This window comes from Melanerpes formicivorus, unplaced genomic scaffold, assembly GCF_026170545.1.
Source record: "Melanerpes formicivorus ecotype bairdi unplaced genomic scaffold, bMelFor1.0.p_v2 SCAF_8, whole genome shotgun sequence".
Lineage (NCBI taxonomy): Eukaryota > Metazoa > Chordata > Aves > Piciformes > Picidae > Melanerpes > Melanerpes formicivorus.
The window spans coordinates 1,839,505-2,120,239 of NW_027142360.1; the positions used below are offsets into that span (position 1 = coordinate 1,839,505).

Below are 280,735 nucleotides of genomic sequence, written 5' to 3' on the forward strand. Positions count from 1 at the left end.
ATCAGCTGCAGGGGCAGCAGCACATCAGCTGCAGGGACGGCAGCACATCAGCTGCAGGGGCGGCAGCACATCAGCAGCAGGGATGGCAGCACATCAGCTGCAGGGATAGCAGCACATCAGCTGCAGGGGCGGCAGCACATCAGCTGCAGGGACGGCAGCACATCAGCTGCAGGGAGGGCAGCACATCAGCTGCAGGGGCGGCAGCACATCAGCAGCAGGGACGGCAGCACATCAGCTGCAGGGGCGGCAGCACATCAGCTGCAGGGAGGGCAGCACATCAGCTGCAGGGAGGGCAGCACATCAGCAGCAGGGGCGGCAGCACATCAGCTGCAGGGACGGCAGCACATCAGCTGCAGGGGCGGCAGCACATCAGCTGCAGGGAGGGCAGCACATCAGCTGCAGGGAGGGCAGCACATCAGCAGCAGAGGCGGCAGCACATCAGCTGCAGGGACGGCAGCACATCAGCTGCAGGGATAGCAGCACATCAGCTGCAGGGATGGCAGCACATCAGCAGCAGGGAGGGCAGCACATCAGCTGCAGGGATGGCAGCACATCAGCAGCAGGGGCAGCAGCACATCAGCAGCACGAATGGCAGCACATCAGCTGCAGGGGCGGCAGCACATCAGCAGCAGGGACGGCAGCACATCAGCTGCAGGGGCAGCAGCACATCAGCTGCAGGGACGGCAGCACATCAGCTGCAGGGGCGGCAGCACATCAGCTGCAGGGATGGCAGCACATCAGCTGCAGGGATAGCAGCACATCAGCTGCAGGGGCGGCAGCACATCAGCTGCAGGGAGGGCAGCACATCAGCTGCAGGGGCGGCAGCACATCAGCAGCAGGGGCGGCAGCACATCAGCTGCAGGGACAGCAGCACATCAGCTGCAGGGAGGGCAGCACATCAGCTGCAGGGGCGGCAGCACATCAGCAGCAGGGGCGGCAGCACATCAGCTGCAGGGACGGCAGCACATCAGCTGCAGGGGCGGCAGCACATCAGCTGCAGGGAGGGCAGCACATCAGCAGCAGGGGCGGCAGCACATCAGCTGCAGGGAGGGCAGCACATCAGCTGCAGGGGCGGCAGCACATCAGCTGCAGGGATGGCAGCACATCAGCAGCAGGGACGGCAGCACATCAGCTGCAGGGATGGCAGCACATCAGCAGCAGGGAGGGCAGCACATCAGCTGCAGGGATGGCAGCACATCAGCACAGGCAGGGACGGCAGCACACCAGCTGCAGGGGCAGCAGCACATCAGCTGCAGGGACGGCAGCACATCAGCTGCAGGGGCGGCAGCACATCAGCTGCAGGGATAGCAGCACATCAGCAGCAGGGAGGGCAGCACATCAGCTGCAGGGATGGCAGCACATCAGCACAGGCAGGGGCGGCAGCACATCAGCTGCAGGGATGGCAGCACATCAGCACAGGCAGGGACGGCAGCACATCAGCTGCAGGGGCAGCAGCACATCAGCTGCAGGGACGGCAGCACATCAGCTGCAGGGGCGGCAGCACATCAGCAGCAGGGATAGCAGCACATCAGCACAGGCAGGGACGGCAGCACACCAGCTGCAGGGGCAGCAGCACATCAGCTGCAGGGACGGCAGCACATCAGCTGCAGGGGCGGCAGCACATCAGCTGCAGGGAGGGCAGCACATCAGCAGCAGGGAGGGCAGCACATCAGCTGCAGGGATGGCAGCACATCAGCTGCAGGGGCGGCAGCACATCAGCTGCAGGGACGGCAGCACATCAGCAGCAGGGGCGGCAGCACATCAGCTGCAGGGAGGGCAGCACATCAGCTGCAGGGGCAGCAGCACATCAGCAGCAGGGACGGCAGCACATCAGCTGCAGGGGCAGCAGCACATCAGCTGCAGGGGCGGCAGCACATCAGCTGCAGGGGCAGCAGCACATCAGCTGCAGGGGCGGCAGCACATCAGCTGCAGGGGCAGCAGCACATCAGCTGCAGGGGCGGCAGCACATCAGCAGCAGGGGCGGCAGCACATCAGCAGCAGGGATAGCAGCACATCAGCAGCAGGGACGGCAGCACATCAGCTGCAGGGGCAGCAGCACATCAGCAGCAGGGATGGCAGCACATCAGCTGCAGGGGCGGCAGCACATCAGCTGCAGGGACGGCAGCATATCAGCAGCAGGGGCGGCAGCACATCAGCACAGGCTGAGCCGAGCCGCCGCAGGCAGCTCCAGCTGCTGGCCGCGCTGCTGGCCGCGTCCCCGGGGGCTGACTCATATTTTGGATGGCCACTAACAGTAACACTGTTGGTGCTGCCAAGCCAAGATGCCAAATCCCTTTTGTGCTTTCTCAGGTTACTTTTTGTGCACCGTGCAGTTGCACTGAAGGCATCTGAACAGAAGGGACCCTGCTGGCTGCTGCTCCTGGGACACGGAACAGGCAAGGCAGCAGCGGGAGCAGCAAGCGGCCGGCCCAGAGCACAAGCACACACACATTTCAAACGCTTTCCTGTGCACGGGGCTGTGGAGCCCCTGTGTTAGCCAGGCTCTTGATTAGCCACAAGCCTTCTGCAGTGTTCTAGCCAGGACGACTTCGGGAAACCTGCTTTTCTGAATTACACTGGGCAGGGAAATTCTGCTGAAACCATAGCAGCCATCCACTGAGAAGAGCAACAGAGTTAGGATTGGCTTCCAGCAGGATCTGCTGCGCTTGTCTGCTCAGGAGGACTGATGTTATGGGGATGCATCCCAAGAGGGATTACCCCAACCGGTAGCTGCAATCTAATTGCCTGTGCTGCTGAAGTGATCTGCATATGAACAGCGACCTTCAGACCCAGGGACGGAGCAGCCACTCTCCTCACTGGGCTTCACGATGTCTATAGAAACATTGAGCCAATCACCTAAGGGGGAAGTTTAGACTTGATCTCAGAAAGAAGCTCTTCCCAGACAGAGAGATTGCCCATTGGACTGGGCTGCCCGGGGTGGGGGTGGGGTGGTCCACATCCCTGGAGGGGTTTAAGAAAAGCCCGGATGAGGCACTCAGTGCCATGGTCTGGTTGATTAGTTAGGGCTGGGTGATCGGTTGGACCTGATGATCTTGGAGGTCTCTTCCAGCCTGGTTGATTCTGTGATTCCGTGACCCTGTAAAGTCCTCTTTCCTTAAACCCCCTCAAACTCAAGGAAGGGCATACCCACTGGAAATTGAGTTTATTGTAGCTGTTGATAGTAAAATTAATGGCAAACGATTTCCTTTTTGCTTGTGGAGCAAACAGAGACATGCCCCTCGTGTTGGTTGTTAATATACCAGCAGTGTCTTATAAAACCTCAGTGGAACTGCTGGGATCAGCTTGGGTGTAGCCATGGGGTTACAGCAAGTGAGCCTCTGGGTGTGGGCTTTAAATGCAGCTGGTTTTACCTACGTGATCAGTAGCTTTCCCCAGTGGTCACTGTTCTAGATGAATGACCAAGAAGTTAAACATTTAGGCTCTGCAGGTTCTGCAGCCTGTTTCTGTGAAGGTGTCGCTTACCTCAGCAGGAATTCAGCTCCAGGAACATCTAGAGACAGAAACTTTTGACAAGGCAAGTTAAAAACCAGTTGGTTTCTTTATGTACTGGGGAAAAGGATGGATTGCTGCTGTAGCTCAAAACCCCTGCTTGGAGGACTTTTGTTCAGCTTGAGCAAACCCTTCGTTGTCTGCAGGGGCTCACCATTGTGGGCAGCCATGGGTTATGTGTATGAATGCTTGGGGGTATGGGGAATGTATGAGTGCATACATGGGTGTAGGAGGAATGTATATGAATGCATGGGTGGCTGTGTAGATCTGCTAGAGGGTAGGGAGGCTTTGCAGCAGGACCTGGACAGGTGACACCCATGGGCCAAGGCTAACTGTATGAAGTTTAACAAGGCCAAGCACCAGGTCCTGCACCTGGGGCACAACAACCCCATGGCAAGCTACAGCCTGGGGGATGTGTGGTTGGAAAGATGTAACTCAAAGAGGGACCTGGGGGCTCTGGTTGACAGTTGATTAAATAGGAGCCAGCAGTGCCCAGGTGGCCAAGAAAGCCAATGGCATCCTGGCTTGGATCAGAAACACTGTGGCCAGCAGGGACAGGAGGTGATCATCCCCCTGTGCTCACCACTGCTGAGGCCACACCTTGAGTGCTGGGTCCCTCACTACAGGAAGGACGCTGAGGTTCTGAACTGTCCAGAGAAGGGTAACAAGGCTGGAGAAGGGCCTGGAGCACCTGGGCTACCAGGAGGGGCTGAGGGAGCTGGGGGTGTTCAGTCTGGAGAAGAGGAGGCTGAGGGGAGACCTCAGTGCTCCCTGAAGGGAGGTTGGAATGAGGAGGGGGCAGCCTCTGCTCCTGGGTGGCAAGACAGGAGCAGAGGAAATGGTTCCAAGCTTTGCCAGGGGAGGTTCAGCCTGGATGCTGGGAAATATTTCTGCCCAGAGAGGGTTCTCAGACACTGGAATGGTCTGCCCAGGGCAGTGCTGGAGTCCCCATCCCTGGAGGTGTTTAAACAGTGAGTGGAGCTGGTGCTTAGGGACATGGCTTAGTGCTGACCCCGCAGTGCTGGGTTGAGAGTTGGACTGGATGAGCTTGGAGGTCTCTTCCAGCTGGATGTTTCCTGTGATTCTGTGCATGCTCTTAAACTCTTTTATATAATGCCTAGAAGCTGTTTCTAAACAGTAGGCCATCTTGGAGCTCAATGTGCTGAAGTGCACATGTGTGTATGTGTCTGTGCCCATCCGTGTGATACAGACACAGGCAGGGGCTCAGGACGAGTGGCCTCCTGAGCTGGGCGATGGGGTCGGGGAGCAGTGTAATGCCCTGGTAATCCATGAGGAATTAGTTCAGGACCAGCAGGTCACTCACAAGTCCATGGGACCAGATGGGATCCATCCTAGGGTGCTGAGAGAGCTGGCAGATGAGCTGCCAAGCCACTCTCCATCATTTTCCTGCAGCCCTGGCTCACTGGAGAGGTCCCAGGTGACTGAAACTGGCCAATGCGGTCCTCATCCATAAGAAAGGTCAGATGGAGGAACCTGGAACATCCAGGCCTGGCAGCCTGACCTCAGTGCCAGGGAAAGTGATGGAGCAGATTATCCTGGGGACAATAACTGCACCTGAAGGATGGCCAAGGGCTCAGGTCCAGCCAGCATGGATTTAGGAAGGGAAGCTCCTGCCTCTCCAACCTGATCGTCTTCTATGCCCAGGTGACTGCCTGGTGGATGTGGGGCAGGCTGTGGATGTGGTCTGCCTGGACTTCAGCAAGGCCTTTGACACCGTCCCCCACAGCAAACTGCTGGCTAAGCTGTCAGCTCATGGCTTGGACAGCAACACTCTGAGCTGGGTTAGGAACTGGCTGGAGGCTGAGCCCAGAGAGTGGTGGTGAATGGTGCCACAGCCAGCTGGCAGCCAGGCACCAGTGGTGTGCCCCAGGGATCAGTGCTGGGCCCCATCCTCTTTAGTATCTTCACTGATGATCTGGATGAGGGCATTGAGTCAGTCACCAGCAAGTTTTCAGATGACACCAAGTTAGGAGCAGATGTTGGTCAGTTAGAGGGCAGAAGGGCTCTGCAGAGGGACCTCGACTGACTGGACAGATGGGCAGAGTCCAACAGGATGGCATTCAACAAGTCCAAGTGCCAGGGGCTGCACTTTGGCCACAGCAAGCCCATGCAGAGCTACAGGCTGGGGTCAGAGTGGCTGAGAGCTGCCAAACAGAGAGGGACCTGGGGGTGCTGATTGACAGCTGCCCAAACATGAGCCAGCAGTGTGCCCAGGTGGCCAAGAAGGCCAATGGCATCCTGGCCTGCATCAGGAATAGTGTGGCCAGCAGGAGCAGGGAAGTCATTGTGCCCCTGTACACTGCACTGGTTAGGCCACACCTTGAGTCCTGTGTCCAGTTCTGGGCCATTCAGTTTAAGAAGGACATTGAGAGACTTGAAGGTGTCCAGAGAAGGGCAACAAGGCTGGGGAGAGGCCTTGAGCACAGCCCTGTGAGGAGAGGCTGAGGGAGCTGGGGTTGTTTAGCCTGGAGAAGAGGAGGCTCAGGGGAGACCTCATTGCCCTCTACAACTACCTGAAGGGAGGTTGTAGCCAGGAAGGGGTTGGTCTCTTCTCCCAGGCAACCAGCACCAGAACAAGAGGACACAGTCTCAAGCTGTGCCAGGGGAGGTTTAGGCTGGAGGTGAAGAGAAAGTTCTTCACTGAGAGAGTCATTGGTCATTGGGATGTGCTGCCCAGGGAGGTGGTGGAGTCCCCATCCCTGGAGGTGTTCAAGAGGGGATTGGATGTGGCACTTGGTGCCATGGTCTAGTCCTGAGGTCTGTGGTGACAGGTTGGACTCGATGATCCTCGAGGTCATTTCCAACCTTGGTGATACTGTGAGACTGCGATACATACAGCTGCACAACACCCAAAACCACCTTGCAAGGATACTGAGTTTGCAATGCCAAAGGTCTGGCAAGTAGCAAATCTACGTGACTTTGTGCCTAATGGGTCCATGAGGCAGTTCTCAGTGAGGTATTTATGGGAGTATTTTTTCTTGCTGGACCTTTCCCTCACTACGTGTGCAGGATGAATTGATGTCTTCACATTAGCAGTTGCATAAGCCCCAGCAATGCTGCCAGCCCTGCTTCTTCCAAGACCACAGAGTCACAGAATAATTGTCAGGGCTGGAAGGGACCTCAAGGATCATCCAGTTCCAACACCCTTGCCAATCTCAATCTTCCCTCCTCCAGCTTGGATCCATTCCCCCCATCCCTATCACTCCCTGACAGCCTAAAACATCTCTCCCCAGCCTTCTTGTAGCCCCCTGCAGATACTGGAAGGCCACAAGAAGGTCTCCTCAGAGCCTTCTCTTCTCCAGCCTGCACAACCCTCAGTCTGTCTCCATAGCAGAGCAGCTCCAGCCCTCTGCTCATCCTCATGGCCCTTCCCTGGACACCTTCCAGCACCTCCAGATCCTTCCTGGCAGAGAGGCTCCAGCACTGGACAGAGAGCTCCAGCTGTGGTCTCACCAGAGTGGTGTAGAGGGGGAGAATCCCCTCCCTGGCCCTGCTGGCCATGCTTCTCTTGCTGCACCACGTTCTCTGTTGCAAGCCCCTTGTTACATTAGTGCTGTACACTGTCCCTCAAATGAGTGACTGCTTAGACATGAAGAGGGCTGCCCCTATAAAGAAGGAATTGCTTTGGAGTCCTTCCATATTTCCCCAGAGCTCGTATCTGCTCTAACATGACTGCAAAATTAACCCAATACTAACATTTTGGAAGACCTGGACTTCAAATTCCACAGCTCACAAGTGCCTGGAGCAGGGGATTCAGGCTAGCACAGCACACATACACCTCACAGCCAGCACTCAACTTAGGTTAATCTCCTCTATCTTGTTCCTTTGTTCAGGCTGACAGGAGAGATCTTGTTCTTCCAGGGGTACGTGCAGCTAACACCTACCTGGGGACTTGGCTCACTTTGATTTTGCAAGTGTGAAAATGCAACCTACTTCCCTTTAACCACTCACCTGCATGTGGCCAATCCTTCAGTCTGGTTCTGTGCTCAGCCCCCTCTCCCAAAAGAGGCATCTGACCCTTTTCTGCACAACACCTGCCAAAGGTGCTTAAGGCTCCAAAGCACCTGCAGTGCAACCCTGCTTGGGAACAGAGCTCCACTTCTACCTTCACACCCTCACCAAACACAGACCTGGAAGCTCCTGCTGCTGCTGCTGCCTGGGCATGCCAGCACCTGCCCATGAGACACATCTTTGAGTATTAATTGCCCTCACTTATTCCTAATGGGTTTGATAATTGAACTCTTCATTGAGCAAAGAAGTCTTCTGTTTCATCAGGCATGCAGCTGGGCATGAGCTGTGATCAAACACCATGTGCAGCAGAGATTGCCTGAGGCTTCCTAAGGAGTCAGAGACTTAGCATCACAGAACTGTCAGGGTTGGAAGGGACCTCAAGGATCATCCAGTTCCAACCCCCTGCCATGGGCAGGGACACCTCACACTACAGCAGGTTGCTCACAGCCATATTCAGCCTGGCTGCAAAAACCTCCAGGCTTCCACCACCTCCCTGGGCAACCTGTGCCAGGCTCTCACCACCCTCATGGGGAACAACTTCTTCCTAACATCCAATCTCAATCTCCCCATTTCTAGTTCTGCTCCATCCCCCCCAGTCCTATCACTCCCTGACATCCTCAAAAGTCCCTCCCCAGCTTTCTTGTAGCCCCCTGCAGATGCTGGAAGGCCACAAGAAGGTCTCCTTGGAGCCTTCTCTTCTCCAGACTGCACAACCCCAACTCCCTCAGCCTGTCCTCACAGCAGAGCAGCTCCAACCCTCTGCTCATCCTCGTGGCCCTTCTCTGGACACCTTCCAGCACCTCCAGATCCTTCCTGTAACAAAGGCTCCCGAACTGGGCACAGTGCTCCAGGTGGGGTCTCCCCAGGGTGTGGTAGAGGGGGAGAATCACCTCCCTCGAGCTGGGAGATCTGGTTTGACACTGAAATGGAGGTAGAGAGATGCTTCCTGTACGCTTCCTTACTGCCCACACAGTGCACTGCCTTTATCAGCCAGGTCATCCCTGGCAGCAGCACAAGTCTTCCACAAGGTCCTGTGTAAACTCTTTGTGACTCTGCCTGGGGGCTGGAGTGGCTGACATACCCCAGAAGGGAAATGTGCTTGCAGGTGCTAAGAGCCATAGCATGCCACATCAGATACTGAATGGCTTGGAGGACAGAATCACAGAATGGCTGGAAGGGATCTTCAAGATCATCTGGTTCCAACTCCCCAGCCATGGGCAGGGACACCTCACACCAGCCCAAGTTGCTCAAGGCCTCATCCAGGCTGGCCTTGACACCTCCAGGCAGGGGACATCCACAGCCTCCCTGGGCAACCTGTTCCAGTGTCTCCCCACCCTCATTGGCATGAATTTCTTCCTAATCTCCAGTCTAAATCACTTGCAATCCATGAATGTTGGATTTGAAGGGCAAAGTGTAGAAGGATGATTCCAGCATCGTGTTCTTTTGGTCCCCATGTGACTTCCCTCAGCGATTCATGCCATTCCTCCAAGGATTAATTAATTGAGCATTAACACTTACTATGTGTATTTTGATGGGAGGGGGTGCAGTCATTACAATTTGAGAAAGCAAAGGCCACAACTCTTTAAGGCTATGAACTACTGCCACTTTTGGTGCCGCCCTTTATGGCTGCAAAGTGGCATAGTTTGGCTGCAGGCACGTTTTTGCCATCCAAGTGGTAACTGTAGGGTTGTTTGCAGAGGGAGCCAGCCCTCAGCAGCAGCCAGGGCAGGAGCAGATGGGCGCTCCTTAGGCTTGTGGCACTCACCAAAGCCAAGGAAGCTCAGCTGTGTGCAGGAAAGGTGCTGCATGCATCAAACATGCAATAGGAGTGTCACTTCACCTGGCCCAGGCAGCTTACAACCTGAGAGCTATCAGCTGTTGCTTGATATTAAATGCTCAGCCCTCCTAGACACCCTTCCAGCCAAAGCAGCAGACACCATGGTTTTTACCAGAGACTGTGAAACTGCCCATGCTGCTCCTCCTAGGAAACCTGGCTTCATGTGAGGTTGCTGTGGGTGGGGAGCAGCATAAAGTTCTGGCCAAAGACAGCAGCTGGTGGCTGCCTTTGCCTCTGCTGTACAGAGCAAATCCAGCACAGGTTGGCTCTTTCAAGGCCAGTGTTCAGTCCCAAAAGATAGGAATTAGCTCCTTGGTTCTTCAGTGGTACCAGAAATCATAGAATCAGAATGGTCTGGGCTGGAAGGGACTTTCAAAGGTCATCCAGGCCAACCCCCTCTGCACTCAGGGACATCCTCACCTAGATCAGGTTGCCCAGAGCCCTGTCCAGCCTCACCTTGAATAGCTCCAGGGATGGAGCCCCAAACACCTCCCTGGGCAACGTGTTCCAGTGTTCCACCACCCTCATGGTGCAGAACTTGTTCCTAACATCCAATCTCAATCTGCTCTGCTCTAATTTGAAGCCACTGCCCCTCGTCCTATCCCTGCAGGCCTTTGCAAACAGTCTCTCTGCAGCCTTCTTGTAGTCCCTTCAGGTACTGGCAGGCTGCTATTAGGTCTCCCTGAAGCCTTCTCTTCTCCAGGCTGAACACCCCCAGCTCCCTCAGCCTGTCCTCATAGCAGAGCTGCTCCAACCCCATGATCATTTTTGTGGCCCTCCTCTGGATCTGCTCCATCAGGTCCATGTCCTTCCTGTGTTGAGGGCTCCAGAGCTGGGCACAGCACTGCAGGTGAGGTCTCTTAGATTAGTGTCTTCATGGCTGCTTTCTCACCTGATCTGATGCAGAAGGGGGGAAAAGAGCAGTATGAAGTGACTGCTACTGTATAGTTTTGTTTCTACTGAGGAGTTTATCTGGAGGATAGCTTTTTCTCCTCTCCTCTCCTCTCCTCTCCTCTCCTCTCCTCTCCTCTCCTCTCCTCTCCTCTCCTCTCCTCTCCTCTCCTCTCCTCTCCTCTCCTCTCCTCTCCTCTCCTCTCCTCTCCTCTCCTCTCCTCTCCTCTCCTCTCCTCTCCTCTCCTCTCCTCTCCTCTCCTCTCCTCTCCTCTCCTCTCCTCTCCTCTCCTCTCCTCTCCTCTCCTCTCCTCTCCTCTCCTCTCCTCTCCTCTCCTCTCCTCTCCTCTCCTCTCCTCTCCTCTCCTCTCCTCTCCTCTCCTCTCCTCTCCTCTCCTCTCCTCTCCTCTCCTCTCCTCTCCTCTCCTCTCCTCTCCTCTCCTCTCCTCTCCCCTCCCCTCCCCTCCCCTCCCCTCCCCTCCCCTCCCCTCCTCTCCCCTCCCCTCCCCTCCCCTCCCCTCCCCTCCCCTCCCCTCCCCTCCCCCCTCTCCTCTCCTCTCCTCTCCTCTCCTCTCCTCTCCTCTCCTCTCCTCTCCTCTCCTCTCCTCTCCTCTCCTCTCCTCTCCTCTCCTCTCCTCTCCTCTCCTCTCCTCTCCCTCTCCAGTGCATGCTGATGTTTTCAGAGACTCTTGGGACTGCAAAGATGTCAAATGAAGCAGGATTAGTGGGAACTCACGCTGGTGTCTTGATTTTCTGCATCAAAGGCAGCCCTACAAGGTACTGTCTGTAAAACCAAGAATGGCCACTGAGGATGATGTATGAAGTGTAGCTGTGTCCTCAGTCTGGCTCCCACTGGACTGATAACTTCCATGCACCAATACCTGGCTCTACCCAGGTGAGAGATTCTCAGTGACTGAGAGAGAGTTAACTACCTTCAGATCCCCACAACCCAAGCTGGGCTTTACTATCAGGTTAGGGCAGCAAGAGGTAGACTTGCAATATGAGGCAAACTGGCCTGGCTGCTTCTGCTCTGCTGCTGCCTCAAGCCTGCAGGACTGCCACCATGGTTCTTTCAATCAACACCAAATTACTAACATTTAGTAAAAACTTAGTAAAAAATTTAGTAAAGAAATAGTAACATTTAAAAGTCTTTCTGCTGCTCACCAGGAAGGAGAGGACAAGGCAGCTGGCAGCTGCTGTTTCAGCCATTGCACCTGACTTAGATTTGTGATGGGTTGAGAGCCTGCACACAGATCACAGAATCACAGAATGTGAGGGGCTGGAAGGGACCTCCAAAGCTCATCCAGTCCAACCCCCCTGACAGGGCAGAAGCACCTAGAGCAGGTCACACAGGAACACATCCAGGAGGGTTTGGAGTATTTCCAGAGAGGGAGACTCCACAACCCCCCTGGGCAGCCTGTGCCAGGGCTCTGTCACCCTCACAGGGAAAAACTTCTTCCTCCTGTTTCCATGGAACTTCCTCTGCCTCAGCTTCCACCACTGCCTCTTGTGCTGGCATTGGGCATCCCCCAGCAGAGCCTGGCTCCAGCCTCTGGGCACTCACCCTGCACAGCTTTAGCAACAGCAATGAGGTCACCCTCAGGCTCCTCCTCTCCAAGCTACAGAGCCCTCAGCTCCCTCAGGCTCTCCTCATGAGGAAGATGTTCCACTGCCTTCATCATCTTTGTGGCTCTGTGCTGGACTCTTTCAAGCAGTTCCCTGAGGTCCTTCTTGACCTGAGGGGCCCAGAACTGGACACAATATTCCAGATGTGGCTTCACCAGGGCAGAGCAGAGCAGAGGGGGAGGAGAACCTCCCTGCCAGTCAGTAAAGCTCAGCTAAGTTGCAGCATTATGTCAGGCTGTAGTAGCTCTGTGGCTTGCATTGTCTCTGCAGATGACAAACCATCAAGAATGCTGTAAGGCAGTCATGTCCTATTTTTCAGCACTGTCAGCTTGCTGTGTGTCTCAGGAACCAGCACCAGCTTTTGTTTATCTTTTTTATATGCAAAGCTGTTAAACATGAGGGGTGTGCTGGTTGCTTTGGATGGCCTGCAGATATCTCTGCTGGGTGTGACAACTGCAGGAACCACTGCCCCAAAGCACACAGTGCTGCTGGCCCTTCAAGAGGACATGGTAGGGAACTAAGTTCACAGAATCAGAGTTATTGAGGCTGGAACAGAGCTTTGAGCTCATCAAGCCCAGCCTATGACCCAACCCCAGCACACCAACCAGCCCATGGCACTGAGTGCCACATCCAGTCTGGCCTTAAACACCTCCAGGGACAGCGACTCCACCACCTCCCTGGGCAGTCCATTCCAGGCTCTAATTCCCCTTCCCATCAGCAAGGGCTTCCTAACATCCAACCTAAACCTCCCCTGGCACAGCTTCAGGCCATGCCCTCTCCTCTTGGCACAAGCTGCCTGGGAGCAGAGCCTGACCCCCACCTGACTACAGCTTCCCTTCAGGTACTTGGAGAGTGTGAGAAGGTCCCCCCTGAGCCTCCTCTCCTCCAGGCTGAACACCCCCAGCTCCCTCAGCCTCTCCTCAGCAGCCTTTCCCTCCAGTCCCTTCCCCAGGCTGGTTGCTCTCCTCTGGACCTGCTCCAGCACCTCAAGATCTTTCCTGCAGTGAGGGCCCAGAGCTGCAGACAGTGCTGGAGGTGAGGCCTCAGCAGTGCCATGCACAGGGGCAGAATTCCATCCCTAGTGCTGCTGGCCACACTATTCCTGATCCAAGCCAAGCTGCCATTGGCCTTCCCTGCCCCCTGGGCACACTGCTGGCTGAGCTGCTCAGTCCACTCTGGATTCTGCAAAGTCCTTTGTGATCACATCTGATACTCTACTGTAAGGGCCCTATTTTTCCTGCCCTAATGACATCAGAAATGTGAAATAGTTTTGTGCATAGATGAAAGAAACTCTTTCCCCTTGTGTGTTTAGGTCAGCATTCCAAACCCTCCCTCACCACAAAGACCCTGCACACCACGAATGGTGCTTACTACCAGTGCCTTCTGAAGCACTCCTCTTAGTTTGACAGCAACACACCTTGAACACAGAACAGATCCCATGCTGGATCCAGGGCAGGAGAGGCCTGGAGCCTAGAGGAACCCCAAGGAAAGGATGGAATCAGGATCTATCAGAACCAGTTTGCAGGTGTGAGGAAGGAAGGGACAGGGACGGCCTCTGCTCACTTGTGCCCTGGGACAGGGGTAATGGATGGAAACTGCAGCACAGGAGGTTCCACCTCAACATGAGGAGGAACTTCTTGACTGTGAGGGTCCCAGAGCCCTGGAGCAGGCTGCCCAGAGAGGTTGTGGAGTTTCCTTCTCTGGAGCCTTTCCATCCCTGTCTGGATGTGTTCCTGTGTGACCTGTGCTGGATTCTCTGGTCCTGCTCTGGCAGGGGGCTTGGACTGGAAGATCTCCAGAGGTCCCTTCCAGTCCCTAACATCCTCTGATCCTGTGATCCTGTGAATCCATGTCCACAGTCACCTCAGAGCAGGAGGGAGGGAATAATGCCTTCAAACACCCCCTCTCTGTAACCCATGGCCCCAAGGAGGAGTTTGGCTGCTCTCCCAGCCCATGAGTCTAAGAGTGGTGGGGAGAGGCAGTGGCTGCTGGCTTCGCACCAGGGTGCAGCAAGGAGCACCTTGCCCAACAGGGGGTGGCAGGGCTGCAGCACACCTAACACAGCAGCACTGTACAATAGTCCAAGCCAGGCACAATGACTTGGAGGTGACAGCGAAAGGCTGCTCCTCACCCTCACAGCTGGAGGCTTTAATTTGTTCCCTTTGTTAATGAAGGGATGACTCTTGCAAGCAAGAGCAGCAACACAATTATTTAGGCTCATCTTTCAGAAGAGCAGATCAAAGCTATCTATAGAGCTGCAGACAAATATCAGCACAGCTTCCTTTGTGTGCAGTGACAGGGCAGAGCATGACCTCACTGGGGAACCAGTCTGAGATCCATACAGCAAAGCCACCCAGCCTGGCGCTGCCCCAGAGCTTTCCCCTGCATCCGCCGGCGGCTGAGCGGTGATAGGGCTGAGGGATGATGACGCTGCCGTTCCCTGGCTGTGTTGTTCTGGCAGGAGCCCTTACTCAGCACCAGGCTATCTCCTGTGCTCATCCTGAGCCTGTGCAATCTCCAGATGGTATCTCGGCAAGTTGAGACGTGAGGGAGGCCTTTGGGCTGTGTGGCTGCAGAGCGTGCTGCGCCCTGGCGCTGTGCAGCGGGGGCGTCACTCGTCGCTGGGGAACCTCTCTGCATGTGTGAGGTGGCAAAACAATCACTTTGTGACCAGCTTGCAGCCAGACCTTGCCATCCCGCTGTCTCAAAGCACATCCTGACTGTAGTGGTGGTACCAAGAAGTACTAACATCATCTCAGCAACAAGAGCCAAGGAAATGTAAGAAAAGACAGAGGGCAAATCAGCCAAAGACATTGTTGAAGGCCAACTTCCCCCTTGCCTTCAGCAGAGCTCTGCCAGCACTTGCCAGCTGTGCTTCAGGCCTCTCAGAGGACTACTGATGCCTCGTGGTTTAGCTGTTGTGTGCTTTGGAAGGTTCCTGTAACTCACAGACAATGATGCCTTCACCTCAAGCCCAATTTTATACACTCTTTAAGGACCAAGAGAGGCAGTCCTGTGGCCTCTGCACCACACAAAAGCTGGTCTGCACTCCACAGATCTCTGTGCCTGTTATGTATGCTGCTGTAGAAGGGATTATAATAGAGCCACATCCTGAAGGGCATTGAGCATGTTACAATCTTGCATGATGTTTGATTCTGCCCAAAACAGTCCTTGAAGCTCTGCAGTGGAAGGAGGGTCCCCACCTGCACTTAAAAAACAACCCCAAAACTAAACCACCACAATTCCAGCTCCCATTGCTGGAGGGGAATGAAGAAAAATATCACTGCAGAGAACACCAAAGGCTCAGAAATAAGAACCAAACCCACCCCCAAAAATGCCTCCCCGAGTTAAAACTAAGATCTTCTGCATGTGAGCAAATACACTTGGGGGGTGTGAATCTTCAGGGTTTGTGCTGTGCTTTCAGTTTGGGCATCTGGGAGACTCCTTCTTTGGTTTTATGCAAGTGTGTATAACTACAGTCCCAAGATGTGTTGAAGCATTTAGTGACTTGGCTTGGCTCCAGGTGCCACAGGTGGTGTCAGCAGATAGGTGCTCTGTGCTGCCTGGAAAAGCAGGGTCTGAAGGTGAAAATTCAGAGGCTTAAGGATGTGGACCGCAGAAAATACAGACCAGGTACACAACTGCTTTTAAATTGTGTGGGGGAACTCCTCTCCTATGGAGACAGAGTGAGAGAGTTGGGGCTGTTCAGTCTGGAGAAGAGAGGGCTCCAAGAGACCTAATTGTGGCCTTCCAGTATTTGAAGTGGGCTACAAGAAAGCTGGGGAGGGACTTTTGAGGGTGTCAGGGAGTGATAGGACACAGGGGGATGGAGCAAAACTAGAAATGGGTAGATTCAGATTACATGTTGGGAAGAAGTTGTTCCCCATGAGGGTGGTGAGAGACTGGCACAGGTTGCCCAGGGATCTGGTGGAAGCCTCATCCCTGCAGGTTTTTAAGGCCAGGCTGGATGTGGCTGTGAGCAACCTGCTGTAGTGTGAGGTGTCCCTGTCCATGGCAGGGGGGTTGGACCTGGATGGTCCTTGAGGTCCCTTCCAACCCTGACAGTTCTGTGATTCTAACTCTTTGATTTTACCTTGGCAGGAGCACCTGACAGCAATCTGGAGCAGAGCTCATTGGTTCATACATCCTTAGTTTCTGGCAGGTGTAAATGCATACAGGTACAAATGGTTCTCATGGCAGGCCCTTGAAAGGTGCCAAGGGCTGCTGTATTTGTACCACAGGAGCTCCAGTATCCATGGCAGCCTTTGCCTGGTAGCCAAGCATCAGGACCATATTCAACACAACCTCCAGGTGCCTCAGAAGAGAACCATCCATTGCCATGTGGTTTCCCCCCTCTCTGTATCCCGTGACTGCACTCATGCTTCAGTTATTATTGTTTCCTTCCCAGCCTCATTGTGTGCCTTAATGCTGGTGTTTGTGTAAGCCTGGATATCACCCTTGCTGGGCATTTTTGTTTAGAAGCCACGCTGTCTAAGAGTTGCACTTCTGTTCCTTTCAGCTGACACTGTCAAGGTGAGGCTATTAAGCAAAGGCATTTGTCATCAAAGGACTCTTTGGAGCCTATGAAATGTGTTGGTTTCCATGCAGAGGCTTTATTGTCACCAGGTTGGTTTGCAGAAAGACATGTAAGAGGCACAGGCAGGAGCTGCAGAGCCCACCCTATACCTCCAGTTTGTCCCTGGGTTTTGTGGGACCCAGCAATAAAAGCAGGCAACATGCTGTGGTTTCACCAGCTGTTAACAGCGGCTGTCCCCAAGCTGTGTGAGAGCCCTGCCAGGGCAGCCTCTGCCTCAGACAGTGGCACCAGCAGTCACACTCTTGGCAGGCACACATTAAATCATACACATTAACACTCCCCACGTGCTGCCTCCAGTCCAAGCCTCTGTCTGCAGTCCTGCCGTCCCAGCAGCTCTATCTCACCCTCACCTCGAGTACAGTGACATTTCTGACCCCATCCATCCTCTGTCCACTGTCTCAACTCCCTGGGGACATGGGTGGCAGGGTGGCACTGGTCACACCCTCATGGCTTGGCATCTCAGCACATTTCATTCTCTTCTCTTCCCACCTGCCAGGCCATGGAGCGTGTGCCACCCAGCCCAGGAGCCAGCTGCATCACCTGCGTGTCCCTGGGGCCTCGTCAGCAGGGCGTTGAGCTGGTCCCCCAGCGGGGAGTGCCCCAGCCAGGGGTGATCCAGAGAGATGCCAGGGGTGATCCAGAGAGATGCCAAGGAAAAAAATAAAAAAGGAAGGAAAAAAGCAAGAAAAGGATTATATGGAGAAATTAGGGAGCAAGGTAAGGCCTCAGCATTGCTCTGGTGCCACCCTGGTGCTCTGCTGCAGTAAGCAGCAGCACAGCAACACATCACCTCCCACCCCAGCTGCATCCTCTGAGCAGCCACAGATGGCAGGAGTGGGGGATGCCAGAGCTCCTCTGTCTCTGACAGATCCTTGCACACACTTTCCTCAGAACCACCAGTGGAGGCTCAGCTGTCTGGGGACACCACCTTGCCAGCTTCATAGGACTTCAAGCATTACTCCACTAATTAGAAGGGAGGAGGTTGGCAGGGTGGCTTCTCACTTTGGACTGTGCAGGGCAGGAATTTGGGGTTCATTGCTCCCTGACAATCAGGTGTTGAGGGGAGCTCTCTGTCACAGTGCCCAGGGTGAACAGCCCCAGCACCGTGGCCTCAGTGTCTCCATACCTGACCTCGGCTGTGCCCTGGGGCTGCTCCAGTGCTTGCAAGGTGATGCCTGCCTAGCAAGCTGGCAGGGGGGTGCTCGCACCTCCTGTGCAGCCTGGCCTGCACACCCCCCCATGCACTGCTGCTGCTGGGGAGCCCATCACATGGTTCTGTCACAGACCATGCCTTACTATGCTGCAGAGCTCATTACCACGCAAAGCAGCCAATGCCAAGAATTAAGGAAGACTTTAGAATGGGATTGGTCATTGGAACAGACAAGAATATCAGGAGTTGTCATAATTTATGCTGATAAGACTTTTGGAAAGGATGCACAACTCTTCACCTCGGGGTTTAAGCCAAGTAGAAGAGACCAAGAGACTTGGTCTGAGAGGAGGGGAGTTGGGGGCAGATTACCTCACTGTCTGGCTATGGCCATGGTCTTATGCCAAACAACAGAGCTCTGGGACGTCAGTGGCAGGGCATGGGGCTGGTGCCCCAGGCTGCCCCCAGGGGCATCTCTTGTCACCCTTGCCTGGCAGCACCATGGGGATGGGTGATGCTCATGGGAGGAACAGATGGGGAAGCTCTCCCAGGCTCCACAGGACAAAATCTAGCAGTGTCCTGGTCTACCACCACAGCCACGGTGGGGCTGCGGGACAGCTGCACCAGCTTGCTGTCAGGGCCAGCCTCGAGTGCCTGCCTGTGGCCCTGCTGAGCCATCAGGGAAGCTGGTGGGACTGGGGTGGGAGGCTGGTCCTGCCCTGCTCACGGGAGCTGGGGCTCCTGACGGGGGGCCGCTGAGGGGGGCAGTTACAGTTTAACTCACCCGGCCCACAGAGCCGCTGTCGGGAGCCTGTCTAATGATTAAAGTGCTAAACCGGGAGGCATGAACCCTGCCTGAGCTCCCCAGCCCTGCTACCGACTTACGTGGAGCCAGACAAGTCAGGACTTCACCGCACCGCAGCTGTCAGGTCCGTCTGGTTACTGATGCAGCCTTTAAGTCTTTGTGTCCTCGCAGGGGGTTCTCGTGAGGTGATTTCTTGCCATTCAAAACGGCTCCGATCGGCCCTTTGTTCAGGGACTGGGGAGGGAAAGAGCTGCAAGAAGGGCAGCAGCTGCAGATCCACCACAGGAGATCCACCACAGGAGAGCCATACCCTGATCCACCTTCCAGCCCGTCGAGCTGAAACGCAGCTCCGGACATTGAAGCCCTTGTGGTCGCTTGAGGAACTCCGCAGAGCTGCGCTTTAGAGGACCAGGGGGGCAGGAGCAAGCCAGAGGACGCCACTTGTAGCCACCGAACATGAAGATGTAGCTGTCATCTAACAGCGCAGCACACAGCAGGCAGCGCTGTGGGCAGTCTCCAGCTGACCTCGGGAGCAGCCCCTCACCCAACAACCCTGTTTAGACGGGGGGGATCACTTCCTGGGACCCTACCAGTACATCACCAAGATGAGGAAAGCCAAATAAACGTCACACGATTGCTGCACTGCCCTTTGTGCTTTCTGCTGGGAGAGGAGGAGAACACTCCTGGAGATGCCCACCTCCAAAGGCAGCAGCTTCTGCCTGTCCCATGGAAGCACTGCCTGGCTCCTGTCTCTTCCCAGTGGGGTGTCCCTGAAACCAGGATGGATTCTCCTTGGTGATGTCAAGCGAGATGAATCCTGGTTTACTTGACCATGGTGAAATCATACTTTGATGGTTAATATTATACTCGAGGCTGGGAAAACTACTGCAAGATCATAGCAATTAGAGCTGGAAATGATTCAAGCCATCTAATTTATTTCCTCTCTCCCCCCTCCATGTCTCTGCTGGGAATGGGGGCAGTAAGGTTCCCAACAGTACATCTCCCTGTGCGTGGTCCGGTCCCGTCTCCCTGACTCAAGGAGCAGAGCGTCCACGTGTCCCTGGGGAGACAATTCCACCGCTTCAGAGACGTCGGGATGAGACATTTTGTCAGAAGTTTAGTCTATATTTCCTTTTGTGGAGTGCCACAAATTCTCAGGTCATGAGTTGTGTGCCTCAAGGAAACTGGCTGCGGCTGGGAATAAGGTGGTGGTGTTTTTTGTTTGCAGTTACAGGTAGAGAAGGTGGGGGTGGGTCAGTAGAGGCTTCCACGCCTGTGAGGCAGTTCAGCTCAGGTGACTCATCTGGCAGGAGTCCTCCTTTGGCAGAAGCTCAAGGTTTATTTGTTTTTCCCCCCAGATTTTTATTCCATGAATTCCACCTTGACCCACAAAAATCACACTGCTGGAAACATGACCAGTTCCTTACAACAAATTAACTTCCTTTGACTTGCTCCTACTACTGCTACTAGTCCCACTGTAGGAGTGTGGGGTGAGCAGTAACCAAAGGACAAAACCCCTAACAATGAAAGCAGCATAATGAGTACTCCTTGGAAGCTACTGTGGAATGGGATATCCCCTGGCCTCAGCTCCACCCTGCAAGCAGAGAGGACAGGGGCCACCTCACTAGAGGGAAGCTTGCTGGCAGGGGCAGCAGAGATGGAAGAAACTTCCCAAGAGATGAGAGCACCACAGAAATGCCAGACTGGGCCTACGTCTGCGTTAAGAAAAGCTGGAGTCACATCGTGATCGGAAACCTTTCGGCTTCTTTGTTCTGAGGTTTTCTTGCTGAGGACATTCCTGGGCTCTCTTGTTTGCCTTAGAGCTGTTGCAGGCACTTGATGGTGCAAGGCAATCCCTGCTCCAGCCTAGGAAGCTTTCTTAGGTGGCTTTGATGATATTTCATGGCCAAGCAGCAAGCGCTTCCTGCTGTAGGCCATTGCTAGATAAGTCCTTGGGCTATGGAGGGTCATTGAGACCTGCCTGGAGGTGTCTGTGGTCACCCTTGAATGAATTTCCTAGGTGGGCTTCCTGGTGGTCATGGCAAAGAACTTGCCTTCATACTTACTCACTTTTCCATGGGGATTCTCAAAATTACTGAATAGAAATGGAAATGTCAAAGTAGCTTCATTGGTTCTTGCTGCTTCTGCTTTCTGGCAGGTGCCAGGTACCGGCTTGAGACACGTGGACATGGCACTTTGGGTCATGGTTTAATGGCCATGGTGGTTTAATGGTTGATGGTTGGGCTTGATGATCTGAGAGGTCTTTTCCAACCAAAACAATTCTGTGATTGCCCACTTTGTAGTGATGAGGTTTCCTGCTTCTGAGTATATTCTGCAGGGCCATGCCATTAACTGAGAGGGTCTTAGGGTCCTTACACATATGAAATCCTTATGCTCCTCTGCCAAGTGAGCTGAGTACACATCTCAAACAACTTCTCCACTCTCTTCTTGCTCACCAGCAGCAGAAGCTAACCAGGTGGGAGACATGACACCCATTAATCCAGCAGAAGAGAAAGAGGAGTGTGAGAACAACTGAAGCCACAGGAGTATTTCAGAGAGATGAGGAGCTGTGAACCAGCTTGTGGTGTCCAAGGAGCCGCATGGATTAAGCTACATTTTGCACTGTTCAGGTATAACATCTTCCCTGGAAGTGCTGAGAAAGGTTCTCCCACCAATATTAGTTACATCCCAGAGTAGTTGTGGAGTAAAGTCCACACCCCGCCCAGCTCCAGTTGTGGACACTGCTCACTGTTAAATCAGCGAGGGTTAATCGTGTTATGACACCCTCCAAAGAACAACTGGACAACATCTTTGGCAGCTGAGACTAGACAGGAGCTCCCTCTGTCCGCTACTCAAGTGGGTGCCTTCAGGACCTAGGGAGGCTCACCCCTGGCCAGGTACAAGTGCCCTTTCCTTGCCTGTCCTCTGTAGATGAAGGAACAGCTTCAAGTGGACAAAAAAACCTATGGTACAATATTCATAAGGTGGTGTTTTGGTCAAATTTGCAGGGGACACCAGAGGAAAAGAAGGCAAACAACTTTTCTCCCTCCAGGAGAAAAACATCAAAGACCTCTCAGCAGACAGGACACTGTGAGGTAAAGCAATAGGTGGGCTCCTGTCCTCAGCCTCACATCACAGGCACTGTGATCAACTTGATTTGTGTGTTTTGACCTCAGTGCTGGCAGGAGTGCCAAGCCTTCCCCCTCGTGAGACACCCTCCCAGATGAGCCATGTATTTCCATGTATATGCTGAGGCTGAGGACCTCTTGCCTCTTCTTCAGCCCTACAAGCAGCCAGCCAGTGCCCACTCCCACCCAACATTCGAGGTACACACCCTTAGCTGTCCCTCCTGCCCTTCCTGGCCCCCAGCACTACCATGGGACTGACACAAGCCTATGTTCCTCCCCAGGGCTCTTCTCGTCCCACCAAAACAGGAGTGGAGAGAGCAGGGCGGGATTAAAGCTGTAGGAAGTGCCATCTTCCTCATGGATTATGTTGAAGCCAGCATGGTCTTCCAGTGGGCTGGGATCTTTGAATAATTCACACAGCCCATGGCTGGAGGTTTTAAGGAGCATGTGTATCCAGTCCCACCCCTCTGCCTCTCCTGTTGGTCCTACACTGGCTCTGCCTTCCCATTCTGCACTTCTAACCCTGATGTAAGAACACCTCAGGGTGTGAAGCAGTGCCCAGCCCAGCAAGGACTCCTGTGAGGACTGATGAGGAACCCTGGCCTGTTGACTCCTTGTGGCCAGCTGTCGCCTGTAGCACCACAAGTGACAAAGCCTGTTACTCAGCAAGCCAAGCAATTTGTTACCAAGCCTCAGTTCTGTGACATTCCTCTTCACACCTCCAGGTCCACAGGAGGTTCCCCTGCTGTTTGCTGGGTCCTCAAAAGAGCACTCTGCCCCTGTCCTCTGAAGCCCTCACAGGCAAGTTAAGAGGTTTGACAGTCAAGGGGAGAACAGCAGCCCATATGGTAAACCAGCTTTACCTCAGAGTGAAAAAGCTGGCACCTAAAATTTCCTGCAGCCAGCTGCAATTTCAAGACTGCCTTTGCCCTGTAATTAGTTGGTATTTGCCATACCAACTATTACCTTTCTGGTTACATCGTGCTGAGGACAATGGTTCCTTATTTCCTACCACAAACACTGGGTTACTATTTACCTCCAGCTGTACCTTCTCTGTCGCCTCTTCCCATTGGAAGAAAGTATCATTAATGACCACAGTAATCACCAACTCTGGATCAGTTGCTCATAAATTAAGACACTTGGAGCCTTCAATTACTTGTACCACGCAGCCTGTATTCAAGCATTTACTGTCTCCTCTGAAGACGCTCAGGGATTTCCACTCCAAACCCCCACGGATGCCCAGAGCCGTCTGTAGGGGTACGTGCCTCAGGCTGCATTAAGTCCCAGTCTGGTACCAATTTGAGTAATCCCAGGGGGGCAAACATGTCCCAGGTGTAAGAGGTGTTGGATACTCATCTGTGTGTGGCTGTGCATGTGCTGGAGCAGGGGCTGCTCCCCACGCTGCGTGCGAGCCTCTGCAGCTCCTGCCGCGCAGACTTTGGATGCCTCCTGCTGTGGGGCCCGGAGACAGTGATCCCGACACAGCCAGAGTAAATCCCGGCTTTGTTGGCTGCCGCATTGCTGCCACCAGGCTCGGGGGCGGGCATGTAAATCTGCCTCTGTGCACCGAGGTGCCCAGTGATCCCCAGGGCTGAGCACAGCTCTCAGTTACACCAACAGAAATTTGTCATCATCTTGCTAATGCCTGCACAGCTACTCCCTGCCTCTGCCAGGAGAACTGAGAACAGGATCTGGCCTTGGATCTGTGAAGTTTTATGGGAGGAAAGGCTGGGGAGAGCGCCCAGTGTGATTCCCGGTGTGGCAGGCAATCGGTAGATGTGCCTGTTGAGAGCCAGCCTCACCGAAAGCTTGCTGCAAGCTGCACACTGCCTCCTCTGCCAAGCTTTGCCAGCCCTTTTAACAGCGTCGCTGCAGCCTTTGCATCATTCACACCTTTTCTGCAACACCCCCCGGCCCTCCCGGCTGCACTGAGCGACAGATGCCAACAATCCCAGCTCAGATGAAGGAGCAGGTCACTGGGTCAAAACCTCTCCTTCCGGCTGGAGCTAGACACCCCACAGTGGGTACCCCAGTGGAGCTTTGGCTTCCAGCCCGTCACCCCCTGGGCTTGTGGCTACGTGGGCTGGGTGCCCGTGCGCCCCCACGGCGGGAAATGTGCGGCAGGGTGCTCCGCTGCACGGGGAGGTGCCAGGCTGGGCACTCACAGACGGTGGGGCCCGGGAAGGAGCGGCTGCTGGAGAGGTGCGCTGGGAGCAGCCCACGAGTGACCGAGAGCCCCTGAGGGGCCTGCGCTGTCGGGCACGGCGGGCGACGGTAGGAACCGGAGGGCTGCAGGGGTCTGCGGGAGGAAGCTAGCGCGGTCCCCTCTACAGCACAGGCCGCGGCATTTCTCCCCGCGTCGCTCACTCCGCTCGCCAGCACGGTAAACCCCCCGCCCCCGACGGCAGCAAGCCCGCACCTCGCCTCTCAGGCCAGCCCCCGCCCTCCTCATCTCCGGGGCCGACCCGGCGGCGGAGGCCGCCGCGCCCCCTCGAGCGAGCCCCATCCCGGCGGCTCCGGCGGCGGCGGCGGTGCCCGCGGCGGGGCGGGCGCAGGGGGCGGGCGCGGGGCGGGGGTAGGCGTGGCGGAGGCGGCCGGAGCCCCCGGGATCCGCCGGCACCTCCCGGGCCCGGCACTCGTCTCCGCCGCCAACTTCGGCCGGGAGTCCGCCCTCGGTGCCGCCGTTCACCGGAGCCCAGCGACGCCGCGGCGACCGAGAGGGCAGCGCCGGTAGCCTCCCTTCGTTCCCCTCTCGCTGCCAGCGGGGGGATCGGCCCGACGCGGCGGCGGGGCCGCAGCCCCCGGGGCAGGTGCGTCCCCTCGCGGTCTTCGGCCGTCGCGACGCCGCTAGTGGGGCGCGGAGCCCCGTGCCCGCCGCGGACGCCTGCTCACCTGCCGCCGCCGCCCGGGGATGCAGGTAGGAGACGGCTCCGGCCCGTGGTGACGGGAAGGGTGGCGACGGCGGCGGGGAAAGGAGACCGGGGGGCGGGAAGTGTTTCGCCGTGCCAGGCGGCGCGGCTCCTCGGGCCCGTCCCGTCTCGCGTCCGGACGCCTCCCTGGGCGGCCCCCGAAGGGGCGGGAGGCGGTGCCGGCAGCGGCGCGGGGTCCCTGCGTTCTCTCACTCGGGGAGATGCGGGCCGCCCCTCGCCTCCGACCTCCGGCATCACGGCACCGGGAGGGCCCCCGGCTCGCTGCGGACGGCGGTTGGGGTATGGCAGGGGCAAGGCAGGCGCCGCGGGCAGAGAAAGGGGCCGCCGGGAGCCGCGACCGTCGGAGGGGCTGAGCCTCGGCCGCCGCCGGGCAGCAACCGCGGGATGAACCCCCTGCGACACACAGCAACAGGGGAGCAATCGGAGCACGGCGCTAGGGCCAGTTGCGGGGCGGCCCCGGAGTGGCCTTGGAGGTGGTGCTGCAATGTGAGAGACCTATTCTGGCAAGAGAGAAGCTGCTGGAGTGTGAGGGGCCATGCTCTGCTACGAGGGATGTTTCTGGGGTGCAAGGGATCCTCCCCTGCGGTGGCAGACGTTGTGCTGGTAGAACAGATGTTCCTCGAGATGACCAATGTGTGTTTGGCAAATAGGTTACTCCAGTGAGATGGAGATGGCTCTGAGTAGAGAGATGCTGCTCTCAGATGAGGGCCCTTGCCCTGAATGTGAGCACAGTGACTTTCCTGGGAGCACCCAAGCCTCTGGTCCATGCTGTCCCTCTCACCCACATGCCTATGGTGTGGCGGAATGTGCTGTCATGGCCCACGGCATGTGGCAAGGGTGAAGATGATTGTGTGTGTAGAAGCCACAGATGAGCAGCAACAGTGTTCCTTGTCTCACAGTACTGAGGCATGGGCATGCCAGCTATGTCTGTAACAGGCAGGAGGGCTGTTTTCTGGGAATTCTGGTGCAGCACTTCCCTTAGCAGTACAGGTAGGGTAACTTCCCTACACGTGAATGTTAGGTACTGTGATGCAATTTGTTGCCCAGTAGGTTTTGTGCTTCTCCCCTGCCACCAGATGAGTGCCTCTGTTGGTCTCTCTATCCTATCCAACTTTTACCTGTCTCTTATTGCTCTGCTGCCTGTGATGCAGCACATGATCATCATCTCCCTGGCTCTGCTCCCTGCACCCATGTATTCACCTGTTGATCTTTGGGGGCTGGTTCTTTTCTGATGGAGCTGTTTGTCACAGCATTCAAGTTCTTGCTTTGTTTTCTTCACAGCCAAAAACTTGAGTGCCTGTGCATCTCATTCATTGTGTGCACCTGCATGTTTCTGATGCAGTCTGCTCTACCACACTTCACTTGCACCAGCTGTCTTTTGCCTCCTCACCTGCATGCATGCCAAGGGCTCTTTCCTGTAGCCCTTTGTTGGGGCTTTTGTGTCTGCACAACCTCAGGCACATGTGTATAGTGGGCACATAAGGCATCTCCTTCCTTTACACTCATCTGTGTCCATCTGCCCCTTCAGAGCCTGCTAGGTTTATATGTGTCTCAAACATCTCACTCACCACCTCCTGCAGCTGGGAGTTCTGCAAGGGGGCACCAGCATGCAGGTATAAGCCTGTCCCTACTCTTCCTTTCCAAATTTGCCACTGGGCATTGACACAGACGAGCTGAAGTGACTGCTCCTGCAGCTGGTGGCAGGTTTAACCTGTGGGTACCTGTCTGCTGTCACACGGGCTGATGCTCTTGGAAATGCAGAACCAAATTTGGTACGTGCTTTTCCCAACAGAGAAGAGAGTGGGCTTCCTCAAAGTTGGTGGGAGAGGATCCTCTTGAAGCAGTGTCCTTTGCATGGACACCTGGGTTTATCCAAGGTGAAGGTTGGGCACTGAAGGAATTCAGGTGCAGTTTTTTTTTACCCCAAGTGTCCAACATGTGGGATGAGTAGCCACATATGGCAGTGAAGCCAGCTCAAATACTTGAGGTTTTCCCCTCCTTCTTTAAAGAAATTAGCCAAGTATGTGAAGAGAAAAGCATGAGGTTGAACTGTGCAGGGTAGGAGGTAGATCTAGGTAGGTGAGCTGGCCCCGTTCCAGCCTTCAGTTTCCTCTGCTCCCAGGCTCCATTGCTCACTCATGTTTCTGTGCTGTGGAGTGACCGTGAGAGATTCCTCCCTTTTGGAAAGAACTCCCTCCCTAGCTCCTTCTGTGCCTTCATTATGAGCACACCTCCCCTCTCAGTAACTGTGAGCAGCCCTTATGTCCTTTTCCACAGTCTCCGGTGCACGTACAATGAAAATGTCCTTCCATGTGTGACTAACCTCTGCTTAGGGAAAGCTGAAACTGAAATTCTGGCTGCAGGTTCCCAGCCCTGAAAATTCCCTCTCTGCCACTTGCCTCTCAATCTTCCAGAATTCATAACATCAGTTGGGAAAAAACCCGAACAGCTCAGAAATTCTGAAAGAGCTAAACTTCAGGGCCCTAAAAGCTCGAGGACTCCTCTTCCCCCGCCCAGGTAGTAAGGTACAGCTTAATTGTATTTCCCTGGCTTTTCCTGCAAAGACCAGAGCTACATCTTCTTAAGGAAAATATCACATTCTTGTGGAAGAAAAGTCTTGGACTTGTAGGAAGAGATCAAATATTGTGAAATGGGGTGGGGGGGGAAACAAGAAAAAAGAATGAATCAGTCCAGTCACCTTTCATGCTGTTTGTTCCTTTCACTAGCCCAGGAGGCCTCTCTATTTCTGGACTGCTTCAGATCTTCAGCCTTTTGTCCTGAAGTTGTTGGGTTTGGGTTTCAAGGCGTGCAGGGAAACCAGTTCTTTGCTGAAAGCTGCAGGATTGCTCATTTAAATGAATATAAATTGATTCTATTCATAAGATCTTTTCTTCTTACTGTTTTTTTTTTTTTCCTAATGGATGATCAAAGTTCCAGGGAAAACCATTTCATCATTTCCAAATGAATTGGACACAGACACACAGACACACACACACAATAAGTGTTTCAGAGAGACTTTTAAGCACAGTGCTTTTAAAATCAGTCTGCAGATAGCCAAGGCATGTTGTCATGTAAGGCAGAGCAGGCTGTGATTTGCTTCCATGTTTTGCAGGGAGAAGGACCTCCCTTTGCTGGGGAAAAAAAGGCATCCAGACTTCACTAAAAATGAAGGCAGCACAGAGAAGAGGTGCTAGGGGAAAAGCCAAAATCCGTTTCGAAGTGTTACGGATATGGTCCTGCTCTGGCAGCAGGGCTGGACCCCAAAATCTCCAGAGGTCTCTTCCAAGCCCTAACATCCTGTGAGCCTGTGAGTGGGGACCTGGGTAGTGTTTCAGAAACAACATCAAGAGGTAGCATGGTGTGATAGCTCAGTGGCATTGGGAGCAGCTGGTACTTGGAGAGCTTTCTGATTCAAGAGGAGAACTTAAAGAAGTGTGTGGCTGGGTGTTTAAGCTCTGTGCATGCACGTTAGGAGCAGACAGTATTGTGAACAGCAGGGTGATTAACCATGGGAAGGGAGGACCAAAGGCAGCCTTAGCTTCTCCAGCTCTTAAAATCCTCAAATAAAGACTGAATATCTTTCTTTGGGAAAGATGCTTTGCTGGAGTGCAAGTTGTTGGTCTTGCTGCAGAGAGAGCTGGCTGAGTCTGTATGGACAGAACTACAGAGGAGCCCAGGCCCTGTGATCCACTGCCCCCTTCCAAGCTTTGGCATGGGCCTTGAGAAAGCTTACGCAAGCCCTGCCCTGTTCTGCATGAGGGAGAGCACCAGGGTCACTGTGAGCAGATTGTGGCTTTGTAGCATAGCTGCTTGCACAAAGCAAGGATGCACCCATGCCCTCTAACTGCCTGGCCACCCTCTGTGGCAGCGCTTTGCCAGGGGAGCCTCTTGGAGGTGGCAGGCTGGCCATATGTGGGCATCCTTCACTTGTCCTTGGGAGCTGGACTGTGAGGTCTGAGAGCTTGGCACGGTGGGGACAGGAGAGCCGTGGGTCTCCCCCAGTTCCCAGGGGGGACAGGAGAGCCGTGGGTCTGCCCCAGTTCCCAGGGGGGACAGGAGAGCCGTGGGTCTCCCCCGGTTCCCAGGGGCTGGACAACTCAAGCTGGAGTTTAGCTGAGTTTGCAAAACTTCAGCGACTCGTTCTTGCTTTGTGTCATGAGCAATCACCAAGCCTCTTCACTTCCCCCTTTTTTCCCCTCCGAAGGGGAGCCCAGCAGGGCTCTGGCACGCGGACAGCTGTGCCGACGCTGTGGCCTCCATGGTTCTGGTTGGGCTTTCCCTGGTACCTTTCCCTTGCACAGACTCCATGCACCGTGTGTGCCCGGGTCTGTGGGTCCCCTCTGGCGTCAGTGTCCTGCATGCTTCTCTAAACAGCTTTCTTGCTTCCCAGGGATGCTGCCTGGCAGAGAGAGATGCTCGGAGCAAAATACAGGGGAAAAGTGTCCACGCAGTTGGGCACTCCCCCACCGGCTCACACCCAGCAGCCCTGTTCGGGGTGCCCCAGGCAGTGGCTGCAGCCCCCCCAGCAGGTTTTGTGAAGGGTCCTTCACAGGGCCTGGCAGTGGCAGATGATAAGGGTTATGTGAACCCCATCTCTTCCCTTCGGCATGTTTACCTGTCTAAATTTAACTCCCCAGCCAGCTTCATCCATCCTAAGCTGACCTGTTCTCTTGTGGCTGAGTTGTGGCTCTGGCTCCCGTTGCAGCGTTTCCTGGCTGCCTCGGGCTGGTGGTTTGCTGCTCGCTCCCTCTCTCCAGCGGACGTTGGCTCTTTCAAGGTCCTGGGCAAGCCAGTCCTCCCTGCTGGAAGGGTTTATTTTTAAATCTGGCTACACAGCCCTTGGGACCAGAGAGTCCCTTGTTCTCTTATCCCTGGTTGATCTGAGGATGTACTCCACAGCTGGCTTCAGGAAATCTCCCCTTGTCCCCCTGCAGCCCACAGTCATTTTCCTTCTGGAGGTGGCTTCTCCCAAGCGTTGAACAGGCATGAGAAGAGCTGCTTGGCCATCTCTAAAGGGATGGTGCCTCTTTCAGGTCCTGTTGAGACCCCAGCAGTGGGGTTGGTAGATGTTTCCCCATGAAGCCATCTTCTTCATTTGGCTTTGTTCAAGCTGGCTTTCATCCCGGTTTGTTTGGGAACCAAATGATGTGCCCCTCAGCTTCCGAGGAGTTGGAGGGAGGGAGGGAGAAGCATGGGAGAGGAAGTGCTCCTGTTCCTGTTGGTCTGGACAGAATTTGCTTTCTTTAGAGTTTCAGAGTTCAGGACAGTAAATATGGCCCAACCTGGCAGCAGCCTTCATCTAAATAAAACCATGGGGATCAAACCATTCATGTCCTGCATTACCCTGCAAGAATCCCCTAATTGATCTCTGCTTTTCCAGGCATGCCTGCTTGTCCTGCAGCTTGTGCTGTGGTCTACCACATGAGAGCAAATGGTTTGAGACCTGGCCTCCTCTGTCATTCTTTGAGCTAACCCGGTGGCCTTGTGCATAATACTCTCAGATTCAGAGGAGAGGTACTGAAGGCCAAGGTCTTCAGCAGTGGATAGTGATTTGGGGGATCTGACTTGAAACCCTCTCAATAATCCTGATTTTTTTAGTTGGGGTTTTTTTTTCCCCCCAAGGGTCAGCTATTTCTGATGCTTGAGCAGGGCTTAAGTAGTCTGGGCCTAATTACTTAGAATGTCTAGTCCATTTTGCAACCCTTCATCTCGGGAGCTGGAGCAGAATGAGGCAAACCAAAGCGAGACAAAATAATGCAGGAGGGAGGTCTCTAGCAGAGATGCACGGAGTGAGTCTTGCTAGAGTGGGAATCTGTTTGTGGCTGGATTGCTCACAGCACTGTTGCATGCAGAGGTAGGGAAAAAGAGCTCTTGGTTTAGTTTAATTTGTGGTTTTCAATAGCTCATGGGAAAGGCTCGAAGGGTTTGATAGTTTTATCCTGGGGGAGGGGGGGGGGAGGGAGGGCAAAGGAGACCAAGATGGTAACTTTATGTCTATATATAAAGTTTAAATCTTACTTTATTTGCAGCATTTGGGCAAAATATGTTTTCTGTAAACTCTCCTATCTCAGCTGCAGATGAAAGAGTCTGAAGTGTTTGGGTGAAACATGTGGTTTGGGTTACTTTTTCCATCATTAAGGGCAGAAGGTTAACAAAAGTCATACCAATACTAATATTTCAGTGGTCTCCTTGAATTCATCTTCCTTTTCCAGTTGTTCAGCTTCTTAGCTGGTTTGAGATCATAGTTTCAGTGTCACAAAGCGTTGTGGCACCTCTGTTGTGGACATGCTGGAGTTCTAAAGCAAATGGAATGAGAATATCCCTTGCTTAGCAGGGAAAGCATTGCTGAGTTTGGTTGTGCATCTGAGAACGGTGAGAGAAGCGCGGGAGCCCAAGTGTGTCTTCACAGGAGCAATCCTTTTGTGACTGCTGGGTTCATTGTTCTCTGAGGTCTTCCTAAATTGTCTCTAGTGATAAAAAATATGATCCTGTACAAAAGAAAATTCAGTTTGGGTTTGGTTTGGTTTTCCCTCTCTTCTTTCTACCCATCTGGAAGTTTCCTGATTACATTCTGTGGTCCAGATTTGTTAATAATCGCTCTAAATATTGGCCCTGGCGGGATGTCAGGCTTTTGTTTAGTAAATCTTTTTGCCATTATCATTTCTGTGTCACAGCTGGGAAGGTTTGGAGTATCCTGTGGCTGTCATCACCATTGGCTCTGCTGGGCTTTGCCTCTTCAAAAGCCAACTGAAACTTTTACAGGCTTGTGTCAGAATGGTGCAAACACCCCCGGGGTAGCCCCATTCCTCTCCGTGCTTTAGTGGAGGCTTCTGGGTTTGGACCAAGCTGTCAGCTCTTGCTCTGATGCATGCTGTGTCCAAAGCAGATTTCTCACTGACACCTGGAGCCTTCTGGGTGGCTGCAGCTGTTGTTCTGCCTGCAGAGATTTTGCAGCCTGCCATACAGGTAGAGGAGAATGAGTGTTCCTGTGAGTTATGGCCAATTACCAGGCACAGTCTCTTTTCTGTCCTCATAACTGTTCCCTAATTCCACCTATTCTGAACAGCCTGTCAGGACTTTTGCCAAACTATAAAATGAGCTTCTGCCTGTTAATTTTATATTAATAGCAAGAAAGCTTGAAACAAGAGGACACAGTCTCAAAGCTGCACAGGGGGAGGTTTAGGCTTATAAAGAAGTTCTTCACAGACAGAGAGATTGGCCATTGGAATGGGCTGCCCAGGGGGGCTCGTGGGGTCAGCATCCCTGGAGGTGTTTAAGAGAAGCCTGGATGAGGCACTCAGTGCCATGGTGGGGTTGATTGGCTAGGGCTGGGTGATCAGTTGGATTTGATGATAGAATAGAATAGAATAGAATAGAATAGAATAGAATAGAATAGAATAGAATAGAATAGAATAGAATAGGACCAGGTTGGAAGAGACCTTCAAGATCATCGTGTCCAACCCATCAACCAATCCAACACCACCTAAACAACTAAACCATGGCACCAAGTCTCCTCCTGAACACCTCCCGTGATGGTGACTCTACCACCTCCCTGGGCAGCCCATTCCAATGGGCAATCACTCTCTCTGTGTAGAATTTCTTCCTAACCTCCAGCCTAAACCTCCCCTGGCACAGCCTGAGACTGTGTCCTCTTCTGGTGCTGGTTGCCTGGGAGAAGAGACCAACCTCTGCCTGTCTACAACCTCCCTTCAGGTAGTTGATCTTGGAGGTCTCTTCCAAGCTGGTTGATTCTGTGGAAGTTTTCAGGTGGGTCAGCTCAGGAAGTGCAGCACTCTCTATGTTCGGTTTTTGCTGTAGCTGTTCAGGCTCCTTGTAGCAGTTTTAGGCTGATGGATGCCTAGGAAATTTTCCACAGAGCTTGGGCAGAAAAGTGATGGAATGTAAATAAATCACCATTGGATGCAAAAGAGAAATAATAAGGTCTAAATAATCTCATTGGCCTGGTAACTAATATAAAGTTATTTGTATAAACTAACTCTTTCTCTTTTATCAGCTCTTCACTCTAGCAGATCCTGCCTGGCTGCTTCTGCTGGCTTGCTGACCTTGGCTGTGTTTCTTTGTTATGGCTAAGTACTCACAAGCTACTCTCTGCTTTTCTCCTTTTTTCCCCTGCCCAGGGGGAAAAAAGGGGGAAGCTATTGGTCACCCCCTGGTTTTGCCTAGGGGGGTTCTTGTGTTGTTTATAAATGGTAAATGTATGCAAACATTGTATATTTGGCACATATCCCTTGCATTTCATAGTTTCATAGTTTCATAGTTTCATTCAGGGTTGGAAGGGACCACAAGGATCATCTAGTTCCAACCCCCCTGCCATGGGCAGGGACACCCCACACTAGATCAGGCTGGACAGAGCCTCATCCAGCCTGCTCTTAAACACCCCCAGGGACGGGGCCTCGACCACCTCCCTGGACAACCCATTCCAGGGTTTCACCACTCTCATGGTGAAGAACCTCCTCCTCACATCCAGCCTGAATCTCCCCACCTCCAGCTTCATTCCATTCCCCCTAGTCCTATCACTACCTGAGATCCTGAGAAGTCCTTCCCCAGCCTTCCTGTAGGCCCCCTTCAGATACTGGAAGGCGACAATTAGGTCACCTCGGAGCCTTCTCTTCTGCAGACTGTACAGCCCCAACTCCTTCAGTCTGTCCTCACAGGAGAGGTGCTCCAGCCCTCTGCTCATCCTCGTGGCCCTTCTCTGGACACGTTCCAGCACCTCCACATCCCTCTTGTAATAGGGGCTCCAGAACTGGACACAGTACTCCAGGTGGGGTCTCACCAGGGCTGAGTAGAGGGGGAGGATCACCTCCCTCGACCTGCTGGCCACACTTCTCCTGATGCAGCCCAGGATCTGATTGGCTTTGCGGGCTGCAAGTGCACACTGAGAGCTCATGTTGAGCTTTTTGTCCACCAGCACCCCCAAGTCTCTCTCCTCAGGGCTATCCTCCAGCCAGTTTCATATTTCATATTTCTGGGTTCTAGGTTTGCTTATAAATACAGCTTCAGCTGCTTCCCAACTGAGCTGCTCTGGCATATAGCATTTTGGGGGTAATTTCAACCCACCACACTCCTTCAGCATCCTGCCATTTTCCAAGGAGCCTTGTTGTAGCTTGAATATTATATCGTAAATAATAAAGAGTTTTCCAGAGAATTCCAGAGGGTCCAGGGAATGGACAGTCCCTAAAGGGGCTGAACAGAACATGAGAAAGATGTTTATTCCATTTCATTGGGCTGCAGAGCTTCTATGTAATTTGGAGCACAACTTGATTTTGGCTCCCCCTTGCTTGCTTCCTTGCCCCTCTCTCTGCCTCTGACCTTGCTTGCTTGGCTTGCCAGTTTCTGTTTGGGTTATTGGTAAGATCATGGAACAGGTCATCCTGAGTGCAATCACACAGCACTTACAGGATGGCCAAGGGATCAGGCCCAGCCAGCATGGATTTAGGAAGGGCAGGTCCTGCCTGATCAACCTGATCTCCATCCATGCCCAGATGACTGCCTGGTGGATGTGGGGCAGGCTGTGGATGTGGTCTGCCTGGACTTCAGGAAGGCCTTTGACACTGTCCCCCACAGCAAACTCCTGGCCAAGCTGTCAGCCCCTGCCTTGGATGGGAGCACACTGCATTGGGTTAGGAACTGGCTGGAGGCTGAGCCCAGAGAGTGGTGGTGAATGGTGCCACAGCCAGCTGGCAGCCAGGCACCAGTGGTGTGCCCCAGGGATCGGTGCTGGGCCCTGTGCTCTTTAATGTCTTCATTGATGATCTGGATGAGGGCATTGAGTCCATCATCAGTAAATTTGCTGATGACACCAAGCTGGGGGCAGGAGTTGATCTGCTGGAGGGTAGAGAGGCTCTGCAGAGGGACCTCGACAGGCTGGACAGATGGGCAGAGTCCAAGGGCAGGAGATTGAACACATCCAAGTGCCAGGTTCTGCCCATTGGCCACAACAACCCCAGGCAGTGCTACAGGCTGGGGTCAGAGTGGCTGAGAGCAGCCAGGCAGAAAGGGACCTGGGGGTGCTGGTCGATGGTAGGCTGAACATGAGCCTGCAGTGTGCCCAGGCAGCCAAGAGGGCCAATGGCATCCTGGCCTGCATCAGGAAGAGTGTGGCCAGCAGGAGCAGGGAGGTCATTCTGCCCCTGTACACTGCACTGGTTAGGCCACACCTTGAGTCCTGTGTCCAGTTCTGGGCCCCTCAGTTTAGGAAGGAGGTTGACTTGCTGGAAGGTGTCCAGAGAAGGGCAACAAGGCTGGGGAGAGGCCTTGAGCACAGCCCTGTGAGGAGAGGCTGAGGGAGCTGGGGTTGCTTAGCCTGGAGGAGGAGGAGACTCAGGGGTGACCTTATTGCTCTCTACAACTACCTGGAGGGAGGTTGTAGACAGGCAGAGGTTGGTCTCTTCTCCCAGGCAGCCAGCACCAGAACAAGAGGACACAGTCTCAGGCTGCGCCAGGGAAGGTTCAGGCTGGAGGTCAGAAGGAAGTTTTACACAGAGAGAGTGATTGCCCATTGGAATGGGCTGCCTGGGGAGGTGGTGGAGTCACCATCACTGGAGGTGTTGAGGAGGAGACTTGGTGGGGTGCTTGGTGCCATGGGTTAGTTGCTTAGGTGGTGTTGGATGATAGGTTGGACAGGATGATCTTGAAGGTCTCTTCCAACCTGGTTTATTCTATTCTATTAAGGAGCAGTGGTGGGAATGAGAGATAACTGTTGGGCTGGTAACAGCCCTCTGAGCTTTTTGTCCAGGGGAGTCTGGGCTCTCTGTCCAGGGGGGTTAGCTGGGCTATTGTCTGGGTTTTATATGTTAATATATTCCTGTATATGTTTGTTACCTTTTTTGCTTCTGTATTTAGTTTGCTTTTGCTAATGACCATCTCATCTTACTTCCAAATTCTACATAGTGTGGTAACTTACTGCTTCTTGAGGTAAATTCCCTGTTTCCTGTCTGGTGTCAAACCACCACAAGCCTGCACAATCCAGACAGGCTGGAGAGCTGCTTGTCCTCCCCACAGCATGCTGAGCTGATCAAAGAGGGGGGCTGTGTTTCTGCACAATGGCAGTTGCGCTCCCGTGGCATCAAACTCCAGAGCACAGCACAACCAACCTTTTTGTCCACAAGGCATGCAAAACTTCTGTGTCTGCTAAGAAAATGGTGCCATTTAGGTCAGACTGGCACACCAGGAACAATCTGCTCCAATCAATCTCTGTCTGAATCTGGCTGCTCGTGTGAGGTCATGTCTACGGCAAAGCAGCGCTGGCAATGCTGGGCAGCGCCAGGCTTTTCTCACATGGCTCTGACCATGAATAAAGGCAGCAAGCAACAACTCCTCCTTTGGTCACAGCTGTGGCCACACCAGGTTCTTTATCATATTTTGGCCACACCTTGAGTGTTGTGTCCAGTTCTGGGCACCTCAATCCAAGAGAGATGTGGAGGTGCTGGAGCCAGGGCAGAGCAGGGCAAGGAAGTTGTGAAGGGCCTGGAGAAGAAATCTGCTGGAGAGTGACTGAAGGAGCTGGGGATGGTTAGTGTGAAACAGAGGAGGCTGAGGGGAGACCTCCTGGCTCTCTACATCTACCTGAAAGGAGGTTGTGGAGAGGTTGGTGCTGGTCTCTTCTCCCAGGTAATTAGTGACAGAACAAGAGGGAACAGCCTCAAGCTGCAGCAGGGCAGGGTCAGACTGGACAGTAGGAAACATTTGTTCCCAGCAAGAGTGGTCAGGCCTTGGAATGTGCTGCCCAGGGAGGTGGTGGAGTCCCCAAGCCTGGCTGTGTTTCAGGGTGTTTTGGCTGTGGTGTTTGGGACTATGGTTTAGGAGTGACCCTTGCAGAGTAGGGTTCTGGGTTGGCCTTGGTGATCCTGAGGGGCTTTTCCAACCTGAAGGTTTCTGTGATTCTGTGATGACAGTGTTCACTGGGCATATGCTTGTTTCTTTGTTTGTCTTTTTATTTTTCTTCCCCCCCCCCCCCCCCCCCCCCCCCCTTATGAACTATCAAAGTTTTCTGGGGTAAACTTGATAGTCTGGGCCAGGCTCTACTTATACACACCAGGCAATGCTTCTAAACCCAAGGTACATGCAGTAGGAGTGGTTATGTTTAGACCATTTGTGTTAGCTAAGCCCAAGTAGCTCATGGATGAAGCTCCACTAGGAAATGTTTTGTCAGTATTTTTACAGATCAGATTGTCAGTTTGTTTGGTGAACTTACAGGAGATCTCAGTTGTGAACCTTGTGCTTCACGCAGCCAATTCCAGGCTGAGCAGATGCAAGGGGTCTGTAACAGGCAGTGGGGAAGACTATTCCCTTATTTCCCTGCCTGTCCAGTAAGTCATTCTTTCTTTTGGTATAAGAGGTGGTGATCTTCACAGAGCACAAAACCTTTGTCCACTGCCAGGGAAGAATTAGGCAGCAGTCCTGTGTGCAGAAGGACCAAAAGGACATGTGTATGCTAGCTGGAGGGTGTGCTGGTGCTGGGCCAGGGATGGGGGAGAATACAGCCCTATGGAAATTGTGGCTCATTCACATCTTGGGACAGGCTGTGGGGCTGAGCATAGCTTTCTGAAGTCAGCCTGGGATTGAAATAGCTCAAAAGCAACTCTTGGGAACAAGTTATGGGTTGTCACCCAGAAGGGCCATCAGTCTAGTGGGTGCTGGTCTGTTGTTGAAAGCCACTGAGTCACTTGAACCTGATCCATTCCCCAGCTGGGTCTCAGGCAGATGTTGCTGCTCTTCTCAGTCACAGTTGTGACTCCACCTAAATACATTTTACTTTTCCCTTCACTTCCTCTGTCTGAAGGTGACCGAGCCTTTGTCTGTTAAATACCAGCATGATCACATCAAATTCACCACCTGATCATAGAATTATCAGGGTTGGAAGGGACCTCAAGGACCATCCAGTCCCAACCTCCCTGCCATGGCCAGGGACACCTCACACTACAGCAGGTTGCTCACAGCCACATCCAGCCTGGCTGCAAACACCTCCAGGGGTGAGGCTTCCACCACCTCCCTGGGCAACCTGTGCCAGGCTCTCCCCACCCTCCTGGTGATCTTGTGCCTCTTCCTCGGTAGGCTTTGTCTTAGTACCAATGCTGAGTGGCTCTTCCAGATCATCTTGATAACTTGTGATCTCAAGGCTTTGCATCTGGGACTAGTCACTGTAAATTGCCTTGCTTTGCAATTTTTTTGCTGCTCTGACTTGGACATCGGTAGCCATTGTCCCAAGCATCTTGGTGGTGTAGTTACCTCTTGGCCAAAGCTTACAGCCCCATGTTTGGGGTGCACTGCTTTCCCTTGCTTCTGCCACAGAAATCTCTGAGTGGTTATTTCTGTGCAGAGCAGAGGTTGCTGGTAGCCATGCATCTCTCTAAGGATGTCTTCAGAGATTTTGTGGATCTCTGGAGTTTCAGTTAGGCTTTTGTTGGTGGTTTTCTGCAAAGAAATTCCCCCTAGTCACTTTTTACTGATGTTCACAAGGGCCCATTTGCCTTCTCCTTGCACAGGTTTGGAGAGCTGACCTTTGCAAAGAGTTCTCTAATCTTGAATGCTGATGAGGAGATGCTGCTTTGGAGGGCATCTAGGAGTCTCCTCAGATCTCACTCCTCACCTCTGTGGGTATCTGTTTATTCAGTACTCACCTGACACTGTGGACCCTTCCTCCTAAATGAAAATCTCTAATTGCTCTCTAACATTTCAGGTTCCTAAACAAGCCTGTCTGGGGGTGTGCCAAATTCCTGGATTTACTTCCATCCAGGTAGATCTCAGCCTGTGCTGCACTCCTGGATTATGTTTTATCAGGTGCAAGACCTTACACATATCCTAAGTGAACAGCTTAACATCTTGTTGGCCTGCCCAGGTCTTCCAAAGTGTCCACTTCCCCCCCTCACTTTGGTGCCATCAGCAAAGTTCATCAGAGTACACTTATGGATATATTAACAAGCACTGGGCCCAATATCATCCCTGGGGCACCCCCTTGTAACAGGTTTGAAAAGGAGCTGTTTATCACCACCCACTGGGTGCAGCCTGTCACCCAGCTCCCACCCACTGCACAGGCTGCTGGTCTGTACCTCTCTAGGAGCAGGCTGTGGGGAACTGTATTGAAAGCCTTGGAGAAATTCAGGGAAACAGTGACCACTGCTCACTCTGCATCTTACTGATGTTCAGTAAGGATAAGTGCAGGGTCCTGCACCTGAGGAGGAATAACAGCAGGCACCAGAACAGGTTGGGGGCTGCCCTGCTGGAAAGCAGCTCCATGGAGAAAGACCTTGGAGTGGTGGTGGGCAGCAAGTTCTGCATGGGACAGCAATGTGCCCCGGTGGCCAAGACAGACAATGGGACCCTGGGGTGCAGCAAGAAAAGTGTGGCCAGCAGGGCTAGGGAGGTTCTTCTCCCCCTCTGCTCTGCCCTCCCGAGACCACACCTGGAGTATTGTGTCCAGTTTTGGCCTCCCCAGTTCAAGAGACAAAGACCAGCTGGAGGATGCTTAGGGGATTTGAGCATCTCCCCTGTGAAGAGAGACTGAGAGCCCTGGGGCTGTTTAGTCTGGAGAAGAGAAGGCTGAGAGGGGACCTGATCAATGTCTATCAATATCTGGGGGGTGAGAGGCAAATGAAGGGGGCCAAGCTCTTTTGGGTGGTGCACAGCAATAAGCCAAGGACCAATGGATGCAAACTTGACCATAGAAGGTTTCAGCTCAACATGAGGAGAAACTTCTTTGGTGTGAGGGTGCCAGAGCCCTGGAGCAGGCTGCACAGAGAGGTTGTGGAGTCTCCTTCTCTGGAGCCTTTCCAACCCCACCTGGATGCATTCCTGTGCAGACTGCCCTGGGTGATGCTGCTCTGGCAGGGGGCTTGGACTGGGTGATCTCTGGAGGTCCCTTCCAACCTCTAACATTCTGTGATTTCTGTGATCACCCAAGCAGGTTGCTTGGTTGCAGTAGGCAATCAGGTTTGTCAGGCACAATTTGCCCTTGGTGAATCTGTGACTAATTTTCCCAATCATGTGCTTCATTTGACTTGTGATAGCCCCCAGGAGGATTCATTCCATAGCTTTCCCAGGGACTGAGCCTGTCATTTCCTGGGTCCTGCTTGAAGCCCTTCTTGTAGATGGGGTGACATTAGCCTTCTTCCAGTCTTCTGGGACACCCCTTGATCTCCACAGCTTAGAATAGAATAGAATAGAATAGAATAGAATAGAATAGAATAGAATAGAATAGAATAGAATAGAATAGAATAGAATAGAATAGAATAGAATAGAATAGAATAGACCAGGTTCTAAGAGACCTTCAAGATCATCCTGTCCAACTTATCAACCAATCCAACACCACCTAAACAACTAACCCATGGCACCAAGCACCCCATCAAGTCTCCTCCTGAACACCTCCAGTGATGGTGACTCCACCACCTCCCCAGGCAGCCCATTCCAATGGGCAATCTCTCTCACTGTGTAGAATTTCTTCCTAACCTCCAGCCTAAACCTCCCCTGGCACAGCCTGAGACTGTGTCCTCTTGTTCTGGTGCTGGCTGCGTGGGAGAAGAGACCAACCTCTGCCTGGCTACAACCTCCCTTCAGGTAGTTGTAGAGAGCAATGAGGTCACCCCTGAGCCTCCTCTTCTCCAGGCTAAGCAACCCCAGCTCCCTCAGCCTCTCCTCACAGGGCTGTGTTCCAAGCCCCTCACCAACTTTGTTGCCCTTCTCTGGACTCGTTCTAGCATCTCAACCTCCTTCCTAAACTGAGGGGCCCAGAACTGGACACAGGACTCAAGGTGTGGCCTAACCAGTGCAGAGTACAGGGGCAGAGTGACCTTCCTGCTCCTGCTGGCCACACTGTTCCTGATGCAGGCCAGGATGCCATTGGCCCTCCTGGCTGCCTGGGCACACTGCAGGCTCATGTTCAGCCTACCATCAACCAGCACCCCCAGGTCCCTCTCTTCCTGGCTGCTCTCAGCCACTCTGACCCCAGCCTGTAGCTCTGCCTGGGGTTGTTATGGAGCGTGGCAAATCTTGAAATCCTTGCCTCTTTTGGGGGAACAGAGGTTCCACTCTCCAACCAGGTTCACAGAAGTTTATTTCCACTGATTTTGCTAGCCAGCTGCTTCACCAGTTTGTGTGTGTGGCCTTGCAATTCACTAGATCGAATCCCTGGCATGGCCACGGTGGCTGCTCTGGGGAGGCTGAGGGCAGTTCACCTTTCCTGCTCTGTGTTGTGCTTTGAAAGCAATATCTAGATTTCCTTCCCAAGGTAAATTTTCCTTTCAAAGCAGAGCTTGGTAGTGCACCAGGCAGCTGTCTGATCCATATTCCATGCACAGATGAGAACTTGTGTGTTCTCTCAGGCTGACTATGACCTCTTATACCAGACCAGGATGGTTTACAATTTGAGACAGCTTCTTGGTTGTCTATTGTTTGCAGTCTCGCAGGCTACCATATATCTTTCTGTTCAGAAGTTGCTTTCTCCCTTCCCACCATTGTAGGGAACTTTTTCCTGCTGGGCTGAGTGCAGTTGTGTCTCTGAAGCAGCAGTTTTATGGTGTTCCCCAGAAGCATGCTTTTGTCAAGCCTCCTCAAAGCATAACCCAGAGAAAAGCTGAGGCAAGAAATGTTCTGTTTGGCTTTGAGGTGTTACCTCCCCTCTTCCAAAATGCAGTTGGCTCCATCTAACATCCCTGAGCTGTTTTGTTTGGAGCCAAGAGAGCTCACCAAATGAAGGGAGGCCACACGCTGGGGTGAGTTGAAATTAGCCCCACAGCTCATTTGGAGAACTACCCCCAAAAAGAAAATTGCTCAGCCCAGCTCACTTTGGGATGGGAGCAAATGAAGCTCTATTGACAAGCAAGCTACAATCTGGAAAGCTGAAGTGCAATGAATGTGTACAAAATATACACTCTATATATATATATTTACAAGTTCTAAACAGCACAGAAACTCCTCAGACACCCCTGGATGGATCCAAGGGGACTGTTCACCTCTTCCCCCACTCCCTCCCTCCTTCCTGTTACCTCACACAGTAGTCAAAACTGAGATCCCCTGGCAAGGCCACAGAGGAGAGAGGGAGAGGTTGCAAGCAGGAGTGACAGAAGAAGAAAAGAGAGAGAAAGAACTGTTTATGCCTCTTGTCTATATTCCCATTAGCAATCCAATTAATTCTGTAGGCTTTAGCATTTATTTTCCTTTAGCATCCAGTGGTAATTTATTTTCAGTCTTTGCAGCCAGGGACTAGGCTAACGTTCCCCCTCCAAGCTGTGACACACACATAAACAACTGTGTGTGAAATCAATTAATCTAAAAGGAGCAGGAGACATTCCTGAAGCAAAAATAATGCTGGTTCTCACAGAAACCTCCCTGCTGCCTGGCACTCACAGGACTGCTGCAAGCATGTGGAACAGCAGGAGCTAGGTGAACAGTTTGAACTTGGTCAATGTTCAGAGGAAGAGTGGTGTTTCACTCTGTGTGAAGAGCCTTCTATGCTCTTTGGGAGGGGGCTGGGGCTGTTTAGCCTGGAGAGGAGAAGGCTCAGGGGAGACCTTATTGCTGTCTGCAACTACCTGAAAGGAGCTTTTAGCCAGGAAGGGGTTGGTCTCTTCTCCCAGGCAACCAGCACTAGAACAATAGGACACAGTCTCAAGCTGTGCCAGCAGAAGTTTAGGCTGGATGTTAGGAAGAAATTCTTCACAGAGTAACTGGCCATTGGGATGTGCTGCCCAGGGAGGTGGTGGAGTCACCATCCCTGGGAGTGTTTAAAAAGAGCCTGGGTGAGGCACTTGGTGCCATGGTTGAGTTGATCAGATGGTGTTGGGTGAGAGGTTGGACTCGATGACCTCAGAGGTCCTTTCCAACCTGGTCTATTCTGTGATTCTGGTTTAACAACTTGTTTTCCAAATGGCCACGCTCCCAGGTACGCTGTGAGCACCCTAGAGCAAAGGCTGTCTGAGGGACCTCAATTTTAGCATCTTAACATCAAATATGTGCATCATAGATTTGGTTCCAGGGATTGTGCTCCTCCTGTCAGGGAGAAGAAGCTGTGCCTGTTGTTATTATGTTTTCAGGTTGTGGATATTGTCAGTGATACATACATGTGCTCTGGTGGCCAAGAGGGCCAATGGCATCCTGGAGTGGATTAGAAGGGCTGTGCTTAATAGGTCAGAGAGTTTCATAGTTTCATAGTTTCATTCAGGGTTGGAAGGGACCACAAGGATCATCTAGTTCCAACCCCCCTGCCATGGGCAGGGACACCCCACACTAGATCAGGCTGGACAGAGCCTCATCCAGGCTGGGCTTTAACACCTCCAGGGACGGGGCCTCGACCACCTCCCTGGAGGTTCTCCTCCCCCTCTACTCTGCTCTGGTGAGGCTACAGCTGGAATATTGTGTCCAGTTCTGGGCCCCTCAGTTCAAGAAGAACCTCAGGGAACTGCTTGAAAGAGCCCAGCACAGAGCCACAAAGATGATGAAGGCAGTGGAACATCTTCCTCATGAGGAGAGCCTGAGGGAGCTGAGGGCTCTGTAGCTTGGAGAGGAGGAGCCTGAGGGTGACCTCATTGATGTTGATAAAGCTGTGCAGGGTGAGTGCCCAGAGGCTGGAGCCAGGCTCTGCTGGGGGATGCCCAATGCCAGCACAAGAGGCAGTGGTGGAAGTTGAGGCAGAGGAAGTTCATGGAAACAGGAGGAGGAATTTTTTCCCTGTGAGTGTGACAGAGCCCTGGCACAGGCTGCCCAGGGGGGTTGTGGAGTCTCCCTCTCTGGAGATACTCAAAAGCTGCCTGGCTGTGTTCCTGTGTGACCTGCTCTAGGTGCTCCTGCTGTGGCAGGGGGCTGGACTGGATGAGCTTTCAAGGTCTCTTCCAGCCCCTCACATTCTGTGATTCTGTGTGATTCTGTGAACCTGCAACACTGGAGTTACCTGCAGGAGTTTTAAAACCAATTTTTATCTTAAATTAGAGAAAAATCTTAGGCTGCTTTTTAAAAACTCTGCCAAGGGAAAGAGGTTTCCTCAAGCTGTGTGCTGTAAACTGTTGTTCACTCTGTGGCTGCAGGACTCTGAAACTGGACACCAGCCTGCAGGGATTTCCAAACCTGGTGAGCTCTCAGTTCTGGGCCCCTCAGTTTAAGAAGGACATCGAAACACTTGAAGGTGTCCAGAGAAGGGCAACAAGGCTGGGGAGAGGTCTGGAGCACAGCCCTGTGAGGAGAGGCTGAGGGAGCTGGGGTTGCTTAGCCTGGAGAAGAAGAGGCTCAGGGGAGACCTCATTGCTCTCTACAACTCCCTGAAGGGAGGTTGTAGCCAGGAAGGGGTTGGTCTCTTCTCCCAGGCACCCAGCACCAGAACAAGAGGACACAGTCTCAAGCTGTGCCAAGGGAAGTTTAGGCTGGTGGTGAGGAGAAAGTTCTTCACTGAGAGAGTCATTGGTCATTGGAATGTGCTGCCCAGGGAGGTGGTGGAGTCCCCATCCCTGGAGGTGTTCAAGAGGGGATTGGATGTGGCACTTGGTGCCATGGTCTAGTCCTGAGGTCTGTGGTGCCAGGTTGGACTCGATGATCCTTGAGGTCTCTTCCAACCTTAGTGATACTATGAGACTGTGGTGGAGTCACGTGCAGCAGCAGTGCCCAGTGTTCCAGCAGGAGGAGGGTTGTTCATGTCTTGGCACATCATGCTTTAGGGTGCCCAAGACTCAGTGATTATCATCACATCCCAGTTCCTCTCTGCACCTCTTTCTTTCAGTAATAGTCTCCTCTCTTACCTGGCTGACCTGGAGCAGTAGTAACATGCTGGGAGCAAAAAGCTGTGCTTGGCCTTTCTTGGTTGAGAAATGGCCACAGGAAGGAGACCAAGAGAAAGAGCACTCTTTAGGGTAAAGGAGGTAGGTACTCCACTCATCCTCCTAAATGGTCACAGGAGACAAGGAAGCTGCTTAGTCCAGCTCAGAATTGAAGGTTCATCCTGTGGAGTGAAAGGTTCCCAACAGCTCCATCTAAAATCAGCCATGTTAGGGAGAGCTGCAGGTCAGGGGTCTTGCTCTCATGACCATGCAACCTCCTTGTTAGGTTTTGCCCAGCTTCCTTCTTTTGTTTCAGTATGTAAAGGATGACTTTCCTGGTTTGAGAGGGAAAGAAAGTCTTTGAAGCAAGACTTAGGGCTTTAATTTTTTTTCAGTTGAGGCCTGGAGGTTGTCCAGCATGGAAGCCAAGAGGTGTCCTGTGCTCCCGTGCTGCAGCAGCTGGGAGCCCCTCTGGAGAAGGCAGAGAGCTCTCCCTGTAGCTGTCTGAGTGGAAGAGCATCATCAGCACCTGGTCCCTGCTGGTGCCAGAGCCCAAGAGCTTGGCAGTTGCTTCCGAGCAGTCACCACTTTTACTGTTCTGATCGCTGTAATTTGTTCGCTATCTGATTCGATGGAGACTGAGGAGGAGATCACTTCCCAGTGCCTTCAGGGCAGAACCTGGCCTTCCTAGAGCTAAGCTCTGTCTGATTCTCCCAAAGCCCTGGGCTGACCCTGCAGGCATCTCTCCAGGGAGGTCTGCTGCAGTGCACCAAGACGTTTGCAGCTCAGCTGGCTGTACACCACTGAGGCTCAACCCTCTCAGGCACATTTCTAGATTCTAGAAGCAACCAGGGTGCTTCTTTGGGTACTCAAATGTCACTCTTCAAGCTATTGTTCTCTACTTTCACATCCATCAAAGAGGAGTCCTGGCACTTTCATATGTCCCTGATGCTCTCTTGGCACTTAGACCACTTAGAGGTGGTCGAGGCCCTGTCCCTGGAGGTGTTTAAGCCCAGGCTGGATGAGGCTCTGGCCAGCCTGATCTAGTGTGGGGTGTCCCTGCCCATGGCAGGGGGGTTGGAACTGGATGATCCTTGTGGTCCCTTCCAACCCTGAATGATATTATGATACTATGATTTTCTCCTGCAGCAATCCTGAGGAGGAAGGGCAGATGCCCTTCTTGCCCCCCACCTTGCAGTGTTGCACTGGGATGGAAACCTGCAACAACACAAATAAATTCAACTGCTAATTTCCAAGCCCTAATCACAGCTCCTGGGTTTGCTGCCTGACCTGAAATCAAAACTCCTCTTGCAAAGTTTCCTTGGTTTGAGTTTTGTTCATTTGTTTTGTTTTAAACAAAGCCAAGTAAAGAAGAGCTGCACTGCTGAGCAGGAGAGGATGGTTCCCCCAGTTGGCTTTCCTGTGCTCCTCCCTGGGTTCTGTTTGGCCAGTTGTGCCCCACAGTGGGAGGGTTGTCCAGGGCTAAATATAGCTGTGCTGCCTGTGAAATGCAGTATAGGCTGCTGCGTCATTTGGTGGAGTTGACTTGGAAACTAAGGTGGGAAGCCAGCTTTTATTTTCAGCCTTGGGTCACGTTCACTGGTCAGTCATCTCACCCAGAATTTCAGTCTGGGTTAGGAGCTTGTCCTTGAAATGCAAGGAGTGTGTACAAAATACCCAGTACTTACAATATTTACAGCTATTTACCATTAATAAACATCACAACGACCAGGGGGGTTATTCGCTTCTCCCTCTCTGCCTCCTCCTTACTCCCCTGTACAAAAGGGAGAAGAGAAAGGAGCAGAGAAGTTAGACAAAGCAGCCAAGGTCAAGCAGAAGCAAGTTAGCATCTCTGCCAGAGTGAATAAGGAAGAAGAAAAATTGTTTTGGGAACAAAAAAAAAACCCAAAATTGTTTTGGGATGAGTTAAGGGCCACGGTGCTGCTGGGATGCCACGACATAGTGGCTGCTACTGAAACTTGGTGGGATGAGTCCCATGACTGGAGTGTAGGGGTAGATGGGTCTAAGCTCTTTAGGAAGGATAGGCAGGGAAGGAGAGGAGGAGGTGTTGCCTTCTATGTCAATAACCAGTTGGAATCACTGGAGCTCCACCTGGGGAGGGATACAATAGAATAGAATAGAACAGAATAGAATAGAATAGAATAGAATAGAATAGACCAGGTTGGAAGAGACCTTCAAGATCATCGTGTCCAACCTGTCATCCAACACCATCTAATCAACTAACCCATGGCACCAAGCACCCCATCAAGTCTCCTCCTGAACACCTCCAGTGATGGTGACTCCACCACCTCCCCAGGCAGCCCATTCCAATGGGCAATCACTCTCTCTGTGTAAAACTTCCTCCTGACCTCCAGCCTGAACTTCCCCTGGCATAGCCTGAGACTGTGTCCTCTTGTTCTGGTGCTGGCTGCCTGGGAGAAGAGGCCAACCTCTGCCTGTTTACAACCCCACTTCAGGTAGTTGTAGAGAGCAATAAGGTCACCCCTGAGTCTCCTCCTCTCCAGGCTAAGCAGCCCCAGCTCCCTCAGCCTCTCCTCACAGGGCTGTGTTCCAAGCCCCTCACTAACTTTGTTGCCCTTCTCTGGACTCGTTCCAGCAAGTCAACCTCCTTCCTAAACTGAGGGGCCCAGAACTGGACACAGGACTCAAGGTGTGGCCTAACCAGTGCAGTGTACAGGGGCAGAATGACCTCCCTGCTCCTGCTGGCCACACTGTTCCTGATGCAGGCCAGGATGCCATTGGCCCTCTTGGCTGCCTGGGCACACTGCAGGCTCATGTTCAGCCTACCATCGACCAGCACCCCCAGGTCCCTCTCTGCCTGGCTGCTCTCAGCCACTCTGACCCCAGCCTGTAGCACTGCATGGGGTTGTTGTGGCCAATGTGCAGAACCTGGCACTTGAATGTGTTCAATCTCCTGCCCTTGGCCTCTGCCCATCTGTCCAACCTGTCGAGGTCCCTCTGCAGAGCCTCTCTACCCTCTAGCAGATCAAGTCCTGCCCCCAGCTTGGTGTCATCTGCAAATTTACTGATGATAGACTCAATGCCCTCATCCAGATCATTAATAAGATGTTAAAGAGGATGGGGCCCAGCACTGATCCCTGGGGGACTCCACTACTGACTGGCTGCCAGCTGGCTGTGGCACCATTCACCACCACTCTCTGGGTTCGGCCATCCAGCCAGTTCCTAACCCAGCTCAGAGTGCTGCTGTCCAAGCCATGGGCTTGATGGATGATGAGCTGGGTGAGAGTGTATGGGTTAAAATTAAAGGCAGGACAGGGGAAGGAGATATTACTGTGGGGGTCTCCTACAGGCCACCTGACCAGCAGATCCAAGCAGATGAGGCCCTCCACAGGCAAATAGAAGCGGCTTCCAGGTCACGAACCCTGGTCCTCATGGGTGATTTCAACCAACCGGACATCTGCTGGAGGGACAACACAGCAAGGCACCAGCAATCCAGGATGGTCCTGGACTGCATAGAAGACAATTTCCTCCTCCAAATGGTGGAGGAACCAACAAGAAATGGTGCTATGCTGGACCTTGTTCTCACCAACAGGGAAGGGCTGGTAAGCAATGTGAGGCTCAGAGACAGCTTTGGCTGCAGTGACCATGAAGCAGTTGAATTGAATCTCCTCAGGGCAATCAGGAGGAAGTATTCCAAGCTCACGACCCTAGACTTTAGGTGTGCAGACTTTGATGGCTTCAGGGATCTGATAGCCAAAGTGTCCTGGGACAAAGCCCTGGAGGGAAGAGGGACCCAGGACAGCTGGTCAGTATTCAAGGACCACCTCCTCTGTGTCCAGGAGCTCTGTGTACCAACAAAGAGAAAAGCAGGTAAGAATGCTAGGAGGCCTGCCTGGATGGGCAAGGAGCTACTGGACACACTATTGCTTAAAAGGAAACTCTACAGGAAGTGGAGGGAAGGACAGGTAGAACAGGGGGGAGATAAGGAAGCTGCCTGAGCAGCAAGAGTCCTGGTTAGGAAAGCCAAAGCAGAGTTTGAATTGAATCGAGCCAGGGAGATTAAAGGGAACACTAAGAACTTCTACAGGTATATTAATGGGAAGAAGAAGACCAGGGAAGGTGTGGGCCCCCTCAGAAAGGAAACTGGTGACATGGTCACAAGTGATGAGGAAAAGGCTGAGGTACTCAATAACTTCTTTACCTCAGTCTTCACTGCAAGGGCCTCTAGTCACACTCCTGATGTTATGGAAGACAATGGCAGGGACAGGGAGGAAGAACTGCCCATGGTAAGTGCAGATCAGGTTGGTGATCACCTGAAGAACCTGAAAGTGTTCAAGTCCATGGGACCCGACGGGATACACCCACGGGTACTGAGAGAACTGGCAGAGGAGGTTGCTGAACCCCTCTCTATTATATTCCAAAAGTCATGGCAGCCTGGGGCAGTCCCCACAGACTGGAAAAGGGGAAACATCACCCCCATCTTCAAAAAGGGTAAGAAGGAGGAACCAGGGAACTCCAGGCCAGTCAGTCTCACCTCTGTGCCCGGAAAGATCATGGAGCAGATCCTACTGGAGGCACTACTGGCTCAGAAGAAAAGTGAAGAGGTGATTGGGAACAGTCAGCATGGCTTCACCAAGGGCAAATCCTGCCTGACCAACCTGGTGGCCTTCTATGAGCAGGTGACAACATTAACAGATGAGGGGGGAGCAGCTGCTGTCGTTTGCCTGGAGCTGAGCAAAGCCTTCGACACTGTCCCGCACCACATCCTGGTCTCCAGGCTGGTGACACATGGGTGTGATGGGTGACCACTGGATGGATAAGGAACTGGCTTGATGGCCGCACCCAAAGAGTGGCTGTCAATGGCTCCATGTCCCAGTGGAGGCCAGTGACAAGCGGAGTCCCTCAGGGATCAGTCCTGGGACCTGTCTTGTTCAACATCTTTGTCAGTGACATGGACAGTGGCATTGAGTGCACCCTCAGCAAGTTTGCTGATGACACCAAGCTGTGTGGTGCAGCAGACAGGCTGGAGGGAAGGGAGGCCATCCAGAGGGACCTTGACAGGCTGGAGAGGTGGGCACAAGCCAACCTCATGAAGTTCAACAAGAGCAAGGGCAGGGTCCTGCATCTGGGTCGAGGCAATCCCAGGCACAAATCCAGGCTGGGCAGGAACTGGCTGGAAAGCAGCCCTGAGGAGAGAGACTTGGGGGTGCTGGGGGAGGAGAAGCTCAGCAGGAGCTCTCAGTGTGCACTTGCAGCCTGCAAAGCCAATCAGATCCTGGGCTGCATCAGGAGAAGTGTGGCCAGCAGGTCGAGGGAGGTGATCCTCCCCCTCTGCTCAGCCCTGGTGAGACCCCACCTGGAGTACTGCCTCCAGTTCTGGAGCCCCTATTGCAAGAGGGATGTGGAGGTGCTGGAAGGTGTCCAGAGAAGGGCCAGGAGGATGATCAGAGGGCTGCAGCACCTCTCCTATGAGGACAGACTGAAGGAGTTGGGGCTGTTCAGTCTGCAGAAGAGAAGGCTCTGAGGTGACCTCATTGTGGCCTTCCAGTATCTGAAGGGGGCTACAGGAAGGCTGGGGAGGGACTGCTCAGGATCTCAGGCAGTGATAGGACTAGGGGGAATGGAATGAAGCTGGAGGTGGGGAGATTCAGGCTGGAGGTGAGGAGGAAGTTCTTCCCCATGAGAGTGATGAAGCCCTGGAATGGGTTGTCCAGGGAGGTGGTTGGGGCCCTGTCCCTGGAGGTGTTTAAGCCCAGGCTGGCTGAGGCTCTGGGCAGCCTGATCTAGTGTGGGGTGTCCCTGCCCTTGGCAGGGGGATTGGATCTGGATGATCCTTGTGGTCCCTTCCAACCCTGACTGATACTATGATACTATGAACTAAATCTTATGGCAGATGTCTCTCCAATGGCATTGGTTAGAATGCTCTTTCTTTTCCTTTTTACACCCAATACTGAATTATTTACATTTTTTGCTACATTCTGTTCAGGATCTGTGGGGAAATAAATGAAAGGCATGGCCTAAAACTACCACCCCTACTCTCTAAATCAAGATGGCAAGCTGACTGTAGTGATCAGGCGACACTGAGGTAACCTTAATTTTCCTGTGGGGCACCCAGATTGATGATCCCAGAGTTTCTTGGATAGGTCACCTTAAAAAAAAAACCCAACAAGCAAATCCTAGCTCAAATACCATGGTGGCTTAATGAGCAGAGGAGTTGGTGTGGTGCTGTGTGCTCTAAATAGATCAGAAGGCTCCAGTGCTGGCAGCAGGCTGGCAGCTGGAGTCTCTGGGCTTTCGCCTTTGCTGGGGCAGAAATGTGTGCCTGCGAGAGACATGTGGGGAGCAGAGGCAGCTTGGTGACTAAAGAGGGCTTAGATTTTGCAGTTTCTAGGCCTGCCTTTTGGCTTGCCTTCCTTTGCTGTTCCTGGTAATGCAGTGGGAGTTGTCATTTCCTGGGAAGGGAAGGTAATCCCACAGCATGGCGGTGCCGTGGGGCAGGTGCAGTGCAGGGAGGAACGCTGGAGCTCGCTCCGCTCTCTTCTGTACACAAGCAGCAGCAGCAGGGCGCGTGTGGCTGCACTGGTGACACAAACCTGCTGGGGACTTTTAGGGGTAATTACACAGGAAAATGGGTGGCTGGAAACCCTTGTTACTTCTCCTGAGCTTGCCAGGATTGCCTGCCTGTGCTTGAAATGTTCTGCAGTCACATCTCTGGCTGCTGAAAATACCTTCTTCTCTCATCTTCCCTAGGAGTGAGAGGAATGCCAGCATTGCTAAATGGCTGTCTTACCAAAAAAAGAGAGGAGAAAACTCCTCAGTACATGGGTTTATCTAGGGGGATAATGAGGATTCAAAGTAGTTCCTGTCTTGTGCTTTCACAGAATGATAGGGGTTGAAAAGGACCTCTGAAGAGGACCATCCAGTCCCAATGCCCTGCCAGAGCAGGTTCACCTAGAGCAGGTTGCACAGGATGGCATTCAGGCAGGTTTTGAATGACTCTGGAGATGGAGACTCCACCACCTCTCTGGGCAGCCTGCTGCAGTGCTCTACCACTCTCAACATAAAGGGGCTCCTCCTCAGGTTTAGATGGAAATTCCTGTTATCAAGTTTGTGCCTCTTACCTCTTGTCTTGTCACTGGGCACCACTGAAAAAAAGACTAAGCCCATCCTCCTGACACCCCTTGTTCATGTATTTATAAGCATTGATAAGATCCCCCCTCAGTCTTCTCTTCTTTAGGGTAAAAAGCCCCAAGTCCCTCAGCCCTTCTTTGTAAAAGAGATGTTGTAGTCCCCTAATCATCTGTGTAGTCATGTGTAGTCCCCTCTCAATCAGTTCTCTGTCCTTCTTGAACTAGGGAGCCCGGGACACAGTACTCAGATGAGGCCTCACTGGAGCAATGTGCTCTGCTGGCCAAGAAGGCCAATGGCATCCTGGGGTGGATGAGAAGGGCTGTGGTTAGTAGGTCAGAGAGGTTCTCCTCCCCCTCTACTCTGCCCTGGGGAGGCCACAGCTGGAATATTGTGTCCAGTTCTGGGCTCCTCAGGTCAAGAAGGACCTCAGGGAACTGCTTAAAAAAGTCCAGCATAGTGCCACGAAAGTGGTGAAGGCAGTGGAACATCTTCCTCATGAGGAGAGCCTGAGGGAGCTGAGGGCTCTGTAGCTTGGAGAGGAGAAGCCTGAGGGTGACCTCATTCCTGTTGATAAAGCTGTGCAGGGTGAGTGCCCAGAGGCTGGAGCCAGGCTCTGCTGGGGGATGCCCAATGCCAGCACAAGAGGCAGTGGTGGAAGCTGAGGCAGAGGAAGTTCCACAGAAACAGGAGGAAGAATTTTTTCCCCTGTGAGGGTGACAGAAGCCTGGAACAGGCTGCCCAGGGGGGTTGTGGAGTCTGCCTCTGTGGAGATATTCAAGAGCTGCCTGGCTGTGTTCCTGTGTGACCTGCTCTAGGTGCTCCTGCTCTGGCAGGAGGGTTGTTCTGGAGGAGCTTTTGAGGTCCCTTCCAGCCCCTAACATTCTGTGAGTCTGATTCCCTGTTTGCCACACTTTTTTTGATGCACTCTAGGAGCCATTTGCCTTCTTGGCCATAAGGGCACATTGCTGGTTTGTGGTCATCCTCTTGTCCACCAGCACTGCCAGGTCTTTTTCCACAGAGCTGCTTTCCAGCAGGTCAGCCTCTAACCCCTAACCTGTGCTGATGCTTGAGGTTGTTGCTCCCCAGGTGCAGGACCCTTCACTTGCCCTTGCTGAATTCCATGAGGTTACTCTGCATTGGACTCTCCAGCCTGTCCAGGTCACATTGGGTGGCAGCACAGCCTTCTGGCCTGTCAGCCACCCCTCCCAATGTGCCTAGCACCCTGGGGCCTCTGAATATTCCTGCTACACATTGCAGGGCAGAGCTGCCCAGCATCCAGTTGTGACATGCTGGGGTGCTGGTTTATCCTGAGCCATCATCGAGCTCCAGGATCTGAGACAGTAAAATCCTCCAGATTTCTCCCAGAGGATTCCCTTGTGACTGAGGGCTGGCACTGGGGTTTCTGGGGTTAACCTAGGCTCTGTGACTTCTGGGAAGCCTGTGTGCCTCTTTTCCTTCATGAATTTCACCTTGGCACTCAGAGCTGTGAGCAGCAGAGTGCAGAGGGTTACATTTGAACCTGCCCAGGTGTAGTTTATCTTCTTCTGTAGCACAGAAGTCTTGAGAGAGAAGCTGGAAATTACTTTTATTTAGCTTCCCTTATGGGGGTCTGTGTCTTGTCTTGCTTTTTTGACCATCCAGTGCTTCCTAGGAAGGTGGTAGGTGAGTGAACAATCCTGGTAGGTGTTGCAGTCTGGTAGCTTTGTACTTCTTTGGCCTTCCTGTACTTTGTTCCTTGGCTCTTTACAACTCCAAAGTGATTCATTCCCTCCCTTTTCCTCTCCACCACCACCCTCACCTCAGCCTCAAGGAGCAGGTACAGCTTCCATAGCTGGGATTGCCTGGTTTCAGTGATGGGATGGCAGGACTCAGGGAATGGTATTTTTAGGCAGGGGTTAGGCAGAATTCACAAGAAGCTGTCCCACAGACTTCACATTCAGGGCTCCTATGCAGCTGTTAATGCAAAAAGTAAAGGCTGAGTGCACAATGTGCCAGAAAGCCACTTCTGCCAGGTGAGGATGGAAGCAGATGCCTGTCCCTAATCCACCTCAGATTGTTCATTAAACCACAGTAACGTGCCATTAGCCATACAAAAATGAGTCTTTCTCCTGTGTGAAGCTTGCTTCTTATCCTTCTTTCAGCATTAATGCCTTCTCCCTCTGCCTCTTATCCCTGTGGACCGCCTCCTGGCCAGGCACTTCAACCATCTAGTATCAGGTTGCATCCTGAGTGTCTGCTTTTTGAAGAGCAAAACTCTCTGCAAAGTGCTTCTGATCTTGACACATCGAGCTCCTGAACTGCAGGTTCCCAGTCCCCTCAGCAGAGGGATATGGCACAGTACCAGAGGCTGTGGTGGGCAGGGAAAACCTGCAGCTTTACACCGGTTTTGCTCCCTGTTGAAAGTGTCAACATCAAACAGTAGCTAGATCCTGGCAGTTCCTGCTCTCACCTGGACTTCTGCATGAACCTCTCATTTTGGTGCCTTGGAGAGAACAGCTGATGAGTTCAGGGCTGCAGTTTTAGAGGGGGTGCTCAGGCTCTCAGCAGCAGTTCATTCAGCCCTGTCAGCTGGAGTCACCAGGAGCTGCTTTGCCACTGGCAGGCATTGACTGCAAGGTGATTAGAAGGAGGGGGTCCAAGAATGGAAAAGCAGCCTCAGGACTGGGAAGAGCAGGACAGAAAAGGAAGTGAACAGGGAGAGAGAGCATGTGGTGACCCAGCTGGGATGTAACACATGCAGAGGGGGGTGCAGGTTTGAGCATCCCCCTGCAGGCCCTGACACTACACTGGTGTGCTGCACAGCCAATGGGCAGTGATGCCTGGGAAAGGAAAGAGGGGAAGGAGGGGATATGGTGACACAAAAGATTAACCCCACTGCTGCCAGCCTTTCTCGGGTAAGCATCTATCTCCTGCTCTGTGTTTTCTCACCCTTGTCTTACCTGAGGGCTGTCATCTCCCACACCGCTCGTATTCTGTGCAGGGAAGATGCAAAGAAACTTCACAGCTGCAGAAAACAAAGTAGGAGATCACTTTTTGGTGTTTTGTTATGACTGAGCCGATGTTCCAGGAAAGAAGATAAAAAAGAGGGTTTCATGTTATAGGAGAAATGATCTTTCTCCATATGTGTCCAGAGAAGGGCCATGAGGATGAGCAGAGGGCTGGAGCACCTCTCCTATGAGGACAGGCTGAGAGCATTGGGGTTGTTCAGTCTGGAGAAGGGAAGGCTCCAAGGAGACCTAATTGTGGCCTTCCAGTATCTGAAGGGGGCTACAAGAAAGCTGGGGAGGGAGGTTTTAGGGTGCCAGGGAGTGATAGGACTGGGGGGGAATGGAGCAAAGCTAGACATGGCTAGATTCAGATCGGATGTTAGGAAGAGGCATAGGATCACCATGAGGGTGATGAGAGACTGGCACAGGTTGCCCAGGGACTTGGTGGAAGCCTTGTCCCTGGAGGTTCTTAAGGCCAGGCTGGATGTGGCTGTGAGCAACCTGCTGTAGTGTGAGGTGTCCCTGCCCATAGCAGGGGGGTTGGAACTGGATGAGCCTTGAGGTCCCTTCCAGCCCTGTCAGTTCTGTGATGCAAAACTTTGCATCTAACCAGTGAAGGTCTCCTGGCACTAATACTAATCCAGCCCAGGTTTTACTGTGCAGTACCTAATGTAAACCAGGTGATAATTCCTGCTGTAGCTGCAGCAGAAATGTTTAATTTCCTAAACAAGCCTGCTGTGTTCCCACATCCTGTCCAGCCGCCGCCGTGTGCCGCTCCGGCGGCCCTGCCTCAACAGCTCTGCTGCTTTGCTGGGTGGTTTGGAGCCTTTTGATGGAAGGTGCTAGTTAATTATCAGCGGTGTTATGTTCCTGGAGCTTGCTACATGAAAGCAAAATACCTGCAGTCTGTAATTAATCTGAGCTAATGTGCCTCTGTTTACACTCCTTCTCCCAAACCAGACAGATGTAAGAAGACACCCAGCCTTCATCTGGGATCCTCTGAGGTTATTTCTGAGCTATCTTTGGAGAGCTGCAGTGAGTGTATCTACCCACCCTGCAAGTCCCTCAGCAATGAGTACCTTTAGCTTTTCCAAGGAATGAGTGGGAGGCTTTGTTTCCTAGCAGGGAGCAGGATTAATGCTTTTTCGTTTGCATTACCACAGCCGGCGCTGGCTGGCGTGCACAGCTCCTCCCGCAGCCCTGAATGTGGAAGTGTGAAAGGCTCTCATGCACTGAGCCCTGCTGCTTCTCTTGCTGCCCTCACTTTCACAGAACCTCAGGATCATATTAGGGGCTGGAAGGGACCTTGAAAGCTCGTCCAGTCCAACCCCCCTGCCAGAGCAGGAGCACCTAGAGCAGATCAAACAGGAGCACATCCAGAGAGGGAGACTCCACAGCCCTCCTGGGCAGCCTGTTCCAGTGCTCTGTCACCCTCACAGGGAAAAAAAATCTTCCTCATGCTTTGGGGCTGGCAGTGGGGATAGGGTCATAGAATCACAGAATTGTCAGGGCTGGAAGGGACCTCAAGGATCAGCCAGGTCCAACCCCCCTGCCATGGCCAGGGGCACCTCACACTACAGCAGGTTGCTCACAGCCACATCCAGCCTGGCCTTAAGAACCTCCAGGGATGAGGCTTCCACCACCTCCCTGGGCAACCTGTGCCAGGCTCTCACCACCCTCATGGGGATGTGCTGCATCTCTTTGGCAAAGAGCTGAGTGGTTCTCTGGGACCCTGGCCTGGAAAGTAAAACACCACACATCACTGCCCATCACTCTGCTGCAGATAGTTAGCGGGGGTGGGGGGAAGGTGATGAAAATACTTAGAGGCATGGAGACCCCAAGAAGATTAGAATGTTAGAATGGAGAAGAATAAAAAGCAAGGTGACAGAAGTGTATAAACTTAGGAGCAGAGAGAGGTAAACCAGGCATTCCTGTGTGTACTGTTCTGTAAGGCAAGGTTTTCAGTGAACCTGAAATAAAACATCTGACATAGGTGAAGCTCAGTTTTTTTCCTACAGCACATAAATAAGTGAGACCCAAGGACATAGTAGAACCCAGAAAGGATTAGACATTTCTATATGGATAAAAATCTTATGCACAGTTTATTAGTTTTCTTCCAGCTCTTTATAAAGGTATCAGGGCCTCCTGCTCCTGGACAGCCTTCCAGCTGCAGCTGGTGAAACGCTCATCTTGGCCCTGTAAAACTTGTACTGCCTTCCTCTGAATCATCCAACAGCAGGTACTGACTTAGAAAAGTCCCCGCCTGAGCCTTGAAGAGCAACAAAGTTGGTGAGGGGTTTGGAACACAAGCCCTATGAGGAAAGACTGAGGGAGCTGGGGCTGCTCAGCCTGGAGAAGAGGAGACTCAGGGGTGACCTTATCACTCTCTACAACTACCTGAAGGGAGGTTGTAGACAGGCAGAGGTTGGTCTCTTCTCCCAGGCACCCAGTACCAGAACAAGAGGACACAGTCTCAGGCTGTGCCAGGGGAGGTTCAGGTTGGATGTTAGGAAGAAGTTCTATACAGAGAGAGTGATTGCCCATTGGAATGGGCTGCCTGGGGAGGTGGTGGAGTCGCCATCATTGGAGGTGTTCAGGAGGAGACTTGCTGGGGTGCTTGGTGCCATGGGTTAGCTGTTTAGGTGGGTTGGATTGGTTGATGGGTTGGACACGATGATCTTGAAGGTCTCTTCCAACCTGGTTTGGTTTATTCTAACTAAAGATTTATTCTGTTCTAAATAACTGCAGGCATGCTGGGAGCAACAGCGACCACAGCTTTCTAATCACCTGGAGGTGATTAGGTGTGGAATGAGGGGAGGATGTTGTCCTCCCAGACTGTAGATTCAAGGTGACGATTATTCATGTTATCAAACCAGCAGTTCAGTTTTTCCAATTGCCTCTTGGTTGGTCATCCAGCCCAGTGCTGTGGTGGATAGGTGACCTCTGCAGGTCTGAGCTGCAGTAAGAAGTGTTACAATACCAAAGCCTGCCTGGCTCCCATCCTCTCTGGGAATGCTGCAGTTGAGGGGCTGCATCAGCATCTTTTTGTTGCAGTGCAGACTGGAGCAAGTTGTAGGCACCTAAGTCATGTGGGAAAGGCTTTCACTGGTTTGGATTTCCTTGTTATGGCTGTGTCTTTGACCTCTGATTGTTTTCAGTGTACACTGATCTATGCTGCTGCAGAACAGTCCCTGCACAGTGCACTGGGCACGTTGTACAGTGGGGCATCTCAGGGATGCCCAGGACAGGCTCCTTGCTTCCACACCTCAGCATTTTGCTAGCTTGCTACCATTGCTGGCCTGGAGTTTCAGTTTATTTGGTTTTAATGTTTTCTGTGATACAGATATTGATAAAGGTGCTAAAATACCCTCTGTAGTATTCCATGGACAGGGAGTGACACTGTCTCATTTTCAAAGGGTTTGGTTACCCTCTCCTAAACCTTTCTGATCACAGCAGTTTCTACTGCAGAAATGAAGAGAGGGGAACAGAGAGATTTTTTCTCATCATTCACATGCATTGGTTAAACAGTTTCTGCCTTTGGTTTACAGTTGGCTTAGACAGGAGGTTATTACACTTCAGAGTGAGGAATAAGAATGGAGGAGGATGCAAATGAAGAATAAAAATTAAAATCATAAGGAAAGAAAAGGGAATCATAGAACTGATCAAGAAAATAGAATTAAGCTAGAAGCTGGAAAGAACAGAGGCAAAAAGTTGGAAAGAGGGAGGAAAAATGTTTCTTGCTAACACTGACAAAAGGAGGAAGGTGTCCAGGGAGGTTTTTGAGACCCTGTTCCTGGAGGTGTTCAAGACCAGGCTGGATGAGGCTCTGGCCAGCCTGATCTAGTGTGGGGTGTCCCTGCCCATAGCAGGGGGGTTGGAACTAGTTGTTCCTTGTGGTCCCTTCCAACCCTGACTGATACTATGAGGGAAGGAAGAGTTGTCATATCCAGCAGAGGGTGCTCCTAAACAGACATCCCACCTGATCGAGTGCTGCTGGCACCTCTGTGCTCCAAGTCTCTGGTCCAAGCCCCAATTTCTGGTGCCATGGCCATGTCAGTAGGCAGAGTGGGCCAGGGGAAGCAAATCTGGAGGGTAAGCAAATCTGGAGGGTGAGCAGTTGATGCTGAAGATCTTCCACTCATGAAGTAGCTCCGTGGGGTGAGGGAGTGCAGTTTTGGGCTAGCTCTTGTCTGGTCCCACGGATGTGGAGGAGTAACGTTGAAGCATCCTCCTCAAACACAGTCTGCTATACAGTTTGATCCAGAGGGAATCCAGTTTGCAAGCTCTAAGGCTGCTCCAGGCTGCAAACCATCACATGGACAGTGGGGTGGATGGGGTGGGGTTGCTTCAGAGGTAAATCCCTGCGTTCAGTTTTGGGCTCCCCAGTTCAAGAGGGACAGGGATCCACTGGGGTCCAGTGAAGGGCTACAAGGATGATTAGGGGACTGGAGCACTGCCTGGTGAGGAGAGGCTGAGGGACCTGGGGCTGTTTAGTCTGGAGAGGAGAAGACTTAGAGGAGATTTAATAAATGTTTATAAATAGCTGAGGGCTGGGGGTCAGGAGGGAGGGGACAGGCTCTGCTCAGCTGCACCCTGGGATAGGACAAGGAGCAATGGATGTAAGCTGCAGCACAGGAGGTTCCACCTCAACACAAGGGGGAACTTCTTTCCTGTAAGGGTCACAGAGCACTGGAACAGGCTCCCCAGAGGGCTTGTGGAGTCTCCTTCTCTGGAGACTTTCAAGGCCCATCTGGATGTGTTCCTGTGTGACCTGAGCTAGACTGTATGGTCCTGCTCTGGCAGGGGGGTTGGACTCTATGATCTCTTTGGGTCCCTTCCAACCCCTGACATCCTGTGAGCCTGTGATCCGATTTGATCTCCAATACTAGCATAGGTATGGCTGGTCTCAGTCATGGTGAGGTCTGCTGTCAGGTCCCTGTCAGGTCCCTGTCAGCTGTGATGGGCTGATCCTTTTTGCCATTTAGGTGAGTGCAGACACTCCAGCCACTCCCCATTCAAGTCAGTTTCCATCCTCCAGGTTTTGAACCAAGTTTATGCCTAAACTGAACTCAAACTCTCCAAGTCTATCTGGATCAAAGCTTCAGAGTCTGAGCACTTGTTGTTTTGTTGTGGTTTTTTTCTTGTCTGAGCAACAAGGTATGATGCAGAACTGTAACTTACTCCCAGCTGTGCTCAGAAGGGTGCCAAACCTCCTGGTGAACCTTGGGTGAGTGTGTGCCAAATCCCAGAAGCAGGTGGATTTTTTTCATGTGTTGGGGACTGTGTGTTGTAAATGTCACATGGCTCTGAAATGGAGTCCCCAGGGCATGTGATCAGAGTGCTGGGATTAGAGAAGAAAAGGAGAGATTTTTCTGCAGATAATTATAGGCAGCTGAGAAGCCTATGGAGGAGTTGGGGGGGTTGGGGGGTGGAAATATCCTGCTAATGCTCAGCACCTTTGGGGCACTTGCTTTGGAGTAGGCATCACTGAACTAGGGAGGGAGAAATACCTCTCTGGTCTGTGATCTGAGGAACTTTCCAATTAAAGGAAGATGATCTGGCATGACTTTTTAGGGTGTCAGGTAATGACAGGACTGGGGGGAATGGAACAAAACTAGAAATGGGTAGATTCAGATTGGATGTTAGGAAGAAGTTCTTCCCCATGAAGGTGGTCAGAGACTGGAACAGGTTGTCCAGGGAGGCGATAGAAGCCTCATCCCTGGAGGTTCTTAAGGCCAGGCTGGATGTGCCTCTGAGCAACCTGCTGTAGTGTGAGGTGTCCCTGGCCACGGCAGGGGAGTTGGACCTGGCTGATCCTTGAGGTCCCTTCCAACCCTGACAATTCTGTGGTTCTATGATTATATCAAATGTGGATGACTCCACTGATGTGTTTACTAACCTCTCTTATTTTCCCTAACATCTTTTCTACTAAAATAAACCCAGAAGATCTAACCAGCCTACCTAATTAAGAGCCCTGCCTTGTGTACTTCCTCTTTCTAGTGCTCTTTTACATGGAGTTTCCCACCAGTAGCTCTCAATGGATACAACCAAGAGATTCTTCATGTGGCCCCTCTTTTGCAGGTGGGAAATGCAAGGGAGAGGGGAAGTTAGCAGAGACACACACAGGTTATGTAGCCAACCAAGGGTGGAGTCAGCAATAAAATTCCAGGTTCTTAGGTTTTGGGCTCTGCTGGAACCGTTCCTCCAGCCATCGAAGTGCATTTTGGGCTGGAGGAAACACAGCAGCTATTGAAACAATTCAGGGCAGAAAGTGGAGGAGGGCACATGTGGAATTGCCAGCACAGGGAGCGGTCAGACAGCCAAGTGCCAGTGTTTGTGTTGTCTTTAATAACCACAAGCCTGGTCAGGCACCCATTTCTCGCCTCTGAAAGACAGCGCAGAGCAGGTCAGCGCCCTCCAGCACGGAGCTGGAACTCTGGCTCAGTGTTGACTCAGAGGAAGGAGCTCTGCTGCCTGAGTCACCCACAATGCTTCCTGAGGGACCCTGGTGTGGTGGGTTGAAGTTTCCCCCCAGCATTAGCTTTTGCCAGACCAACTCAGTCAGAAGCAAATGAAGCTGTGTTTGCAGGCAAAATCTGCCCTCTAGAAGGGGCTGCAAGGAATGTGTACAAACATCCAGGAGTTACAATAGTTACAGGGATTCACAATTAATAAACAGCACAAGGACCCCCTGGCCAAGGACCAGGGGAAGCTACCAGCTTCTCCCTCCCTACCTCCCCTACTCCCCTGCACAAAAGGGACAAGAGAGAGGAGCAGAGAAGTTAGACTTAGCCAAGGCCAGCCAAAAGCAGGTTGTCTCTCCTGAGTGAAGCAAAACAGCTGACATCAGAGGAGAAGGGAAGAATTGTTATGGCACAGCTCCTCTGATCCCAGATATTTACCCAATGAATTTGTTTAGAATCACCTTTTGTTTTCCTTTGCACACCCCAGAGTGAGGTATTTACATTTTTCTACTTTTCTGCTCAGAATGTGTGTCTGAGTTTTAAAGGCAGAGCCTAAGCCCAGCACACCTGGTTTCCCCCAGGAGCATCGGGGAGGCCCAGCACTGCCATCCTGAGCAAAGCCTTTGACACTGTCCCGCACCACATCCTGGTCTCCAAACTGGTGACACATGGGTGTGATGGGTGACCACTGGATGGATAAGGAACTGGCTTGATGGCTGCACCCAAAGAGTGGCTGTCAATGGCTCCATGTCCCAGTGGAGGCCAGGGACAAGCAGAGTCCCTCAGGGATCAGTCCTGGGACCTGTCTTGTTCAACAGCTTTGTGGGTGCCATGGACAGTGGCATTGAGTGCAACCTCAGCAAGTTTGCTGATGACACCAAGCTGTGTGGTGCAGCAGACAGGCTGGAGGGAAGGGAGGCCATCCAGAGGGACCTTGACAGGCTGGAGAGGTGGGCACAAGCCAAGCTCATGAGCTTCAACAAGAGCAAGTGCAGGGTCCTGCATCTGGGTGGAGGCAATCCCAGGCACAAATCCAGGCTGGGCAGGGACTGGCTGGAAAGTAGCCCTGAGGAGAGAGACTTGGGGGTGCTGGGGGACGAGAAGCTCAACAGGAGCTCTCAGTGTGCACTTGCAGCCCGCAAAGCCAATCAGATCCTGGGCTGCATCAGGAGAAGTGTGGCTAGCAGGTCGAGGGAGGTGATCCTCCCCCTCTACTCAGCCCTGGTGAGACCCCACCTGGAGTACTGTGTCCAGTTCTGGAGCTCCTATTACAAGAGGGATGTGGAGGTGCTGGAAGGTGTCCAGAGAAGGGCCAGGAGGATGAGCAGAGGGCTGGAGCACCTCTCCTGTGAGGACAGACTGAAGGAGTTGGGGCTGTTCAGTCTGGAGAAGAGAAGGCTCCCAGGTGACCTAATTGTGGCCTTCCAGTATCTGAAGGGGGCTACAGGAAGGCTGGGGAGGGACTGCTCAGGATCTCAGGTAGTGATAGGACTAGGGGGAATGGAATGAAGCTGGAGGTGGGGAGATTCAGGCTGGAGGGGAGGAGGAAGTTCTTCCCCAGGAGAGTGGTGAAACCCTGGAATGGGTTGTCCAGGGAGGTGGTCGAGGCCCCGTCCCTGGGGGTGTTTAAGAGCAGGCTGGATGAGGCTCTGGCCAGCCTGATCTAGTGTGGAGTGTCCCTGCCCATGGCAGGGGGGTTGGAACTAGATGATCCTTGTGGTCCCTTCCAACCCTGAATGAAACTATGAAACTATGAAACTATGAAATCATCACCTGAAGTGGTCTGGCTGCAGTTAAAGAGATACTAAAAACCAACCAGCCCACATCTCACTCTAAGGGTGGGGCTAGCAGGGTGCTGTTTCTCCTGGGTATTTTGGTTTGGTTTTGTTCCTAATGATTATTATATTATTGGTTTTTTGGTCTTGATTTGCAGATCCTGCTCTCCCCACCAAAAAAAAACAACCCACCCAAACAAAAAAAAACCCCCACTCAACCAAAAACACCCCCCAAAAAAACCCTTTCTTTAATTAACTTGGTAATAATAGTATGGTTTTAAAAGTGCTTGTTTAGCCAATGCTGACTATATGCTTACACAGCTACCTCGGGCCTGGGAAAGGTCGAAACCACAATGGCTAAGTATAGAGGCCTCTAAAATATCTTCATGTAGCCAGTGCCTGAATACACAAACACCACTGGCCCCTCTTCTGTCTCAAGGAGCAATGTTTTCCATAGGATTGGTATTGACAGAGGTTTTCCCCCTGGGGTTATGCATATTTTATTGGAACAAAACCCCTCCAGAACTGCATCTGTGTGCTGAACCCCATCCCACCGCCACCTTCAAGCTGATAAAAGAAATACAATCCCTTCCTGAAGAGAAGCAAGCACTTTCCCACTCTCTGCTGTGGAGAGCTTCTGGATGGGAATTGTGTTTTACTTTGTTCTTCTTCTTCTTTCTCCTTTTATTTTTAAAGAGAAGAGGGAACTAGTGCTAGGATTCCAGCCCTAACTCTTGAGAACAACTAGCATATGAGTCACAGAATCACAGAAACATTCAGGCTGGAAAAGCCCCTCAGGATCACCAAGGCCAACCCAGAACACTACTCTGCAAGGCTCACCCCTAAACCATAGCCCCAAGCACCACAGCTAAACTACTTTTAAACGCAGCCAGGCTTGGGCACTCCACCACCTCCCTGGGCAGCACATTCCAAGGCCTGACCACTCTTGATGGGAACAAATTCTTCCTACTGTCCAGTCTGACCCTGCCCTGCTGCAGCTTGAGGCTGTTCCCTCCTTGTTCTTGTTCTTGTTCTTGTTCTCGTTCTTGTTCTTGTTCTTGTTCTTGTTCTTGTTCTTGTTCTTGTTCTTGTTCTTGTTCTTGTTGAGGAGACTCAGGGGTGACCTTATTGCTGTCTACAACTACCTGAAGGGAGGTTGTAGACAGGCAGAGGTTGGTCTCTTCTCCCAGGCAAGCAGTACCAGAACAAGAGGACACAGTCTCAGGCTGCACCAGGGGAGGTTTAGGCTGGAGGTTAGGAGGAAGTTCTACACAGAGAGAGTGATTGCCCATTGGAATGGGCTGCCTGGGGAGGTGGTGGAGTCACCGTCACTGGAGGTGTTCAGGAGGAGACTTGATGGGGTGCTTGGTTGCATGGGTTAATTGATTAGGTGGTGTTGGATGATAGGTTGGACACGATGATCTTGAAGGTCTCTTCCAACCTGGTCTGGTCTGGTCTGGTCTATTGTATTCTATCACTAATTACCTGTGAGAAGAGACCAGCACCAACCTCTCCACAACCTCCTTTCAGGCAGCTCTAGAGAGCCATGAGGTCTCCCCTCAGCCTCCTCTGTTTCACACTAACCATCCCCAGCTCCTTCAGTCACTCTCCATCAGATTTCTTCTCCAGGCCCTTCCCAGCTTCCTTGCCCTGCTCTGCCCTGGCTCCATCCCCTCCACATCTCTCTGCTATTGAGGTGCCCAAACTGGAGACAACCCTCGAGGTGTGGCCTCCCCAGAGCTGAGTCCCAGGGGACAATCCCCTCCCTGCTCCTGCTGGACACAGCATTGCTGATCCCAGCCAGGATGCCTTTGGCTTTCTTGGCCAGCTGGGCACCCTGCTGGCTCCTGTTCAGCTGCTTGTCCCTGAGCACCCCCAGGTCCCTTTCTGCCAGCAGCTCTCCAGCCACCCTGCCCCAAGCCTGCAGCATTGCTTGGGGTTGTTGTGACCCAAGTGCAGGATTTGGCACTTGGCTTTGTTGAAACTCATCCTGTTAACGTTGGCCACGGATCCAAAGCAAGGAGAGCAGCTTCCATCCTTGCAGTGTGGTGTGATCTATGGACTAAGCAACCAGAGCTACACTAGATGCTGGATGAGCTGAGATGCATTTACCTCTGTGAAGACACTTCTGCATGCTGGGATAATCTGCTCACTGCATTTGGTGCTTTGTGGCCTGTTTTCTGGAGTGCAAATCCGGGTGGGCTCTTGGAGCCTGACCCCTGACTTAATCTCTGTGCCTCCCTTTAAGCCTTTAACTGCCGCAGTCGCTGTTGGGCAGCTGTGGGCAAAGCAGGTTTTTTTCTGCTCCTTCCCTGCGAGTCTGATACCTCAAATATGTTCCTGCCAGCTCCCAGCTGTGGGCTAGTTTTGTACTGCCACAAGATATTCTTGGGTAGATGACAGATCCCTCTGAAGTGCCGCTGGCACCGCCTGCTCCGCACGTAGCTGTGGGCCAGCGCCTGACATTGTTCTGCTGGGAGCCAGGAGGGGCTCCCTGAACCCAGCTCCTGTGCTCCGGGGAGCAGCACCTGCCTTCGGGGCTGTGCAGATGCTGGGGAGGTGGTCCTTGGGCGCTTGTAGATTTCCCTCTCGTTTCTGCTGTGATGAGCTGTCCTGGCTCTGGGTTGTTTGCTGGCGCAACAGCAACCCTGGAAACCCCCCAGCTCGCAGGAGGGTAAGAACTTGTCCTTCCCCTTTTTCGATGCAGCTGCTTCTGTAAATGCTTGTGAAACTAGGCGGCTGAGTAGGGAGACCTTTCAACGCTGGGTCCCTGGCTGACACAATGTGTCTGCAGTTACTACATTCAAGCTGTGTTTTGAAACTCACTGTCTACCAGGTCCCTTCTTCAGGGAAATGGTATGGAGGGGACAGAAACTAACATGTGCTGGGAACTGCTCAAGCACTGTTAGGAGGCTCCCTGCTGACTGTAGCAAGGTTGGACTGGTTGACCTTTGAAGGTCCCTTCCAGCCCAGACCATTCTATGATTCTATGACAGATTTTGTGCACTGTGCCCTGGGCACAGGATTACAGCAGAAAGGGATCTAGGGGTGCTAATGGACAAGCAGCTGGACAGGAGCCAGCAGTGTGCCCAGGTGGCCAAGAAAGCCAAAGGCTAGGACAGGGTTTTTTTTGCAGTGTTCAAGCAGGATGGGAGTGGTTCCAGTTGTCATAGCCTGTCAGCCTCCTGTGCTATGCTTGAAAAAGAAGATCACAGAATCACAGAGAACATCTGGTTGGAAGAGACCTCCAAGCTCATCCAGTCCAACCTTCCACCCAGCACTGAAGGCTCAACACTAAACCAGGTCTCTAAGCACCAGCTCCACACACTGCTTAAACACCTCCAGGGATGGGGACTCCAGCACTGCCCTGGGCAGAACATTCCAGCGTCTGAGAACCCTCTCTGGGAAGAAGTATTTCCTAGATCCTTCTACTTTTTGTAGCTACATGTGCAGCATTGATTCTCTTCAGTCTTACTGAGCTGAGCACACCTTTCATGTCTCCATGGGCAGGAGACGGATATGCAGTCCCTGTTGGACAGCTGTTGGATCAAGGAATGTGAGAGATTCCCTGTGTGGAGGGCAAAGAAGCAAGGCTGGCAGGTATCTCTAAAAGAAAGTGCGAGGTTAGGACAGAGGGCAAACACCAAGGCCCCTGCCTGTCTTAGGAACCTTTACCAATTTACAAGGGGCAAGAAGGACCTTTACAACAGCTTTACAATATATTATTACAGTGTTGTAAAAGAGAACATTTTTACAACATCCCAGTGAGCAAACCCCTCTCCAGTGTCAGGATTCTGGGATTCCAGTCTTGCTGGCCACAGGCATTTGGGAGCAGCATAACAGTTTGCAGACATGTTGATTATACATCTAGAAATCCACCTGACGATCCAGCATGGTAACTGGGCTCTTCACAAGGCAAACCCTACACAGAGGTGGATTTAAATTGTGGTGTATGCAGAGCTAAGGAAGAGGAGTTGTGATCCAGGCCATAAGAGGGTGCCCTGAACAGAGAAGTCCTTGACTTTCTTCTGTTACCAGTTCTGGAGAGCATTAAAAACAAAGCTTAATTTGGAGGGAAAAAAATTAGCATGTTCAGGGTGGATAGGGAGAAAATAGATGTAAGCTTGAAGTGGTTGGGTAAGGAGTCTGCAGGCTATGCCTTTGGGAACACTTAGAGGAATGGGAAAGATAAACCCTTGCCAGGAATGATCCAAGTATCAGGGGAAAATTGAATGGAGTTCAACAAGGGCAAGTGTAGAGTCTTGGCAAAGGCCAGCCCCAGGTATCAGTGTAGGCTGGGGACTGAGCTGTTGGAGAGCAGTGAATGAGAAAAGGACCTGGGGGTCCTAGTGGATGGAAGGATGACCATGAGCCAGCAATGTGCTCTTAGAATCATAGACTCAATAAGGTTGGAAAAGACCTCAAAGATCATCAAGTCCAACCTGTCACCCAACACCTCCTGACTACTAAACCATGGCACCAAGTGCCACATCCAATCCCTTCTTGAACACCTCCAGGGACACTGACTCCACCACCTCCCTGGGCAGCACATCCCAATGGCCAACAACTCTTTCTGTGAAGAACTTTCTCCTCACCTCCTGCCTAAACTTCCCCTGGTGCAGCTTGAGACTGTGTCCTCTTGTTCTGGTGCTGGTTGCCTGGGAGAAGAGCCCAACCCCCACCTGGCTACAACCTCCCTTCAGGGAGTTGTAGAGAGCAAGAAGGTCTCCCCTGAGTCTCCTCTTCTCCAGGCTAAACAACACTATCTCCCTCAGCCTCTCCTCATATGGCTCTCCCCAGCCTTGTTGCCCTTCTCTGGACACATTCCAGAGTCTCAAGGTAGGGCTGGTGTTAGGTACTAGAAGTGATGTTGGGACCCAGCTGAATTTGCTGCCACATTCCTCATTGTCTTTAGAAATCAGAACCTAACTGAATCTTATCCGAGGTTGATCTTGTGGCCAAGAAGGCCAGTGCCATCCTGGGGTGGATTAGAAGGCCTGTGATTAGTAGGAAGAGAGTAGTTCTCCTCCCTCTCTACTCCACACTGGTGAGGCCACAGGTGGAATACTGAGTCCAGTTTTGGGCCCCTTGGTTCAAGAAGTATCTCAGGGAACTGCTTGAAAGAGTCCAGCACAGAGCCACAAAGATGATGAAGGCAGTGGAACATCTTCCTCATGAGGAGAGCCTGAGGGAGCTGAGGGCTCTGTAGCTTGGAGAGGAGGAGCCTGAGGGTGACCTCATTGATGTTGATAAAGCTGTGCAGGGTGAGTGCCCAGAGGCTGGAGCCAGGCTCTGCCGGGGGATGCCCAATGCCAGCACAAGAGGCAGTGGTGGAAGCTGAGGCAGAGGAAGTTCCATGGAAACAGGAGGAAGAATTTTTTCCCTGTGAGTGTGACAGAAGCCTGGCACAGGCTGCCCAGGGGGGTTGTGGAGTCTGCCTCTCTGGAGATATTCATGAGCTGCCTGGATGTGTTCCTGTGTGACCTGCTGTAGGTGCTCCTGCTCTGGCAGAGGGGTTGGACCCCTCCAACCCCTAACATTCTGTGACTCTATGTCTCTGTGATCCTGAATTCTGCCTCTGTGCAGAATTTGGAGCGTGGTCCCTGGCAGTCCCTGGTGTTTCAGTGGTACTGCAAGTAGGGCTTTTCAAGGTTATCTGCATCCAGCAGATTGTCTACACACAGAAAGACTCAGGACTTCAAAGCTTGCTGATGGTGCTCAGGAGGGACAGACTGAGGGAAAGATCCACTTCCCTGGAAGCAGTAAAGGATGGCTTGTTGCAGCACCATGCCCAGCACTCAGTTTATTAGGGTGAGAAGGTGGAGCTGCAGCTGACTCGTTGTGTGACCTTGCATTACTAGTGCTGCTAGTGAATCACACAGGTCACATCCTGCACTACTAATTAGTGGTGATTTGGCATCCCTTATCTTTGCATGCTGAAGCTCTCAAACAGTCCTGAGGAGAAAATCATCTCTCTTCAGAAGCTAGACACCTACAGAGTATCTTAAAGCACATCAGCCTTAATGAGCCATTTTGAGAGGGCTGGGCCATTCATCCTTTTATCTTACTGTCTTCAAACTCTGCAAAAACACTGTCCCTGTGGATGGGCAGAGTGGTGTGGAGAGGGGCAAAGACCTGATCCATGAGGAATAAAAAAGCAAACCACAAAAACCCAACCACACAAAAAGATGATTAAAGGAGTGGAACATCTTGCTTATGAGGAGAGCCTGAGGGAGCTGAGGGCTCTGTAGCTTGGAGAGAAGGAGCCTGAGGGTGACCTCATTCATGTTGATAAAGCTGTGCAGGGTGGGTGCCCAGAGGCTGGAGCCAGGCTCTGCTGGGGGATGCCCAACGCCAGCACAAGGGGCAATGGTGGAAGCTGAGGCAGAGGAAGTTCCATGGAAACAGGAGGAAACATTTTTTCCCTGTGAGGGTGACAGAGCCCTGGCACAGGCTGCCCAGGGGGGTTGTGGAGTCTCCCTCTCTGGAGATATTCAAGCCATGCCTGGCTGTGTTCCTGTGTGACCTGCTCTAGGTGCCCCTGCTCTGGCAGTGGGGTTGGACTGAATGAGCTTTCAAGGTCCCTTCCAGCCCCTAACATTCTGTGAGTCTGTGAAAAACAACAACAACAACAACCACAACCAAATTCCATTTAATATTCAAAGCAGCCAAATCAAAGTCTCCAATTTAGACACCACCTGGCTGCTGGAGACAGCTGAATTCCACAGATGCCTGATTTGCCTTTCCCTCTGTGCTTGTTTGCCTTTTCTTTTTCATTTTTTATTATTATTATTTGAACAACCCTGGGGTGCTGAGCCTGCTCAAAACTGCTTGAGTGATCCTGATCCAGAAGGCAAGCACCCTGGCCCCTCAGCCTCCCCAGGCACTGTCAGGGAACACCTAGCATGCACAGACACCGTGCGACTGAAAACCCGGTGGCAGCTGCCACCTCCCTTTGAAATCTCTCAGATAGCAGCCAAAGGGCTTGAAGGCTCAGGAATCAAAACCTGCTTCTCTGCTTTATCCAGCAGTCACTCAATGCAACACACTGAGAGAAGGAGAGTCTGACCCCAAGAGCAAACACACACTCCTGGTCTGTAGCCATTGCTTCCTTCGTGTGTTCCATGCGCTGAGCTTGGAGCTGTTGTCCACACTGCATCACAGCTCACTTGGGAAGACTGAAGTGTGGCCCTTTCTCTCTCGTTATCTCTAATAGTGTGGCCAGCAGGAGCAGGGAAGTCATTGTGCTCCTGTACTCTGCACTGGTTAGGCCACACCTTGAGTCCTGTGTCCAGTTCTGGGCCCCTCAGTTTAGGAAGGACATCGAAACACTTGAAGGTGTCCAGAGAAGGGCAACAAGGCTGGGGACAGGCCTTGAGCACAGCCCTGTGAGGAGAGGCTGAGGGAGCTGGGGTTGTTTAGCCTGGAGAAGAGGAGGCTCAGGGGAGACCTCATTGCCCTCTACAACTACCTGGAAGGTGGTTGTATCCAGGAAGGGGTTGGTCTCTTCTTCCAGGCAAGCAGCACCAGAACAAGAGGACACAGTCTCAAGCTGTGCCAGAGGAAGTTTAGGCTGGAGGTGAGGAGAAAGTTCTTCCCTGAGAGAGTCATTGGTCATTGGAATGTGCTGCCCAGGGAGGTGGTGGAGTCCCCATCCCTGGAGGTGTTCAAGAGGGGACTGGATGTGGCACTTGGTGCCATTGTCTAGTCCTGAGGTCTGTGTTGACAGGTTGGACTTGATGATCTTTGAGGTCTCTTCCAACCTTAGTGATACTGTGAGACTGTGTGAAACTGTGTGAAACTGTGATATTCTCCTGGGCCTTGCCTCTGAGGGCTAATGGGAGTTGCAGCCACTGTTCTGAGGGCAGCTGCTGCTGCAGTTTTTGCCTGCAGAGTGCAGGATTGCAGGATTCCTTAGCTGACCAATTCCTTAGCTGCCTAGAGCAAAACAATCACATGCTGCACATGCTGCAGAAGCCACCTCCTTGACATGCTGGCATCTCTCACTGGGAAAAGATTTTAGCTTATAGATGTGGTTGTAATTCACTACTCAAGGGATTGATAACAAAGAGTATCAGAAACAGCCACTCTGAGCAGTAGTTTGACTTTCTTTCACTGTCACTCTTGGGCTAGGGACTTAGGTAGGAATGGCTTTGGTTAGGGCTTCTGGGAACTTCTGTTAGTTCTCTACTTTGTCTGGCAAGGGCTTTGAGCAGGGATGCTGCTAGGGACATGCTCAGGACTTCTGTTAGGTGCTTTGTCTGTTAAGGGCTTCCAGGACTTCTTCTGTAAGTGGGTCTCTGAGGCTCTGTAATGCTGGGGATTCTACAACACAGCAGTAAAGGACTCCTGGGAGGACTTCTAAGATTCTCTGCTCTCTGCTTTTCTGGGCTGTTGTTGCTGTACAGCAGTGGGGTTTGTGCCTTCATTCGTCACCCAATGGCCACCAAATCTTGAGAGAAAATCAACAGATGGGTAGTGTCTTCTCCAGGAGGAGTAGGTTTACAGTGCCACAAAGGGAGGGAGGAATCAAAACAGGTCCCCTGGTTCCTTAGGCTGCTGTTGAGGAGCAGGGCATGGCACTGCTTCCTCCGGGTGTGGCCCGCTTGCTTGTAGGTTGGACTTGATGACCTCTGAGGTCTTTTCCAACACGGTTGATTCTATGATCTATGATCTATGCAGGTGAGGGCATGGCAACTTGGCAGTAGAGGAGAAGCAGCTCCTCTTGGGTCATGTGTAGGCAGTTCCCAGTAGTTCTGAGCAAGGTAGGGACCTCCTCGGGCAGGAGGGCAAGTGGTGCTTCCTCTCTGGCTGGCCTGTGGCATTCATGCTGACAGTAAGTGGCTCTGTGCCTGGCAAGAAGTTGTTTGGGAGGCTTGGTGGTGTCTGACTCTTTTCAGAGGCTGCAAAAACACACAGGATCCAAACCCTGGGATCCACCCTTGGAGCAAGGCCCTTAAAAGCTGGGTGTTGCAGCACACATGTCTGCGGTGCCAAGTCTCTTGTGGAGCTTGCTTGCAAGTAACTTCTGCGAGGCCTCCTGCCTAATGGCTTTGCAGAGCCAAAGCCCGGCCCGGCTGGTGGACCACATCCCTGCCTTTGGGGTTTCAGTTCAGTGAGGCTCACAGGACTGGAATCCTCTTGCCTTTTCTCAAGTGTTTCTGTAAAATAACCCACCCAGCATTGCTTCTGTGGAAAAGGAGTTCTGTTTGTGCACGGTGCTGGAGTGGGATGCATCCAGCCTGGAGGCTGGGGTCTGTCCCAGAGGACGGAGAGGAGGCGTGCCGCCCCGCCGAGCCCTGGGTTCGCTGCATCCAGCTGCAGTGGTTTAGGTTTCTGGCTGAGTCTGTCTGAAAGCGGCACGGAGCGAAACACAAAGAGAGGGAGGGTCGCAAGTACCCCCATTCTCTCCTGATAATCCCTTAAAAAATAATTGCAGGCCTAAACCTCTGGCCTCCAGCAAATTTTCCACTCGATTAGAGGCTTTTGTGAAGCTGGGGAGAGGGACACGCAGACTTGCACATTGTGCCGCTGCCCAAAACTTCCAGCTGGGATTTTTTCCATCAAAAGGGGATTTTAGTAAAACCATTATAAGGGGCTTAGTCACAGAAAAGCAGTTGAGCTGAGACAGGGGTAGATTAGCTTTAACATGCTTGTTTTTGGCACCGGGGACAGAGTGGAAGTTACACCCAGCCACTCACATGCAGCCTCCCCCTGTCTCACTGACTCCCCAGCAGGTGTGTGTGGGAGATGATGTCCCCCCCCACACGTCTCCCTGACGTGCCCCCCTGCCCAGCAACACCTCATGCAAAATCAGTGAAGGTGAGGCGTAGGGAGTGGGCAACCTAGGCACAAGTCCTCGTGCCCTGTGATCCTAAGCCTGGAAACCCGAAGTCGATGTCGTGTGGTTGCTCTTTGGTGTGGTCTGGAGGAGTTTTTGCTAATGGACAGGTGCCTGTCAGGAAGGAAAACCGTGAGGGGCAATAGCATCTGCAGCCTTAAGGACCCTGTGCTGCCTGTGTCTTTGATCTGCATGGGTGGTCCCCAAGCATCCCTGCAGGGACGGTCCTGGTGAAGATGTAGATCGAGCAGCTGGGAGAGCTGCAGTCTGGGCCCTACCTGTTGTTGTGACGGGACCTCGGCCTTTGGGGCTGTCAAGGCAACACTTTTTGTCAGCTCCACATTTATTTGATGAGGCTTGACACTGTCTGAAATAAAAGCTGCAACAACTGAAGAGTCTGGACGGATAGGGATGGCTCGTTGGAGAATTTCCTGCTGCTGGCAGCCCTTCCACAGCTCACACTTGAACACCACTGCTGCTGGGGCTCTGGGTGGCAGAGCCTGATGTGGAAAGAGTAGGAAAATGTCCTTTGCCCTTAGTGTTCCACTGTCCTGACCTTCCCTCTACAGGACTTAAGCTGGAAAACTCATTTCAGTTTTTGTTTCTCCAAGTGGCAGAAGCTGAAAGGACTGGAGACAGGGGAGGTGGACGCCAGGTGCAGTTGGGCGACTCAGGGATTTGGCACAGAACCTTAGTCAAGATGCTTCCATCTCTCTTTCCCCTTTAGTGATGGTATTTCCCTTTCTGAGGTCTGTGCATGCAATGAATCATGCAGGAGCTAATTAATAATTCCAGTGAATTACCAGGCATAGCTGCTTCTGAAAAAGATAACATTTACTGGATCTGTAGCAGCAGTGTGAGAAGTGGATAGAAAAAAACTATTCACCTTTGGGTGGGAAAAAGGCCATGGGCACACAGCTCCAGATACCTTCATCATTACCGAGGCATCCCATGGGAGTAACGGTGCCAACACCACCACAGCAAAGCTCTGCACAGCAGAGCTGAGCTGAAACAATGCAAGCATTGACTTAAATTCCATCCAGCCCTGTTGTGGTGCTCACGCTTGCACATTGTTAAAAATAGAATCATTTCTTAGTCTTAAGACACAGATGTCAAAAGATGCAGACTGCAGGCAGAAGTATTAAGTCATAGGATCGTTACAGGATGTTAGGGTTTGGAAGGGACCTCCAAAGATCATTGAGTCCAACCCCCATGCCAGAGCACAGGTCACACAGGAATGCATCCAGATGGGTCACGAAAGGCTCCAGAGAAGGAGACTCCACAGTCTCTCTGGGCAGCCTGTTCCAGTGCTCTGTGACCCTCACAGTGAAGAAATTCCTCCTCATGTTGAGGTGGAACCTCCTGTGCTGGAGTTTCCATCCATTGCCCCTTGTCCTATCACAGGGTGCAACTGAGCAGAGCCTGTCCTTGACCCCCAGTTGTCAAATATTGATAGACATTGATCAGATCCCCTCCCAGTCTTCTCTTCTCTAGGCTAAACAGCCCCAGGGCTCTCAGCCTCTCCTCACCAGGCAGGGCTCCACTGCCTCAACTATCCTGGTAGCCCTCCCTTGAACTGTCTCCAGAAGATCCTCTGTCCCTCTTGAACTGGGGAGCCCAGAGCTGGATGCAATACTCCAGGTGAGGTCTCACCAGGGCAGAGTAGAGGGGGAAGAGAACCTCCCTGGATCTGCTGGACACACTCCTCTTGATGCACCCCAGGACCCCATTGGCCTTCTTGGCCCCCAGGACACTTCGCTGTCCCATGCAGAACTTGTTGCCCACCAGCACTCCCAGGTCCCTCTCCACAGGGCTGCTCTCCATCAGATCCCCTCCCAAGCTGTCCTGCTGCAGTTTATTCTTCCTGCCCAGGTGCAGGACTCTGCACTTATCCTTGCTGAACCTCATTAGGTTCCTCTCTGCCCAGCTCTCAGTCTCTCCAAGTCTCTGAATGGCCACACAGCCTTCAGGTGTCTCGGCCAAGCCTCCCAGTTTGGTATCTCAGCAAACTTGCTGAGCAGACTCTGTCTGTCTGTCTGTCTCCTCATCAGTGTCATGGATGAAGGTGTTGAACTGGACTGGACCCTGCACTTATCCCTGGGGGACTCCAACAGTTACAGCTCTCCAGCTAGAGAGCTGTAAGTCTAGGGTGGATGTTCTCCAGAAGCAGACCTGTTCAGGCTGGGGGGCAGTGCTGGGGGTGTGTGTTCCACCACTCAGCTGTCCCAACTGTGGCTTCCTGTTCTGGATTTTGAAGCAAGCTCTTCAGACTATTCACCACCGTCAGGTACTGATGATGGTGACGCTGAGCAGCAATGGAGTGCATAAATCAGTTGTAGCTTCCAACTTGGCCATCCTCCACTGCTTTGTTTACTTGAGAGAGTCCAATGGAGGCTACAAGGATGCTGAAGGGACTGCAGCACTGCCCTCTGAGGAGAGGCTGAAAGCCCTGGAGCTGTTTAGTCTGGAGAGGAGAAGACTGAGAAGGGATCTGATCAATGTCTATCAATAGCTGAGGGCTGGGGGTCAGGAGGGAGGGGCCAGGCTCTGCTCAGTTGCATGCTGTGAAGGACAAGGGGCAATGGATGGAAACTGCAGCACAGGAGGTTCCACCTCAACATGAGGAGGAACTTCTTGACTGTGAGGGTCCCAGAGCCCTGGAGCAGGCTGCCCAGAGAGGTTGTGGAGTCTCCTTCTCTGGAGCCTTTCCATCCCTGTCTGGATGTGTTCCTGTGTGACCTGTGCTGGATTCTCTGGTCCTGCTCTGGCAGGGGGTTGGACTGGAAGATCAGTGGAGTCCAACAGGATGGCATTCAACAAGTCCAAGTGCCAGGTGCTGCACTTTGGCCACAGCAACCCCATGCAGAGCTACAGGCTGGGGTCAGAGTGGCTGAGAGCTGCCAAAGAGAGAGGGACCTGGGGGTGCTGATTGACAGCTGCCTGAACAGGAGCCAGCAGTGTGCCCAGGTGGCCAAGAGGGCCAATGGCATCCTGGCCTGCATCAGGAATAGTGTGGCCAGCAGGAGCTGGGAAGTCATTGTGCCCCTGTGCTCTGCATTGGTTAGGCCACACCTTGAGTCCTGTGTCCAGTTCTGGGTCCCTCAGTTTAGGAAGGACATTGAGACACTTGAAGGTGTCCAGAGAAGGGCAACAAGGCTGGGGAGAGGCCTTGAGCACAGCCCTGTGAGGAGAGGCTGAGGGAGCTGGGGTTGCTTAGCCTGGAGAAGAGGAGGCTCAGGGGTGACCTCATTGCCCTCTACAACTACCTGAAGGGAGGTTGTAGCCAGGTGGGGGTTGGTCTCTTCTCCCAGGCACCCAGCAGCAGAACAAGAGGACACAGTCTCAAGCTGTGCCGGGGGAAGCTCAGGCTGGAGGTGAGGAGAAAGTTCTTCACCAAGAGAGTCATTGGCCATTGGGATGTGCTGCCCAGGGAGGTGGTGGAGTCCCCATCCCTGGAGGTGTTCAAGAGGGGATTGGATGTGGCACTTGGTGCCATGGTCTAGTCCTGAGGTCTGTGGTGACAGGTTGGACTCGATGATCCTCGAGGTCTCTTCCAACCTTGGCGATACTGTGAGACTGTGAGACTGTGATCTCCAGAGGTCCCTTCCAACCCCTAACCTCCTGTGAGCCTGTGCCCGCACAGCCGTGGTCCAGGCAGCCGGACGGGCCCATCACATCCCTCACTTGGTGCCCCAGGTGACCCGCGGGTGACACACGCCGCGCCTGCGGCCATGGCACGGGTGGCGGCGGCGGGGAGCCTCGGCCCGGGCTGCGGCTGCGGCGGGCGGGGGCGGAGGGCTGAGGCGGAGCGGCGGCACTCGGCGGGCAATGCTGCCGCCTGGCGGAGAGGCGCCGCACTCGCGGCCGCAGCGCTGCCCTGCGACGGCCGCGGCGGAAGGGCGGGTGGGTCGGCGGGATGCCCGGAGGTGCTGCGGGATGGCGAGGGAACTGCCGGAGCTGCCGGTGGCTGTGCGGCTCCGGAGACGGATGCAGAGAGGGATCGAGGATGCGTCTAATGAATATGGATGAGGATGCTTCAGGCAGCCGCAGCCAGAGCAGAAACCATGCCACCACCGTAGGCATTGTTGACATTTCTGCCTTAGCGTGTGTGTTGTCCTGCCTGGTTTTACTCGGAGTTTGGCAGACGGGCGGCCCAAGGAATCTTGCTGTCCTCACCACCCCTAGCCAACCCGCAGAGGGACTGATAGCGCATAGGGCCAGAGATTTGCTGGAGCCAAGAGGCAGGTCTTGCATCCCTGGCAGCTCCACAAGGCTTCCAGCAGAGGAAAACAGCTCTCCTGTGGCATCAGAGAGGAAACCAGCTCTCCTGTGGCATCAGCAGTCTTCTGGAACTTCTTCCCAGCATGTGTCAGGAGGAGTTTATAGTGCTGAAGGATGTCTGTGGGTCCTGCTGAAGCTGAGGTGCTGGGCTTGCAGCTGTGGCTGCTGCAAAAGGAGATAGTGGCAGGGTTCTACTGCTGCTGTGTTCTTGGTGTGTTAGCTCACAAAACAAGGAGAGGCTGCTGGCCACAGAGCCACAACTGGCGTGCCCCTGTGATGCTGTCTGTAACACCTTTGGTACTGACTTGGTGCACGCTTTGAGTTGCCCAGGGGCTGTAAAACTGCAACATTTGGGGGCAGAAAAAGGGGAAGGACAAGGAGGAAGAGGATGAACATCAGAAATTGTCTCTTCTTCAAATCACTAAACTGTGCCCAGGGCAAGGCCCAAAGCAAAGAAAATAACTAGGAAGAGCTGGCCATTTCCGGAGCTGAGTTACTTTCTGTAGCAGAAGAGGAGTTTGGTTTATGTCTCAGTAGCCCTCTCATGGGAAAATACTTGCTCAGGGCATGCATCCAGGCCCTGGTATTAAACTTGTGATACTCTTTCCAAAACACATCCCAGATCTTAAGGAGATCTTTTCGGAAAATCCCTGTTCTGTTGATCTTTCTGTTGTAAGGACAGATCAGATTCAGCTCTTTCGACATCTCCACAGTGCTGTTTCAGGTTGGGCTGCCATTGAGCTAATGCATTTGGTAGATTTAATTAAAGAAGGGGGAGAAGCACTGGCGTCCCTGCCAAGTGGGGCTGGAGTCTAAGTTCTGGCACAGAAGCCAAACAAACCCTCTCCAGCTCTTTCTTTCGTGCAGCTTGGGGCTGGGGAATTGAGCAGGACAGCCTTGCTGGCTGGCTGTGGTAGGGAGCATCGTGCAGCTCAGCCAGCAGCTCTGGCATGGGGCCTCGCTGATGTCCTGAGGGGTCCTCATATCCAGTCCACACCACCCAGCTGAATTTATCAGTTATCTTTTTTCCTTCACAGAAAGCACTATTAAAGCATTTCTGGCTAAAGGAGTGGGGTTGGAGGTAGAGGAAGGAGAAAGAAAACAAAAACAGGTCTGCTTTGTGAGAAGAATTCTGCATAGGTAGGTAGTGAGGCTGCCAGATCTGAGGGACCTACCCTTCAGCTATTAACGTTAGCCTGTGCTAACTTCCAGCCTTGGTTCCAAAAACTTAGGGTGTCTTGGCCACCCAGCTTTCATTTTAACTCTTCCCTGACCTGCACAGGGCAGGTTCAGCAGTAAGCTCTGTACTCTCTAGCACAGGGATCACTTCTCGTCCTAGCACAGGCCCCAGGCAGTTTGCATGACAGCTGCCCCATGACCCTGTAATTTATTATCAAGGAAACAAAGGACTCCAGAATCACCACGACAAACTGATTCAGTTGAACCCACAGCGTGGGGTGGGAAGGTATAAAATGTATAAATCTGTCATGCATGGACCTCCCATATGCTAGTCCAAGGGCAGTAGGACCCAGGTGGGCCCTCTTTTTCCTCCCCATCTCCCAGGGAGAGGAGCCAGCCACCAGCTCCAGCCGTGGGAGCAGCTGCTGCTGCAGACCATGCACACACAGGACTTTGCTGCAGCTTGTGAGCTGGCATCCCCCATTGCTACCACTCAGTCCCCATCCACCTCCTCCCTGTTCAGTCCCTTCGTCCACCACTTTGCATCGTTGCTGCTCTGCTCTGCTTTCTGTCACTACCTCTTAAGTGTGGTCCCTCTGCTCCCCACAGCCACCAGCCCATAAAGTGGGGCCCTGATTCGGCCTCTGTACTCAGTGCTTCAGTTAGCATGGCTGTAGGCAAGGCACCCTGCTGCCCCAGTCAGCACAGCCGGGCAGGCTGGGAGCGCTTTTGCTAGGCACAGTGTTGAAGGCTGGCCCCAAAACCACCACTGGGGCACCGTGAGCTCACAAACACAGGCTGGAGGCTTCAGCTTCACTTCCAGATAGCGCTGAGGGTTTGTTTTTTTTTATAGTTTTCTTCTGTAGTTGCCATCTGAATCATGTTCAAAAGTTCAAGGGTGGCTGGAGAGCAAAAATGTAAGTGTCCTTGTTGCCCCGAGGAGCGGTGTGGTAATTGGTGTATGGTCGCTGGCAGCGGAATATTTGTTTTAAGAAACCCTTCTCCCTACTAGTAAACACATGTGTTCCCCCAGCCCTGGCCTCGCTGCACAGGGAGGCCTGTGTCTGCCCACGGAGGTGCTGTCATGCTGGGGCATGAGAGGAAGGCACGAGGAGCTCTTGTCCCATCTAGAGGAACAGCCCACGGTGCCTAAATGCCAGGCTTCGGGAAGGCTTTGGTTTCAGCGGCTTCCTTTGGCTTGGGTTCCCCTTCAAGAGCATTGCAGGCCATGTGGGAAATGCTCTTGGCTTGTGTTTTTTTTTAAGTGGGGAAAGGAAGCATTGGGGGGGGGGGGCGGGGAAGGAATCACATGTTTAGACATAGATGTCCCACCGTTACCCATGTGAATACAGGGCTGTATAAGGAGCTGCCATTTTCACTCAAAGCCAGCAGAAACAAACCTACCTTTCAGTGCTGTGTCACTCCCTATCCCTGGCTGGAACTGCTGCCTACACCAGGAACATTTACATTTTCATCAGTAATGGGAACCTGATCTGGAATTCCAGTTGTTTATAACATTCATACATACATTCCCTCTTTCACTCAAGAAGTTACTGTAAACTTTTTTTCCCCCCTTAATGCAGGAAGGACAGACCCCCACACCTCCCTCCAAGGAAAGGAAGATGGATATAGTGTCAGGCTCAATTAGATCCAATTGTGATGGCTTTTCCTAAAGTGAACAATGCAGCTTTTGTGGTGGACTCCCAGCAGAAAGCTTGGAAGTTTTGGAAAGAAGGGAGGAAAAAACAATATGCAGCCCCAAGTCCAAACCTTGAGATAGACCAGGTCCTTACGATGTAGAGGAGATAGCATTTCAAGAAGGCCAGAGTTGGGCACTTGTTTTCTCTGTGAAACGTGGCACTGACACGAAAGGGGTGAAGTAGTTAAAGCTAGCAACAAAGAAATATACCTAGTCTGGCCCCAACCAACACCACCTGTGGAGGCAGAGGCTAAGCAGCTGGAGCAGACCGGCCCGGGATGCAGAGAGGACCTCCTTTAACAGGGCATCTGAGCCACCTGGAGCAGCACCTCGGCGAGGGCTGCTGGAGCTGGGTAGCTCAAGGGAACAAAGTGGCCAGCTCAGCGCTGGAAGTGCTTAAAATGCAAATGTACAGGAACTTCAGACCATCCCCCTCCCTCCTCCTCAGAGCGGAGGAAAGCAGCTTAAATACAGCCAGGCCTGGAGAGGAATGTTAAAAAGAGGGGAAGAATCACCCTCCTCCTTTCCACAGGGACCCGGGCCCGGCCAGATTGAGTATGCATGACTGAGCAAGCAAGCAAGGACAGCTCCTCTTTTAACTTTCCTGAACAATGGCTCCGGCTTCTTCCACCATTTCGCATTCCCCCTCCTTCAAGGCAGGAAGGGGGCAGCGGGGCGAGGGAGCCCTTCCGCTGGGCTCAGGGAGCCGGGAGCCGGCGCTGCCCTACAAACACCGCTTGAGCTCCACACCAACAATAAAGAAACCACCCCGTGGAAGGCTAAAAAGGGACCCCACGGGGCTAAAAGTCATACGTTGTGGAGAGAGATTATAGCACAGGACAAAGGACACCTTAGATTGCTAAAACTTTGTATTATGTTGGGGTTTTTTTTTAACACATTCCCACTTTGCTTCCTCTTTCATCTTTGCCTGGGCAGTAGAAACCAACCAAAACATTTTGCATTTCCCAAGTCCTCCTGAGCTGTTTGGGGCAGTTTTTTAGTAGTCGTCATTGCTGGGAAATGTTTTTGTTTGGTGGGTCTTCCACCCAGGGTGGGCCTTAAGTCACCAAACCCCTCTGCCATCTACCTGGAACTTGGAAAAAAAAACCGCAGCAGCACAGCCCTTCTGTGTGTGCCCCCCACCCCAAACGCCTTCCCGAGGGCTTGATTCAGTCGCACTTCAGCGCTTGGGGTTTGTCTGACCTCAAACCGAGCTGACACTTCACACTAATGGGCAGCTGAAACACACCCCACACAGCACCCCCCCCCCCCGCCCGATGCTGCAAGCACCCTCCCAGGGCAAGGCTGCTCCTACCAAACCCCTTCCTTAGGAACTCTTCGCGGTGATGTTACTCAACATCCTGCACAGGAGGCACCGGGCTATCTTCCTTCCTTCTCCTCTCTTCCCTCGCTGGAACAAGAAGAGCAAGCAGCCCCCCCCCAAAGCCCAGCCCCTAGATCCAGGAGCTAAGTCAGATCTCTTTCAACAGCACAGACAACAGACAGGAGGCTATTTTTTTTTTTGTGTGTGTTTTTTCTTCTTTTTTTTTCTTTTTTTTTTCAAAAACATACTTCATATTTCCTCTTTTTATTATATAAATATGTTTAACCTTTTACTGTAAGAATATAAAATGTTTTAAGAGGATCTTTGTTATTTTTTTTTTTTTTTTATACAAATTCACAAACAGTACAATTAATCCATGGGGGGGGGGGGGGGGAAGGGGAGAGGGGGGTGGGGAGAGGGGGGTTGGTTTCTCTGGGTTTGAGTTAACTCCGTGGTCTGGCCTCTTGTGGTGGAGGATTTGAGATTTTGAACAGATGAGCCAAAAAGATAAAAACAAACAAACAAAAAACCCCAAACCCAAACAAACAAAAAGGCCCCAAAACAAACCCCAAAAAAAGCCAAGGTGGTTTGTTTTTTTTTTCCTTTTTAAAAACAAAACCAAAAAGCACCTCCCCCCCCAACAAAAAAAAAGCCACAACACAAACCAAACCAACCCTTTTTCTTTTTTTTAACATAATATTAATAAAAAAAATATATATCTAAAGACCCAGCTCCATTTTATTGACAGAACAGAGATAAGAGAGATGAACTTCAGTCTCCTCCCCTTCACATTGCAGCCTCGGGGCCTGCAGGCCAGCTTTGCTCCTCTCCACCTACAAACAGGAAGCCTGGCATAGTGACCTTTTGTAGGTGATTTGGGAGGGGAGGGGAAAAGCATTTGCATATATCTATAGATTTAAGTTAAAACAAGAACAAACCCCCCCCTCCCTCCCCCCTTGCATTTTACACTTTTCTGCTAACAGTAGCCCGATCCTCAGCACGGATTCTCACGTTACACGTTTGTGCTAGAAGAGTCAAAATGCAGAAGCACAGTTTGGGTCCCCAGTGAAGAGGGAGGGAGAGGCACAACCAGAACGTGGAGGTGGGACACAGTAGGATAAGCTTCAAAACAAAAATCATTTTTTTTGGGGGGAGAAGGGAGGGGGAAAAAACAACCCCACAACCAAAACAACAAAGCAAAAATAAACTGGGGGAAGAGGGGTTTAAAAAAAAAACAAGAAAAGAAAAACAAACCCATGGGGCATTATTCCAGTCTAGGCACAAAAATGTTTCAGTCTCAAAATCTCTTTCCTGTAAGAATTCCAGGGCTTTTGAGGAAGGAGGGGTGGGGGGGAAAAAGGAAAGAAAAAGGGGAAAAAAAAGGGGGGAAAAAAAGGGAAAAAAGGGGAAAAATAAAAAAGAAAAAAAAAGGGGAAAAAGAGAAAAATAAAAAAGGGAAATAAAAGAAAAAAAAAGGGGGAAAAAGAAAAAAGGGGAAAAAACGAAAAAAAGGAAAAAAGGAAAAAGAAAAAAGGGGGGAAAAAAGAAAAAGGGGAAAAAGAAAAAAATGAAAAAGAAAAATAAAAGAAAAAAAGAAAAAAGGGGAAAAAAGAAAAAAAGGGGAAAAAAAGGGAAAAAAGGAAAAAGAAAAAAGGGGGAAAAAAAGAAAAAGGGAAAAAAGAAAAAATGAAAAAGAAAAATAAAAGAAAAAAAGAAAAAAGGGGAAAAAAAGAAAAAGAAAAAAGGGGGAAAAAAAAGGGAAAAAAGAAAAAGAAAACGGAAAAAAAGGGGAAAAAAAGAAAAAGAAAAGAAAAAGAAAAGAAAAATAAAAAAGGGAAAAAAGAAAAATAAAAAAGGCAAAAAGAAAGAAAAAAGGGAAAAAAGAAAGAAAAAGGGAAAAAAAGAAAGGGAAAAAAAGAAAAAGAAAAAAGGGAAAAAAGAAAAAGAAAAAGGGGGGAAAAAGAAAAAGAAAAAAGGGGAAAAAGAAAAAAGGGGAAAAAGAAAAAGAAAAAAGGGGGAAAAAGAAAAAGAAAAAAGGGGAAAAAGAAAAAGAAAAAAGGGGGGAAAAAAGAAAAAGAAAAAAGGGGAAAAAAAAAGAAAAAAAATTAAGAAAAAGGAAAAAATAAGAAAAAGGAAAAAAAAATGGAAAAAAGGGGGGGAAAAAAAAGACCAAAGGTAACAAATTCAACCGAGGTAGCCAGCCATCATATATATATTTATATATATATATATATAGAATATATTCAGCAGAGAAAAAAAATGTACTTAAAAATTCACAAGAACAGCAACTTCAAATGTCTTTCAAAATGGTGTGAGGAAATGAATACTGTAAAGAGAATGAGTGAGGGGAAACTGGGAATCAGTCACAGGGCATAAGCAAGGGGTAGATGGGAGAGTTAAGAGGCTGTTATTGTAGCAGGAATTTTTTTGTTTCCTTTCCTTTTTTTTCTGCATTTCAAAATAAAAACAGGTCACAGTATCTCAAACGAAGCAGAAATGAAGCTGGAGAGTCTTCCTCGAGTCCCCTGGGTAGAGGGGAGCTAACCACCCCTTCTACCCCTGCTCACCCCCAACTCAGTGAGGAATGGATATGTAGCTGGATATGTCTATCCCTGTTGCCAAGAAAAAAGGAGGGGGGTGGGGGGGGGTGGGGAAAGGATGAAAGGGAACACAAGACTTGGCGTCCCCCAGTGCAAGGAAAGGCTTAAGAGACTGGGGTCCATGTTCAGTCCCCCCAGAGACAGGAGGAGGAAATGGTATCTTCATCTCCAGCAGAGAGATGGTGAGAATGGAGTGCCTAGGCTTTTCCATTAACAATAGTGCAGGATGACACAGAAACATACTGATAAAAGGAGAGGCTGTAGCTATCCCTAGTCTCAGTGCAGTGGAGAACTGGAATAGTGGGAGGTTGTATCCACCCACAGCAGAGAAGAACACGGAACTACAGATTGAAGAGTTAAAAAGAGGGAGGGAAAGGGGGGAAAAAAAAAAACCAAAAAGGAAAAACCCAACCCAAACCCCACTGTACCTAGGGAGCAGTATTTTTGTCACAATTCCCAGCTGGCAGGGGAGGGGCAAGCGCAGAGGTGGAATGGTTATTTCACAAAAAGCTGTCTGTGCCCAGCACAGGGTGACTGGGTGGCCAGGTATGTAAGTGTAGCTAGGAAGCCTTTTCTGCTGTTGTTATTGTTTGCTCCCATCTCCATTCCCACTCTCCTTTATATGAACCAAAAATAATCTATTATGTATACATGGCAGAACAAGGGTCTGTCTTGATCCATCCGTAGTGCACAGGGGGATGGAATCGGGGGAGTGGGAATAAAGAGGGGTGTCTCTAGCCCCAGTGCATAAGAGTGTGGGCTTCTACCTTTTCTGCAGGGGAAGGATGCTGTAGGGGAAGGGGGAGCTCCATCTCCCCAGCCTGGAGCTGGAGGTATGACCTGGAAAAGGGTTAGGTGCTTTCTCTCTGTCTCCTCCTGCCCCCCTTCCTCTTCCTCCTCCAGAGCAAGGGTAGGTAGGCAGCACAGAAGGGTTTCTCTCTGTTACTCCCTCCAGTGCAAGGGTGCGTGGGTAGCATGGCTCTGTGCGTGCCCCTCTCTCTCTCTCCTCCATTGCAGCAGTCAGTCAGTGAGTCCCTCCAGAGGAGATGGAGGTCTCAGGGTGCCCCCCTCCTCTCACCTGACCTTCTCGCTCTCAGTCATTTCCCAAAGTCCCAGGTTGAGCACCTTGAGGCAGGGCAGCTGGGTGATGCGCTCCAAGCCCCGCTTCGTGATGCGGGTGCAGCCGTAGAGATCGATGCCGGTGAGCTGGCTGAGGTGCTCGGCAATGAGCTCCAGGCCCTTGTCGGTGATGCGGACGCACTGGCCGATGTTGAGGGTGCGGAGCCCGTGCATCTGCCGCACCATGCGGTTGATGCCCTCGTCGCTGATGTGGCAGGAGCAGAGGGAGAGGGAGCGCAGCCCGTCCAGGCCCTGGGCGATGTAGGCTAGGCTCTGGTCCCCGACCTTGTCGCAGAAGGAGACGTCGAGGCCGGAGAGCCGCAGGCTGCCCATGGCCAGATGCATGATGCCGGTGTCGCTGATGTTGTCGCAGGAGCGCAGGTTGAGGCTGCGCAGACTGCTCATGTGCGACAGGTGCAGCAGCCCCGCGTCCGAGATGCCCCCGCAGAAGCTGAGGTTGAGCTGGCGGAGGCGGCCCAGCCCGCGGGCTAGGTGCTTGAGCGAAAGGTCGCTGAGCTTCTGGCAGTCCTGCAGCGTGAGCTGCTCCAGGCCCAGGCAGCCCTCAGCCGCGCTGCGCGTCATGCCTGCCAGGTGCCCGATGCCCACGTCCGAGAGGTGCCGGCAGGAGCGCAGGTTGAGGCTCTTGAGGCGCTGCAGGCCCCAGGCGATGAGGAGGAGGCCGGTGTTGGTGATGTTGCTGCAGCCCCCCAGCTCGAGCACCTCCAGACCCTTGAGGTACTGAGCGATGCGGCCCAGGCTGCTGTCCGTGATCTGCTTGCAGAGGCTCAGGTTGAGCGAGCGCAGGGAGCTGATCTCCGCCACGAAGGCGTGGCCCAGCCCGTTGTCGGTGAGGTTGTAGCAGCCGCTGAGGTTGAGGCTCTCGATGTCCGCCATGCCCTGGATCACGTAGCTCAGGCTGCGCCGCAGCGATAGGATCTGTACCCGCCGAATGCCCCGCGCCGCCAGGCTGGGAAAGAGCGAGGGGTTGGCGCGGCGCAGGTGCAGCTTGGCCTCCACGCCGCGCCAGACCGACCGATGGTAGGCGGCGTCCCGCCAGGCTGTGCACACCTGCGCCGCCCGGCCCTTGTCCCGCACCTCCAGGTACCCGAAGATCATGGCCAGCAGCTCGGGGAACAGGCACGAGATGTGCGTTTCCATCGCACGCCCGCGCCCGGCCGCCCCCGCCGGCGCCGCACTCCTCCTCGCCGCCGGGCCCGGCCCGCTTCCGCTCGGGGCCCGCCCGCCTTCCGCTCCGCGCCGTGCCGCGCTCCTGCTCGCCGCCGCCGCCGCCCTCACATCGCCAGCCCGGGCGGCGCGGCCCGGCCCGCGGGAGACGCTGCTGCGCGACCGCCGGCCCGGCCCCGCGCCCTGCGGCCGTCGCCGCCTCTACCGCCGCGCCGGGCGGGCCGCGCCGCTGCTGCCGCCGCGCTGCTGCGGCCGCGCCGCCCCGTGCCGCATCGTGCCGCCTCCCGGCGGGCGGGCGGGTGCGCCCCGGTGGCGGCGGCGGCCCCCGCGCTCCGTCCCTGGTGCCGGCCGCCGAGCCCCGCCGCCTCCCTTTGTCTCCGCGCTGCCGCCGCTCACAGCCCACGGCCCCGGGCCGCCCACATCCCGCGGCGGCGGCGAGAAGGCAGCGAGGGCAGAGGGTTGCGCCGGCCCGGCCCGGCCCGCCGCCGGTACCGACTCCGCCGCTTCGGGCCCGGCCGCCGCCAGCCGCCTGCTCCGCTCCGCCGCGCGCCGCTCGCTGCTGGGCCCCGGCGCCGCGCTCCGGCCGGGCGGGAGGGGGAGGAGGCGCGGCGAGGCGGAGGGAGGAAGGGAGGGAGGAGGCGGCGCTGGGCCGGGCCTGGCGGCGGCGGCGCCGATCGCATTCCCCCCGCCCTTCTGCCGTCCCGTCTGCCTCCCCTCGTGCCTCTTGCGCAATGGTACGATCCGGAACACTCTGAGCCGTCGCCCCGGAGACAGCGCGGCCCATGCGCTGCTCCCCGCCGTTAACCGTTGCTGCGCCGCCGGCGGCCTCGGCCTGCGCAGGCCTCCTCGCCCTGCCCGTCGGGCGCGGCCGAGGCGCCCCCAGTTCCGCCCTGTCGGCGTGGAGACGATGTGCCTGGGTGTTGCGGTGTCACCCTTGGGTGGCTTGGCCCCACCGGGGCGAGGGGCGGTGGGAGACCCCGCGAGCAGCGCCCGGGCCCGCCGCAGCTCGGCCTGGCACGGCGCTGCAGCCAGCCCCGCACAGCAGCCAGCCCCGCACAGCAGCCAGCCCCGCACAGCAGCCAGCCCCGCACAGCAGCCAGCCCCGCACAGCAGCCAGCCCCGCACAGCAGCCAGCCCCGCACAGCAGCCAGCCCCGCACAGCAGCCAGCCCCGCACAGCAGCCAGCCCCGTCACAGCAGGCCTCTGCTCACCCGTGAGCCCGTGGGGCCTGCCACCGGCACACCGCACCGCCGGGCTGACCGCGGGCCCTGGTGGGCCAGCCCGTGAACAACCCCCTGAGCCCTCCGGCGAGCGGCGGGCCCCGTGAAGGGGAACGGGGGGGAAGCTCATGCTGCTGCGCAGGGTGGCAAGGGGAACGCGGGACACTGCCTCACCACTGCCAGCTAGAGCGCAGGCAGCTGCCATCCCTGGCTCGGCCTGGAGGCTGCCGCATGGCCGCGAGGACCAAAACTTAGGAAGGCTCTGCTCTGTCTGGGCATCCCTGCTGGAGCGATAGGAGCGTGACTGTCAATAGCCTGGGGATAGGAGCGGCTGTCAAAAGTTGCTGGAACTGTCCAGAGAAGGGCGACAAAGCTGGGGAGGGGTCTGGAGCACAGCCCTGTGAGGAGAGGCTGAGGGAGCTGGGGTTGCTTAGCCTGGAGAAGAGGAGGCTCAGGGGAGACCTCATTGCTCTCTCCAACTCCCTGAAGGGAGGTTGTAGCCAGGTGGCGGTTGGTCTCTTCTCCCAGGCAAGCAGCAGCAGAACAAGAGGACACAGTCTCAAGCTGTGCCAGGGGAGGTTTAGGCTGCATGTTAGGAAGAAATTCATCCCAGAAAAAGATATTGGCCATTGGAATGTGCTGCCCAGGAAGGTGGTGGAGTCACCATCACTGGAAGTGTTCAGGAAGAGCCTGGATGAGGCACTTAGTACTATTAGATTAGGTGGTGCTGGGTGATAGGTTGGACTCGATGATCTCGAAGGTCTTTTCCAACCTGGGTTAGTTCTGTATTCTATCATAACATGATGCCTGTTCCGTAGCTCGGAGAGGGCTCATGTAGGGCCTCTGATGGGAAGTGGAAAAACTTCTGAAAATGGCTTCCAGCTAACAGTCTCCTTGAACTGACTCTGAAAGTAGTTGAAGTGGTCACAGGAGCAGCAATTTCCAGTGATTCCTAGCAATTTCATGAAGAAAAAGATGTTTGAAATCCACGTCTCCCAAGCGTCTGCAGCCTCCTGTGGTTGTGACTGCGCGTTTCAACACCAGGCAGCATTGCTGCAGCGTTAGTAAATGGGTTCAGTTCTGCCAGAGATCAGGTAAGGCTTTTCAAAACAGGTTGCAAAGAGCAGGACTTCCCTTCTGTGCCAAAGGGCTATAAAGAGATAAAATAACCCACACAAAAAGGGAGTTCAGCACGGCAGGGCAGGTTTGTAATCCCTTTGCATTACTGAAATGCTACCAAAAATCAGCCTGGTCACTGCCCTGTTAGCTCTGCTCAGACTTACCCTAACCTGAAGGAATAGGCTCTGTTTTAATCATTATCTAAATGTAATCTGCTACAGAAACACACGTGGCTCTGCCTTCATACACAGACTCCCTATTACTGGAGTCTTTGGACTACGTAGAGGTTAAAAGTTTGAATTTTATTTGCCTTTTTTTCTTTTCCTTTCTGCTTGAAGTTGGAGCAAGGCGAGTCGAAGGACTCGGAGGCCCTGATGCTGCAGCACGATCCCCATGCAGTCCAAGCATCGCTCTCGGCGCTAGGCTGTGGTTTGGCAGTGCGGGGAAGGCTCAAAAGCGGGGTGGCCGCATGAGGGGAAGCACTGAGCTGGTGCTCATTCGCTCTGCCCGCTCCAGTTAATTCAAGAAGTTTCTGACAGGTTAACTTTTTACTAGCAGACTTTATGCTGGATCAGGTATCACTGTACACAACTCCAGCCAGATCAGGTATCGTCTGCACCCCTGCAGCTGGCGTGCAGCCAGTGTCAAGTTGGCGTTGGCTCCGTATCGCGTGCTCTGACTCTTTCAGCAGCAGCAGGATCATGTGCCTTGGCCCCATCCCCATCAAATTTGTACTCCTGGGTGATGCAGCAACCTGTAGACCTCGTTTTAATGATTTTGGAGCTGCAGGCCCACACAGATCACAGGATGTTAGAGGCTGGAAGGGGCCTCCAAAGATCATCAAGTCCAACCCCCTGGCCAGAGCAGGACTATAGAATCTAGAGCAGGTTGTGCAGGAGCACATCCAGATGGAGCTTGAAGGTCTCTGGAGAAGGAGACTCCACAACCTCTCTGGGCAGCCTGTTCCAGTGCTCTGGGACCTTCACAGTAAAGAAGTTCTCCCTCATGTTGAGGTGGAACCTCCTGTACTGTAGTTTATGTCCATTGCCCCTTGTCCTATCACAGGGTCCAACTGAGCAGAGGCTGTCCCCTCCCTCTTGACTCCCCACCCCTCAGATACTTATAAACACTAAATCCCCTCTCAGTCTTCTCTTCTGACTAAGCAGCCCCAGGTCTCAGCTTCTCCTCATAAGGCACGTGTTCTGTGACCCTTACAGTGAAGTTCTACCTCATGCTGAGGTGGAACTTGCTGTGCTGTAGCAAGGTGTCACCCAGCATGAATTCACTTTGTGGCATTATTTTATCTAGCTGTGCACTGGTGGGGGTGGGGATGCTTGGCCATTGGGCTAGTAATAAAAAGATTAGGGGCAATAGATTTTGTTTAGCAGCCATGCTGCAGATCCACCGCGATCAAAGCAGTTGTAGAGCGTCATGACCCTAAAGGAGAATTTCCATGCAGCCAGGAGCTGGTGAAAAGTGCTGCGTGAGCCTGCCCTGGCTGGGATGAGGGCAGGGGGATCGCTTACGAGGAGGCTGAGTCCAGTACACATCAGGCAACATGAAAGAAATGTGGCACAAAGGTGGTGTGAGTGGATCTTGGTGATTGTTGCATTACTCATAACTGGCAAGGCTTCAAGCAAGTTACACAAGTCATTCTGAAAGAGTGCTAATGAAGTCTTTCACCTTATCCCAGATATGACTGCAGAATTGTACCATTATAGTAATCTGGTATTTCCTCTCTCTTCACCTCCACACCACATGTGAGGGAGGGGGAGTAGGGAAGAGAGTGCTCTTTAAGGCATTCAAGCTTACCTGTCTTAGCACCTTGTGTCTGCACTAGATTCTATGGCCCTGCTCTGTCAGGGGGGTTGGACTCAGTGATTTCCGGAGGTGCCTTCCAACCCTAATACCCTGTGATCCTCTTGGCACGTAACCAGTGAAGGTTGGAAATAAACCATAGCGTCTTCTGGAGCCCCTGAAGTTCCCTTTCTCAGGTTACATAAGCTTTGAGTGCCTGTGCTTCCTTGTGAACAATGAAGATTTACCTGTCCAGTGGAACAGCCCTGGAATTTGGGTTCATAATCCTGTTGGGGGGTTGGGTTGTTGGGGTTTTTTTTGAGTGGGACAGAAAATGTTTTTCTTGCAGATATTTATTGCTGGCTTTATCTAAGTGACAGATGTTTGGGAACAGAGCTTTAGAAAGACAAAAGTGAATGGAAAGGGCCAGTTTCTCCCATGGTTGCTGGGTTAACGTTGTGCTTCCAGGAGGAAGGAAACGTGGCCATGCTTTTCATGATCTCATGTGCTGTAAATAGGAGGTGGTAATCACTGTGCAATAAACTGCATTTTACTGAAAAATCCCTGCCTGCCTCCTATGTTCTCTGACAGCTGATCCATCCCCCTAGAACCATCTCCCACATTCCAGCCCCTTGAGCAGCTCCCAACAGCCGCTTTCCCTTTTTGAAAGCCCTTGCCAGATAAATGTTTCATTCTTCCTCCCCCCACCCCGGTTTATATTGGTGTTCAGCAGAGGCTGGATAGTTTTGCTTGGCAGGGGCTCAGGAGGATCCACATAACTCACTTGTGGCTTCTGCAATTGGAAGTAGTTTGTGCTGATAAAGCTGCACCATTGTCTGTCCTTTATCTTTTATTGGGCAGAACATCCACCAGGTCTTCTGCAGCTTTCATCTCAGCCTGTCCCAATTTGTTGGTTTTGCTTCTCAGTTTGCAGGGTAACTTCTGACTCGGTCATTTAAGAGGTAACAAATACAAAGTGTTTCCTTACTCTTCCTTTCCTTCTGCCCCCCTACTGCTGTGCTTTCTGCATTTGTGCTGCTTCAGCTGTGGAATGGAAAACTTGAGAATCTACCCACAGGAATCTGCTTGGCCTTTGGCTTTTTCTTGCCTATGGGCGGTGGCCCCTGGGACTGCAGAAGTGACACAAAACCACGCAAACAATAAAACCCATGGTCTACTGACCCTTCTTTCTCTTTTGATCCATTTAACCTTCAATTCATTCCTAAAGTAATATATTTTTCTTGCATGCCTAACTAACTCTACTGGCCTGCATCAGCAGTAGTATGGCCAGCAGGAGCAGCGAAGTCATTCCGCCCTGTACTCAGCACTGGTTAGGCCACACCTTGAGTCCTGTGTCCAGTTCTGGGCCCCTCAGTTTAAGAAGGACATTGAGACACTTGAACGTGTCCAGAGAAGGGCAACAAGGCTGGGGAGGGGTCTGGAGCACAGCCCTGGGAGGAGAGGCTGAGGGAGCTGAGGGTGTTTAGCCTGGAGAGGAGGAGGCTTGAGAAGAAAGTTCTTCCCAGCAAGAGTAATTGGCCATTGGAATGTGCTGCCCAGGGGGAGGGTGGAGTCCCCATCCCTGGAGGTGTTCAAGAGGGGATTGGATGTGGCACTTGGGGCCATGGTTTAGCAGTCATGAGGTCTTGGGTGACAGGTTGGACTTGATGATCTCTGAGGTCTTTTCCAGCCTTGTTGATTCTATGATTCTATGCTTTCCCTGAACTTGAGGGCTCCTTGAGGCACTGTGTTGTACCCTACAGTCACTAATTCCTCCCATTGCTCCATCTGACAACGGTGTCCCAGCACCTGAGAGACAAGAGGCAGCTTCCTTCAAGGGAGCAGGCAAGGGAAGGGATATGCAGGCAGCTCAGATTCACGCACTCCACTCAGTAATGGTGATGTGAGGGTGAAAGAGGTTTGCGGCAGACAGGGACCTGGAGGTTTAAAACAGTGCTGCTTTACTTCCCACTCTGTCAAAAAGCAAGCCAGGGATGGTCTCAGCCTCCTTTGCCCGCTGCAGAGGCTGCAGGCTGGTGCCATTTGGGGTGTAGCCTGATAGAAGCCCTTAGCTAATTTCCTGTGACTGGCTGATGTTGGGTTTTCAATCCTTTGTATGCAGCCCGCCACCACCTCTGGGTTTGAAGTGTTTTACTGCAGGCTGAGCTACAGTGGGGAACCTTCTCCTCTCCAAAAAGAAATGCAACTGGCTTAATGTGAGTTCAGCTGACACTGTTTTGGGCCTGCTTCAAATGCTAATGGCAGCCATGCTCCAGAGTGCTTCACTTGCCCGTCACAAATCAACTTCCACAAACTCCTGAAGTGTGTCCACAACAAAAGGACTCAGCCTGATAACATCCCCTGGCTTTCTGGTGGATTTAAATCAGTTTAGTGAAGCTTCTTAAAAGCATTTTGAGGAAAGTTTTTGTGTATGAATAAGGAAAACAAAACCCAACAGCCCTAAGCCACCATCTTCTGATTGTGCAGAGCCTGGAGAGCAAGTTTTATGAGGGGCAACTGAGGGAACCAGGCTTGTCCAGTCTGCAGAAGAGGAAGCTGAGGGGAGACCTCATTGCTCTCTACAGCTCCCTGTGGCAGTGAGGTAGGGTTCAGTCTTTTCTCCCTAGCATCAAGTGATGGAACAAGAGGAAACAGCCTCAAATAGTGCCAGGGGAGGGTTAGATTGGACATTAGGGAAAAAGTCTTCACTGAAAGCATGGTCAGGACTTGGAACAGGCTGCCCAGGAATGTGGTAGAGTCACTGTCTCTGGAGGTGTTCAAAAACCTTGTAGAACACAGCACTTGGTTTAATGGCCATGGTGGTGTCAGGTTAATGGTTGGACTTGGTGATCTTAGAGGTTTGTCTAACCAAAACAATTCTATGCTTCAATGCTTCTATGAGTCTGTGGTTCTATGATTTTATGATTCCCTGATTCTATAGTTTTATAAGTCTATGACTCTGTGCTTCTATGATTCTGTGCTTCTATGCCACTATGGTTCTGTGGTTGTATGATTCTGTGATATGAGGATGCCAGCTTGTCCCAGAGAACATGGTGCTTGTCAGCTTTTTATGCAGAGTGGACTCCTGCTTACTACTGTAGAACTTTTCTGAAGCTTAGCAAAGTGTCAGAGAAGCTGCACCAGGGTGCTTTAGAGGTTCCTTTCCTATCTTGAACATAAAGCAAAAATGATCCCCTAGAACCCCTCTGTGAGTGAAAACAGTAGTTAGATGACAAAGATCTCTATCAAGAGGTGTGAATTTACATGTAGGTAGGGCAGATCTGCAATGTGCATATGTGAGCTACATGAGCACATACACACATCTGTATACATGCATACACACATATATAGAGATCAGGATAGGGCTGTTGAGTGAATGGATTCCCTTTGGAATTCATGCTGCTCCAGTACAGGTTAGGAGGCAGTCTGCTAAAGAGCAGCCCTGTGGAGAAAGACCTGGGAGTTCTGGTGGACAGCAAGCTCTGCATGGGACAGCAATGTACCCTGGGGGCCAAGAAGGCCAATGGGATCCTGGGGTGCATTCAGAAGAGTGTCCAGCAGATCCAGGGAGGTTCTCCCCCCCCTCTACTCTGCCCTGGTGAGACCTCACCTGGAGTATTGCATCCAGCTCTGGGCTCCTCAGTTCAGGAGGAACAGGGATCTGCTGGAGAGAGTCCAAGGGAGGGCTACAAGGATGCTGAAGGGCCTGGAGCCCTGCCTGATGAGGAGAGGCTGAGAGCCCTGGGGCTGTTTTGTCTGGAGAGGAGAGGAGAGGGGATTTAATAAATGATTATCAATATCTGAGGGCTGGGGGTTAAGAGGGAGGGGACAGCCTCTGCTCACTTGTGCCCTGTGGTAGGACAAGGAGCAATGGATATAAACTCCAGCACAGGAGGTTCCACCTCAACATGAGGAAGAACTTCTTTGCTGTGAGGGTCCCAGAGCCCTGGAGCAGGCTGCCCAGAGAGGTTGTGGAGTCTCCTTCTCTGGAGCCTTTCCATCCCTGTCTGGATGTGTTCCTGTGTGACCTGTGCTGGATCCTATGGTCCTGCTCTGGCAGGGGGGCTGGACTCAATGATCTTTGGAAGCCCCTTCCAACCCCTGACATCCTGTGAGCTGTGATCCTACTCCCTCCCATTTTTATCATTAAACTGGCCAGCAGCTGTTGGTTCTAGAATAGATTGAAACAAGCCTCAAGGAAGGAATCTCTTGAAGATCCAAAATACTGTATTATGGTCCATGTTTTGCATTTGAATGTAGTGCACCAGGTATGTGGCCATGCAGAGAGGGACCTGGGGGGTACTGGTCAAACATGAGCCAGCAGTGTGCCCAGGTGGCCAAGAAGGCCAATGGCATCCTGGCCTGCATTAGGAATAGTGTGGCCAGCAGGAGCAGGGAGGTCATTCTGCACTGTACTCTGCACTGATTAGGCCACACCTTGAGTCCTGTGTCCAGTTCTGGGCCCCTCAGTTTAGGAAAGATGTTGAGATGCTGGAAGGTGTCCAGAGAAGGGCAACAAAGCTGGGGAGGGGTCTTGAGCACAGCCCTGTGAGGAGAGGCTGAGGGAGCTGGGGTTGTTTAGCCTGGAGAGGAGGAGACTCAGGGGAGACCTTATTGATGTCTACAGCTCCCTGAAGGGAGGTTGTAGCCAGGTGGGGGTTGGTCTCTTCTCCCAGGCAAGCAGCACCAGAACAAGAGGACACAGTCTCAAGCTGTGCCAGGAGAGGTTTAGGCTGGATGTTAGAAAGAAGTTCTTCATAGAAAGAGATATTGGCCATTGGGATCTGCTGCCCAGGGAGGTGGTGGAGTCACCATCACTGGAGGTGTTTAGGAAGAGCCTGGATGAGGCACTTGGTGCCATTAGATTAGATGGTGTTGGGTGATAGGTTGGACTTGGTGATCTCTCAGGTCTCTTCCAACCTGGTTAATTCTATTCTATTCTATTCTATTCTATTCTATTCTATTCTATTCTATTCTATTCTATTCTATTCTATTCTATTCTATTCTATTCTACTCTACTCTACTCTACTCTACTCTATTCTATTCCATTCCATTCCATTCCATTCCATTCCATTCCATTCCATTCTTTGCTCCTGTGAGACAGGACTGCCTGTGGTGCTTAGAGCAGGTGACCTGGGCCCCAGGCTGCGGGCCGCTCCCTGACTCCACTGTGCACCTCACACCCTTGGTAGCTTGTATGAAGCTCAGTGCTCAGTGGTTAAAATCATCAAAGGGAAAGTGCTCTGGGAGGACAGGGTGTAAAGTCTCCAGCCTCAGTGTTGGCAGTTCACTGCACTGGGTGCTGTTGTTAAGTGTTTGGCTTTGTGAGTCCTTTATGAGCAGGACCCAAGAAGATGGAGATGGAAGAACCTAGCTGATGTAATGATTATTATTAAAAGCAGTGGCACAAAAACAAAGAGACCTTTCAGGCAATAATTGCTTTCATAAGCCATTCCTAGGGATTGAACTCTGAGACCTCTACAAGTCGATGGAAAAGGGGCAGCCCCTGCAGTCACAGCAGAAACATGTGTGTCCAATGTGCTGTGTGGTACCTGTTACAGCAGCAGGTTTGTGAAATCCTCCTCTGTAGCAGCTGTTTAGTTCAAACCCCAGCAGGGACAGCTGGATCTTCTGTGTGTGGGGCTCCACTGACAGCCAGCACGTTCAGCCTAGGGTTGAGGAGATGTCCTGGCCTTTGTGGTTGGAGAAATGTGTATGCAGCCCCGCCTTTGCCTAAGGTTTCCAGGCAGTCAGGGTAGATGCAACAATATTAGCCAGCTTGCATGCAAAGGTTATTTGGCTTTCAGGAAGGCTTCTTGCTGTCCTCTCAGAATTTCCAAGGAATTAAAGGCCTGGGATTGTTCTAGTCAAGCCTTGCACGGGCCCTAGGAGCAATGTCCAGGGACAGGTAATTCATATGTTTGTGTGATAACAAGAGCTAGAGGTAACCTCACAAGAACATAAGCTGGGCCTGAGTTGGGTGCAGATGTAGCTGTGTAGCTCTTAAAACACAGGGAGTTTGTACCCATGGATTACTGCAGCCTGCCTTTGAACTATTGACTCCTCCCTCTCTGGACCATGGCCACCAGCACATTTTCAGGTAGTAAATAGCATTCTAAAATTGGCAGTTCATTAGAATTGGACAAAGCCATGTCACTGGCTCCCAAGTTAAGTTCTTGGAGTAAACCAGAAAAAATAGGGCAGTACTGTTCTGGAAACAGGCTGTGAAAATTAGAGTCACAGTCAGAGCCTGGCAGGAACTGCAGATGAACGTTACAAAATGCCTAGAAAAAGTTTTATAAGGAGGCAGCATAAAGATAGAAAATGCAATTTTACACTTGATGGAGGATTTGCATTAGTTCTGGCCAAAAGAAGCCTGCTTTAACACCTCGTTCCTAAAAGTAACGGCTGCCTAAACATGAGCCAGCAGTGTGCTCAGGTGGCCAGGAGGGCCAATGGCATCCTGGCCTGCACCAAGAATAATGTGGCCAGCAGGAGCAGGGAAGTCATTGTGTCCCTGTACTCTGCACTGGTTAGGCCACACCTTGAGTCCTGTGTCCAGTTCTGGGCCCCTCAGTTTAAGAAGGATGTTGAGAGACTTGAAGGTGTCCAGAGAAGGGCAACAAGGCTGGGGAGGGGTCTGGAGCCCTGTGAGGAGAGGCTGAGGGAGCTGGGGTTGCTTAGCCTGGAAAAGAGGAGGCTCAGGGGTGACCTCATTGCTCTCCACAACTCCCTGAAGGGAAGTTGTAGCCTGGAGGGAGTTGGTCTCTTCTCCCAGGCAAGCAGCACCAGAACAAGAGGACACAGTCTGAAGCTGTGCCAGGGGAGGTTTAGGCTGGAGGTGAGGAGAAAGTTCTTCATCGAGAGAGTCATTGGTCATTGGAATGTGCTGCCCAGGGAGGTGGTGGAGTCCCCATCCCTGGAGGTGTTCAAGAGGGGATTGGATGTGGCACTTGGTGCCATGGTCTAGTCATGAGGTCTGTGGTGACAGGTTGGACTCGATGATCCTTGAGGCCTCTTCCAACCTTGGTGATACTGTGATTCTGTGAGTTTCTGAAGTTCCCTGCTGGAACTCCAGTGGATGCACATACAAGTGGTGGCAAAAGGAGCTGCCTTGCAGAAGCTGCTTTCATTCTTGCCTCTGTTCCTGGCTGTGTGTGGACACTCTAACCCCTCATTCCAACTCCTAAATCCACCAACACACCTTATTTGCACAGCAGAAGTCTTGGAAATCCTCTCTGGAAACACAGGGGTGAAAGCAAGGGCAAGCACAGACAAGGTGGGAAGAAAGCATGGAGCCGATGGTGCTGGGGCTGGAAACATGAAGGGGCAAACAACATCTGTGGTTTGTGCACCAGCAAAGTGCAGCAAAGAACTGGAAAGAAACTGTCTCTCAGCTTGGTTCCACAGCACTCAGGGAAGAAAAGAAACACACTAACACTTTGCCTGCAGTGGGATGGAGATGGGGCTTCTGTGGGACCAGAGCCTGCCATGTGCAATGAGAACAGAGTCTTCTGTAATCCACCTGGCGCCAAATTGTTGATTCTTGCCCTTTTTTTGTGTTGTTTAATTGTGTGTCCACAGGAAGAAGTAAGCTAGAAAGACTCTTTTTTATTCTTTATTCTATTTTTCCCCCAATTTTCCCTTTCCCCCCCCCCCTTTTATTTCCCCCCCTTTTTTATTTATTCTTATTTTGGTTATTTTTTCCTCTTTTAATTTTTTTTTTAATTTTTCCCTTTTTTTTTTTTTCATGTTTTAATTTTTTCTTTATTCTTTTTTTCTTCTCCCCCCTTTTTTTCATTTTTTATTGCTCCTTTATTTTTCTCCTTTTTTCTCCCCCCTTTTTATTTTTGCCTTCCCTCCCCCCTCTTATTTTTTCTTTTGGTTTTCTTTTATCCACTTTTGTCTTTTTCCCCCTTTTTTCCTTTTTGCTTTTCTTTTCTCCTTTTTCTCCTTTTTTTTCTTTTTCATTTCTTTTCCCACTTTTTCCTTCTTTCCCCTTTTTTCCTTTTTGCTTTTCTTTTCCCCTTTTTCTCCCTTTAATTTTTATGTTCTTTTTCATTTCTTTTCCCCCTTTTTTCCTTTTTCCTTTTCTTTTCTCCTTTTTCTCCCTTTTAATTTTTTGTTCTTTTTCATTTCTTTTCCCACTTTTTCCTTCTTTCCCCTTTTTTCCTATTTGCTTTTCTTTTCTCCTTTTTCTCCCTTTTAATTTTTTGGTTTTATTTCATTTCTTTTCCCACTTTTTTCTTTTTTCCCCTTTTTCCTTTTTGCTTTTCTTTTATTCTTTTTCTCCCTTTAATTTTTTTGTTCTTTTTAATTTCTTTTTCCCCTTTTTTTCCTTTTTGCTTTTTTTTTCTCCCTTTTAATTTTTTGGGGTTTTTTAATTTCTTTTTCCACGTTTTTTCTTTTTTCCCCTTTTTTCCTTTTCTTTTCTCCTTTTTCTACCTTTTAATTTTTTGTTCTTTTTCATTTCTTTTCCCACTTTTTTCTTTTTTTCCCCTTTTTTCCTTTTTGCTTTTCTTTTCTCCTTTTTCTCCCTTTAATGTTTTTGTTCTTTTTCATTTCTTTCTCCACCTTTTTTCTTTTTTCCCCTTTTTTCCTTTTGTTCCCCCCCCTTTTTTTCATTGTTTGCCTTTTTACCTTCTTTTTTTTTCCCCTTTCTTCCTTTTTTTCTTTTGTTTTCCTTTGAAATTTTTTCCTCTTTTTTTCTTTTTTTTTCCTTTGTTTTCCTTTTTAGTTTTTTTCCTTTTTCCTTTTTTTCCCCCCTCTTTTTCCCCCAGCACACACCCTGACTAAATGATGTGGAAAAGCTGTTTTCTTTCCACTATTTCACCCCTGAGATCTAGTATTTTCCTAGCCTTGTCGGTGGTGTTGTTCCACACTTTCTGCCAGCAGTCCCAGTCTGTATTCTTTATGTTCCTTTTGAAACAGTGACTCCTTTGGTAAGATTATTCCTTGATGCCCTGGAGCAGGAAACATACACAAAAATCTTCAGATGTCTTGAATCCTGTGGAAATATTTCTAGAATGGCAATAGGTTGCCAGGAGTTGGCCAACAACAGGGAACTGAATCGTGGTCCTTGGCCTACCTGTAGAAGCTCTCCTTGGGCAGAATGAGAGGCTGTGTGATCATGCAATCCCTGCAGCTTTCTAGCAGCTCTCAGCCTTCTTGCATCTGTGCCCAAACTGAACCCCAAAATTGTGTCCTCTGCGTGGATGGGAAGTTAGTAGCTTGCAGCTTAATGGTGTTTGAAATGCTGGCTGGGATTAGGCTGTCTCACATGAGGTGCCCAGGAGCACAGGCATGAAATCAGTTGTTGGAAACTTCAGGCTGAGCGACTTTCCAGCGTCACACGCGCAGGGATTGTGGCAGGGCCAGGAATACAGCCCAGATCTTCTGGCTCCTGCCCACTGCCTGAAGAGCAAGGCCAGTCCTCAGCTCCATTTCAAGGGATCCTAGAGAGCACTGGCATTTTAGCAAGTCAGCTGGCAACTCTGCTGTATTTTGTTTAGAATGGTTCACATTCTTCCATCTAATTCCCACCCTGAAGATGTCCAGATTCCCTGAGCTGCCCCAGCAAGATGCATGAATATGCAGATGTGATGGCACACGCTCACACACCTGCTTTTCCTGAAGCAACCCCTCAAAGTTTGCTCTGGGTGTTTGCTTTACTCTGGTTCCTTTAATCCCCAAAGTGACATTAAGCAGATATTTTTGTTTAACCTTTGTATGAAACTCTCTCCCTTTATTTGTCAGGCTACATGGCTTTACTCACATTCTGCTAGGCTCCCTTGTGTGTGGAGGAGCCACTACAAATGAAAGCATTCTAATTGTTACACACCCTGCACAATGTCTTCTCAGACATCTCCCATGCATGTCTTCTCTAAGACATGTGTTTGAACATGCACATCACTCTATTTTCAGATCCACTTGTGTATCCAATAACCAATTTCACAGAATCACAGAATGTTAGGACTTGGAAGGGACCTCCAAAGCTCATCCAGTCCAACCCCTTGCCAGAGCAGGAGCACCTACAGCAGGTCACACAGGAACACAGCCAGGCAGCTTTTGAGTATCTCCAGAGAGGGAGACTCCACAACCCCCCTGGGCAGCCTGTGCCAGGGCTCTGTCACCCTCACAGGGAAAAAATTCTTCCTCCTGTTTCCATGGAACTTCCTCTGCCTCAGCTTCCACCACTGCCTCTTGTGCTGGCATTGGGCATCCCCCAGCAGAGCCTGGCTCCAGCCTCTGGGCACTCACCCTGCACAGCTTTAGCAACATCAATGAGGTCACCCTCAGGCTCCTCCTCTGCAAGCTCCAGAGCCCTCAGCTCCCTCAGGCTCTCCTCATGAGGAAGATGTTCCACTGCCTTCATCATCTTTGTGGCTCTGTGCTGGACTCTCTCAAGCAGTTCCCTGAGGTCCTTCCTGAACTGAGGGGCCCAGAACTGGACACAATATTCCAGCTGTGGCCTCACCAGGGCAGAGTAGAGAGGGAGGAGAACCTCTCTTGACCTACTAACCACAGCCCTTTTAATCCACCCCAGGATGCCATTGGCCTTCTTGGCCACCAGAGCACATTGCTGGCTCACAGACAACCTTCCATCCACTAGGACCCCTAGGTCCATTTCCCCTTCACTGCTCTCCAGCAGGTCAGTCCCCAGTCTAAACTATTCCATGGGGTTGCTCTTTCACTGTCTGAGTGTTCAGCAACATAAGAGCAGTCATTCAAAGTCTTGGAAATACATCTCAAAGGCAACTGAAATCGTGACCATGTGCAGGAACCAGAGGCTTGGTAGCCTGTTTCCCACTGGTGAATCTCTCAGTATGGATCTGGCACTGGACCTGGCTGAAGAGCTGCACCCTGTCAGCATGCATGAAGTAAGACAATGAACAAGCTGTCTTCTTTCTCAAGTGAGGAAGTTATTTTGCTGGGGCAGCATAAATCTGTAATAGGATTTCTTGCTTTGCCTGCAATATGGAGGCCCAGGCGATTCCTCCTCTCCTCCTACAGACTGCAGGGATGGGCAAGGATGGGCACATACCCTGACAGCCCAGCTGGCTGTGATCCACACCTGCAAACACACAGACCAGCATAACCCTCCTGTGCAATGCAACAGGCTTCCCTCATCCACCAGACAAGCAATCCTTGCCTCCTCTGCAAATACACAATTTGGGTTAGGGCTTTTTTTTGTCAGCACAAACACATTTTTCACTGCGAGAATCGTTGTGTTTGTCAAGAAATGCCATGATGACATTCCAGATGTACAGCTGTTCCACCTACAGAAATTCTCTAGTCCTGTCTAGTCAACATACTCAAGAACATATGGCCAGAGAGAAAAGAATATATTCCAGAGAGTGGAGGGGAGGGGTGTGGGGAGTGGAAATCTGCAGTACTGCAATTGTCCTTTGGAAAGGCAGCAGAAAATAGGACATTTTGATTTTCTCTGTCTGAATGGCACTTGGAAGAGTTTATCCCACCAGCTATTTCCCACCAGGGAGATTTTTTCCCCTTTAGCTTCAAGGGAAGAATAAATGTTTTTCTTTGTCTGCCTGAGGTATTGCTACAGGTACGGAGGCCACAAGAGTTGTCAGGGCTGGAAGGGACCTCAAGGATCAGCCAGTTCCAATCCCCCTGCCATGAGCAGGGTCACCTCACACTAGATCAGGTTGCTCACAGCCACATCCAGCCTGGCCTTCAAAACCTCTGGGGATGAGGCTTCCACCACCTCCCTGGGCAACCTGTGCCAGGCTCTCACCACCCTCATGGGGAAGAACTTCTTCCTAACATCCAATCTCAATCTCCCCACTTCTAGTTTTGCTCCATCCCCCCCAGTCCTATCACTCCCTGACACCCTCAAAAGTCCATCCCCAGCTTTCTTGTAGCCCCCTTCAGATACTGGAAGGCCACAATTAGGTCTCCTGGGAGCCTTCTCTTCTCCAGATTGAATAACCCCAACTCTCTCAGTCTGTCCTCATAGCAGAGCAACTCCAGCCCTCTGCTCATCCTCGTGGCCCTTCTCTGGACACCTTCCAGCACCTCCAGATCTTTCCTTTAATAGGGGCTCCCGAACTGGACAGAGTGCTCCAGGTGGGAGTTTATACTAACTGTATTTACATGGTTCACTGGGGAGTTTTTTAAATGCATGAGAGCCTGTAATGTATCACAGCATCCCCAGGTGAGATCCCAGCAGCAGTTCTGAAAGGAATTTACCTCCTCTTGGCAGGATGAAGCAACTGAATTTCAGCCTCAGTTACAAGCTAAGTGAGATGGCTAAGCAAATGAGCAGCGGTGCTGGGAAGAGCAGGTCCCAAGCCAAGCCCTTGCTGCAGTCAGCAGACGCAGGGTCAGATCCCCACCTTGCCCAGATCAGCAGAGCTCCAGGCGAAGGCACTGCAGCGAGGCCTGTTCGTGCCGAACGCTGGGCTCTGCGGCTCCGTACGTGCTGCTGGCTGGAAATGCCAAGGCAATCCAGCTAAGTGCCAGGTGTTACATGGCCAAAGAGAAGCATTAGCATAAAGCTGTGATACAGCCTCAGCCTCAGTGAGCAGGCAGGGGAGCCAGCCTGTCCCTGCAGGGCACCTGACCTGATGTCCAACTTGTGCCCAGGGTAAAATCTGGGTGCAGGAGAGGGTTTTAGCCTGCATCTTCCAAGCTTTCCTGTGGAAAACACCTTTGCCTCAGCCAAACTGGCACATGGTCGTAGGGGTACCTGAATTCTCACCAGGAACAAGAATCCCTCAGGAGTTACTTGTTTACTTCTTCACGGGTGATTTTGGGACGTGGTGACAGCCTCACATCATCCCACACTGGAGCAGTGTGAGCATTCACAGGCAACATCAACCCAGATTGTGCCAAACAGAGCAGTCCTGCCCTTCCTCAGCTCTTAACAGCAAACTGGATTGAAAAACTGGTTGGCATTAGGAGTCAGAATATCCAAGTGCCTTGATGAAGTTTGCAAGCTCGTAACAACCTGAACTGGGTACCCTCACCCAGCCCAGCTGCACCTGCTGCACAAACAGGGGCTGAAGGGATGCAAAGTACAAATGGACTCTTAAAGAGCTTAGGACCAAATTCCATGGTGCCCATCACTCAGGGGTTTGGATACTATTTTCTGGGTAGATGAGGTATTAGATAAGCACCTACATGTGCCAGATAATTTAACCCCTTGGAATTCTGCTGCTGCTGGTTACCACATTTTTCATGTCCAGAGCTGGAAAGGAAGCAGATTCTCCACAGGCACCTCTGAAATCCGAGTCTTTGTTTTGAAGCAGGTGTGGTCTGAGCTCTTTGGAGGATGTGAAGTCCTCAGCAGTGGAGTGCAGGATGTGCTCAGAAAGCCTGGCACTGGCTGCAAAGCTGCTCTGGTGACAAGCTGCTCTAGCTCTGTGGATGTCAAGACAGTTTGGACTTCTGTCAGGCCCACTGGGCAAGCAGAGCTGTGGGAGGAGAAGGTGGATGCTCTTCTAGTGTGTGTACCACCAGCAACAACATCAGCTTACAGTCCCTGTTGAGGACAGAAGCAGGGAAAAAGCATAGCTTTTCTTGGCATAGCTTTTCTTTTGGATAGCTTTGGTAGTTAAAATATCTTCAGTGTGCTTTGAAAACTGAGTCAAAGGCATTGACAAGGAATAAAGCTGGGTAAAGTGCACTAGCAACTTTCCTTCTCCAGCTTGCTTGCTTTAATTCTTCTTTCTGCTTAGGGAGGGATTTCCAAAGTAGCCAAGCTCAGTTGCTGCACTGGAAACCTAATCCCTTCCAAAAGAGGCACTTTTTACGCAGAGGCAGCTCTCAAATAAACTCTTTGTTATTAATTTTAAGACTTAGATTGGATTTTTTTTAATTTTAATTCTTATTTTACTGCCACATCCTTGCAGGTCAGCCCTTGCCCGGCTCACACAGGGCTTTGGCAGCAGGCTGGCCTGGGCTGCTGACCGCCCAAGAAGCTGCTGTGCACCCTCGGTGCACTTCTGCCCTTAGCCTGCGGCAGTGAGCTGTGAAATCGCTCAGGGAAGAGATCCCCGAGCACAAAACCTCCCAGGAACACAGCTGTGCTTGAAGTGCCACTGCTGCCCCCCGGGAGCTGAACTCGGGCGGTGTGCTGCTGCTGCTGCTGTGACTCAGCCTCCTCCAGCCACGTGTTCCTGCCCCACTCCACCACGCTTCTGATTCCCATGTGAACCAGTCCAGGCAGCTAAGTAAAACCCAGTCCAGGCAGCTAGCGAAGTAAAACCCAGTCCAGGCAGCTAGCGAAGTAAAACCCAGTCCAGGCAGCTAACTAAGTAAAACCCAGTCCAGGCAGCTAACTAAGTAAAACCCAGTCCAGGCAGCTAACTAAGTAATACCCAGTCCAGGCAGCTAACTAAGTAAAACCCAGTCCAGGAAGCTAGCAAAGTAAAACCCAGTCCAGGCAGCTAAGTAAGTAAAACCCAGTCCAGGAAGCTAGCTAAGTAAAACCCAGTCCAGGAAGCTAGCTAAGTAAAACCCAGTCCAGGCAGCTAAGTAAGTAAAACCCAGTCCAGGCAGCTAAGTAAGTAAAACCCAGTCCAGGAAGCTAGCTAAGTAAAACCCAGTCCAGGCAGCTAAGTAAGTAAAACCCAGTCCAGGCAGCTAACTAAGTAAAACCCAGTCCAGGAAGCTAGCAAAGTAAAACCAGGCAGCTAAGTAAGTAATACCCAGTCCAGGCAGCTAGAGAAGTAAAACCCAGTCCAGGCAGCTAACTAAGTAAAACCCAGCCCAGGCAGCTAAGTAAGTAAAACCCAGTCCAGGCAGCTAACTAAGTAAAACCCAGCCCAGGCAGCTAAGTAAAACTCAGTCCAGGCAGCTAGCTAAGTAAAACCCAGCCCAGGCAGCTAAGTAAAACTCAGTCCAGGCAGCTAGAGAAGTAAAACCCAGTCCAGGCAGCTAACTAAGTAAAACTCAGCCCAGGCAGCTAACTAAGTAAACTCAGTCCAGGCAGCTAACTAAGTAAAACCCAGTCCAGGCAGCTAGAGAAGTAAAACCCAGTCCAGGCAGCTAACTAAGTAAAACCCAGTCCAGGCAGCTAAGTAAAACTCAGTCCAGGCACCTAGCTAAGTAAAACCCAGTCCAGGCAGCTAACTAAGGGAAACCCAGTCCAGGCAGCTAGCGAAGTAAAACCCAGTCCAGGCAGCTAACTAAGGAAAACCCAGTCCAGGCAGCTAACTAAGGGAAACCCGGTCCAGGCAGCTAACTAAGGAAAACCCAGTCCAGGCAGCTAACTAAGGGAAACCCAGTCCAGGCAGCTAGTGAAGTAAAACCCAGTCCAGGCAGCTAACTAAGGAAAACCCAGTCCAGGCAGCTAACTAAGGGAAACCCGGTCCAGGCAGCTAGCGAAGTAAAACCCAGTCCAGGCAGCTAAGGGAAACCCAGTCCAGGCAGCTAACTAAGGGAAACCCAGTCCAGGCAGCTAAGTAAACCCCAATCTTTTCTCTTTTTTTGGTAAGTTTAATTTGGAATCTTCTTACCTGCTGACACCATCCAGGGGCTGCATCGTGAAAGAGCAGTGTGACTGCAGCACAGGGCTGAGATGAGCCCCTGGGGGGAGGGAGGGAGAGAGGTCTTTATTACCCTGGTAGTGCCAGCAGAACCATATTGTCAGGCTGCTGCCTCGGTGTTGGCATCCTCAGCTTTAAGGGACAAGTTGGCACAAGGAGGAAAAAAAAGTGCATGAGCAGAGCATGAATACATTTAAACTGGAAATGAGAGAGAGTCACAGCTTTTTGGCATGGTGAGATGCCAGACAGAGTAGGGACCCCAAATAAACCACAGCTTTCATGTTGCTCTCTGAGTTTATATCATATGTGTCACTGAAAACTGGGACAAGCTTCTGCCTAATATCAAAATGTATCTGCTTAAAAAGATAACAACAGAGTGATTTAACTGAGCAGTCTAGTTAAATCAGTACCCATCAGAAGTGTAGAGTCCTGCACCTGGGAAAGAGCAACCCCATGGAGCAGTGTAGGTTGGGGACAGAGCTAGTGGAGAGCAGTGAAGGGGAAAGGGACCTGGGGGTCCTAGTGGATGGAAGGTTGACCATAAGCCAGCAATGTGCTCTGGTGGCCAAGAAGGTAAAAGCCATTCTGGGGTGGATGAGAAGGGCTGTGGTTAGTAGGTCAAGAGAGGTTCTCCTCCCCCTCTATTCTGCCCTGGTGAGGCTGCATCTGGAATATTGTGACCAGTTCTGGGTCCCTTGGTTCAAGAAGGACCTCAGGGAACTGCTTGAAAGAGCCCAGCACACAGCCACAAAGATGATGAAGGCAGTGGAACATCTTCCTCATGAGGAGAGCCTGAGGGAGCTGAGGGCTCTGTAGCTTGGAGAGGAGGAGCCTGAGGGTGACCTCATTGATGTTGCTAAAGCTGTGCAGGGTGAGTGCCCAGAGGCTGGAGCCAGGCTCTGCTGGGGGATGCCCAATGCCAGCACAAGAGGCAGTGGTGGAAGCTGAGGCAGAGGAAGTTCCATGGAAACAGGAGGAAGATTTTTTTCCCTGTGAGTGTGACAGAGCCCTGGCACAGGCTGCCCAGGGGGATTGTGGAGTCTCCCTCTCTGGAGATATTCAAAAGCTGCCTGGCTGTGTTCCTGTGAGACCTGCTGTAGGTGCTCCTGCTGTGGCAGGGGGGTTGGACTGGATGAGCTTTTGAGGTCCCTTCCAAGTCCTAACATTCTGTGATCCTGCCATAATTTGGGAGCCTTTGCTTTTGGTTTAAAGGGGAACTAACCTACACAACACTGGCATACTGCTGTCACTCTTCCAGGTGAGGTTTGCATCGATGCACATTGTGCTGAAAATGTGTATCTGGAAAATCTTTGTTTAAGAAGGTTAATGGAGTTAGAATAGCATTTGAGATGCAAGCTCTAAAGTGGGACACTTTATTTTCTGCAGTTGGAATTGTGAGTGGTACTAAAGGGGAAATTACCTTCATTTTGGGGTACCAATGGGTGTGCAGTCTGTGAGCCAGACAGCTTGAGCAGGTTTCTCTTCAAGCTGTTACAACCCAGAATTAACAGGAAATTCTTCCACTGGAGGGTGGCAGCACAGAAGTTCTGAAATTGGTTAAATCAGAGCCATTTCATTTAGAATGTATAGGAAGTGAGAATTTTTCTTTATATATGTATATATATATCAATCAATAATAGATAAATGCATATAGATGTATGGTTTACATACATCTTAATAGAGTATTAATTCTATCTAGTATTATATAGTGTTAATGTCTATATTATTTCTTAATAGTAAAATGTAAGAAGCATGCTTGGAATTGTTTCTTTCATTTGGAGAGTGGTTCTGATAAGTCTGTAACTGATACAGTTGAGGTATTCCTCCCCAGATATTTCTTACTACTAAGTATTTATTACTTCTGCTTTGAATGTGCTGTGTTTGAGCAGAGACAATAGTTCATTGGTGGCAGAAGTGTTTGGGGCTGGAAAGACTGGCAAAAGCCAGCAGCTTTTACTGTTGATCTTGATTTTAACATCTTTATTGATGATTTAACATCTTTATTGATGATCTGGATGAGGGCATTGAGTCCATCAGCAGTAAATTTGCTGATGACACCAAGCTGGGGGCAGGAGTTGATCTGCTGGAGGGTAGAGAGGCTCTGCAGAGGGACCTTGACAGGCTGGACAGATGGGCAGAGGCCAAGGGCAGGAGATTGAACACATCCAAGTGCCAGGTTCTGCACATTGGCCACAACAACCCCATGCAGTGCTACAGGCTGGGGTCAGAGTGGCTGAGAGCAGCCAGGCAGAGAGGGACCTGGGGGTGCTGGTCGATGGTAGGCTGAACATGAGCCTGCAGTATGCCCAGGCAGCCAAGAGGGCCAAGGGCATCCTGGCCTGCATCAGGAAGAGTGTGGCCAGCAGGAGCAGGGAGGTCATTCTGCCCCTGTACACTGCACTGGTTAGGCCACACCTCAAGTCCTGTGTCCAATTCTGGGCCCCTCTAGTTTAGGAAGGAGGTTGACTTGCTGGAACGAGTCCAGAGAAGGGCAACAAAGTTGGTGAGGGGTTTGGAACACAGCCCTGTGAGGAGAGACTGAGGGAGCTGGGGTTGCTTAGCCTGGAGAAGAGGAGACTCAGGGGTGACCTTATTGCTCTCTACAACTACCTGAAGGGAGGTTGTAGACAGGCGGATGATGGTCTCTTCTCCCAGGCACCCAGTACCAGAACAAGAGGACACAGTCTCAGGCTGCACCAGGGGAGGTTCAGGTTGGATATTAGGAAGAAGTTCTATACAGAGAGAGTGATTGCCCATTGGAATGGGCTGCCCAGGGAGGTGGTGGATTCGCCGTCATTGAAGGTGTTCAGGAGGAGACTTGATGGGGTGCTTGGTGCCATGGGTTAGCTGTTTGGGTGGGTTCGATTGGTTGATGGGTTGGACACGATGATCTTGAAGGTCTCTTCCAACCTGGTCTGGTTTATTCTAAATGGCTTTATTCTAAATGGTTTGATTCAGCAGAAAGGAGCTAGGGGGATGCTTACTTTAAAGCACCTGGCTGAATGCTTTGCTGAAGAGAGGGAAATCTGCACCACAGATTTACTGTTTTGAACCTGTTACTCAGCCCTTCCTGCACCTCTCTCTCTCTCTCTCTCTCCCTTTCTGTAAGGTGAGGGGGAAATAGTGGCTGCTGGAGCTGTGGTGTATAATGTATGGAGTGTATGTGCTCGCTTTGCAGCTCCAGAGTGCAGGAAGAGATGATCATTAATAGTATTTTCATTAGACTGGACTTCATAAGAACATCTTTGAAGACTCCTAACAGGAAGGGGAGAAATTAAATTCAATTTGACTTTATTCCATAGCTTACTGTTTCTTTTGGAAATGTATATCTCAAGCTTTGCTGGCAGTGATTTAACTGACAGGAGGCTATTGATCCAAGTCAGGCTGACACCGGTCCCTGTGACCTGCACTGAGGTGTTGAATGTCCGAGACAGAGCAGTAACTGTGCATCTCCCTGCTTCCCTTGGTCTTTTGCTCCTGGGTAGCTAAGAACCCCTGCATCAGCAGCTTAACTGTGTTTTAAGTGTTTGAGCTTCTGTGCCAGTCAATGTAATTATTACAGGGCATGGAACACACTGGAAGGAATGTAAGCTCAGAGCAAAAATGAGGTCCAGGCTTGTGAGGTGCAGAGGCATAAATCTGCCCAGTTTGGGATGACTCCAGTGGGTCTAGGGGAGCTTGAGAGCCCTTTAGGGAGCATGAAGGGTGCTCCATGCTTTGCAAGATTTGAATTAGGAAGAGAACATTTAAACATTTCCAGCCCCTGGCCTGTTCTGAAATCTCTGCAGAGAATTGTTTTGACTTGGATTGTCTGTTGTTGCCTCCTCGCTCGTGCTGTTGGAGAACTTTGCCCTCTTATCCTTCCTAATCTTCAAGGAGGGCTGAGGTGCATGCCAGTAACCACCATAATCTGAGTCCAGAGTTCTCATGCAAAGCCTGCAGCCAGCATCAGCTCTCCAGCAAGATGAGGGCTGCCCTCCTGTCCCTGCTTGAGGGGTCCATGCTGTGGTCAGATATGGCAGGCAACAAACCTGCTCCCACTGTTGGCCCCTGGAAAACAAATAAAGGAGGGATGTGCTTCCTTCTTTGCAGTTTCCTCATGTCTTACTCTCCTCTAGGATGGTTAATCCTCTGTGTAAATTTAACACTTGGAAAAATACTGGCTAAACAGCCTTAAGGTTTGGAGACTTGTGTTCCTAGAAACCTGTGGTGCTGGGGAGCAGCAGTGTGGGCTTCCTAACCCTGCCTGGGCTTATGTTTCACCCTGACCTCTCATGACTCCTTTGAGGGGGTCTGGGGAACAACCTCTGAAACAGAAATCATCAGTGCTTGTGCCTTACTGAGACTACTCACTGCTCAAAGCTGGCTGATACCATACAAGGCGGCAGACACAGGGAGAACATCAGTTGCCTCCTCCTGCATTAAGGATCTGCAGTGCCTGTTGGGCAAGGAAGCTGTGACACTGTGGGCATGTTAAATAAGCCCCTGAATGGTCAGCAGAATCACAGAATGTTAGAGGTTGGAAGGGACCTCCAGAGATCATCCAGTGCAAGCCCCCTGCCAAAGCAGGATCACCCAGGGCAGTCCACACAGGAATGCATCCAGGTGGGTTTGGAAAGTCTCCAGAGAAGGAGACTCCACAACCTCTCTGGGCAGCCTGCTCCAGGGCTCTGGCACCCTCACACCAAAGAAGTTTCTCCTTCTCTCTTCAAGTTTGTATCCATTGGTTCTTGTCTAATTGCTGTGCACCACCCTCTACTTGCCTTCCACCCCCCAGATATTGATAAGCATTCATCAGATCCACCCTCACAGCTTTCTCTTCTCCAGACTAAACAGCCCCAGGGCTCTCAGTCTCTCTTCACAGGGGAGATGCTCAAGTCCCCTAAGCATCCTCATGGCTCTCTGTTGGACTCTCTCCAGCAGGTCTCTGTCTCTCTTGAACTGGGGAGTCCAAAACTGGACACAGGATTGCAGGTGTGGTCTCAGCAGGGCAGAGCAGAGGGGGAGAATAGAATAGAATAGAATAGAATAGAATAGAATAGAATAGAATAGAATAGAATAGAATAGACCAGACCAGGTTGGAAGAGACCTTCAAGATCATCGTGTCCAACCTATCATCCAACACCACCTAATCAACTAACCCACGGCACCAAGCACCCCATCAAGTCTCCTCCTGAACACCTCCAGTGATGGTGACTCCACCACCTCCCCAGGCAGCCCATTCCAATGGGCAATCACTCTCTCTGTGTAGAACTTCCTCCTGACCTCCAGCCTAAACCTCCCCTGGCGCAGCCTGAGACTGTGTCCTCTTGTTCTGGTGCTGGTTGCCTGGGAGAAGAGACCAACCTCTGCCTGTCTACAACCTCCTTCAGGTAGTTGTAAGGAGCAATAAGGTCACCCCTGAGCCTCCTCTTCTCCAGGCTAAGCAGCCCCTCCCTAGCCCTGCTGGCTGCACTGTTCTTGCTGCACCCCAGGATCCCATTGTCTCTCTTGGCCACAAGGGCACATTGCTGTCCCATGCAGAACCTGCTGTCCATTAGGACTCCAAGGTCTTCCTCTGTGGAGCTGCTTTCCAGCAGGGCAATCCCTAACCTGTACTGGTGCCTGCTTGCCTTCCCCCTGCTCTGCAGCTTGGATAGCAGCACAGCCTGATGAGGTGTCAGCCACATAGTGCAGTCATAATGTCTTGGTTGGTCTAATTTCTTAGGGGGCTTGCCCATATATATAAAGGATATTAAGGAGATTATAGTTTGTGATTAGAGAGTATTAGCTGCAGTCCCAGAAGCTCTGCTACTGTAGCAGGTGTGGGAGCAAGAACTGTAAAACTCAGGCCAGATGTGTCCTGGTTCAGGTCTCTGGTGCTCAACTGGTACTGCTGACATGCAAACAGAGTTCCCATGGAAAAGGGAGCTAGATGGCCTGGATCTATCCCTGGGAATGTTGTAACCATGGAGAGTTTCCAGGCAGCCATGTACCTGCAGGGATGAGTCTGCGTTGCTTTCTTCCCAATTTCAAGGCAATTGAAAGTGCTTTTGCTCCACAAGTCACTGAGTGCTGAGTCTCTTGCAGTTTCCTTTGGGACATCTAGTACTGGTCTTGGTGGACCAGGTTGGCTCCACACTGGGATTTAATCTGCTGTAACAGTACAACTACCATTGAATCACCTTGAGAGGCAGGAGGGTCATGTCCTGCTTAATCCTTGGAGTTTGCTCCTCTGGGGTTTTTTTGTAGCAGGTGAGATGAACTTTTGGCCTTGCATGTGTACTACTGTGACATAAATGGCAGTGTTCATAGGGGTTTACATCTAGTTTATATCTTTGACTGATGAGAGTCTGTTTTATCCACAGAATAAGAGAGAATCTGTTCCATTCATATCCATCAGTGCCCTTTATAACCATTCTGGTTTAAAATGGTGACAATCCATAGTAGCCAGCCTCTTCTGTTGTCTCACTTCTGCTTTACTTGCAGCCTCCCTCCCTTGTTGCTCTCCTTGGTGAGACACTTCAGGGCCAGCTGTCAGTGGCCCTGCTGGGACTGGCAGGTATATCTTGGCATTTGCTGCCCCACATGCCCCGGTGACACTGATACTGGATGTCACTGGCCAGGGGAGTCATGGAAAAATGAAAGAGCAAGGTAGTGGTGAAAGGAAATCTGGATCTGTCAGCAGGGGTGACTGGTGATGAGATGCAGAAAAAGGTAGCACATGAGCACATCAGAAGATAAAACTGAGTCTGTAAGTACCAAAAGAAACAGGCAGGACAGCAGCAGGAATAATCTCCCTTGCCAGTGGAGGCAGACAGTGCGTAACAATCCAATGAGGCAAGGCAGTGTCAAGACAAAAGAGGCAGACACAAAGGATTCATGTGCTGGGATACTTCGAGGAGGTTTTGTTAGACCCTTCTGTAACAGCCCAGCTGGATCTGGATCTATGGCAGTGGCTCCAGTGGCTGCTTCAAGGACTAACTGCAATACAAATCAAGTAATACATTTAGAGCTGGGAAGGTTGGCTCCAGCACATGGTGGGATGGTGCTGAGAGAGGGTCAAGCCAGCAGCCAGCCAAGCAGCACAGGGCCAAACAAGTGGGGGTTGGTGGGGTTACAGATAGTTCAGGTTTCTGTGTGAAGGAACTTCAAGGAACTTCTTTTTTTCCTTTAATTTACAGTGCCTCTGAAACTGGCTCAGCTGAATGGGCAAGTATGTGGCTTTGACAAGACTCCTGAGGTGTTAGGAAGAACTGTGATTAAAACCAAACCTGTCTGCCAGAAGCATCTCTTGGTGCTGTCAACTAGCAGTTCCATGGCACAGGACCAGAGGGCAGGGACTTCCTTTTGAGCAGCACACATAAACCTTCCTTCCTGGGCAGTGCATCTCTAGTGGCTGCTTAAGTAGAGGAGCCTCTGCTTCAGAGAGTATTCTTCCCATCTCGAGTAAGTGTCTTATGACAGAGAGGACAGCAAATGTTTCTGGAGGCACCAGTACAGTTAGGGGTTACCCTGATGGAAAGCAGCTCCACAGAGAAAGACCTTGGAGTGCTAATGGACAGCAAGTCCTGCATGGGACAGCAATGTGGCCCTGTGCCCAAGAGAGCCAACGGGATCCTGGGGTGCATGAAGAAGAGTGTGGCCAGCAGGGCTAGGGAGGTTCTTCTCCCCCTCTGCTCTACCCTGCTGAGACCACACCTGGAGTACTGTGTCCAGTTCAGGGCTCCCCAGTTCAAGAGGTACAGAGACCTGCTAGAGAAAGTGCAATGGAAAGCCATGAGGATGCTTAGAGGACTTGAGCATCTCCCCTGTGAAGAAAGACTGAGAGCCCTGGGGCTGTTTAGTCTGGAGAAGAGAAAGCTGTGAGGGTGGATCTGATCAATGTCTATCAATATCTGGGGGGTAGGAGACAAGTAGAGGGTGGTGCACAGCAATAAGACAAGGACCAATGGATACAAACTTGAACAGAGAAGGTTTCAGCTCAGCATGAGGAGAAACTTCTTTGGTGTGAGGGTGCCAGAGCCCTGGAGCAGGCTGCCCAGAGAGGTTGTGGAGTCTCCTTCTCTGGAGCCTTTCCAACCCCACCTGGATGCATTCCTGTGCAGACTGCCCTGGGTGATGCTGCTCTGGCAGGGGGCTTGCCCTGGATGATCTCTGGAGGTCCCTTCCAGCCTCTAACATTCTGTGATTGTGTCTGTGGATGCACTGGACATGCTGATTCATTCAGAACAAGCACTGAACCAGATGAGGTGCAAGAATAAACAGGAACTTGACCTAAGTTCTTGGTCCTTCCAGGAAGAATGCATGTCCAGTTCTCCTCATCCTGGGAGAAAGCAGAGAAGCTGCAGAAATGAGGATCAGTGGAGTTACCTGGAAAGAGAGCTAAAGTTTCTTTCAACACTCCTTACAACGCTTGATAAAGCTCCCTGTCACACTTGGGGACATCCCAATGGTGTTTTCTTTACCACACAAAGGGTAGGACAAGCAATTTGCATGAGTCCCTCTCTCATTCATCAGGGCTGTCTTCCATGGTCTGCCAGATCTTTGCAAATGATCTCATGGACACAACCTCCCCTTCTCGGGGTCTTGCAGCTCCCCTCCAGCAAACGCAGCAGGGCAGTGTCAGGGAAGCACTGATAGCTCTCCAGCTGCTCTGCTGTGACTTTGGAAACCTGATGTGCAACTTCGTGCTGTCACCTCTGAAAAGCAAAGGCAGGCAAACACAGGCACTCATTTTAGGCAGCCAGGCAAGGCAGACTAGGGCAGCAGACTGCTGAGTGCAGTATTGCGCCAAGACCTTAGGAAGATCACAGCATCACCAAGGTTGGAAGAGACCTCAAAGATCATCCAGTCCAACCTGTCACCACACACCTCATGACTACTAAACCATGGCACCAAGTGCAACGACCAGTCCCCTCTTGAACACCTCCAGGGATGGTGACTCCACCACCTCCCTGGGCAGCACATTCCAATCACCAATGACTCTCTCACTGAAGAACTTTCTCCTCACCTCAAGTCTAAACTTCCCCTGGTGCAGCTTGAGACTGTGTTCTCTTGTTCTGATGCTGGTTGCTAGAGAGAAGAGACCAACCCCTTCCTGGCTACAACCTCCTTTCAGGTAGTTGTAGAGAGCAATGAGGTCTCCCCTGAGCCTCCTCTTCTCCAAGCTAAACAATCCCAGCCTCTCCTCATAGGGCTTGTGCTCAAGGCCTCTTACCAAGGCCTCTCATTTAAAGGTAAAATGGTGAGCAAGAAAAGACAGGGCAAAATGAAGACTGGTTTAGTGGAATACATGGAGAAGGTGAGAGAAAAGTAAATCTTGCAGACTTGCTGCTGCTGCTCCTCCCTCTGAGGAGGGAGTGTTAGACCTTTACTCTGAGGTTTAGAGTAACGTTCCGTTCCAGGTGACAGCTCTTGGTTTCACCCCAGTGAGCCTCAGTGGTCTGGGTGCAAGCATCACACTTGTAGTGCTTGAGCCACAGCGTGGCCTCACTACCACTGCTGGGAGAGTCAGGCCTACTGGAAGAGGCAGGATGGGACCTCTTTCAGCAGAAGCAGGAACAGCCCCAGATTTGAGAGTTCTTTCTATTGCCCTTTCTTCCCTTACTGGAGCAGACACGGTGTGAGTTGGTGTGAGTGGGCTGATGCAGGGGAAGGATAGTTTGGGATGAAAGTGGGAGTCACTTGGTGGTGGTGGGTAGAGAGAGGTGGTGGCCAGGAGGGGTGGTCTGCCTGGGCTGAGGTGGAGCTTTCCAAAGATAGGGATTTACCAGGGAACAGAAAGGCAGGTGAGACCAGCCTTCTCCAGGGCCTTCCAAATACCTATTAGAGAGGTGATCCCCTTCATGTCACTCATATGGAGCCACCCCAAAATCCTGCTCACTCCTAGCCTCCTACCCCTGAACTCCCTAAGTCCTGATGACCCTGCCAGGATCCCACTTGGTTGTCTGGGGTTACCCACCAACAGCTCCTTCCCCCCCTCGCTTACTTGTTGCTTGACTGACTCCATTCATCCTGGCACACCAGCAGCCCTGCTTCACCACACCTCTGATCCCCATAACATTTCACTGACTTCTCCCAACCTTGCCAAAGCTGTCTGAACCAGCCCTGCAGCTGGGCTTTAAAAAACGACCCAAGCCTTTTATTTACAAAATCAAAAGCTTGATTTCAAGATTTTGGTAGCAAGTAGAGAGAGGCACAACGAGGAAGAGGGATAGACAGTATGCCTTGGACCACCAGCCAAGTGCTTTGCAGCTTTTGGTCTGGAAGTTGCTGGCTGAGGTTAAATCCCTCCACCAACGCCTCACTGGCTATTAGCACTTTATCTGAAGTCATAAACACAGCAGTGAAGAAATTATTTCCAGCACTTTAAGAAAGATTCCCTTCCATAATTAACTCCTTAACTCAATGGCAATCACTCTCACCAGCAGCAGAATTTAGGTGGAATTCAGGCTTTCAGACCTTTCCCACTGAAGCATCTCCTTTAGCTGCTGCCTTTGAGAGGACATCAGGTGGGGGTGTATAAGTGATCTTAGCCTGTACAGCAGTTCTTACATCTCCTGTTTCAAAACAAGACCATTGCCATGCTTGTGCCTGGTGGTGGTCAGATTGCTACTGGCAGTATTCACAACACTTTGCTGCTGCTAATCATCAGCTGCCTTCACATATTAATGCTTAAAATGAGATATTTAATTAATGCCACGTGTTTCTGGACCAGGTTTCATATGAGCACCTCCCAGGCTTTACCAGCTGGAAAAGCTTTTGTTTTCACCCCATCACAGAGCTGGAGGTGGACCCTCAGCCCAGTGCTGCGTGGTGGTGTGTTCTTTTTGCCCTGTGGAGTGCTGTGCACATATGCTGGGAGAAGCTGACATCAGCAGGGACACTGACATCACCTGCAATTGTGTTTGTGGGAGTGCCTCCCTGGCTGGTGCTGCCTCACGTTCCTGGCCAGGAGAGGCACTGGGGCAGCTGGCCATGGTTTACTGCTTTCTCAGAATCTGCAAGGAGGCTTGGCAAAAGCCAAGCTTGGAGATACACCTCTCCCATCATGTCATCTGTTTACATGGTGCATGCCTCGTGTGTGTGTCTGTGTGATTCAGCAAGGGCTTTTTTTTTTTCCAACCCCTGCCCTAGTTCTTCCTTCTGGCTGTGGTGAGATGGAAAGGTGGGACCTCTCATCTCTGCCAGCCAGGAGGGTTTCTGTATCTGAGGCTGGCTTGGAAATTCTTTAGGTGACATCACACCGTGTCTGTGCAGACTCATTGTTTGTCATGGAAAAGCCATTCATCCATACACAACTTCCTTCCTCCCCAGACTCCCGGAGATAAACTTTCCATTCTGTCTATTCCCTATAGAAACAGACCTCAAACATCTATGCGTGGCTACACACACACACATTTCACCATCCCTCCGTCACGCTCGGGGCTGTGGGAGGAGGAAAAGGGAGGATATAGAAGATGTGAATAAAGTCACCCTGTTTTCTTCAGACGTGGATCCCGCTGTGCCCAAGCAGTAAAACTCCCCTCCTGCTGAGGTGCTGGGTCACACAAGGCTTTTTTGTCCTGAAGCTAATTCTGGCGCTTTTGGCCCCCACATCTGCCTGCCAGGTGAGGTGGGCCACCAGCTGCAGGTACAGCACATCTGGATGAGGGAGGAAGCAAAGCGTGCTGCAAACAAACACAGCAAGTCCACCGTGGCGGGCACGAGGAATTCCACAAAAAATATACTTCAGTGGTCGGAGCTGCCAAGTGTGGTGATTCATGTCTTGGGTGCTGCCCCTGAGGCAGAGTGAAAGGCTGGGTGCTCGCAGGTCTTGGGCCATGCACACCGTGCCCGCAACCAAGGGGTGACCTACGTTCAGCCTGCCATGAAGGAGCCACCGCTGCAGGGGCATAGTCATGAGGTCACCGGCTCCAGCAAGGAGGCTGAGAGAGGAGCAAGGGGCATTCGTTGGAGGCAGAGGGGTGGGGACTGCCTAGTGCAGGACAAGACAGGACGGTGAGAGGCCTTGCAGACGTGAAGGCAGCAGCAGTGATGCCGACGGTGCGGGGGAGATGGCTGTTTGGGTTGTGGTGTGCGAGGAGCGCCTGTTCCAAGTATGCGCCCGGCTCCGGGGTGCTCGCGTTTGTGTCCTGCCGGCGGGGAACGAGCTGAGGAGCTGCCAGATTGCCCCAGCCTTTGAGGTTCTTAGGAGGTCGAATGGGGAGGGGAGAGGGCTGTTTGGACAAGAGGAGCCTTTGAAGCTTTTCTCCTGTTCACCTCCCCTGCCCATAAAGCCATTAGGCTCTGGTGCCAGCCCTACCTGCGTTTGTCCCCGGCAGCCGGGCCGAGTCTCGCAGACCCTGGGGCCCGGGGTTGGAGCCATGGCGTGGGGCCCTTCTGGAGGCCAATTTGGGGAGGGGGCAGCTAATTTCCGAGCCGGCCCTGCATTACAAAGGCAGCAGAGCCAGCGCGGCGCTTTGATGTGCCCCGACGGCTCCCCACACACCTGCGGCCGCGGGACTGCTCCCCCACAGCACCGCCGGGCCCGAGGGGGCTCCGGCGGACCACGGGCCGGGGCGGGGGCAGCGCATCAAAGGCAGCCAAACCAGGAGCGGCCCGGAGGCCCCTCCCGACGCCTCTAAAGGCGGCCGCAGCCCTATGCTTCTTAATGCCCCACCGACCCCGGGCGGGACGGAGGGAGGTTCCGTCGGCGCTGGCGAAGCCCCGACGGCACAGCCCCTTACCAGGGGGCCGGGGGCGGGAGGGAGAGAGGCAGGCAGGGCCGCCGCAGGAGCCCCCGGGAGGCGGCGGCCGGGGGAGGGTCCTGCGGGGGGCGGCGGGGGGCGGGGTGGGGAGGGGGCGGCAGCAGCCGGGCTGTGCTCGCCGCCCCCCGGCCGCGCTCAGGCCCCGCTTCAGGGCTTCTCCTCGGCGCTTCTCCGCAGGGTGCCCCGTCCCGGCGGCCGGCTCTGCGGGAGCTGCCCCAGCGCTGCTGCCCGCAGCCCACCATGACCGGGCCGAGGCTGGCCCTCGCCGCCGCGCTCCTCTGCAGCTGCACCTCGCCGGTGGCCGACGCCAACTCCTGGTGGTGAGTGAGGGCGCGGGGGAGCCGGCGGACCCTTTGTCCGCCGTGGGCCGGGGACCGTCCTGGGGCGTGCGGTGGAGCGGGAACGGGGCGGCTGCCCGGCGCTCCCCCCGGGTGCTTTTTGCCTCCTGGGCTTCTTCCGCAGCGACTCGCTTCTTTCTAGCTTCCCTCCTCCCACTGTCCCTGCCCAGTTGTTGGAGACGTGGGACGCAGCCCCTCTCCCGCAGGCATGTCTTGGTTCCTTTTGTACGGGCTCTCGGAAATCCCCTCCGGGCTTTAGGATGTGGGGAATGCGTACGGAGAGGATGGGTAAGGTTTCCCACTCCTTGCCAAGAGCCCCGGGAGCAGCCCTGGATCCCGCTTCCCTTAAAGAGCGGAAAATAGTCCTGCTCGGAGGCAGGCATCGCTCGCTGGCGGGCTGCGAAAACGCAGCTCACTTTCTTCTCTTGCAGAGAAAGTGCTGAGCTTTCCCTCTGCCCCCATCCCGGGTGTCCTCTGTGTTTAAACTCAGGTTACAAACGAGCTGTGTTTCTCTTGCTAGAGCTCTGGAAAAGCATCTGGCAGAGCTGTAGAGGGAGGCAGCTGACATGAGAAATGCGCCCGGATTTCGGGAGCGGGGCTGGGCTGGCGGGGAAAGGTTGCCGGGCGTTTCTTGGAGGGGCCCTCGCCCTCCACACTCCCTTGGATGTTTTTGTTTGTTTGTTTGTTTGTTTGTTTTTCATCGTAGGTCTTTGGCCATGAACCCCATCCAGAGACCTGAGATGTACATCATCGGCGCTCAGCCGGTGTGCAGCCAGCTGCCGGGGCTGTCCCCCGGGCAGCGCAAGCTCTGCCAGCTCTATCAGGAGCACATGGTGTTCATCGGGGAAGGAGCCCGCAGTGCCATCAAGGAGTGTCAGTATCAGTTTCGGCAGCGGCGGTGGAACTGCAGCACGGTGGACAACACCTCTGTCTTTGGGCGCGTCATGAAAATAGGTAGGAGCAGCCGGTATGGGAGGTGCTGGGCGCGGGCCAGCTTTCCCGGGGCAGCGTTCTCCCTTTCTTCAAGCACACATCTGGGAGTGTTGAGTCCGATTAGCGCCGTTCCTAAAGCTGCCTCGAACGACTGTTTGAATTGCTTGGTGTGCCGGGCGGGTGGCCGCGGTGCACCTGAGCTGCGGCAGGAGCTAGCTGGGGCGGTGAAAGGGGACCGACTCCCTTTGGAGCCGCATGGCAAGGTCAGGAAGAGAGGGGGTCTTCCAAAGCTTTCGGTTTGTGTGCTTGTGTAAAGGTAGAGAGGGAAGAAGCCAAAGCCAGGAACAATGGACCCGTGTTATCATTCCCGGCATCTGGAGTGTCCTCAGACAGGGAATGCAAGCCCTAAGATGTGGGAAATATGGACTCCCCTGGCATGGGATCTGCCCCCCTCCCTGTTCTACCACTTCCAGTGTAAACTGAAGAGATTTTTATAATTCCTGCCCTGCTGGCTGTAACAGGCACATTGACAGGCCATTGCTGCACTTGAATTGAGGTGTGACCTAGCCACATTGTTCCCTCTCCTTTTGAAATGCACTCATCTGATGGCAAGAAACTGAGAAATCCGGGCTCGGTTTGATGTGTCCGACAGCCAGGACAATAAAGAAAAGGTGTTAAAACCGCTGCTCACACACACACACACACACACACACTACCTCGCTCCAGGTTTTGTTTCCCACTCACAAAGTCCATTATTTACACCGAAGAACCCAGGACCAGCACGATCTGTTGGTTGTGAGGTCAGGGAAAACACTCAGCAAGGGTTGGAAAAGAGCTCCTGCCCCACACCAGCCAGATGCGCTGCTTTTTGGGCTCACTCTCAAAACCCCCACCCAGGCAGCAGGACACCAAGAGACATCTTTGATACCTCTGGGGTGTCGAGGTGATAGTGCACGAGGGGAGCCAAGCCCCTTGAGCCCTTCCAGTTGATTCTGAAATTCTTATGTGTCATAATGGAGAACTTCAGGGATTTTTTTGTTTGCATTACTTAGCCTTTCAGAATCCCTAATTCAACTCACAAGAAACATTCTAATCCTTCCCTTTCTGCCCAGCCTGTACCCCAAACAAATACTTTTCTCTGGGGTGCTTCCCTGGGAAATGCTGGTTCCTGACACGCACTGTCAGCTCCTGATGCATCTGTGCATCCTTGATCCCTTGCTTTCTGGTAGCCAGAATGGTGGCCAAATGAGGCTCTGTGGAATCCCAGATTGTTAAAACTTGTGCTTTGGGGGTATGAAAACTCAGGTTTCGGCCACTAATGGAAAGGTCAGAAAGTATACCTCCATTTCTCCCTTATTGCTTTCCTCCCCTGTAACTTACCCCAAAGAATGGCGTGAATTTGGTATCTCCAGAGAGATTCTAGTGACTCCAGAAGGACAAGACAATAACAGTCTCCCCTTCTGGAACAAATCTCCTCCTCTTGTTCAGTACTTTCCTGCAGCCCCAGGTTGGTCGATTGGGGAAGCCTGCACCTGGAGAAGAGACTTAAAGGTGAACCGAGAGAAAACCCACAGTGGAGCTGAAGGATGAAAAGCTGTGGGGAAGGACCAGAGGGTGTGTGGGAAGAAGGAACTGCAGTAGATAGTGGAAGAGGAATTACTCCTTCTCTCGAAAATGAATGTGATGGTGTTAGCTTAGATTAGGAGCAGATTGGGGGTTTGATGAGGTCTGTGTGTGTGTCTGCCTTTGTTTGTTAGGAGGCCGTTGGATCTTTAGTCGGAATCTGCTGATGGTGGGGACTGGGAAGTTGCCTGCTGTTTAAAACACTACCCTAACCACGAGTTTTGAACCCTTGAAGTGAGAGCATGTTTATGCTTCAGGAGGAGGCAGTGCAGAGGAGAGGGAAGAAAAAAGTCACCAAAGGTGGCTTGGGATTTTGACAAGGTCTGTGGTGATTCATTGCTTTGGTCTGTGTCAGTGAGAAGCTGCTGTGGAGGGGGATGCTGCTCTTTTCTCTTCCCTTCTGCTTTTACTTTTTCTTTCTTTGTGATGCAGCATTGCTCATCATTTTGGCAAAACTGTTTTCCATGCTGGGAAAGAAAACAAAAGCCTTTCAGTCTCTCAGGTTGTGTTAACCATAAAGTCATTCTTCCCTGGGTTCATACTGTGTGCCTGTCTCCTGTTTTCAACCTCTGAGCCCCAAGTCTGGACCACAGCCCTTTTTCTGTACTCTGTGCCAATGGCACGAGAAAGGTCTGGAGACCAGAATATCTGCAAGAGTGCAGAGGCATGCCAGAGTGTTGTGGAGAAGCAGGGGGGGAGAAGAGATAAGAAGGACCCAGCGGGTGTATAATGTGCCAACAACCCTGGGTTGCCCACACACCAATGCTGGCATGGCATGTATTACATGATTTCTTCAGTTGCTCTGAATTGTGAGGGGAGGAGAAGCTGCCTTGGCCAAGTCCAAAGCCTGGGAGAGCATTCACTCAGAAACCTGGAAGATTAGTTTCCTTTCCCCCTTGCAGAACTTGGCTCAGCTTGGAAATGGGAGACCCAGTCTGTGTTTAATCATTACACCTTCAATTTGTGCCTTTCATAGAGGTGAGGCAGTCCCAACCACACAAAGGTTTTGTAGAGGGCTTCTGTGGCCGTGTGAGGGAGGCTGCTTTTTAGCATTGCTTCTTCCTGCTCTTTGTGTCACGAGAGATGCTCAGCCCTTTGAGATGTGGTTTATTTGATAATGATAATCTGGTGATGTAGGAAAACTGTCCTCTGAAGTTGCTTCTTGTTTGTCAGCACAGGTCTTAGCCTGTGTGTGTGTTAAGTGTCTCTGCATTAGATGCAGATGCACTCTTTGCTTATACATTGGTGAGGGAGAGAACAGAGCACCCAAAAATCTTGTCTGAGAATTTCCTCAGGGGAGGAGAGAATGTGTCTCCCCTGGTGCAATCCCAGATGCAAGGCTGGGGTTTCCAGGTTAGTCCAGTCATGGCTGGAGACAAAGATTTTTATCTCTTCTGCCTTTTCAAATGCAAAAAAAAAAGAAGAAAGGAAAAAAAAACCGAACTAAAAACAGTGATAAGAGAACAAAGAGAAATATTTTCTCCTTGTTTGTCTTTGAGATTGGCAACTTTTAGGGATTTAAATGCTTTCAAAAAATCAGTTGAAATGAAAACTTTTTCATCAAAAAAAATAGATCAACCGGTTTTTAATCGTCTTTGGGTCAGTGTCTCCTTTAGGGCCAGTTCCTCTTCTGTCTTCTTCCCCTCTAGCTCCAGAAAATCAAGCCGCGGAGACCAGCACCTTGCCTGGTCGCGGCTGGGTACAGTGCCGGTGCCCTCCAAAGGCTGCTGCGGCCCCGGGCTCCCTGTCCTGCTGCCGGTGGCGGCTGGCCAGCAGGCACAGGAGGGCAGCAGAGCTCCGTGGAGCTTCATGCAGCCCCCGGCATCGCCCCGGTCTGCCCGGGGCACGGTAGCCAGGGGTGATTCCGGCTCACCCCTCGGGAGAGCTCGGCACGGGTATGTGAGAGGGTACGGCCGGAGGGGGTTAATGCTTGACCCCTGCGCACGTTCGCAGAGGTTTGGGGAACACCATCCTTGCCTTTCGAGATGACAGTCCAGAGGTGTGCAGCTGCAGCCAACTTTGAAATCATGAGCAAAACCCCAGACGCTTTTCCAAGGCTGGAAAACAGAGCAGGAGGGCAGGGAAGACTCGGATGTGTAAGCCCACAGCTGCCAGCTATAAATTGGCTTTGTGTTAGCGCAGCGTTTCATGCACTCCTTCAATCTCACCCCCCCAAACCCAGCCACAGGCTTCCAAACCCGTGTCTGGCAAGTTTGTTCTGCTTTGTGGGCAAGGAAGGGTGGGGGCAAAAGCCCCACTGTGACCTACTTCAGGCTGTCTTACCGCTATCCTCAGCAGCCTGAACAACTCACACGGATCCAGGGGCTGAAACAGAGACCTAAATCCAGTCTGCGCCTTCAGGGATCTCTTAATCAGGCTGTAGGGATGCTAAGCACCTGGAGTCATGCAGGCTCAGTTGCACAAGCTGTAACACCAGGAGGTCCTTTCCATGTATGTATTTTAATGTCTGCGGGTGCAGGGAGTGCTCTGCTTCATAGGATTGGGTTTGTCTGCAGGGCTGTCACCATGCAGGCACAGGCTGGCAGGGACAGAGCTGTGCACTGGACCCCTACCTTAAAATACCTGCACTGGATCCTTACCTTAAAATACCTGCAGCATGCAAAACAAACTCCACGGGTAGAAGCTGGGGTTTGATTGCTGAAAAATGCTCATAACTCCCTTAGGGACCTTAGCTGAATTACCTTAACTAGGAGTCACTCCCCTCTACCTCTTGGACCTGTGGAGTTTGGGGAGTGCACAGTCATGACCTGGCTACTGTACTTCGTGTCCTGTAGCATTTTATCAGCCTTGCGCTGTACTCCAGAGCAGAAGCCTTTAGTGTCCAACTCTCATTTGCAGGAGGGCAATCCAAGTTGTTCTACAAGGTGGATGCCATTCACAGCCTTGCCTTTGTCTTGGGTCATTACCACTAAGCTGGTGATAAGCTGCTATTAATTACAGATTGTCAGCACATGCAAATTGAAACAAGAGCTTACCAAAAGCATCAGCTCGGTCCTGCTGAGAGAGCTGGCAGTGAGAGCCTCGTGGGCTGGTGACAAACTGTTCTTGAAGGATCTGCCCTCTGAAGTAATTCAAATTTGCATCTTCCTGGGGGTTTGGTCTAAGTAGCTCTCCACAATCAGATCGCTTATTCCAGTGAAGCTTTGGCAGTTGTTCTCTTTCATCACGTGGAAGTTTGGTGCACTCAATGACTCTGAAGGTGTCAGGTTAGGTATTTATTATGCAGTGCAGCTGTGGATTGCCTCCTTCTCCTCACCATCCCCCTCTACCTGCCCCCTTGAGACCCACAGCACTGGCTGGGGCAGCATGCTTGGCCTCATGCATTGTTCTAGCTGTGCTGGTGCCCGGGTCAGATTGGGGCTGAATCACTGCCAGGAATACATAGCTGCAGACCTGCTCCAGCTGCTTGGCTCAGACTCTGGAGCCGTACAGAGCATATGCTCCAAGCAGGGCAGTCTCTAGTAAACCTGCTAATGGAAAATCTTGCCATTTATTCTTGTCTGTATGGGAAAGTTCACTTGCTCCAGCACCTCAGCTCTGCAGGCACTAGGGGAGCCTCTGCCTTGATGCTTTGGTGCAAAGAGGAGTTTCTTTCAGTTTGTCTCAAAGCAATTCTCAGCTGACCTTACTGGCTAAAGCAGAATAAGGTTGCTGAACTGAGGATCCCATGCAGTGCTCGTCCCAGTGAAATGACAGCCATTCCAGAGTGGGCTTAAAGCAGAACGCTCCTGTGCAGAGACCCAGCCTCGGTAGGTGTTCTCAGTGATTATTGGCAAACTCAGTGGCAAATTCAGGCAGCAGCAGCTGTATTTTCAGCAAGTGAATAACTCCTGCTGCTGGAGCATTTCCTCCAGGTTAAAGTGAGAGGATAATGAAAAGGAAAGAGGCTGAGCAGGCACTGCCTGTGGTGTTGCTGTTTCTTTTGGGCAAGGCCTGGGGTTTCCAGGCCTCTTAAATGGACAAACAACAATGTAATAAAAACAATAAACCTTAAAAAGCAGCACCTACAAATGCATGAAGAATACACTTTTACCTAAAACATTTCTCAAGACAGCAGCAGGAATCTCAGACTCTTGCCTGGTGACTTCTGGGCAGCCAGAACTAGTTGAGGATTTCACCATGAGGGTGGTGAGAGACTGGCACAGGTTGCCCAGGGAGGTGGTGGAAGCCTCCTGCCTGGAGGTTTTGAAGGCCAGGCTGGATGTGGCTCTGGGCAACCTGCTGTAGTGTGAGGTGTCCCTGCATATGGGGGGGGGTTGGAACTGGATGGTCCCTTCCAACCCTGACAGTTCTATCATTCTATATCCCTGATGACTGCAGAGGAGGTTGGACTGGATGACCTTCAGAGGTCCTTTCAACCCAGCCCATTCTGTGATTCTGTGATTTGATTCTGGTCCCACAGAAACTGCCAGGTCTGAGCTGGAGCTGTGGCTGGAGCTGTGATTTTGAAGGGGAAGCATGTGTTAGGACAATCCCCCCTCCACCAGAGTGAATAGCTTCCTTGTGTCTGACCACCCTGTTTCTTCTTCTGGTTTATTCTGTGCACCTTCTCAAATTGCTGCCACTCTAAGTTCTTCGCAGACAGAGAGATTGCCCTTTGGAATGGGCTGCCCGGGGGGGTGGGGGTGGGGCAGCGTGCCTGGAGGTGTTTAAGAGGAGGTGTTTAAGAAGAGTGAGTAATCTTGTCCTCTTGCACAGGACCACCTGTCAGCTTTGTCTCTCGCCTGGCAGCCCCTCGTGTCTGCAAACCATTGCTGTCCTCAACTGCCAAGTAAATGAGACAGTTGGAGTTGTCACTTCCTGTTTCCTGGTCTCTTCTCCCAGGCAACCTGTGAAAGAACAAGAGGACACAGTCTCAAGCTGTGCCAGGGGAGGTTTAGGCTGGATGTTAGGAAGAAGTTCTTCCCAGCAAGAGAGATTGGCCACTGGGATGTGCTGCCCGGGGAGGTGGTGGAGTCACCATCCCTCGAGGTGTTTAGGGAGAGCCTGGATGAGGCACTTGGTGCCACGGTTTAGTTGATGAGATGGTGCTGGGTGATCGGTTGGACTTGATGATCTCAAAGGTCTCTTCCAACCTGGTTAATTCTGTATTCTGTATTCTGAGCCCGGATGAGGCACTCGGTGCCGTGGTCTGGCTGGTCAGTTAGGGCTGGGTGATCGGTTGGTCCTGATGATCTTGGAGGTCTCTTCCAGCCTGGTTGATTGATTCCGTGGCCGTGTTTGCTCGCTCCTTGCCGTGCGTTGTGTCTGCTGCAGGAGAGGGGCTCTGGCTGACCCGCTTCTCGTGTCTGTCCTGCAGGGAGCCGGGAGACAGCCTTCACCTACGCGGTCAGCGCCGCCGGGGTGGTCAACGCCATCAGCAGGGCCTGCCGCGAGGGAGAGCTCTCCAGCTGCGGCTGCAGCCGCACCGCCCGGCCCAAGGACTTGCCCCGGGACTGGCTGTGGGGCGGCTGCGGCGACAACGTGGAGTACGGATACCGCTTCGCCAAGGAGTTTGTGGACGCCAAGGAGCGGGAGAAGAACTACGTGCGAGGCTCCGAGGAGCAGGCTCGCATGCTGATGAACCTGCAGAACAACGAGGCCGGGCGCAGGGTAAGGCCAGCGCTGACCTCCGGTCTCTTCTTGCAGGTAGATTCAGAGGGCTTGAGAGAGTTGGACAACAAATTACTTGGAGGTGTGGTGAGACGTAGTCCCATGCCAACAGTCCTGTGCGGACTGCCCTGGGTGATCCTGCTCTGGCAGGGGGTTGGGCTGGGATCAGAGTGGCTGAGAGCAGCCAGGCAGAAAGGGACCTGGGGGTACTGGGTGACAGCAGCTGAACATGAGCCTGCAGTGTGCCTAGGGGGCCAAGAAGGCCAATGGCATCCTGGCCTGCATCAGGAGCAGTGTGGCCAGCAGGAGCAGGGAAGTCATTGTGCCCTGTGCTCAGCACTGGTTAGGCCACACCTTGAGTCCTGTGTCCAGTTCTGGGCTCCTCAGTTTAGGAAAGATGTTGAGTTGCTGGAAAGTGTCCAGAGAAGGGCAACAAGGCTGGGGAGGTGTCTGGAGCACAGCCCTTGTGAGGAGAGGCTGAGGGAGCTGGGGTTGCTTAACCTGGAGAAGAGGAGGCTTCAAGGGAGACCTTCTTGCTGTTTACAGCTACCTGAAGGGAGATTGCAGCCAGGTGGGGATTGGTCTCTTCTCCCAGGCAAGCAGCACCAGAACAAGAGGACACAGTCTCAAACTGTGCCAGGGGAGGTTTAGGCTGGAGGTGAGGAGAAAGTTCTTCACTGAGAGAGGAGTTTGCCATTGGAATGTGCTGCCCAGGGAGGTGGTGGAGTCACCATCCCTGGAGGTGTTCGATAAAGGATTGGATGTGGCACTTGGAGCCATGGTTTAGTTGTCAGGAGGTGTTAGGTTGGACCTGATGATCTCTGAGGTGTTTTCCAACCTTATTCATTCTATGATTCTATGAACTCTGGAGGCCCTTTCCAACCTCTGATGTCTGTGATGGCCCAGCCACAGTGTGCCATTTCCTGCATTTTGTGAGTGCTACAGACAATGCTGGCAGCTGCTGTATGCCAGTCCTCAGGGCTGCTTTCCCTGCCAGATAAAGCCCATTGAGTTTTGGGGGTCTGTGGAGGTACCATGTGGCAGTGTGCAGACGTGTGTGCCCTTTCCACAGAAACTGGGTGCTGTCATGGCCCACTTTCTGTCTTTGTGTCTCAGAAGCTGGCTTCCCAGAACTGCCACAGCAGCAGGCTTGTGGTGAAAAAAAGAATGTTTTGGCTGGGGAGAGGCCTTGAGCACAGCCCTGTGAGGAGAGGCTGAGGGAGCTGGGGTTGCTTAGCCTGGAGAAGAGGAGGCTCAGGGGAGACCTCATTGCCTTCTACAACTACCTGAAAGGAGGTTGTAGCCAGGAAGGGGTTGGTCTCTTCTCCCAGGCAAGCAGCACCAGAACAAGAGGACACAGTCTCAAGCTGTGCCAGGGGAGGTTTAGACTCAAGGTGAGGAGGAAGTTCTTCACCGAGCGAGTCATTGGTCATTGGAACGGGTTGCCCAGGGAGGTGGTGGAGTCATCGACCCTGGAGGTGTTCAAGAGGGGATTGGATGTGGCACTTGGTGCCATGGTCTAGTCATGGGGTCTGTGTTGATAGGTTGGACTCGATGATCCTCGAGGTCCTTTCCAACCTAAGTTATACTGTGATACTGTTGGGTGACAGGTTGGACTTGATGATCTCTGAGGTCTTTTCCAACCTTACTGATTCTATGATTCTATGATTCTCTTCTGCCATCATTCAGCTTTTTGAGAATATGGGGCCAGAAGCAAACATCAAATTGAGCTATCTCTGTCTCTGGAACTTGTGCCTTGCTTAGTTATTACCTTGGTGTTGGGCAAAACAAATAATTTTGTGTCTGGGTGACATTTTCAGTTTTGATCTATAGACCTCACAGGGGGTTAGGGGTTGGAAGGGACCCCTGGAGGTCATCAAGTCCAATCCCCCTGCCAGAGCAGTACCACATAACCATATAATCTAGTGAAGGTCACCCAGGAACACATCCAGACAGGGCTGGAAAGCCTCCAGAGAAGGAGACTCCACAACCTCTCTGGGCAGCCTGCTCCAGGGCTTTGGGACCCTCATGGTGAAGAAGTTCCTCCTCATGTTGAGGTGGAAATTCCTGTGCTGGAGTTTCCATCCCTTGCCCCTTGTCCTATCCCAGGATGCAACTGAGAAGAGCCTGTCCCCTCCCTCCGTCCCCAGGGGTTGGAGAGTTCATCCCTGCCCTTTGTAGTATGCTACCATCATTAATCACCGTGTTTCAACACCACACCTCATTAGCATTTGAATTTATCTGGTGTCAGCCCCCAGTCAGTTCTTTTTCTGTCTGTTACAGCCGATCCAAAAGCCTCTTAGTAGTCAGAATTTCCTCTGCATTTAAATACTTACCTGCTGCAGTCTGTTCACCTCTCTTTATTAATAGAGTAGATAGAGTACTGAAGACTTCGTTCCAGAGGTTCTCACCAGCCATCAGATCATTTTCACGTCACTGTGGTGTGCCCTTCCCACTTCTCCTGTCTGCTTTAAGGAACTGGCTACCCAAACGATTCTGCTCTTGGCCTCCCTGATGCTGTAGGTGTAGGTGAGGTTGCTCCCTTTGTATGCTTTCAGTGTCCTCACATTTGCTTTTTACACAGTTCCTCTGCTGGTGATCAGTAGCCTGGAAGGTGTAGCATCGTTCATCTGCAGCACAGCTGTGCAGCCCTGCCTCTTTCCCAGTGGAAACCAGAAATATTTGAGCATTTGTGCCTTTTGCACAGGGTGTTTAAGGTTTTTTGCCATTGTTCCCTAGTGGTGAGCTTGCCTAAGCTTAGTTTTATTTTTAATGGCTTATTAATATCACCTTTGCCTTATTAATATTTCACAGCAGCAATGCAGATGAAAGGAATCCCATACTTAGCCTTGCTCTTCTGCACATGCTTAACTAATGTCCTTCGTTTCCTTATCAATGTTCTGTCCTTCTGATTTCATTATCTTTCCCTTTCCCTTTCATGCCTGCCTTTTTATCCTGTAGTTGTGGCTTCGTTTTGCCACCAAAGACAATTTGCTCAGTTGTTGTCTTGGGATTGTGAAATCAGTGTGTCAGGCTGGAGTGTTGCAAATGCTTCACAGTATCACAGTCTCACTGAGGTTGGAAGAGACCTCAAGGATCATCAAGTCCAACCTGTCACCACAGACCCCATGACTAAACCATGGCACCAAGTGCCACATCCAATCCCCTCTTGAACACCTCCAGGGATGGTGACTCCACCACCTCCCTGGGCAGCCCATGGCTCTTGTGCAAAACCAGACTGGGGTGACTTTGCTGTAGGGTTTGAAAGCTGTAGAACTCAACTGGATTTTGGGTTGGGTTTTTTTTTGTTTTAGACTTGGAGGAGCAGAGGGTCTGTATTTGCTTGGGAATGGGGAGGGCATTCCCCCCAGTCCTAGCATGAGAACAACAATCTTCTCTGCATGACCTGCTTTGAACATCTTATGTGGCTGGAGTCATGGACTTTGATTGCTATAAATAAGGAATTAATGTGTTAAAAGACTTTGTGACAGTCAGACTCTATTGCCTTGAGGAATCCAGATACAGAACATGGCTTGAGAGTATGTTTGAGGTGCCAGCTGAACTGTAGTAACAGCTGTAGCAGAAGAGCAGGTCAGAAGCGTGGGTAAGACACTGCTCTGTCTTGTTCTTGTTACATGACCAGACTGTCACTGAGCTGTGATTTCAGAGCTGGAAGGGACCTCAGGAATCAGCCAGTTCCAACCCCCCTGCCATGGGCAGGGACACCTCACACTACAGCAGGTTGCTCACAGCCACATCCAGCCTGGCCTTCAAAACCTCCAGGGATGAGGCCTCCACCACCTCCCTGGGCAACCTGTGCCAGTCTCTCACCACCCTCACAGGGAACAACTTAATCTAATCTAAATCTCCCCTCCTCTAGCTTGGATCCATTCCCCCCCAGTCCTGTCACTCCTTGACACCCTCAAAAGTCCCTCCCCAGCTTTCTTGTAGCCCCCTTTAGATACTGGAAGGCCACAAGAAGGTCTCCTTGGAGCCTTCTCTTCTCCAGACAACCCCAACTCTCTCAGTCTGTCCTCACAGCAGAGGATGATGATATGGTGGTAGATGGAACAGAGCTTTGTGCTGCTTTAGGGGCAGAGCTGAAGCCAGCTCTGTCCTGCCTTTAGTGCAGTGAGAACACTGTTCTCATTGTGTTTGTAAGACTACAGTGCCCCTGCTGCTTTGGATTCCATGGACAAGCTCTGTGTCTCCATGTGATGGTCTAGAAGCTAGGTGCCCTTAAGGAACCACAAGGTTGCAGACATGCAGGAGGTGGACCGGGAAGTGTATTTCATTCCCATAAGTCCTGCATCCCTATAAAACTGGCTGCAGTTTCTCTTTTCTTCCCTTTCCCTCCCTGTCTCCTCTTGGGAAGGACACACAGGCTGTTATCTCTTGCAGGTGAGGCCTGGGGTCAGCCTTGGCAAGGCTGCCAATTAGGCCTGGATCTGCCAAGCCAAATTTTTGCTGTGTCACAGCGGTTTGGTATGAGCGGTAAAGAGGCATGGCAGGGGCAGGGCTTGAAGGCTTCGCTTTGTTGGCCTGCTTTAAAGGGAGGTTTGTGTGAAGCTTTGGCTTAATGGGGTTCTGTGTTAAACCCAGACTATGGGTCCTGAGTATCTTGCATGCTTTGTACTGTTGTGTGCAGTTACAAATAGCTTTTCCACTTAAACTTTCCAGTCCTGTCCAGTTCTCTGTGTGAGCAGTTTTTTTTTGTGTCCCTTTTGGAAGAGGTGAAAGAGCCTCTGTCTGCTTCTAACATACAACACTCCAGGACCTGCCCAAAGCTTTCCAGAGGATCCAGAAAGAGAAAATGTTCTTTCAAGCTTGTTGGGTTTTCCTGTAGACTCTGGAGGGCAGATGGCCACAGAGAATATCCTTAGCTTAAAATGAGCACAGGTGATTTTAGATGAAATGACAGGGAGTTACGAAGCGGTGTGTAATTACACTCGTGCATTCCAAACAACAGGCCCTGGGAAGCTGAGGGAGCTGCTTACTAAACTCAGCTGAGGAGCTCCATGTGGAGGAGGAGGTCTGGAACTTGGTCAAGTCAAAGATGCTAAAGCAATTACAACTCTGCGTGCTGAGCAAGAGGAAAAAGCTTGGAGGAAGAATATCCAGACCTCACTGGAGGAAGAAGCACCGCAGAGAAGCTATTAGGGGTAGAGCAAGAGCCTAATGAGAATGGGGAGAAGAAAACCTGATAGCAAATAAATAATGAAAAGCTCTAAGAGGTCAAGAGGTGTAAAGATTGAGTGAGAACAGTACAAAACCCTGCTGAGTCAGCCCTTCCAGAGGGTACTCAGTGCGAAATCCTGCTGAGTCAGCCCTTGCAGAGGGTACTAAGCGCAAAATCCTGCTGAGTCAGCCCTTGCAGAGGGCACTAAGCGCAAAATCCTGCTGAGTCAGCCCTTGCAGAGGGCACTAAGTGCAAAATCCTGCTGAGTCAGCCCTTGCAGAGGGTACTCAGCGCAAAACCCTGCTGAGTCAGCCCTTGCAGAGGGTTCTAAGCTCAAAACCCTGCTGAGTCAGCCCTTGCAGAGGGTACTAAGCTCAAAATCCTGCTGAGTCAGCCCTTGCAGAGGGTAGTAAGCTCAAAATCCTGCTGAGTCAGCCCTTGCAGAGGGTACTCAGCGCAAAACCCTGCTGAGTCAGCCCTTGCAGAGGGCACTCAGTGCAAAACCCTGCTGAGTCAGCCCTTGCAGAGGGTACTCAGCGCAAAACCCTGCTGAGTCAGCCCTTGCAGAGGGTTCTAAGCTCAAAATCCTGCCGAGTCAGCCCTTGCAGAGGGTACTCAGCGCAAAATCCTGCCGAGTCAGCCCGTGCAGAGGGTACTCAGCGCAAAACCCTGCTGAGTCAGCCCTTGCAGAGGGTTCTAAGCTCAAAACCCTGCTGAGTCAGCCCTTGCAGAGGGTACTAAGCTCAAAATCCTGCTGAGTCAGCCCTTGCAGAGGGTACTCAGCTCAAAATCCTGCTGAGTCAGCCCTTGCAGAGGGTACTCAGCGCAAAACCCTGCTGAGTCAGCCCTTGCAGAGGGCACTCAGTGCAAAACCCTGCTGAGTCAGCCCTTGCAGAGGGTACTCAGCGCAAAACCCTGCTGAGTCAGCCCTTGCAGAGGGTTCTAAGCTCAAAATCCTGCCGAGTCAGCCCTTGCAGAGGGTACTCAGCGCAAAACCCTGCTGAGTCAGCCCTTGCAGAGGGTTCTAAGCTCAAAATCCTGCCGAGTCAGCCCGTGCAGAGGGTACTCAGCGCAAAATCCTGCTGAGTCAGCCCTTGCAGAGGGTACTAAGCGCCAAATCCTGCTGAGTCAGCCCTTGCAGAGGGTGCTCAGTGCAAAATCCTGCTGAGTCAGCCCTTGCAGAGGGCACTAAGTGCAAAATCCTGCTGAGTCAGCCCTTGCAGAGGGTACTAAGTTCAAAATCCTGCTAAGTCAGCCCTTGCAGAGGGTACTAAGCTCAAAACCCTGCTGAGTCAGCCCTTGCAGAGGGTAGTAAGCACAAAATCCTGCTGAGTCAGCCCTTGCAGAGGGTACTAAGTTCAAAATCCTGCTAAGTCAGCCCTTGCAGAGGGTACTCAGCACAAAACCCTGCTGGGTCAGCCCTTGCAGAGGGTAGTAAAAGAAACATCAGGACTGTTACTTGTTTTCACCTCAGAGGAGACTGGAAGAAAGGAGACCGCTAGGCAGTGAGGATGAGGCTGAGTCTACAGACAGAGTTAGTTTCTTGGTCCCCAGTGTAAGAGAGCACTTCACCTGGGGCTTCAAGTTGCAGTGGGGGGCATGGCTTGTGGGGAGGGATAGCAGATGGCTGCTGTACAATGGAGAGGTCTTTTCCTGTCCTCAGCATTTCTGTCTAGGAGAGTAAGTGCTTGGAGTGTAGATTTTTTTCAGTCCCCCTGGCTCTGTGCTTTTTGGAAGAAGCCAGACAGGGGTTGCCCTGGGAGCAGGCAGTGGCCTGTGGTGCTGTGGGAGTGAGGAAGGGATGAGGAGGCAAACTGTAGTGTTCATACAGGTAGAGGAAGAGGAGCTGAGCAGCAGGTAGTGGACCTGAAACAGGTGGAGGCTGCTGATGGAGGGGAGTTTGGGATGGGGTCAAATGATTGAGGCGAGGGTCAAGTGGCAGCAAAGGGCCACGAGAATGGAGGGCTCTGAGTAAATGAGAGTGGGGCTTTGGGGTGGATTGAGGGTGAGGATTTGAGGGTGGTGAGGAATGGAGATGCTGGGTTTGGGAAAGGAGATAAATGTGAAAGGATCTGGATGGAGATGAGACCTCAGGTGGCTCTGAGATGACATTGCTTTGGCTTCCAGCCAGGGTGGTATTTGGCCAGTACACAGCAGCCTTTCCTCTTGGCTCTTAGAAATCCATTAGCATGGGAGCGAAGGAGGAAGGCTGGCAATGGAAATGACCACAACCAAGAGGGAAACAAAACTCAGGTAGCATAAAGCTCTGGTCCCAGGGAGTGCCCACTTTCTTGTCCTGGTACTCTGACAGAGCTGGCACCTGCAAGCATAGGCAGTGTGACCACGACATTTACAGGAGAGGATATCTCAGAGGAAGAGGCAGAATGGAAATAATTGGAGAAGAACTTCTTAGAGACTGATCACAGAACCATTTAGAAATCACTGATTCTCTGGAGAAGACTCAGAGGAGACCTTGTGCCCTTCCAGGATCTGCAGGGGGCTACAAGAAAGCTGGGGAGGGACTCTTTAGGGTGTCAGGGAGTGATAGGACTGGGGGGAATGGATCCAAGCTAGAGGAGGGGAGATTGAGATTGGATGTTAGGAAGATGTTCTTCCCCATGAGGATGGAGAGAGCCTGGCACAGGTTGCCCAGGGAGGTGGTGGAAGCCTCATGCCTGGAGGTGTTTGCAGCCAGGCTGGATGTGGCTGTGAGCAACCTGCTGTAGTGTGAGGTGTCCCTGGCCATGGCAGGGGGTTTGGAACTGGCTGATCCTTGAGGTCCCTTCCAACCCTGACAGTTCTGTATTTCCTAAAGAGAAAATCAGATCTGATAGGTCTGATTCATCTGCACTTCTGTGAGACATTAAATGTATTTCCCACATGGAAACAATCACAGAATGGTCTGGTTTGGAAGGGACCTCCAAAGCTCATCCAGTCCAACCCCCTCTGCACTCAGCAGAGACATCCTCAACTGGATCAGGTTGCCCAGAGCCCTGTCCAGCCTCACCTTCAATATCTCCAGAGATGGAGCCCCAACCACCTCTCCGGGCAACCTGTTCCAGTGTTCCAGCACCCTCCTGGTGCAGAACTTGTTCCTAACACCCAATCTAAGTCTGCTCTGCTCTAGGTTGAAGCCATTGCCCCTGGACCTGTCACTTGGTTAAATTGGGCAAAGTAAGGAAAAGTGCAGCAGCTCTGAGGTGAATTAGAAACTGCTTCAAGGAGAGATGTCAGCAGACTGTGTGAAAGGGCATATCTCGGTCTCAACAGCAGAGATCTTCAAGGACTTGCCTCCAGGCAAACAGTTTGTTTCTCAGCCTCAACACAAGGGTGAGGAACGAGCTGATAAAATGTGTTGATGATTCTGATGTGGCAGTAGGAGAATCTCTGTTTTGTACAGCAGCTAATAACTGCCAGTGGAGCTACATCATGGCTGTCATTTGAGGCTTTGCATGAGAAACATTTTAGTCATTAGGAAAGAAGGGAAAAAGAGTTGGGCACAGCAGTCAGCTGCAGATGCAGTGGGGCTCAGAAGGTGGTAAATACCCACAATGTGCCAGGGAAGGTCTTCTCTGCAGACAGGAGGGGATGCTGATGCCATTGTAGTAAGCTGTTGGTAGGCCCCCTAAATGCTGTGTGTTCTCATATTCCCAAGAAAAATGACCTCAGCCTAGGAAAGGCTTCTTATGGTTGACCCAAGGGAGAGGAACCTTCTCTTAAGGAAGGGAGGTAGAGTAGCCTGCCTAGGAAAGTGAAAGTTGAGAGAGGATGTGAGTGATGTCTGTGTTAGTGGGAGAAATAATAGGGGAGGAAAAGTACTTTTGAAGCAAAAGGCCAAGTTGGCACAACAGCAAATTGGCATCAAGTGAATGGGTTTAGGCTGGAAATCAAGGAGAAGGCACTTTGTCATTGGGGCAGTGATCAGAATAATGGTAGCTGAAAACCTAATTGCCTTTAAAAGGGCACTCTGCATTGCAGGGGAATGTTCCTTGAAGTGGTGCCTGCAACAGCAAGGGATCATACTTCATGACTGGCTAGTCTTGCACTCCTGAAGGGGAAGCTTTGACTTGAGAGGTTCTGGGTTTGGAAGGAGGAAGGTTCATGTGTAACTCCATACTCCCCAAAGCTGCTGCTGAGAGAAAGGAGAACTGGAGGTGCAGCAGTGAGCATTGCTAAGTGACCACCAGCTGCCAGCCCTCCAAAAGCCTTGCCCCACTGCTCCAGCCAGTGCTGCAGTGGATCACACAGGATCACAGGGTGTTAGGGAAGGGACCCAGTGCAGTTGCTGTCACCTGGTTTCTAGGCAGACCTTTGGCATCTCCCCTCACTCCTTTTCCTGCGGGTGAGAAGGTTCTCCTTGAACCCTGAGGAGCTCTGGTGGCGAGAGGGAAGATTGTCTTTGCTCTTTGTGGTTCTCAGAAGGAGCTGAGAGGCGATGGGAGGGGAGCAGAGGTCTTTCATCTTTCAGGCAGTCCTGACCCCATCACCCCTTCACTCCCCATTGGAATGAATCCTTGTAGTGGTGGCTCCTGGCTTTATTGCCCTTGTTTGTTTGTCTTTGGCTGTTATCTCAGTATGTCCTTTCCTTCCATCTGTCTTTTTCTTCCAGTTGGTCTCCATTACCTTCTATTATTTCCACCCATTCCTTATCTGTCACCCTGTCTGGCAGACTGTGGCAGTCAGTCCTCCTGTGCTGTTTACCCAGTTGGCATATGGCAGGTCTCAGTCATCAGTCACTTGAGCCACTGCCAGAAGAGCCTGCAAGGGGGTCTGGCTAATTGACCACATGGGAATTCCCCATTAATTCTCTTTCCCTTCCTGTTCTTGCAAGAAAAGAACTGGAATAGAACTTGGGCTTATGGGATGGGGCTTTAAGCCTTTCCATTAGAGGCCTTTTCAACCTGTGTAAGTGGCAGGGCCATCGATCAGACCTTGCCCTCAGAACTTCATGTGGGGTCTGTCATTCTTTACCTTGACCTGAGCCTGCCCAGGGAGGCATTCCCAGCTCCCTCTGCTTTCTCCCCCTCGGGGCAGCAAAGGGAAGAGTGGGAGAGCCACTTAGCAGCCGAAGCCGTGGGTAGCTGCCTGGGACGCTGGCGGCGCGGTGCGGTGTGGGGGGCTGCGTGGCGCCATGCTCGCCTCCATTCGCTGGTAGCCTTCCCCAGCACAGCTCCTGCCCACACAGGCCAGATGTTTTGAGCATCAGTTACTTAAAGCCAAGCCAGAGTGAACTGGGTCCCATGACATTAACTGAGAAGGATCGAGTTGCAGTGTTTTTCTAGAGGAACAAAGCCCAGGATTAGGAAGAATCATAATACTTTCTAAAAACACATGCAAGGGCAAGGGAGGCACGAGTGCCTGGGGGTTTGACAGAACCATAACCCAAAAGTGCTAACACAGGCTTGTTACAAGCAGGCTGGCAGTGCAGGGAGGATATAGTGAGTGTCTGGGGCTTGTGAAAATTCAGCTGCAGCCTTTGTCTGGTTAGAGTGCAGCAGGAATCCTCCAGTAACAGTGTGGTTGGTCCTCTGCAGTTGCAGTGCAATCCAAGACAAGTGCTTAACTCCCAGCCTGTAGCTGTTACATTGCACCATGAGGGATTGCCTCAGTAAATTGAGCTCCAAGGAGCCAGAACTAAAGCTGCTCTGTTTTAAGGACTCACTCCATCGACTTGCTTGGGAGCTGGATCAGCCTGCATGTGATTCAGCCATTAAGTCAAATTGAATCTTCACTAGCTGTCAAAAGCACTAGGCATTAGTTAGGCCAGGAGCAACCAGTTGTTGTAGAACTCTGACCTCTTGCTGCTGGTCCAGAACACAGTCGTAGGCAAAAGGCTTTGCTTGCAGTATGCTCAATTGCCTTAATCACCTACTCCTTGGCAAGCAAGCTGGAGAGCTTTCTTCTGTGTGAGGAGTGAGGCAGTAAAGAGAGCTCAGTGTCTGGCTGCTTTCTGCAGCAGGAGATTTGGCCAGCAGACATAAAAGCCACCCTCTTCAGAGCATCAGAGTGTTTGCTCATGTTCCTTGACCTGCCCCACCAGATGCAGCTGGTGGTAATTTTGCAGGTAATGCTAAATGAGGCACATGGGATCTGGCAGGGGCAGAATGTACAGAACATGAGGTGGTTGTGGGAGGGCAGGTCACAGAATCATGGGATGTTAGAGGTTGGAAGGGACCTCCAGAGATCACCCAGTCCAAGCCCCCTGCCAAAAGCAGGATCAGCCAGGGCAGTCTGCACAGGAATGCATCCAGGTGGGGTTGGAAAGGCTCCAGAGAAGGAGACTCCACAACCTCTCTGGGCAGCCTGCTCCAGGGCTCTGGCACCCTGCTCCAGGGCTCTGGCACCCTCACACCAAAGCAGTTTCTCCTCATGTTGAGCTGAAACCTTCTGTGTTCAAGTTTGTATCCATTGGTCCTTGTCTGATTGCTGTGCACCACCCAAAAGAGCTTGGCCCCCTCCAGATAAATATGTGAGCCTGATGGTAAGAGCATGAGGAGTAAAGGCTGAGGGGGTAAGCTGCTGTAACATGAAGTAGCTCTGATCCAGCGGGTGGCTGGTCACCACTGGTGTTCCCCAGGGCTCAGTTTTGGGGCCAGTCTTAATGGATGAGAGCACTGAGTGTGCACTCGGTATGTTTGCAGATGACACCAAGTGGGTGGGAATGTTAACCTGCTTGAAGGTAGGAAGGCTCTACAGAGGGATCTGGACAGGCTTGGGTCAATGGGCTGAGGTCAGTTGTATGAAGTTTAACAGGGCTGAGTGCTGGGTCCTGCACTTGGGTCCTAACAACCCTGTGCAGCACCACAGGCTCGGAGCAGAGTGGCTGGAAAGCTGAAGTGGGTAGAAAGTGGCAGAAAAGGATCTGAGGGTGCTGGCTGACAGCTGGCTGAACGTGATCCAGCCGTGTGCTCAGGTGGCCAAGGCACCAACAGCACTCTGGCCTGGATTAGGAACAGTGTGGCCAGCAGGAGTGAGGAAGTGGTTGCCCCCCTGTACTCAGGATTGGTGACATCGTACCTTGGATACTGTGCTCAGTTTTGGGGCCCTCACTACAAGAAGGACATGGAGCTGCTGGAGCTTGTCCAGAGAAGGCCAAGGAAGCTGGGGAAGGGCCTGGATAAGAGGGCTGGTGAGGAACAGCTGAGGGAATGGGGATTGCTTAGTCTGAGGGGAGACCTCATTTGTCTCTGCAGCTACCTGAAAGGAGGTTGGAGTGAGTGAGGAGGAGTGATAGAACAAGAGGAGGTGGCCTGAAGTTGTGCCAGGGGAGGTTTGGATTGGGTATTGGGGAACACTTCTTTACTGCAAGGGTGGTCAGGCATTAGAGCAGGCTGCCCAGGGAGGTGGTGGAGTCCCCATGCCTGGAGGTGTTCAAGACTGTGGTCTGATAGCCATGGCGGTGTCAGGTCGATGGTTGGTTGGACTCAGTGCCTTAGAGCTCCTTCCCAACTGAAACAATTCCCTCATTCTGTGGTTCTGTGTCTGCCTGGGGATGCCAGCTCTTCCCTTTGCCAACACTGTCAGTTGCCAGCAGTGCCAGTGAGCACTGCCAAGATCTCCTGCAGCATGCAGTTGTCTCTGAAATGAATAAACACAACCTGCATGTTTAGTTTAGCTTGAAGTTTGTTGTTCTGGAGTGGTTTGCAGTGTTCCTCTCTCTCCCCAGAGAGGTAACCACCATTACTCTTTGCATCACCTGCTTGCTCTTCTCGGGGTTTAACGCTGCCTGGCCTGAACATCTGCTCATTTTGGTGCTGGATTTTCAGGAGGGTGATGCACACTGAGCCACCCAAAAATCATGAAAATGTCACTGAAAGTACCTCAGAAAAGACAGCAGCGAAGGCTTGAGTTTGGTGTGCAGAAGGGAGGCTCTGCTGGGTGCAGTCCTGTCCATGAGGGAAGGAGAGAGGCTCTGCTGGGTGCAGTCCTGTCCCTGAGGGAAGGAGAGAGGCTCTGCTGGGTGCAGTCCTGTCCCTGAGGGAAGGAGAGAGGCTCTGCTGGGTGCAGTCCTGTCCCTGAGGGAAGGAGAGAGGCTCTGCTGGGTGCAGTCCTGTCCCTGAGGGAAGGAGAGAGGCTCTGCTGGGTGCAGTCCTGTCCCTGAAGGAGGGAGAGAGGCTCTGCTGGGTGCAGTCCTGTCCGTGAGGGAGGGAGGGAGGCTCTGCTGGGTGCAGTCCTGTCCGTGAGGGAGGGAGAGAGGCTCTGCTGGGTGCAGTCCTGTCCCTGAGGGAAGGAGAGAGGCTCTGCTGGGTGCAGTCCTGTCCCTGAAGGAGGGAGAGAGGCTCTGCTGGGTGCAGTCCTGTCCGTGAGGGAGGGAGAGAGGCTCTGCTGGGTGCAGTCCTGTCCGTGAGGGAGGGAGAGAGGCTCTGCTGGGTGCAGTCCTGTCCCTGAAGGAGGGAGAGAGGCTCTGCTGGGTGCAGTCCTGTCCCTGAAGGAGGGAGAGAGGCTCTGCTGGGTGCAGTCCTGTCCATGAGGGAGGGAGGGAGGCTCTGCTGGGTGCAGTCCTGTCCGTGAGGGAGGGAGGGAGGCTCTGCTGGGTGCAGTCCTGTCCCTGAAGGAGGGAGAGAGGCTCTGCTGGGTGCAGTCCTGTCCGTGAGGGAGGGAGAGAGGCTCTGCTGGGTGCAGTCCTGTCCGTGAGGGAGGGAGAGAGGCTCTGCTGGGTGCAGTCCTGTCCTTGAAGGAGGGAGAGAGGCTCTGCTGGGTGCAGTCCTGTCCATGAGGGAGGGAGGGAGGCTCTGCTGGGTGCAGTCCTGTCCCTGCGGGAGGGAGGGAGGCTCTGCTGGGTGCAGTCCTGTCCCTGAAGGAGGGAGAGAGGCTCTGCTGGGTGCAGTCCTGTCCCTGCGGGAGGGAGGGAGGCTCTGGTGCGTGGCGAGCCCTGTCCGTGCAGGGCCGTGTGTAGACAGCAGGTGGCGCTGGTGCGCGGGCAGGGCCTGCGGGTCAGCCCCGCTCTCCAGGGGGGTGCCTGGGCACGCCGCCGTCAGAGGCCAGCGGAGCTCCTCCAGGGTACAGCTGCTCCTCCCTCGACCTTCCAGTACCTGAAGGGGGTCTACAGGAAAGCTGGAGAGGGACACTGTATATGGGCATGTGGTGACAGGACAAGGGCAGTGGTTTTAAACCAGGTCAGGGTAGATTTATGTTGGATGTTAGTTTACTCTGAGGCTGGTGAGACACTGGAACAGGCTGCCCATGGAAATTGTGGACATCTTATCCCTGGAAGTGTTTGAGACCAGGATGCATGTGGCTTTGACCAGCCTGATCTAATGGGAGGTGTCCCTGCCCATGGCAGGGGAGTTGGAGCTAGATGATCTTTAAGGACTTTGATGAGAAGCAACAGGAGCAGAGGAAATGGCTCCAAGCTGCACCAGGGGAGGTTCAGGCTGGATGCTAGGAAATATTTCTTCCCAGAGAGGGTTCTCAGACACTGGAATGGTCTGCCCAGGGCAGTGCTGGAGTCCCCATCCCTGGAGGTGTTTAAGCAGTGTGTGGAGCTGGTGCTTAGGGACAGGGTTTAGTGTTGACCCTGCAGTGCTGGGTCAAAGGTTGGACTGGATGAGCTTGGAGGTCTCTTCCAAATAGATGTGTTCTGTTATTTTGTCCCTTCCAGCTCTATGATCTTTCTCATTCTGACTGCCACCCCTGATTTCTCCGCCCTGGAAAGCAGTAGACACTGCCCCTGAATGAGGTCCTCTTGGCAGAGACACAGAGGAAGGGTGGGGGGCTGTGAATTTCCTTTAAAAGGATGCAGATGTGTCACTACAGTGATACCTTTGGTTCCTGATGCAGGCAGTGGGACATGGACAGGCTCCCAGGTGTTCCCTTTTTGAAGCTCTGAATGGAAAAACACAGTGATCATAGATCACAGAATGCTCTGGGTTGGAAGGGACCTCCAAAGCTCATCCAGTCCAACCCCCCCTGCACTCAGCAGGGACATCCCCAACTTGATCAGGTTGCCCAGAGCCCTTTCCAGCCTCACCCTGAATATCTCCAGGGATGGGGCCTCAACCACCTCCCTGAGCAAACTATTCCAGTGTTCCAGCACCCTCATAGTGCAGAACTTGTTCCTAACATCCAATCTAAGTCTGCTGTTCTCTAGTTTGAAGCCATTGCCCCTGGACCTGTCACTTGGTTAAACTGGGCAAAGTATGGAGAAGTGCAGCGGTCTCTCTAATCCTTCCTGTAGCCCCTTCAGGTACTGGCAGGCTGCTATTAGGTCTCCCCAGAGCCTTCTCTCCTGCAGGCTGAGCACCCCCAGCTGTTATGAGACTAGGGAGTTTTTACAGTCCAGGTGGAGAGGTTCCCTTCTCTTCTTTCCTGCTCTTGACCCTTCTGTCAAGTCAGAAGTCTGTCAGGAAAAGCAGAGGGAGGGGGAACTCACTTTTGGAGGCAATGTGACCAGAAATAGAAATACTTAGGGAGCAGGACTGGAGCGGGAGGAAGAAGAGACTTTTGTCTCTTCTGAAAGGTGAAATAGCAGGAGAAGGGGGGACAGCCGAAGCAGCTCTGCAGATGGCGATCAGTTGATGGTAACCAACCCACCCGCCCGTGCGGCGGGAGCCAGCGCGGCGCAGCCTCGCCTGACCGCCTTTCTCTTCCCTCAGGCCGTGTACAAGCTGGCGGACGTGGCCTGCAAGTGCCACGGCGTGTCGGGCTCCTGCAGCCTCAAGACCTGCTGGCTGCAGCTGGCCGACTTCCGCAAGGTGGGCGACCTGCTGAAGGAGAAGTACGACAGCGCCGCCGCCATGCGCATCAGCCGCAAGGGCAAGCTGGAGCTGGTCAACAACCGCTTCAACATGCCCACGCAGGAGGACCTGGTCTACGTCGACCCCAGCCCAGACTACTGCCTGCGCAACGAGACCACCGGCTCCCTGGGCACCCAGGGGCGGCTGTGCAACAAGACCTCGGAGGGCATGGATGGGTGCGAGCTGATGTGCTGCGGCCGGGGCTACGACCAGTTCAAGAGCGTGCAGGTGGAGCGGTGCCACTGCAAGTTCCATTGGTGCTGCTACGTCAAGTGTAAAAAGTGCACAGAGATCGTCGACCAGTACGTCTGTAAATGAGAGAGAGAGGAGCCTCCAAAGCTACAAATCTATATTATATAAATCTATATAAATATATTTTATATTTGTATAAATAAACAGATGGTGATAATAATTAAAGAAGCTTATTTAAGAGACGTTTGGGTTTCCAGCTTTCCCCTCCCTCCCCGCCCCCGCCAGGCCAGCTGATGTAGAATCGTGGCGTTGTTAGGCTTGGAAGGGACCTCAAGGATCATCCAGTTCCAGCCCCCCTGCCATGGGCAGGGACACCTCACCCCACAGCAGGTTGCTCACAGCCACATCCAGCCTGGCCTTCAAAACCTCCAGGGATGAGGCTTCCACCATCTCCCCTGGGCAACCTGTGCCAGTCTCTCACCACCCTCATGGGGAAGAACTTCTTCCTAATGCCTTCAGTTCTGCAGGGGCATTTGTCTTTGGGTGCATCTCCCCACAGGATGCTTTAGTCAGAGTGGAGAGGCTCAGGTGCTGACAAAGTGAGCTCCCCCCTGCAGAAACAAAAGCCAGCAAGAAGGAGGAGTGAGATCTTTCTGCTCTCTCATTGGTACATCTCAGTGTTTTGCAGTTATTGCACATCTGAAATTACAGCCAGTGGTGGGTGAGTCTGAATTTCATCCCCTGCCCCCCACTGAGCCCACTGGGGAGTTTGGCACTTATTCTTGATGCCTCCTAAAGGGAGGGTTAACCAAGGCTCCTATACAAGAAGGTGGTTTAAAATCAGCAGTCCTGTAAACCACTCCTGGACACTGCACAGCCCACAGCGTGCTGGAGGAATGTTCCCAACCTGCTGTTGTGAGGAAAGAAAAGGTGTCCTGTGGCTGACCAGTGCACAGCCTGGCAGTCCCTGTGAAGCCAGCCCCTTGCCCTTCTGCACTGCCCAAGCAGTCAAGTGGAAGTGTGTCCAGCTCAGACTCCAGGGCTATGTGCATGAGGAGTTTTTCCCTTTTAATACCACGTTGAAACTTCCTTTGTCAATACAGAGGAGAAGCTGCCAGCGCCCAGGGACGTTTGCAAAGGCAACATCCTTTGTACTGTGCCAGCGGAGAGCAGCCCTGCGTGCGTGCACGCACCTGACTGCCTGAGCACTCGTGCTGCTTTTCCTCTCTGAAGTGGATGCGGATGGTCACCTTGTTCAGCTCCATTAAATCCTCACCACCATCCCAGATGTATAGTTTTAACATTAAACATCCCTCAAGGAGCCTTCTCCCCCTCTGTTGCTTGTGTGTGCGTGTGGGTTTGTTCTCTTCTTTGGGGGGGTGTCTGTTCATTTTGCTGTTCTGTATTTCAGAGTCTAGGGTCCATGCTCTTCCCCAGCACAGGCAATGAATGTGTGCTCCCAGCATGTGTTCACGGATGGAAGACCTCTCTGTGTTTCTTCTTCATAATGAAAGAGGGTAATAAAGCTCTACCAGGGCAGAAGGCATTACCAAGCTCTGCTAAGCGGTCTGACCACATTAGCATTTTGCTAGAATCTGATTCACAGAATCACAGAACTGTCAGGGTTGGAAGGGACCTCAAGGACCATCCAGTTCCAACCCCCCTGCCATGGGCAGGGACACCTCACACTACAGCAGGTTGCTCACAGCCACATCCAGCCTGGCCTTAAAAACCTCCAGGGATGAGGCTTCCACCACCTCCCTGGGCAACCTGTGCCAGTGTCTCACCACCCTCATGGGGAAGAACTGCTTCCTAACACCTAATCTAAATCTCCCCTCCTCTAGCTTGAGTTCACTCTCCCTAGTCCTGTCACTACCCAACACCCTCAAAAGTCCCTCCCCAGCTTTCTTGTAGCCCCCTTCAGATCCTGGAAGCAGTATCTGTGTGTGCTCCTCTCTCCACGTGGCAAAATTAGATTAAACCATGTCATGGACACCATCCTGTGAAACAGGCAGGTGACTCCCTTGCAGCAAGTGCATTTCCAGCAGAACAACACTTCAGCTGTTACCAGGTGATCAGAGCTCTGCTCCCAGCTTCTCTCTGAAGATCAGACCGAGTGGAGCAGGGTGGCTGTGGTCTGAGCACGGTGGCACAAGGGTTTGCTTGTGGTGGGGTTTAAAATCTGTGGTTCTTCAGGCATCAGGATGAGCCACCAGAAGGTCTCCTGGGAGCCTTCTCTTCCTAAAGCAGGGAGCAAATGCTGTTTCTAACACAAGACATTTCCTGTGCCTCTGGGCATCTGCAGAGTTCATTTGCAGTCAGCACCAGCAGGAGAAGCCAGTCCCCCAGCGCGAGGCTTTGCTAACAGCTCTGTCCCCTCTGCCACCGACATGGCGAGGGTGCTGCTTTTCCTCCTGTGGATTTTCACAGCCCTGTGAGCTATGCCAACAAGCCAAGAGCCAGCCAGGAGGCTTATTATTATTATTTTCACAAGAAACCTCTGTTTCTTATAAAGCATTGCAGTTGCACAGATTCCACCCTTTCAGCCACCAGAGAAGGATTTATGGGCACCTTTCATACTTCAAATATTTGAGGACTCCAGAAAACCATGGGGGAAGAAAAATGATGTTTCATAATTAGGAGCTGTTGGGTTTTTTTTCAAACCAATGTATCCAGGGTTGATTTTATTGCTTTTTTTATGCATATATTTTATATATATATATATATGTGTGTGGGGTTTTTTTTTTTTAACCCAACAGGCAATATATTTGCTGGCATCCCAGGATGCAGTTTCTTGGAATAGGTCGATTTTATTATGTCAAATCCAAAGCCAGTGGTATTGTAATTCAAAGTAAAGGAAATAGTTTTCCATGCATGGAAAAAATGTGAGTGCAGTGTCCTGATCCAACTCCTATTAAACTTCAGTGGGAGCTGGACTGAGCCCAAAATCAGATCAAATGTGTGAGCTGTTCACCTCCTGGGACACACTGCATGTTTCTGGCCCACCAATAAAACTTACTCTACCTTGGATACAGCTGAAAAAGACCTTTGGTCCCACCAGCCTCACCTCGTGCTCTTGTCCATCCTTGCTGCCTCGGTAGGTGAAGGTGGATATGACCCTCAGGCATTGTTAATGTGTCTTCATCATTCAAAATTACCTCATTTGCCTTTTCCAGTCCAGGCCACACATTGAAGGGAGTCGCAGCTCTCCTTGCAGTTTGGCACCACCAGCGATTTTGTGGGTGCAAACGACTTTGGGAGTGGAAAAGTTGGCAGTGTTAGGGCTACTACTCATCTGGGTGTTCCTGGATATGGCCTTTTTCCACCTAAATTGTTGTCTGGATGGAAAAAAGATGAGTTTGGGCCTTTTACCTCAGCACTCTGGCAGCCTGTTCAGAGCCAGTATTTCCTATTGGACTGGGACCATACAGAGATAAGAGAGAAGTGGCCGCTGGATTTCCTCCCTTCCTTCCCAGCACCTTCCTCCCCTTTTTACAAGACCCAGGGTTCAGTCTTCTTTACTTGCTGGGAGTTTTGTATCCAGAAATGTGAGCCTGCCACACTCTAGCTTCAAACTTCATTTCTGTGGCGCCCATACAAAAAGGAACCTCCTCAGGGTGCTGGTAAGTATGAAGGAAGAGCACTGCCAGCTGGGTTTGATGCAAAGCCAAAGAAAGTCAAACAGAAGACTGTAGCAGAACTGCTTTTTTTTTTTTTTTCCCCCCCTCTTCTTCTTCTTTTTCACCATGAAGGCTAAAAAGTGAATTTGAAGTTGTGCCTCTTTAGATATGCCAAGTGTTGGGGTGGGGAGCTGAGCTCCGTTCTGAGTTCTGCTGATTATCTGCTTTGTAATCTTCAACAAGTTATTTAATTTCTTTGCATTTTATCCTCCTGCCTCCTCCTGTATAAAATGTGGAGCAGAATACCTCCTGCTTCTGTAAAGATCTCTGAGAAATACGACTGAAAACAAAAGGGGGGAAAAAAAGGGTCTTTGAAGGCCTATCCTCCATGCTCATTAACTCTGGCAGGCGGACAGCTGTATCCCCATTGTGTGGGAACAAGCTCAGTTCAGGACAAAGGCTCCGAGGCACCTCAGCGACTCAGACGCTCAGAGGTGGTTGCTGCAAGGGCTCAGCAGGAGCCTCAGAGGACGCTGAAGCAAAGCCCTACCCCCAGCACAGTGCTGGAGGGAAGAGCATCCTACACCAGACAGACCAACTCGGGGCTTGTTCACTTCTGGGTATCGAGGGTCTTGTAGCAAGAGTAAGGGACTCAGCCTGACTTCTGAATCAAAAACCTGCCTGCAGTTCACTGTCCTAAAGGCTGTGAAGCCAATGAGAAGTGTTGTCAGGACTCTAAATTTTAGGAAAGCAAATTTCCAGCTCTTCAAGGAGTTAGTAAACAGGAGCCCATGGGAAACGGCCCCCAGGGACAAAGCACCAGAGCAGAGCTGGCAGATCCTTAAGGATGCTTTCCATGGAGCACAAGAGATCTCTATCCCCAGGGGTAAGAAGTGGGGCAAGGAGGGTAAGAGACCACCATAGCTGAGTTGAGACCTGCTGGTCAAACTAAAGGGCAAGATGGAGCTACACAGGAAAGGGAAGAAGGGACAGGGGTCCTGGGAAGAGTATAGAGATGTTGCCTGGTCATGCAGGGAGGAGGTCAGGAAGGCCAAGGCACAGCTGGAACTGAACTTTGCAAGGGATGTAAAGAAAACCAAGAAGGGTTCTACAGGTACAGCAACCAGAAAAGGAAGAGTTAAAGAAAGCTTCCCTCTGATGAGCAACAGTGGGGAACTAGGAACAATGGACCAGGAGGAGATTGAGATTCTCAACAACTTTTTTGCCACAGTCTTCTCTGGCAGCCCCTCTCCTCGTGGCTCTCATGTTGGCAGCCTGCAGGTTGGAGACCCGGCAGACAAAGTCCCTCCCACTGTAAGCTCAGACAAGGTGTGTGTGATCAGCTGAGGAAGCTGAAGATATAAAAGTCCATGGAACCTAATGAGATGCATCCCAGAGTCCTGAGGGAATTAGCTGACGCAGTTGCCAGGCCACTCTCCATGATATTTGAACAGTCCTGACAGTCAGGTGAGGTCCCTGGGGACTGGAAGAAAGGAAACATCACAGCCAGTGTTAATAAGTGGAGAAAGGAGGACCCAGGAGCTACCAACCTGAGAGCCTCACCTCTGTGGCTGGGAAGACCATGGCACAGATCCTCCTAGATGCCATACTGAGGCCATGGAGGACAGGGAGGTGATTCAAGACAGCCAACATGGCTTTACTAGGGGCAGGCCCTGCCTGAACAACCCTGTGGCCTTCTGTGATAGAGTGACTATGGCAGTGGATAAGGGACGATCTCTGGATATGATCTATCCAGACTGAAGCAAGGCCTTTGACATTGTCCCCCACAACATCCTGCTGGATCCAGGCACCATCAGCAAGTGTGCAGATGACGCCAAGCTGAGTGGTGCTGTGGATATGCCAGAGGGACAGGATGGCATCTAGAGGGACCTGGACAGGCTGGAGAGGTGACCCAGGTGAACCTCATGAAATTCAACAAGGGCAAGTGCAAGGTTCTGCACCCAGACCAGAGCAATCCTTACTCTCAAACCAGGCTGGGGGAGGAGGTGATAGAAAGGAGCCCTATGGAAAAGGACTTGGGGGTGCTGATGGATGAGAAGCTGGACAGAAGCAGGCAGTGTGAGCTTGCAGCACAGAAGGCCAATGGCAGCCTGGGCTGCATCCTGGGCTGCATCAAAAGATGCATTGCCAGGAGATCCAGAGAGGGGATTCTCCCACTTTGCTCTGCTCTGCTGAGACCTCACCTTGAGTGCTCTGTATAGGTATGGAGCCCTCAATACAGGAAGGACAAGGACCTGATGGAGCAGGTCTAGAGAAGGGCCACGAAAATGATCAGGGGGGTGGAGCAGCTCTGCTATAAGGACAGGCTGAGGGAGCTGGGGGTGTTCACTCAGGAGAAGAGAAGGCTCCAAGAATACCTAATAGCAGCCTGCCAGTACCTGAAGGGGCTACAAGAAGGGTGCAGAGACACTGTTCACAAAGGCCTGCAGGGACAGGACCAGCGGCAATGGCTTCAAACTAGAGAACAGCAGACTTAGGTTGGATGTTAGGAACAAGTTCTGCACCATGAGGGTGGTGGAACACTGGAACAGGTTGCCCAGGGAGGTGGTTGAGGCCCCATCCCTGGAGATATTGAAGGTGAGGCTGGACAGGGCTCTGGGCAACCTGATCTAGTGGAGAATGTCCCTGCTGAGTGCAGAGGGGGTTGGACTGGGCGAGCTTTGGAGGTCCCTTCCAACCCAGCCCATGCTGTGATTGTGTTTGCAGTGCACATGGATAAGATACTCACACACTGTGCTATTATACAGCGTGTGCTGGTAACTGAGTGCCACATTCCAAGCCTGAAGGCACTGCACTTCCAGGCTGATCGAAAGGACCACCCGTAAGCCATGTAAAACTCAAACATTTGGGAGCTAAAGGCCACTATGCAAATCCATGGTTAGTGCAAGTCAGTGAACGTCAGCTCCTAAACGGAGCAGAACAGGATGCAAATCTGTCAGCATTTTCCACCTGGCTGCTAATACATAAGTTATAACCTGAATGAATGAGGCCTCAGTATGCTCTGCTGCAAGGTAAGCTGAGCAATAGCTGATCCCTGAACAAACAGAAACTTTCATTTCATATTAGTTATGGTCAAGAGATAGAGGCAGGGTTGTGAGAAACTTTACATGAACCTTTTAGCAGTGCTGGACTCCAGGCCATTAGTGTTGTTTGGAGGCTTCCATCCTTTGTTCACAGCAAAGTCCCTGCCTGCCCTGAGCTCAGTGTAACTGAGAGACTGCTGCCTTTGGCAGCTCAGCAAACTGTGTGCCTGGACCCAGGCACCCAGGGTGAGTGGAGTTTGCCCTTTCTGTCTGGACCCAAGATCTGTAGTCCTGACCAAGCAAAAGTGAGGCAGGCCTTGTTGGGTCACAGGAAATCAAGCATGCGAGGGGCTCGCTCTGCTTACTCGGCCGTGCCTGGGGAGAAGCCTAGAGGGTTTGAATTACACTGTGGGAGCAATTCCTAATCACCTGTGGCTCCAGAAATACAGACAGTATTTCCATCAGCTGACACAGACACAAAACATCCCAGGAAGACCTGGTGAAATACCTTCCAGCAGCTAAGGAACATTTGTCAAGTGCCTGTCACAGGGTTTTCCAGAACTTAGTGCCCATGTGGTCACTGACTTTCACTGGCTTTTGTTGGACTGCATTGGAGATTAAACAGTTGCTAAAAGGCTCTCTGTGAACTGAAGTTCTCTGACAGGCAGGCTCTGAAGGAATTCTCATACCATCAACAGTGCACAATATTGGATCCCCTTCCCAAAGTTAGACCTGGCTATGCCTAATCCATGGAACCCAGAGGTGTGTCCCATCTCCTTGGTCCAGAGGTGCACCAAGGCCATGTCTTGACTTCCTGCTAGGGCAATGCAGGCACCAATACCCCATGTGCAAAGGCTGATGGATGCAGAGACTGTTAGCATGTAGCCTGTCCCGGTTTCATCTCTAGATAACTGCTAGCTTGGGACTGGGCCACGTTGTGAGCATACCAGTTCTGAAGTTTAAATACAACCACCCTCAAAGACACACAAAAGAGGTTTCTGTGTCCAACAGGACATATGTCAGAAAGGACAGAATCATGATTGGACATTGTAAATAATTAAATGACAATAAGCCCCCCAGTATAACACAATGATCACAACATGCTCACACTTCAACCCACTGTCAGTCTTCTGCAGGGAGAAAGGGGGAACAGAGAGTAGGGTTAGGAGTTCTCCCTGTGAGCAGGGATAAAATGCAGCAGCCATAAACCAGAGTCCTAAATACTGCCCTGTGGCACTCAAGTTGGACACCTGCTCCAAGTGTCATAGTCACCTCTCCATGCTGCCTGCCCAAAGCAAGCTGGGTCTGATGGCCTTGTGGTACTGGCAGCAGCCCTGGGTGTCTGGAATGTGGCTGCTGCAGCAAGCACCAGCCTTGGGCAGCACGCTGGAGTGTGCAGCAGGAGTCAGCCCTAGGTGATATGGGAGAAGAAAACTGGTAAGGATAGAAATACAAAGAGGCTGAGCAAGCATCATTACACTGGGAGACAGGGAATTGCAATACCTCCCTGAGGCCTTTTCCCCATTAGTGCTGCCCCATGGTACTGTCACATGGTGGCAGCCATCCTGGGGAATTCAGAAGGGAGCTGCTTAAGTATGTTTGCCAATAGAGATGATATCAGCAGGCAGTGTGAGATTCCAGCCCAGGAGGCCAATGGCAGCCTGGGTTGCATCAAAAGCAGTGTAGTCAGAGATGGAGAGAGGGGATCCTGCCCCTCTGCTCTGCTGAGACCTCACCTGCACTACTGTGTACAGGTATGGAGCTCTCAACACAGTAAGGACAAGGACCTGATGGAGCAGGTCCAGAGGAGGGCCACAAAAATGATCAGGGGTTTGGAGCAGCTCTGCTATAAGGACAGGCTGAGGGAGCTGGGGGTGTTCACTCAGGAGAAGAGGGGGCTCTGGGCAGACCTACATCAGCCTTACAGTAGCTGAAGGAAGCTACAGGAAGGATGAAATGAGACAAAGGCCTGCAGGGACAGGACCAGCGGCAATGGCTTCAAACTAGAGAACAGCAGACTTAGATTGGATGTTAGGAACAAGTTCTGCACCAGGAGGGTGGTGGAACACTGGAACAGGTTGCCCAGGGAGGTGATGAAGCCCCATCCCTGGAGATATTGAAGGTGAGGCTGGACAGGGCTCTGGGCAACCTGATCTAGTGGAGGATGTCCCTGCTGAGTGCAGAGGGGGTTGGACTGGATGAGCTTTGGAGGTCCCTTCCAACCCAGCCCATTCTGTGACTCTATGAAACAGTTCCAAGGCTTGCAGCTGTAAGGCATATCCTGAAATAAAATAAACCAAAAGAACAAAGGTGCAGGCCCCTCCTTACCCCAGTGCAGCGTTATTCTGAATCATAACTTGTCTGTTGGCTCTTCCTAGAGTGCCAGGTGGTTGTGTCACTCCTTCACGTGGCTGCAAGCGCGTGGAGGCGATGCAGGACAAGCAGGATGAGGTTTTGGCACGCAAGGACACATTGGCATCCTGCTTTTCAGGGGAAAAACTATGTGGTGTAGACCCAGTGTCACTTAATGACTGTCACAGCCACTGTGGCAGAGCTAATTGTAGCCCTGCCTTGTTCACAGTCCCCAGAAGCCACACACGTGCTTGTCCAGGATCTTTCTCAGGCTGAGAAAACATCCAGACCACGTTTGCAGGGTGGTGGCCCTCTGCAATTTGCTGTGATGAGTTTGGCCAGTCTCAGTTCCATTTACCACAGACAAATTCATTCTCTCTTGCTTGGGAACACCTATGGAATTAAACAATGAACTTCCAAAGTTCACAAAGCACAGAGTTATGTATTTAGGACAAAACCATTCAGAGAGAGAATTAAGGCATCAGCAAGTTCTGCATGGGACAGCAATGTGCCCTTGTGGCCAAGAGAGACAAAGGGATTCTGGGGTTCAGCAAGGGAAGTGTGGCCAGCAGGGCTAGGGAGGTTCTTCTCCCCCTCTACTCTGCCCTGCTGACACCACACCTGCAATCCTGTGTCCAGTTCTGGGCTCCCCAGTTCAAGAGACAGAGACCTGCTGGAGAGAGTCCAACAGAGAGACCTGAGGCTGTTTAGTCTGGAGAAGAGAAGGCTGAGAGGGGATCTGATCAATGCCTATCAATAGCTGAGGGGTGGGTGTCAAGTGGAGGGGGCCAAGCTCTTTTGGGTGGTGCACAGCAATAAGCCAAGGACCAATGGATACAAACTTGAACGCAGAAGGTTTCAGCTCAACATGAGGAGAAACTTCTTTGGTGTGAGGGTGCCAGAGCCCTGGAGCAGGCTGCCCAGAGAGGTTGTGGAGTCTCCTTCTCTGGAGCCTTTCCAACCCCACCTGGATGCATTCCTGTGTGGACTGCCCTGGGTGATCCTGCTTTGGCAGGGGGCTTGGACTGGATGATTTCTGGAGGTCCCTTCCAACCTCTAATGTTCTGTGATTCTGTGGTTTTATATTCATGCTACAACCTCTAGGAATGATCTACAAATGGCCAGGCAGTGCATAACTGAGAATTTAACAACAACAATAAAAAGAAATCAAATCTTTCTTTCTGAGTGAAAGGTTTGTCCCACAGAGCAGAGCACAGCTCCCCTTTTTTTCATTTCCAGGCTCTCAGACCTGAATAAACCACCCCCCTGCCTTTTATTTAGGATATAACGAAACCGTATTCCTATCTCAATTTCCCTCTTAATTGGCTGAGTACATGTTAAGCTGCGGTGGCAGGAAGTGGCAGATGAAACTCACAGGCACTTTTAACAGGGTTTTAGGCAAGGGAACTCAAAATATTTTAAAGTCATTAGCGCCATTTTACAGCTGAACTACTGAAAGACAGGGCAGGAAATACTTCAGCAGACAGGCACAGGGTGGAGCTGGAGCAGGCACTGCAGCTGCTGCTTTCCCTGCTGCTGCCCAACGGCTCTCAAACTACAGTTTGATTGAGGAAACGGTGAATAGATGTAATGGTGCAACCCTGAACCTCAGTAACTGCCTTGTCCCCTCAGAAAGAACAAAGACTTTAATGACAGTGGGAGGTGGGACATATTTTAAAGGAGATAATGCAGCAATCATAGATTTATAAACAGTTGTGAGGAATGAGCAGTATGTATAGAATGTTCACAGCATCACAGCATCACAGGATGTTAGGGGTTGGAAGGGACCTCTGATAGGTGCACTGCATTCAAGTGCAATAACATGGACCATAATACAGTATTTTGGATCTTCAAGGGATTCCTTCCTTGAGGCTTGCTTCAATCTATTCTAGAACCAACAGCTGCTGGCCAGTTTAATGATAAAAATGGGAGGGAGTAGGATCACAGCTCACAGGATGTCAGGGGTTGGAAGGGACTTCCAAAGATCATTGAGTCCAACCCCCCTGCCAGAGCAGGACCATAGGATCCAGCACAGGTCACACAGGAACACATCCAGACAGCGATGGAAAGGCTCCAGAGAAGGAGACTCCACAACCTCTCTGGGCAGCCTGCTCCAGGGCTCTGGGACCCTCACAGTGAAGAAGTTCTTCCTCATGTTGAGGCGGAACCTCCTGTGCTGAAGTTTATATCCATTGCTCCCTGTCCTACCATAGGGTGCAACTGAGCAGAGGCTGTCCCTGTCCCTTCCTTCCTGACCCCCAGCCCACAACTATTGATAGACATTGATCAGATTCCCTCTCAGCCTTCTCTCCAGACTGAACAGCCACAGAGCTTTCAGCCTTTCCTCCCCAGGCAGTGCTGCAGTCCCTTCAGCATCCTTGTAGCCCTCCCTTGGACTCTCTCCAGCAGCTGCCTGTCCCTCCTGAACTGGGGAGGCCAGAGATGAATGCAATATTCCAGGTGAGGTCTCAGCAGGGCAGAATAGAGGGGGAGGAGAACCTCCCTGGGTCTGCTGGACACACTCTTCTGAATGAATCCCAGGACCACATTGGCCTTCTTGGCCCCCAGGGCACGTTGCTGTTCCAAGCAGAACTTGTCCACCAAGACTCCCAGATCCTTCTCCACAGGGCTGCTCTCCCAAGCAGTACTGCTGCAGTTTATCCTTCCTGCCCAGGTGCAGGACTCTGCACTGATCCATGTGAGTATTAGGGATCAAAACTTTTCAAATCCAAAAGGGATAATTTTGTTTCCATCTCAATCACCATCATCAGACTGAGCTAAAATCTCTGCACGGGTGTACAAGTGTATTGATTGGAATGTGCCTCAGCTCAACACAGAAGTGTGTAGAGCCACACAAATCCTCCCAGATCAGCCAGTTGTTCTCCTTGCAATTGTTAAGCTTGTCCCCTAACAGAACAGTGCTTCCTTAGTGTCTTCACTATACAACATGCAAACAGAGGGTCTCCCCCATTTTCTCCAAGGACACAATTCTGAAATCTCAGAAGCTGAGATCTCCATGTCACCTAGAATCATAAACTCTTAGAATTGTCAGGGTTGGAAGGGACCTCAAGGATCAGCCAGTTCCAACCCCCCTGCCATGGGCAGGGACACCTCACACTACAGCAGGTTGCTCACAGCCACATCCAGCCTGGCTGCAAACACCTCCAGGCAGGAGGCTTCCACCACCTCCCTGGGCAACCTGTGCCAGGCTCTCACCACCCTCTTGGGGAACAACTTCTTCCCAACATCCAATCTCAATCCACCCACTTCTACTTTTGTTCCATCCCCCCCAGTCCTATCACTCCCTGACACCCTCAAAAGTCCCTCCCCAGCTGTCTTGTAGCCCCCTTCAGATCCTGGAAGGCCACAATTAGGTCTCCTCAGAGCCTTCTCTTCTCCAGACTGAACAGCCCCAACTCCTTCAGTCTGTCCTCACAGCAGAGCAGCTCCAGCCCTCTGCTCATCCTCGTGGCCCTTCTCTGGACACCTTCCAGCACCTCCAGATCCTCTTGCTTTGCCTACACTTCCCATTACTTAACAAAGGAACGTCATGTTGTTCTCAGTGTTGCCCCTCCATGCCTCTACACCAGACATGGGCTCTGCCAGGAGCAAAGTTTCCCAGCTGCCTCTGGGGGTGTCAGGCCTGGTAACACTGGCTTCTGCTGCTGCAGCTGCTGTGGCCTCTCCACCTGTGCAGAGCACACAGGTCATTTCACAGCATTAAACCCCAACCCAGTGGGGCCTCTTCTCCCCTCTGCAAGGCACGCTTCACACCTCCCCTCCCCGATGCGTTTCACCACGGGCGGCTCCTCTCGGGCCCCCTTGTCACCACTGCAGGAAGGGCAGCGTGCCCGGGGGTTTGCATTGGCACCGCTTTCTGCGGGGAAGAGTGAAGCACTCCTGCCTGCTCAGGGCCCAGGGGAAATGGTGTCACAGGGGAAGCCCCAGCACCTCCGCTGCCCCGCAGGCGAGGGGGAGTACGGGAGGGCTGGGGTAGGAGTAGGGAGCTGCAGTACGAGGCCCGGCCGCTGGCCGAACCCCCTTCCCCAGGGGGCGCTCCGGCTCGCGGAGAACAAAAGCCCGCGCTACCATCACTCGCTTTCCTTAGCCAATCAGAGGCGACTCCCGCCGGCGGGCGCGTGGAGGGGCCCGCACCCCTTCCCTGAGCGGCCCGGGGCAGGCGGCTGTTCTGTGCGCCTGCGCGGCGGCCGCCCCTTCCTGGCTACATTGCCATAGGTGCCGCCGGGCAGGCTCCTGCGCTTCCTTCCGGTGCGCCGTGCGCAGGCGCGGTGGCGTGTCGCGCATTGGTGGCGGCGGCCTCGTGCGATGATGACACTGTAGGGCAGGGAGGAGGTGACAAGGCCGGGGAGGCGGCGGCGGCAGCAGTTGCCGCAGGAGGGGGGCGGCGCGGGGCGGCGGGCAGCACCTCGCGGGCGCCGGGGTGGGTGCCGGCCGTTGCCAGGTGAGTGCCCGCAGGACCTGCGCGCCTTGCGCCTTACCGGGGGGGCTGCGCGGCCTGACCGCGGCGCCGGAACTCGGCGGGGCGGCGAGGGGGAACCCCCGCTACAGGGGGGACGTCCCCTTCTCTCCTGCCCCTTCCCGGGGTCGGCGGCGGGGCGGAGGTTGGGGCCGCGGCTGCCCTTGGCAGGAGTAAGTGGCCGGGTGGCCGGGAGGAGGCCGGCGGTAGGCGCTGCCCTCGGCCGAGGTCGGGTTTTGCCGGCGCGGAGGGAGTGGGCCCTGGGGGAGCCGACCGCTGACCGGGGGCAGAAGCGAGCCGGGCTTGCGGTCGGGGTGTTTGCCTAAGGACAGCAAGGAGCACTTCATCTCGGCTTGAGGAGGCTTTAGGCCAGTGGAGCACTGTAAGTGGGTCAAGAGCGCCGTAAGTGGGTCTCGTTTGTAGCCTTCTGTACACTTGTTGCTTGTTAGGACATGGAAATCTGCTGCTGCTTCTGCTCCTGAAATCTTAGGGAGGCGTTGAAAATAACCTCTGCGCTTGCACAAGGAGGGAAACTTGCCTCACCTGCAGAGCACTCGGCGTATCTGTAAACACAAGAGTTTCCAACAGTAGGTCGTGTAAATATTTGGTGCCAGTACAACCACGATTTGTACGTTCCCAAGTGACAGTTACATAAACTTCTGCAAAAGTTTCTTTTTAAACACCCCTTACCTCCCCCCCCCCCCTTTGTTTTTCCTTTTTCTGCTCGAATCAGATGTTTATCTCTTAATTGTTTAGGAAGAGCAACAAAGATGTTGAAACATATGGTAATCGACTGGAAGACAAAGAAGATATGACAGCTGTTGTTCTTACTGAGCTTCTCAAGCAGTGTTGGTTTCTTTATGTGTCTGTCTGAGCTTCGAATTCAGTTGGGTTGCTGGCTTTGGGAGGTGGGTGTTGCAGGCACTCGTTTGAGACGACCACTAATATTAAGTTGCAACTCCTTTGGCACAGCAGCTTTGTCACTCTGTGTGTGTGATCTGCCCTAGCACCTGTCACGTAGCAGAAGAGCTCTTGGCTGCTGCTCCTCGTTTAAAGGTACCCTTTGTTCTTCCTGCAGCATCAGAGTTCTTCAGGCAGTTGAATTGTCTGTGCATTTAAAACCGTGGTGTGTGTTTTTTGAAAACGGGCCAGGTTTTATAATGATGGCCAGGCCCTCTGGGCACAGCCTCATTTTTAAGATTTGAGGCCTTAATGTGTAATTCAGACTCCTGTTTTCGCTCCCTTGCTGCAGCAACTGTCAGGCAGTATTAAGTTCTTGGTTCCATTCTGTCTCTGCTCTTTACAGAGCTGTTCTGGAAGTCAGCGTTGAGCTGTGTACTGCACAGACCTCTCTCCCTTAGTACTGCTGTAAAAATCCTGAGTCCTGGAGCAAGCTGCTCTCACTCTGGTGAGAGTACTTCAGATTGGGTGGTAGTTGGTGTGACAGGAGTATGTGTTCCTGTTGTGTCGGGGGTTTATGGGTGCAACACGATGCAGCTTGTTATCTTCTGCTCTGAGCTAATACTGTTTATACAAGAAAAGAAGTGATCTTGTTTTGGGTTTGCTTTGCCTTTTCCTGTAGGGTTGCTACCCAGTGCTGGTTATGAAGATTTTGTGTTGTGGCACATACCCAGGCATAACTTCTTACGTGTCAACTTCACCTGTACTGTGACAACCCAGTATGAAGACTGTGAGAGTGTGTTAGGAGGCAACTTGAAAGAAGTTCACTGTTGTGTTGGAAGGGCAGGATTAGTTGGAAAAAAAATGTGGAAATAACTCTCTTGTCTGAGCTGACAGCTAAGTGTGGGTTTAAAAGTCCAGGGATAAGGTTGTTGGCAGCTTCATGGTGAAAACAGTGAAGAAGAGTTATTGATATGGTACCAAATCAAAGTAAGTAAAGAAGGAGTTAAAAACTGCACTCCAACTCACTCCAGATTTTCCAAAGGGTGCTTTCTGAGTATAAATTTGGTATGAAAGAATAATTCACCATCACTGGAGGTGTTTAGGCTGGGGCACTTGGTGCCATGGTTTAGTTGATTAGGTGGTGTGGGGTGATAGGTTGGACTTGATGATCTCAAAGGTGTTTTCCAACCTGGTTAATTCTGTCCTCTTCCAATCTGGCATGCAAGACAAGAGTGTATTTTTGGCATACTTCAGCCAAACCTTCCATGGTGAAAATTCCTTCAACAGATTTGTGCCTATTATATGCAGGTTCTCAAGTGTAAAATGTGATGAGCACAGGAGCTTAAACTGTATCAGGTCTTCAAGAAAGCCAGACACCAAGGGCTCCCTGTTGCCCCCACCCCAAACTTTGCACTGATGCAGTTGTATCAGTGCTGTTGAACTGGTGGCATTACTACTGGTTTGCTGAAGGAGCTTTAGCAATGTGAGTGAGATTCAGGCTTGAAACCCGGCTTCTGGGTACAGCATAAAAGGGCTGGAGTTTGAAAAGCCTGTGCTTGCTCTAGGCAAGTGTTTCTGTTGATTTCCCATGGTGGAAAATAAATGGCAGTGGGCAGGGCAGGTAGTGCCAGAGACTTTAGCATTTGGATCTCTGCTATTCTATGGCTTCAGTTCCATGGTTCAGTGGCCGTGTCCAGCATTCACATACAAAAGGTCCTTCATGTTGGGCACTGAGACTTTAGCAAGTTTACAGATTTCTGGTTGTGTGACCACATTGTCCAAGACAGTGTGCAAAGCAAGCAGGCTTGCTTTTGGCAGTGGAGAGGCTGTCCGTGCATGAGGAAAATCTTGATAAGGAGGCTGTTGGATTATTATGCCGTCCACAATGCAACGGCTGAAACAGAAGCAGCTCTGGAGGGGAAATAGCAGTTGGAGTAGCTTTGATTTGAGAGTGTCTGCGTCTGAGTCATTCAGTGAATCTTCTGGCAGGCAGTGTTGGTCGATTTGAAAAGACATGGCACAAGATAATAGCAGTGATTATGAAGAAGTATTTGGGACAGTGTTTAAGGGGAAGGCTGTTAAACTGCATCGCGCTCTCCTAACGTTTGTGTGGAATGCCTTATCCTTTCTGCAGGCTGCTGTGTTGCAGCTGCTTGCGCTTCACATGCTGACCGCTGCCCTTATGTCTGTAAAGACAAGTTCAGGAAAGAGATTGCTTTTAAAACAGTTAAGAAAACGGAGACAGACGAGGTACTAGCTGAGCTTCTTGCAGAATCTCCCTCTCTGGAGATATTCCAAACCCACCTGGATGTGTTCCTGTGTGACCTGCTCTAGCTGCTCCTGCTCTGGCAGGGGCGTTGGACTGGATGAGCTTTTGAGGTCCCTTCCAGCTCCTAACATTCTGTGATGCTTCAGGAAACGGACTTCTCTAAACATTTTGAACTTCTGCTTGTTTAGTCAAATCTGCTCTTACTACCAGAACATTTGGTTTTTTAAATAGGGTGCTGCAGGTCACTGTGTGAACCAATCTGCAGGAGATGAGCTGTTTCCACGTGGTTCCTATTGCAGTGCTTTGGAAAGGACAGCTGCTTTGCCTTCCATGTGGCAGAGTCAGAGACTCAGGTGACTGTAAAACTAAGCTGGAGTTTGAACTTGCCCAGTGATTACAGAACTTTTATGGGTAGTTTACCTCGATAATTTGACATAAAATCTTGGTCCAGCTTGAAGCTGGACCTCAAGCTTTCCTTTCAGGACACAGAAGCAATCTTTTTATAGAGAGGAGACTATAGTGCAGCGTGGCAGGTGGTGTGGTTATGAGCAGACAACATCTCTCAGGGAGGGAGGTGCCCCAGCTTATGCTGCTGCTGCCAGAATTGAGAAACAGCAAAGAACTTGAGGTGAGGAGGTGTTGCTCAGAATTTTGAAGGGGAAATGCTGTGTGTTTAATCCCAAGTTGCCCTCTGATGTAACCTGGTTTTCAGTTACAGCTTCATTGGAATTTTCAGAACTTCATGGAAATAGCTCCATCCTTTGCTGTTTCTTGGGGTCTTGCATTTTGGTTTTGTTTTTAAGTGACATCTGTTTGAGTTACAGAGTAACTCAAACAGGATAGGAAGAAACTTACAGTCTAGATTTTGGAGTTCTAGATTCTTGTTTGTTTGTAGCTTAGTGGTCTCTTGAACAGGTAAAATGTGGTCTAGGGATGGTGGGTACAAAACAAAATTAGATGGCAGTTGTATTTGTTGTTGCATGTAGCCATGATTACCCTCGTATTCTAGGGTTACAGATCTCTGTTGCTCTGTTACTGGAGGAGGTGGAAGTCTTTTTCTGGCCTTGCAGGATTCTTTGGCCTTCTGTGAACTGTACAGCTCAGCAAATATTGCAGAGTTCTCAAGGGCTGGTTTGTAGTTAAATTGCTTGCAGAAAGGTGCCTTCAAATGTGTGGGTAGGTAAATGGTTCAGAGGATGTGCCACATCCATGTAGAAGAATCTGCAGCACACTTTAGATGGATTTGGGGAGCTGTGAAAACGCAATGGAGTTTGCTGGGATGTGCCAGCTGCTGTAGCTCTCTGTGAACAGGACTAATTATGCCCTTGTGAGAACAGAAAATAGTCAGGCACTATTTACAGGAAGAAACTGTTGGAACAGGCAGGCAGAGCTATAATCATTGGCTCTAAGGTACCTTTAGGCAGCAGTAAGCAGGAGTAGACAGTTTCCTTGCAGAATGGTTTGAAAGGCATCTGAATACTTAGGCTGGGTATTGCAGTGGTCTGTTGGTAGGTCTGACTACACTGCAAACTTCTGCTGAGGAAGGAGTACTTCCTTTTTTTCTTTATTCTAATCTTTCTGCCATTATTTTATCTCAAGATGGTTAGCATTCATGTTTCTTCATGCTGAAAGCCAGCTTAGACTAGATGTAGGCATCATAATGTTACACTACTGTCTGCATGTGTGTAGGTCATGTAAAGGTTTAGCTGCTTTAGCCAGTGGGAATTGTTTTTCTCTGTGGAGCTATGATCATCTGCATGTATTCAAAGGTGAGGTGTGGCTGCCATAATCACATCATGTTTCATATTTGTACAGCCAGTTTTCCTCCTTCTCTTCTTGATCAAATTAAGTGCTCTTTTCCCCAGCCTGTTTGGTTCCATCTGCTGAAAGGATTGCAGAGGCTGCTGGATCTTGTTTGAAGCCAAGGTTGGCTTTGCTGCTCAGCCTAGGTCAAGAGGATCACAGAATGTTAGGGGCTGGAAGGGACCTTGAAAGCTCATCCAGTCCAACCCCCTGCCAGGGCAGGATCACCTAGAGGAGGTCACACAAACAAATCCAGGCAGCTTTTCAGTATCTTCAGAGAGAGAGACTCCACAGCCCCCCTGGGCAGCCTGTTCCAGGGTTCTGTCACCCTCACAGGGAAAAAATTCTTCCTCCTGTTGCCATGGAACCTCCTCTGCCTCAGCTTCCACCACTGCCTCTTGTGCTGGCATTGGGCATCCCCCAGCAGAGCCTGGCTCCATCTTCTTGGCACTCACCCTGCACATCTTCATCGACATGAATGAGGTCACCCCTCAGATTCTCCAAGCTGTAGAGCCCTCAGCTCCCTCAGGCTCTCCTCATGAGGAGGATGTTCCACTGCCTTCATTATCTTTGTGGCTCTGTGCTGGACTCTTTCAAGCAGTTCCCTGAGGTCCTTCTTGAACCGAGGGACCCAGAACTGGACACAGTACTCCAGATGCAGCCTCCCCAGGGGATGACAATTTATGTGCCATATATTTTGTTGGGAGATCACCGAGTGTGTTAAGCTGTTCTGCAGCTTTTAGGTAAGGGCTGTTTTGTTGGTAGGAGCCTTTATTGGGCTTTTCTGAGAGCATTCTGGTGAGATTCCTTTCTTAGCTCCTTACTGATGGGTATGTTTATTGCTTCACTAGTATGATTTCCTCAGAATGTTGTTTTAAGTGTGTTTTAGTAAGTAGAATGTTTATTGATATTTGAATTAACAGCCTGACCTGGAGGGAAGGATGTATGCTATGTGAGATGTTTTCTTTGTGTCATTTTGCAGGCTTATTTGTGCTCTTTTAATTCCTTGTACAAACTGCTTGATGGGTGATGGGTTTGGGGATCAGTTACCATGATAAGGACTTCAGGCCAGCAGATGTCTGTATGCTGTTTCTAGGCTTTTGTAAAATGCATAACTTAGGGTGGAAAGGGAATAACTGAATTGAGGCAGGCCAAGCTGCCTTCCAAGAGCAAATACCACCTCTGGCTTCTTAGATTAAATCTGAATGCTAAAATTCCTTTAGCTAGTGGTAAAATTCCTTTAGCTAATCTTTAACTCCTGCTTATACTAGAAATACTTAATGTCTGTGTCTCCCAGTCTGCAGTGGAAGTTGTTTTAAAAAGCCATGCAGTGCCAAGATAAGTTTAGCTGAAGCTGGCTGTGCTCTCAGTCCTGACAGTATTGGCAAGCTTTTGCATGCAGGGAAAGGGATTTTTGCATTTGGAACATGGAAAGGGATAGCCAGTAGGATTTCAGCTGAAGAGCCAGTGAACATGCATTTCAGCTTCTCTTAGCTGAGCTTTAGGTGTTCTTGTGTTGTGAAGAATCACAGAATTGTCAGGGTTGGAAGAGACCTCAAGGATCATCCAGTTCCAACCCTTCACACTCACACCTAGCACTACAGCAGGTTGCCCAGAGCCACATCCAGCCTGGCCTCCAAAACCTCCAGGGATGAGGCTTCCACCACCTCCCTGGGCAACCTGTGCCAGTCTCTCACCACCCTCATGGTGAAAAACTTCTTCCTAATGTTTCCTTTTGGGCTGCTCCTGAGGTTTGGTGGTTGCCATTCCATTGCCATTTGGTGTAAACTGAAGGATGAACTTTTTCTTGTCTTGGTCTCCGTGGCTGGTGGAATTTGTGGGCTTGTATACTAGTGCTGTGGAGACAAGTAGTTGTTGGTGGAATCTGGTACTTTCTGACTTCATGGGATGCTGCAGCCAATTTGCCTATGAGGGACTGTGCACTTTGCAAATTCTGTTAGTGTGAGTGTATTCCCTCTAAGAGCACATTAGCACTGCCAGGCCAGCCACAGCAACCTTCTGCTATTCTCAATATTAATCTTTTAGGCAAAGGTTTTCTTGTTTTAATGGAACATGACTGTAAAAATAAGAGGAAGAGTCTATTCATAATTCTTATTAAAGTAGCTTTGTGACAAAGTGCCAGCTATTGGCTTGCTGCCTGCTGTAACTCCAGTGGGGAACAAAATGGATTATTTTCTGAAATGGGTGTCATGAGAGTTGAGAAAAGCATAGCAAAGTCAACAAGAGCTTTGCTTAGTGCTTTTCTGACCTTTCCATAGTCCGAGCTCAGAGGAAGTTGCTGGAAAAAGGTTTGTGTCCTGATGGTCTTAATGCCCATGCTAAAGCCCAACTGCTCTTTTGCCTCCTGCTCTGCCTTTTGAATAATTGGCAACTCCTTGAATTCTGCAGCATTACAGAAATAGTTCAATAATGGATGTAGTCTAAAACACCTTGCCTTTATGTGAGCTTCCCTGATGTAGGGAAGGAAGTTGCTAGGTAGCTTAGATGGGATTAGTAAGGTGTTTCTTAAAGGGCAATTTTCAGATAGGGTTTTTGGTGTAGAAGGACAACACAAAGTTTCTCTGACCACTTAACAATTATAGTATCATAGTATCAGTCAGGGTTGGAAGGGACCACAAGGATCATCTAGTTCCACCCCCCCTGCCATGGGCAGGGACACCCCACACTAGATCAGGCTGCCCAGAGCCTCAGCCAGCCTGGGCTTAAACACCTCCAGGGACAGGGCCCCAACCACCTCCCTGCACAACCCATGCCAGGGCTTCACCACTCTCATGGGGAAGAACTTCCTCCTCCCCTCCAGCCTGAATCTCCCCACCTTCAGCTTCATTCCATTCCTCCTAGTCCTATCACTACCTGAGATCCTGAGCAGTCCCTCCCCAGCCTTCCTGTAGCCCCCTTCAGATACTGGAAGGCCACACTGAGGTCACCTGGGAGCCTTCTCTTCTCCAGACTGAACAGCCCCAACTCCTTCAGTCTGTCAATTATGAATTACTCACTCCACTCCTAGGAAAGATATAAAGGAATAGGTTTTGGCAGTGGGGCTGGTTTGTTTGTGGGTGGGGTTTGTTTGTGTGGATGGGTTTTGTTCCTTTTTTTTTAATTCTCTTTTGAGGTTGTCCTCCAGAAGCACAAAGCCTCATCTGCTAGAGCCCCCTTTCCTTTGTATTAGGGTTTTTCATAGGAGTTCTGGTATTCTTGAGTCAATTATCTGTAGAGAAGGAAGATCAGTGGGAAATGATGAAAACTTGGAGTTGTCAAAATTAAGCTCTGATTCAGTAGGTAGTGTTGCTTAAAGTGGAGATGGTTTATATTGGGTTTAACTATTGTATGGGTGAAACTCTTCTAATTCTGATCCTGTAGGCTAGAGGTCAAAGGTAGGGTATTTTGAAGACAAACTCAGAATTTCCAGTTAAGCTGATTTTTTTGTTGGAGAGTGAGAGAGACTCTGGGAGATTTATAGCACTTGCACAAATGTTTCTGTCCAAGATACCTAACTAGCCTGCGATGCAGTTGGAAATGCCAACTATGCCAACTGCTTTGGAAGGACTCCAGCATATGGGTCAGTGTAGGGGGAGGGGGATGATAGCAAAAAGTCTCAAATACCCTTGGTAAGGTCAGGGTTGATGTAACAGTGCAGCTCTGCATGGCTGTGGGTGACCTGGGTGTGCTTTGGGTTTCCAGCTGTGGAGTCTTGAAATGCTACTGGGAAAGTGGTGCAAGAAGGAGCTTTGGAAGGGCCACCAATGGTTCATCGGTGTTCTGTGTGAGCCCCTTCCAGCTGGTGCTTTAGCAGTTAACCGCTTCAAATACCCTCTTGTTCCACAGGACAGTAAAGTCATTGTGAAAAACAAAGCATGATCACAGGCCCCATGACTATTTTCCTCTGGAAACTCATGTCTTGGCTCTGTTTCAGTAGTTCATAATTACGTAAGCGCCCCAGGGCTTATCTGCCTGCAGCACTCACGTGAATGTGTTGTGCAGTCCAGAGTCATCCTCGAGAAGATACAATTCCACATTCCTGTTCTTTTAGCAGTAACTATGATGTGGCCAGTAGTTTGTGTAGTAACACTTGGAGTCTTACTTCCTGTTGAGAGGCCTTATCCTATGTGGATGTTAAAACTCCCTTGAAACTCAATGCCTCCTCCTTGAAGAACCTGTTCTGAGGTAACAGAATAGTTGAACACTTTCTCATTTCAGGCTGAAGGGACTCCTGGGCTGGGTGACAATTAAAGTATTGTCTTTGTAATAAGTGAACAGTTCCTAAGGATATTATGTTACAACATTCAAAGTCATAGGTAAGGATGATGGTGTTTGGGGTTGACCAAAGCATGGTTACATAATTACTACAGTTGGATGACATTTAGTCACACTAATGATGGAGTAATTGAGAATTACTGGCACTTAAGAGTAATTACTAGGCAGACATAAAAAGGAAAGGTGTAGAATGTGTGCGTTACTGCTGCTTTCATTGGGGATGTGACAGGTAACAGCTGCTGGTGATCCACTCACCAAGCAAGCAAACAGGATGTGTGTGTGTGCTGAGGCTGCTTGCCTTTGGTGATTATCCAGTTGTGTTTGTCTTGGAACTTTTGATTTGATTGTGCTGGACATCTTGGATCATCTGAGATGTCTGGAGAATTATGTTAGGAGGCAAGTGGTCTGTTGGTGAAAACCAGTGGAAAATACTGAATAAGGAAGACTTCCAACTGGAAGACTTCAAACTACTGGGTGTAAGACTTCGTATAGAAATATTTCCAGCAGTTACTGTACATAATGCAATACCTGTTAAGCTCTGAGCCAGCTTTTCTGCCTTGTGTACTACTTGCTGTCCCTCCTCTGCTGGAGTGCAAGGAATGTCAGCTGGAAGCTGGCGTGAGGGCTGTGTACTTCAGCTCTAGCGACACGAGATGCTAAGATAAACTCAGCCTTCATTTTGTGAAGTTTTTTGGCTCTATAACAATGTGCCATGAAGTGAAGCAGGGAAAATGAGAAAGACTTGCAGGGAAAATCTTCTGTGTCCCTTGCTGTTTTCAGGCTGTAATGTTTATGTCCTAGAGGATCTCTTTCAAGCTTTCTGATTCCAAACTCCCGTGTGGACCAAAAGCAGCATTGTATATGGCTTGAGGAAAGGCCTTTCTGACTAAGTTTAAGTGACCTGAGGCTGCTCAACATGTGGATTAATGGGTTTGACAGTAGTAAATCAGTTCTAACAAGTACTGAGGCAGAAATTTGTTTGGCAGAGAGTTTGACTGAAATACACTATCTGGCATTAACGCTGTGCGTTTTGTGGCAAACGATGTACCTGAGATGATGAAAAAGCTCCCTGCTTTCCTTGCTTTTGTGCTGGTTCATCTTCATGCAATTTAGCTGTAACTGTGTGGAGTTTTCTTTAAGTCAAAGTTGTTCTCTTGGTGAGTGAGCCTACAAAAGTGAAAAGATTCTAATTTAAGTGGAATCTGTGCATTTAGTCATGCACTGTATGTTTAATAGCTGCTGCACAGCGCCCATACTCTAGGGATTATTTTGTTCCCATCTGCATAAACTTACTACCAAGTTTTAAGATACCTTGGAGAAACATCCTTCCTATTGTTTTCAGATCCTTCTTGTAGTAATCTTGGACTGTAACCTTCTCATGAAGAACCAGTGACAAGTTTGAGGTGAAATAAACTGATCTATGCTTCTTCATAGGTAGCACAGCTATTTGTCAGAGCAGTAACAAGTTAGGGGTTGAGGAATACTTGGATGTCTTTGGGAAATGTATTTTAGTGGTGAAAATAGGGGCTGTGTGTTACTGCACAAGGAAGAGAAAAGATCTGTTTGTTTCATTCTACTCAGCTCTGGTGAGGCCACACCTTGAGTATTGTGTCAGGTTTTGGGCACCTTAATACACCTCAATGTGGAGGTGCTGGAGCCTGTGCAGAGGGGGGCAAGGAACTGGTGAAGTGCCTGGAGAATAAATCTTATGAAGAGCAACTGAAGGAGGTGGGGATGGTTAGTCTGGAAAAAGAGGCTGAGGAGAGACCTCATTGCTGCCTACAACTACCTGAAAGAACATTGTAGAGAGGTTGGTGCTGGTCTCTTCTCACAGGTAAATAGGGATAGAACAAGCCTCAAACTGTAACTAGGTAGGTTTAGACTGGACATTGTTCCCAGCAAGGCAAGAGTGGTCAGGCCTTGGAATGTGCTGCCCAGGGAGATGGTAGAGTCCCCAAGCCTGGATGTGTTTCAAGGTGGTTTGGATGTGGTGCTTGGGGCTATGGTTTAGAGGTGACCCTTGTAGGGTAGGGTCCTGGGTTGGACTTGGTGATCCTGAGGGGCTTTTCCAACCTGAATGTTTCTGTGCTTTCTCAGGAACAAAGCTTACAAGAAATGCGTGGCACGTAACGTGATAAGGTTGGCTATCACACTGGAGTTGATAGTTGAGCTGAGTGCTAGACATGAGAGTATAAACCAGTCAGAAACAGGCCTTGAACTCATCTTTCTTTTCCAGTTCAGCAGGGAAAGTGTAGCAGTGCATGAGACATTTCTCAGGGTTGTTCTTTTCCTTTGGAATGATTTCGGTGGGCTTCTTGTGTATGTGTGGTTGGTTTGTTCTGTTGCTGTTTTGCTTGCTTTGTTTGGTCTTGGTTTTTTTGCTTGTTTCATTTGGGGCTTTTTTTATTGTCTTTTTAACAAGTTTTTCCTTGAACTTTCACATTTGCTCTTCTGAATTTGGCAATGGAAATCAATGACATGAAATTGCTGTGTGACTCTGTAAGCGTTATTCATGGAACGAGGCAAATGCAGTCAGGAGTTAACAGATTGTATCTAATCTGTATGTAAGAAGCCAAACTGGGGCACACTGAGTATCCTGATTGCCTTGAGTCTCCAGCAGAAGCTGAGTCATTCCACTGGAACTTGGAATTCCAGAATAGCTATAACATAAACCAGACTGAAGTCAAACTAGAAATCCTCCAACTCAGGATCTCACCTACATTGTGGAGCTGCTGCTTAAGCTCCTTTCCTTTGAGACTCTCTGACCACCCTCTTGTGTATAACCTGAGTAGGCTGCATGATATCTATGCAGTCTGCTTCCAAGCCATGCTACAGAAACATCTTTACATTTTTGTGCTCTGCTTGCTCAGTTTTCTTGTTCTTGTGTCCCACCCATGCCCAAAATGAGAAGACTTTTACCTGAAGTGGAGAGACCAAGAAGCTTTGAACTGGTTTGAGCTCAGCAGAGTCTGTTTCCCTGGGAATCAGTTGATGAGTAGTGTGAGAGTTGTGCTAAGGATGTGTTCATGGTGCAGCTCACTTGGTGTGTCCTGCTGCCAAATGAAATCCTTATGTGTGTTTGCCAAATGTGCCAGGCTGCAGAAGCTCTTACTGAGGCTTTGATTGTGCAATGTCCTTAACCTTTCTATTTTTACCCATTGCGTCTGAAGTCTGGCCAAGCTGCAGGACCACCTGCTGGGCTGGCTGGAGCTGGCCATTCAGGGCAGAAGGAAGAAACTTGGCACATGAGATTCTGGCAGCTCTGGAGTATTTCTGTTCTCTTGTCCTCTTCCTCACTGGCCAGAGCATCTGAGGGTCGTGCTTACTGGCTTCCTGAATGCCTTTGGGTGCTTTGCCTGGTGTCCTTGGGAAATTTTATTTCGACCCCCATCCTTTCTTCTGTGGGTTTTTCAGTTTATTTTGTATCTCAATCATTTCATTTCTTCCCTATTTTAGTTTTATTCATTAGGCTCCTTGATTTTCAGCAAGGATGCTGGGGTGGGTTGAAATTGGCCCCAAACTAATTTGGAGAAAACTGCCCCCAAAATTCAATTGCTCAGTCCAGCTCAGTTTGGGATGGAAGCAAATGAAGCTCTATTGACAAGCAAACTACAATCTAGAAATATGAAATGCAATGAATATGTACAAAATACACAACAGATGTACAATATTATATACATACAATTTATAAGCAACACAGGAGCTCCTCAGAACCCCCCTGGATGGATCCAGAGGAACCATTCACTTCTTCCCCCACTCCCTCCCTGCTTCCTGTTACCTCACACAGTACTCAAAACTGAGATACCCTGGCAAGAGAAAGCTGCAAGCAGAAGTGTGGTGGGTTGGAATTTCCCCCCCCAACATTAACTGTGCCAGACCAGCTCAGGTGGAAGCAAATGGAGCTGTATTTACAAGCAAAACTACAGTCTACAATGGAATGCAATGAGCGTGCACAGAATATCCAGGAGTTACAATATTTACAGGTACTTGTAATTGATAAACAGCACAAGGACTTCCCTGGTCAAAGACCAGGGGAAGCTACTAGCTTCTCCTTTTCTGCCCACCCAGACCCCCCTGTACAAAAAGGGAGAATGGAGCAGAGAAAGTTGCTGTTAGACTTAACCAAAACAATGTAGCCAAGGTCAAGCAGAAGCACGTTAGTCTTTCTGTGGAGCAAAGAAGTGAGATTTGGTTTGGTACAACCAACTTGTGGTTGATCTGTTTGCAGTGGGATTGGTTACAACTACCTTTCTTTTCCTTTTTACACCCTGAGGTGATTTATTTACATTTTACTACTTTTCTGCTCAAGATCTGTGAAAAAATTTTAAAGGCATAGCCTAAAACTACCACAAGAAGTGACAGAAGAAGAAAAGAGAGAGCTGTTTATTCCTCTGCTCTATATCCCCTCAGCAAGCCAATGAATTCTATAGACCCTAGCATTAGTTTTCTTTTACATCCAACGGTAATTTATATTCAGTCATTGCAGTCAGGAACTAGGCTAAAGCTCCCCCTTCAAACTGTAACAGATGCCCATCCCCTGAGGAAGAAAATAGCTTCTAAGCATGAATATGTGAGCAATGGATGATAGACATGCATTGGTATTTAGGGGCTCTTGGAGCTAGACAGGGTTTCATGTGCTTAACGCTTTTGGATGGATTTATGCTTTCCCAGTTTCCCTGTGAATGCTCATCCTGCAGCAATGACTTCCAAGGTTTACCTGTTTGCCACATGAAGGACAGTTTGGGTTTTTTGAGGTCACCATCTGCTAAGTCTCTGACCTTACTTTGGGTGACAGGCAGTGCTTGGTACTTTAACTTTTACTTGTTGTTCTAGTTGATGCTGCTGTTGGAAAACCTTTACACTGTGGTGAAATCTTACTGCAATTTGGAGTGGTCAGCTCTGGTTTTAAATAAACCCTTCCTTGCTATTGCAAAGCAAATCCTTTCTCAATTTAGTAAACATGCAAAATGTGATGTAAGGCTTTGGAATGTGGTTTAAAATAGCTTTTGTATTTCATAAGTGCAAGGCTTGTGTTGCTTCGTGTCCTTTTTTCCTTGGCTACAATTGCTTGCTTGCCTAGGTCAGGGTTTGCCTGGTTGTCTGGGCAGGTCAGTTATCCTCCAATGTTTTGCTTCTGGTCTCTTCTAACATACTTATTTGACAACAATGATTGTTGACTTCTCTTAGAACTTTCAAATCTGTCAGTATCTAGTTTTGATTTTTCCTGAAAGGATGCATCTAACTATGCTGTCAGTGCTGCCAGCTCTGGAAGAGCCCTTCATGGTTTTCATAGTGGTGTACCTGGGGATTTTCATAGAATCATAGAATTGTTTTGGTTGGAAAAGACCTCTATGGTCATCGAGTCCAGCTGTCCACCTTAACACCACCATGGCCATTAAACCACATCCAGACTTGTATGAAACTGGCCTGAGAGGAGAACATGCAGCTTTGGAAATACTCTAAAACCACTGGTGCTCCCCTGCAAGTTTCCCAGAAGTGCCCTGCTAGCTGCCTCCTACAAAGCAGTACCCATCTAGTACCTGACTAGATGATCTCCAGCAGTCCCTTCCAATTCCCACCATGCTGGGATTCTGAGATTTTTACTTCAGCAATGACTGTGCCGATGGGACTGAAAGGTGGACATCACTTTCAAGTGCCTTAGATAGACCAAAGTACCTCCAGTGCACAGTAAATACAGAGAAAAAGAAAAGGAGGAGGGAGCCAGGCAGAGAGAAGTGCTGAGGAAGGTCAGGGTTTTAGAAGTGAATGAGGTGGTGTTTATGCTCTGTTTACATCTGACCCCCTGTACAGAGTTATGGACTAGGTTTCCAAGTACATCTTTGGCATACAGATTAGTGGTTGATTCCTTCCTGCAGCTCTCAGTCTCAACTGAGAAGCTTGGCCTGCTTTTACTCAGTATGGATGGTGGCTGGCTGTGTACATCAGGTGGATCTGAAGAGCCGTGTTGCTTCTTGGCCACAGACAGGGTAGTTATTCCTTGCATCAAATTTATCCTAGCTAGCTTTATACTCTTCTTTTCTCTTACAGAAAGAGAGCAAAATTCTGTTAGAATGAGATCCCCCCACTGACAGTAGATGTTCTCTCAGCAGAAGACCTTTTTGTTCCAGAATAGTTTGCCTGAATAGTTCTCCATGTATTAAGACCCCTTACAGATGCAGTTTAGGCTAGAATAAGAGTACCTCCAGTGAGTATTTGAGAACTAGGCCAAATTCAGTAGTTTGCTGACCCAGTTCTTTTCCTCCTCCTGTGCCTACTGTCTAGGCCCTTGTCCAGGAAATCAACCCAAATTCCTACCCTTCCTACTCTTGAGAGTGTGAATGCTTATCAACTTGAACATGTTTCCTTCCTGTTCTTAGTATTTCTTAAAGAAACCAAGAGCCTTCCATGATGCCTAGGACTTCTTTCTGCAGTCAGAAAGTGCAGACACTGACTGCTCAGCTCACTGACTTTTGTGTTAGGTGCTGTAGGAGTGTGTATTAGACCTATGAAAGGCCCTTTGATGCAAACCGACCTTGACCAGGCTGCCCCAGCACCCCTGGGGAAAGAATGCCTTGCAAGTTGAGGTGGCCTGTTTGGTTGGTTTGCCCAGGGCTCTGGTGTTATATTGCAATTTCCCTCTAACACTTTAAAGACTAGCTCTGATCTTCAGGGTTGCAAAAGGGAGGATTCCCTCCTTTGTGTTACATTCTTGTTTATGGCAAAGAGGAACTACCCCTTTGTGTCTATAAAAGTTGTGTGTGGAAGTCAAACCAAGAATTTTTTGTTAGTATAATGGAAAGCTGAGCAGTCAGACTCAAGAGTCATTAGTCTAGGTTTAATACTTAAAATCAAGAAGAGTATTATATGTGGGAAAATGTCACCACAGGCAGCTAACATTGTAATGTGTGGACTTTTGGGGTTTGGCCCTTTCTGCAGTTACTTTCAGGCTTCTGTTGCTGCTCTGGGTCTTTAAATCAGCAACTTTGGACTTCTGGAGAGGATAATGTTGGGTTGTCAGCCTTGGGGGTTAGAATAGAATAGAATAAACCAGGTTGGAAGAGACCTTCAAGATCATCGAGTCCAACCTATCATCCAACACCACCCAACCAACTAAACCATGGCACCATCACCCCATCAAGTCTCCTCCTGAACACCTCCAGGGATGGGGACTCCACCACCTCCCCAGGCAGCCCATTCCAATGGGCAATCACTCTCTCTGTGTAAAACTTCCTCCTAACCTCCAGCCTAAACTTCCCCTGGCGCAGCCTGAGACTGTGTCCTCTTGTTCTGGTGCTGGCTGCCTGGGAGAAGACACCAACCTCTGCCTGGCTACAACCTCCCTTCAGGTAGTTGTAGAGAGCAAGAAGGTCACCCCTGAGTCTCCTTTTCTCCAGGCTAAACAACCCCAGCTCCCTCAGCCTCTCCTCACAGGGCTGTGTTCCAAGTCCCTCACCAACTTTGTTGCCCTTCTCTGGACTGGTTCCAGCAAGTCAACCTCCTTCCTAAACTGAGGGGCCCAGAACTGGACACAGGACTCGAGGTGTGGCCTAACTAGTGCTGAGTACAGGGGCAGAATGACCTCCCTGTTCCTGCTGGCCACACTGTTCCTGATGCAGGCCAGGATGCCATTGGCCCTCCTGGCTGCCTGGGCACACTGCAGGCTCATGTTCAGCCTACCATCAACCAGCACCCCCAGGTCCCTCACTGCCTGGCTGCTCTCAGCCACTCTGACCCCAGCCTGTAGCACTGCATGGGGTTGTGGCTGATGTGCAGAACCTGGCACTTGAATGTGTTAAATCTCAGTTTTTGGGGACAAATATGATGTTGTCTAGGTCTTCTTCCTCCTCCTAGAATCCCTTTAGGGTGCTTTGTATGTTCATTAACATTCTTTTCCACTTTGTTCTTTCTTCGTTGCTCTGCAGCTCCTGTTTATGTCTGAATTCACTATGTATATACTTCATGTATGTATGTGTGGGTAAAGCCAAATTTATCCATCTCCACATCTTACATAGATTTTAAGTGACCATTAGTGAGTTATTTATAGCCATGGGGTCTCTTGAGGCAAGCCTGTGTCCTGTATCTTTTCCCATGCCTGTACTTCTCTGTACCACATCCTGCCCCAGCTTCTGTGGGGTTCCGTTGTCATACTAGGCTGGTGTTGTAAATAGCCCTTTCTATGGAGGATAACTGGAGGTAGTATCACACCACGGTAAAGAAAAGTAAAGTAAATTAACTGTAGATATCAAATCCATTAGGGAAGCTACTGTTGCAGCTAAACTGAGCAAAAGATGGGTCAGGAAAGGTTAAGATAGGGCAAACCTGGGTAATAAAATAAATTAGCTATCGATATCAAATCCATTAGGGAAGGTGGTGTTGTAGCTAGACTGAGCGAAAGATGGGTCAGGAAAAGTTAAGATGGAGCAAACCTGACAAGCCTCAGTCTTGAGGCCTTGCAGCTTAGTGACAGAGTTGCTACTAGCCTTGGCAGTGCTGTATTTGAGGGCTGCATGGTTTATGATTTCCCCATGGTTTGATGTCTGCAAATCACTGCCTAGCACTTGCAAATCCAGGAAGGATGTTACAGACCCTCATAGGACTTGGCCTTCTGAGCATGAACAAGTAGAGAACCATGAAGGCATTTTCTTTCTGTTTTCTTCTGCCTTGTAGGCCTGAGGGTAAGCAGTAGTGCTTCACTGTGAGATACAGCCCTCATTACCTTGTGCAAGTGCTCCACAGAAGCCTTGTGCTTGTTTTTATAACGACTGTAAATGCTGCATTCTGTGATGAAGGTAACCTGAGTGTCGGACTCAAACTTTTCCTTACATGAAATTAGAGTTTTTAGTTCTGCTTTCCAGTGAGGTATTTTTATAACTATGTCTATCTCCCTTGAGGAATTTTTGTACTTAATCTCCTGTTGTCTCTATCTTTTTGTTTGTGAGTCATCTGCTGTAAATAGTTTGACATAACAATTTGAACTTTATGTTCCTTTAATGATGCTGATGTCATTCATCCAACGTTGCAGCCAGTCCTTGTTGTACTAAACAAGCAGTGTAGCTCTGTTATCAAAGAGGGGATTACAACCACATACTTCAAAGAAGGGACAGGATATATTTCAGTGAAAGCATATAGAAGTAAAGTGCATTATTATTTCTATCATTTAACCAATTCCACTGTGACTGGGGAGTGTGTTTGGAGTTGGAGGAGAAATGAATCCCACACCACCACCCACTCACCCCCTGCCTGCATGGTTATCTGAATGCATCAGTAAGTGATACTAAATCATGCAAAACATCTAATGTGTGTATTCCCAAGATGCTTCCTGGTTACTGGAAAATAAACTTGGAGCACATTTAGGGTCTTACACTGTTTCAGAGTTCATTTTCCACTAACACAGCTGTGCTGATTTAGTTTGCAGGCCTCAGCTATGCTAGCTAAAACCTCTGCAGGGAACACACGGACCAGCAAAACAAGTGTTGTGCCAAGATGGTAAACCAAACAACAGCAAGATGACTTTTTGTGTGAGTGTCTTTGTCTAGGTCTTGTAGATTTCTTGAGTTTAAGCTGCATGCCATCTTAAAGGGTTTGCATGTATATGGCTGGTAATTTTGCTGCTTAGACTTGAAGTAGTAACCTCAAAGTACTGCAACTAGACTTGGTAGATCTCTCCGTAGTTCCAGGACAGTGGAAAGTCAAAGATTAACATTTGTACTTTTGAGTTCCATCAGTGATGTGTTTTGGTGTCACTGTGCTTGGTGTTGCATCAGAATTGGAGGCAACTTCACGCAGTATTACCATGGTACTAAGTGTTTGAGGAAGCAAAGTTCACTCCAGCTTACTGCTTCATCCTCAACACTGATTGGCTTTATAAAAACCATTGTTCTCTAGCTGTTGCATTAAGGAAGTTAAGATACTAGTTAATGAGCAGCTTTACCTGGTCTTTTCTAGAACTTCAGCTATTTGACTCAATCTGAGTTGACATAAGTTAGATGCAGTCTGGTTACAGCAGGTCGGTGGTTTTTGAGTTCTGGTAGTTAAGAAAGAATGTGAAAAAGATGCTGTAGCAGTTCTTTGCTCTTGGGCTGATTGGATGCTCTGAGCATGGATGTTGGTTATTCCTCCAGTGTTCTTGTAACACTTTTGCTTCACAGCAGTAACAAAGTTTGGAGTTGTCTAACTTGCGGCAAAACAAGGTGGTTTTTCAGGAGGAGAATATGTGCCATGTGGAGCACCTCTCCTGTGAGGACAGGCTGAGAGAGTTGGGGTTGTTCAGTCTGGAGAAGTGAAGGCTCCAGGGAGACCTAACTGTGGCCTTCCAGTATCTCAAAGGGGCTAGAAGAAAGCTGGGGAGGGACTTACTCTGTCAGGTAGTGATAGGACTAGGGAGAGTGGACTCCAGCTAGAAGAAGGGAGATTCATATTGGATGTCAGGAAGTTGTTGTTCCCCATGAGGATGGTGGGACACTGGCACAGGTTGCCCAGGGAGGTGATGGAAGTCTCATCCCTGGAGGTTGCCCAGGGAGGCCAGGCTGGATGTGGCTCTGGGCAACCTGCTGTAGTGTGAGGTGTCCCTGGCCATGGCAGGGGGGTTGGAACTGGCTGATCCTTGGGGTCCCTTCCAACCCTGACAGTTCTGTGATTTCCAACCAAAGAAATGCCATTGCTGAGCCTAAGGAAGGGAGCACGGTTTCTTTGTTCTTATTTTTTACAAATACACAAAATGCACACGTTGTACACCAAACCTGTGAACCACAAAATAAACCAGAGTAAGATAACTTCATGAATGAAGCTTATCCAGGATCATCAGCAAGAACTGGGAAGAGCCTGGTCAGCTTTTTGCAACTGAGCTTCTGAGATCCTGACTGCCGTGTTACAATCAGTAATCTTGGTGAGGTTTGTGGTTTGCTGTGACAGGTGTGGGCTGTAGCTGGCCAACAGGTCATAATAATGGCTGTCATATGTTGGACCAACCCTTTAATTGTCATATAACTGTCAGTCCTTAACAGATTAGGAGAAGACTGCATATAAAATACATAAGTTAGTGTTGTCCATGCCACTTCTTGGGCAGTGCATTGAGCCAGTGCAGTTTGCTGGTTCATTAACAATTACATCTCTTTCTTCCCCTGGGATAACTTTTTTTCCAGACTGCCACCTGGAATGGATTGTGACAAACATTAGAGTGCCTCTGAGGGGTGCAGCCATGAGAAGTGGGGCTGTTTGATGCCCACCCATGGCCCCACTTAGCACCAGCCAGCCCTTAAATTTGCATAGTGATGGCATATGAGTAGAGACGTCTGAGCGAGGACTGAAGCAATCCAAGTGAGAAACACTGAAGGCAACGGTGTCAAATGCTTTCCTGCATGAAGCTTGCAGCCTGAAGTGTGTGTACTCCTCTTTGTTGTAAAGGCCAGGTGGGAGTGTGTTTGTACATTTGCTCCAGGCTCAGAAACATTTTTCTGAATTGTAAAAGATCTCAGCTCAGTTTCTAGAGATTATCCTTCCTAAGAGGAGAGGAAGATACCTGCCAGGATATGGGAATGTTTGCTCTCTGAATTCACACAGAATCACCAAGGCTGGAAGAGGCCTCAAAGGTCATCAAGTCTAACCTGTCACCACAGACCCCATGACTAAACTGTGGCACCAAGTGCCACATCCAATCCCCTCTTGAACACCTCCAGGGATGGGGACTCCACCACCTCCCTGGGCAGCACATTCTAATGGGGAACGACTCTCAGTGAAGAACTTTCTCCTCACCTCCAGCCTAAACTTCCCCTGACGCAGCAGTCTCCCCTGAGACAACACTTGCTGTTGTTGATCTTGGTGCTGTGTACATTGTGGGGCAAAGGTTCTCTGTATAGCAGGGTTAAGTAAATGTAGCTTCAGTTTAGTAGTCTAGCTCTGGATTTTAGTGTCTGCTCCAAAGACTTGGCCTGAGCTGACCTCATGAGGTTCAACAAGACCAAGTGCAAGGTCCTGCATCTGGGTGGGGGCAATCCCAGGCACTGATATAGGCTGGGCAGGGAGTGGCTTGAGAACAGCCCTGAAGAAAAGAACCTAGGGGTGCTGGTGGATGAGAAGCTCTACAGGAGCTAGCAGTGAGCACTTCCAGCCCAGAGAGCCAAGCAGAGCCTGGGCTGCAGCAAGAGAAGTGTGGCCAGCAGGGCCAGGGAGGGGATTTTCCCCCTCTGCTCCACTCTGGAGAGACCACAGCTGGAGCTCTGTGTCCAGTTCTGGAGCCTCTGTTACAGGAAAGATCTGGAGGTGCTGGAAGGTGTCCAGAGAAGGGCCACGAGGATGAGCAGAGGGCTGGAGCTGCTCTGCTATGGAGTCAGACTGAGAGAGTTGGGGTTGTGCAGTCTGGAGAGGAGAAGGCTCTGAGGAGACCTTCTTGTGGCCTTCCAGTATCTGAAGGGGGCTACAAGAAATCCGGGGAGGGACTTTTGAGGGTGTCAGGGAGTGATAGGACTGTGGGCAACGGAGCAAAACTAGAAATGGGTAAATTGATATTGGATGTTAGGAAGAAGTTGTTCCCCATGAGGGTGGTGAGAGCCTGGCACAGGTTGCCCACGGGGGCCAGGCTGCATGTGGCTGTGAGCAACCTCATCTAGTGTGAGGTGTACATGGGGGGGGGGAGGTTGGAACTGTCTGATCCTTGAGGTGCCTTCCAACCCTGACAATTCTATGATTCCCTGACTTTGCTTTCTTAATCTTTGTCCATCAGTTCTGTGAGCTCAATATCCTTGAGGCAGGAGTTAACATTCTGTATTTCAGTTTTTCACTGAAGAGGAAAGCAATGTCTAATTTCAGTCTTTCACTTTTGGACAGTCTGTGATACAGAGTGTTACTAACAGGAGCCAACTGCATCTTTCTGTTGTTGGCAACCGTGAAGTTGGTGTGAATTAGTAACATGCCATGGAAATAAACTCATCAACGGGCAGGAAGGTGGAGTGTTTCTCACACAGAGAAACGGAGCCACTTAGTGAAAAATTAACCACAAGCAAGTTTTCCAGGTCTGGGCTGGGGGGGTTTTGTGGAATGTGATGTGAAAAGAGCTCTAAACGTCTGCTCCTCATTTCGTACTGCTCTGGTGACAAATCTCCTGGTTCGGGTTTACTGAAGAGTAAAAGTAATTTCCAGCAGTTACCCAGTCCGTAACAATCAGACATTGTGCACTGGGGGTGGGCCAACCTCTGACACAAAGCTCAACCCAGTTACAAAACCGGGGTCCAAATTGCAGTACAAATTGGACAAATGTTGTAACAATGTAATGGGATCCTCTGACATGGAAGCGTTTCCTTACCGAAGGCGGCTGCTGGCTCCTTCCCTTTCTTTGGATCCAAATGCATCAGAATGTGCTTGATTGTTTGTCCCTGCAGCCTGCTGTGAAATAGCTTAGGCTGAAGTGTCCAGTGACACTTTACAAGTTACAAAGACAGCTTTTTGGCCACTGACCCTCGGCGGGGGTCTAATCTTTGTTTTGTAGATGCCTCTTTATCTGGGGAAATTGCATCTAAGAGAGGAGCTGCTGGATCGCTTCCTCATTGTTAAAGTTGACCTCCAAAGAATTTTTACAGGCTGATTCAGACTTTTCCTGCAGGGTACACTGAGAAAGCAAGGTTCTCTCTGGTTTTCCTCCGTCCTTTGTTCACCCATACCCTTATTTGCGTGGCTTGGGTTTGGTTTGGTGGGGTTTGTTGGTTTGTGGGTTTGTTTAAACTGCAGTTTTAGAGACTATTCAGAATGTCACTGTGGATGTTTGCCTCCTTATTTGAAATAAAGGCTTAATCACTGAAAGATTGCTTAAAAAGGGTAAAATTCCTCTTTTTCGACTCACACAAGTTCCACTCTTAAATCTTTCCGTACTCTTGGTTTGTTAGCTCTCAGGCTGTGTGGCCGGGGAAATTCCCAGATCGATTTAAAACGCTCTTCTGCCTTGCTCTGTGCTGTTGTGGGTTAAGGGTGGGCAGGTGGGAGTCACCTGTCCCCGGAGGGGGTCACCGGACCCCAGGTGGGAGGTACCAGATTGGGTTTATCCCACCCCTCTCCTGCCTCTGTTTAAGGGGGGTGGAAGCAGGCGGAGTTCTGCTCTGGCTCTCTCGCTCCCAGCCTTGGCCTCAGGAGCAGCCTTGCCTGCTGCCTCCGCGTGCCGGGGCCTGCCTCCGCGTGCCGGGGCCTGCCTCCGCGTGCCGGGGCCTGCCTCCGCGTGCCGGGGCCTGCCTCCGCGGAAATCCCTCCTCATCTGGGGCAATCCGTGGTCATCCTCGATTGGGTTGTATGTATAGCTGTGTATATATCCTCCCTTATTTTCTCTATATGCTTCTTTCTTCCTTAATACCTGTTATTTCTTGTTAAAAACGCATCTTTTCATCTTCCAAGGCCATGTAAGTTGTTTTGTCTACCCTTTTTCTTTCCCCTATGGGGGAGGAGGGAAGGGGAAGGGGGGGGAATCGAAAACCCTCCCAGGGAGGTTTTGCCCTGAAGCTTTAAATGACTTACTCTGCCCTACTGAGACCACACCTGCAATACTGTGTCCAGTTTTGGCCTCCCCAGTTCCACAGAGACGGAGACCTGCTGGAGAGACTCCAACAGAGAGCCAGGAGGATGCTTAGGGGACTTGAGCATCTCCCCTGTGAAGAGAGACTGAGAGCCCTGGGGCTGTTTAGTCTGGAGAAGAGAAGGCTGAGAGGGGATCTGATCAATGCCTATCAATAGCTGAGGGGTGGGTGTCAAGTGGAGGAGGCCAAGCTCTTCTGGGTGGTGCACAGCAATAAGGACCAATGGATACAAACTTGAAGAGAGAAGGTTTCAGCTCAACATGAGGAGAAACTTCTTTACAGTGAGGATGACAGAGCCCTGGAGCAGGCTGCCCAGAGAGGTTGTGGAGTCTCCTTCTCTGGAGACATTCAAAACTCGCCTGGATGTGATCCTGTGTGGCCTCCCCTGGGTGATCCTGCTTTACCACAGGGGTTGGACTTGATCTCTGGAGGTCCCTTCTAACCTTTGTGTTCTGTGATTCTGTGATATGCTTAGTGAAAAAAGGCAGCAAAAGGCTGGGTGCCCCATATAGTTAATAACATGGGTTAGCTAGGCCATGTACATGGGTGACATTCAACAGCAGTCTTAACTGATGTGACATGGCACTTGCTGCAAGTCTGGTTTCCTCTTTCTCTTACCCAGAATATGCCTGCCATGAGTTCCTCAATAAATGGACCAGGGTGCCATGTAGGCAGAGAAAGAAGACTTCTTCAACTACTCTTTCCTTGTTATCTTGAGGAATGGAGCCATCTACTTAATATATTGTAATGTTGACTACTGTGATACTGTACACAGAATCAGCCTAACTCCTCCTGACAATTAAACCATGGCCCCAAGTGCACATTCCAATGGCCAATTACTCTTTCTGTGAAGAACTTCCCCTGCACAGCTTGAGACTGTGTCCTCTTGTTGTGGTGCCAATTGCCTGGGAGAAGAGACCAACCCCCACCTGACTGCAACCTCCCTTCAGGGAGTTGCAGACAGCAAGAAGGTCTCCCCTGAGCCTCCTCTTCTCCAGGCTAAGCAACCCCAGCTCCCTCAGCCTCTCCTCACAGGGCTGTACTCCAGACCCCTCCCCAGCTTTGTTGCCCTTCTCTGGACACCTTCCAGCATCTCAACATCTTTCCTAAACTGAGGGGCCCAGAACTGGACACAGGACTCAAGGTGTGGCCTAACCAGTGCTGAGTACAGGGCAGAATGACTTCCCTGCTCCTGCTGGCCACACTGTTTCTGATGCAGGCTAGGATGCCATTGGCCACCTGAGCACACGGCTGGCTCATGAAGTTTAGGGCAGAAAGCAGCTATGCCTTGTATATATCAAGAGTGAAGCTTTTGTTTAGGATTAATTTTTGCTTAAGCAGCATATCAGCTAATTCTGTCAACATGAAAAATTACGTTCTAGTAGCTAGCACTTCTCTTGCTCTGCCCCATTTGACAGTGGGGAGCAGTAGCATTCAGCACAGTACCTGGATGCCAAAGTAAGCCCAGCTTACTCTAAAGGATGCCCAGCTGTATTAGAGGTACCCTGTGCAGAGTCCCCCAGGGATCAGTGCTGGGCCCTGTGCTCTTTAACATCTTTATTGATGATCTGGATGAGGGCATTGAGTCCATCAGCAGTAAATTTGCTGATGACACCAAGCTGGGGGCAGGAGTTGATCTGCTGGAGGGTAGAGAGGCTCTGCAGAGGGACCTTGACAGGCTGGACAGATGGGCAGAGTCCAAGGGCAGGAGATTGAACACATCCAAGTGCCAGGTTCTGCACACTGGCCACAACAACCCCAGGCAGTGCTACAGGCTGGGGTCAGAGTGGCTGAGAGCAGCCAGGCAGAGAGGGACCTGGGGGGACTGGTTGATGGTAGGCTGAACATGAGCCTGCAGTGTGCCCAGGCGGCCAAGAGGGCCAATGGCATCCTGGCCTGCATCAGGAACAGTGTGGCCAGCAGGAACAGGGAGGTCATTCTGCCCCTGTACTCTGCATTGGTTAGGCCACACCTTGAGTCCTGTGTCCAGTTCTGGGCCCCTCAGTTTAGGAAGGAGGTTGACTTGCTGGAACCAGTCCAGAGAAGGGCAACGAAGTTGGTGAGGGGCTTGGAACACAGCCCTGTGAGGAGAGGCTGAGGGAGCTGGGGTTGCTTAGCCTGGAGAAGAGGAGACTCAGGGGTGACCTTATTGTATTACCTGCTGATTCTCTTCAGAAAGACCACGAGTGTCTGTCTACTGCCTGGAACTGGCCCTGTTTCTTCTTGCTGTGGGGTCGACTTCTGAACTGTATGGAGTGAGCAAATGGCAGTGGTCATCACTTAGCCCACCATAGGTTGTGTGGTGACAGCAGCATATTTAGTCAGCTAAAGGAGTGCTGCTTTTTGTGTTTATAGGCTCTGTTTAGGAATACAGTAGTATTAAACTGCCAAGTACTTCCAAAAGCAGGCTTAGTCTTTGGAATTTTTCTATATTAGAAACAAAGAAAAAAAAAAAACCCAAACACAATAAAACCAAACCCCTCACGACCCACCACCACCAAGCAAAAAACCCAACAAAACCAAAATGCCACCAACCAGTAAACCAAACTCTGCAAGTGCTTTTCTCATCTGATTTGAAACACAGCAGTAACTCAGTTGATTGATGCAGATGCTGCTACTGTGCTTATGTGTGTAGTCATTAGATAGATTTGAAGTTATGTGGCAACTTCTGCTTTAAATGGAAGTGCATTTTAATGAGAGCAAATTTTAATGAAAGCTTTCAGTTTGTTGCATGCTGCAGAAAAGTTAACAGTTTGAATCTCACCAAAGCATTGAAAAAAAGTCTCTTGCAAGAGCTCAGGTGTTCAGCAGCTTTGCATTTTCTAGTTCATGTTGTAATGAACTGCCTGCTCTTAGAGAGAGAATGGGCCACTGAGTCTCTTCACAAGGTTTCAGCCGTGGTTTTCTGGCTAGGTGCTGCTGACCATACTTTGTGCTTTCTGAGGAGAAGGTTTATTGTAATTGTTCAAATCCTTCACTGAACTGTGGAGTCATAGAAACCTTGCCATGCGAATTAAAGACCATCTGTGCCTTTGCTGTTTGTATCAGCTTGCTTTCTTTAGCTTGTGAACAAATAGTTCTGGCTATTAGCACCCTTCTGCTGCAGCTCCACCTTGCATTCAGGCACAGGTTTTTGGCTTTGAGCGCTGAAAACCAGTAGTTTTTGTCCTAACTTTGGGCTCCCTTACCTTTCCATGCTTAGTAAAGACAGGCATATTTAATATCACAGTATCATTCAGGGTTGGAAGGGACCACAAGGATCATCTAGTTCCAACCCCCCTGCCATGGCCAGGGACACCCCACACTAGATCAGCCTGGCCAGAGCCTCAGCCAGCCTGGGCTTAAACATCTCCAGGGATGGGGCCTCAACCACCTCCCTGGACAACCCATCCCAGGGCTTCACCACTCTCCTGGGGAAGAACTTCCTCCTCACCTCCAGCCTCAATCTCCCCACCTCCAGCTTCATTCCATTCCCCCTAGTCCTATCACTACCTGAGACCCTGAGAAGTTCCTCCCCAGCCTTCTTGTAGCCCCCTTCAGATACTGGAAGGCCACAATGAGGTCACCTGGGAGCCTTCTCTTCTCCAGACTGAACAGCCCCAACTCCTTCAGTCTGTCCTCATAGGAGAGGTGCTCCAGCCCTCTGCTCATCCTTGTGGCCCTTCTCTGGACGCCTTCCAGCACCTCCAGATCCCTCTTGTCATAGGGGCTCCAGAACTGGAGGCAGTACTCCAGGTGGAGTCTCAGCAGAGCTGAGCAGAGGGGGAGGATCACCTCCCTTGCCCTGCTGGCCACACTTCTCCTGATGCAGCCCAGGGTCTGATTGGCTTTCTGGGCTGCAAGTGCACACTGAGAGCTCATATTTAGCATGAAAAGGATCTTGCATGAAGGAGGACAACATGGTAGCACCTTGTTTCATTGAGCAATCCCCCTGGGATTTCAGGAAACAAGCACAACGTCTATTTCTGCAGAGCTCTGAAGTGCAGCTCTGCTGCTGAATGCAAACCTTGCTCCCTGAAAGCCGAGCAGACCTTTTCTTTTTAACCTCCGTGCTTGCTTGGCAGCCAGTGCTGGTGAAGTGCATCTTTGTGGCCTGATTTCAGAAGTCTCTTGGCATTCTTGTATCTTGTATAAGAAGAATTTGCAATTATCTTGTGGTGAAGCCTGTTGAGCTGGTTGTTACTGTGTCTCTTTAAGTGTGAACCTTGCAATGGCATGGAGGCGATGCAGGGACGTGCTGTGGCAATTCTGTTGCTTAAAGCTGCCGAAAAGAACAGCTAGTAGAACTTGCTGGTTTGCAAACTGAACAGTCTATGAAACAAACAATGGCTGTCTCAAGTGCCTGTTTGCTGTGGTGTGGAATGTCAGGAAGGGCTGTGTGCATACCTGACTGTTGTTTACAAACAGCTGCTCTGCTTACTTGCAACTTTAGTTGTAGAATCACAGAATTACCAAGGCTGGAACAGAGCTCTGAGGTCATCGAGCCCAGCCTATGACCTAACACCCCCACATCAACCAGACCATGGCACTGAGTGCACATCCAATCTTCCCTTAAACACCTCCAGGGACAGCAACTCCACCACCTCCCTGGGCAGTCCATTCCAATGTCTGATTCCCTTTTCCATCAGGAAATGTTTCCTAACTCAAACCTCCTGTGGTGCAGCTTTAGACCACGCTCTCTTGTCACAAATTGCCTGGGAGAAGAGCCTGATCTTGAAGTGAGGGGCTCACAACTGCTCTGTCTTCAAATTGGTATGGTGAGCTCTACTGACATGATTTTTTAATTTGGTGCCTTAATTTGCCAGGCAGCTTAGAAGTTTCACTTCCAACTAACTCCTGGAGGATGCTTTTTTGCCTCTCTTCCCTAGATGGGTTTTGCTGAGCGGCAGTGTGACAATGACTTTGTGTTTCTTGCATAAAAATAGAATTGTGAATTGACTGCCTGAAATACAAAACAAAACCAGAAAACAACAAAACAACAACAACCTCCCCCCAAACAAAACCCCATCCAAAACGACCCCCCAAAAAAAAACAAGTTGAGGGAGGGCTGAGGAGGGTGGCGGCGTTTCACTTGTTCTCTGACTCTCTAAACATTTCTTTCTGGTCTTCAAATCCACTTGTTCAGCTTTTTCATTGGGCTTCCTGTTACACCTTCCCTTAATTTTCATGGTATCACGGTATAACTAAGGTTGGAAAGGACCTCGAGGATCATCGAGTCCAACCTATCAACACAGACCCCATGACTAGACCATGGCACCAAGTGCCACATCCAATCCCCTCTTGAACACCTCCAGGGATGGGAACTCCACCACCTCCCTGGGCAGCACATCCCAATGACGAACGACTCGCTTGGTGAAGAACTTTCTCCTCACCTCGAGTCTAAACCTCCCCTGGCACAGCTTGAGACTGTGTCCTCTTGTTCTGGTGCTGGTTGCCTGGGAGAAGAGACCAACCCCCACCTGACTACAACCTCCCTTCACAGAGTTGTAGACAGCAAGAAGGTCTCCCCTGAGCCTCCTCTTCTCCAGGCTAAACAACCCCACCTCCCTCAGCCTCTCCTCACAGGGCTGTGCTCAAGGCCTCTCCCTAGCCTTGTTGCCCTTCTCTGGACACCTTCAAGTGTCTCAATGTCCTTCTTAAACTGAGGAGCCCAGAACTGGACACAGGCCTCAAGGTGTGGCCTAACCAGTGCTGAGTACAGGGCACAATGACTTCCCTGCTCCTGCTGGCCACACTATTCCTAATGCAGGCCAGGATGCCATTGGCCCTCTTGGCCACCTGGGCACACTGCTGGCTCATGTTCAGGCAGCTGTCAATCAGCACCCCCAGGTCCCTCTCTGGGAGCTCTCAGCCACTCTGACCCCAGCCTGTAGCTCTGCATGGGATTGCCTTAGCCAAAGTACAGCACCTGGCACTTGGACTTGTTGAATGCCATACCATGGTGTTAATAGTCCTGTAGCTCTTGTGTTTACCAAGTAAACAGCTGTGGCTATTTTGGATGCTGCTTCTCAGATGGAGGTTGCTGACCCTGTAGTGGAGTTAGCAAAAAGGTGGCCATGCCATCTGCTCTGCTGCCATGCTGTGAACTCCCCTTGCCTGGGTGATCAAAGCAGTGTGCCATCCTGAACTCAGACACCTGAGGTATCATTTAGCTCTGCAGAGCCTGTTACCTTCTCATTAGCAGCTGGCTCTTCTGCAGATTGCCAGGCAGCCAAGTGAATACAGTATTACAAAGTGCTGCAGCAAAATTAACTATAGCACATTTGTCAGGGCTGAGAATAACCTTGCAGGGATGATATGTAAATCAATGGGTCCTTGAAGGGAAGGAGTACATTGTTTTATTGGTGTTTTGGAGGTGACATTGTGTTGCAGGACTGCCAATATAAATCTTCTACCTGTGTGTTTTTAATTTGCCTTCCTACATTATGATGAAGTTCAGCATCTTTTATTGGGCACTAAAATTCCAATCTAATGATGCACACTGGCAAGTTAAAACTTGTTAGATGGGTTATCTTAATGTTATGTGTTAGTCACATCTGAGTACTCAGACACTTCAGTAATGGGATGACACCAAGTGATTAGTGCAGAACAGATAGATTCTTATTCAAAGCCATTCAGAAGCCTCAGCTGAGTGCTAATTCATTCTGATGCTTTCTGGCACTCTTGATTGCAAAATGCTCTGGCTGTTGCGCCTTCCAAGGCTACCAGACTCAAACAGGTACCTCTTCACTGGCTGTTGAAGTGTCTACCACACAGCCAGGTACAAGATAAATAGGTAACCAATAATACTCTTGGATGAGGGCTCAGATTAACAGGCTATCATTAGGTAATTTCCAGCAAGTTTCATCTTTAGCATCTTGAGTTAGATTTACCCCCCAAACGTCTTTGCAGTGTTATAAGTGTAAAATACAGCTACTTTTTTTGAGTGTATAGCCTGGGTTATGGTTTTCTGGGAGGTTTACCAGTTTCTGATTGCTGTGATGGAATTAAGTGTTTAAATCTGCCTGGTCTAATGCCTCACATGTGGCTTTCTGGGCTGCAAGTGAGCCAGCAGCGTGCACTTGCAGCCCAGAGAGCCAATCACATCCTGGGCTGCAGCAAGAGAAGCATAGCCAGCAGGTTGAGGGAGGTGATTCTCCCCCTCTACTCTGCTCTGGTGAGACCCTACCTGGAGTACTGTGTAGAGTTTTGGAGTTCCTATTAGAGGAAGGATTTGGAGGTGCTGGAAGGTGTCCAGAGAATGGCCATGAGGAGGAGCAGAGGGCTGGAGCTGCTCTGCTATGAGGACAGACTGAGGGAGTTGGGGTTGTTCAGTCTGGAGAAGACAAGGCTCCAAACAGACCTTCTTGTGACCTTCCAGTATCTGAAGGGAGCTACAAGAAAGCTGGGGAGGGACTTTTGAGGGTGTCAGGGAGTGATAGGACTGGGGGGAATGGAGCAAAACTGGAAATGGGTAGATTGAGATTGGATGTTAGGAAGAAGTTGTTCCCCATGAAGGTGGTGAGGGACTGGCACAAGTTGCCCAGGGAGGTGGTGGAAGCCTCATGCCTGGAGGTGTTTGCAGCCAGGCTGGATGTGGCTGTGAGCAACCTGCTGTAGTGTGAGGTGTCCTGGCCATGGCAGGGGGGTTGGAACTAGGTAGTCCTTGAGGTGCCTTCTAACCCTGACAATTCTGTGATTCTAGTGGGTGCAAGATGAGAACTCCTTGTCCTGCAGTGTCAGAGTGCATGTCCTGGGGGAGCTTGAGCGTGTATAAAAGCTGTTGGTGTAGATGTTGTGTAACTTTTAAGCACATTCTTCTTCCAGCCAATTCTTACACTCTGTAACTTCAGTTCTGTTTGTCTTTCAGAGCCAACTCAATCAGCTAAGCCCAACCAAGAGGAAAGAGAAGATTTGAGAAGGCTTCCAGCATCTCATGAATGAACTACCGGAACTCGATAATGCTGGCTCTGCAGAGCCGGGTCTGCGGCTCCGGAAAGGACACATGTCTGACACTGCAGCAACACAGGCGGCCTTTGAAGAGGACAGCTCTGACCAGAGGCTGCTTTTAGAGGAGCCACTTCTGTCTTCTGAACAGAAAAATGTAAGTTTTGTGATTATCTGTTGGACTTACTGGAAAAAATTAGTTTTGACTTCAGTTTGCTTCAGTGCTTGTAATAAGCTCCAGAAACGTGAACTGTGAGCTTCCAACCACTTCATGCCTGCTAAATAATTGTGATAAACCCAAGAAGATGCCAGAAATATTCTTGTGGGGGTGGGTGAACTGGGCTGGAAAGACTTGTATGGGAACTTGGCTGATAAGCAGGAGTTTGCCAGCTTCCTATTCTTTCATTCTCCCCAGACAGGAATGGGGCTCCTACTGCTTTGTTCCATGCTCAGACGCTGTCTATATCTCAAGAGATTTGTTCTGTAACTTCCAAGTACTCAGAAGTGAAAGGGGAAGGTACATTGGCTGCAGCTGAATGTCACCCAAGCCTTGGCTAAGAGATTAGGACCAAAAAACAGTCTGTTTGCAAACATTCTTGTTGGTCTGATGCAGTCTGGCCATTCAGTATATATGGGGTACAGCAAGAAAAGTGTATCCAGAGAAGAACCTACAGAGGTTCTTCTCCTCCCCCTCTACTCTGCCCTGCTGAGACCACACCTGCAATCCTGTGTTCAGTTTGGGGCTCCCCAGTTCAAGAGAGACAGAGCTGCTGGAGAGAGTCCAATGGAGAGCCACAAGGATGCTTAGGGGACTTGAGCATCTCCCCTGTGAAGAGAGACTGAGAGCCCTGGGGCTGTTTAGTCTGGAGAAGAGAAGGCTGAGAGGGGATCTGATCAATGCCTATCAATAGCTGAGGGGTGGGTGTCAAGTGGAGGGGACAGTACTAAGCCAAGGACCAATGGATACAAACTTGAAGAGAGAAGGTTTCAGCTCAACATGCGGAGAAACTTCTTTGGTGTGAGGGTGCCAGAGCCCTGGAGCAGGCTGCCCAGAGAGGTTGTGGAGTCTCCTTCTCTGGAGACTTTCCAAACCCACCTGGATGTACTCCTGTGCAGCCTGCCCTGGGTGATGCTGCTCTGGTAGGGGGTTGGACTGGATGATCTCTGGAGGTCCCTTCCAACTTCTAATGTTCTGTGGTTCCATGATCCTGTCATGGACAGCAGCAAGTAACAGGCTTGTGAGGAAGAGTATAAGGATGGGGAAGCATGTTTGGTACTTCCCCAGGCTAGCCTTCCAGCCTGTCACAGTTGGTGGCTCACAGATTGCTGAGCTGGTGGCAGTGTTGTTGCATTTTTGGGGTGTGAGCCGTGGTGAGTGCTGGCAGCAGCGCAGCCTGCGGCAGGGCGTTCCGCCCTCTCACGGGAGTCACGCAGAGGTCACGCCACAATCACCTCCTGGTGAGTAATGCTCCTCCCAGGATGCATACAGATGCCATCAACACATTGAAGTGCAGGAGGCATTCATCTTAGGCTCACTGGAAATTTATCATGGCTTAATGGGTGTAGTGTATCAGCCCAGTTACAGCAGCTGTGTGGTTTTAGCCCAAGAGCAAAAATATGCTGATGTTGCTGCCACAGTAGCACATCTCACAGTATCACTAAGGTTGGAAGAGACCTCGAGGATCATAGAGTCCAACCTATCAACACAGACCCCATGGCTAGACCATGGCACCAAGTGCCACGTCCAGTCCCCTCTTGAACACCTCCAGGGATGGGGACTCCACCACCTCCCTGGGCAGCACATTCCAATGAACAGTATCACAGTGCCTCAGGCTTCTAGGGAGAAGAGTCCTACTGGTGCTGTAATTTCATTTGCCACAGATTCTGGGGGTGTGCATGGACCACCAGCATGGTTCACCTGACATCAGACCCTGTAGTAATCTGTCATAATTTTAATAGTTTGAGCCTTTATGGAATTCAGTTTTAAGTGTCCTTGTAATAAGTCAGAGCAGATAGTCACAGAATCACAGGAAGCATCCAGCTAGAAGAGACCTCCAAGCTCATCCAGTCCAACCTTCCACCCAGCACTGCAGGGGCAACACTAAACCATGTCCCTAAGCACCAGCTCCCCACACTGCCTAAACACCTCCAGGGATGGTGACTCCAGCACTGCCCTGGGCAGAACATTCCAGTGTCTGAGAACCCTCTCTGGGAAGAAATATTTCCTAGCATCCAGCCTGAACCTCCCCTGGTGCAGGTTGGAACTATTGCCTCTGCTCCTGTCTCTTGCCACCAAGGATCAGAGGCTGCCCCTTCCTTGCTTCAAACTCCCTTCTTCAGGTAGTTGTAGAGAGTGATGAGGTCTCCCCTCAGTCTCCTCCAAACTGAACACCCCCAGCTCCCTCAACCCCTGCTCATACCCCAGGTGTTCCAGGCCCTTCTCCAGTGTCATTGCCCTTCTCTGGACACACTCCAGCCTCTCAATGTCTCTCTTGTAATGAGGGGCCCAGAGGTGAACACAGCACTTGAGTTGTGGCCTCCCCAGTGCTGAGCACAGGGGGATGATCACCTCCTGTCCCTGCTGGCCACAGTGTTTCTGATCCAAGCCAGGATGCCATTGGCTTTCTTGGCCACCTGGGCACTGCTGGCTCGTATTTAATCAAATGTCAACCAGAGCCTCCAGGTCCCTCTCTGAGTCACAGCTTTCCAACCACACATCCCCCAGGCTGTAGTTTGCCATGGGGTTGTTGTGCCCCAGGTGCAGGACCTGGCACTTGGCCTTGTTAAACTTCATACAGTTAGCCTTGGCTCATGGGTGTCACCTGTCCAGGCCCTGCTGCAAATCTTCCCTACCCTCTAGCAGATCTACACAGCCACCCAGCTTGGTGCCATCTGCACATTTACTGAGGGTGCCTCAATCCCTTCATCCTGATCATTGGTAAAGACATTAAAGAGGACAGACTCCAGTACTGAACCCTGGGGAATGGCAGCAGTAAGTGGGTGCCAGCCAAGGCCCTGTGGGTTGCACTGTATAAGCTGTGCAGGACATTCTCATGGTAACTGGAAATACCCAGGGTGGTGTTCTTTGCAGTATGTGGAAGGTCACAAAGCACATGTATGAGGGGCAAATCCTTAACCAGTAACTGAGTCTGATGAAAGAAGAGTTGAGTTGTACTGCCAGATATTTCACACACATCTTTATCTTGGTAGCATTTGGGGAAAAGCCTTTCTTTGAAGGCTGTTTTCTGTTCTTGTCTCTGACTTTCCTGGTTGAGTAATATGAATTAGAGTCTCCCAGTGCCTGAAGGGGGGGCTACAAGAAGGCTGGGAGTGGACAAAGGGCTACAAAGGGCTGCAGTGCCAGGATGAAGTGCAATGGTTTGAAATTAGAGCAGAGCAGATTGAGATTGGATGTTGGGAACAAGTTCTGCACCATGAGGGTGGTGGAACACTGGAACAGGTTGCCCAGGGAGGTGGTTGTTGCCCCATCCCTGCAGATATTCAAGGTGAGGCTCAAGAGGGCTCTGGACAACCTGATCTGGTTCAGGATGTCCCTGCTTGACTGCAGAGGGGTTGGGTTGGGTTGGATGGGGTTTGAGGTCCCTTCCAACCCAAACCATTCTATGATACCAAAGTAATTGGTGTGAGCTACCTGTTGGCTGCAGATGGATAGCCTAAAGTATCATGGTATCATAGTATCATTCAGGGTTGGAAGAGACCACAAGGATCATCTAGTTCCAACCCCCCTGCCATTGGCAGGTAGAAGCTTGTGATTGATTATGTTCTGTAATTCATTCTGTACTTTTGCTTAGCTACATTAGAAATCATTTGGGTGAGTCAGTGTTTCATTTTAGACTTTTGGCAACCAAGTGAAGTAATCTCTATTGGTTTGGGCTCCTTAGCATGTGTGTTTTGAGGTTTTCTGTTTGCCTTCATCCTTATGTGTTTCTTTGGTGGTGGCTCACTACAAATACTTAGCTTTCCTTTATTTGTGGTCTTCCCTCTGTCTTCTCAAATGTTTCATTGTACTAAGTATCTGAGTTAACAGAGTGCTGCTACCTTGCTGGTATTAGTGGCACATTAGCCTTCTGAAAGCGCAGAACTCAGATACAGAGTTAGCCAGATTGGAAAAGACTTTTGAGATCAAGTCCAACCTATCACCCAGCCCCATCTAATCAGCTAAACCATGGCACCAAGTGCCTCATCTGGTCTCTTCCTAGAAAACACCTCCCCTGGCACAGCTTGAGACTGTGTCCTCTTGTTCTGGTGCTGCTTGCCTGGGAGAAGAGACCAACCCCTTCCTGGCTACAACCTCCCTTCAGAGAGTTGTAGACAGCAAGAAGGTCTCCCCTGAGCCTCCTCTTCTCCAGGCTAAACAACCCCAGCTCCCTCAGCCTCTCCTCACAGGGCTGTGCTTCAGACCCCTCCCCAGCCTTGTTGCCCTTCTCTGGACACCTTCCAGTATCTCAGCATCTTTCCTAAACTGAGGAGCCCAGAACTAGACACAGGACTCAAGGTGTGGCCTAACCAGTGCTGAGCACAGGGCAGAATGACCTCCCTGCTCCTGCTGGCCACACTCTTCCTGATGCAGGCCAGGATGCCATTGGCCTTCTTGGCTGCCTGGGCACACTGCAGGCTCATGTTCATCTGCTACCATCAGCCAGCACCCCCAGGTCCCTCTCCGTTTGGCAGCTCTCAGCCACTCTGACCCCAGCCTGTAGCACTGCCTGGGGTTGTTGTGGCCAAAGTGCAGAACCTGGCACTTGGATGTGTTCAATCTCCTGCCCTTGGACTCTGCCAATCTGTGCAGCCTGGCAAGGTCCCTCTGCAGAGCTCTCCTACTCTCTAACAGATCAACTCCTGCCCCCAGCTTGGTTCATCTGCACATTCACTGATGTTGTCACAGCATTTTGGGTTCATTGTTTGGAACTTGCTGTTCTGCTCTGTCTTGAGCTGCATTGTGGCCTCCTGCTTTTCTGACTTGTTTCCAGCCTAAGCTTCTACTCCAGGTTTCTGTGAGGTCTTTTCATTTGTTTTTTTTCCTCCTTCAAAGGTTGATGATTCAGATGGATTATCCTCAATACTCTCTGCTGGCAGAAGTGCCAATATTAGCTCACCAAACAGCCTTTATTATGTGGCATAGTGCAGGGTTTGAAATAACCTGGGGGGAAAAAAAGCCTTACACTGTGTATATTCCTCTGTGTTGTGTAAGCCTCAGCACAGCTGTTAAATGCCAGCTAGGATTCACTGTTTTACTCTCCATTCTGGCTATGTGCAACTGCTTCAGCAGAGATGACTTATTAGGTCTTGAAGAGGTTCTTATTTAGATAACAGTAACCTTCATTGTTCTTCCCTAGATGGCAGCAGTACTCAGGCACACCTGCTAAACATAGCCTGCCCACTGCATTAGTACTCTAGTGGCTAAATGCAACCACATTGAAGCCAGTGGTAGCCACCAAGAAATTCCTCTGTGGGAGAAGGAAAGTGAATTGAGAGTTTGATGGTGGAACAACTGTGGTCATTTAATGTGCTCTTAACTGCTTCTACTGGCAAGCTAATCACACTGACTGCCTTGAATGTCCTAATATAGATGGATCCTAAGAGATGTGATGCTTCCACAGGATTCACTGGGTCTGAGCCTTGAGTTACCAATGCAAAACTGTGTGCAGCTTCAGCCTGTCATAAACACTGCATTGGTTAGTCTGTTGTTGTCTTATTTCCCTGTAGTTGGCATTGCAGCTTCTGTGTCTACATCTTGTCTCTCATTTCCCTGTATCATTGCAGCTCTTTTATAGGATCATGGAATTGTCAGGGCTGGAAGGGACCTCAGGGAGCATCCAGTTCCAACCCCCCTGCCATGGCCAAGGACACCTCACACTACAGCAGGTTGCTCACAGCCACATCCAGCCTGGCTGCAAACACCTCCAGGGATGAGGCTTCCACCACCTCCCTGGGCAACCTGTGCCAGGCTCTCACCACCCTCATGGGGAACAACTTCTTCCTCACATCCAATCTGAATCTATCCATTTCTAGTTTTGTTCAATTCCCCCCAGTCCTGTCACTCCCTGACACCCTCAAAAGTCCCTCCCCAGATTTTTTGTAGCCCCCTTCAGATACTGGGAGGCTGCAAGAAGGTCTCCTGGGAGCCTTCTCTTCTCCAGACTAAATAACCCCAACTCCCTCAGTCTGTCTCCATAGCAGAGCAGCTCCAGCCCTCTGCTCATCCTCGTGGCCCTTCTCTGGACCCCTTCCAGCACCTCCCTGTAACAGAGGCTCCAGAACTGGACACAGTGCTCCAGGTAGAGTCTCACCAGAGCAAAGTAGGGAGGGAGAATCACCTCCCTTGACCTGCTGACTCTGCTTCTCTTGCTGCAGCCCAGGCTCTGGTTTGCTTTCTGGGCTGCAAGTGCTCACTGCTGGCTCCTGTTGAGCTTCTCCTCCACCAGCACCCCCAAGGCCTTTTCTTCATTTTCTTTATTTCCATCTTGTCTCCATTTCCCTGTCCTTATCACTGCAGCTCCTTTATTTGCATCAAATCTGCCCCAGTCTCTCCTGTCTGGGATTGTTTTCCTCCCACTCATTTGTATCTCCACTTTGTGCTTCCCTCGTAGGAGGAAGCAGTTTGAGCTCTTAAGAGGCAGCAGTTACTTGGATGAATTATTTGAGTCATCTTTCCTAAGGAGGTGTGTGGAAGCCCAGTATTGTATGCAGAATCATTTTCCATCTCCCCTGACCCCCCCACAGGTTTCACATGGTCATCCTCTTTAGAAATCCATCCTCATGGGGAACAAAACCATAAGCCAGCAGTGTGCCCAGGTGGCCAAGAGGGCCAAGGGCATCCTGGCCTGCATTAGGAACAGTGTGGCCAGCAGGAGCAGGGAGGTCATTCTGCCCCTGTACACTGCAGTGGTTAGGCCACACCTTGAGTCCTGTGTCCAGTTCTGAGCCCCTCAGTTTAGGAAGGACATTGAGACACTTGAAAGTGTCCAGAGAAGGGCAACAAGGCTGGGGAGAGGCCTTGAGCACAGCCCTGTGAGGAGAGGCTGAGGGAGCTGGGGTTGCTTAGCCTGGAGAAGAGGAGGCTCAGGGAAGACCTCATTGCTCTCTACAACTACCTGAAAGGTGGCTGTAGCCAGGAAGGGGTTGGTCTCTTCTCCCAGGCAAGCAGCACCAGAACAAGAGGACACAGTCTCAAGCTGTGCCAGGGGAGATTTAGACTCGAGGTGAGGAAAAAGTTCTTCACTGAGAGAGTCATTCGTCATTGGGATGTGCTGCCCGGGGAGGTGGTGGAGTCCCCATCCCTGGAGGTGTTCAAGAGGGGATTGGATGTGGCACTTGGTGCCATGGTCTAGTCATGGGGTCTGTGGTGACAGGTTGGACTTGATGATCTTTGAGGTCTCTTCCAACCTTAGTGATACTGTGAGACTGTGATATCAAGGTGGCATTTAGAAATCAAATCCAGTCCTAGAAGTTTTGGTTGATTTGGGGTTTTTTTTGGGAGGGGTTTTTGGTTGGTTGGTTTGGTTTTGTCTTGTGTGTGTTTTGTGGGGTTTTGTTGTGTGTGTGTTTGGGTTTGGTTGGGTGGGGGTTTGGGTTGCTTTGGGCTTTTTTTGTCTAGGTTTTTTAGGTCTTTTTTGTGGTTTGATTTTGTTTTTCTGTTAGATTTGGGGGGGGGTGATTGCTTTTTGGGGGGAGGTTGGGTTTTTTGGGGTTCGTTTTGGGGTTGGTGTGGGGGTTTTGTTGGTTGGTTGGTTTGGGGTTTTTTGGCTGTTTGGGGGTTTTGTCTAGGGGGTTTTGGGTTGTTTTTTTTTTTGTGCTTTGGGTTTTTTTGGGGGTTTGTGTGTGTTTTTTTAGTTGGTTTCTTGGGGGGTTGGAGGAGGTGGGGGCTTTGGGCACCAAATGCGTCATCCAGGCTCTTTTTAAACGCTTCCAGTGATGGTGACTCCATCACCTTCCTGGGCAGCACATCCCAATAGCCAATCTCTCTTGCTGGGAAGAACTTCTTCCTAACATCCAGCCTGACCCTCCCCTGGCACAGTTTGAGACTGTGTCCTCTTGTTCTGGTGCTGGTTGCCTGGGAGAAGAGACCAACCCCCACCTGGCTACATCCTCCCTTCAGGTAGTTGTAGAGAGCAAGAAGGTCTCCCCTGAGCCTCCTCTTCTCCAGGCTAACCAGGCCCAGCTCCCTTCATCTACTCCTCACAGGGCTGTGCTCCAGACCCCTCCCCAGCTTTGTTGCCCTTCTCTGGACACATTCCAGCAACTCACACACGAGAGCAACCTGAGCACCCTCTTCAATGTTGCCATCACAACTTCCCCTAACAGGAAGCAAACCGCAAGTTACCTCCCTGGGCTTAAGTTGCCCCAGGGGGAGTTTGGGTAGGATTTTAGGATAAACCTTTCTTTACTGAGAGTGGTGAGGCATTGGAACAGGCTGCCCTGGGAGGTGGAACACTTCCACCATCCCTTGGGAGTGTTCAAGAACAAGCTGTAGATGTGGTGCTTCAGGACAGTTTAGTGCTCATGGTAGCTGGGTTGACAGTTGGACTCAAGGACCTTGAAGGTCTTTTCCAAACTTAATGATTCTGTGGGCTTTGTCTGGAGGGGGGGGGGTTGTGTGTGAGGGTTTTTGGGGGGAGGGGTTAGTTTTGGTTGGGTTTTGTGGGGTTTATTGTTTGTGATGTTTTTTGCTTGGTTTTGTCTTTTTTTTTGGTTATTTTTGGTGTGCTTTTTGGTTGGTTTTGGGGGGGTTGGGTTTTTTTTTGGGGGGGGTCTGTTTGGGGTTTTATGGTTGTGTTTGGGTTTCTTTGGGCTTTTGGTGTGGTTTTGGTTTGGTGTGTGGGGGAATTGGGGTGTCTTATTTCTCTTGTGGGTTTTTTTAGTGGTTTGGAGGGGGGTGGGTTAGTTGGTTTTTTTTTTCCCTTTGGTGGGGGGTTTTGGTTTTTTGGTTGTTCCCCCCCCGGGGCCTTTGTCCCTGGCAGCAGTAACCCCCCTGGGTCATTGCCCAACCCCCCCCCCCCCGCTACAGACCCTGGTGGCACTCTCTGCAAAGAGCTCCCTGGCTGGCTTCAGCATGCTCCTCCAAAATAATGCTCAGCCAGCTGCATCCTTCTGTCAGTGCTGTTCTTCTGCCAGTTTGGTAATGATGCTTCTGAGGAGTATGAGCTGGCACTGTGCCTTTGCAGCCCAGAAGGTCAGCTGCGTCCCGGGCTGCGCCACAAGCAGTGTGAGCAGCGGGATGAGGGAGAAGATTCTTCCCCTCTGTTCTGCTCTTGTGAGACCCCACCTGCAGCTCTGGCTCTGCTTCTGGTGCCCTCAGCATAAGAAGGACATGGAACTGCTGGAGCAGGTCCAGAGGAGGCCATGAAGATGATCAGAGTGGCTGGAGAGCAGCCAGGCAGAGAGGGACCTGGGGTTGCTGGTTGATGGTAGGCTGAACATGAGCCTGCAGTGTGCCCAGGCAGCCAAGAGGGCCAAGGGCATCCTGGCCTGCATCAGGAAGAGTGTGGCCAGCAGGAGCAGGGAGGTCATTCTGCCCCTGTACGCTGCACTGGTTAGGCCACACCTTGAGTCCTGTGTCCAGTTCTGGGCTACCCAGTTTAGGAAGGAGGTTGAGCTGCTGGAATGTGTCCAGAGAAGGGCAACAAAGTTGGTGAGGGGCTTGGAACACAGCCCTGTGAGGAGAGGCTGAGGGAGCTGGGGTTGCTTAGCCTGGAGAAGAGGAGACTCAGGGGTGACCTTATTGCTCTCTACAACTACCTGAAGGGAGGTTGTAGACAGGCAGAGGTTGGTCTCTTCTCCCTGGCAGCCAGCACCAGAACAAGAGGACACAGCCTCAGGCTGTGCCAGGGGAGTTTTAGGCTGGAGGTTAGGAAGAAGTTCTACACAGAGTGATTGCCCATTGGAATGGGCTGCCTGGGGAGGTGGTGGAGTCACCATCACTGGAGGTGTTCAGGAGGAGACTTGATAGGGTGCTTGGTGCCATGGGTTAGTTGATTAGGTGGTGTTGGATGATAGGTTGGACACGATGATCTTGAAGGTCTGGTCTGGTCTGTTCTGTTCTATTCTATTCTATTCTATTCTATTCTATTCTATTCTATTCTATTCTATTCTATTCTATTCTATTCTATTCTATTCTATTCTATTCTATTCTATTCTATTCGCTCCTGTTGAGCTTCTCCTCCCCCAGCACCCCCAAGGCCTTTTCTTCAGGGCTACTCTCAAGCCAGTCCCTGCCCAGCCTGTATCAGTGCTTGGGGTCTCACCAGAAACATGCTTGTTTGGTTGGGGTTTGTTAGCAGATTGTGTTCACCAATGGTTGCTGTGTAGATCTCTTTGTCCTCTCTTCCCTTCCCCTGCTGCTGCCCTGATCTGTTGCCGCCGCAGCAGCGTGTGGCTCGGCCTCGTGTTTCAGGTCCAAAGAGCTTAACATCTGAACTTCCTCTTTGTGTGCTGGCCCAAGCACTGCAAGTGCTGAAGAATCACACAAACATTCAGGTTGGAAAAGACCCTCAGGATCACCAAGTCCAACCCTAAACCCTACTCTACAAGGCTCACCCCTAAACCATAGCCCCAAGCACCACAGCCAAAACACCTTGAAACACAGCCAGGCTTGGGCACTCCACCACCTCCCTGGGCAGCACATTCCAAGGCCTGACCACTCTTGATGGGAAAACATTCTTCCTACTGTCCAGTCTAACCCTGCCCTGCTGCAGCTCTGTTCCCTCTTGTTCTCTCACTTAATTACCTGTGAGAAGAGACCAGCACCAAGCTCTCCACAACCTCCTTTCAGGTAGTTAGAATAGAATTAACTAGGTAGCCTCCAGACTAAACCTCCCCTGGCACAGCTTGAGACTGTGTCCTCTTGTTCTGGTGCTGCTTGCCTGGGAGAAGAGACCAACCACCAGCTGGCTACAACCTCCCTTCAGGTAGTTGTAGAGAGCAAGAAGGTCACCCCTGAGCCTCCTCTTCTCCAGGCTAAGCAACCCCAGCTCCCTCAGCCTCTCCTCACAGGGCTGTGCTCCAGACCCCTCCCCAGCCTCCTTGCCCTTCTCTGGACACCTTCCAGCAACTCCACATCTTTCCATGGGGAAAAGTCTGTAGAAATTGCTTCTACCTCATAAGATTCTCAGGTGCCATTTTCTGCTCCTCTGTCATTGTGAATCCTGACAGGAGAAAAAGGAAACACACATGGAAAAAAAATAAAGAGCCCGAAAGTGTAGTGCAGAACTTAGTGTAAGAACAGAGCCAATCCCTCTCAAACAGCTGGAGGAAGGTGCAAGTTATCCCAGGGCTCCAACACGTTTCTCTTGCATCACTGTAAGAGGCCTGACCAAATGAGGCAGATACCATCTCTAGGAGAACACGGCCAGACGCTGTGGAATCTGACCTTTGTCCAGGGAAACAGTCGTGCCAGCGAGCTCTAAACAAAACCACTCCCTCCCTCTCCTAGTTTCAATACACAGCACAGCCAGCAGTGGTTACAAAACCAGCGACCAGGCAGGAAACTCAGCAGAGCACCACCTCCCCCCTACCCCCCTCACTCACTCAGAACAGCAGCCCCAGCCCCCTCCCTCACTCAGCACAGCAGCCCCAGCCCCCTCCCTCACTCAGCACAGCAGCCCCAGCCCCCTCACTCACTCAGCACAGCAGCCCCAGCCCCCTCACTCACTCAGCACAGCAGCCCCAGCCCCCTCACTCACTCAGCTGAGTACCCCCAGCCCCCTCACTCACTCAGCACAGCACCCCCAGCCCCCTCACTCACTCAGCACAGCACCCCCAGCCCCCTCACTCACTCAGCTGGGCAGCCCCAGCCCCCTCCCTCACTCAGCACAGCAGCCCCAGCCCCCTCACTCACTCAGCTGAACAGCCCCAGCCCCCTCACTCACTCAGCTGAACAGCCCCAGCCCCCTCACTCACTCAGCACAGCACCCCCAGTCCCCTCACTCACTCAGCACAGCAGCCCCAGCCCCCTCACTCACTCAGCTGAACAGCCCCAGCCCCCTCACTCACTCAGCACAGCACCCCCAGTCCCCTCCCTCACTCAGCACAGCAGCCCCAGCCCCCTCACTCACTCAGCTGAACAGCCCCAGCCCCCTCACTCACTCAGCTGAACAGCCCCAGTCCCCTCACTCACTCAGCACAGCAGCCCCAGCCCCCTCCCTCACTCAGCACAGCAGCCCCAGCCCCCTCACTCACTCAGCTGAGCAGCCCCAGCCCCCTCCCTCACTGAGCAGAGCAGCCTTCCTTTCTCAGAGTTCAGGCTCTGCAGACTCCCAGGAGCCAGCTGAGCCCAGCCCCAGCTCCACAAGCCATAAGCTGTTAGAACTTTGTTGTTAATTCCCATGAGAGCTTTCTGGGAGACAGGGCAGTCAGACAGGGCCCTTTCCCACATGTTATCAGCCCTCTGGGCAGAACACCCTCTGCTCATGGTTGACTAGGTCCTCACTTTCTGCCTTCTCTGCAGCCATTCAAGCTCTAAAAGCCTGTTAATAAACCAACAGTGAAGGATGAAGCAGTATTTAACCAGCTCAAGACTGTGGAGCCTGGAAACCATCTCCACAGATGCATCACATCTCTTCATGGTATTGAAGTGGGAATTCTTTTAAGTTACCCTGCTTTGTGTATCCAAAAATCCTTTCCTCTACCAAAATCAAGATAAAAACAAGAAGTGTGTTTAGGGGGAAGGATGCCAAATGCAAGCACTTAATGCAGCAGTTGGAGTGAAACATGCATTGCACAACAACCCCCAGCAGCACCACAGCCTTGGGGCAGGGGGGCTGGAGAGCTGCCTGGCAGAAAGGGACCTGGGGGTGCTCATGGACAAGCAGCTGAACAGGAGCCAGCAGTGTGCCCAGGTGGCCAAGAAAGCCAAAGGCATCCTGGCTGGGATCAGCAATGCTGTGTCCAGCAGCAGCAGGGAGGGGATTGTCCCCTGGGACTCAGCTCTGGGGAGGCCACACCTCGAGGGTTGTGTCCAGTTCTGGGCACCTCAATCCAAGAGAGATGTGGAGGTGCTGGAGCCAGGGCTGAGCAGGGCAAGGAAGCTGGGAAGGGCCTGGAGAACAAATCTGATGGAGAGTGCTGGAAGGTGTCCAGAGAAGGGCCACAAGGATGAGCAGAGGGCTGGAGCACCTCTCCTGTGAGGACAGACTGAAGGAGTTGGGGCTGTTCAGTCTGGAGAAGAGAAGGCTCCCAGGTGACCTCATTGTGGCCTTCCAGTATCTGAAGGGGGCTACAGGAAGGTTGGGGAGGGACTGCTCAGGATCTCAGGTAGTGATAGGACTAGGGGGAATGGAATGAAGCTGGAGGTGGGGAGATTGAGGCTGGAGGTGAGGAGGAAGTTCTTCCCCAGGAGAGTGGTGAAGCCCTGGAATGGGTTGTCCAGGGAGGTGGTTGGGGCCCTGTCCCTGGAGGTGTTTAAGCCCAGGCTGGATGAGGCTGTGGGCAGCCTGCTCTAGTGTGGGGTGTCCCTGCCCATGGCAGGGGGGTTGGAACTAGATGATCCTTGTGGTCCCTTCCAACCCTGACTGATACTATGATACTATACTATGACTGAAGGAGCTGGGGATGGTTAGTGTGAAAAAGAGGAGGCTGAGGGGAGACCTCATTGCTGTCAGGCTGCACCAGGGGAGGTTTAGGCTGGATATTAGGAAGAAGTTCTTCCCAGCAAGAGAGATTGGCCATTGGGATGTGCTGCCCAGGGAGGTGGTGGAGTCACCATCCCTGGAGATGTTTAGGAAGAGCCTGGATGAGGCACTTGGTGCCGTGGTTTGGTTGATCAGATGGTGCTGGGTGATAGGTTGGACTGGATGATCTTGAGGGTCTCTTCCAACCTGGTCTGGTCTGTTCTAGTGATGAACACATATGGGCCCTGAGGGCTTTGGCCCTTGTCAAGTAGTGGCATTGACAGAAAATCAGTGACTTCTTTGGACTCATTCAGGCAACTTACTAGATGTAAGGGTTTAAGAAACCCCCAAACCCACAACAACCTTTGTGCCATCCCTAAACTAAAAGTGGGATTCTAATGTTAAAATAAACTCCTGGGTTGGCAGGCACTGGGCAGTTGGGCTCTGAGGGTTTCTTGCTGCTGTTTGCACTGGTGCTGGAAGTCTTGGGGTTTGGCATTCAACCTTTGCATCCCAACCAAAGCACACTCTGAAGTTCTTGTTTAGATGCTGATCTCCCCCTGGAACTGTGCTGCCTGCATCTCTGTGCAGGGTGATAGCATTAAGCCGAATTTCTACCTCTTTTTTTTGCCTTCTTGTCTCTCACTTACCACAAAAGAAAACTTCCCCAAATAAAGTGACTATGGATGAAGCAGTAACACTGTTTCCTTCTGGCCTTTGTCACTTGTCCTACAGGTTTAGGTTTATTCTCTGGTACCATTCTAATGGAGAGAGTCCAGAGGAAGGCCACAAAAACGACCAGGGAGCTGGAGCAGCTCTGCTCTGAGGGAGGCTGAGGGAGCTGGGGGTGTTCTGCTTGGAGAAGAGAAGGCTCTGGGGAGACCTCATTGCCCTTTACAACTACCTGAAGGGTGGTTGTAGCTGGGAAGGGGTTGGTCTCTTCTCCCAGGCAAGCAGCACCAGAACAAGAGGACACAGTCTCAAGCTGTGCCAGGGGAAGTTTAGACTCGAGGTGAGGAGAAAGTTCTTCACCGAGAGAGTCATTCACCAGTGGAATGTGCTGCCCAGGGAGTCCCCATCCCTGGAGGTGTTCAAGAGGGGATTGGATGTGGCACTTGGTGCCATGGTCTAGTCATGGGGTCTGTGTTCATAGGTTGGACTTGATGATCTCTGAGGTCTCTTCCAACCTTAGTTATACTGTGATACTGTGACCTAATAGCAACCTGCCAGTAGCTGAAGGAGGCTACAGGAAGGCTGGAGAGAGGCTGTTTGCAAAGGCCTGCAGGGACAGGACCAGGGGCAATGGCTTCAAAGTGGAGCAGAGCAGCTTGAGATTGGATGTTAGGAAGAGGCTCTTTACCATGAGGATTGTGGAGCACTGGCACAGGTTGCCCAGGGGTGTGCTTGAGACTCCTTCCCTGGAGATATTGAAGGTGAGGCTGGACAGGGCTCTGGGCAACCTGATCTAGTGGAGGATGTCCCGGCTGAGTGCAGAGGGGGTTGGCCTGGGTGAGCTTTGGAGGTCCCTTCCAACCCAGCCCATTCTCTGTTTCTGCAACTCAGAATTTATACCTTTTACCATTCTCTGCTTGGAGATTCTACAACCCCTTTTGTCTCAAGATACTTCAGGAGGGAGCTAGTTCTAATGAGTGTGGATTAACAAGGCTGTTAAAGCCAAACTGTGGCTTTGTCCTGGGCTTGTTTGCTAGAGGAGTGTTCCATGTCAGTGCTGGTTTTCAATGAGTGCCAGCTAGCACTCACCCATGACCAGCTGTATCAAACTGTTTCCCAGTGCTCTATTAAATGGAGTGGAGCTTTTCTAAGAAGGTCACCTACAGAGGGAAAATACTAAACTCCAGGAACTTTTCAAGCACTTAACATTTTGACCAATGGGCTGAAAGGGCCTTTGGCACAGTGCTAGTGAAAGACTTTTTTTGGTCCTGTGACAGCCAAAACATCTTTGCTTTCCCTGCTTCAAGGCTGAATGTACTTAGCTGTTTGGAAGCAGTGGTGTGTCTGTGTTTACAAGCCTGTCAGCTTAAGAGAGAATGTAAACTCTAAATGACAAAGCTGTTATTTTAGAAGGACTTGGCATGTGCAGGAGTCAGGGGAAGTTGGAATAGAACAGAATAAGCCAGGTTGGAAAAGACCTTCGAGATCATCCAGTCCGATCTATCACCCAGCACCGTCTGATCAACTAAACCCTGGCTCCAAGTGCCTCATTCCTAAACACCTCCAGGGATGGTGACTCCACCACCTCCCTGGGTAGCACATCCCAATGGCCAATCTCTCTTTCTGGGAAGAACTTCTTCCTAACATCCAGCCTAAACCTCCCCTGGCACAGCCTGAGACTGTGTCCTCTTGTTCTGGTGATGGTTGCCTGGGAGAAGAGACCAACCCCCACCTGGCTACAACCTCCCTTCAGGTAGTTGTAGAGAGCAATGAGGTCTCCCCTGAGCCTCCTTTTCTCCAGGCTAAGCAACCCCAGCTCCCTCAGCCTCTCCTCACAGGGCTGTGCTCCAGACCCCTCCCCAGCTTTGTTGCCCTTCTCTGGACACCTTCCAGCATCTCAGCATCTTTCCTGACCTGAGGGGCCCATGTTTTTCAAGGTGCTGTGTTTTGCCACGTAATTACTTACAATCTGAAGAAGAGAAGCTAAAAACCACATCTGAGCAATGTGGCAGTGGGCTTTTAGTAGAAGTGAGATGGCAGGAGAGCACCTCCTGCGGCTTCCCCCTTGCACAAGGCTGCTTTAGAAAGGGTCAGAATGGGCACAGAGGATTTGCTGAAGAAAGCAGCCTGGCCAGCTGAGAAGGGTGTCACAGGACTGCCAGTGGGAAAATAGTCTTGTTATGTTTTAGCCTTGAATGGATCTTGGCCCTTCTGCTGGATGCTCTCAAGTGACTGAATCTGGCATGCTGCCCCAAGAAACAGTCAATGGCTTGAATGTCATCTGAAACACTATTAATCATTCAGCTGATGAGATCAAGAGAAGCAAGAGCAAAACCTCCAAGCTGTGTCTAGACTTTGTGACTTCAGTGTAACATGGGGGTAGCAGTGGCACTGGAAATGCAGTGCTGTATGGCTTCTAACTTGCATTTTAAGGTGAGAGTTGTAAGTCCATAGTCCTACAATATCCCACTCTGCAGTGTTGATCAAAGATCATAGAATCAATAAGGTTGGAAAAGACCTCAAAGGTGTTTGCTTTTTCTGACTCAAGTTGCCTTGTTACAATGAGGAGGGGCTGAGGGAACTGGGGGTCTTCAGTCTAGAGAAGAGGAGGCTGAGGGGAGACCTCATTGCTCTCTGAAGGAAGGTTGGAGTGAGGAGGGGGCAGCCTCTGGTGGCAAGTGATGGGACCAGAGGAAATGATTTCCAGCTACACCAGGGGAGGTCCAGGCTGGATGCTAGGAAATATTTCTTCCCAGAGAGGGTTCTCAGACACTGGAATGGTCTGCCCAGGGCAGTGCTGGAGTCCCCATCCCTGGAGGTGTTTAAGCAGTGTGTGGAGTTGGTGCTTAGGAACATGGTTTAGTGTTGGCCCTGCAGTGCTGGGTGGAAGGTTGGACTGGATGAGGTTGGAGGTCTCTTCCAAACAGCTGAGTTCTGTGGTTCTGTGATTTGTACCAAGGCAGAGTTCTGTCAAGACACAGATCAAAAGGAGATTGGGGAAACATCTTTCAGCATCTGAAGGATGTAACAGGAATGTTGGAACAGATGCAGACTACATCAGGCTTTGGAAATTCCTGTGATGGTAGCTTCAGGGCACTGGTGGCAAATGAATAGTGACTTGGTATCACAGGCAGTTTAGATTTGAGGCATGAGACTTCACTAACCCCAGGACTTAACAGGGGTATGTGCATGGCCAGGTAGACCCTCAAGTAACTGAGTGCTGACTCTGTCCAAAAAGGAAATGTAACAAAGAAGAGCTCTGCCCTCCAGGACCAGGGGCAATGGCTTCAAAGTGGAGCAGAGCAGCTTGAGATTGGATGTTAGGAAGAGGCTCTTTACCATGAGGATTGTGGAGCACTGGCACAGGTTGCCTAGGGGTGTGCTTGAGGCTCCTTCCCTGGAGATATTGAAGGTGAGGCTGGACAGGGCTCTGGGCAGCCTGGTCTAGTGGAGGATGTCCCTGCTGAGTGCAGAGGGGGTTGGCCTGGGTGAGCTTTGGAGGTCCCTTCCATCCCAGCCCATTCTCTGTTTCTGCAACTCAGGATTTATAGTTGTGTAGCTTTAACATTCTCTGAAGTTGAAGAGAGGGTAGGATTCAAATGGAAATGATTGTGTGGCATTTCCATAGAGACAAGTGCCCAGACCTCCTAGAGTGTAAGCACACAGAAGCCACCAGAAAGCCTGATTATAGGCAGTGCTGCCCAGGTGCAGCAGCAGAATGGCAGCTGATGATGGCACCAGGTTAGCTTGTTGCCAGTGCTGAGGGCACTTGGTTAAAGAGGCTCGGAAATGCTCTGAAGGTTTCACAGAATTACTTAGACAAATGTTGAGACTGCTTTTAAAAGACAATGAGTAGATGAGGTGATGTAAAAGAACATCTGAATCATTGGTCAAAAGAACTAGCTAGAGATTCAAGCTAGAGGAGGGGAGGTTGAGATTGGATGTTAGGAAGAAGTTGTTCCCCATGAGGGTGGTGAGAGCCTGGCACAGGTTGCCCAGGGAGGTGGTGGAAGCCTCATCCCTGGAGGTGTTTGCAGCCAGGCTGGATGTGGCTGTGAGCAACCTGCTGTAGTGTGAGGTGTCCCTGCCCATGGCAGGGGGGTTGGAACTGGTTGATCCCTGAGGTCCCTTCCAACCCTGACAGTTCTGTGATTCTGTGAACTTTGACTTTGCTAATGATTGAGAAAGCACAAAGGTAAAACTAACTCTAGAAGCACTTGGGTCAGGATATCCCACACCTCATTACAGTGACATTATCAGTCCTTCTGGGCTGCAATTTCTTGCAGGTCTTATTAGGCAATTAAGGATATTTACATAATGTGTTCCCCTTTTAAAAAGTGAAATGGTTGAAAACAGGTCCTAAAGGCTAGCCTTGGCTGTGCTGACAGGATCAGGGTTGGAAGAGACCTCTGGAGATCCTGCCAGAGCAGGAGCAGAGAATCCAGCACAGCTCACACAGGAACACATCCAGACAGGGAGGGAAAGGCTCCAGAGAAGGAGACTCCACAACCTCTCTGGGCAGCCTCCAGGGCTCTGGGACCCTCACAGTGAAGAAGTTCTTCCTCATGTTAAGGTGGAACCTCCTGTGCTGGAGTTTCCATCCATTGCCCTTTGTCCTGTCCCAGGGCACAAGTGAGCAGAGGCTGTTCTTGTCCCTTCCTCTTCCTGACCCCCAGCCCTCAGCTATTGATAGACATTGATCAGATTCCCTCTCAGTCTTCTCCTCTCCAGACTAAACAGCCCCAGGGCTCTCAGCCTCTTCTCCCCAGGCAGTGCTGCAGTCCCTTCAGCATCCTTGTAGCCCTCCCTTGGACTCTCTCCAGCAGATGCCTGTCCCTCTGGAACTGGGGAGCCCAGAACTGGATGCAATGTTGTTCTACCTTTATTCTTGAATTCCTGATAGAAGAAATGAGAGAATTTGGTCATCCTAAGACAGAAAAGGGCTTGTCACAGTGGAGACTTCACAAGAATGTGCCTTCTGAGCAGAAAAAGTAGCATTTCCCCCTTCACTCACTGTCTGAGGAGCTGAAGTTCAACAGACTCCTTCAGATTTCCAGGTGAAACCTGGCCTTGGAGTTGCTCTGTGCTATGGATTTGCAGCTTTGATGAAGCACAGGTTAGTGTTCTCCCTCATGGGATGTTACAGGAAGGAGTTGAGAGAGGATGGGTGTTCCAGCAGGGACCTTGTTTTGCCTCCTTAGCAAAAAAAGGACTAAGAAGCTGAATGCTAATTTTGCTGTTTAATGGCAGGAAGGAGATAGTAAAATCAATTCCATTTTCTGGCAGTAATCTGGACTATATGTGATGTCAGTTCTTTTTATCACTAAAAGAAGCTCAGTAATGATTTGTTTGTAGGCACATTGCCAAAATGTAAAGATTTTGGACTGGTTCATAAATAGCTGTGCTCTTCAGGCTTCAGAGTCTGTTCAAATGGGAGTGTGTGGAGGGGGGCAGCTGAGCATTTTTTGGCTTTAAGTCACTGGGCAGGCTGCAATGAGTACAGGCTTTGATTCTGTGAGGGACCTTTCATCCTTCAGTCCACCCAGCTTTGTAAATTGAGGGTTACTGATTTGTCCATCCCATTCCAGCTCATCACTGGGGGGAATGGAAGGTTGACCATGAGCCAGCAATGTGCTCTGGTGGCCAAGAAGGCTGAGGGCATCCTGGGGTGGATTAGAAGGGCTGTGGTTAATAGGTTGAGAGAGGTTCTCCTCCCCCTCTACTCTGCCCTGCTGAGGCCACAGCTGGAATATTGTGTCCAGTTCTGGGCCCCTCAGTTCAAGAAGGACCTAAGGGAACTGCTTGAAAGAGTCCAGCACAGAGCTGGGTGCTGGGAGAGAGGATTCCAGGGTAACTAAAAGACACAGCAGTTCTTCTTGTCTCAAGCACACTGGAACTGAAGCACCAGCCTTGCTTTCTGTAAGGCATGTTCTTGGAAATTAAGATCTCTTTGGTTTGCAAAGTCATGCAGACCATGATAAAAATCTTACCCAGACTTCCATGGCAGGGAGCCTGGAGGTGAGGAGGAAGTTCTTCACCATGAGAGTAGTGATGCCCTGGAATGGGTTGTCCAGGGAGGTGGTTGGGGCCCTGTCCCTGGAGGTGTTTAAGCCCAGGCTGGATGAGGCTCTGGGCAGCCTGATCTAGTGTGGGGTGTCCCTGCCCATGGCAGGGGGGTTGGAACTAGATGATCCTTGAGGTCCCTTCCAACCCTGACTGATACTATGACTTGGATGAGCTTTAAAGGTCCTTCCAACTCAGACCATTTTATGTTTGTATGACCTTGAATTAATTATTCATTGTAGTGAAAGCTGAGCATCCTGACCAGAATGATGCATTAGTAGCAAAAGGCAGTAAAATGGAGAGTGTGGGAAGTAATGGCAGTGAATGTTGTTGAGTCAGAATGACCCTCAAGTTATTTTTTATTAATAGGCTTTCTGGCCCCACAGGATGTGTGCCTATTTTAGGAGGAGATTAACCCTGCTTACATCTTGGTGTCGCCTGGTGCCTTTCTCAGTGGAATTAATGGAAGATTCAGAGTCACAGAATTGTCAGGGTTGGAAGGGACCTCAGGGAGCATCCAGTTCCAACCCCCCTGCCATGGCCAGGGACACCTCACACTACAGCAGGTTGCTCACAGCCACATCCAGCCTGGCCATAAAGACTTCCAGGGATAAAACTTCTACCACCTCCCTGGGCAACCTGTGCCAGTCTCTCACCACCCTCATGGGGAAGAACTTCTTCCTAACATCCAATCTAAATCTCCCCTTTTCTAGCTTGGATCCATTCCCCCCAGTCCTGTCACTGCCTGACACCCTAAAAACTCCCTCCCCAGCTTTCTTGTAGCCCCCTTCAGATACTGGAAGGCCACAAGAAGGTCTCCTCAGAGCCTTCTCTTCTCCAGACTGCACAACCCCAACTCCCTCAGTCTGTCCTCACAGCAGAGCAGCTCCAGCCCTCTGCTCCTCCTCATGACCCTTCTCTGGACACCTTCCAGCACCTCCAGATCCTTCTTGTAATGGGGTTTATTTTATTCTTGTAATAATCCAGGCAGTGAGAGTGTATTTAATACTTGTGTCTCATACTGATGTAGGATCTGGCTAAAGCTGATCAGTGTTTATTTCAATCACCTGCTGTAAAATGGGAAATCATTGCCCACACATCCTCAGCGGGGATGTTGGCTGGAATGATAAACAAATACAAATTACAGTCTCACAGTCTTACAGTGTCACCAAGGTTGGAAGAGACCTCAAAGATCATCCAGTCCAACCTGTCACCACAGACCTCATGACTAGACCATGGCACCAAGTGCCACATCCAATCCCCTCTTGAACACCTCCAGGGATGGTGACTCCACCACCTCCCTGGGCAGCACATCCCAATGACCGATGACTCTCTCAGTGAAGAACTTTCTCCTCACTTCCAGCCTAAAGTTCTCCTGGCACAGCTTGAGTCTGTGTCCTCTTGTTCTGGTGCTGGGTGCATGGGAGAAGAGACCAACTCCCTCCTGGCTACAACCTCCCTTCAGGTAGTTGTAGAGGGCAATGAGGTCTCCTCTGAGCCTCCTCTTCTCCAGGCTAAACAACCCCAGCTCCCTCAGCCTCTCCTCACAGGGCTGTGCTCAAGGTCTCTCCCCAGCCTTGTTGCCCTTCTCTGGACACCTTCAAGTCTCTCAATGTCCTTCCTAAACTGAAGGGCCCAGAACTGGACACAGGACTCAAGGTGTGGCCTAACCAATGCAGAGTAGAGGGGCACAATGACTTCCCTGCTCCTGCTGCCCACACTGTTCCTGATGCAGGCCAGGATGCCATTGGCCTTCTTGGCTGCCTGGGCATACTGCTGGCTCATGTTTAGGCAGCTGTCAATCAGCACCCCCAGGTCCCTGTCTGTTTGGGAGCTCTCAGCCACTCTGACCCCAGCATGTAGCTCTGCATGGGGTTGTTGTGGCCAAAGTGCAGCCCCTGGCACTTGGACTTGTTGAATGCCATCCTGTTGGACTCTGCCCATCTGTCCAGTCGGTCGAGGTCCCTCTGCAGAGCCCTTCTGCCCTCTAACTGACCAACATCTGCTCCCAACTTGGTGTCATCTGCAAATTTGCTGATGACTGACTCAATCCCCTCATCCAGATCATCTGTGAAGATGTTAAAGAGGATGGGGCCCAGCACTGATCCCTGGGGGACGCCAGTGCAAGGGGCATGGATTTCTATGTGCAAAGATTCAGCTAGTCAATCAAGTTGTCCTAGTGGGGACAGATGAGAGGTCATGGACAAAGTGTAAAGGATGTGTGTGTTAACCTAACAGAGATCTGAATTGTGGGTAAGCAAAAATTGAGCAAAAACTCTGTGTGGTGAGAGGGGTGTCTGAAAGATGAAGCTTCAGTGTCTACTGCAAGCCTCTGCTACAAAGGCAAAGATCAGCATGTAATCTTAACATCTTAATCTTAAACATCTTTATTGATGATCTGGATGAGGGCATTGAGTCCAGCATCAGTAAATTTGCAGACGACACCAAGCTGGGGGCAGGAGTTGATCTGCTGGAGGGTAGAGAGGCTCTGCAGAGGGACCTCGACAGGCTGGACAGATGGGCAGAGGCCAAGGGCAGGAGATTGAACACATCCAAGTGCCAGGTTCTGCACATTGGCCACAGCAACCCCGTGCAGTGCTACAGGCTGGGGTCAGAGTGGCTGAGAGCGGCCAGGCAGAGAGGGCCCTGGGGGTGCTGGTTGATGGTAGGCTGAACATGAGCCTGCAGTGTGCCCAGGCAGCCAGGAGGGCCAATGGCATCCTGGCCTGCATCAGGAAGAGTGTGGCCAGCAGGAACAGGGAGATCATTCTGCCCCTGTACACTGCACTGGTTAGGCCACACCTTGAGTCCTGTGTCCAGTTCTGGGCCCCTCAGTTTAGGAAGGAGGTTGACTTGCTGGAAGGTGTCCAGAGAAGGGCAACAAAGTTGGTGAGGGGCTTGGAACACAGCCCTGTGAGGAGAGGCTGAGGGAGCTGGGGTTGCTTAGCCTGGAGAAGAGGAGACTCAGGGGTGACCTTATTGCTGTCTACAACTACCTGAAGGGAGGTTGTAGATAGGCAGAGGTTGGTCTCTTCTCCCAGGCAACCAGCTCCAGAACAAGAGGACACAGTCTCGGGCTGCGCCAGGGGAGGTTCAGGCTGGAGGTCAGGAGGAAGTTCTACACAGAGAGAGTGATTGCCCATTGGAATGGGCTGCCTGGGGTGGTGGTGGAGTCACCATCAGTGGAGGTGTTCAGGAGGAGACTTGCTGGGGTGCTTGGTGCCATGGGTTAGCTGTTTGGGTGGGTTGGATTGGTTGATGGGTTGGACACGATGATCTTGAAGGTCTCTTCCAACCTGGTTTGGTTTATTCTAAATAAATTTATTCTAAATAATTTCTCTCTTTAAAACCAGAAATAGTGAAGAATTTAGCTAGGAGAGGCCTCCTTTTATTTATTCAAAATCCAGTCTTCTGTGCAGCTTGTTCAGTTAACTTGGTGACAGAAACAGTAAGGCATGGCTGTAAGGAGAGACTTGGATGTGGGGCAAATGCAGAGCCAGATCTGCTCTCAGTACAGGAACATGAACATTACTGCTCATAATTCATAGGTAAGATATGTGAGGTGATACTCTAGATTGTCAGCCACTTTGGAAGGCATTCTTGATAAGCAATCCTGGGTTTGGAGTTTGTTAACTTTGGTAGGGGGAGGGGGTGGGGAGGGAAGTGTTGTCGTCTGTTTGACAGTTGACTAAATGAGCCAAAAGCGTGTCCAGGTGGCCAAGAAAGACAGTGGCATCCTGGCTTGCATCAGAAACACTGTGGCCAGCAGGGGCAGGAGGTGATCATCCTCCTCTACTCTGCACTGCTGAGGCCACACACCTTAAGTGCTGTGTGCAGTTCTGGGCCCCTCACTGCAGGAAGGACATTTGAGGGGCTGAAGAGTGTGCAGAGAAGGGCAACGAGGCTGGAGAAGGGCCTGAAGCACCTGGGCTATGAACAGGGTTTGAGGGAGCTGAGGCTGTTCAGTTTGGAGAGGGAGGAGGCTGACAAGAGACCTCATTGCTCTCTACAGCTCCCTGAAGGGAGGTTGGAGTGAGGAGGGGGCAGCCTCTGCTCCTTGGTGGCAAGAGACAGGAGCAAAAGAAATGGTTCCAAGCTTTGCCAGGGGAGGTTCAGGCTGGATGCTAGGAAATATTTCTTCCCAGAGAGGGTTCTCAGACACTGGAATGGTCTGCTCAGGGCAGTGCTGGAGTCACCATCCCTGGAGGTGTTTAAGCAGAGTGTGGAGCTGGTGCTGGTGCTTAGGGACATGGTTTAGTGTTGCCCCTGCAGTGCTGGGTGGAAGGTTGGATTGGATGAGCTTGGAGGTCTCTTCCAGATGGATGTTCTCTGTGATCTGGGGGCCAGTCTCCATGCAGTTTGAGTGTCTTTCTTGCCTTGGTCCTGAGGTGCTTGGCAGCTTTCTGCATCAAGCCTGAAGGGAGCAAATGGCTTGTCCTGGAGGCTGAAGCATGGATTGGTATCTCTGATGGGCTTGGAGCATTGTAGGAGGCAAACAGGAGTGTAGAACTTTTGCAGTCCTTCCCTGATGGGGTTTTTTTGAGGTTTTCCTAACTGGCAAGCTAGAGTCTGTCATATGTAATGTGATAAATCAACACTGGGCAGTTAACTGCCAAGCCTTGTTCCAGTGATGCTGTTGTTGGTATGTAGCAGCTGAATAGCCAGGCTCAGTGTTTTCTTTTGTTCTTATCTCTCAGTGGCCCCTGACAATGTGGATGCTTTTCAGGATTTGAATTTTGCTTGAAACTCTGATGTCTGTTGTTGCTTTCTTTTGATAACTTGCTTTCGTCTCAACTGGCAAGTTTCATGCTACTTTCTGAAATGCCTTGAAAGTAAAACAGCTGAGGGAACGCCCACTGCTGAATGACCAGCTGAACAGTCAGTGGAACAGAAGTGACCTTCAGATTTGAACTAAAACTTGAGGTGAAGCATTTGTAACAAGGTGAATGGATTCCTCTGCTTGCCTTTGATTATCCTGAAATGTCAGGTGTGTTGTAGAGGCATTGAGGCAGGCATGGTGATACTGGCATGGAGGAAGTAATCCTTCCCTACGTGTGGGCAGGCTGCAAGCCTCAGACTTCCTAGCAAGCTGTACTGCAGTGTAACTTAGAGAAGAGCACTGCTTCTTCCAGACCTGCTGAAAACCTGTGCAGAATGGAGGAGCCACATGAGCTGTTCTCAGACACCTCAGGAGTTTTCTTTTGCTGGTTCTTTTGAATTCCTTCCCCAGTGCTGTCCAAGGGAGGAAGGCTTCTTTCTTTGCCAAGACCTGAAGGGCTAGTTTTGCAAGGGAAGCATCCACCTTTCTCTGTTTATCTTCATACAAAGCATTTTCTCTTACTTAGTTTTTTTTTTCTCTCCCCCCACAGTGTTCTGAAGAGACTAAACACAATGATGAGTCACCTCAAGAGGATGAAGGCTTTATGGGTATGTCACCTCTCCTGCAAGCCCACCATGCTATGGAGAGAATGGAAGAGTTTGTGTGTAAGGTAAGGACACGTGGAAACTGCTGAAGTAGTTTCCTTTCTCAGTAAGCTCTAGTGGGCACCACACTATACCTCCAGCAAGTGTGCTACTAATGTGGGAGAGCAGGTACACACCAGCCCTAAATGCACATCTCTTGTTCTAATTAGTAACAGGATCTCAGTCTGTCATAGATTAATAAATTGTAAAGCAGGGAACAATAGGGAATACAAATGAGACTCTGTAGCTGATGGTGCAACTGAGGAGACTCTCTTGAGAAACACCTGGGAGTGCAAAGCAGAATAAAAGCCTTCTGCTTCAAGGAAGCTGCACTTACAAAGATATTTTTTCCAGGCTTGTTCAGACTTGAAAATATTTTGTGTTTCCAGCACCATTTGAATCCACTGTAGAATAAGATTGATCCCTTAGTTTCAACACAGCCTTCTTGTCTTTTCTTTCCAAGTATCTCTTAAGTAAATCTATTGTAGATTGTGTAACTGCTGACCTTGCCTCAACTTTTTGTTGCTTTTTCAAGCCATGGGATTGTATCAGTGTCTGGCTCCTCCTCTCGTGGTGGAAGGAGTGCTGCTCCCTTATACACTTGGTTCATAAACCCAGCAGGAACATCTGCTGTTGTGTACAGGGGCACCCTAGTTGCTTGGTCATCTTTGGTGGGAGGGTTGTGGGGGGTTTTGGTTTTGTTTAGTTAGTTGGTTTTGTGGCTGGTTGGTTTGTCTTAATCTGCAACTTTTCTCCCCCTTTTAGATGTTAAGCAGGGCAGATTGTGTGCAATGAATTTGCTCCTGCTGTTCCTACCTTAATTCAGATGTTTGATTCGTGAAGTGAGCAAATTCTTCTCTTATGTAATGCATTTCAGAAGACAATCTTTAACCAGGTTGATTATTCTGAGTAGTTTTATTTTTTCCTTCCATGAAGGAGTGTGGAGAGTTGATGTAATAATTGTGGGCTCCTGCTGTTGAAACTGAAATAAGAATGTAGCTCTCTGAACTTAGTGTTTCAGGAGTCTTCAGTCTCGCTGCTGTATTGCTAGCCAGCCGACAAGTCCAAGGAACCCTGCAGAAACAACCCCGGTACATAAACCAATCCCCTGCTAACCTTCTGCTTGGCAGTGCTGCTCCTGAGGCCAGACTGAGGACCACATGTATCTTCTGTTACTGCACAGCACCTGTGCACACTTCATTTCATTTGGAACCAGCTGCAAGAGCAGATGTGTGCACATACACTCTCCCTTTAAAGAAGAACTCTTAAGGAATTAGGAGTTATGGATCTGTTGCCTTAACTGCTGTGTCTCTGTTTGCTTGGGGAACATGGGAGCATTTGGGTTTCTTTCTTTCCAGTCTGGATAAGGGATTGAATGCTTCTCACTGAACTCTTGCCACTTCTGGCCCATAGTAGTGCCAATGGGTAGCTCTTTCGCTGGGCTGTCCCTGATGTATCATCGGATTGGCTTGTGCAGGCTCTTACTTGCTTAGTTCTTGGAGAGAGCTAGGTGGAGGTTTCTTCAACCAAATGGAAAGGATGAAGTGTGACAATAGGATGTGAATTAAATGCTTTCCCTTCATTAGCAGGAAAACACCCCAACAGCTTTTCTAGTCAATGAAATGCTGAAGTACCTCTGGTGGTGCAGCTCAACTTCATCATGCCAGTGTTTTGAACAGGGGACAGTGACTTAAGCATTGGATTTCAGATGTAAAGGCTTTTCCCAAGAGATGTCCCAGTCAATCCCTTTCTGTGGAAAGTACTCATAGAGTATCACTTCCTACATGTTCTGACTTTTGGCATACATCAGTGGAACTCAGTTCCCTGCATTTAACTGAAATCTTCCACCTTGTAGGTATGGGAGGGCCGATGGAGAGTCATCCCCCACGACGTTCTGCCTGACTGGCTGAAGGACAATGACTACCTGCTGCATGGACACAGACCACCCATGCCTTCTTTCCGGGCTTGTTTCAAGAGCATCTTCAGAATACATACAGAGACTGGTAACATCTGGACACATCTGCTAGGTATTTCCACCTTGCTCTAGTGCTAGCTGCCTCCATTGTTCTCTTTCTTTGAGAGTGAGCTAGGAAGGGGTTCAGGGTGGTCAGCATTACCATTCCACTCGCAACCTGTTAATTTAACAGCTTGGCATCCCTCCTCTAATTGTATCTCCTCAGAGCTGGATAGGACTTCCTTAATTATGTCATTTGAATTAGAATTTCCTGATGGTTAAGAAATGAATGATAGATGTGTATTTCTTTCCCAAGTGTGTAGGTGTTAGTTGAGATCATGCTGTCTCTTGACACTGGAACACACTTGAGGTGGTTTTCAGTTTGCAAGGAGCCTTGGGAGGGAAAGGATTCCTTTGAGCAATGCCCTTCTCTCTTTACATTTTGCAACGGATCATAGGATCACAGAATTGTCAGGGTGGTTAAGGGACTTCAGGGAGCATCCAGTTCCAACCCTCCCACCATGGCCAGGGACACCTCACACTACAGCAGGTTGCTCACAGCCACATCCAGCCTGGCCTCAAAAACCTCCAGGGATGAGGCTTCCACCACCTCCCTGGGCAACCTGTGCCAGGCTCTCACCACCCTCATGGGTAACAACTTCTTCCTCACATCCAATCTGAATCTACCCATTTCTAGTTTTGCTCCAGCCCCCCCAGTCCTGTCACTCCCTGACACCCTCAAAAGTCCCTCCCCAGCTTTCCTGTAGCCCCCTTCAGATACTGGAAGGCCACAATTAGGTCTGCTTGGAGCCTTCTCTTCTCCAGACTGAACATTCCCAGCTCCCTCAGATGTTTCTGTTGTTCTAGAATGTCCAAGTAGTTATTAGGCATCTTGCACAATAAATGCAAACAGAGAGTCTATGCAGGTTTGTGTCACATCAGAGACAGAACAGTGGTTGGAATGCATAGCTGAAGTAGGGCAGGGGTTTATTCTGCCTGTGTGCTGCTGGTTGTCGTGTGGCTCCCATGCTGACTGCTCTTGTACATGAAAGTCACTCTTGTAGAAGGAAGAGCTTGTGGTATGCATGAACTTGACAGCTTTCTGCATTGCTGGTTTGCAGGATGTGTGTTCTTCCTGTGTCTGGGAATCTTCTACATGTTCCGGCCAAACATGTCCTTTGTAGCACCTGTGCAGGAGAAAGTGGTTGTTGGATTGTTCTTCTTGGGAGCCATACTCTGCCTCTCCTTCTCATGGCTTTTCCACACAGTTTATTGCCACTCAGAAGGTGTTTCCCGGCTCTTCTCCAAGTAAGTGCCTAAGGGGACAGGGTAGGCCAAATAGGAACCAGGTGGGGAAACACGGCTGGGGTTTACGCCTGCAGCCCCGCTCTAGGAGTTGCTCATTGCCTGACTGCACATACTTTGGAATACAGTTGAGAAGAGAGTCAGTGCAGCTGCTTCCAATGATTGTTTGTTTCAGCTTGGGTTTTTGTGCTGTCATTTTAGTCTCAGTGCTCCTTCATTTCCTGCTGTTGGGCATCCTGCTGCTGGAAGTAATACACCTAGAGCTTAGTTGCAGGACTCGGATTTTTTAATGCCAGTGTCACTTTCTTGTCATTTTAACTGTCCTGAGTAACTTTGAATCCTAAGACAGCTCCACAAGCGAGGTGTCCTGGTCTTTTGGGTTTATTCCACCCTTATTTATGGCTGGCTGGTAAATACATTGCGTTCCTGAAATTTACTCAGCCTAGGATTGTGTCGTCTGCAAGACCACCTCTAAAGTAACGCAGCACTTCAGATCCCCTACTGAAAAACCAACCCCCATCATCTTCTGCAGCAGCATGTTGTCAGGCTGGGGTGAAAAACCAAAGGCTGTAGGAATGCCCTTTTTTCACTGGTGTCTAGAACAGCAGTGTGGTTGAAAAATGGTGACATTATTCCCCAGTGGTCATCTGATGCCTGACTAACTCCTGCTCATCAGATGCTGAAGCATTTGTGTTGGCTGTGCCCCATTTTTGTCTTCAGAGAACTTTTGTGCTGATTTTTTTTTCCTCCCTCTCTTATCCTCATCTGAAGCTTTAATCTGAGTTTCTTTCAAAAAAGTTTTGGTATCAAGGTTACTCTGTGTGTTGGTGCTGACTCCAAACAAGGCATTGCTAGCTGTCTGCCCTTGCTGTAGGGGGGCATCGGTTGCTGTCTGTGAGTAAGTTGCAACAGTGAGAGTAACTTAATTTTGCTGTGAGAAGCAGGCAGAGTGTGATCTGGAGAGTGTTGGTCCAAAATTTGCATTTCTTAGAAGCTGATAATTTTTGTCTCCCCTCTAGAGCCTGATAGGGTGCTTTGTCTCCCCTCTAGAGCCTGATAGGGTGTTTGGTCTCCCCTCTAGAGCATGATAGGGTGTTTGGTCTCCCCTCTAGAGCATGATAGGGTGTTTGGTCTCCCCTCTAGAGCCTGGTAGGGTGTTTTGTCTCCCCTCTAGAGCATGATAGGGTGTTTGGTCTCCCCTCTAGAGCATGATAGGGTGTTTGGTCTCCCCTCTAGAGCCTGACAGGGTGTTTTGTCTCCCCTCTAGAGCCTGATAGGGTGTTTTGTCTCCCCTCTAGAGCCTGATTGTTTTTTGTCTCCCCCTAGGTTGGATTATTCTGGCATTGCACTTCTCATAATGGGCAGCTTTGTACCATGGCTCTACTACTCCTTCTACTGCAACCCTCAGCCCTGCTTCATCTACTTGATTGTGATTTGTGTCCTGGGCATCGCAGCCATAATTGTCTCACAATGGGACATGTTTGCAACCCCTGAATATCGGGGTGTAAGGGCAGGTAAGACCTGAAGTTGGCTGGTTTACCTCTTGACTGCCATTCCTCATTCCTGCTTGCCACTTTGAATAACTGTCTGGAGAAAGACTTAAGAGAGCTTAATTTTTATAGAGCGCTAAGGTTCTGGGATTGGAACTTGGTGGGTTTGCTGTCAGCATCTCTTATAGCCAACTTGGATGCACAGCTATGGGCTGGTGCAAGTCCTGGAAGGGCATTCCTGGAAGGGACAGTAACACAGGCAGTAGGGAAGGTAGTGCCAAGTTATTTTTAGCTAATCTAGCAACTTTGCTCTCAAAAAAACGACTGACTGCTTGCTGTGTGTATGTGTACCTCTGCTGCTTGTCTTGGCTTTGTACTAGTAGGCTCAGGCACTAGCAAATCATTGAATGATTGAATTAATCTGAATAATTTGCCTAGATAATAGACATATTTAAGGCAATGCCCAGTTTTCCTCTTCCCATGATCAAAAGAACAAAGCCAGCTTTGATTTCACATTCTGAGGTTTGAAGCAAGAGAAAGCTTTAAAGGGCAGCTGTGGAAGGTGCACACAGCTGGGTGTTTCTTGTTACTTAACCTGCATGTGCTGTCTACAGTAAGTCTAGATTTCTTGGATGAGCTATGGATGTCCCTTCAGGGAGTTCAGCCTTCCAAACCTAAAATACTGGCTGTGACATGATTATTCCCCACCCATGCACGTGATCTTAACAGGATTTATGTAGTTGCTGCTCAATTTCAAATGCATAAACCACGTCTCATATACGGCAGAGCAGATGAGCCACAGATGCTCCTTTTCTGTTCCCTAGGACCACTTGTGCAATATATGATGATAGCCTCTTTGTCTCTCCTTGTTGTCTGGCTCTGGAGACAGGCCATGGGCAAGCGAGACGTAGTTCGTGTAGCCTTAGTGCCCTCTACAGCCCAAGATGTGTAACTGCACCTTAGAGCCGCAGATACAATCAGTACACGAAATGCTTCAGTATCTGCCAGAGGAGCTTCTGGTATGAAGGAAGTCTGGACGTTCTGAAACTTCCTTTCCATTAAACAACTTCTGGTGACCTCCACTTCCAAGGTCTTTCACCTTTCTGCTGCTTGAGCAAGCACTGAATTTGTCTTCCCGTAGCTTTTGTGTTTTCGTTGTTGCCCTTTACCTCCACTGTGTTCAAACCTGACTCTCCCACGTTTTCTTTACCTCCCAGGAGTATTTCTAGGTCTGGGTCTTAGTGGGGTTATTCCCACCCTGCACTTTGTCATCTCTGAGGGGCTCCTGAAAGCAGCCACAATGGGGCAGATAGGCTGGCTGGCACTCATGGCATGCCTGTACATCACTGGTGCTGCACTATATGCTGCCCGCATCCCGGAGAGATTCTTCCCTGGCAAGTGTGACATCTGGGTGAGTCTACAGAACGGCTCCACGAGGAGACCACCATCAAAGCTGGTTGCCCTTGAGGCTGGAGGATGTTCTGTCAATGTTTTCTTATTGCAAATATCAAACTGCTGCACCAGAAGGTCTAAAGGAGCCATACAACCGTGGGCTCTCTAAACCCAGCTTACCTGGTGCCTCTCTTGCTGTGTTATTGCCGACTGGCTGGTCTGAGGTGACTCCTGGTGTGCAGATTCCCTCCAGCACATGTACTAGAGAGCTTTTGTGAGTGGGTGAGCAACTTTGCCATCCTTGCTGCGTGTCTGTGTTGAGGATCCTGCAGACACACATCTTACCCTGCTTCTGTGCAGAGCAGTGCGTGGTTACTTCTCTGACATTCAGTGTGTTCTCTGAGATCTTCACCTTGTCTGGCTCCTCCTCTTGTACAGACAGTGAAGGTGCTGGATAGAGATGACAGACTTGGAGGGATCTCTGGCCTAGGAGCAGAGAAAGTGAGGTGGGCAGGTGGGGGAAGCTTGGTAGGAGGGAAAGGATCATGAAGACTTTAGGGAGGCAAAGCATGTGGAGAAAATGTAAAGAAAGAAAGAAGGTGGAGTAAGAAGAGAGGGAGGGGTGTGTGTGTGTTTGTGAGAGAGAGATTTGCTGATGATAGGATGTGGTGGGTTGAAACAGCCCCAACTAATTTGAGAGAATCACACCCCCCCAAAAAAAACCCAAAATTGCCAGACTAGCTGAGTGGGATGGAAGCAGTTGAAGCTCTATTTACAAGCACAGCTTCAATCCAGAAATGGGGAATGCAATGAGTATGTACAAAATAGACAATAGGTACATGGATTTACAATTTCTAAACAGCACAAGAACCCCCCTGGACAAAACCAGGGGCTTCCCAATAGCTTCCCCCTCCTGGACAAGGGAAAGAGGAGAAAGCAGAGAGTAGGCTGTTAGTACATAGCCACAACAAAGAAATGCAGCCAAGGTCAGCAAGCCAGCAGAAGCAACCAGCTAAGATCTGCTAGAGCAAAGAGCAAAGAGAGAGAGTTAGTTTACACAACTAACTTTATCTTACCAGACCAATGGGATTGTTTAGACCTTAGCATTATTTTCTCTTTTACATTCTATCACTTTCTGCTCAAGATCTGTGGAAAATTTCCTAGGCATCAGCCTAAAACTGCCACACAGGAGCAGGCTGGGCTTTAATCCACAGCTTGGAGAACTTTGCAGCTTGGAATGGGCTGCCCAGGGAGGTGGTGGGGTCGATGTTCACAGGCTCACAGGATGTCAGGGGTTGCATGGGACCCAAAGACATCATTGAGTCCAACCCCCCTGCCAGAGCAGGACCATACAATCTAGCTCAGGTCACACAGGAACACATCCAGATGGGCCTTGAATGTCTCCAGAGAAGGAGACTCCACAAGCCCTCTGGGCAGCCTGTTCCAGTGCTCTGTGACCCTTACAGTGAAGAATTTTCCCCTTGTGTCGAGGCGGAACCTCCTGTGCTGCAGCTTACATCCATTGTTCCTTGTCCTAAGGAGGTATCACAGTCTCACAGTATCACTAAGGTTGGAAGAGTCCTCGAGGATCATCAAGTCCAACCTGTCACCACAGACCTCATGACTAGATCATGGCACCAAATGCCACATCCAATCCCCTCTTGAACACCTCCAGGGATGGGGACTCCACCACCTCCCTGGGCAGCACATTCCAATGACCAATGACTCTCTCTGGGAAGAACTTTCTCCTCACCTCCAGCCTAAACTTCCCCTGGCACAGCTTGAGACTGTGTCCTCTTGTTCTGGTGCTGGTTGCCTGGGAGAAGAGACCAACCCCTTCCTGGCTACAACCTCCTTTAAGAAAAGCCTGGATGAGGCACTCAGTGCCATGGTCTGGTTGATTGGCTGGGGCTGGGTGATCAGCTGGACTTGATGATTTTGGAGGTCTCTTCCAAGCTGGTTGATTCTGTGAGGTACTGCTGGGTGTTCCTGTGTACTTCAGCGGAAGGTGTGGCTGTGCTGCAGGCAGGGCAGGGGGAAGGTGGAGCGCCCCAGGCTGAGCACTGTGTTTTCTTTCCCGCAGTTCCACTCCCACCAGCTGTTCCACGTCTTTGTCGTGGCCGGTGCCTTCGTGCACTTCCACGGGGTGTCCAACCTGCAGGAGTTCCGCTTCACCGTGGGAGGAGGCTGCACAGAGGAGGATGGGATGCAGTAAGCCCCCAGCCCTCAGCCCGAGGCGGGACCCAAACCCCTGTGGCTGAAGCCTTACAAGCCTGGCGAAACGAAGGCCTAGGAAGAATCCCAAGTTTCAGCCGCCGGAGCCTTGGGGGCTTCAGGGGAATTCTGACTAACCAAGATAAATTCTATACCTCAAAGCAGTGGAATGAATCAATTTGAAGACCAGGAAATTCTGAACACCCTAATTTATTCTTGGGATCTCCAGATTGAGCTACAGAGGACCCTTTCCAAATCGGCTTCTGTTCCAATGCCATATTTATTTGTAGGATTGGGGAGGGAGAGCTTAGCAGGTTCCTCTTTTTCTTTCCCCCCTTTTATTTTTCCCCCCTTTTTTTTTTTTCCTTCCATTTTTTTTTTCCCTTTAAAAAAAGAAAAAAAAAAAAGTTAATTTTATTATATTTTTGTTTTCCTTTTTAAATAGGAAAAAAAAAAAACTACAAACAAAAAGGAGGTTAAATTTCTATCCTCTTGGAGGAGGGTCTGGGAGTTGCTTTTAGATGCTCTTTTTTGGGGGGAGATGATGCTGAAGAGAAAAAAAACACAAAAAACCAACAAAAAAAAAAACCAGAAACAAAGACAAAAAAAAAAAAGAAACCAAGTGTAAATAAGATTTCTAACTTTCTGTTGAAATGGAGATTTCTATAAATGTTTTAAACAGGGGGTGAGGGAGGGGAGAGGGGCTTTTTTTTGTAAAGGATGCAACATGCAAGTACCACACACTGTTTTCAACTTTGCACAAAACAAACGATTCGCAGGAGGACCAGGTAAAATTCCCGGGAGTGAGAGGCGTTGGCCCCCTGCGGGTTGGTTTTGTTTGGGTGGCTTTGTTGTTCCCGGTGGGCCTCCGTACCCTGGGCAGCCTGGCGTCCTGAGCGCAGCGCTGGCGGTAGCGGTAGGGGCGGCGGCGGGGAGGTTGGGTGTGCATCAAGCTGTCGTCCGGGCCGCGCCGTTAGCAAGGTTTGTTTGCTCAAGTAACTGGAGAGATGCATCTGCACCCTGCCTAAACACGTGGGACAGCTGCCTCCCTGGCTGGTGTGGCCTGTGTAGTTCTGGGCAGTGGCTCTCTGGTTTGGTTCCCGTCAGATGGAGCAGAGCACGGTGGGATAGCTGCACCTGTAATGGCAAACAGTCCAACTCCATCAGTGCCTGCCTATGCCCAAAGGCTTCCATTGAGTAGCTGGTTGCCGTTTGCAGCCCTGCTCTGTTCTGTCTGAACAGATGATGGTAACACACTTGTCAAAGGGTAGCTGAGCATGTGAGGGGAAACAGAGGTGAGGTTGAAGTGGGCTGGAAAGAGGAAGCTGTGCGCTCCAGGACTTGGAGTTAACAGCCTCTGCAGACCTCAAGCTCGTTACCTTCTCGTGTGTCAGGCTCCATATGCCAAGGGGAGCTTGCAGGTTTTTCTTTTGAAGAGAAAAATCCACAACCAGCCCAGTGCAGGTTCAGCTTGTTGGGTTTTTTATTTCAAGTTTTATTTTCCCTTAGGTCTGCTTCCCATCTGTGCTTTAGCAATGGGCCTGCTGGTATCCCTTAAACCCAGAAGTAGGAGTTCAGTTGGATTGCTGAGGAGCAGACACACCTCCTGTGTAAGGGGAGGCATATACCCTTCTCCTGTGTAATTGATGTAGCTTGCTCTTTGGAGCCCAGTCAGAAGCCAGACTTGAAGGAGAATGTTTGGAGTGGTAAGATGGAATTGAAGGGTTTGTTTGTTATGGCACAGGTGTGGCTCAGAGCGTTCAGCTGGAAATTCAGAGCAATTACCTCGCACAGATGAGTTAAACAGCTCATGCAATGCTGCATTTCACGTGGAAGGAGGGGGAAAGGTAGCTTCTTTTGGTTGTTGTTGTGCTCTTTGGGGTTTTCTTTGTTGAGACTTCTGCAAGTTTGAATTTTCATCCTTCAAGAGAAAAAAGGGGACTGCAAAGATCCATACCCTGGTTATCACAGAGTGCTCTTCAGGGGGAGTTACTTTGCCTAACAGGCTCAAGTAGAAGCAGAAGGCCTTTATAAAGTGAGCAGAGTACTGAGGCTTGGCCCCTCCGAGGGAGTCCTTGTAAAGCCTCAGGGAGCAAGGGCAGCTGCAGCCTGTGGGCTCAGGGGGACCTGTTCTCAGTAGCATTACTGCACTGCATGCCTGCTTGTCACAGGTCTAAATGTCTGGTACTAAAACGAAGCAAAGAGCAGTATTAACTTGGATGTAAGGGCTAATAGCACTGGCATCCCCACCAGAGACAGGCAGGAGGTGCACTGGTGTCTGAGAGAAGCCTGGCACATATCAGAATCCCAGCTGTCTGTAAGGCCCCTCGGGGATAGCTCTGCCAGAGCCGCAGCCGAGGCGGCAGGCTCTCCCTGACTCGTCCCACCTTCACTCCTCGCAGGGTGATTGTAACCTGGTCCTACACAGCACAGAACTAGTACAGAAACACAGTACTCCACCTGCTCTTCTTAACCCAGTCAGTCTCTGCGTTCCAGAACTTTGTGTGTTCCAATAAAAACAACCTAGCTGTGCACATTTCTGTAGCTCTTGCTGAGAACTCTTCCCAGGTTGGCACCTGAATGCCTTACTCTCAGCAGTCAGAGGCTTGCTTGCTCTGTGTGCAGGTTATTGCCATAGAATAGTTAGGACCTACAGCTTCTTTCCTTCCCCATTAAATAGTGGCCTTGTTCAGTATATTTCTTTTTAAGAATTGCTTACTGTTGGAAGCAATGAAGCACATTCTGGGGTTTTGATGGTTGGGGACTCTGGTGATGGTTCCATGTGAGATGGGATCTTATTACTTGCTGTATTCTTAACTTCTGCTAATAAAAGAACCAAATGGATTGTTGTCTACTTTGAGTCTCTATCCATGCTGTGGGTGAAGCTTGAAAGAATCCCTGGTGCTTTCTTCCTTCTTCCTGCTTACAGGCAACATTCTGCAGCTAAAATGCTTCTGCAGAAAACAAGCTGATTCCTAAAGGCTTGCTTATGCACAGACCTTCAGCTGTCCAGTTGGAGGCCTGTCACTCAGGGGCCAGTACTGGGACCAGTACTATTCAGTACATTCATCAAGGACCTGGATGAGGGCACAGAGAGCACTGTCAGCAAGTGTGCTGATGCCACCAAACTGAGAGGAGTGGCTGACACAGGAGGGCTGTGCTGCCATTCAGCCTGACCTGGACAGGCTGAGAGCTGGGCAGGGAGAAACTGAATAAAATTCAACAAGGGCAAAGGTAGAGTCTTGCACCTGGGAAAGAACAACCTCATGGAGCAGGATAGATCAGGGACTGACCTGCAGGAGAGCAGTGAAGGGGAAAGGGACCTGGGGGTCCTGATGGGTGGGAGGTTGTCTGTGAGCCAGCAATGTGCTCTGGTGGCCAAGAAGGCCAATGGCATCCTGGGGTGGATGAGAAGGGCTGTGGTTAGTAGGTCAAGAGAGGTTCTCCTGTCCCTCTACTCTGCCCTGCTGAGGCCACATCTGGAATATTGTGTCCAGTTCTGGGCCCCTCAGTTCAGGAAGGACCTCAGGGAACTGCTTGAGAGAGTCCAGCACAGAGCCACAAAGCTGATGAAGGCAGTGGAACATCTTCCTCATGAGGAGAGCCTGAGGGAGCTGAGGGCTCTGTAGCTTGGAGAGGAGGAGCCTGAGGGTGACCTCATTGATGTTGCTAAAGCTGTGCAGGGTGAGTGCCCAGAGGCTGGAGCCAGGCTCTGCTGGGGGATGCCCAATGCCAGCACAAGAGGCAGTGGTGGAAGCTGAGGCAGAGGAAGTTCCATGGAAACAGGAGGAAACATTTTTTTTTTCCCTGTGAGGGTGACAGAGCCCTGGCACAGGCTGCCCAGGGGGGCTGTGGAGTCTCCCTCTCTGGAGATATTCCAAACCTGCCTGGATGTGTTCCTGTGTGACCTGCTCTGAGTGCTCCTGCTCTGGCAGGGGGGTTGGACTGGATGAGCTTTTGAGGCCCCTTCCAGCCCCTCACATTCTGTGACTCTGTGGAAGGATGCTTGCTATGTGTCTCCTGGAGCCACAGGCCGTGGCTGGGGGTAGTTTGTGCAGCTGAAGCATTGTTCTGCTGTCTGGCATCATCCTCTTGGTGCCTGTCATGCCCCTCAGGTACCTACCTGATCCTGCTGTCACACTGCAATGCTGTGTGCTGCATTTAAACATCGCAGCAGACAAAGGTGTCCATGGACTCTGCTGCCTCTTAATTACAGTGCTAATTTTGAAGGAAATTAGTTTGTCCAATGTCTAGACTTGTAATTTGATGCCCACTGGGGTTGCCAGGAGGGGCTGGCAGTGGTGTGGGGGAGGGAGGCGTTAGGCGTGCCTCCTGCCGCCGCTCCATGAAGCTGCTTGTCTTAAGAGTTCCCCTGGCACACAATAGTTCCCAGCACGCAGGCAGCTGACAGCCTGGGACAGCAAACATGCCCTGCTCCACGTCTGCTTGCTTTTGACCTCTGCCATAGTTTAAAAGTAAACTGAGGAGAGAGCTGTGTACTGCTAAGCTTCATCTTTTGCGCTGGAAAGTTGAGCTGAAGCCACGCTGTTGAGAGGGGGCAACAGAGCTGCAGGCTGGGCTTGTGGCTGCTGGCCTGGCAGAGCTCTCCATCCCCTAAGCCTCCAGCAGGAGCACTGTGGCCAGCAGGAGCAGGGAAGTCATTCTGCTCTGTTAGCTTAGGCCACACCTTGAGTCCTGTTCTGGGCCCCTCAATTTAAGAAAGATGTTGAGATGCTGGAAGGTGTCCAGAGAAGGGCAACAAGGCTGGGGAGGGGTCTGGAGCACAGCCCTGTGAGGAGAGGCTGAGGGAGCTGGGGTTGCTTAGCCTGGAGAAGAGAAGGCTCAGGGGAGACCTCATTGCTCTCTACAACTCCCTGAAGGGAGGTACTGCAAGAAGGGGGCCGCTTTAACGACCAATTTGATCAGCGGATTCCACTTTATTGAGCATCAGACACATCTTATATACAGTTTGCTATAATTATGCCCACTTGGCAACATATTATTGGTTGCTCTCTAAAAGGTTACATCATTGTTTTCACAACTCTGTGGAATTCTTCCATCCGGCCTAATTGCTCTCTTTCCCAGATCTCGCCTCCTCCTTATCTTGCTTGCCTCCCATCTCAGGGGCAGCTGGACTTCAGCATACCAAGCAATCAGCACTTTCTCACATCTCCTCTCTGCCAGTATATTATCAACAGAGAATTCTTCAAGGCCTGAATTGCACAGGTGTTCCTGGGACCCATGTCCCCTCTTGTCCGACAACAATTCCCCCGTTTTTCTTTTGTGCAAGTAAGGCCTTGGAAGTTATTCTTTGAACACTTTGCATAATACAATTATAAACAAGTTTAACAATAATCAAAATGAGTACAATGATACCTAAGAACCTTAAAACTTACTACTATAATTAACAAACATATTTACATTAAGTCTGGGTATCCCTATCAGACATGTCTGAAAAAGTTCAATCAATTCATTATTACCTGTTATGTTGCACGTCTATTTTCTCTAGGATGGTCAAAAATCATAATTTGTTTAATGGTAGCAAGATTTCTTTAATCTGTAAAGGTAGATCTGGCCAGGCTCTAGCTTCACAGACAGAAAACTTGCAGGCAATCAGCAAGAGCAAAAGAGCTTCATTGCTTTGCTCAATCTAAAATTACCCATAATAATGTGTTTTTGGTCATCCTAGTAATACTAATCTCTTATTGGTACCAACTTCACCCAAAAGGCAACCTTACAATAGTTTTCTTCATCTTATATAGTTTCATCATCTATATAAGCAAACTTATGCTAAATAGAAGGGAGGCATATGATAGTCTTAGAATAGGTGGTCAAATCCCTTCTCCCTACATTCAGTGTGGTAAGGGTCAGAGCATCCACTTTCACACATGCTCAATTGTGCAGGCTTCTTATCTGAAGAAAACAAATTCCCAGTTCTGAATGTTTATCTTTAAGACAGCTCCTTCTCAGCCGTGGTGTCTCCAATTAACCAGACAGTGTCCTTGCAAGTCTGCAAGAGAGGTTTCTTTCTCTTTACCCTCTAAACAGGCCTCACAAGATCCTGACCCTTAATCCCAGTGCACTCTAAGTCTTACAATTTTAACACAAATCACCAGTATATTCATCACAATTCCCCCTTTTTTTTTTTTTTTTTTTGTCTTTTTTTGTCACCATTGATTTGTGTTAAAATTTCCAGATATTTCAGAACCTTCTTAATTGGATCATAATTAAGTTCATCTGTTCTGATCACATTCTGATCATAACCATTTGCTTGTAACTTATTGGCATAAACAATTTCATCTAAAGGTCTTACCATTTTAAAACAACAATTACAATGAATTACACAGATCAGTATTACAATTATTCCAACAGGTATTGCAAAGAATTTTTTAAAGCAACTTATATTCGATAAGCAAGAAGTTAACTTATCCCATATTCCTTTAAATACAGAAGAAGTATCATCCAAAGAAATCTGATGTAATATCTGATTGTGGTTTACAATCGCCTGTAAATCTGTTTCCACTCGTTCATCTAGATTAACATAATTACAACAACTTACATTTATGACTACACATACACCCCCTTCCTTTACATATAAAAAATCCAAAGCTAATCTATTCTGAGTAGATATTTTCGAGAGACTATTGATTTCAATTTGCTGCACTTTTATTGCATCTATACTTGCATTCATCATGATTTCAACTGTAGCAGAAAAATTTACCATTGCTTTTTCAAGTTCAAGTCTTTTCTCTCTGGTCTGATCAAGATTCCACACATGGGAACATGGTTTTTGATTTCGATTGGACTACTTATGTACAAATAGAGTTAGGATCAAAATTAGGCTCCACCAAGTATATGTGAACTCTGCCTCCTCGGCCTGCTGGGGTGCAACCAGCAGCCGGGTGTATTTTCTTCTCGGCAGCAGTTACATTCTTCAGGAGCCCTACAGATTTTTTAACTCCTTAACCCACTTCAAAATTCCATTTGGAGTCTCTTCTCTACTTCCTTGGTTAGTTTGTTTACCATTTCCCATTGTGCTTTTGTTATTTCAATTCCTCTTCCTTCAAAATCTTATGTCTCTTACTTTTCCTTTTACTAATCCTTTTAATTATTCCTGAGATTTCCCAACTAAAATTTCTCTAGTCTTTATTTCCCACTTATGCCAATCCCTTTCAATAATTTTCCATGGGGATTTAAATCCTTTTCCTCACCACAAAATAGGTTTTCTGTATTTACCAGCCCAAACTGCCTATTTTCAAATTCATCATTCAGGACAAAATATTTTTTGATTGATGCTTTTGACCCCAGATTATCATAACAGTTATTGTGATCGATGTTCGACTTCATGGGAAATGCTGTTTCCTCTTAGTCTTGGTTCTTCTGCACATTAGTGAAGGAATAGTTGTTAAAATTAATACCTATTTACTACAAACCTTAACTTATGCTAATACTAAAAATCCTTAAAACCTTAAAAAACTATGTTAAAATTAATCCATCAAATCAGTGTCTAAAAAGAAATAAAATTGTTACATTAACTAAAAAACACTTTCCAAAATTAAAAGCTGTTTATACATTCCTTAACTATATTACATGGAGCTCCTTTGAAATGCCTAGGCAGACAACTAAGAAGGTTCGAACCAAAAGAAAATCTTACAATTTGAACTCTTAACTAAGTGCATACACCTTACTACAATTACTATGTACTAAGTACTTATAAATACCAAATGCTTACTTATTCATTATGCTTATTAGAAAAACTTAACAAAACTCTAAATAACAAATCTCTGAAAGACATTACAATCAGAAATGACAAAATGAGTACTGTTGCTTTAAATCAAAACAGAGTAGTGCGGCTAAAGCCGCTGCGGGGGAAAGGGGTGGGGGCTGCTGCCGTGGCAGCTGCTCCGCTGCTACTGTCGGTGCTGTCGGTGTCGGTGGTGCGTCAGCCGGTACCGCCTTGGTCGGAGCCGTCGGTATCCGCGGGGGCCGGCAGGGCTCGCGGGAGGAGTGCGGTGGCAGGAACGCTGTAACCGCGAGCCTCCAAGCGCTCCGTTTTTTCTAAGAGGGGCCGTAAAGCAAAGTCGGCGCTGTTTGAATTCCTCGCTGCCGGTGTTATCTTCCGAGTCCGAGCCGTCGCTGGCGATGTCAGAGGAAGGTTCCCCGCTGTGTGCAAACGGCAGTGGTGACGGCTGGTAAACGCGGTGTGGTCGCCGCAAGATGTATCGGGGGCGGCCCCGGTCGATCGGTCGATAGATCTCAGACACATCTTTCAGCTGCAACTCAGATACACCTGGCGCTGCATCTCGTCCTGACAAAGTTGCTCTAACTGCAGCAGCCATTCGCTGTTTCAGTTCGTAGGTTTTAACACAGTTCATGCATTCTCGCCACGACTTTTGCAGCTTTACAGCAGTTTTATGACCATCTATAACCAAGTCCCACAACTTGTTCCTGTATTCTCTCCAACAAGCTTCATCAAAATAACTATCTCCGCTAGGGAAATGCCCTAAAGCGGATCTATGGGCCAAAAGTCCAGGCATTACTTTAGACGATATCTCCGCCTTACGCTTTTCGATGACACTGTATTTCGTCTGATGATTGCTTATAGGGTCGGCCTTGCCCTTTCGAGTTTGTGCGCAAAGGTACTAAGGCTGCCATAACCTGTTGACTATGCTCAAGCTGTTTTGTCATTGTCATTGACAACGCCTCAGCCTGTGTTTGTAATCCCTTATCAATCACCTCCGTCAGCATGGCCATCGGATTGCTTGGCAAGTCCTGAGCCCTCTGCAACAATTTGGCTACCGTCCATCTAGGATCTGCTGATGTAATAAGCTGCTGCGTCTGCTGGTTCCCATTCTGCATTAAACACTGCCTTAAAATTGCCTCTCGGATACCTTCTCCTACGCTTGCTGCTCTAAGTGCGGCAAGCAACTTATCCACAAATTCACCAAGAGGTTTCTGTCTACCTTGCTTAGTTCCCATATAGTGAGGATTTGCATTTCCATCCTTCTGCTTGTCAAAAGCCATCCTTACTATCTGGGCTGATGCTTGCAAAACAGGCGGCTGTAAAAGTGCCTGTAACTCTGGTCTCTCATTCTGTCCCGTTCCACACAACTGATCTACTGTTACACCAAATAATGGATCGTTTTGCTGTCTTTGTACTCCAGCTGATTGTCTAGCTAGGTGTTCCCACTCATTCAAAAATGTCATAAATTGAGATGCTGTTAGGATCAGCTTCATAACATTATAAGAATCTCTAGGTAACATATTATAGTTCATGTAAATAAAATCAATCATCTGTCTAGCTGGTTCAGATTGAACCCCAAATTGACTCGCAGTCTGTCTTAATTGAGATAACAATTTCCATGGCAATTGGGTTACATCAGCCTGAAAAACATTTTGCTCCCCAGGGACCTGTGTATACATCACTGGAAAAGCTTGATGTGAAGCAGCCAGCCGGCTAAGCCCTTCCTGATCTCCTTCGGCATTTAAGTGTTCTGCAACCTTTCGCCAATACTCTGTGTGCTTTCTCGCATGATCTTTAACACCACCTCCAGGATCTATCGCCCTGTTTGTCTCCTCTCCCTCACCTACTTTCTCCTCCTGTACAATTTGCTCAGCTAAAAGAGACGGGGAAGGCTCCTCAGCAGAGTCCTGTGTTACAGATTGTAATTCGACTCTGCCACCTAACCCTTTTACACACGCAGCCTTCTCCTTTCTTAAATAATCCTGAACCTCTTCTGACAAAGGCAACCCAGCATGTGTAACACTTGCTCCATTTGGGTCCGTATAATCTAATCGTACCCTGGCTTGATAAGCTGCCACTTGCTCAGCACGATGCTGATCCAATGCTGTCATAACCATCTTCCACCATTTTCCACACTCCTTTGCTCGTTTTTCATCATCTAAGCCATGCAGCCACAAGTCTTGTCCAGACTTTTTCCACTGCAATTTTTCAAACACCTCATTTGGGTCCTTAAAATATCCTAACTCTCCTGCATAGCTTAACAGCGGCACCAACTCCTTTGTAAAATTTAACTTACACTGTCGCTTTTCTAAAAAGCATATAAATAAATCATACGCTGCCTGCCTATCCATATCCGTATTTAAACGTTAATACCTGTGCGCACAGACCTCGTTTAAGCAGTTTCCGGCTCTACAGCGTCTTCGGCTTCAAGGCTGTCTTCCCTTTTCTTGCAGCCTCCGGTACTGCTATCCCGGGCCGGCCGTCTTCTTGCCTCCCGGCTTACTGCGAATCTCCCAACGTCCCGAAGAACTTCTTAAACCCTAACGTTTGTCTTCATTAGGGTCCCGTGTTCGAGCGCCACTTACTGCAAGAAGGGGGCCGCTCTAACGACCAATTTGATCAGCGGATTCCACTTTATTGAGCATCAGACACATCTTATATACAGTTTGCTATAATTATGCCCACTTGGCAACATACTATTGGTTGCTCTCTAAAAGGTTACATCATTGTTTTCACAACTCTGTGGAATTCTTCCATCCGGCCTAATTGCTCTCTTTCCCAGATCTCGCCTCCTCCTTATCTTGCTTGCCTCCCATCTCAGGGGCAGCTGGACTTCAGCATACCAAGCAATCAGCACTTTCTCACATCTCCTCTCTGCCAGTATATTATCAACAGAGAATTCTTCAAGGCCTGAATTGCACAGGTGTTCCTGGGACCCATGTCCCCTCTTGTCCGACAACAGGGAGGTTGTAGCCAGGTGGGGGTCAGGCTCTGCTCCTAGGCACCTTGTGCCAAGAGGAGAGGGCATGGCCTGAAGCTGTGCCAGGGGAGGTTTAGGTTGGATGTTAGGAAGCCCTTGCTGATGGGAAGGGGAATTAGAGCCTGGAATGGACTGCCCAGGGAGGTGGTGGAGTCGCTGTCCCTGGAGGTGTTTAAGAAAAGCTTGGATGTGGCACTGGTGGCAGGGTTTAGCTGATGTGGTCATAGGCTGGACTTGGTCTCAGAGGTCTTTTCCAGGCTCAGTGATTCTGTGACTCCTCACTGCTCCTCAGCTGCCAGCAAACATCTGTGAGCTGCCTGGGCAAAGTATGCCAAAGTATGGCTCAGCCTGAGCCTGGGCACTCGGAGCTGTGGTCTTCAGCTGTTACTTGGGTCGAGCTGCCTGTTTTTCAGTGACTTGACGAAGAGCCAGCACCACTGAGTGACTGTCTGAGCTCTCAGGATGGATTATTTCTTTATCTGTTTTAAAATGCAAAGCAAATTTTAAGGAGTGTGGAGAACTTGGGCATCAGATGACACCCAACAGCTGCAGTGCTGGAGTGTGAGTTGAGTTTATTCTGTTAAAGCTAAGCAGAGTGACCCTTGAAAGTTGTCTGGGCACGTGAAATTTGTGCATCCTGCCTCTTCCGCTTGTTGTCAGAGCTGTGCTTTGCCCTGCCCCAGGAACCACTTCCTTCACTCATTGCAAAGGGTAAACTGCAGAATCCTGAGCAGGGATGGGAGCCCTGCAGCCAAGGTCTGTGTCTAAGGACACTGCCTGCTGCTTTGAGGGGCTGAAAATGAAGGTCTGACTGGGACAGAGGAGCTGAGGCTTTGGGTCAGCTGAAGCTGCTGGAGGCTTCCCTGCAAAACTCAGTTCTCTTTTCCCTTTCTATTTTCATTTTACCCTACTGGCTGAAATTCTACAGGTGGCTTCCAGGAGTGCTGGGCACTGACATGCTTTGAATGAGGCTTCCTAAGAAGAGAGGGGGTGTGTTAATTCCTGGGTCTGTACTGGTCTCAGTGAAGAAGGGACACTGGAGCTTATGGCAGCCTGGAGTGTCTCTCACTTGGTCATCCTCAGCTGTTCTAGCAATGAGCAGCACAGGCCAAGTGCATGATGAAAGCCTCTGCCTGGCATCACCTGGGCAGCACTGCAGTGTGCCTGGTGCCTTGCTCAGCCTCTTGTGCTCCCTGGGGAGGGCTGGCAGGAGGGGAGCTTAGCACTGCTGTGTGTGTGCAAGGGGGATGCTTTGCTGGCCTGAATTTACTCCTTGCATTTCCCAGAGCTTCACCTTTGCCATTCTCTCCTGTAGTGGTACCCAGGTGTGAACAAGAGAGCTGTTGCTGCTTCTGAGCTGGGAGGTGTTTGTGGTGAGCTCACTTACTAACAGCTTCAGCTCTGTAGTGGCACAGAGATGGGTACAGAGGCTCTTCATAGCTGGCATGAAAACTGAACCAGCCCTCACTGTAAATGAGATGGGAAAATCCTGGCCTGGATGTGTTCCCAGAGCAGCAGTGTGTTTCTCTAGCAGAGGCAAGTGGCACCCAAGCCAGCTCTGGGAGCTCTCTTTTGTATTCACCTCTGCCCAGGACCAACTTCTGCACCTGGTCTGAGGTTTGCTGCAGTGCTGGCTGGAGCTCAGCACCCTGAAGCTGGAGGGATAGTTCTCTGCAGCTGATGCCAGGCTGCAGGGCACAGTCTGTGGCAGAGGCAGGCTGGGGCAGCTCCACCGTAGCAGGAGCAGCTGGGGCTGTGGGGAGCAGCTGCTACAGGGAAAGGGGAAGCCATCCCTCCCGGGAGCGGGCAGCCGCCGCCACCACCTCCTGCCTGCTCCTGGCCGTGACAGCCAGCCTGGGATTGTGCCCTGGCTCCAGCCCAGCTTCCCTGTCCAACTGCCCGCAGGGGAAGCCAAGCTTGGTTCGCTGCCTTTGCTCAGGGAGCCTCCTGCCAGCTTTCAAAGCGACCCTGCGGCCCTGGGAGGGAAGGGGGGGCCGTGACAGCAGGCGGCCGTCCCTGCGGCCTCGGGGCTGGCTGCCCGGTGTCGAGGAAGGGCACTGCTGGTTCCGGGCCAGGCGCAGGAGCAGCCCCTGGCGTCGGCTGGGGTGGCACTGACAGCAGCGGCAGAGCCAAGCGTCTGGGCGTGGGCACTGCTGTGCCAGCTGCCTGTCCCCTTCCCGGGCAGCCTCTGCTGTGATGGTCACCTCTGGCAAGGCTGGCAGCCTCCTGCCCCCATTCCCGCAGCCTGTCCTCGAGAAGGGCTCAGGAAGCTTCTGTGAGCATCCCTTGTGTGCATCCCTGTGTGCATCCCTGTGTGCATCCCTGTGTGCATCCCTTGTGTGCATCCCTGTGTGCATCCCTGTGAGCATCCCCTGTGAGCACCCCTGTGTGCATCCCCTGTGTGCATCCCTGTGAGAATCCCTGTGTGCATCCCTTGTGTGCATCCCTGTGTGCATCCCTGTGAGCATCCCCTGTGAGCACCCCTGTGTGCATCTCTGTGCCATCCCTATGTGCATCCCTATGTGCACCCCTGTGAGCACCCCTGTGTGCACCCCTGTGCCAGCCCTGTGTGCATCCCTATGTGTACCCCTGTGTGCATCCCTGTGTGCATCCCTATGTGTACCCCTGTGAGCACCCCTGTGCCATCCCTGTGTGCATCTCTGTGCCATCCCTATGTGCATCCCTATGTGCACCCCTGTGAGCACCCCTCTGTGCCCCCCTGTGCCATCCCTGTGAGCATCCCTGTGAGCATCCCTATGTGTACCTCTGTGTGCATCCCTGTGAGCATCCCTGTGTGCATCCCTATGTGCACCCCTGTGAGCATCCCTTTGAGCATCCCTGTGTGCCCCCCTGTGCCATCCCTGTGAGCATCCCTGTGAGCATCCCTATGTGTACCCCGTGTGCATCCCTGTGAGCATCCCTGTGAGCATCCCTGTGAGCATCCCTGTGTGCATCCCTATGTGTACCCCTGTGAGCACCCCTGTGTGCATCCCTGTGCCATCCTTCTGTGCATCCCTGCACCATCCCTGTGTGCATCCCTATGTGCACCCCTGTGAGCATCCCTTTGAGCATCCCTATGTGCACCCCTGTGAGCACCCCTGTGTGCATCCCTGTGAGCATCCCTATGTGCACCCCTGTGAGCACCCCTGTGTGCATCCCTGTGAGCATCCCTATGTGCACCCCTGTGAGCATCCCTTTGAGCATCCCTATGTGCACCCCTGTGAGCACCCCTGTGTGCATCCCTGTGTGCATCCCTGTGAGCACCCCTGTGTGCATCCCTGTGTGCATCCCTATGTGCACCCCTGTGAGCATCCCTGTGTGCATCCCTGTGCCATCCCTGTGTGCATGTCCGCGCCATCCCTGTGTGCATCCCTATGTGCACCCCTGTGAGCACCCCTGTGAGCATCCCTGTGTGCATCCCTATGTGCACCCCTGTGAGCATCCCTGTGCCATCCCTGTGTGCATCCCTGTGAGCATCCCTTTGAGCATCCCTGTGTGCATCCCTATGTGCACCCCTGTGAGCACCCCTGTGAGCATCCCTGTGTGCATCCCTATGTGCACCCCTGTGAGCATCCCTGTGCCATCCCTGTGTGCATCCCTGTGAGCATCCCTTTGAGCATCCCTGTGTGCATCCCTATGTGCACCCCTGTGAGCACCCCTGTGTGCATCCCTGTGCCATCCTTCTGTGCATCTCTGTGCCATCCCTGTGTGCATCCCTGTGTGCACCCCTGTGCCATCCCTGTGTGCATCCCTATGTGCACCCCTGTGAGCACCCTTGTGTGCATCCCTTTGCCATCCTTCTGTGCATCTCTGTGCCATCCCTGTGTGCATCCCTGTGTGCACCCCTATGAGCACCCCTGTGTGCATCCCTGTGCCATCCCTCTGTGCACCCCTGTGCCATCCCTGTGTGCATCCCTCTGGGCATCCCCTGTGTGACATGAGTGTGCTCCTCGTGGTGCAGGCAGGGCAGGCTGGCAGTGGCTGCCTGTCCCCACAGGAGCACAGCAGGGCTGTAAGGCCAGGGCTCAGTGCACAGCCCTCTTGCTGCTGGTGGGGTCCTGCCTGGGGAAAGGTTGGTCCTGGGGCTCCTAAGATTTGAATCAGGAGGAGCTGATGAAATTTTCTGGGGTGTTTGCTGAAGCAAGTTGCTTGGTGGCATTCAAGTGGCACTGCTAGAGCTGGCACCACGTGCTGGTGACCAGCTGCATGTCTGTAGCTGCTGTCATGGGTGGCAGTGACTGTGGTGGTTGCTGGCTGTGTGACAAAGGGCTGAAGAATCACAGAGTTATTGAGGCTGGAACAGGGCTCTGAGCTCATCAAGCCCAGCCTATGGCTCATCAACCAGGCCATGGCACTGAGTGCCACATCAAATAGTTTCTTAAACACCTCCAGGGACAGCGACTCCACCACCTCCCTGGGCAGTCCATTCCAGGCTCTAATTCCCCTTCCCATCAGCAAGGGCTTCCTAACATCCAACCTAAACCTCTCCTGGCACAGCTTCAGGCCATGCCCTCTCCTCTTGGCACAAGCTGCCTGGGAGCAGAGCCTGACCCCCACCTGACTACAACTTCAAGTACAGCAGAGGCATCATGAGGGAACCTGCAGCTGAGCAGGGCAGAGGCCTGGGGGAGCTCCCCAGTGCCCAGGGGGAATAGGAGCAGCAACACTCTCCAGCAAGGGTCCAGCTGGTGATGGAGGTGTTCAGAGCACATGAGTCTGACGTTCTTGCCCTCCCTGCTTTTGAAACATTGCTTAGTGCAAAAGTGTCTGCTGCCTTGGGCTGCTTTTGGCTGCCCTCCCCTGCAAGCAGAGGCCTGTGAGAGCCCAGAGTTCCATTGGGGTTTAGTGGCAGAAAAGGTGTCTTGGAAAACAGCCTGAGGAACTCCAGTCTGGGAGGTGTGCATAAAACCAGGCCAGGCTGATCCTGGTCCTTCAGCATGGCAGGAAGGGTCACACTCCCTGACCCCTGTGGAGCAGGAGGCTCCTTGCTGCCACTGCTGCCAACCCCAGCCCAGGCTGTGAGGCCTTTGCCAAGTGCCTGCTGACTCAGAGCAGCCTGCTGAGAAGCTGCTGTGCCTGCTCCCTGCTGCAAACAGCTGCTGGAAATCCAGGGCTGGTTTTCCTGCTGCTCTGTAGGATGAAGTCACCTCCCTCTGGCCATGCTTGTCTGCTCTGTCCCAAGCCATGAGTCAGGGAAAGGCACATGTGTGTGAGGCTACCCAAGGGGTATGTCCCTGCCTGAGGCTCAGATGCCCTCAGTGCCCACCACAGCATTTGGGGGGGATCAGAGATTACCTCAGTGCACAGTGAGGTATTTCTGATGCCTGGAAGGGTACAGATCAATAGAACAGATTGAAGCAGATCCAGGGAGGTTCTCCTCCCCCTCCAATCTGCCCTGCTGAGACCTCATCTTGAGTACTGCATCCAGCTCTGGCCTCCCCAGTTCCAGAGGGACAGGGATCTGCTGGAGAGAGTCCAAGGGAGGGCTACAAGGATGCTGAAGGGACTGCAGCACTGCCTGGGGAGGAGAGGCTGAGATCCCTGGGGCTGTTTAGTCTGGAGAGGAGAAGACTGAGAGGGAATCTGATCAATGCCTATCAATAACTGAGGGCTGGGGGTCAGGAAGGAAGGGACAGGGACAGCCTCTGCTCACTTGTGCCCTGGGATAGGACAAGGGGCAGTAGATGTAAACTCCAGCACAGGAGGTTCCACCTCAACATGAGGAGGAACTTCTTCACTGTGAGGGTGCCAGAGCCCTGGAGCAGGCTGCCCAGAGAGGTTGTGGAGTCTCCTCTGGAGCCTTTCCATCCCTGACTGGATGTGTTCCTGTGTGACCTGTGCTGGATTCTCTGCTCCTGCTCTGGCAGGGGGATTGGACTGGAAGCTCTCCAGAGGTCCCTTCCAATCCCTAACATCCTGTGAGCCTGTAATGAAGTGACTTCAGATCCACTCCCAGGTCCTCCTCCACCTGCCTGTGAGGAAATCACCTGCAGATTTGCAGCTTGTGGTTTGTGCAGGGTCAGGTGTGGCCAGGTGGGACTCACAGACAGCCCTCACTGCAGAGCACCACTTGAGACTTCCCTCCTGTGGAGCCTTCACAGATTAACCTCTGATACCTGAAGTTTGTCTGCTTATGGGGTGGGCAGGGTCTTGCTGGAGGAGCAGCTGTGGTCTGTAGTCTGCATCAGGATGGCAGCAGCGTGCTGCTCAGCTGGAAGCTCCTTTCACAGCTGCTCCACTGCTGGTCACATCCTCTCACCTCACATCTCTGCTTTTGCTGACCTATTTCCATCTACTGTGCCCAGCACTCGGCTGAAGAAACTGGGAGCTCGAGCAGCTGCTCTTCCTGAGAGGTTTTGTCTCACTGTAGGGACACAAACTACTCTCTCTGCTGGGTGAGGAGGGCATGTGGCAGGGTTGGGTTTGCTTAACTCCAGCTTGGAGCCCAGGAATGGGTAGGTGTGCCTGGAGTCTGCCTTGCTGACAAAACCCAAGCAAGCTGCTTGCCTTCCAAGGCTAAAACCATACCTAGGGGCAGCTCATCCCACTGTGCACCAGCAGCACCACAGGAAGGAAAGGGCTGGGCTTGCATTCTAAACACTGGGTAAGAAGGAGGAGGAGAACTGGGTGCTGCAGTGTGTGTGTGCTGCCTTCCCAGGGGAGCAGCCAGAGTGGCCAAGCACACTCACTGGGGTTTCCAGTACAGCTGGAGGGGGGATGCCCAGGGGAGCTCCCCCATTTCCTTACTCCCCACAGCAAGCCTGGGAGTGGGTTTATAAATTGCACTCTCTCCCTGGACAGTGAAGAGTCCCACAGAGGGGTGACTATCACTGCCCAAATGGTGCTGCTGGAGCTTCCCTGAAACCTTGGGGTCCCCTTCATCCTTCCATACAGGACCTGGCTGAGGAGGGATGCTTAGGGCATCCCTGTCAAGCTCTGGGTGCGAGGGCAGTGGCAGAGTGGGAGCAAAGGGTGCAGCCCAGTGAAGGAGCACAATGAGATACCTCCTGCCATGGCCATGCAGCCAGAGGCTGGAGAGCTGTGCTGCAGGAGTGGGGCACCCCCAGAGTGGCCCTGTCTCGGGTGACTGGGGGCCATGGGGTCATGCCTTGCCCTTGCCTGCTTGCAGGGGGCCTCTGTCCTCTGGAGATCCATCAGAGCATCTCTTGACTGTTAGCTGCCATCACAGCCCTAAGCCCCAGCTGAAACCCTGCAGCATGGGTAGGAGGGGAGCAGCTGCAGAGCTGTTGGACTGGATGACCTTTTGGAGGTCCCTTCCAACCCCTACCATCCTGTGAGCTCTGGTGGTGGTGGCTGCAGGAAGAGGTGGCTGTGGGACTTGCTGAGGCTTGCCACAGCCAGCATGTGTGCAGGGTGCCAGTGTGGGCAGTGCTGCTGTCAGGCAGTGAGTGAGGAGCCCTGCAGTGGGTACCAGCTCAGTGAGACAACCCAGGCAGCTTTCAAGGGTCCCAGGGGGATGCAGGGGACTCCCAGCATGGCCTACCTGGCCCAGGAGCCTAGCCACCTCCCGTGGTGCCACCATGGTGTGCCCACAGATGCTGGGGTGGCTACAGAGAGGGATGGTGCAGAGCTCAAGATGAGCTCCTTGCCTCTGCCAATAGCTGTTGGCTGTGGCACCTCTAGCCCTGGCACATACCCTGCTGGTGCAGAGAGCTCTGGGCTGGAGCTGGCTGGGTGCTGCATGGCCAGAGGGCCTCTTTCCTGTAGCTTGGGTAAAAATAGCGATGCAGTGCCCAGGAGCTGGTGTTCCAGCTGGCATTCCCACGAGTTCCTGGCACATCCCTGATGGCCAGGCCAGTCCAGCTGTGCTTGCAGTCCCTCTACCCACATCCTATCCCCAGGGAGGGAGGTTTCTGGGGTGTAGTTAGGGCTATGATGAGCACCAAAGATGACCTGCTGAGACTGAAGTATCTATTTAAAATATGTCATATATTTGCTTTGAATGGGAGGGGATGGAGCAGTTCATACAAAAAACAGAGAGAGAGAGAGAGAGAGAGAGAGAAGTGCTCTCCACCGTAAAGCCCTGTGAGAAACAGCCTGTGCCTACCAGCTGGGAATGCCAGGCTCAGAGCAGGGGGCTCCTTGCTCTAGAACAACCAAGGGCAGCTTCCACGAGCAGGGCAGTGCCCTGAGGGAAAAGGTGCCCACTTCTCACCTGCTTCTGCAATGAACCTAGCAGGGAGCAGGAGCAGGCAGCAGCAGGCACCTCCTCTTCCAGTGGGTCACACATAACCCAGAGGGGTTCCTGCACACCTAGGCAGGAGTCTGGCTGCTGTGCCAGCAGTGCCAGGAGGGTCTCACTGGCAGAGGTGTCATATCTGCAGCTAACTACTCAAGCTGTGCCAGTTTTGTGTTACATGAGAGCAGTTCATGTCAGGTGTTGTGTCCTGCCCCTGGGGTCCCAGTCAAGGACCACCCCCAAGACCAGGAGATGTTTCTTCCATACTGGAATCCACTGAGGGCTCTGCTCTGGCAGGGTTGTGCCCGGGCTGCTCCAGACTGAGGTCAGCTTCCACTGAGGGACTAGCAGGCAGCATCCCCTGTCCTGTACTCCTAAAGCAAGATTTGCCCCATGAAACTCTCTGCCTCTTGGGCCAGCTACCCCAACGTGGCTCCATGGCAGGCAGAGTGATGGTGAAATACCAGCCATGCCCATGACCTCGTGTGGGAAGTCATCAGCTGAGAGCTGGTGGCTGGGAGCAGCAGCTCAGGAGGAGATTTGCTGGGACCTGACACTGCCAGCCCTTGCCCAGGCCTTTTGCTGCAACCTTTCAAGGAGGGAACAGCTTCTGCTGTTGGCACCACCCTGGCTGAAGGCTACCATGTCCTGTGTGCCCACCTCCTCCCCTCCTGCCATGGTGTGTGTGCCCATCCCCTCCCCTACTGCCGCTGTGCCCCCCCGGCAGCTGCTCCCTGCTGGGTGTCTGCTGCCCAGGCCGTGTTGCAGGCAGCTGCAGTCCTTGCAGGCAGCTGCAGTCCTTGCAGGCAGCTGCAGTCCTTGCAGGCAGCAGCAGTCGTTACAGGCAGCTGCAGTCCTTGCAGGCAGCTGCAGTCCTTGCAGGCAGCAGCAGTCCTTGCAGGCAGCAGCAGTCGTTGCAGACAGCTGCAGTCCTTGCAGGCAGCAGCAGTCCTTGCAGGCAGCAGCAGTCCTTGCAGGCAGCAGCAGTCGTTACAGGCAGCTGCAGTCCTTGCAGGCAGCAGCAGTCGTTACAGGCAGCTGCAGTCCTTGCAGGCAGCAGCAGTCCTTGCAGGCAGCTGCAGTCCTTGCAGGCAGCGTCAGGGTAGGAGCAGGGCCAGCGGCAGGAGGAGCAGCGTCGGCGAGACAGAGACCTCAGTGGCACCACCGCAGTCCTGGGCGTTTTCCTGGGAGAGAAATCATCCTCTTGCTTACCTCCAGGGTGGCAAAGGGGAGGGAGCCTGCCCCTTGCCTCGGGAGGAGGGAGATGCCGGTAGCCAGAAGGAAGGATCACCGGGGGCACAGGAAGGGACTGGTTTGAGGCCCATAGGCTGTAGTGGGCACCCGCACGTCAGGAGGCCACTTGCCTCCTTGGCTTTTGCCAGGCTCTGCCCCGTACCCTGAAACCCCTCCCTCAGCCTTGGAGGCTGCAGCGGGATCGGCTTCTGCCTGTACATCCCTCCTGCGGCTCCTTCCAGCCCCCCTGCCCCTGAGCTTTTGGCCCTGCAGGGCAGGGGCTGCCTCCCACGCTTGGACCCAGCTCCTGCCAGCTCACCCTCGGCAGAGCTGCACCGAGGGCTGCTTACAGGAACTGAGGCTCCTCCAGCAGGCAAACTCCCCAGGGCAATCCAGCAGCCCTGTCCTGCAGGAGCTGGAGCCCTTCCCAGGGGGCACTGCCGCGGCTGTCCTGCTGCTGGGGAGCCCCTGGGGGGCTGTGCCGGGGCGCAGCCGGCAGGACGAGGCGTGTGCCGCACACAGGCAGCGGTGGAAGAGCACTGTCGTGCCCGGGGGAGCCCCGGCCGTGTGCCCGCTCCCCGCAGTGCCCCGCGGTACCTCCGGGTGGAAGGCGTGGCAGGAGTCCGGCCGCCGCCGCAGCTTCTGGGACCGCATCCGCTCGCACTTCACCGAGGCGTTATGTGCCAGGACGTTAAGGACAGGCGGCAGCGGGCAGAGAACAGGGCAGCAGGCTGCCCAGAGAGGTTGTGGAGTCTCCTTCTCTGGAGACTTTCCAACCCCACCTGGATGCATTCCTGTGCAGGGTACCCTGGGTGATGCTGCTTTGGCAGTGGGGTTGGACTGGGTGATCTCTGGAGGTCCCTTCCAGCCTCTAATGTTCTGTGATTCTGTGAAACACCACACAGCCCCCCCGGGCCCTGAGGCAAGTGATGTGGGTGTCACTGCACAGCCTGGGGCACAAGGCAAGGGCAAGTCACAGTATCACAGTATCACTTAGGTTGGAAAGGACCTCGAGGATCATCGAGTCCAACCTATCAACACAGACCCCATGCCTAGACCATGGCACCAAGTGCCACATCCAATCCCCTCTTGAACACCTCCAGGGATGGTGACCCCACCACCTCCCTGGGCAGCACATTCCAATGACCAATGACTTCCTCCTCCAATGACAAGAACTTCCTCCTCACCTCGAGTCTAAACCTCCCCTGGCGCAGGAGTTAAAGGCAGGAAGGGTTGACAGGCAGCTGAACAATGTCACCAGCCTTAGGAGAGGGGGGGGTGAGGACACAGCAGGTATGAGCTACAGAAGCACCAGAGAACACTGTTAGAGAGCTGCACCTACTCCAGCAGTGACCCTTTGGTCTGGCCTGTCCCACCCTCACCTCTGTACAGCACATCAGCCTGGCCAGTGGAGGCTGGCTGCTTCTTGGGGAGGGCTGAAAGGCAAACCCACAACCTGCCTTCCCCTGCACTACAGCCCTGCCTGCTCCACGTCTCTCTCCCCACCTGCCCCACAAGTGAGGTCAGGCACTCAAGCTCCATGGAAGTTACCTCTGGAGAATGTTTTCTACCCTAGCAGCCATGGTGGGAAAGGGTCTGTGGAAGCACATGTCCCTGTTGCCTGTGGAAGGATATATTTGACCTCTTTCACATCCAGCAAGACAGGTGGGAAGATGCTGCAGTCGCAGGTAGCATCTGTGACGAGGAGCAGCAGGTTGCTGCTGGTGATCTGCTGTGCCACAAACATCCTGCAAGAAAACAGCAGGTGGGGGAAAGCCCTTCCCTCCCTCTGCAGAGCCAGGTCAGCAGCCCCACCTGGCCCACAGCAAAGACAGCCAAACAAGCCAGGGCTCAGCAGAAAGGGGACAGCAGCAGAAAGCAGGGGAGAGACACAGTGAGCATCTCTACACAGCAGGGAGGTGGCAGAAGCACATCCTTTTGGCCTCAGCAAGCCACCAGCTGGCTCAGATGTGCACCACCATGCTAGACACAAAAGCCATAACTGAACCACAAACCCAACCCACCTACCAAACCCACCAAACAATGACCAAAACCCATCACAGGCCCTCCCCAGGTGAGGCAGCATGTCACAGCAGATGACACCTGAGAAGGCCTGGCTCCATCAGGTGTGCCAGTGCCCATTCCATGTGTGACTATGGATGTGTGCACCGTGGGGTCCTGCAAGGAGCAGAGCTCTGCTCAGTGCCATCTTACTGCAGTAAGAAACAGAAGAAACCAACCAGAGCCTGGGCTGCAGCAAGAGAAGTGTGGCCAGCAGGGCCAGGGAGGGGATTGTCTCCCTCTACTCCACTCTGATGAGACCACACTTGGAGCACTGTGTCCAGTTCTGGAGCCTCTCTGACAGGAAGGATCTGGAGGTGCTGGCAGGGGTCCAGAGAAGGGCCACAAGGATGAGCAGAGGGCTGGAGCTGCTCTGCTATGGGGATAGACTGAGGGAATTGGAGTTGTTCAGTCTGGAGAAGAGAAGGCTCCAAGAATTGTGGCCTTCCAGTATCTGCAGGGTGCTACAAGAAAGCTGGGGAGGGACTCTTGAGGGTGTCAGGGAGTGATAGGACTGGGGGGGATGGAGCAAAACTAGAAATGGGTGGATTCAGATTGGATGTGAGGAAGAAGTTCTTCCCCATGAGGGTGGTGAGAGCCTGGCACAGGTTGCCCAGGGAGGTGGTGGAAGCCTCCTGCCTGGAGGTGTTTGCAGCCAGGCTGGATGTGGCTGTGAGCAACCTGCTGTAGTGTGAGGTGTCCCTGCCCATGGCAGGGGGGTTGGGACTGGCTGATCCTTGAGGTCCCTTCCATCCCTGACAATTCTGTGATTCTATGATTCTGTGCTCCATATGTTCATCTGCAAGCAAGTCTTTGCCCCTATCCTCACTGCACTGGGAACCACCTTGATCTCGTCAAATGTGCTCAGGAAAGCCTGGGTGCCTGAGTGGGACACTGCCTAATGCTCCACAGAGCCCCTGCTGGGACTCCTGTCTCCCTGCAACACTGCACAAAGAGAGAGGCACCCAGGGTCCAGAGGCTGCAGCTGCTCCTGTGGCCATGGAGGAGCCAGCAGGACACACTGCCTGCTGCTGCTGCTGCCAGAGTAGAGCAACAAAAAGGTTAAAGGAAAAAAAAAAAAAGTTAAGTTAAAAAAAAAAAGAAAAGGTTAAAAAAGGAGTAAAAAAAGTGAAGAAAGTGATAAAGTTTTAAAGTAAAAAAAGAAAGAAAAGTTAAAAAGTAAAAAAAGTTGAAAAGTAAAAAAAGTTTAAAAGTAAAAAAGGTAAAAAGTAAAAAAGTTTAAAAGTAAAAAGGTTAAAAAGTAAAAAAATTAAAAAGTAAAAAAATAAAAAAGTAAAACAATTGAAAAGTTAAAAAAAGGTAAAAAATTAAAAAGTAAAAAAAGTTAAAAAGTAAAAAAGTAAAAAAAGTTAAAAAGTTAAAAAGTAAAAAAAGTTAAAAAGTTAAAAAGTAAAAAAAGTTAAAAAGTAAAAAAAAGTAAAAAAGCAAAAAAAGTTAAAAAGTTAAAAAGTTAAAAAAGTTAAAAAGTAAAAAAGTTAAAAAGTAAAAAAGTTAAAAAGTAAAAATAGTTAAAAAGTAAAAAAGTTAAAAAAGCAAAAAAGTAAAAAAATTTAAAAAGTAAAAAAGTTAAAAAGTAAAAAAAGTAAAAAAGTAAAAAAGTAAAAAAAGTTAAAAAGTAAAAAAGTAAAAAAAGTTAAAAAGTAAAAATAGTTAAAAATAAAAAAGTAAAAAAAGTAAAAAGGTAAAAAAAGTTAAAAAGTAAAAATAGTTAAAAAGTAAAAAAGTTAAAAAAGTAAAAAAGCAAAAAAGTAAAAAAATTAAAAAAGTAAAAAAGTTAAAAAGTAAAAACAGTAAAAAAGTAAAAAAAGTAAAAAAAGTAAAAAAAGTTAAAAAGTAAAAATAGTTAAAAATAAAAAAGTAAAAAAAGTAAAAAGGTAAAAAAAGTTAAAAAGTAAAAATAGTTAAAAAGTAAAAAAAGTGAAAAAGTAAAAAAAATTAAAAAGTAAAAAAGTAAAAAAAGTAAAAAAGTTAAAAAAGTTAAGAAGTAAAGGCAGTTGAGTGTCCCAAGCAGCAGTAGCTTTCTCACGTCACCTCCTCCTTGCCCAGCATGGCTGCTCAGCTCTGCTCTGTGGCCAGAGCTGCAGGGGCAGTGCTGGCCACGCCAGAGGCACAGCGGCAGCCAGCTCTGATCACAGGAGGTTAGGGGTGGGAAAGGACCTCTGGAGAGCTTCCAGTCCAACCCCCCTGCCAGAGCAGGAGCAGAGAATCCAGCACAGGTCACACAGGAACACATCCAGACAGGGCTGGAAAGGCTCCAGAGAAGGAGACTCCACAACCTCTCTGGGCAGCCTGCTCCAGGGCTCTGGGACCCTCACAGTGAAGAAGTTCTTCCTGACGTTGAGCTGGAACCTCCTGTGCTGGAGTTTCCATCCCTTGCCCCTTGTCCTATCCCAGGGCACAAGTGAGCAGAGGCTGTCCCTGTCCCTTCCTTCCTGACCCCCAGCCCTCAGCTATTGATAGACATTGATCAGATCCCTCTCAGTCTTCTCCTCTCCAGACTGAACAGCCCCAGGGCTCTCAGCCTCTCCTCCCCAGGCAGTGCTGCAGTCCCTTCAGCATCCTTGTAGCCCTCCCTTGGACTCTCTCCAGCAGCTCCCTGTCCCTCTGGAACTGGGGAGCCCAGAACTGGATGCAATATTCCAGGTGAGGTCTCAGCAGGGCAGAGTGGAGGGGGAGAAGAACCTCCCTGGATCTGCTGGACACACTCCTCTTGATGCAGCCCAGGAACCCATTGGCCTTCTTGGCCCCCATGGCACATTGCTGCCCCATGCAGAGCTTGCTGTCCACCAGCACTCCCAGGTCCCAGCCCACAGGGCTGCTCTCCAGCAGATCCCCTCCCAGCCTGTACTGGAGGTGATCTGATGGAGAGCAGCCCCAAGGAGAAGGACCTGGGAGTTATTGACTTACTGCTTTGTGGTTTCTGAGAGTGTTCCAACACCTCACTGTCTGACACCCAAGCCTATGGCCTTTTGTGGTCACTGGTGGGCACTGCCAAAGGCTGGTGTTGCTGGCACAGCCTGGGCAGCCCCCAGGGGGAGGGGAAGCTGCAGTGCTTACTTCTGGCAGTCTCCACAGTCGATCAGGCCGTTGGTCTCCTTGATGGCCGGCTCGTAGATGAACACAGGGTACTCGGTGTCGCAGGGCTGCAGGGTGTCGTGCTTCTTGTGCTTGTGAGCTGCGGTGGGGAGGAGACAAGGGGAGACGTGAAGGCCAGAGGGTCATACAGGAGCACTCTGCACTCCAGGTGGAAGCATTTAAGGCTGGTGATGTAGGTAGGAGAAGCAGCCCTACCCTGTCCCCTCCCCACGCCTGCGGCCGAGAGCAGGCAGAAGGGAAGGAGATGCTGCAGGCAGTATCCAGGCAGTGAGCCCTGCTCCCACTAGGTGGTGTGGGAAAACCAGGCTATGCCATCAGTGTGCCCAATATTCCCACTTGCCTTGCCCATGCAAGCCTGGGCCCTGCCCTGCTGAAGCTCTGGGGACCACAGCACGCCAGTGACCCCCGTGGACATTTGGGCACTGGTACTCCCACGTTCAAAGGGGGGGGTGACATCCACTGAACCAGCAGCCTTAATGAAGTCCCTCCTGCCTAATCCAGCCCTGGTCCATGCCCTCTTTTTAACATTCAAAGCTGCAGCTGGGCTGGCCAGCAGTGGATCTGCCCCTGCAGGTCCATGATGGGGTCTCCATCAACTGAGGGCTCCTTCCTGAGCCCTCTGACGTTTCAGTGTGAGCCCACAGCAGGCAATTTGAGTGGTGGAATACAGGTCACATTAAAAAGAAAACCCTGCCAGCAAAGAGATGTGGCCTGAGACCACAGGGAAGCAGAATACACCTCTTGAGGACCAGCAGAGACCCAGCTAAGCACAGTGCTGGCTTCTGGAGGGAGCCATCCACTGCAGAGGCAGAGAGCAGCTGCTCCACCACTCACTCATCAGTCACATTCTGTGGGACTCCCAAAGTAATTTGGGGATGAGGAGGAGCTGATGCACCTCGCTGAGCTTCCCTAGAGAAGCAAAGGAATCCTTTCCAGGAGCTCAGCAAATTCTGTCTTGCCTGAAACTACCTCCTTGGGCCCTCTGGCCATTACCTCCTGCAGCTGGAGGTAGCCAGGTCAGCCCTTGGCTCTGTAGGGCGCAGGGGAATGTTCCCGATGGAAATGCGGAGCCCTGCTGCTCAGGCAGAGATGATTGCAGCTCATCCAACCACTAGGGTAAGGTTTGCTCCAGCAGCTTTAGTTCCGAGCACAGAAATCTCACCCTGCAGCCCTCCATTCACACAGCAGGGCTGCAGCAGGGGGGAGCAGGGAAGAGTCCTTCTGCTGTAGAGGACAAGCAGCCCGTCCCTTGGAGCAGCAGCAGCGCTGAAGATCGATAGGAGAATGCAGCACCGTGGGGTTTAATCAGCAACCGTGTAGTGAGGCGGCCCCGAGAGGGCATCCGAGATTCTGACGGGTAATTTGCATCACAACAAAACCCTGGCCGAGAGCTGGGCTGTCCTCTCCCCGGGCGCTGCAGGAGCACACAGGCAAGCAGCAGCCCGCAGAGCTCTCTAAACAATAAGCTTTAGTGAGAGGGAACAGCCGGACGACATTCTCTGACTCTCCTCTGCACCGGGTCAATCCAGCCACAAAAGACACTCAGTAAGAACCAGGACCCGCAGCCCAGACTGCCCTCTGCTGCCTCCCCCAGGTCTGTATAGAATCATAGAATTGTCAGGGGTGGAAGGGACCCCAAGGATCATCCAGTTCCAACCCCCCTGCCATGGGCAGGGACACCTCACACTACAGCAGGTTGCTCACAGCCACATCCAGCCTGGCTGCAAACACCTCCAGGCAGGAGGCTTCCACCCCCTCCCTGGGCAGCCTGTGCCAGGCTCTCACCACCCTCATGGGGAAGAACTTCTTCCTAACATCCAATCTGAATCTACCCATTTCTAGTTTTGCTCCATTCCCCCCAGTCCTATCACTCCCTGACACCCTCAAAAGTCCCTCCCCAGCTTTCTTGTAGGCCCCCTTCAGATACTGCAAGGCCACAAGAAGGTCTCCTCAGAGCCTTCTCTTCTCCAGCCTGCACAACCCCAACTATCTCAATCTGTCTCCATAGCAGAGCAGCTCCAGCCCTCTGCTCATCCTCATGTCTCTTCTCTGGACACCTTCCAGCATCTCCAGATCCTTCCTGGCACAGAGGCTCCAGAACTGGCCCCAGAGCTCCAGCTGTGGTCTCAGCAGAGTGGAGCAGAGGGGGAGAATCCCCTCCCTGGCCCTGCTGGCTCTGCTTCTCTTGCTGCAGCCCAGGCTCTGCTTGGCTCTCTGGGCTGCAAGTGCTCCCTGCTGGCTCCTCTTGAGCTTCTCCTCCCCCAGCACCCCCACATGCTGAGTACTCAAACACCTCTCTGCACCACACAGTCCCCAGTGGATGTGCCTTGTGCTTTTCTTCTCAGCTCTCAAAAAGGTCACTTGCAAGGCAGTCTCCAAGTGCAATCTGCCCAGACTGTGGGACCCACCTTTCTGTGTCATGGTTACACTGATCCAGAAGCACACAGGTCTTGGTTTCAGCATGATGCCTTGCTCTGTGTTCAGCCTGAATCAATTAAATTAACCATTGCAGGGTCCAGCAGCAGCCCTAGATGAGCTATCTCACCATTTGCTGTCCCTCTGTGCAAACCCACACTGCAGAAGCAGGGAAAAGCCTCTTCCCTTTTTGCTAAGGGAGACCTCTGACTAGCACCTGTCACAAGGACAAAGAGTACTGGGGATGCTTGGGATGAGCAGCAGAAGACCTTGTCCCAGGTGCATTGAAAAGGCTGAAACACACAGAGAATCCCTGCACAGGGAGAAGCTGCAAAGGCTCTCCAGCTCAGATCAGCTCCAGGGCTGGAAGCTGTGTTCTGGCCAGTGGAGGACTAAAGGAGGGTGAAAACCAGAGCAAGAGCCCTCTCCTTTGCCATGATTTGCTGTACTAGTGGCTGGGGAAATAGCTCCAAACTCTGAAATGGCTGTTCAGGCTGGGCCAGACCTTAGAGTCATGCTTATGGCAAGGCCACACCTTGGTCCCTCAGCCATGAGCCATCCCATTGTGTGAACCCTGGATTCACAGCATTGAGTGAGCCAGGATGCCACTGCAGCACAGCTGTTGGCGAAGGACTGGACTGGTTCTTGCTCAGAAGAACAGCTGTGATGACCACTGAGGTGCCCTGATAAAGCTGGGGCACGACTGCTTGCAATAATTTAGTGGCAAAGAGTCTTGACATTGTAGAGACTTCAGCCAGGTTCCCATTTTTCTCCTCTCCCTGCTAAAGAAAGATATCCTTCACTAGCTTCAGCTGCCTGCTATGCTATCATCAAAACAGGTGGACTTAAAGCAATACAAGAGCCAGTGGTGTGAAGGACCAGCTGCAGGAAGGAGTTAAATGAGACCATTGTCTTGGAAAAGAATGGGCTGGAAGGAGATTTGAGGCTTCTTAGCCTCAGCCAGTGTTCAGTGAGGTCTGTCATGCTGGACTTGGTAGGCTTGGAGAACTTGGCCTCAAAGAGAGTCAACTGAAGAGCCTGCATGATCCACAGCCAGGGGAATCCTGGCCAGCACTGCTTGCTGTCCTGACCTGCACACATAGAATCACAGAGTCACAGAATGGGCTGGGTTGGAAGGGACCTCCAAAGCTCATCCAGCCCAACCCCTCTGCACTCAGCAGGGACATCCTCAACTAGATCAGGTTGCCCAGAGCCCTGTCCAGCCTCACCTTGAATATCTCCAGGGATGGAGCCCCAACCACCTCCCCGGGCAACCTGTTCCAGTGTTCCACTACCCTCATGGTGCAGAACTTGTTCCTAATATCCAATCTCGATCTGCTCTGCTCTAGTTTGAAGCCATTGCCCCTGGTCCTGTCCCTGCAGGCCTTTGCAAACAGTCTCTCTCCATCCTTCTTGTAGCCCCCTTCAGGTACTGCAAGACTGCTATTAGGTCTCTCTGGAGCTTTCTCTTCTCCAGGCTGAACACCCCCAGCTCCCTCAGCCTGTCCTTGTAGCAGAGCTGCTCCAACAAGAGCTGAGCAAGAGCTGTACCCAAGCCCTGGACACAGGTCCTGAAAGACCTGTAAATAAGTGACCCTGGGTTGAGCTATGCCATGGTGGCACTCACAGGAGCAGGCACTCACTGCATCTGGAAGCAAGCAGTGGGAAGTTCACTGTGTTTAGTCCCTTCAGGTGGCACTTTTGCCCCTGGCAGCGTGGGCTAAGCCACTCACAGCAGCTGCATTTGTGTTTGGGTGAGCAGTTCATCTTGCCCTAGGCTAACTTCACCACCTGCACCAAGAGCCACTTCTCAGTCCTGTCCCAGGGCACAAGTCCCCATTTGCAATTAGATTCTTGGCCCAGGCTAAATGAAAAGAAGCTGCTTGAAAAAAATCTCCTAACTTCTGCACAGAGACAAGACCTGTGACAGAGATTATGCTTAAGCCTCCTGCCACTTAATTTGCTTGGAAGCAACACAGCTGAAGCAGTATTGGGAAGTTCAGAGAGGCCCACAGCAAATACATCAGCAGCAGAGCGCTTAGGCTGAGCCTCCGCACGCAATCGCTGGGCATCAAAGTGCTATCAGCGCTCTGAGAGGCTGCTGGTCAGGGATTAGTAAACAGCCAGAGAGAGGCTGATAACAAATTGCAAACTTTACAGCCAAGAGTGAGTTAATTCCAGGCTGTCATTGCTACCATCTGCACTTCAAGCGAGATTTTGTCAGGCGTTTGGCAACAAATCCTTCTGAGCAGCCCAGGCAGCTGCTGTGGCTTGCTGTGAACTCCACAGCCCAGACTCTGAACTTTCCCACCAGCATAAATCACACAGAACCACAGAACTATTGGGGCTGGAAAAGACCTCTGAGACCATCAAGTCCAGCCTATGACCCGACACCACAACATCAGCTGAACCATGACCCCAAGTGCCGCATCCAATCTTTTCTTACAGACCTCCCAGGTCAGGGGCTTCACTCTGGGGCACGAGACAAAACCTGCCACACAGTTACACATGCAGATCACATCATCTCATCAATTCTCTTGGAAAACACCCTCTGTGTACATTAACATAGAATCACAGAATTGTCAGGGATGGAAGGGACCTCGAGGCTCAGCCAGTTCCAACCCCTCTGCCATGGGCAGGGACACCTCACACTACAGCAGGTTGCTCACAGCCACATCCAGCCTGGCCTTAAAACACTCCAGGGATGAGGCTTCCACCACCTCCCTGGGCAACCTGTGCCAGGCTCTCACCACCCTCCTGGAGAACAACTTCTTCCAACATCCAATCTGCTGTCAAAGAAGAACCTTGTGAGCTACAGCACTCTAGGCACAGTCCTTCCTAGGCTGCACGCCTTGGCTTCATGAAAAGCTTTCCAACCTGTCCTGAAGCCCTTACAAACACAAAGAGGAATGAGACTGCTGAAAGCAGTGCAAAGTCTGGGGAAGCAAACTCACCTTCTCACCCCCTCTGAGAAGCAGATTTGCAGGGTGAGTGCAATCTGAATGCATCCTGTCCATGCACCACCAGCAGCTCTCCCCTTCCGGGAAAGCAAGAGAACTTAGGAAGCACAAACAGGCTCAGCACTGTAGACCCAGAGGAGTGCAACCAGGTGAGGGCAAACATTAGATCCCTGACCCTTAATTCCTCTGCTTGCATGCCTGAGTAGAAGTGTGCTGAATTCCCCTCTCACAAAATGTCTCCTTCTCTGCAAACTGTTGTTGTTTTTTCCTACACCAGCCTTGGCCGGCGCTCAAGAAAATGCTAACGTCTCCAGCACAAAATCAACAGTCCCTTCTTAACAACATTTCTTCCAGCCCCAGTAGTATTCCTCCACCCTGCTCCCCTCCCCCCACCAATATGGACAGTCAGGTTTTCTCATCCTTAGGCACTCTCCCTCTCCCCTCCTCTTCCCCGACTGTTTCCCTATCTCCGTCTCGCACATGCGTCTGGCTGGGCAGGGAGCACCCTGGCAGATACAAGCTAGATGTGGAAGCACAGAGATACAAACACAGCCCTAGTCTGGATTCTGTCTGGGAGAGATTTATGAGCTAGAGCTCACACTTAATCAGCTGAACTGCTCAAAAGGAGCTCTGCATTACCCTGGAGCCAGGCTGGTATTCATCAGGAGGAGCTAAACAAGGGGGTGTGGAAAAGAAGACTTAAGTTTCCCCTTACTAACTGATGTTTTATGCACACACAGAATCACAGAGCTGTCAGGGTTGGAAGGGACCTCAAGGATCAGCCAGTTCCAACCCCCCTGCCATGGGCAGGGACACCTCACACTACAGCAGGTTGCTCACAGCCACATCCAGCCTGGCTGCAAACACCTCCAGGGATGAGGCTTCCACCACCTCCCTGGGCAACCTGTGCCAGTCTCTCACCACCCTCATGGGGAACAACTTCTTCCTCACATCCAATCTGAATCTACTCACTTCTAGTCTATGAGAACTGCATCATTTTCCCTGCAAGAAGGCATGGATGGATCTTTGGTTTTGGCATAGCAACTGGAAAGAACAGGGCAGCCAGGAACCAAAGTGAAAGACATGCCATGGTGCCATGGTACCAGGGTGGTGTAGCCACTGAGGAGGCTACTGTGTCCCTTCCTTGACTGACTTCTCAGTGGCAGAGCTTCTGGCACCATCTCAGCCAGCTGAGTGAGCAATGCCTGCTCCTTTGCAGGGCAGGCAAACAGAACCAGACACTGCCTTGTCCCCATCACATCTTTCTTCAAGTTCTCTGTTCTCCAAAAGGTGGAAAAAAGTCTGTCCTAGTTTGGGATTTCTAGCTAAATTCTCCTCTCCTTGCTCTTAAGTGGTGCTACTTACAGTGATGGAAGACAGCCTTGGCTGGAAAAGTTGCATGACACACACAGATGCACAGTGGAGATGGAGCCATGGGACAGTTTCACATGATGGCAGCACAGTGAAGGGATGAATTTGCACACAGCAGCCATGGAGGTGACACAGGAGAGAGATGGGGAAAGCACAAAAGGAAATGGTGATGAACAGGGCAGCAGTGAGAACCCCCTCCCTTTTCCCTCACATCTCCTCAAACTGAAGCCATTTAGCACCCACAGCAGCTCCCTGGCTGCTTGTTCTGCAGAGAGAGAGTCCCTCCTGCACTGCCACAAGGACTGCACTTCCTCACCAGCATGTTAAGCAGCAGCCAGGGTCATGTAAGAGCATAGCTGCAACCTCTGGAGATCCTTTTTTGGAGGAGGTGAGTGAGACCTAAACCTTCCCAAGCCACTGGGCTGGTTCTCTGACTAGAAGGCAATTCTGCTTTCTGAAGGTTGGCTGTTTGCCCATGACACCAGCAGACCTCAGCACAGGGATGTGGTTAGCAGGGCTGGCACAGTACCACTGTCTCCACTAAAAGCATCAACACCTGGTGAGGATGCCATAATGGTACCTGCCTGGCTCTGCAGGGCACCCCTCACCCTTTCCTTTTGGTCACCCCAGGGCCATCAATGCACCCTGCTGCCTGCAGGAGCAGGGATGAGACCGCAGGGGCTGCCAGGGTGAGCTCAGCAGGCAGCACTGCACCTGCAGGGCAGGTCAGTGGGTTTAAATCCAGCCATCCCCCCCCACTGCACACAGCTGTTGTACAATACCATATGTTCTGTCTTCCAGTGAGGGTTTAGTGGTCAAATGAAGACCCTCAATGTTACTGAATCTCACAGGTTTCTGGCTAGCTTGCTGGGAGCCCTGCTAGGCTCCAAAGAGCCTCTTGCTCCAGCCCAGCTCTGTCCTGGTCTGTAGGTCACCCTCAGCAAAGGCTGGAATGGAGTCTTCCCAACCAAAAGGCTTTGCAGCTGGTGGTTTCTTTCATCCCACTGCATGTAGGACAGGGCTTCTCAGAAAGAACAGCCTCCTCCTGCCCTGGCAATTGCCCTGAGGAAAGCAAGCAGCATGCTCTGAGCTGCACACACATCACTCTGATGGCAGCCTTAAGTGGGGGTGGAAATGAGGGGAGATGGAGTGGTCCCCATCTGGAAGCATCCCACCACTGTTCCAGTGCCTGTGGAGGGAGAGGTGGTGAGGCAGAGGATGGATCCTGACATGAGGCCAGGCTTCCCCATGCAGTGGCTGTAACACTTACGTACTCTGGGGCTGCTGGACTCTTGTGTACTCACCATCTGCCAAGTTGTCTGAGTGCCAGAAGCTACTCATGTTAAACTCCAAAAGGAAGCTGTCAAAAGAGCAAGAACAGAGGATGCTTTTTAAGCAGCCTGCAGGTGCTGGGGAGCTGGCCCTGCTGCCCCCTGACTAGCAGTTCTGAAATGTTTACTATGAACTTGCTGGCAGTGGAACTCCAAGAGATATTTATTTTTAATTGTTGGTTTGGTGGTGTTTTTTTTTCCCTTCCCCACATGATAAAGTGCAGCTCTGTATCATGGGATCTATACTATGGAATAGCTGAAGGGGCTTTTTCTGTGCAGGGGCCTGGCCAGTGAAGGGAGGAATGAGCAGAGCAGCCCCCGAGGCTGAGGGCATTCAGTCACCTTAAGACCCACCTGAGAAGCAGACATGGATGGCTGTACTCTGGCTCCTTGGGAACAGCTGCATGTCACATTGAATTGTTCTGCACCAATATGCTCAGGTCCTCAGAGATGGATCTTTTCCACACCATCCCTTTTGCACACCCAGAAAGCTGAGCAGTGACCTTTTCATCCTAATTTGAGCCTGAACTCCGATTTCCCCCCATCCGTTTGAGGTGAACCTGAATCCAGAGCTTGAGTCAAGCTCTCTGCTCCCTTGGCTATCACTCACACCTGAGCCCCCTGCCTTCCTGTGCTGGGTTGAAAATTCCCCCCAACATTACATTTGCCAGCCCAGCCCAGCTGGAAGCAAATGAAGGCTGTATTGACAGGCAAAACTACAACCTACAAGGAAAGGCAAGGAACATGTACAGCATACACAGGCTTTGCAATATTTACAGGTGTTTACAAAGAGCACAAGAACCCTCCTGGCCAAAGAGCAGGGGAGCTGCTAATAGCTTCCCACTGCCTGCCTCCCTCCTAACCCCCTGGACACAAAGGAGCAAGTGAAAGAGCAGAGGGTTGACAGAACTTAGCCAAAACAATGCTGCCAAGGTCAGCAGAAGCCAGCAGAAGCACCAAGTTAGTGTCTCCCAGAGCAAAGCAGAAGCCAGCAGAAGCACCAAGTTAGTGTCTCCCAGAGCAAAGAAGCCAAAAGAGAGAGAGATTCTTTGCCAAACTAATTCTTACAGAATAGAATAGAATGTGGCAGGCAGCTTTCCAATGGGATTGGTGAGAACTTATCATCCTTTCCCTTTTCCCACCCAGTGGTGATTTAGTTACATCCCACCACTTTCTGTTCAAGATCTGTGGAAAATTTTAAAGGTACAGCCTAAAACTACCACACTTCCCTCCTTCAGCCCTCACCCAGGGAGGTGTGCATTTGCTCCCTTCACAGAGGAGACAGCAAGAGGACTCGGCATCCAGGATCTGCACGGGGCCCCGGGAGACTCAAGTCCTACTTCTGACTGCCTCTTTGTACTGAGTGACTTCAGGTAAATCCCAGACCCACTCTGGGCCTCTGCCTCTCAAAATGGGAATAGTAATAGTTTTCTGTGTCCCAGGAGCAAGGTGCTGAGCTGAATGTCAGGAGGAGGCTGAGAGCGATGCCCTACAGAGGGAGTGCTCCACCTGCGGCTTCCTCAGCCCTCGCCCCCATCGGCCTGAGCCTCCCCAGCACCCCCATCCTGTGGTACTCACATGAGAAAATCACTGATCAGCCATTTCACTGCTGCTAGAAAGGCATAAATCGGCTGGAGAACGAAAGAAGAAAGGAGAAACACCATAAGCACCTGGTCAGAGAGTCTATCATGCCATGCAGGACCCTGCACTTCAGAGGGGTTCCCTGCGCCGCCCGGAGCAGTTGCAGACCAGCTGGGAACGCAGGGCCCGGGCACCGCTGCAAAGCATTCCAAATACATCAGAAGCCAGCAGGGCTGCCTTGCCACTAATAATATCCTCTCACCCCCTCCCTGTCAGGGTGAAGGAGTTTATCAGAAATGCATGAAGGACTTTGAAGATGTAATTGCTTGATGATTTCTCTCCAGTATGGATGACCTTGAGAGCTCAGAGCAGGAGAGGCACACGGCTAAATGGGACACCACCCGCCCAGGATGCTTTCATGTTCTGGCAGCAAGGGGTGTTTCTGGGACAAGTGACAGCATTGTCCAGGATTTAGCATTATCTGCCATTGATTGATTATGCTTAACTGTGTGCTTTCATCCAGCTTTCCCTCAGGATGGCATGACTTCTCTCAGCTCCCTGCTTTGCAGCTGCAAATTGGGACCCCTGCACGGTCCCAGGGACAATCCAGCTGCAGAGGATCCTGCACAGGGCTGCTTTGCTGCCTGGTACCCCGTGGCTGATTTTTAGCTCTCCCTCTCATCATCACACCTCAGACCCAAGCCAGATCCAGCAGCCACAGGACACAAGATAATGTTCCATTACTGCCAGCTGACTTACCTTCAGCTGGAATAAGCCAGCAAATAACAGTGGAATGTATATAGGTGGTTGGGAATTGGAGTGGGGTTTTGTGCAGGTACCTGAAACCCTGACTTGTCTGGATTGCTTCCTATTCAAAGGTTCTGCTAGGAGGAGAAAAGGAGAGAGGGAGGCTGAGTGCTTAGCTTTTCATTTTCTTCCCAGTTCACCTCATTTTTGGCAGCCCAGATTTTGTGCCATTTCCCTCAGCAGCCAGAATTGGAGGCTATGATCAAGCAAATATTTGCACCATGATCACAGTTGTTTACCTATCCCTCTGAAGTATACCAAAGGGACATGTTGGGAAAAGGCAATATTTTGTTGAAAATTCTTTTCCTGGGGGGGTGGTGAGGGGAAGACAATGATATGCTGTGAAAGAAGTCCTTCCAGCACACCACTGTGGGGTTTTGTGTTTGGTTTGGGGTTGGCTCTTTTTAATGCTTTGTCAGGGTTGGAAGGGACCTCAAGGATCATCCAGATCCAACCCCCCTGCCATGTCCCCTGCAGGGACACCTCACACTACAGCAGGGTGCTCACAGCCACATCCAGCCAGGCTGCAAACACCTCCAGGGGTGAGGCTTCCACCACCTCCCTGGGCAACCTGTGCCAGGCTCTCACCACCCTCATGGGGAAAAACTTCTTCCTGACATCCAGTCTGAATCTTACCCACTTCTAGTTTTGCTCCAGCCTCCCCAGTCCTATCACTCCCTGACACCCTAAAAAAGTATGAACCCTCTGGTCATGCCAGCAATAAACACATCCCTCTTCAGGGTTGCTTCAGCTGGTCTGAAGTGGCCTGAGTGTTGACTAATTCCTTTAGCTCTCACAGTATCACAGTATCACAGTATCACTTAGGTTGGAAAGGACCTCGAGGATCATCGAGTCCAACCTATCAACACAGACCCCATGACTAGACCATGGCACCAAGTGCCACATCCAATCCCCTCTTGAGCACCTCCAGGGTCGATGACTCAACCACCTCCCTGGGCAGCACATTCCAATGACTCTCTCGGTGAAGAACTTTCTCCTCACCTCGAGTCTAAACCTCCCCTGGCACAGCTTGAGACTGTGTCCTCTTGTTCTGGTGCTGGTTGCCTGGGAGAAGAGACCAACCCCTTCCTGGCTACAACCTCCCTTCAGGGAGTTGGAGAGAGCAAGAAGGTCTCCCCTGAGCCTCCTCTTCTCCAGGCTAAGCAGCCCCAGGTCCCTCAGCCTCTCCTCACAGGGCTGTGCTCAAGGCCTCTCCCCAGCCTTGTTGCCCTTCTCTGGACACGTTAGGAAGGCAGAGTGTGATTAGATAACCAGCTTGTATCAGCCTGGAGAGAGGTTGCATTTGGGTGCTGGCAAAACTCTCCCATCTGACAGTTTGTTAGCATTTCTCAGCAGCATTAAGCTCGCTCTCAGTTGCTCCAAGCCCACTCACACTTCCCTGAGAGGCTGAGAGCTTTCTCCCAGATGCTCTGTTCCCTGACAGTGCAACTGAGTAAACCCATGACCTTTAAAATCATTTCTGTTCATTTCAGCTTCTAGCTGCTTCCTTGGTTTTTAGCAGAAGCCTGGCATAGCCTAGACCCTGTCCTCTCCTTGCTCCTTCTAATTTCCAGTGGGATCTTATGCACCAATGGAGACCCAGAGTGGAAACCACAGCCAGTGTCTGTCACTGCCACAGAAATCTACCTTACATGGAATCATGGAATTGTGACGGCTGGAAGGGACCTCAAGGATCAGCCAGTTCCAACCCCCCTGCCATGGGCAGGGACACCTCACACTACAGCAGGTTGCTCACAGCCACCTCCAGCCTGGCTGCAAACACCTCCAGGCATGAGGCTTCCACCACCTCCCTGGGCAACCTCTGCCAGCAGCTCTCTTCTGGTTACTGAATTTATGTTTGGGTTTGGATGTTCCCATCACCGACAGAAGACATCTGCTAAACTCTTGTGAGGTATGTGCTACAGCAGGGTGTTGGAGATGTCACACAGAATCAGTAAGGTTGGAAAAGACCTCAGAAATCATCAAGTCCAACCTATCCCCCAACACATCATGACTAACTAAACCATGGTTCCAAGTGCCACATCCAATCCTTTTTGGAGCACCTCCAGGGATGGTGACTCCACCACCTCCCTGGGCAGCACATCCCAATGGCAAATCTCTCTGTCTGGGAAGAACTTTCTCCTCACCTCCAGCCTAAACTTCCTCTGGCACAGCTTGAAACTGTGTCCTCTTGTTCTGGTGCTGCTTGCCTGGGAGAAGAGACCAACCCCCACCTGGCTACAACCTCCCTGCTGGGAGTTGTTGACAGCAGGAAGGTCTCCCCTGAGCCTCCTCTTCTCCAGGCTAAACAACCTCAGCTCCCTCAGCCTCTCCTCACAGGGCTGTGCTCCAGACCCCTCCCCAGCCTTGTTGCCCTTCTCTGGACACCTTCAAGTGTCTCAATGTCCTTCTTAAACTGAGGGCCCCAGAACTGGACACAGGGCTCCATGCAGCCCAGCCCAGGGGGGCTGCATGGCTCCGATACGTACACTGAGCAGGGGCTGGGCGCCGCTGTGGTGGTGGTAGGGGACTTTGCACATCGCCTGGTAATCATACATGGTCACCCTGCAACCAAAACAAAACAAGCAAGCAGTCAGGGGCAAGCAGAGCAGATGCCTAAGGGGCACACACACACATCAGCCTTTCCTTAAAATGTCCCCTACAGAAGGATGAAAGTGGTGGCCTTGGTTCTCTGGTCAATGCTGTTTTGCAAAGTGGGAAATGCAGGCTCTGGGTTAATGCAACGGGGTCAGCATGGGAGGAAATACTTCCCTAGGTTCAGGAGGTGAAGCAGGAGAATTATAATTGTAACCAGCTCAGGTCCCACTAGGTCCTGTTTTCAAGCCACTGGAACTCCTAACTCGCTTTTGACACGGGCTGAGGAGTGGAGTTAGGCAAACAGAGGGAACCTAGGAGACAGAGAATGCGCTCAGCCAGATGCAATGCCATGTGGGGAGTGGGGGGCAATCAGACAGCCGCTCATGGAAAGGCCATTCAAGGGGTAAGAGGAAGAGCTGAAGCAGTTTATAGCCAAAATGCCAAGAAGTGTTTTCCCTAGCGTCTTGCCCTGGAAAAGACAAGAGGAGCTGCTGCTTTCTGGCCACACAGAGGTCACAGGATCACAGCATCACAGGATGTTAGGGACTGGAAGGGACACAAAGAGATCTTCCAGTCCAACCCCCCTGCCAGAGCAGGACCAGAGAATCCAGCACAGGTCACACAGGAACACATCCAGACAGGGATGGAAAGGCTCCAGAGAAGGAGACTCCACAACCTCTCTGGGCAGCCTGCTCCAGGGCTCTGGGACCCTCACAGTCAAGAAGTTCTTCCTCATGTTGAGGTGGAACCTCCTGTGCTGCAGTTTCCATCCATTGCCCCTTGTGCTATCCCAGGGCACAAGTGAGCAGAGCCTGTCCCTGTCCCTTCCTTCCTGACCCTCAGCCCTCAGCTATTGATAGGCATTGATCAGATTCCCTCTCAGTCTTGTCCTCTCCAGACTGAACAGCCCCAGGGCTCTCAGCCTCTCCTCCCCAGGAAGTGCTGCAGTCCCTTCAGCATCCTTGTAGCCCTCCCTTGGACTCTCTCCAGCAGCTCCTGTCCCTCCTGAACTGGGGAGCCCAGAGCTGGATGCAATATTCCAGGTGAGGTCTCAGCAGGGCAGAGTAGAGGGCAGGGGATCAGGAATTAGGTGCTTTGCAGTGGGTGGGAGAGCAGGAGATGAGGGGAAATGGTGTGTGGTGAGGATGGCAGAGCAAGGCAGCAGAAGAGGCAGGTAGCTGAAGCAACTCTTGCATCAAAAGCAGAGAGTCTCATGCATCACATTTGGCCTTTCTACTGCTCAAGTGCTGCTCATGGGGACCAATATGCTCTGCACCACATACCACCTGAAGAAAGGGAAGTGCAGCCTGGAGAGAATAGAATAGAATAGAATAGAATAGAATAGAATAGAATAGAATAGAATAGAATAGAATAGAATAGAATAGAATAGAATAGACCAGGTTGGACGAGACCTTCAAGATCATCGTGTCCAACCCATCAACCAGTCCAACCAACCTAAAGAACTAAACCATGGCACCAAGCACCCCATCAAGTCTCCAACTTACCTCCTGAACATGCCCATGTTTAGCAGCTGGGTCATCACTGAGCCATCCACTGCACCAAAAAACTTTCCAGTCTGCAAGAACAAAAAAGGTGTGGGGGGAACAAAGAATCATAGAATCAACCAGGTTGGAAAACACCTCAGAGATCATCAAGTCCGACCTATGGCCTAATACCTAACACCTCCTGACAACTAAACCCTGCCTCCAAGTGCCACATCCAATCCCCTCTTGAACACCTCCAGGGATGGGGACTCCACCACCTCCCTGGGCAGCACATTCCAGTGGTCAATTACTCTTCCTGGGAAGAACTTTCTCCTCACCTCCAGCCTAAACTTCCCCTGGCACAGCTTGAGACTGTGTCCTCTTGTTCTGGTGCTGCTTGCCTGAGAGAAGACCCCAATCCTGGTGCCACTTGGTGCCATGGTCTAGTCATGGGGTCTGTGTTGATAGGTTGGACTCAATGATCCCCGAGGTCCTTTCCAACCTAAGTTATACTGTGATACTGTGATACCCCCACCTGGCTACAACCTCCCTTCAGGGAGTTGGAGAGAGCAAGAAGGTCTCCCCTGAGCCTCCTCTTCTCCAGGCTAAGCAACCCCAGCTCCCTCAGCCTCTCCTCACAGGGCTGTGCTTCAGACCCCTCCCCAGCCTTGGTGCCCTTCTCTGGACACATTGGAGCAGCTCAACATCTTTCTTGAATTGAGAAGCCCAGAACTGGACACAAGACTCAAGGAGTGGCCTAACCAGTGCTGAGCACAAGGCACAATGAATTCCCTGCTCCTGCTGGCCACACTGTTCCTGATACAGGCCAGGATGCCCTTGGCCTTCTTGGCCACCTGGGCACACTGCTGGCTCATGTTCAGCTGCTGTCCCCCAGTACCCCCAAGTCCCTTTCTGCCTGGCAGCTCTCAGCCACTCTGACCCCAGCCTGTAGCTCTGCATGGGGTTGCTGTGGCCGAAGTGCAGCCCCTGGCACTTGGACTGGTTGAATGCCATCCTGTTGGGCCCTGCCCATCTGTGCAGCCATCTAGGGCATGCCAGTGACAATGCTGAACCAGAGGTAGTTTTGTGTCTCCCTAGCACATCTGGAGCAGCCTCTTCATAGGTGTCTAGTGGGTACACTGCTGAAAGACAGCTCAGTGGTGGTACCTGCTTCCAAGTGGGAGCTAGATAAAGTGACATGTGCCAGTAACATAAGTAAATGCTGAGAAGGATGGGATCAACGGGCTGATCACCTGCCACAAGTGAGCTGGAGCCACAGGAGTTGACTCTGCTGGGAAGAGAGTCTGCCTGGCTGTTGGCTTGCACCTGTTTTAAGTAAGCCAGGGGAGCAGATCCCATGAACTTACAGAACTACAGGTGGTGGCAGGATGTGGCCCCCACAGAGACAGCATTCAGGAACACCTCCCTGTGGTGCAGCATTACCCACAGCACCAATAAAATGGCCAAATGCTGCACAGCTCCACGAGATACTGCCTGCCTGGGGGCCTGCTTTACAAGAAGGCAGCACTGAGCTGTGTCCTTTGGCTGGCTGGAAAGCTCGAGGGAGGACTTCCCCCACTGCCAGCTGGGCATCCGGCACCGCTCTCCCTGCGCTTGAGAATGATTTAGCCCACACAAGTCCCCGCAGCTCCTGACAGAGACAGGCAAAGTCAAGCTGCAGACATCTAGGCAGGTTGACTCACTGGGACCCTGGGCTGTCTTGTGAAGCTTTGTTAAGCCACATTCTCTCTGCATCTGAACTCCTGAGTGTCTTCTCCTTGAGCCGCTCTGCCGGCCCACAGCTGCAGTGCCTTTGGAGAGCTGCTCCCCTGCTGCCCTGGGTGAGCTGACCCACTGTGGGTGTTTTAAGCTATGCCTTTAAAAGCTTTTCACAGATCTTGAACAGAAAGTAGTAAAAATGTAAATAAATCAGTGTTGGGTGTGAAAAGGAAAAGGAAGAGCATTCTAACCAATGCCATTGGAGAGACATCTGCCATAAGATTTAGTTCCCAAGACAATTCCTCTCTCTCCTTGCTTCCTGAGGCTGGGAGATACTAACTCTGTGCTTCTGCTGGCTTCTGATTCACCTTGGCTGCATTATTTTGGCTAAGTCTAACAGCCCTCTGCTCCTCTCTCTTGTCCCTTTTGTGCAGGGGAGTAAGGGGGAGGCAAGAGGCAGAAGCTAGTAGCTTCCCCTGGTCCTTGCCCAGGGGAGGTCCTTGTGCTGTTTATCAGTTGTAAATCCCTGTAAATGTTGTAACTGCTGGAGCTTCTGTGCATGCTCATTGCATTCCACTGCAGATTGCAGTGTTGCTTGTAAATACAGCTTCCTTTGCTTCCAGCTGGGCTGGTCTGGCAAAGCTACTGTTGGGGAGGGGGGGATGTTCAACCCACCACACTCAGCAGGCCCCACACAGTGCACCACACAGCGTTGGTTAGGCAGCAAATAGCATTTTTACAGCTCACTTCTGTACAAGCCCTGAGCAGGCAATAACCCAGACAACACAACACAGCACAAACCAATCCATCCCTTTAGCTCCCACACTGTGTAAGCTGTGGCACAGGCTGCACCCTAGCATGTCTGAGCAGGTGACAGATGACTTGATTGATTTGAGTGGGGCATTTCCACTACAAGAAAATCAAACCAAACCCAAACCCTCAGGCAGATTTACCTAAGATCCTATGGTGAGCATCTCACAGTAGTGTTGCATCGCCCTGAGCCCCTCCCCAGCAGGCTTCAGAAGGCATTTCACTGTATCTAAGTGGATGTATAACACCAGCACCCCATTTGGGCTGTAATCATTTCAGACAGACTCTGATGTGTCTGAGCAAGCGCTCACTTTCTTTCACCTCCCTCACTCTTTCAATCTGAGTAGGGATGTGGGGAGGCCAGCTGCTTCCAGTGAATACCACCCTGCAGCCCCTGCAGAAGGCCAGGCAGTGAGACTTGGTGCAGTGCAAGCTGGAGCTGGTGAGGCAAGTGCTGCTGCAGGACTGTGAATGGGGCCTGCCCTGTGCAGAGGTGCTGGTGTCTGACCATGTCTCTGCAGGTAGGATGCAGTTCTACAGGTGCAGCTACGAGGAGCTGATAGTGTAACTGAGAGTGAGCCTGGGGAATGTGTTCAGGAAAGCATCAGCAAACTGGCCTTCAATTCTGATCTGGATAGACTCATAGAAGAATCATAGAATGGTCCAGGCCAGAAGGGACCTCCAAAGCTCATCCAGTCCAACCCCCCTGCAGCCAGCAGGGATATCCTCAACTTGATCAGGTTGCCCAGGGCCCTGTCAAGTCTTGCCTTGAATATCTCCAGGGATAGGGCCACAACCACCTCCCTGGGCAACCTGTTCCACTTCCCTTATAGTGAAGAACTTCTTCCTGACATCCAATCTCAATCTGCTCTGCTCTAGTTTGAAGCCATTGCCCCTGGTCCTGTCCCTGCAGGCCTTTGCAAACAGTCTCTCTCCATCCTTCTTATAGCCTCCTTCAGGTACTGGCAGGTTGCTATTAGGTCTCCCCACAGCCTTCTCTTCTCCAATCTGAACACCCCCAGCTCCCTCAGCCTCTTCTTGTAGCAGAGCTGCTCCAATCCCCTGATCACTTTTGTGGCCTCCTCTGGACCCTCTCCATCAGGTCCATGTCCTTCCTGTGTTGAGAGCTCCATGCCTGTACACAGTACTCCAGGTGAGGCCTCACCAGAGCAGAGCAAAGTGGTAGAATCACCTCTCTGGATCTGCTGGCAGTGCTGCCCTGGATGTAGCTCAGGATGTGATTTGCTATCAAAGGTCAGTGCTGTTCTATATACCCTGTGCAAGCAGTAACACAGGAAAGCATCACTCAGCAGAAAACAGAGTGGTCCTGTACTGAAACAATGCTTTGCAAAGCAGCTCTCATCCAGACATGCTTCCTCCAGTGCCTGGCTGCTGCTCTCCCAGGTGCCCCTCTGCTGTGTTTCTCCCAGCTCCTAGCCCTGGGCAGGTTTCCACAGGCCCTGGCAATTTGAGAGGTTCACAGCACCAAGCATCACTTCTGGCATCCTGCATGCCACATGCTGCAGCATATCCCCGGGCAGCTGAGGGTGTACAGGGTACACATGCAGGCTGTGCAGAGGGCAGAGCACACACATGGCTCAGAAGGTACATCCCTGCCCACAGACATATGCAGCCCTGCTTTGCTGGCTCCTTGTGCAGTCTGTGCTTTGGGTACACACAGAAGCTGCAGAATAACTTTCACTCAGCTGGGCCAGGCTCTGGGTGAGTGCACAGCCTGCCTGCTGCACGGCTCTGACAGCCAGCCCTGGCTTCTCCCCCTGCTCTGCCCTGCCCTGCCCTGCCCTGCCCTGCCCTGCCCTGCCCCGGGGGCATCTTGGCCTGTTAGCTGGCAGCCTGCACTCTGTCCCTGGAGCCCCACCTGCGCACAGCTTGCAGACTACCCTGAAAGATGCCTCAGGGAGAAGGCAGCAGGCCTAGAAAAAGAGGTTTAGTGATTGGGAGGACATCTGGATGCAGCAGGCAGAAGGAGCTCAGGACCTATGATGTGCTGGCACGGAAAGGCAGCTAAAAGTTCAGGAGCTGTCCTGGGGCTAGAGCTGCAAACATCAGCAGAAACGTGCTGAGGAGCAGCCCTGATGGAGCACAGCCTCAACCTGACACTCACTTCTCCTTCCTCCCCTGCCCTAGACCACAGGGTCCTCTCTCTCCCTCCCTCCCTCCCTTCTCCTGGCTCTGGCTATTAACTCTGCTCCCTCCATGATGAGTCTGGCTGGAGAGATTAGCTCGAATTAAGAGATTATCCATTCTTCCAGGAGTAATCCTGGAGGGAGCTCCCAGCTTTTCACTCATTAAAATCCTGAGTGCCTCTTTCTTCTGTGGTGGCTTCTTGCTGCTGCTAAGCTTCCTCTGCATTCAAACAGAGATTATTAGAGCCCATCCTCCATCCTGATCCCCCAGGCCAAGGGCAGAGGAGAGCAGAACCTGAGACAGGCAGTCTTGGTCCTGTGTAAAGCCACTCTGATTGCCTCTGCGGTCACCCAGGGAAGAAGGGGTGAGCAGCAGGCAGCCCTGGGCAGGCAGCAGCCTGAGCACACTGCAAAGCACCACAGCTCTAAGGGAGTGAGCAGCAAGACAGAGCAAAACAGCACAGAGTCCCTGGAGAGGGTCTCTGACACCAGCTGCTTGCCCAGGGACTGTAAGGACTCAGACACTTCGGCACTTCTCCACTACTCTTAGCGTGCACTTTACCCCAGGGAGCAGGTGGTTTGGATATCATAGAAACACAGATCTGTCAGGGTTGGAAGGGACCTCAAGGATCAGCCAGTCCCAACCCCCCTGCCTTGGCCAGGGACACCTCACACTGCAGCAGGTTGCTCACAGCCACATCCAGCCTGGCTGCAAACACCTCCAGGGATGAGGCTTCCACCACCTCCCTGGGCAACCTGTGCCAGTCTCTCACCACCCTCATGGGGAACAACTTCTTCCTGACATCCAATCTCAATCTACCCACTTCTACTTTTGTTCCATTCCCCCCAGTCCTATCACTCTCTGACACCCTCAAAAGTCCCTCCCCAGCTTTCTTGTAGCCCCCTGCAGATCCTGGAAGGTCACAAGAAGGTCTGCTTGGAGCCTTCTCCTCTCCAGACTGCACAGCCCCAACTCTCTCAGTCTGTCCTCATAGAAGAGGAGCCCCAGCCCTCTGCTCATCCTCGTGGCCCTCCTCTGACAGCTCCTCAGCTGCCTTCCCTGGGGAAGTGGGGCTGCATGTGGGGCCCTGCTTGTGTTAGAGCCATGGCTTCATGGTGCAGATGGCTTGGGAGTGCACCCTCGCTCCTTTGGTTTCCAGTAAGCTCTCTCCCGCCCTGACTGGTGGAGCAGAACAGGCAGCATGTGTGCAGCCCCTTCTCCCTGCTGAGGGGCTGGCACACTGACCCAGGCAGCTGAGCCACTCTTGCTGGTCCTGCTATCTGGTATGAGGCAGGGAGGGAGGGCTGGGAACTTATCTGACTTCTGCAGAAAGAGGAGATAGCCACAAAAATCTGGGTGGCAGGGAGGTTGTTTTAGTATTATGTGAAGGGATGCACTTAAGGAAGAAAGTGTGATGGGGCAGGGAAGGCCACAGAGCAGCAAGTGACTTCAGGGTGTCAGGTAATGATAGGACTAGGGGGAATGGAAACAAAATACAAATGAGTAGATTCAGATTGGATGTTAGGATGAAGTTGTTCCCCATGAGGGTGGTGAGAGACTGGCACAGGTTGCCCAGGGAGGTGGTGGAGTCACCATCCTTGGAGGTATTCAAGAAACATGTGGGGACAAGGTTTAGTGCCCTTGGGGGTGGTGGGTTGATGGTTGGACTGGATGGTCTTGGAGGTCTTTTCCAACCAAAGCAATTCTGTGACTCTGTGATTCTGTGGTGGAAGCCTCAGCCCTGGAAGTTTTTGCAGCCAGGCTGGATGTGGCTGTGAGCAACCTGCTGTGGTGTGAGGTGTCCCTGGCCATGGCAGGGGCGTTGGGACTGGCTGAGCCTTGAGGTCCCTTCCAACCCTCACAATTCTGTGATTCTATGCTCCCAGGCAGCAACATCCAGGTGGTAAGACTATGAAACCCAGGGCATTGCTTTAATGCTGCTGCTACCCTGAACTCCCTCTGGGGCCTAACATTCCATGCTGCCACCAGGAAATAAAAGCAGGAACAAGATAAAGAAACCAGAAAAGAAGTAGTGGTGAACTCTCTGGGGTCAGGGGAGGTGACAGCTGGAGAGATGACAGCTCTGGTGCCTGCCAAGACACTTGTTCTTGGAGGCATGTAGATAATGTCTCTCATTTACCCAAATCCACTAAGAATGCCAAGTTTCTACTGGTTACATCTTTCACAGGAAAGCTTTTTTTTTTTTGGGGGGGGGGAGAAACATTTTCCAGAAGATTTTCCAGAAGTCAGAAGACAGAAGGGCTCTGCAGAGGGACCTCGACAGGCTGCACAGATGGGCAGAGTCCAACAGGATGGCATTCAACAAGTCCAAGTGCCAGGGGCTGCACTTTGGCCACAACAACCCCAGGCAGAGCTACAGGCTGGGGTCAGAGTGGCTGAGAGCTGCCAAAGAGAGAGGGACCTGGGGGTGCTGATTGACAGCCACCTGAATATGAGCCAGCAGTGTGCCCAGGTGGCCAAGAAGGCCAATGGCATCCTGGCCTGCATTAGGAATAGTGTGGCCAGCAGGAGCAGGGAAGTCATTGTGCCCCTGTACTCTGCACTGGTTAGGCCACACCTTGAGTCCTGTGTCCAGTTCTGGGCCACTCAGTTTAGGAAGGACATTGAGAGACTTGAAGGTGTCCAGAGAAGGGCAACAAGGCTGGGGAGAGGCCTTGATCACAGCCCTGTGAGGAGAGGCTGAGGGAGCTGGGGTTGCTTAGCCTGGAGAAGAGGAGGCTCAGGGGAGACCTCATTGCTCTCTACAACTACCTGAAGGGAGGTTGTAGACAGGTGGGGGTTGGTCTCTTCTCCCAGGCAAGCAGCACCAGAACAAGAGGACACAGTCTCAAGCTGTGCCAGGGGAAGTTTAGGCTGGAGGTGAGGAGAAAGTTCTTCCCAGAGAGAGTCATTGCCCATTGGAATGGGCTGCCCAGGGAGATGGTGGAGTCCCCATCCCTGGAGGTGTTCAAGAGGGGATTGGATGTGACACTTGGTGCCATGGTCTAGTTATGAGGTCTGTGGTGACAGGTTGGACTCGATGATCTTTGAGGTCTCTTCCAACCTTAGTGGTACTGTGATACTGTGATGATGCAGGAAAAATAAAAGAGACAGGAGAGAGGAGGGTGGTGCAGAGGACCAACAGAGGAAGTGGTAGCTTAAGGAATTACTTTGATCTATGGTCATGTGCCATAGGACTCAGTGAAGCACCTCTGAAAATGCCATGGGGGTCAGAAGAGAAATTAGCAATTCCTAAGACTACCAACTGCTCCTCAACAGGAGGCAGCCTCCAGAGAAGGGAGCCAATACTGGCAGTACTGTCCTCCCTTAGCTTGGAAGTTGTCTTTGGTTTTCTTTCCTGTTTGTTGGGTTTCTGGTTGGTTGGTTTGGGGTTTTTTGGTGTGGTGGTTTTTTTTTTTGTTTGCTTGTTTTCTGTTTTGTTTTGCTAGGTTTGGTTGGTTTGGCTTTTTGTTTGTGGTGTTGTTTGTTTGTTTGTTTGTTTGTGTTTTCTCTGGCACACCACATTTCCATTTCCTCTATAGGCCCACATTTGCTGTTACAGGAGGTTAGAGGTTGGAAGGGACACAAAGAGATCTTCCAGTCCAACCCTCCTGCCAGAGCAGGAGCAGAGAATCCAGCACAGGTCACACAGGAACACATCCAGACAGGGATGGAAAGGCTCCAGAGAAGGAGACTCCACAGCCTATCTGGGCTGCCTGCTCCAGGGCTCTGGCACCCTCACAGTGAAGAAGTTCCTCCTCATGTTGAGGTGGAACCTCCTGTGCTGCAGTTTCCATCCATTGCCCCTTGTCCTATCCCAGGGCACAAGTGAGCAGAGGCTGTCCCTGTCCCTTCCTTCCTGACCCCCAGCCCTCAGCTATTGATAGACATTGATCAGATCCCCTCTCAGTCTTCTCTCCAGACTATACAGCCCCAGGGCTCTCAGCCTCTCCTCCCCAGGCAGTGCTGCAGTCCCTTCAGCATCCTTGTAGCCCTCCCTTGGACTCTCTCCAGCAGATCCCTGTCCCTGTAGAACTGGGGAGCCCAGAACTGGATGCAATATTCCAGGTGTGGCCTCACCAGGGCAGAGTGGAGGGGGAGAAGAACCTTCCTGGATCTGCTGGACACACTGCTCTGGATGCACCCCAGGACCCCATTGGCCTTCTTGGCCCCCAGGGCACATTGCTGTCCCATGCAGAGCTTGTTGCCCCCCAGCACTCCCAGGTCCCTCTCCACTGGGCTGCTCTCCAGCAGACCACCTCCTAACCTGTACTGTACCCAAGGAGAAGGACCTGGGAGTTATTGACTTTCCTGCTTTGTGGTTTCTGAGAGTGTTCCAACACCTCACTGTCTGACACCCAAGCCTATGGCTTTCTGTTATTTCTAAATAAATAGCCTGTGGTGAGTTGAACAGAGAGCTCTAAGCACAGCTGAGCCCTGCTTTGGCAGGCAGTGTGGACTTCACCCAGCCTGCACAGGATGTTACACCACAACCTGTGTCCCCTCAGCTCTCTAGGAATGGCAATGGAGGTGCTGGCAGCAGGAGGAAAAGAAGCAACTTTTGTTGCTTATATTTTTGTTATGATTTTGACTTTTTTCCCTTACTCATTTTACCTCCGTGAGTCCAATAAGTTTTCCAGTTACTTAGGTGTGCTTCTGTTTCAAAATTGCCTAAATGATTCTGTCTTCCTTTTTGCCTTTGGCATTTTTCTCTATGCTCTCTATTTCCTTTCCTGAAGAATGTCTGCTTTGACTTCAGAACCACTCAAATGCTCCCCTCCCTTCCCTTCCCTTCCCTTCCCTTCCCTTCCCTTCCCTTCCCTTCCCTTCCCTTCCCTTCCCTTCCCTTCCCTTCCCTTCCCTTCCCTTCCCTTCCCTTCCCTTCCCTTCCCTTCCCTTCCCTTCCCTTCCCTTCCCTTCCCTTCCCTTCCCTTCCCTTCCCTTCCCTTCCCTTCCCTTCCCTTCCCTTCCCTTCCCTTCCCTTCCCTTCCCTTCCCTTCCCTGTCTCAGCTCATCTTTCAGTAACATCTGTGCTGAGGGGAAGCAGTCTAATTCCCTCACTTCTGATAAAAAGATATTTTGACTAGTTCCTTCCTTATCACTGCAAACTCCTTGCTCACCCTGTGATGTGCTGTCACTGCTGGGAAGCTTCCCCCTCACCACACTACTGAATTTCATTATGCCATAGCTGCCCTTAATACACACTTGAAATTAATTTGTTTTAAGCAGCTCTCCTCCTTCTCTCCTGCTCCCTTACCTCTGCAGGTCTTTTGGAGACAAATATAAAGCCGTTGTTGTCGATGAGGAAGCAATTCAGAATCTGCAGGGATGAAGGAGAAGCAGCATTAGAGACAGCTCTCTGCGTGGCCCTCTGCGTGCAGGCTTGTGTCATAACCTCCATGCCCAGCCCCACAGCTCGCCTACCAGAGGTTCTACACTACTGACACTTCCCTCTCTGCCTCTGTTTTGTTTGTGAGCTGCTTATGACAGAGACTGCAAGGGCTGTGTGCAGGCCTAGCAGGCTGTGTGGCACGCTGGAACAGGCAGCCTGCAGGAAGCGGCACTGCTCTTTAATAGAACGAGACCCGGTGCTTTCTGCCTTCAGATTGCAGAGCTCTACAACCACTCATGAAACAACCTCACCACTAAGCATCAGTGCTGCTCTTCTTTTTTGTTTTGCAGAGCAGGAAATTGGAGGGACAGAGCTTAGGTGGAAAGCTTTAGGTCTCACAGGGGGAAAAATAGGATGCAGAGAAAGTCCTCCGTGAAGACAGAATAAAGATGCTCTGGTGACCCCAACTCTCCAGGGCAGAGGAGCTCCTCTCCCAGCCATGCCTGAGACCAAGGTTGAATCAGTGGTGTAAATGCAGAGAGGGGTGTCCAGCATGCATGCCATCCTGTCAGCTGCTCTCTTTGGAGGACCTGGGGTGTTGGTGAAGCAGCTTGAGAGGAGAGGGACTCTCCTCAGAGCTACTGGCTGCAATCCCCATGCCCAGGCTCAGCTGAGGGGAAGACCTGAACTGCAGCTGTATCTCATCAGCACAAGGTCCTGCCCCAAGCTGTGCAACCTCTTGTAAAGAGACAACGAGCAATAGCTGTTTTTTTCCTTTGAGGGAGGCAGAGATTTGCACAGCACAGGCAGGCAATCACTCACACCCACCACACATGCAGAGAGGAGACCTGGGCCACTTACATCATCCTGACAGCTCAGCGGACAGGCACCCTCAAAGGCACTGCACTGGAAGGGAAAAGCAGACAATCAGCCAGGGCATGATCTCACCTTGCAGCCTCTCCACCGGGAGTGCTGAGCTAAAAGGCTTCATCCCAGCATCCCATAAAGCTCTTCAGTTCAGCTGGCATTTTCATCGAGCTCTACAGCACACACAGCACCGCCTCCTCCGTGGCTCTGCATGCCCTCCACCTACCTGGGCAACATCAGAGCCCCTTTCCTGAGGGCTCTGATCCTGCGCCTGCCTCCCTAACAGGCTTCCAGCAGCACCTGTGTGCTTTGAGCAGCGACTTGCTAACCAAGGGGGCAGGCAGTACCAAGCTCTCTGGCTGCAAATCACAGGCTCACAGGATGTCAGGGGCTGGAAGGGACCCAAAGAGATCATCGAGTCCAACCCCCTTGCCAGAGCAGGACCATACAATCTAGCTCAGATCACAGAGGAACACATCCAGATGGGCCTTGAAAGTCTCCAGAGAAGGAGGCTCCACAGCCTCTCTGGGCAGCCTGCTCCAGGGCTCTGGGACCCTTACAGGAAAGAAGTTCCCCCTTGTGTTGAGGTGGAACCTCCTGTGCTGCAGCTTACATCCATTGCTCCTTGTCCTATCCCAGGGAGCAAGTGAGCAGAGCCTGTCCCCTCCCTCCTGAGATGCACTGGTGAGAAACCAGCATGCATCCCGGCAGCTCCTAGTACCTGGACTAAACACACGGCATGGCATTTTAGCAGGACTCTTCTCAGGCACAGCTACTTTTGTTGTTGCTGCTGTTGGACTCTTTATTCTGCAGACAGCTGATGAGAAAATGTGATGTGAAGGGTGCTCGTGTAGCCCAAGGCACCATCCATTTGTTTCATTTAGGGTTTCTGTGTACCGGGCTTGACATGTGTTTCACAACACTGAACTGGGTGGGGGACACAAGGAATGAAGTGGAGAGTGAAAAAAGCCCTTCAGGTGCTCCTGGATTTCGTAATCCAGGCGGGTCTGCCGCGGCTGTGTGTGTGTCTGTCTCTTTCTGTTACTGTTCAAGGCTGTTTTCGCTAGCAGCAGAGGGAGGGAAGCTGACACGGCGTTGCCATTTCTGTACCCGGGGTCCCCTTCCTGCCAGAGGTTTTCTCAGGTCAGGGAAGGACTCTGACGTGCTGCATAGCCTGGCTGCTCTCAGCCAGCTGCCCTTTATCTCCACAAAACCCCTTACACATGAACACGTCTCCCCACCCCCCTTTCTGGAGGAGCTTATCCATCACCCCAGCCCCCCCTTTCTGGCCGAGTCTCAGTGATGAGAACTTGCAGCTCCTGTGATGCTGAGAATTTGCAGTTCCTAGCACAAGACAGTGGTTACTTGCAGTTAGAATTCGTTTCTCCTCTGGAGTTTTGCAGCACAAACCCAACAGTTTCAGTTTTCAGTCCCTCTGCTCAGCTTCAGAGGAGGCTCAGAGATGCTTGAGGCTGTTCCAAGCCCCATGGCTTTGTAATACCACATGCTCTTGCTCTTACTCCAAAGGGCTTTTTGAGGCTCCGGGGATGATGGTTTAGAAACATCCCTTTATCCACAGCTGCAAGCATTGTCTACCTCCACCTCATCACAAAACAGCATCAGGTTGTTTTGTCTCCCTGGAAGCAGGAAGAGGGATCCCTGGTGGTTTCCTTCCTTTGATCAGTGGAGAAATATGGCCATAATGAGGCACCATTATGGCCTTGAGGGATAACAGAGCCCAGAGCTTAGAAATCATCACAGAAAGGCAGGTGAACCAGAATGGTTTCCCCCAGGAAGGGCCTGTGTCTCACAGCATCTTCCTCAGCAATGGGAGGACCAAGTCTTGCTGCCACTGCTTTTCCAGCCCTGGAGAAGCTCCAGCAGTGCTCGGTGCTGAGCTGGCTGTATGGCAGCAGAGCTGTGGTGAGGAGCCTGGTCTGAGAGCATCAGCAACTTGCTGGGAGCTCCTGAGGAGGGGCAGAGCTGAACCTGAGTTCCCTGGCTGCTCTGAGACCGCATCTACTCCATTAGGGGCACAGCTCGCTCCTCAGAGACCAGCGTAGCTCACAGAATCCTCCTGCTGTTGGTCAGGTCTCGGAAAGGCTAAGACCCAGAGCACTTTAAGCTTTGCCAAAGACACTTAATTACTGCGAAGACAAACACAGCCTCTGACAGGCTTGGACCATCTCCAGTGACTACGGACAAAGGATGGTGCCTATAATATGCTGGCACAGGAATGATACAATGGTGAGGTGAGCCACAGTGAGGCACACCAGGATGCCTCCCCAGCCCCAGCTTTGGTCTACTTACATCACTGTCATTGGGCTGGGAGGTGGGAGGCGCGGTGTGGACATCCAGAGTGGCACAGCATGCAGTGAAGCGGCAGAGAGAGAGGAAACAAAATCTGTTAGCCAGTCCCCTGTCAAATGGCAGCCTGGGGACCCAGACACCAGCCCTCTTCACAGCAGCACCACCCTGGGCTGCAGTGTGTGGGTGCTCGGCACACAGGCCTCCTTCCAGCCTCCTTAATAAACCTCTCTGCTCGCTCAGCGCCCGTGCGGGCTTGTTTGTGCGAGAGCTGCCTGGGTAATGGTCCTCAGGAGACTCTGAGCAGTGAAGCTCTCTGCCGATGTTTCAGGACGTGCTCACGTGCTTTGCAGGAGCCTTTCCAGCCGGGGTTAGATTCCTGTGATCTCACAGTTGCCTGTCACCACGGCCAGCTCAGAGCTCCCCCGTTCCCCACGTGTGCGCTGCCAGTGCGCAGCCTCCTGCCCTTCTGCCTCCTCTGTCATCCCCATCTGGTGACACTTCCTCCTCCTGACAGCAGAGAGCTGCTTCTGCCGTGCGCTGCTTCAGTCCCATCAGTCTCACCCCGCCAGTGTACCTCCCAGAAAGCAAAGCCTAGGGGGAAAGCCCCTGCCTGGTATGGGAAACGTGTTTCACTTTTCCTGTCTCTCAGGCTGGGGCAGCTGTTTTAATTATTCCACTTCTTCCAGTCCAGCAAGAGTGTCCAAAACTAGGACAAGACTGAAAGCTTATCCCTGGAGCAAATAATTGTTATTTTGGCAAGCTGGTAGCATTTTGTTAACCGTTATCAAGCTGATAAGAGAAGGCAGCGGATTTGTATCTATCTATTTATGTCTTATCTTCCCCTGTGCCTCAAGTTGCAGATATCCGGGAGGTTTCCGACAGGCTGAATGAGCACAAACATATTCCCACAATTAAATGTGTCATCTGCAGCAGAGCTGATGCCAGGCCAGGATGATGACACTGTCAACACTGCCTCTGTGGAACAGACTCGCGACTCAGAGGGCATTAGAGCCGCTGAAGGATTACAGGAATGTGTGACTTCAGACTAATCTACTTGGGAAATCTCTCCATATGAGTTTCATAAAAGCCCTCATCCGAATGCCCTGGTGGTGAGGCGAGGCGCAGCGCCGGCCTCGCCGATGCAGAGCGCCGCACGGCCTCTTTGCGCCATTGCTGATGCTCCTACCTGTTGCATGGCCATCCAAAACTTGCGTTGGAGCAACTCCAGCTTAATTTGCACACCCACCGCTACGGGAAACAGAAAGGAGGGAGGGCAAGAAGAGGAACGTGCAAGAGAGAGAAAGACAAACACGAGTTAGGAGAGGAGGGGTACAAATATCTGCCAGCAGCGGTGGGAGGGAAACGGCAAGGGCCACCTGGTTCCGAGTGGGAATGATAAGCATCAGGGATGGGCGCTGAGGCAGACTGCCAAGTGAGAGTCAGAGGTTTAGCAAGGAAGAGGGAAAGGGTATGCTGACTGGACTGTGTTGTGGTTTAAGCTTTCCTGGAGTCCAGAAGCCCACATGGAACAGATTTAGATTGCCTCCCCTCCCCCCAAATAGGCAGGAGAAAAGAGAGGCAAAATCACGACAGAAACAGTCGTGAATCGATTTGGAAGTAAAAAGGTAAGTTTTACAAAATATAAGAGGCATCTGGGTGAAAGAAAGGTTACAAAGGTGTAAGGGAAAAGGGTGAATAAAAATATATCCAAAGCCAGGCCCAGCTGGCACAGGATTCTCTGGCTGCAGTGTGGATTCTCCTCAGATGCAGTCCTTAGGAGTTTGGATGCAGCATGGAATAGGACCCAGCCCGTGGTCACAGCGACAGCAGGAACAGCAAAGGGTCTGTCAGGCAGGTGAGGGGCAGGAGCAAGAGAGGAGAGACAGGAAATGGCTCCCCTTAAATAGGCTTGGGTGGACGTGGGAGTGGAATAGACTTTGACCCCGGGACCCCTTCCCCTAGGAGGGAGGACCAAGTCTCTCTGCCCACCTGGGTCAGGTTTCTTTGTCCACCTGGGGGGCTAGGTCCTTTTCCGCCCACTCCCTCCTGGGCTGGGGTGTAACCTGACAGATACTGAGGTACTGACACCTCCCTCCCACTAAACACTATGGAACTACAAACAGATAAACAAGCAAACAAAAAAATCCCCCAAACAAACAAAGCCCCACAAAGCACTGGGAGCTGGTGAGCTTTCACCCTTGTCCTGTGCAGATTCGCCTGGCCGTGAGCGGATGCTTCACCCCAGCCTCTGCTCCTGCACCACACAGCATTAATCAGGAATAAAGTAGGGCAGAGTGAGGAAGGGATTAATTCAAAACCCCACCTGTCCCAAGGGAAGGCTGCAGCGGTTTAGATGGCTCCTAAACCACAATGAAAACACAACAATATGAATGCCACTTGTCAGGAAAGTGTCAGCTAGCAGCAGTGCTTCATTATCCGGCCCCAGCCTGCCGCACGCTCTGCTAAGCCAAATGTGTCTCTGCTTCTTAATGAAGTGCGCCCTCATTTCTCGTCTTAATTTCTCCCCTATTCCCAGCACCAGGCTCCTGAAGTGAGGCATAGCTCCACAGGAGGAGAACTGGTGTGGGGTTAGGCCACACCTTGAGCACTGTGTCCAGTTCTGGGCCCCTCAATTCAAGAGAGAGGTTGAGCTGCTCCAATGTGTCCAGAGAAGGGCAATGAGGCTGGGGAGGGGTCTGGAGCACAGCCCTGGGAGGAGAGGCTGAGGGAGCTGGGGTTGCTTAGCCTGGAGAAGAGGAAGCTCAGGGGAGACCTTATTGCTCTCTACAACTCCCTGAAGGGAGGCTGTAGCCAGGTGGGGGTTGGTCTCTTCTCCCAGGCAAGCAGCACCCGAACAAGAGGACACAGTCTCAAGCTGTGCAGGGGGAAGTTTAGGCTGGGTCTTAGAAAGAAGTTCCTCACAGACAGAGAGATTGGCCACTGGGATGGGCTGCCCAGCAGGGTGGGGAGGTCAGTGTCCCTGAAAGTGTTTAAGAAAAGCCTGGCTGAGACACCCAGTGCCACAGTCTGGTTGATTCATTAGGGTTGGGTGATTGTTTGGAGCTGATGATCTTGGAGGTCTCTTCCAGCCTGGCTGATTCTGTGATTCTGTGATTCTGTCTCCCCTGGCTGTCCTGGGCAGGGTTGCCTGCAGGCACACCTCATAACCAGCGCGGCGATGCGCAGCCTGGCACGGTGACAGGGAGCCACAGGGCTGTGTGTCAACTGGTTGAATCTGAGAGCTCTGCAGGAATTACAGCCTCAAGCAGGACCTTGAAATAGAACATAAAGTGCAAGTGAGGGAGAAAGAGAAGAGAGGGAGAGTTAGAGCCTCCTTTTTTTTTCTCACAACCGCCAATATTGGGCAGACGAAGTGTTGCTGGTTTTTACAGATTTCCTCTGAATTAGCAGAAGCTTCAAAGAGGGGAACAGATCCTTTAAATCTGAATCACACTGTGTGGGTGCTTTTAAGTTAACAGTATGATCCGATGCTCTAATTCAGAGGGGTATGAATTAAACCTGGAGTATGCAACGGTAGATTCTCCTGAAGCACGCACAGAGACCCTGGCACCTGGCATCAGCTCTGCTCTTTATACCCCTGTCCTTGTCACAGTCCCACCACTGGCACATCTGACAGCGTCCCATTCGCAGGCACGTTTCTCATCCAGCTCTCCCTGCTGCAGACCAAACCTGACTGCCCCTGTGCGGGGGGAAAACGGCCATTCTCTGGGGCTGCCTTGCCCTAAGCCTCACAGAGCACAAACCACACAAGACAAAGAATGTAAACAAAGGAGCGAGGCCGAGGCTGAGCCTACCCCAGGTGAAGATTCATCAGTTTCAGCAGGCTGTAGCAGGCATGGTTTGGCTTGCTGCCCCTGCTGACAAATCAGCAGTCCGTGACAGAAGGCAAACGGTGCTGTCGCTGCTGAGTCCGACGAGGCCCACGCATCCGATTCGCTAGGTAGCTTTAAATAAACTCATCCTTATGCTTTAAAAACATCTTGGGAAGGAGTTCTGCCCCTCAGCACAGCAGATCACATCAGCAGGGCTGAGCATTGCCCAGGATGTACACTTTTCATCAGAGGAGCTGATACCTACATAACCAACCTCGTAGTGCAGAGGCTCGGTAGCTCGCGGTTTTGCCATTGGGAACATCTAGCCTCAAATTGTGCTTCAGAGGCAGCCTAGCCCCCATTTGTGAATCCTTGCCTCTGCCCAGGAGCTATGAGTAGCATATACTGAACTTGAAACACCTGCAGCCTGAGGAAGGAGAGCACTGGTGGCCAGTGGCAGTGACAGAAAGCTGTCTCCCGGCTTACTTCCCACATTGCTCGCAGTCACGTCTGACTCGTCTGTGCCATCTAGCCAGTTCACTCTTCCCAGTGGTCCAGCACACACTTTTAACTATTCCCTGTGGAGCTGTGGTAAGTACCACTCTCCTCCTCACATCATGGCGTGGTCTGAAGAGGTCGTGGAAAGTAAAGCTGGGGGCTATTCTGCCCTGCAGCCAGGTTTTTCTGTCTGGATGGTCCCAGTCACAGGGAATCATACTAGAGGGCATGTTTCATGTTTCTGCCTGGCAGCACCACCCCTTATCAGCTGGAGTGGCTTGGCAGCTCTTGGCAAGAACTGTGAGAAACTGCCGTGCACTCAGGTGACCTGAAGAAGATGTGGGAGCTAAGGAGAAACAGGTCACAATCACCTTGCCACTGCCAGTAACAAACAGCCACCCAGGTGCCTTCAGGCACCCAGGTGAGGCTGGGGAGAAGGGAGGAAAGCAGTGGTTCCATCTGAGGTAAGGATGATGATGCTACAGCTCAGGTGAGAGGGTTTCTCCCCTCCCTGGAGCAAACCCTTCTGTGCCTGTTCCAATCTGCTGGCAGAGTATGCTGCAGGAGCAGGAAGATCCAAGGTCTCTGAAATGATGAGTGGCCCTGGTGTGCAGCACAGCAGCAACCCTAGAGCCTTTGGAGAGACCGTGGCTAATAGTTTTATTCCTACTAACATGCCAACAACCTCTGCAATTATAGCATCCCTGCAAGTACATGAAAACTGAGGACAAGCAATGCTGCACACCTTGCACAGTCAGCCATTGCTTCACCATGTCAGTGAGCTCCCCAGATCTGTGCATGACTTCTCACCAGCAGGCACCCTGCCTGCCTGCCTGCCTGCCTGCCTGCAAACCCAGCATGGCTGCAGCTGGCTTTCTCCAGAACTGTCTGCTGCTAGTCACCGTGGAGGTAAGAGCTTTGACCTTCACCTGTTCATCTGAATCTGTGAATCCCTCAGTTGAGCAAGTCTGCCTCATTAGCTCATCCTTTGCTTGTCTCTCTCTCTGTCTGCCTTTCCTGGCTTCTCTCTTTGATTATCCATATGCTCTTCTCATAAGGAGCTTTTCCCAAGATTTAATTCCTGGGCCTGCCTGCAGGACAAAAAGGC

The 280,735-nt window shown here is 51.2% G+C and overlaps 4 protein-coding genes and 1 pseudogene across 10 annotated transcripts in view; 3 read left to right on the top strand and 2 right to left on the bottom strand.

Moving 5' to 3' along the window:
* Positions 1-24,180: 24,180 nt before the first annotated feature.
* Positions 24,181-144,208, top strand: WNT5B (Wnt family member 5B). Of its 2 annotated transcripts, XM_068141820.1 has the most exons (5): positions 24,181-24,490; positions 118,390-118,532; positions 119,257-119,504; positions 126,427-126,719; positions 142,494-144,208. In XM_068141820.1, the coding sequence occupies exons 1-5, from the start codon at positions 24,485-24,487 to the stop codon at positions 142,950-142,952; spliced, it is 1,149 nt and encodes a 382-aa protein (XP_067997921.1). In that variant the 5' UTR covers positions 24,181-24,484; the 3' UTR covers positions 142,953-144,208. The 2 variants fall into 2 exon arrangements, with proteins under 2 accessions (XP_067997921.1, XP_067997922.1); XM_068141821.1 differs by lacking the exons at positions 24,181-24,490; positions 118,390-118,532 and adding an exon at positions 118,751-118,838 and having other exon boundaries at positions 142,494-144,207.
* Positions 80,915-86,398, bottom strand: FBXL14 (F-box and leucine rich repeat protein 14). 4 transcript variants are annotated; one of them, XM_068141819.1, is made up of 3 exons: positions 85,741-85,820; positions 84,605-85,612; positions 80,918-81,759 (listed from the first exon to the last, which is right to left on the bottom strand). In XM_068141819.1, exons 2-3 carry the CDS (start codon positions 85,537-85,539, stop codon positions 81,615-81,617), a joined length of 1,080 nt encoding a protein of 359 aa, XP_067997920.1. In that variant the 5' UTR covers positions 85,540-85,612; positions 85,741-85,820; the 3' UTR covers positions 80,918-81,614. The 4 variants fall into 4 exon arrangements, with proteins under 4 accessions (XP_067997917.1, XP_067997919.1, XP_067997916.1 ...); XM_068141816.1 differs by having other exon boundaries at positions 80,915-81,759; positions 84,610-86,398; XM_068141818.1 differs by having other exon boundaries at positions 80,916-81,759; positions 84,652-86,397.
* An 11,988-nt stretch (positions 144,209-156,196) lies between the features above and the next one.
* ADIPOR2 (adiponectin receptor 2) lies at positions 156,197-225,072 on the top strand. Of its 3 annotated transcripts, none has more exons than XM_068141822.1 (8): positions 156,197-156,304; positions 187,971-188,204; positions 213,780-213,899; positions 215,729-215,900; positions 216,949-217,135; positions 218,459-218,646; positions 219,840-220,033; positions 222,098-225,072. In XM_068141822.1, exons 2-8 carry the CDS (start codon positions 188,037-188,039, stop codon positions 222,227-222,229), a joined length of 1,161 nt encoding a protein of 386 aa, XP_067997923.1. In that variant the 5' UTR covers positions 156,197-156,304; positions 187,971-188,036; the 3' UTR covers positions 222,230-225,072. The 3 variants fall into 3 exon arrangements, with proteins under 3 accessions (XP_067997923.1, XP_067997925.1, XP_067997924.1); XM_068141824.1 differs by lacking the exon at positions 156,197-156,304 and adding an exon at positions 156,680-156,701; XM_068141823.1 differs by lacking the exon at positions 156,197-156,304 and adding an exon at positions 165,312-165,479.
* A 22,448-nt stretch (positions 225,073-247,520) lies between these two features.
* The window catches only part of CACNA2D4 (calcium voltage-gated channel auxiliary subunit alpha2delta 4), a 197,890-nt gene continuing 164,675 nt past the window's right edge, over positions 247,521-280,735 (bottom strand). The window contains 9 exon segments of the mRNA XM_068141829.1: positions 247,521-247,642; positions 255,614-255,669; positions 257,219-257,271; positions 260,518-260,593; positions 262,132-262,202; positions 272,045-272,107; positions 272,981-273,025; positions 275,297-275,311; positions 276,483-276,544. Coding sequence (XP_067997930.1) covers positions 247,521-247,642; positions 255,614-255,669; positions 257,219-257,271; positions 260,518-260,593; positions 262,132-262,202; positions 272,045-272,107; positions 272,981-273,025; positions 275,297-275,311; positions 276,483-276,544 — 563 coding nt within the window.
* Positions 248,144-253,530, top strand: LOC137443297 (uncharacterized; annotated as a pseudogene).

What these genes read in the sequence shown, in the direction of transcription:
- FBXL14 (XM_068141815.1), bottom strand. Translation starts at nt 85,803, where the DNA reads ATGGAAACGCACATCTCGTGCCTGTTCCCCGAGCTGCTGGCCATGATC. An exon ending in ACTGAGAGCGAGAAGGTCAG is followed by an intron (nt 81,760 to 84,604) that starts GTGAGAGGAGGG and finishes TCCTGTTTGTAG; the next exon opens with GTGGAGAGGAGCAAAGCTGG.
- ADIPOR2 (XM_068141822.1), top strand. Translation starts at nt 188,037, where the DNA reads ATGAATGAACTACCGGAACTCGATAATGCTGGCTCTGCAGAGCCGGGT. An exon ending in GTTTCCCGGCTCTTCTCCAA is followed by an intron (nt 217,136 to 218,458) that starts GTAAGTGCCTAA and finishes GTCTCCCCCTAG; the next exon opens with GTTGGATTATTCTGGCATTG. An exon ending in CTGGCAAGTGTGACATCTGG is followed by an intron (nt 220,034 to 222,097) that starts GTGAGTCTACAG and finishes TCTTTCCCGCAG; the next exon opens with TTCCACTCCCACCAGCTGTT.
- WNT5B (XM_068141820.1), top strand. An exon ending in GCCGACGCCAACTCCTGGTG is followed by an intron (nt 118,533 to 119,256) that starts GTGAGTGAGGGC and finishes TTTTCATCGTAG; the next exon opens with GTCTTTGGCCATGAACCCCA. An exon ending in TGGGCGCGTCATGAAAATAG is followed by an intron (nt 119,505 to 126,426) that starts GTAGGAGCAGCC and finishes TCTGTCCTGCAG; the next exon opens with GGAGCCGGGAGACAGCCTTC.